The sequence below is a fragment of the Mixophyes fleayi genome, chromosome 5 (genome assembly GCF_038048845.1).
Source record: "Mixophyes fleayi isolate aMixFle1 chromosome 5, aMixFle1.hap1, whole genome shotgun sequence".
Lineage (NCBI taxonomy): Eukaryota > Metazoa > Chordata > Amphibia > Anura > Limnodynastidae > Mixophyes > Mixophyes fleayi.
Genome location: NC_134406.1, coordinates 107,702,816 through 107,991,173, shown reverse-complemented (window position 1 = coordinate 107,991,173; position 288,358 = coordinate 107,702,816). Strand labels below are relative to the sequence as shown.

Sequence of the window (288,358 nt, the reverse complement as noted above, 5' to 3'; positions counted from 1 at the left end):
AATAGTACACATTAATGGTAATTGCAACACATAGTCAGTTATGTCGAAATATAGTAGTATTTATATGTTATATCAGAGTTACATGCATATTAGTGAAATACACGGAACTGGTTAAAGGAATAACCTCATGATGGTATCATAATGAACCTTGTTACATATCCTACTGTTTGGTTCACTCTGCAAGGGAATCGCAGAGTGCATACGCAAGTTATGAATGATAGGGAATTATGAACTACTTAAGACTAAGGAATCCTGGCGGGAAGAGCAGAGCATACCCCCTGCAGAGATGACCCCCTCCTTTGGATTCCTAAGGATGAACCAGCCAATGATTGACGACCCCTTGGACATTCCTGAGACCCGGACCAATAGATGCAAGCTATACCATCCTTATTGTATTACTGTATTTGATTGTGTATATAAGCAGCAGCTTGTGATCCAGAGTGCAGACATCTTGTCCCCAGACTTCAGGATTGAATGACTGCACTGGATCCAGAGCGCCTGCGATAAGTAACGGCTGTATTTACTATTACTTCGCTTGAGCATATTATTCCACTTATTGCGAATAAATCTTTGTGCTTTGGAAACACAAATCGAGGTTCGACAATCGTTATTGGTTAGCGACAATACGCACATAACAATTTGGGGGCTCGTGAGCTTTGGAGGTTTCGTTGCCGATGATACGCAAGACCAACGGATTTCGGTTCCTCAACAAAGGGTGGAGACGCGTCATAAACGGGTAAGAACGCATGGTGTTCAAAACCTGAATTTTACTCTGTGTTGCGAAACCGAATGTCCGTTTTGCATTATCTAGGGCACGCTAACTAGAACCTAGGGACAAAAGAGAAAACTGTTTCTTTTTTTCTGTCATTGTGCGTTTTAACTGTATTGCATTGCTTAGCGTATGTGTATTTCCTGCTGTGCGTGCGTGAACTTCCGGTAGACTTGCCATGTGGTTAAACAATTGTTTTGATAGTTATTGTACATGTATAGTATAATTACTTGTGAAAGCCTCTGAGATATTATTACTGTTGTTGGGAACTTTTGATTTTCTGCGCAGAAAAGGTGTATAGTGTGTGATGTTGTAACGTAGATACACTGTTTTATTGTGGATTGTGCTCAGTTGCTGTCTGACGAGGCGGATTGCCCAACTGAAGGACGGTATACAGGGCAGGTATACCGAATGCGAAAACCGGGTTTTCGCAAAGCGCTACCAATAGATCGCAAGGTTTGCTAATAATTAGTATTGGTAGGCAGTGCGATCCGATCGCACCGTTAGTGCGAATTGGTGAAGCAGCTAGGAGGAATTATACTGGAAAGGCAGGTTGATTGTATTAACTTGCGCTCCCAGCGATAATAAACTCAGCAGATTTTTGTGGTTGAGCCAGGGTATCGAGGAGCTGATAGCCCTTGGGGCCCACAGTGATATTTCTGTATTAGGGATCCTCGCCAGGGGCGAGAAAAGCGAGTGAACGCGGCTAAAGGAAATACGTTCACCGAGTATTATAGATCTCTAGCGGGGAGTATAGCAACAGAGTTGAAATTATTAGGTGGAAAGAACAGAGCATTGCGGTGTGTCTGTGTTTCACATTTGGCCGGAAGGAACAGAGCATTGCGGTGTGTCTGTGTTCCGGGTAGAAGGTATATTGTTCAACATGGGTGCTAAGCATACGCTAGAGAAGGTCAGTGTACTGCCTAAGGAAGGCCCTATTGATTCAGCGAAGTTTCTCATGTGTAAGAAATATGGTGCATACGCAACTGTGTATTGTGACACGTGGGTCAAGATGACCAAAACTTGTGATAGGCCTTTCCCAACAATAGGAAGTTTTAATGCAGAGGTACTAAATACCGTAAAAGATAAAGTATGGTTGATTACCTCAACGAAAGTGAGGAATAAACATAATGATTGTTTAAAATTGTGGCAAATGGAAAGTATCACGTGGCAGAGCAGCGAATGCAAACCGGAAGTAGGCGTGACGAAAAGCGCGCGCAAGGCGGATGTACCTGTTGCGAAGCGTGGTGAACTCAGCGCAAGCGCACCCCCGCCACCTTACGTGGCGGGAGGGGTAAGTACAGCCGTTGTTAAAACTGAAAATAGAAAAATTGCTAAGTTGTATCCTGTTTTAAACCAGTTTAAATCAAATGTATCTGAAAGTGAAGATGAACCCACTGTGATTTCGGCCATTGCCCATGCCGTTAGTGTACTAGAGACTCAGCGCAAGTATGAGAAAATGGCTGAGATAGGTGAGAGTAGCGTGATCACTAGGAGTGAAAGCGTTCTAAATCTAGGACCAGTAAATCCTGTAGTGTCTCCTGAAGTCAGTGCACCAGAGGGTGCGTTCCCGGTCCGCACAATATCAGTTCCCAATGGGAAACCGGATAAGGATGGTGTAGTTCCTTTAAGAAATGTTACAATGCATTGTCCCTGGACTAGATCAGAATTACGTTCCATTATGACTGAATTCCCAGATCCTAGAAAAGAGTTAGCTAAATGTCAGAAATTTGTTAAAGACTTAGGAAATGCTCACGAACCAACCAGTAAGGATTGGCGTGTAGTGTTGAGGGCGTGTCTTCCTCCGAATACTAACATACAAAAATTTATTGAAGATTGTTTGTTGGAGGAAGATGAAACCTTGACTGATGAGATTAACCAACGGAATATAGAACAAATTGTCAAACACTTAGCCATCTGTTTTCCAGTAGTAGTAAATTGGAGTAAGATTTTCACCATTAAACAAAAGGATAGTGAAACTGCCTCAGATTACTTTGCTAGAGCTATAACAGCGATCGCACGATTTACTGGGATATCCAACATAAGTGAGGACCCACATCACAGAGAGGTAGCTGTAGGAGTACTGATGGATGGCCTTAGAGAAAATTTAAAGACGAGAGTACAAACCACATTACCTAATTGGAGAGGCGTCACGGTAGACTCTCTTAGGGAATCTGCTGTGGAGCATGACAAAAACCTTTTTAGAAAAAGGGAGGAGAAAAGTGATAGGTTAATGATGGTAAGTATACAGGTTCTAGAAAGGGTGCATACACGACCACCAGCATACAACCCATATAACAGGAAACCTAAAGTGATCAGGTGTTTCAACTGTAACGAGGAAGGACATTACGCTAGAGAGTGTAAAAAGGAAAGACTCAATACACAGAGAGGTGGGTCACATAGATATCCTCCAAGGAGGGATTCACATAGACTAGAAGACTCACATCTACCCGCGCATATTACGGCAGCAAATGCTGCGCGGGAAATAAATAGTCAGCGGTAGGGGTCAGGTCATACCTGTAGTCTACAGCCAGTGAGGTTAACTGAGAGTCAGAGTGAAGAACCAACAATGATAGTTGACATAGCTGGTAGGAAACAAACTTTTCTTGTAGATACAGGGGCGGCCCGATCTGTGATAACCTCTCCTTTCAACCTACAGGTGACCAGTAAAACTATTCCAGCTATGGGGGTAACGGGAAAAGTGTTACATTATCCTCTAACTAAACCCGCCGAAGTTACTATCGGGCCTCTGCATACTAAGCATTCGTTTCTCTTGGCTGCAGCGGCTCCTACTAACTTGCTAGGGAGAGACTTGTTATGTAAAATGGGATGTGTCATATACTGTACTTCTGATGGTGTGTTCTTAGATATGCCGGAGAAGGTCGCACATGAGGTACAGGATATATTGGACACCCCTCAAAGGTTAATGTTACACTCTACTGTTATAGAACAAAGTCCATCTCAAGTAAAGGGGATGTTGCTGGGAATACCAGGTTCCCTATGGACCAGAGATGGACAGGACACTGGACTGATGGCAAACGTAGCCCCTGTCATGGTCAATCTAAAAAGTGGTAGGATAGCTCCAAAAATCCCACAATATCCATTAAAACCGGAGGTGGAACTAGGGGTATATCCTGTTATTGAGAGGCTGTTACAACAAGGGATTTTAATTCGTACAGCCAGTACAGCAAATAGTCCCATTTTCCCTGTGAAGAAGAGTGGGGGAAGGGGCTATAGATTAGTCCAGGACTTAAGGGGAATTAACAAAGTTGTTGAGAGCCAATTCCCCATAGTGCCGAATCCAGCTGTCATCCTCATGCAGATTCCACCGTCTGCCAGTCATTTTACTGTCATTGATCTATGTTCTGCTTTCTTCTCAGTCCCTCTTCACCCTGACTGCCAATACCTTTTCGCATTTTCCTACAGAGGAGTGCAATATACATGGACCAGACTACCCCAGGGGTTCATTGACAGCCCCAGTATTTTCTCCCAAGCCTTACATGACTGTTTGCAATCCTTTCAACCCCACAATGGGTCTGTTCTAATTCAATATGTGGATGATTTGTTGTTGTGCTCTGATTCTTTTATGTCATGTTTACATGATACTAAATTGTTGTTGCTTCATCTTTCACAAACAGGGCACAAGGTGGCAAAGGATAAATTACAGCCATGTCAGACTAAGGTCAAATACTTAGGACACTGCCTCACTAAGGGACTAAGACACCTGACAACCGACAGAATTGAGGCCATACAACACATGACCCTGCCGCAGAGCCAGAAGCAGATTCGTACTTTCTTGGGGATGTGTGGATACTGTAGGTCCTGGATCCCAGGTTTTTCTATTCTGGCATTGCCATTGCAGGAGCTAGTCTCTTCCTCAAAACCAGAGCGTGTTGTACACACAGAAGAGTCAGAGCAAGCGTTCTTTAACCTTAAAGATAGTCTGACAAAAGCACCTGCATTGGGAATACCTGATTATGAAAAGCCTTTTGAGCTATTTTGTACAGAAGCTGATGGCTGTGCAGCAGGTGTTCTCGCACAGAAACATGGTGACGCTAGCAGACCGGTAGCATACTACAGTGCACAATTAGACAATGTGGCAAGGTCACTCCCAACATGTCTCAGAAGTGTAGCAGCAACGGCCCTTTTAGTAAGTAAGAGCGAAGATGTAGTATTAGGTCATAATTCAACCATCTATACACCCCATGCTGTATCAGCGCTGTTAAATTCAGCCCAAACCAGACATGTTTCTTCAGCTAGATTCACAAAATGGGAACTAGCCCTGATGGCACCCTCAAACATCACCATCAAACGATGTAACACCTTAAATCCAGCTACATACCTTCCGTATGTGTCTCAAGAGACACAAAGGGTGGGAGGTGAGGAGACCCTGGTTGATGATGAGTTAGGCAAGAATACAGACACGCATGACTGTATGGAACACCTGAATCAGACCTTTACTGCAAGGCCCGACATACGTGACACCCCCTTAGAAAAAGCAGATTTTACGTTTTATACAGACGGAAGTTGCCATAGACAGACAGAGACAGGAGAGCTATGTACTGGTTACGCTGTTGTAGACGATCAGGATGTGGTAGAAGCTGAACCCCTTGGTCCACCTCACTCAGCCCAGGTGGCGGAACTAGTAGCACTAAGGAGAGCGTGTGAATTGGCAGAGGGTAAATCAGCCAATATATATACTGACTCTAGGTACGCCTTCGGGGTAGTGCACGATTTTGGGGCCCTTTGACGTCTTAGAAACTTTACGACAGCAGCAGGTACACCAGTAGCACACTCACAACACATAAAAGGACTTCTGACAGCGATACAGTTACCCAGAACAGTAGCCGTCATAAAGTGCAAAGCCCATACCTTTGTAGAAGACCCAGTGTCATTGGGCAACAACAGGGCAGACGAAGCTGCTAAATGGGCAGCAGGGCAACCTATGACTGTATCGACCGAGACTATGATGGTTTTTCAGACATTAGACACGCAGAAATTAATTGAAATGCAAGATTTGTGTTCCCTGCAGGAGAAGGCGGTCTGGAAGGCGAAGGGATGTGGTCAAGAGTCCTCAGGACTCTGGAGGGATGGACAAGGTAAGCCTGTAGCTCCCCGAACATACTATCCAAGCCTGGCTGAAGCAGCACACGGCCTGACTCACCTGGGTAAAGAAGGTATGTGCAAACTGGTGAGAGCATACTGGTGTGCTCCCGGATTTTCCTCTCAAGCTGGTAAGAAAACAATGTCATGTCTTACTTGTTTGAGGAAAAATGTTGGGAAAACTATTCCAACTGAGCCATCCCACATCCCTCCTACAGACGGACCTTTTCAGGTAATACAAATTGACTATATCCAATTACCACCGTGCAGGAATCTAAAGTATGTGTTAGTGTGTATTGATGTGTTTTCCGGTTGGGTAGAAGCATATCCGGCAGCCACTAATACTGCTGTGTTCACTGCAAAGAAAATTGTACAAGACTTTGTGTGTAGGTTCGGTATCCCTAGAATCATTGAAAGTGATAGGGGTACCCATTTTACTGGTGATATCTTCCAAAATATGTGTAAACTCATGGGAATCAGTAGCAGACTTCACACCCCTTACCGACCACAAGCCAGTGGTAAGGTGGAGAGAGTAAACGGTACTATCAAGAACAAACTAGGTAAGATAATGGCTGAAACTGGGTTGGCATGGCCTGAGGCTTTGCCGTTGGTCCTCCACAGCATTCGAACCACTCCTAGACCTCCTCTTAATCTGTCCCCCTTTGAGATACTGTTCGGACGACAACCTCATTTGATCGTGAGTCCACAAGACGACTTAAAGTGTAATAATGAAGTGACTGTACAATATCTTATAAGAATGAGTAGACAGCTGAAACAACAACAACAAAAACTAAAAATGCTGTCACCTGGTATGCCAGAGACGAACTGTCATGATGTTGAACCTGGAGACTATGTTATGATCCGCAATTTCTTACGTTCAGGTTGTTTAACAGACCGTTGGGAAGGCCCGTACCAAGTGCTGCTGACCAGTACTACATCACTGAAGGTTGCAGAGAGAGACACTTGGGTCCATTCCACCCACTGCAGGAGAGTCCATAATCCGGAGAAAGTGCAAGACAAGACTCAGACCGACGACATAGAGCTGTCACTCGTAAGCCTGTTCCGGGAGACCTAAAGCCTGCAGTTGAGACACCTGAACCAGAGACGTTGCCTCAGAACTACCTTTCCAGCGATGGAGTGGCGGTTTTTGTTTTTCTTTTGTTCCAGGATTTTCCTTGTTTTTACTTTTTCTAGGACATTCTATTTTTGTGAAGGAGGATGGAGGACGGAGGAGGGTTCTGGGAGTGATACGGATGAAATGGAGGCCGAAGAAAAGTTAATAGGATATCCTGAGCAGCCCATTATCAATTTGGGTCCAGGGGTTATGAAAAGGTCTGCTAGCTCAGGAACTCGGAGGCAGTGTGAGGGGCTATTGTCTGATGAGTATTGTATCTGCAAGTTCTGCAACTCCCTAGTTGAAGAGAGATGCATCCAACGATGCCAGTCCCCCAGTACTCTGAATATAGGCGGGCATCCTTTGGAGGATTATCACTCCCTAGTGGGTAAGGTGCTAAACCAAACCGAGTGTTGGGTGTGCTCTCATGTGCCTCAAGGGAAGCATAACATAGGACTAGTGCCATTCCCTCTGAACATATCCGAAGTACTCGAATTAAGGGGTGGGAGGCCCATAGAATGGAGGTACAATAACACTAGGTTCCCTAGTCTGACGCTTCGACAATACTCCATAGGCAGATCTTTGCTGTGCCTAAACATATCTCACGCAAAGCGCCTGGAGAATTGGGAGGCTGACCTATCAGATCAGACAATGGCTCGCCACACTCATTTTAGAGAGAGACTCACAAGGTCACTACTAGGCAAGAATATTGATGGAAGTCACAAGTTAGGGCGTATAACCAAACATAAGAAGGTATCCATTGGAAAAGTCTCTACAGATAAATGTGAAAATGTCATTAATGCCGACACATGTCTAGAGCAGATGGAGACACTAGGCATGGGTAGTTTTATCAAAACTCTGTGTGACATAATTCATGGGCATACCGTCCCTTATGTTCTCCCTGAGGATGTGTACTTTGTTTGTGGAAGAAAAGCTTATTCCTGGGTGACTCCGAGTTCCAAAGGCTTGTGTTTCTCAGCTAAACTGGTTCCTGAAATCATGACTATTACTCATGAAGAAATGGTTGATATTCACAAGACTACATCACCACCATACATACACACACAGTATGAACACCGTGGCAAGAGAAATATGATTCCTGGTGAGGAACCCATAGCTACAAAATTGATTAGTGAAACTGCTGGTTTCCAAGTTATGGTTGCTCTAGATCTCACCAGGACCGCTCGGGGAACACTAAACTTTAAATATATCCAAGACCTAGCTAAATTAATAGATAATATCACCGAGATGTATGATGACACTTTCAGGTATACTGGAAGGGAGCTACAAGCGTACAAAAAGGAGTTGGTTCAACATAGACTGGTACTAAATTATCTCACCTCTATTACTGGTGGGTACTGTGTGTCACTGGCCACCCAGTTCGGTGTCAAATGTTGCACGTACATTACTAATAATACTGATGACCCTAAAGAGGTTATAGACCGGAAGATGGATGAAATTTTGCAGCTGAAATGGGAATTTCGAAAGAGCCATAATTCTTCGTTATATGAGGTCGGGGAAAAGGTGGCGGGTTGGTTCTCATGGTTGAACCCAGCAAAATGGTTCTCCGGTCTGGGGGAGTGGGTACAGGAAATGATTGCGAGTGTAGGTAAGCTCCTTCTCCTTATACTGGGTGTCATCTTAGCAATTGGTTTAGTTGTCAAATGTGTTCCTACTGTGTTGAAGTGTGGAAAACGGTCTCATGGGAGTAACACTGAGAAAGAGACTGAAAGGGTGGTACCAGATACTGAGATCATGGTCTGTGAAGAAGTATTGTATAATCCTGAACTTGAAACGGTGATTGGGTGATAGTTTATTACACTATCAAAGGGTGGAACTGTCGAAGTCAGCAAATTGGATAAAGTCATTTCAATTAAAGTCTAGCAAACTTGGTTGTCTTTGTCTGAAAAGATGCGTACGGTACGCTATGACGTACAAGGGCATGCTACGGCGTGAAAGGGCGTACCCATCCACTGTACATGGCAGCAACAGTAATTGGTCTTTTACCATACATTCGCACAAACACGCATACTTATAAAATAGTACACATTAATGGTAATTGCAACACATAGTCAGTTATGTCGAAATATAGTAGTATTTATATGTTATATCAGAGTTACATGCATATTAGTGAAATACACGGAACGGGTTAAAGGAATAACCTCATGAGTGGTATCATAATGAACCTTGTTACATATCCTACTGTTTGGTTCACTCTGCGAGGGAATCGCAGAGTGCATATGCAAGTTATGAATGATAGGGAATTATGAACTACTTAAGACTAAGGAATCCTGGCGGGAAGAGCAGAGCATACCCCCTGCAGAGATGACCCCCTCCTTTGGATTCCTAAGGATGAACCAGCCAATGATTGACGACCCCTTGGACATTCCTGAGACCCGGACCAATAGATGCAAGCTATACCATCTTCATTGTATTACTGTATTTGATTGTGTATATAAGCAGCAGCTTGTGATCCAGAGTGCAGACATCTTGTCCCCAGACTTCAGGATTGAATGACTGCACTGGATCCAGAGCGCCTGCGATAAGTAACGGCTGTATTTACTATTACTTCGCTTGAGCATATTATTCCACTTATTGCGAATAAATCTTTGTGCTTTGGAAACACAAATCGAGGTTCGACAATCGTTATTGGTTAGCGACAATACGCACATAACAAGAGTAGACATGCACATTGAAGTATGCTCCGCAGACCATCCAGGTGTACTGATGCAAAACCATGGCATTTTGCTATGTTAACATGTTTTTCCTGTAACATACTTCCTTTTCTTTCTGTATGAATGATTGAAAACTTTGTGTAATTATATCTTGGCAATGTACAAGCATTGACACTCAATCTAAATCTGCAATAAATTTATCCACTTTCCACTTGTAGAATTTAACAAATATACTGGCTTATTTCTAAATGAATTGCCTGTGTATTTCTTAACCTAGATAGGTAATAGCACTAATAAAAGCTCCAGAACACATCAGTTGATATTACGTTGTATTATGTGAGTATTTGTACACCTATTTAGCTATACAGGAGAAGAATGGAGCACAATTTAGACACTAAAGACATTTTAATCACAATAAAAAAAGATTTGTGTATTTGATTTTGTAAAATTGTCATATAATATAATATCTAAGCTAAATATGAATGCACATTTTGATCAAATTGTGAATGCAGCAATGTGACCTTATTTAGATGGGTACCCACACTAATAATTCATTTTTATAACATTGTACATACTGGGCCTGATTCATTACTGATCTTATCTGCCGTTTTTTGCGGATCTTATAAAAATCTTCTCTGCGCATGCCCAGAAAAGGGAGATAAGAAGGAAAATCTGTTTCGTAAGTTAAGAATTTCTAAAGTTAAGATGAAAATCCTTCTTAACTGCACTTAAGAAGTTCTCTGAACACTTAAGAAATAAGGGTTGGGAAAGTGAGGGGAATGGGTGGAGATTGGGTGGAGATCGTACTGACTTAAGAAGAGTAGGCGTTTACCTCCGGATCTGTCAGATAGATATGAAGAAATGCTTACAGTTTATCTTAACTTCTTGCTTAAACTTAGGAAAGCTCGGTGTCAAGTTTAAGTCCAAAACAGCTAAAGCAGCAGCGCTGAGTAACACCACTAAACTGTTCAAAAAACATTGTTCATTTAAAACACTCACAACTAAATATGTACAACATACATCTTAATACACTTCACTCAAAATTTTTATTTTTTTAAAATCTTATTTTATATTAATATCAAATATTAAACAATGTACTATTTTTTAAAAACAACCATGGTGGATGCACAGTTGTAATAAATTGCAATGTAAAGTGGTTGATGTGTAATATCTAATTGTTAGCCTATACCTTTTTTGATATTTTTAAAAAATGGCTAATAACACTCAAATAATAATATGAAAGACATAACAGCTTAATTTGTTAAAATTGAACAAACTTAAACCAAGAGTACTCTTCCATAAGGGACACATAAAAAATCCACAAAACATGGGAAGAATATATAAACTCCACAGCGATAAGGCCGTGAGTGAGGATTGAAACTCAGGTCCCCACTGTTGAAAGGTGGATTGTCTAACCACCGAGCCAACCTGCCAGTAGAAACAATATGTGCATGATATAGATTCGAACGAAAAGCTGAGCATGAACTTTTCTCATAACAAACTTTTTTTCTTTTATAATTTTTAAAATGTCAATAATTATATACTGAAATATTATAGCCCTAAAACCTTGGTAGATGCACAGTTTAAATAATTTGCTATGAAAATGTATTGATGTATTATAATAATAATAATAATAATAATAATAATAATAATAATAATAATAATAGTAATAATAATAATAATTGGGCTTAAAATTGTTTGTAATTTTTTGTTTTCTGTCTTCTTTTTGGCACTTAAGTGTTTTCTGCTTTTATCTGTGGATATTTTCTATTTGTTTGGATTCAATTTATCTGGAACAGCTACTTGTCTGTGTTGTAGCTCCACACAAATGTCAACATGCAATATAGGCATATTCCACAAAATGGGTCAGGAATCAAACTTCTGACCCTACTGATTAAAAGTGGATTGTCTAACCACTAAGGCAACATGCTGATTGAGCATTATATAAATTATATAGACTTGAATGACAAGCACCATGTTTGAAAATCCTATTAGGTAAAAATAAATGTGAGTACATAAACCATAAACCAAGCTTAGAGTGCTCCTAAAAAAACATACAACACAACACATGCAACATGAAGGTTTAAGGATAAACAATAATTACACACATACATTCTCTTGTTCTCCGATATGAAAATTGTGTTTTCTGTAATTTTGAATTGTAAATAACTGTGGATGCGGATGTAACGGCTAATAATTCACAATCATAAATATGCATGATACTCTATAGCCAGAGCACATACCAAAACATATACTAGAGTACTCTTCTATAAGTGACACATTGGAGTAAATCTACAGAAACATGGGAATATACAAAGTCCACACATATAGAGGCATGATTCTGGATTTGAGCTCATGACCCTACTGTTGGAAGCTCAATTGTCTAACCAGTAAGGCATACTTCAGATTGAAACAAACATACAACACAACACAGGCACAAGTGGCAACCTAAAGTGTTAATGAGCATAATTAAATGAAGAATTGCACACACACCTTCTTAGTAACAGACATAAAGGATCATGTTTTGTTTTATAAAAATTAAAGTAAGAAAGTCTATGCAAATGCATCTCAGAATAATTCGCAATCAAATATAAGCGCAAACATATTTTAATCAGTATAAAAGTAAACAACAGATTTCCGTAGCGTTGTACAGACCCAGCATCAGATCTCATCATCTGATACCACAGTGGGCCATACACCTGCATATACTTGTCTCATTGCAATCCATTAAAAAAGACTGCTTCATGCACACTTGAAGTTGGTTAGAAGTCTATAGTGGAGTTTCTGGTGTGGCTTTGTATAGTGGACTTTTATTAGTATTGAGAGTTATACTTTAGCTTACTTTTTTATAGACACGTCAAATGTTTGTGTTTGTAAGATATTTTATATTCCACAATAACAGTGCATCTCTATTTTCATATGTAATGAGCATTTTAATGTTTGTGTTGTTCGTCTTATAAATCTCAACCCAATTTTTTTTTTTGTTTATTTTCTTTTGTGGGGGAGGGGGGTGGTGGTGTTGTGAAGTTTTTCAATCTAATATCTATTAAGATGATAGTTATGTGTTTTTGCACTTTCCCATGTTGCATGTTTATCCAGCAGATCCCCAGCCCTCCTGAAACTGTAGAGGCAGGCCCCTTCAGGTTCCAGACTTATTTGCAAGGTAAAATCTTTTTCTAATATGGTTAATATTATACTTTTAAAATTCTCTAACATCCTAAAAATACAATTGTTGTTTGGTGATGAAAGTAAAGGCCTGTTTCATCTCTCTAAACATATGCAAATACATGCACCATACCATTTTGACTTAAAAAAAAAAAAAATGTTTCCCTTTGAAATCTGAAATTTTGTATTTGTGCTGTAAGGGCTGAATCTGCCCCTTTTGAGATTTTCAGATGTGAGTTTTATAGTCATAGAGCTTACAAAAATAATAATAAGGCTTGATTGTTAGAGTTTAGGTTAAACTAGACTAAACTAAAGGTTTTCATTGATGTACTACCAAGCCTTAGCTGGGACATGTCAGCCTCACCTGAAAAATATTCAATAATCAAGCATAGTCTGTGTTAATCATATATCTGACTCACTATGTGCAAGTTCTTTTCTGCCCAGGTAAAGTACATAAAGTAAGTGTTGTGTGTTTATTGATTTTAAGGCACTGATTTGTCAATGTTTTCTCATGGAAATGCCTTACATTCTTTCATTTTGAGCATAAGTGAGAAACAAACACCATATTAGTAAATAACTAGATGCTTGAAATTTATTCCATCAGACCTTACGACCCAGCTGTCAGCTGGAGCACAAAGGATGTGCGGCAAGGATCATTTCATGGAGATCAAGACATGAATGATTTGCCTTTTATACATGTATGTATCTATAGTTAACAATGTTATTCCATCTAAGTTATTAGGGGACCTGTGCTACAGTTAAGGCAACAAATTGTAGATTTTACAGCTTGAAAGTACAGGTGTGTACAAAGTACACACAGTCAAGTAATACTTTGTTTAAAAATGGCCTAAGGTTAATATCTTTTTATATAATATTTTCAACATATAAAGAAGACAGCCATTATGGGTTCCCGTATGACCTGCCTTGCAACACCTCTAACCAATGGGCAGCACGGTGGCTCAGTGGTTAGCCTCACAGCGCTGGGGTCATGAGTTCAATTCCCAACCATGGCCTTATCTGTGTGGAGTTTGTATGTTCTCCCCGTGCTTGCGTGGGTTTCCTCCGGGTGCTCCGGTTTCCTCCCACACTCCAAAAACATACTAGTAGGTTAATAGGCTGCTATCAAAATTGACCCTAGTCTCTCTCTCTCTCTCTCTTTATGTATGTTAGGGAATTTAGACTGTAAGCTGCAATGGGGCAGGGACGATGTGAATGAGTTCTCTGTACAGCACTGCAGAATTAGTGGCGCTATATAAATCATTCACATCGTCCCTGCCCCATTGCAGCTTACAGTCTAAATAAACCAACATGCATGTGTTTGTGTTTTTTTGTTTTTTATTACAAAAGAGTTTGTATTTACAGTTTGTTTTTTTATTTTGATTTGATTACTGCAATTGTGTTTCTAAATAAATATTAATATTTTATTTTTGCAATACTCATTCTATTGTAACTCTCTGCTGCTTTGGACACTGTTTGAACACCCTCTCTTCCTACACATCCTTGACTCCATTGTCCATCTAGATACAGTTCTCTCCTGGGTCACACTCTATTGAGGTCTGAAAAGGCTCCTTTTTTGTTTTTGGATGAGAGAACCCATCCAGCATGGGTGAATTCGCTCATCCAAAAACTTAGAAAATATAATAAAAAAAACACAAAAAACTAAAAAGAACCAACAATTTCCGATTTAGAAAAAATACATAGTTCGGTTTAATTTTTTTTTTTAATAATCTGTTTATTTTGTTGCCTATTTTACATTTGTATATAAAAAAAATATTGTGTGGTTTATAATGTAATTATCAAACATGTATTCATGTCACTTTTGCAAATAAGGATTGTACATTTATCACCTACATTAAGCTTTATTTTTCATGGGTCACAACATGGTTTGGCAACGGTTCAAAGTTCCTGTGTGGTTAACTTTTTTTTACCCTTATTCAGGCCCACAAAGTTGAGACAAAGAAGGGTATGGATGGGAATTGAGCTCATGACCCCAGTGCTGTAAGACAGAAGTGCTAGCCACTAAGCCACCATGGTGCTGGATTATGGTCTGCATAGTTTTTTTTGTACAGCTGAGTACATAACATAACATACAAGCCGTAGATGAAGAAAAAAACAAGTTTTCAAAACAAAATAAAAATAGTTACATTTACCTCAAAGGAGCATATCCCATCCAAATCAACCCACTCCCCTCCGAGTCTTAGGAAATTCATAGTAATAGATGTCAACATGCACATAATAATCTGAATGTGTCCTGTGGACCAGAATCATTTTTTGAAAGTCAAACATTGTAATAAATAAAAAATGCACCTTGCCGTAACAAGGTTGCATTTGAGGGGAGGTAAATTTATAATATGATGACAGATATAAAATTGGGGTAGAGTATGTCATAGATCAACTTTGAATGTCAGAGTTAAAATAAAGCTATCAAGTGTTTGTGTGTAACATGAAAAAATAACCTTTTTTTTCCGTACGTGCTAAATAGTATCCTAATACTACAACTTGCTAATTAAAAACATCTGCTGGTTTGGACAAAGCTCCTTTTGTGTTCCTAGCCTCATTGATTCAGACACACATGCTGCACACAGATGCTAAGGCCATGTTTGGTAGTTGAACTCATGACGCCAGTGTTGTGAGACAGAAGTACTAACCACTAAGATAACTGTGCAGATTTTAACTGGCATATATTTTTTCATAAGATGGGAAGAGTGCCAGTGTTATATTTATTTGTTTGGTTTCAAGCACTATTGTCTAGTTCTTACATCTGTTGCACACATGCTGTATTGTTGTGCTTCTCGCTCTAGTCTATAGAATGTATTTATTTTTCCAACTGAACGTAATCTTAGTGGTTAGCCAATCCACCTTCCAACAATGGAGTCAGGAGTTCGATTGACTCGTGACCTTTATTTTTGTGGAGGTTGTATGTACACTCCTATGTATGTATTTTATAATGTTCATGTTATATATTTTTATAATACATTCATTTTAATATACATGTTTATTTATGCTAGTGAATTATTATGCAATGAATTTGGGTCCACATTTTTAGTTAAAGTCAAACACATTACACGATATTTCATGTAGTTGAATAAGAAGGTGTATTGATTTAGCTCATTAAAAACACTTCAAAGTAGAGATGCTCAGGCTTGATTCTCCAAGAACCGACCCCACCCGAACTTAGCAGATCCGAGCTGGCTTGGCTCTGTACTTTCGCGCGCCTTCAGAATTGAAAACAAGGCAAAACGTCATTGTTACATTGTCGGATTTCGCGAGTTTTTGATCCTATAAGTACCGCCCTGCACGACGATCCAGCACCATTTCACAGAGAGACACAGAAGGAGTAGCACAGTTCTTGACAGTCTCTAGTGCAGTTGGGCAGCGTCAGAGCTATAAAACAAAGAGGAGGGGTAGCAGTGTTCTCTAAAGTCTCCAGTGACATTCTACTGAGTTATAGCTCACACAGAAACAGGAGAGCTCTATTTCTCCACTGCTAATTGTCATTGCTGAAATAGAAATAATAGGGCTGGCAGTCTTCTTCTAAATCTGCAGTCACATTTTACTGTGTTGTCTAGCTAAGACACTAACAGGACAGCTCCATTGCTAATTGTCATTGCTGAAATAGAAATAATAGGGCTAGCAGTCTTGTTCCAAATCTGCAGTCACATTGTACTTTGTTATCTAGCTAACACTAATACTAACAGCACAGCTCCATTGTTAATTGTCATTGCTGAAATAGTGTCACACGCCGGTCCCCTAGACAAGTACCGGCATTGTTACCTTCTTCCTGGAGGCGGTGATCTAGGTTACTACTTTGATATCAAGGCTCTTCTGTATTTGGTTCTGCGCATGTGCCGCCTGTTGCCCTCACTTATTACCTCCTACCTTTTCCCATTGGTGCTTAGGATTTTGAAACGCTATTTAAACCTCCCATGGTCTCTCTGTCCAATGCCTGTTCTTCGAGTTACATACGCTCTCTATAGGACTTGGTTTCCGTTGGTTTGTCTCCTCCGCTGTGCCTCGTTTATTTGTCTGGATCAGCTGTATACCCTTCTACGAATCCTACCTATGAACTATCATTTGCACCTGGACTCTTAGTTGCTGCCCTGGGTTTATCTTCTCACAGATCAGCCAGCTCAACTTCACTGCTGCTTCTATGCTGGGACTACCGCTGTAACAAGTAACTTACCTGTTGCTAGAATCGCTATCCACGGATCAGCCAGCTCAACACTACTCCGTTTCTATGTTGGGACTCCCGCTGTAACAAGTAACTCACCTGTTGCAAGAATCGCCATTCACGGATCAGCCAGCTCAACTCCACTGCTGCTTCTATGCTGGGTCTGCCGCTGTAACAAGTAACTCACCTGTTGTTGGAATCACCATTCACGGATCACCTAAGTTCTCCTTCCTTATGTCACGGAACTAGGGGGTACGTAGCTTATTTGTTTCAACACTACTCACCAAAGAGGTGCGGAGTCTAACATGTCCCAGGTCTTTGCCAGGAACCCCCGCAAGGGAGTACGGACTTTGCTGCGGGAGACATGCAGGTCGCGGTCCTCAGAGGGAGCAACCAGTGAAGTGATAGGATGGAAGAGGTGTCAGGCGGTCCGGGTCAAGCCATGTAATCAGGAGATGCCAGTAGGGGAATCCGTAATCGTGGTCAAGAACTAGTCAGATATCAGGAGCACTGGAGACAGAAGAAGGGTCAAACGTAGCCTGGGTCAACTCACGAGGAGCACTGGCAACAGGGGTAATCAGGATCAAGCAGGGTCATACACAGGAGACACAATAATATAGGAACACTGAAATGCTGGAGAATAGGGACCTAATACTCTGGCACCCACTAGGTGCCAGAGCTGATAATTTATACTGTGGGGGCTGGCCTACCTATTGGCGGTGGTGACGCTGAACACCACCACTGGAATCAGTGAGAAGCGTCCCGTTGCTAGGCAACGGGACGTGCCGCCGCCGCCGACCCGTCAGCAGGAGCAGGCGTCCGTCCCTTTGCGACGGACACAGCACAGGGACAGCTTACTATTTTGCATATTGAACTGTCGCTGTAACCTGTAACTCATCTGTAGTTACAATCATCATTTATGGATCAGCTAAAGTTCTATTCCATGTCCTCCTTGTTTAAACTTCCGCTGTATCAGTGATTCCTCGGCTGTTATTTTGAGTTACCATTCGTGGATCTACTAGTCCTACCTTTATTATTTGAGCTGTTGCTGTATCAATGATTCTTCTGTTGTTACCCTGAGTTACTAATTGCAAGCCAGCTAGTTCTATCCATCCTCATTGACTATCTGAGCTGCTGCTGTATCAATGATTCTCCTGCTGTTACCCTGTGTTACTAATTGCAAGCCAGTTAGTCCTATCCATCCTCATTGACTATCTGAACTGTTGCTATATTAATAATTCTCCTGCTGTTACCTTAAGATACTAATTACAAGCCAGCTAGTTCTATCCATTTTCATTGACTATTTGAACTGTTGCTGTATCAATGATTCTCCTGCTGTTACCCTGGGTTACCAATTACAAACCAGCTAGTTCTATCCATCTTCATTGATTGTCTAAACTGTTGCTGTATCAGCGATTCTCCTACTGTTGCCCTGAGTTTCCAACCCGTTGTTTCAAGCTCCACCATTTATCTGTCTTCACTCATTCGGGAGGCCGCAACCTGCGGGATAGGAGAAGCGAAGCCCATACTTCCTTTCGGGGGTCACTGGCGAAGACCCCTTACCTGTTAGACTCCACGCTCCTGCGAGTGAGTACCACTCACTGACAGAGAATAGGGATCCACTACATATTCTGCAGAAACGTGACTAATAGAAATAATTGGACTGGCAGTCTTGTTCTAAAACTGCAGTCACATTGTACTGTGTTATATAGCTAACACACAAACAGGAGAGCTCCATTGCTTCATTGCTAATTGTCATTGCTGAAATTTAAATAATTGGGTTGGCAGTGTTCTTCAAAATGTGCAGTTACATTACACTGTGCCATAGCTCACCCAGAAAAAGGAGAGGTGGCAGTGTTTAGTGCTGAAACAGAAATTCAAATAATAGGGCTGGTAGTGTTATTAAAAGTCTCCAGTCACATTTTGCTGTGCCATAGCTCACTCAGAAACAGGAGAGGTGTGAGGGTGCAGTGCTGAAGCAGAAATTGTAATAATAGGGCTGTCAGTGTTTTTAAAATTCTCCAGTGACATTCTACTGTGCCATATCTCATACAGGAACAGGAGGGGTGGCAGTGTCCTTGTTACTCTCTAGTATTCAGTCACATTGCTCTTGTCACTCTCCAGTCTCAGTCATGATGATACTAATCCCTCTACCTCATGTGCTAAAGCCCATGTTCAAGTGCACACTGGTTTTAGTCAGGGAAACAAAAATGTAAAAAAAAAGCTTGTACCTTTTTAAAGTAAAAAACACCTCTATAATAAAGGTGAGAGTTTAATGTAGAAAAACATAAAATTGCCAACATGCAATTTTACACAAAATATTCCCAATCATACCAGCATCAGCTAACTCCCTCCTCTCAGCTAGTTCTCAGCACCTGCAATCTATTCTGTCATCATATTCACCCTCATCAGTGTGTACATCATCGTCAAACAATACTAATTCATCCCCGCTGGAATCCACTATCACAGTGTTACTCACCGGACCGTGAGTGCCTCTGCGCTGGTGCGTGGTTCTCTAGCCTTCCTGCCGGCGCCTGTCCTGAGCCGCGGCCGTCCGCCATCTTGATGGACTGCGCATGCGCAGCACCCGAGAACTCTTATGACCTTTGCTTTTAATCTAATTGGAGGATCAGGCACCTCTCCCTATTTAAGGCACCTGTGCTCATTACATCGTTGCCTGATCTTGAGTCTCATTCCCTGTGAGTCTCTGAAGGTGTCTCCTGTGTCCTGCTCATGTTTTCAGTTCCCTGCTGATTACCTGCTCTACTCATCAGTGGTTCCCATACCCGCTACTGACTCCTGTGTCCTGCTCGTGTCTTCAGCTTCCTGCAGATTACCTGCTCTACTCATCGGTGGATCTCATACCCGCTACTGACTTCTGTATCCTGTTCGTGTACTCAGCTGTCTGCTGGATTACCTGCTCCGCTCATCAGCGGTTCTCATACACGCTACTGACCCTTGTATCCTGCTCGTGTCCTCAGCTGTCTGTTGGATTACCTGCTCTGCTCACCTGCGGTTCCCATACCCGCTTCAGCCGTTCAGCGCTCCTGCTGTGCCTGCATATCCTCGTGGACAAGCTTCTCTACTCATCAACGGTATGCTTACTTGCTATTGACTTTCAACTGTTACCTTGCATATCCGCTTAGGACAAGCTTTCCTACTCAGCAGCGGTATCCATACCCGCTATAGACTATTAGCTATAACGCTGCATATCTGTTTGGAGCAAGTTCCTCTGTGCTCTCATTGCATTCATACAATTATTGACTCTATTCATTCCTCCACTTATCCTCACCTGGACAAGTCCTCACCTCCTCGCAGTGGTACAACTTGCTGTCCGCAGACCACTGACGCCTCCTCTACCTACCTGCACCTGGACAAGTCTTCTCATCACAGCAGTGGTACAACTTGCTGAACGCAGACCACTGACTTCCCGCTACCCTACCTGCACCTGGACAAGTCTTCTCACCACAGCAGTGGTACAACTTGCTGAACGCAGACAACTGACTTCCCGCTACCTACCTGCACCTGGACAAGTCTTCTCATCACAGCAGTGGTACAACTTGCTGAACGCAGACCACTGACTTCCAGCTACCTACCTGCACCTGGACAAGTCTTTCCTTCACAGCAGTGGTACAACTTGCTGAGCGCAGACCACTGACTCTCCCATTACCTTCCTTCACCTGCTCACGTCCACCCGGCTAACCGTGGTTGAAACCTGCCTTCCACTATAGCTGCAAGTCGCTGACTCATCTACCAGTATAGCTGCAAGTCACTGACTATCATCGATTCATTTGGCATCCTCTCTCCATCTCCTGTTATATACATTCCATTATTCACCCTGCTGCCAGAGGACCGCTGTGCAAACTCTGCCCCTCTGGTAAGCATAGTCACCTGGTGAATCCTGTGCAGAACTCCTAGTGTCCGTGACACACAGAAGTCTGGAATTGCCGGTAATGGCCTTCCTCATGAAATTTGTAGTTCATTTTACGACAGAGCTGTCACGATTTTTGGGCAATTCTTTTACACCAGAACAAATGTAAAAATGTTGGGAAGACTCATCTTCATCACCACTGGGTGTCTTGGGAAAGCTAAGTTTTATCAAAGCAGCAATTTCCAGAGAAACTGAAGGAGGAGACGTCATTGTGTCATGTACCACTTGAACTGTCAGCTTGCTGACCAGGAGCTCATTGCATCTCTTGAGATCTGAGTCAGTTGAAAAGAATAAAAAGACATAGCTCTTAAACCTAGGATCAAGCACAGTTGCCAAAATTAATTATTTAATTTCAAGATGTTGGTAACTCTTGGATCCTGGCGAAGCAAATAAAGTACTTAATCTACAAGTCCAACATAATTAGCGGAATTGCTTTGTTTAATTTCCACCTTCAATTTCTCTAGCTGCTTTTCAAAAAATATAATTAGGGGAATCAGTTCACTCAAGCTAACAGTGTCTGCACTCTCTTCACAGGTGACTACTTCAAATGCTTTCAGAGCACGGAAAGTTTTCTCCACTGTGCTGGACTAAAATTCATTCCCCCTAAATGCTATTCTTCTTGCAGCTGATTCGTTCTTCTACATGCTGTTGCAGAATGCCGAAAATGACCCTAAATATTTTGGGACACAGACAGCATCTCCTGCATGTCATTGTCATTTTTTAAAAAGTTCTGTACCACCAAGTTGATTGTGTAAGCAAAACAGAATGTGATGAAATTCCCCCTGCTGTAGTGCTCTAACAATATTGGTGGCGTTATCAGAAATCACATATCCTGAGGAGAGTCCAAGCAGGATAAGCCATGTTGCAATGACATCCCTTAGTTTTTCAAACAAATTGTCAGCGGTAGTACCTCTGACCTGCGTCTTTTCTCGTCTCTGATAACCACCTCTCACTCCCGCCTACAAGACTTCTCCCGTGCTACTCTCCACTTATGGAATTCACTACCACGCTCAATCAGACTTTCCCACAACCTTCAAATCTTTAGATGCTCTTTGAAAATCCATCTCTTTTTTTAGAGGTGTCCTTATCCTCGATGACACTATCCCAATCTCCACTCTGAGCCACACTCGCTTCTCTTGTTTCAGCTGTGACCTCTCTTCCCTTTAGAATGTAAGTTCTCTAATGAGCAGGGCCCTCCAAACCCTTCATTTTCATGTCTCCATTCATTTTGTCTGCCTTGTCTGTTCTTGTTTTACGTATGTCCTATTTTATGTATGTCCTTGTCTTCCCTACTGTAAGGTGTTGTGGAGCACTGTGGCACCTTCCAAATCTATGATAATAATAATAATAATAATAATATGCCTCTTAGTGAAGCAGATGATACACAGAGAAGTCTGCCTCTGAAAGATCTGGCATTGTTTGTTAGATGCTGCTGCTGAAGGCGATTTACCAACATAGTGGGCTGTCACAGTCATATAATCTTTAGTTTTCCCAGTTCCGCTTGTCCCCATATCTGTGGTTAAGTGTACAGTGGGTAGAATGGCATTTTGTAGCCAAATAATTTTCTTTTTTGTAACCTCCTGATACAGGTGAGGATTTGCTTGTCTAGTAAAATGGTGTTGAGATGAAATTTATTAACGGGGACACAGGACCTCAATTAACTGTCTTATTCCTGCTGCATTAATGGTGGATATTGGATGTAGATCTAATACTAGTATAGTCACCATGGCACCTGTGATCCACTGGTTGACAGTTGCCATACTTGCTTCCTCTTGCAAAGGATTGTTTAACAGTCAATTGTTGCACACTATTAGTAGTCTTCTTTTTGGTCTGCTTCTGGGTTGAAGACCCACCCCCAGCAGCAGGAGCAGCTGCATTGGGCCTAACGCTCAAAGATTCTTCTGAGGAGTCCTGGATAAGGGAGGAGTCATCTAGCCTTAGCAACTTGAATACACGACTAACTCCAATCACTTGTGAGGATATTGATGATGAAGGTGTTGGGGTGTAGATTGCAGGTGCTGGGATCTAGCTGAGAGAAGGGAGGGAGCTTAAGTTGGACTTCTTGTTGTTGTTTTTTAGCATAAGTTTCTGATTTTCACAAAAGCTTTCCATGAACTCGCTTCAAATGGCGTACCATGGATGAGGTTCCTAGATGGTTAAGGCCCCTACCTCTACTGACTGTGGCTTTACAATGCTACAAATGGCTAGACAACTGTTGACAGTGTTTGTGTAAAAATCATTCCACATATAAGAGGTGGATTTTTTTGGTCTTATGCCCAGGCATGACAATGGTTTTCTTATGATTATTGGCAATAACTGCTGCCACTGGTGCATGACTTGCCTCAATAGAGTTCATTAAAAGCACTGTTTGCTTAGGTGCCTTAAGCCCATTGTTAGCTTGTTTTGTGGGGGCCCAAACAAACCAAGCACTTCAGCCACAAAAGTGGCACTCCTTGTCGCTGAGTGCTTGCTTTGTTAAAATGTACATGTCCATTTCAATATCTTACATAAGGGTGGGTAGGAGGGCCCAAGGGCAACTCCATCTTGCTCCACTTTTCTTTTCTGCCACTGCTGTGTGGCAAAGTTTCCTAGATGTGCTATGAACTGTCATGTGTTTGTGTCGTTGCTCTGTCGCTTAGCATACAGCCAGGTCACTGCAGTCATTGTCTGAAAGTGTATGTAAATAATATTGTGACCTGTGAGGTGTTCAAAATTGACTTGAGATGAATGGAAATTAGTGTTATTGAGGTTAATAATAATGTAAGAACAAAAAAGAGCAAAAATATGTGATTTTAGCTATTTTTCTAAAAAATACAGATCCAAAACCAAAACACACGAGGGCAGTTTTGCCAATACCAAAACCAAATCTAAAAACACAAACTTAATCCAGATCCAAAACCAAAACCAAAACATGGGGTCAGTGAACATCTCTAACTATAATGGAAACTACTGAGGAGGAAAGGGATCTAGAACTCACTATTTCAGGTGACTTAAAGGCAGGTGAGCAATGTAAAAAAGCAATGAGGAAGGCAAGTCAGATACTGGTTACATAGGGAGAGGAAACAGCAGTAGAAAGAAATAAGTAATTATGCCACTGTATAGGTCATTGGTACTAGAGATGCTTGGGCTCGGTTTTCTTAAAACCGAGCCCACCCAAACTTAGGGGATACGAGTAGGCTCGCGAGCCGACTTGGTACTTTCGCGCGTCCTCGGATCTGAATCGAGGCAAAACATCATTGTTGCGTTGTCGGATCTCGCGGGTTTTGGATCCAAAACCTAAACCAAAAGACGCAAGGGCGGGTTTGGCAAAACTAAAATCAAAACAAAAAGTTAATCCGGATCCAAAACCAAAAGATGGGGGTCAGTGAACATCTTTAATTGGTATGGCCTCTTCTAGAATACTGGGCTTGATTCATTTAGGAAAGTAAAGCAAATAAAATGAGTAACTTTGTACCTTGGCGAAACCATGTTGCATTGGAGGAGGATGTACATTTAAAATGTGAGGGCAGATTTATAATTGAGGTAGGGCATGTCCTAGATCCACTTTAAATTTCAGTGTACAAATAAGCTATCAAGTATTTATGTGCTACATGAAAAAAACAGACAGTATTTAACTTATGTGCAAAATAAAAAACTAATTTAAACCCCTTGCCTTGTAACATAGTTTTGTCCAGGAGAAACCTTACTCTTTTTTTTAACCTTATTTCCTTAATGAATCAGGCCCTCTGTGTCCAATTCTGGAGGCCATATATCCAGGTTATAAATACATTAGAAACTGTACAAAGAAGGGCAACTAAAATGGTGCATGGCCTGCAGCACAAAACTTTCCTGGAAAGAATAAAATATCTTAATATGTATAGTTTGGAGCAGAGAAGGGAAAGGGGGGACATATGTTATGGCAACCAGTGCGGCATATACTTGTAGAACTATAGTAGAAGAGGTCTTCACCTTTAGCAACCGCCTTTCTCGTAGAGACTAGTTATGCTCACAGATACTTGGATGCCCCCAGGACTTACACTCAGTGTAGTACATGTTTATGTTCACACAGCAGCGCACAGGTACAGGAGATAATACACAGAGTAGTGACAGGCCAGAGATCTGGGGACTGGACAGAGGAATGGTGGAGACGTCAGGCACAAGCAGGGTGTCACTCACCGGAGTGTGAGTGCCTCCACTCTGGTACGTAGTTCTCCATCTTTCCCGCTTACACCTGTGTTGAACCGCGGCCGTCCGTCATCCTGTCGCACTGCGCATGCGCAGGTCCCGTTAACAACTACACCTGACCACTAAGGTGATTGATGGATCAATCACCTCACCCTACTTAAGGCACCTGCAGCCTTAGGTAGTGGCCTGATCTTGGAGTCTCATTCCCAGTGATTCTCTATAGGTGTCTGCAGTTTCCAAGCTGCTTCCAGCTCTACTCGTGTCTGCAGTTTCCAAGCTGCTTCCAGCTCTACTCGTGTCTGCAGTTTCCAAGCTGCTTCCAGCTCTACTCTTCGGCGGTTTCCATACCCGCTACAGCATTACTACTCAGCTGATCGTCTGCCGTTTCCAAGCTGCTTCCTGCTCTACTCACCGGCGGTTCCCATACCCGCTACAGCGTGTCTACTCAGCTGATCGTCTGCAGTTTCCAAGCTGCTTCCAGCTCTACTCTCCGGCGGTTCCCATACCCGCTACAGCATGTCTACTCAGCTGATCATCTACAGTTTCCAAGCTGTTCCCTGCTCTACTCAACGGCGGTTCCCATACCCGCTACAGCGTGTCTACTCAGCTGATCGCTTCGTGTCTACTCAGCTGATCGCTTCTTCAGCTTCCCAGCTGATTCCTGCTCTACTTGGTATGAATAACCACTATTGACTATTATTGTTTACTTGCATACCTATTGAACTATACGTGACTACTGCACTAAGGTACAGTTACCTATGATAGACTGTCTATGCTACATTGCCTGATTACCCGGACAAGCTTCTCACTCAGCTGCGGTATGCTCTCATCATTTTGACTTTGTTGTTACTTGCATATCCGCTCTGACCCGCTTCTCCACACTGCAGAGCCAGCTACTATATTGACAGACTATTCATTGTACTTACCTACTTGTGTTGTACAAAACTCCTTTCTACTAGCGCTGTTTTCACACAGCTACAGTTTGCCGTTTCCACACCACTCTCCTGCACCTGGACAAGTCCTCATTCCTCCTCACAGCAGTGGTACAACTTGCTACACGCAGACCACTGACTTCCCTGCTACCTACCAGCACCTGGACAAGTCCTCCTATCACAGCAGTGGTACAACTTGCTATGCGCAGACCACTGACTCTCCTGCTACCTACCTACACCTGGACATTCCTCATCACAGCGGTGGTAGAACTTGCTATACGCAGACCACCGACTACCCCGCTACCTACCTGCACCAGTACAACTCTTCCCATCACAGCGGTGGTACAACTTGCTATACGCAGACCACCGACTACCCTTCTACCTACCTGCACCAGGACAACCTCGTCATCACTACAGTGGTACAACTTGCTGTACGCAGACCACTGACTCCTCCACGAGCTACCTTCACCTACTCACATCCTCTCATCTCGTCTGAAGCTATATCGCTTCTTCTCTACAGTTCCAAGTCGCTGACCTTCCACCATCAACAGCTGCAAGTCATTGACTTCATAAGACATTCTCTACTTTCCTGCTGTTATCATCATTCCAATCATTCATCTAACTGCCCTGCGGTCCGTGGTCAACACCGCCCCTCTGTCAGTTATAACATCAGGTGAAACTCGGGTATAAACTCCTAGTGCCCGTGACACAGGGTCAGGGTCACAGGCAATGGTTCAGAGTCCGGGAACAGGCAGAAGGTCAGGGTCACAGGCAAAGGTTCAGAGTCCAGGAACAGGCAGAGGTCATACACGGAAAAGCAATCCAAGGTTTCAACACCAATAAAGCATAGGAGCAGGCATCAGTACTGAGATAGAACGCTATAATCTGCAGTGAGGTTCAGTCCTCACTGCCTTAAATAGTACAAAGGGCCAATCAGGGAAGAGCCCTAAGTGCTCCAACAGTCTTGCATAATTAATCACTGGTACTGAGCCAATAAAGGAGTGGAGTTTTAAACCTAATCAGCCATAATTGGCTCAACCTACACAACCTTGCGCGCGCGTGCCCGGCTGTTTGACAGCTGGCCGAGCGCGGCGGCAGGGAGCCTGAAGCGTCCCAGTTGTTGCCCAGGCAACTGGGACGAAGGAACCGGAAAAGACGCCCCAGTCGTCATGGAGACAGCCGGGACGCCACCAGCAGGACAGAAAGAGTCGCGGCAGTGCCCGTGGCCGCCGCGGCTGCTGACATAATAGAAGCTTTCAAATATATGAAAGATACAGGAGGGAAACATTCTTCAAAGAAAGAGAAGTACTAAAACACAAGGACATGCACTGAATCTTGTAGCCTGCTAAGATGCTGGATTGTTTGGATCATGTGTAATCCTGCTATCGTGTTTTCATTCCTATTCCGCAGATCTTGGTATACAGTGCTATATGCTTCTCAGCTAATGTATGCATTCCTTTTCTGGTCACTCCATGTCGATTATTAACATCTTCTCCTGTCAGTCTTGCCTAGTATCCATCCGGACATCCGTGACCTGCCTGAAACTTTGACCTCGTTAGACTCCATGCCTCCATGGTAGTTGGGATCAAACCATGCAGATTTCAAAGAATCCATCAGTATATGTGACATTATCACTGCAATTTGTGAATAAAATATAAAGATACTAAGCTGCCACAGCAATACTGGCCAGGAGCGGTAAGGCTTAACTTACTTCTTCACCATGCAAGTCTTGGGCATATTCATGTTTACGCATGAAGAGTGGAACTGAAAGCCTAGACTTGGACTTACAGGTCAATTAATTAAATAAATAATAATAAAATAAATAATAAATATTTTAAGCTATCAATGGTTGAAGAATTTTTTTTTAAAAAATAAATAATTTTTTCATTAATTTTTTTCTGTGAGAACTGTCGTGATACTTGATAAACAGATTTCCCTGAGATTTGCATGGAGAAGCCTAGAAAGGCAATACCCAGCAAATAGTGCTATCACCAGCGGTAACCCCTTAAGACGGCGGTTCCCAAACTGTGCGCCGCGGCGCTGTCACTGGGGTGCCGCGAGCCAGCCATAAAAAAAACAAAGAGCACATAAACTTACCAATCCGCGCGGCGCCGGGACCCAGCAGACTCCTCTCTCCCGCAGCTGTCACTGACGTCGATATTCAGTGACAGGTGCGGGAGAGAGGCAGACAGAGGGGCACACAGCATGAGAGGGGCAGACGGAGGGGCACACAGTGTGAGAGGGGAAGACGGAGGGGCACACAGCGTGAGAGGGGCAGACGGGGGGGACGACAGCGTGAGAGAGGAAGACGGAGGGGGGACAGGGTGACAGATGGCAGATGGAGGGCAGACGGAGGGGGGGACAGCGTGACAGAGGGCAGACAGATGGGGGGCAGCGTGACAGAGGGCAGACGGAGGGGGGGACAGCGTGAGAGAGTGCAGAGGATGGGGGAACAGCGTGAGAGAGGGCAGAGGAGGGGGGACAGCTGAGAGAGGGCAGAGGAGGGGGGACAGCGTGAGAGAGGGCAGAGGAGGGGGGGCAGTGTGTCTGGATGCAGAGGGGGCATTTTTGCATACAACTAAATAAGTATTTCTGTCCTGACCTAAATACTTATTGCATTTTTTTGACCCAACTACTTCTAAAACAGGACTGCTCAATAATTATTTTGGAGGGGTGCCTTGAAAAAATTTGGAGACTCTAAGGGTGCCGCGAACTTCAAAAGTTTGGGAACCACTGCCTTAAGACATAAGACAAGACTCATTTCTGCTTTCAGGACTTATGTTAGTCCGCCAAGTGGCAACTTTTTTAACACCTACAAGCAATCTCGGCAATTACTCAAAACATTTCTCCTCTCAAAATCACAGTGCAATTTAGATTACACTACCCACAAATATTATCGTTTGGAAGGAAAACTTGGAAAGATCCTGGCTAAAATGACCAGACAATGGAAAAGGAAAAATTATATTACAGCTATTAAAGACCCCTCCTCAGGTTACGCTCATAGAAAATCTGATGCCATCGCCAACCAATTTTGTAAATATTATGAAGATCTTTATCAATCGCGCCCAACAAGACAAATTACTGAATGAAGCCCACTTATCAAAATTGACCCCAACTCAAAGAGAGATCCTTGATATGGACATTACACGAACAGAACTCACTTCTACAATTAAGGGCATGCGCTCTCATAAAGTGCTGGATCCAGATGGTCTTTCTGTCGAGAACTATAAACTGACACAACATAACATATCACCTGTTGTAATGTGCAAGCTAATTTCTAGGCATATAAATCTGCAAATATGTGTTTGTGAATTAATTCCTAGAAATAACATGACGTGGCTCAGAGGAACTGTTTAAATCAATGTGTTTGATTATGTTAAACTCCGCAGAGGGTGCTGGTAGATAAGAGCCTAGATCCATTGTAGCACCTTGTATCATTTATGGCAGATCACAAAAGTGAAAGTAGAGATGGTCACTGACCCCCGTGTTTTGTTTTTGTTTTTGTTTTTGGATCTGGATTACCTTTGTGTTTTGGTTTTGCAAAACCGCCATTGCGTGTTTTGGTTTTGGTTTTGGTTTTGTTTGGTTTTGTTTTGCTATTTTGTTGGAAAATCAATGTTGTTGGACATAAACTAACCAAATTTAGTGCTCCACTTGTTTCTTGGATAAGTAATGTAATTGTAAAGCTAATAAAAAAAAAACAGTTTAATTTCTGGTAGGTAGGCCTTCATTAATTCTACACACAAAACAGATTGTTTTCCTCTCCATCAATGCATATTGGCAATGCAGCCATCGTCTTTGGATGTATATTACACCCTACACTTATAGTTAAATATGTAAAGAAATGGACAAAGGCAGTTTGGTTTCTGTCTCTATAGGCCCCCCTCCACTTGTCGAAAATGCAAAAAAATTCAGCCGTTATAGACTGTATAATATTAATTGAAATGGAGAAAGCCAGTTTGGTTTTGGTCTCTATAGGCCCCCCTCCACTTGTCGAAAATACCAAAAAAAAAATCAGCCGTTATAGACTGTACAATATTAAATGAAATGGAGAAAGCCATTTTGGGGTCACTGTGCATGACACCCTACCCTTAAGGATAAATTGCCCAAACAGCAGACTTTCAAGACGGTACGTGATATGGAAATGCCCCAAGTCCCTTTCCTCTTTGGGGGTAGATTGCACTCTAGACTTAAATAGAAAGTTTTAAAAAGATGTTATCGTCATCATGTGGATCTTCATCCTCACCCTCATCAGTGTGTATGTCATCATCACAGACTATCAATTCATCGACACTTGAATCCGCCATTAGAGAACAGTCAGTGCTTGGATGTCTTTGATGGTGAAGGCCTTCCTCGTGGAAGATGTAGTTCATTTTTATAAACATCATTTTCTCCAAATTTTTTGGAAGTAACCTTCTACGGCTGTACTGAATACTCGTTCAGAGTACACACTGGAGGGTGGGCAGCTTTAGGTATTGCAAAGCAAGTTTGTACATGGGTAAGGAAAGGGATTGTCTGACATTTCCATATCAATTACCTCTTGAAAATAATCCTCCACCATCCTTTGCATGTTTATACTCGTATTGGATGGAGTTATGGGCAAGGTGACACATTTTTTAGAAAAATCCTTCAAACCAACCCCCGATGTTAAATTGTTCTGGTCTGCCCCCTGCATCTTCCCTGCTTCTTTTTGGAAAATTTAATTTTTTACGAGCAGCAGCAGCTTGAGAAAGTGAAGGAGGACCTGTCGTCAACCCGAGGCCCAGTTCAGCGGCCAACTTGAGCAATAGCTCCTTGCAAAAGTTCACATCTCGCTCATTTACAAGTAAAGACTCAATATAGGTCTTAAACCTTGGATCAAGCACAGTGGCCAAAACGTACTGATCCGAGTTCAAGATCTTAATAACTCGAGGATCATTGTGAAGCGAATGAAGTACTTGATCGACAAGGCCAACACACTTTCCTGAATTGCTCGCTTTCAGCTCCTCCTTCAGTTTCTCAAGCTGCTTTTCCAATAGTTTAATTAAAGGAATGACTTGGCTGAAACAGCACCTTGCACAGCACTGAAAGGATTCCCCACTGTGCAAGAGTGAAATACATCCCCCTCCTTTCCCAATGTCATGGCTTGTGCAATATGCTTGGATGGCTTTGCGCTGTTCCTCCATACTCTGAAGCATGTACAGGGTGGATTTTCACCTAGTTACCACCTCTTGCTTAAGTTGGTGGCAGGGCAAGTTACACTGCTCTTGGAGCTGCTGTAATCTCCTACATGTTGTGACTGAATCCCTGAAATAGCATGAAATTTTACAGGCCACCGAAAGCATCTCCTGCACCTCACGGTTATTTCGTAGGAAGCTCTGCACCACCAAGTTGATGATGTGAGCAAAACAGGGAATGTGCTGGAAATCACCCAGCTGTAATGCTCACACTATATTGTTGGCGTTATCAGAAATGACATATCCTGGGGAAAATCCAAGTGGTATAAGCCATGTATCAATCACATCTCTTAGTTTGCGTAACAAATTGTCATCTGTATGTCTGTTAGTGAAGCCGGTGATACAAAGAGTGGCCTGCCTGTGACAAATGTTACGTAGTGGTGTACATGCTGCTGCTCTTCCTGCTGGTGAAGGTGAATGACCAACCCAGTGGGCTGTCACAGACATATAGTCTTTGGTTTGGCCACTTCCACTTGTACACATATCTTTGGTTAAGTGGACAGTGGGCAGAATGGAATTTTTCAGCGCAATCTCTACATTTTTACACACTTTTTGGTATAGTTGTGGAATTGCTTTACGGGAAAAATGGTGTCGCGATGGAATTCTGTAACGCGCACACAAAACCTCAATTAACTGTGAAAAACCAGCTGCGTTTATTGTGGAGATTGGACACAGATCTAACACTAACATTGCAGCCATGGCGTCTGTGATTCCCTTGGCGACTGGGTGACTGCTGTCATATTTGCTCACCCTAGCAAATGATTGTTTCACAGTTAATTGCTGAAATGTAGGACTGCTCATTTTCTTGACCTGCCTCTGTGCTGCAGCAGTGGGACTAACGCTTTCTTCAGAGGAATCAATAATAGTGCAGGAGTCATCCAGCCTTAATAAGTGGGATGCCGGGCTAATTCTGAACGCTACTGCGGATATTGATGAGGATGGTGTGGTGGGTGTATTTTGTAGCCGTCGGGATGTCGGGATGTCGGTGACCGGAGGGTCCTAGCTGATGATGGAGTGCTTGTAATTTTTTTGGAAGAACTTTCAGCTTTTCCCAACACTTTGCCATGAACTCTCGTCAAATGGCGTAACATAGACGAGGTTCCAAGATGGTTAAGGTCCCTCCCTCGACTGACTGTGGCTTGACATACACTACAAATGGCTATACAGTTGTTGTCTGGATTGGGGTAGCAATAATTCCACACATAAGAAGTGGATTTTTTGGTTTTATGGCCTGGCATGACAATGCCCTTTTTCTTGTCACGTGCCAGAACTGCTGCCACTGGTGCAGGACTTAGACAAACAACCTCATCCTCCTCAACATCCTCATTAGCGCCCTCGTCGCCTACACAAATCTCCCCCTCATCCTCTTCTAATTCCAAAGTGGCATCCTCAATTTGTGTATCACCGGGTACACTCGGGCTGTTCAGGCACACATCAGCAGAACTGCTGAAAGGGCCCTTCTTTATGGGTACACTAACAGAATGCTCACGATTACACATCCCACTGTTGGATTTACTCTCCACAGGGATTGGTGTCATTTGTGAATCAGAGCAAACATTATCCTCTAATGCCTTACTGTTATCTTGCAGCTCGGCTTTGACGCGTAACGGTAGTTGTACACCACTTGTAGGCTTGGTAACTTTTTTGGATCTGCCACTAATAGAGAAAGGTGAAGGCCTCATTCTCTCTTTGCCACTTCATGTGTAGAATGGCATGTTGGCAATTTTTTTTTTATCGGCACTTAACTTTTCCTCAGTTACACTTCTTTTTCGCTTCAACACATTAAAAAAAAATTTGGTGTGTGTTTTTTGGACTGATTTCAAAACACTGTGTAGTTTGACATCGCCTTGCCCAGATGACGTACTGGGAACACTACCATTAGGACTGGTGACAGAACCTGGTTGCTCATTCTGCTCATATGTGGACTGCTTTGAATCCATTCTGAGCCCAAAGTACTAGTAATGCTACATATTGTTTTAGATACTGCTGACAAATATGACTTTTGACAGCCAGAAATATTAATGCAAAAGAATGGGGGACATCCCAAAAGCACTTGGGAGTGCTAAAAATTATTTTGTAAATCTGCTGACAGATAGTAATTTGGACAGCCAGAAATATTTATGCAAAATTATGGGGGACACCCCAAAAGCACTTGGGAGTGCTTAAAATTATTTTGTAAATCTGCTGACAGATAATACTTGGACAGCCAGAAATATTTATGCAAAATAATGGGGGACCCCCAAAAAGCACTTGGGAGTGCTAAAAATTATTTTTTAAATCTGCTGACAGATAATACTTTATACAGCCAGAAATATTTATGCAAAATAATGGGGGACCCCCAAAAAGCACTTGGAAGTGCTAAAAATTATTTTGTAAATCTGCTGACAGATAGTAATTTGGACAGCCAGAAATATTTATGCAAAATTATGGGGGACACCCCAAAAGCACTTGGGAGTGCTAAAAATTATTTGGTAAATCTGCTGACAGATAGTAATTTGGACAGCCAGAAATATTTATGCAAAATTATGAGGGACACCCCAAAAGCACTTGGGAGTGCTAAAAATTATTTTGTAAATCTACTGACAGATAATACTTTGGACAGCCAGAAATATTTATGCAAAATAATAGGGGAACCCCAAAAAGCACTTGGGAGTGCTAAAAAATATTTTTTAAATCTGCTGACAGATAGTAATTTTGACAGCCAGAAATATTTAGGCAAAATAATGGGGGACACCCAAAAAGCACTTTGAGTGCCAAATATTGAAAAAAAAAAAAGACTCCTCTATTCTCCTCTCTTCTCTATCGATTGTTGTTAGCACAATTGGAATCAGAATTGTATTGTCTGTCCTTGCTCTAATCAGCCTGTGACTACACCCTGCTCTCCCTCTGTCAAATGGCGATGGATTGCTGTGGAGGTGGGTATTTATAATCTTCAAGTATCGCGAGAACCGAGCCCCGAGATCCGACGACGTCACAATGATGTTCGGCCTCAATTTGGATTCCGAGCGGGAGAGTACCGAGCCTACTCAGATAGGCCATCTCTAAGTGAAAGCATTTGAAAATATCTCTTTCAGGACAGTGAAATCTAACACACCTCTGGGAAGCCTCAGACTTGCCGACTGCATAGATAGGGTTATATGTGAATTACAAATTCAACTGAATAGGGTCACAGGAAAATATCATATCATTTTCTCTGATATCATATTTACTGGAGGCATGTGTGGTATGCAGATGAAGGGGAACTGATGATCTGTTGTGTGGAGGCAAAATCATGCTTGTAAGTCATTCTGAAGCGAAGTTGGGATAGGGTATTTAGAAGCTGTGTCCACAGGAGTCACAAAAGTTTAATTTGCATTTACACAGACATTTTAGTTCCGACATCACAGGAAAGGGGATGTGGGCCCTTCAGCTTGGTTTTAAAAACTGCACTGTGACTTTAAGGATTTGTTCACTTTTGAGAGCCAATCTGATATTGAAGATTGTCTCATTTTTCTGCTTCTCCCAGGACCAGAAACTAGATTACACGTGAGTTATTAATTCTGTGTTTTATCCTTTTTATTTTATAACAAACCATTGCATTATATTTGTATGTCATTTGATTAATTGTTTCATCTTAAGCATTGTGGATGTATTTTCCATATTAAATTACACTTAATAAGTTCAAGTCTCTGTGTTTTTATGAATTCACGCAACAGTTTGGTCAAAACGCTACATAGTTGAAAACCGGGGAGAACCTTTATGGTTTATGTTAACTCTGATTAAAGTAAATTGTGCTAGAAAAGTTCTAAGGGAGAACCTAAGGCTTCTTAAATAAGACTGTCAGCTCTTCATAAAAAACCTTGGTGGTGACATAATTGGTATGGCATAGCTAGTGTGTGGCATAGATAGGAAAGGATTTAATCATTTTAGACAGACAGGGTGGTTGTTTTTGATTAACCCTTTATCACACACAGGTCACACAGGTTCAGATGAGTGCTGTTTATGACACCTGCTCTCTTAGAATGATATCAAACAATCCACAACATACTTCGCGCTATGTCAAAATTAATGAGCCGCATACAATCATTGAACCAGGCCATCTAATTTCCGCCTGCTCTAGGAGGCCGGGCAATGCCTCCTCCTTGTCGGTAACAGGGAGGCCGTTCTAGGAGTCAAGTTCACCACTCCTTACACCTCTGCTGGTTCAGATTTCTTAATGCCTATTACCCTGGGCACTCCTGATGGCCCTTTGTAACCTCCACCAGGAATTTCATCTCTGCCACTTTGGCATCGCAACTCCATATAACTACTCGAGATCTGCCTCAGCCATTGTTCCTTACTGCTATGGATGGGAACCAATTTATCAATGGTTCTGTCTCTCGGATCACTTCTTCCATTCGGCTGACAGTAGGGGTGCTACATACGGAATGGATAGAGCTTGTGGTCTTACCCCAGTCCATAAATTCCATTATTCTGGGCCTGCCGTGACTCAGACTCCATGCACCTTGCTTCGATTGGAGTTCAGCTCAGGTTACTTCTTGGGGTCCCCAGTGTTTCAAGAGATGCCTCCCTATCATTAAACGTGGGAAGCCCTCCATTCCTTGCAGAATCCTCATGTCTCTACCAGAGCTCCCAGCTCCCTATGTCTCCTTCCAGGACATCTTCTGTAAAACTGCATCTGAGATCCTTCCTCCGCATCGTCCATGGTATTGCCCCATCAACCTGTTACCCAACAAACCAATTTATAGAGGTAGGGTTTATCTTATCTCACTCCTTTAGAATCAGGCGATGTCCCAATACATATCAGAGAACCTCCAACGAGGGTTCATTAGAAGGTCTTTGTCTCCCGCAGGTGCCGGTTTCTTATTTGTGAAAAAGAAGGATGGAATGTTACATACTTGTATTGACTATCGGCAGTTCAATGCCATAACCATTAAGAAGAGGTACCCTCTTCCTCGCATTACTGAGTTATTTGATCGGATTAGCAACTCCAAAATCTTCTCCTAATTGGATCTACAAGGGGCTTACAACCTAATCCGGATCCGGGAAGGGCATGAATGGAAGACTGCCTTTAGTACCTGCAATGGACACTACGAATACTTAGTTATGCCCTTCGGGCTTTGTAATGTTCGTGTAGTGTTTCAATCCTTAATTAACGAAATCTTCGAAGACCTGCTTTACAGTTCAGTGGTGGTATATCTGGACAATATTCTGAATTCTCTCTAGACCATATCTCCCACCATTTCCATGTGAAAGAAGTCCTCTCTCTTCTCCGAGCTAACTGATTTTTTTGTAAACTCGAAAAGCGTATATTTGAAATACCTCAAATTCTGTTTTTGGGATACATGGCCTCCGGCGTGGGACTTCAGATGGGTCTGGAAAAACTTTCTGCTGTCATCAATTTGCCCCCGAACCTCTGGCCTGAAGGCAATGCAACAATTTATTGGATTTGCCAATTTATCAAGCAATTCTCCACTTTAATTGCTCCCACTACCGGAGATCAGCCAATCCTAGAAACTGGACTCCAGAAGCCATCTCGGCATTTGCTGTCTTGAAGGAGGCTTTTACTTCTGCACCTATCCTTGTTCAGCCCAACCAAGAGAAACCTTTTTTCCTGGAGGTGAACACTTCCTCTTTTGGAGTAGAGGCTGTTCTTTCACAGGAATCCCCTTCTGTGATCTCCATCCTTGTGGATTCTTCTCCAGAAAGTTCTCCATGTCTGAACATAACTACAACATCAGTGACAAAGAATTGCTTGCCATTAATTCTGCAAATCTGAAAAAAGGAAAAATACCTCACTAAGTAGTACTAATATAGAGGCAATTGTATGTAAAGTTAAAACTGCTGCATGGAGGAGACTGCAGTTCTCCCTTTGGCAAAGTAGGAACAAAAAAAAAAAATAATTACAGCGCTAAAGAAAAATGTGTCTAATTCTATCTGTCCCAGGTCACATAAAAAAAATTCTCCAATACAACAATAAAAATCTGAAACATATTTAATCATATACAATAAACATGGCTTAATAAATAAATTAAACACCACATATAAACATACAATGAAAAAAAAAAAAAAAATTAACAAATTTAGAAAAAGAGGAACCCTATGGGAATGCGCTAGCATATAGTAATAAATGGAGAAAAAACAACTAGGGAGTATGAGTAAATAGTAAATTGTGCACAAATATATACCTCAAATAAACTTTCATGTGGGCCCACAATAATCCGATACTCAGAAGTGTACAGGTAGATATGCAAACTCCTTTTTCTGTGTATCAACTACCAAGACCAATAAATCATCCAGTTCAAAGTCAATGCTGTATGGCCTCAATAGAAAAAATAAAACTTCAATATATAGTATTTTAAATCCTGAATGGTTAATTGTGATTGTGTCCAGAGAGCGGCTGTGAAACTGAATCCAAATGCATACGATAGTATAGCGACGCAAAAATCATTAAACCATGCACAGTATATTAATACCAAATAGCGGGAGTTCATCGGTTATAAAAACTATAAGCTGGGGTGCTCTGAGTAGCCCACCAAAACTTCTTACCTAGCCAGCCGGCAGCTTTACTCAAACCCCTATAGTAAGCTGTTTGAGGGAGAATGCAGAGTCCAATACTGATGGGCTAGCACTGGATGATCAGCACTGTTAAACTGTGATATGAAGGTCTGCCTGTAATATGGAGGAGGGTATTGGCGATATTATATGGGGGGGATGCAAAGATCATTTAAAATATTAACTCTGTCATGTTGCTTTGTAATGCCGGAGACAGACTACTGCTTGTTAAGTGCTAGTCACACCCCTTTTACTGGATGGTCACATCCTTGCCATGGGATAGTCACATTCCTTTGCAATCAAGCATTTGAAAACCCTCTATTACAATTACTGCATTTGCCCCTGGGAAATAAGGTTTAAGAGACTGATCTCTTGCACATGAATATCTCTTTAGGCTTAATTTTTTCCCTGCAGATTAATTGCACATCTATTCAACAATTCAAGATGTTATTTTATTATTTGAAAGGTCAAAAAGGCATATCATCCATTTTCATTGTTTACCAAAAATGTGTTCTATGTGTGTTTGATTGTCCTTGATTCCATAATCCATCCCAATGCCTTCTACTTTTAACTCACTTTCTAATAATAGTAGTTTATCTTTATTTATGTGCATGGACTCTGTAAGCTAAGAGGTACATTATAATGAAAATTCTTGTTAAAATTCAAAGCATCTAGTAGATATTAATGTTAAGTAAAACAATGACACTTCATTGCCATAGATTTGCTTAATTCATATGTTGTTTTCTTGTTAAGACCACTCTCAATGTTTTCATTATTATTTGGATAATTGCTGAAACTACTGTAGTGAATTATTGAAGAAAAGTCCTCTTTGCAAGAAATTCTCCTTATGAAAGGAGAATTTAGCAAATGATTGTTAATGGGATTTGTTGTTTGTACATTTGTATATTTAACCCCTAACAAAGTGGACTTTTAAACATAAAAGAATCCTTCATGTAAACATAGTAAGTTCCCAGTAAGTGAACTATTTCTGGAGTCCATTGACGTTATATTTTAAACATTTAAGTGGTTATATCAAGAATGATGGATTGCGACATCATCAGAGCTCATTGAAAACATTGTGTCTTAATCATACTGCAAAACATATGTTATGTTCACAATCTGATTTAGCAGTTATCACTGTGCTTACATAACTTTCTATTTAGAACCCTAATTTTAGTAGCAATGTTTTCTTATCATTTAATTTGTTAGTATAACTAAAAGTCTTAAAATAGTAAAAAAGCAACATCTGGAGAAATCTTATTATTAAGCAGCTGCATTAGAAACCCAGGTTTCACAAAACAATTACGCCATGAGTTTCCATTGTTTACTAAAGAATGTTGAACAGATGTTGTATATTAATTACTTTCAAATGTAAATGAACATTATTGCATTTTTTTACAATTTAAAAGGTAAATTTGTATGTGAATATCAAATTCTAAAATTGTCTCTGCATAATGTTGTTTACACAATGTGACTGATAATGTCAATAATATTGTGTTTATATTAAAAATGATAATAGGCTATCACTACATTTTCCTTGCTGAAATCTTTCTCATGACCTATGGGGACATTGCGCTGTTGACCTCAAGTTACATTTTAGGAATTCTTGCTTTAAGAATGATAGTTTATTTTGTATAGGTCCTGCAGAGACATGAGAACAAATATAACAAAATAATATAACTGAAAGGAGAACTTTGATGTCCATGGACATGCCATAATAAACCTGCTGCCAATGCACAGATTCATCACATAGGGCCTGTTTTAGAGTTGAATGTAATTCCATCTGCAGGCTACAAAAAAACAATTTGCTTTACCTCATGGGGGAAGGGGACTTGTAAGTTATTTACAGTAAGGTTGTAAGTGTAAGTGTAGCATCCCCCTTGAAGAGGTAACCAGTTTAGGATTAGGTGGTACATTATGTAAAATCCCTTAAGTGGTATGTAAATGTTTGTGTGTTGTTCGTACAAATGTACCCTTGCATGGGTTTTCTTCACCTTTCTTCTTTTCCCACGCCACAGCAGAGAGACAGTTGTTCCCAAACCCCAAGTACACAGTGATGACATGAATAAAATAAAATAACCATATATTTATTTTATAGGAACCCTACCATGCAGACTAACTTCCTTCAAGTGAAAGATTAATGTCACCCTGCACCAGGGAAGGGCTGGCAAATTTTAGGCAGGGGGGGGCAAGACTCAACTCAACAGCCTATTAGGAACATTTTAAATGGGAAAAAATGCAGGTGGCCCAGTGACCCAGCTCAAGGCCATAGGTCTGGAAAATTGACACTGAGAAATACTAGCCAGCATAAACAGTGTGAAATCCGTCTTACTATAAATACATTCTATTTATTCAAACATCAATTGACAAAAATGCAGACAATAAATAACAGATATCAAAAAGATTTGTTTTTCTTCTCAGGTGATTATAATCACAACATTGTGCATGTCATTTTTTTATCGCGATGTTGTAGGTCTCCCAAAAGAGCAGGCAGATCTTGTATTAAATAGTATAAAAATACAGAACTTCAGACACACAGCTTTGGTTTTCCTCCCACACTCCAAAAACATACTAGTAGGTTAATTGGCTGCTATCAAAATTGACCCTAGTCTGTCTGTGTGTGTTAGGGAAGTTAGACTGTAAGCTCCAATGGGGCAGGGACTGATGTGAGTGGCAAATATTCTCTGTACAGCGCTGCAGAATTAGTGGTGCTATATAGATAAATGATGATTATGATGACTGTAAGGACTTCGCTCTTGATCCTGTTCACAGCACGCCTCAACAATCTGATTTATATGCATTTTTTGAGAACATACTTGGCCTCAAATATGACAGACTCCCCCACGCCAAGCCAAGTCTCTCAACTGACCAATGCTGACCCTCAACGGCATGCTACCCAACAAGTCAGCCCCGCAACGACTGCAAATGTACCAGATATGATGCAAATCCTACACATGCTCAAGTCTCTGCTGACTAAACAATGGCATGAGACATTGTCGTCCATTAAGGCTAATGTCTCTAGACTGAGGATGGGAGACAGAAAATTCAAACTAGCACTTGTTATCTGTTGGCTGTTCTTATAAATCCTATTGTCTCAATTTGGGGCCTGAATTATTAAGGAAAGTAGGGTAAAAAAAATCAGTAAGTGTTCTACTGGACAAAACCATGTTACAATGCATAGGTTGCAAATTAGTTTATTATTTTGGACATGAAATAAATACTGGCTGTTTATTCATGTAGCACACAAATACGTGATAGCTTTATTTGCACACTGAAATTTAAAGGTGATCTAGGGCATGTCCTACTCCAAAAATAAATCTATTACCACATTTTAAATATGCCTCCCCCTCCAATGCAACATGGTTTTGCCAAGGTGCAAAGTTACTCATTTTTTTGGCTTTACTTTCCTTAATGAATCATGCCCTTGATGTCTGAATTTGCGGTTTTGAAGAATTATCTAATTTTAAGAATGGTTATTCAAAATTTGTTGCTCTTAATGTTTCGGCATCTCCAGGTATAGATGAAGTCCTGAGGCATTCTTTTGCTGTCGCCTGACATCCTACCCAGTTAAAGTGTCTGTGGGCTGTTATTAATCTGCATATGTCTAAAACATTTGCGGACAACTTCCTTCCAACAACTGCAATAATCTTCAAAGACTTGAGAGACTGGAACCCTAAGAACTACTTCTTGATAGGGAGTGTAAATGTTGTCAAAATGAACCTGCTTCTAAGAATCTTGTTTCTTCTACATACTCTTCCCCTACATAGACCCAACCTTTGGTTCAATGACTTAGATCGGGCAGAAAACCTTGTTTTAAGCATGATATACTCTACAGGTGTAAGCATTTAGGAGTTGTACAACTGTGCAACTTTACCACATAACACAATGCTGTACTATTAAAAATAGATTTAGATTGGATGAGACTAGTTCTGCAAGTTTATGAGACTAGGCATTAGCCATATCATTATAACCGGCCAGTGAAGCTGCTTGGAGGGAATTATCCATGGATGACAAATCTTTCCCCAGCCCAAGTCTTGGTGGGACAGATCCAAACTCTGTCACAGATAATTCAAGGACTTTTCACACAGGTTGTCTGCACAAGAAGAAGCCTCTAGAACTTTGCAAGCCAAGCAAGCTCCTTCAGGGTCCGCAGTGGAGCCCAAATTGAACTTGCCCAACCATTTCTATGGCAATAGAGCCTTATTCCGTAACTTTAAAGAGAGCTGTAAGCTCTATTTTCGCTTAAAACCACGTTCTTGAGGTTCTGAGCAGCAAAGAGTCGGCATCATAATCTCTCTGCTCCAAGGTGACCTTCAGTCCTTGGCGTTCAGTCTTCCTCCTACGAGTCCCTCTCTGCAATTAGTTGACGCTTTCTTTAATGCCTTGGGTCTGCTCTATGACAACCCAGACAGGATGGACTCGGCAGAGTCTCATCTCAGGGCCTTGAAACAAGAGCGAAACACCACCGAAAAATACTGCACAGAGTTTAAGCGATGGTCCACAGTTAGTAAGTGAAATTACCCGGCAATCTGGAGTCAATTCCGCCTAGGTCTCTCTGAGCAAATCAAAGATTCTTTAGTACAGTATCCTATACCAACGTCCCTGGAAAACCTGATGCAGCTGGTAATTAAGATTGATCGTAGGATCAAGCAATGCAAAGTGGAGAAATATATGTCCGTCTCTTCTGGCTCTCCGACAACTTCCTATTCTGCACCGCTGTACATTTAGGAGCCCATGCAGTTAGGTGCCTATCATCTCTTTTCAGAAGAACATTCCAGATGACATTCCCTGGTCTTTTGTATGTATTGTGGCAACAAAGGCCACTTGCTTCGAGTCTGTCCTAATAAGCCAAGAAAAGACTAGGCCTTGGTGTTGGGGAAGAGGAGTGCCTAGGTCTTCAGATAATCTCTTCAAAAAAACTCTGTATTGATTCCAGCTTGGCTCACCTATGGTGCTCAGTCTCTTGATGTTTCGGCTTTTCTTGATGGTGGGGCAGTCAGTAACTTCCTTGACCTTGAACTGGCTCAGACATTTGGAATTCCATCCACTAGGTTGGAGACATGCGTTACTGTCTGTGATTTGGATGGCAACCCCTTGACGAGAGGCATGATATTGGGCCAAGACTCCACTTCTACAAACGTGTGTGGGTATCCTCCATCATGAGGCCTTTCATTATATCTGATCTTGTTCCCTTCTGCACATTTGATTTTGGGGCATTCATGGCTTCAATGCGATAATCCTCTCATTGATTGGAAGAAACGGGAGATCATTCGCTGGATTTCTGAGTGTTCCTTCTCCTGTTCTCCGAGCTCTACGGCCCACTCTGGATCTTCTTTCTGCTACATAACAGGATTTTCATGATGTATTTTCTAAGAAAAAGACGGACACTCTTCCACCTCATCGGGAATATGACTGCACTATTGACCTTATTCCTGGGTCTAACTTGCCTAAGGGATGTCTTTATGCCCTTTCTATCCCTCAGACTCAAGCAATGGAGCAGTATATGGAGGAAAATCTCCTGAAGGAGTTAATTTGTCCTTCTAAATCTCCGGTAGGTGCCGGATGCTTCTTTGTAGCTAAGAAAGATGGCAGTTTGAGACCTTGCATTGACTTTCGCGGTCTGAACAAAATTATGGTCAAGAACACGTATCCACTCCCTCTCAGCTCTGAGGTTTTTGATCAACTTTGATCAGCCACAGTTTTTTCCAAAATTTATCTGCGTGGTGCCTATAATTTGGTGTGGATTAGAGAGGGAAATGAGTGTAAGACAGCCTTTAATACTCACTCAGGGCATTATGAATGCTTGGTCATGCCATTCAGTCTCTGCAATGCCTCTGCATTTTTTCAGGATCTTATTAATGACGTACTACGGGAATTCTTAGGCAAATATCTAGTGGCTTATTTGGATGACATTTTGATTTATTTACAATCTTTGACTCAGCACTGTCAGTATGTCTGGGAGGTGTTTCAGAAGCTTTGCAGACATCAGTTATACGCAAAACTTGTAAAATGTGAGTTTGAAGTTACCCATGTGACCTTCCTGGGTTATGTCATCTTCCCCAGTGGGTTCTCTATGGATCTTGACAAAGTCAGGGCAGTCCAGGACTGGGTGCTTCCCACCAACTTAAAGGCTATACAGAGATTTCTTGTTTTTGCCAATTATTATAGAAGATTCAACCACTCATTCTCAACGTTAGTGGCACCTATTACTGCTTTCACTCGTAAAGGAGCTGATACAGCTAATTGGTCTCCAGCAGCATTGGCAAGTTTTTCAGCCCTCAAAAACACCTTTACCTCTGCTCTGGTCCTCAGGCATCAGAACCCAGATTTACCTTTTATTGTTGAAGTGGACGCCTTAGATGTTGGGGCTGGCGTCATTTTCTCCCAAAAGGACCCGCGGAATCAAAGCCTGCAAACTTGTGCGTATCTTACCTGGAAATTTTCACCCGCCGAGATCAATTATGATGTAGGTAATCGTGAATTATTGGCCATCATATGGACCTTCGAAGAGTGGCGTCACTGTTTGGAAGGAGCCACTCATTTGATCACCATCTACACTGATCATAAAAATCTTCAATTCATCCCAGCTGCCAAGACCTTGAATCCTAGACAAGCCCGTTACTTCAGGCATCCTTCAGATTCATATTTCTATTGGATCATCATTGTAGAGCTTGCCTTTTAAAAGTTTGGTTTTCCACCTGGAACATCAAACTCAAGCAGCCCTGTAAGAAACTGGGACCCAGATTTATTGGAGCTTTTACAGTTATCAAAAATATTAATCCTGTGGCATTCAGACTCAAACTGCCTTTATCTATAAAAATTTTGCACACGTTCCATTGTTCTCTCTTGAAACCTTATGTCGTTCCCAGTAGATTAAATTTGCATAGATCACACAGACCATGGCCAGTCAATGTGAATGGGGATCATGCCCAGAAGAACGAAAGTGGGTTCCCTGGAGGTGCCTCCATGCTGACAAAATCCTCAAGGAGTTCTTTAGAAAGTTTCCTGGAAAACCTGGATGTCAGGGTGGCTCGACCCCCCTCAAGGGGGTTACTGTTATGAGCCGCTGCGGTGCCCCTAGCCATTGCAACTCGCTGTCTCGCTCTGACTGCATCCCTGCTGTCTCTATAAAGATTGGGATGTCACTTCCGGTTTTGCCCCTGCCATTGCTAAGGAAACAGTCGGGACGCTCTTCCTCTAATTGCCGCGTCTCGGCATGACAGGTGGTGGGGCGCATGCTCAACGTCTGTAAATTAATCATCAGCCTCCTGAGGCTGATTAATCTGCTGGGCCCGTTGAGTGCTGATTGGTGGCTCTGTGTATATATGGCAGGGAGGGCTTAGCCTCCCTCCCGGTTATAGCATTCAGTTTTCTTCTTAGCTGCTCTGCTCCTGCTTGTGATTCTGTACTCATTTGATTACTACGTATGATCTCTGGCTTGTTCCCTGGATTTGATTATTTGCTTGTGACCCTGACCTTTGCCTGTGAACTGGATATTCCCATTTGCTGCCAGCCTTGACCGTTGCCTGCAATTCACCTTGCTGTCTGCTTCTATCCTTGAACCCTGGCTTGTTCCTGACCAATTTTACCTCCTGTCATCACTTCCTATCCCGTGTTTCGGTATTGCTCATAAACTTGCACTACATTGAGTTTAAGAAATAGGGGCATCTGAGTACCTAAGTTTATGAGAATAGCCGTAACAGGTATATGAAATATAGAGGCATCCCTCCAGCCCCAACATTAAAATGATATTATTTACAATTGATAAATAGTTCTATTTCTCTCCAACCAGCCCTGACATTAAATTAATAGCATCAACATTTAATAAATATAGCTATTTCCTTCTAACATTAAATTAATAATATTTGAATGTAATAAATAAACTTATTTCTCTCCCTCTAAACAGCTCCAGCAATAAATTAAGAACATTTACATTTAATAAATGTAAATATTTCCCACAACCATCCTTGGGATTTAATAATTCATATTCACATTTAATAAATCACCCTTCTCCCCAAACTCAGCCCCAGATTCAATTAATTACCCCAAACCAACCCAGCATTAAATTAAAGGTCGAGTCGCCTCACCTTAAAATAATAGGCTGAATTATTAAATTATATGGCCCCACCATCATCCCACAAATACCATATTTTAAGGCATAATCGTCGCAGGTTTTGTGCCAATTTTTTTTGCAAAAAAGTGGGGTGCAGCCGTTATGTGAAAAACAAATTGTGCCGGTATTACTTAAAAATCATTTATTACTAAATTGTCTTTGGTGCAAGATTAGAAAGCACGTAACTTACTCATGGCAGCTTCACCTGCCCACACGCTCCCCTTGCGCCTACGGCTCTTCATTGGATTGAGTGACAATACCGTACTGCACTGCTCTTAACAAACCACGCAAGTTGGCTTTTGGAAATTTACTGACAATGCGCTTATGCTGACAATACTAGGGTTGCAATGTGCAAGAGATAGATGTGTATCCATATGCTACTACTGAATACATTGCTGTTCTGTTTACCTTTTAAGCAGCGTGATGAACAGAATTAGCATTAAATAATTAGCTCGGAACCACAGTCCATCATTAAATCAATAGCCTACCTTCCATCCAAAGTACAGTAGATAATAATTTCCCACAACCATCACAGTCATTAAATAATTCCCATTGACATTTATTTCCTTAACTGATTTTAAGATATATTTTTGCATTCAAAATATTCCTCCGCAATAAACATCAACATATACATCCCAGAAAATAAGAATATACAGGTATTGTTGATGCTGAAAAAGAGGGATTTATTGTGGTTAATATTGAAAAAAAACAACATATTCAGGAACAAATCTGAATGCCTGTTACTGTCCCTGGAAACTAAAGACTATGTAATGGTGCAAAACATCTTGCCCCTTCACTGCTACTAAGGGCTATATTTACTAAGCTGCGGGTTTGAAAAGCTGGGGATGTTGCCTAGAGCAACCAATCAGATTCTAGCTTTAATTTATTTAGTACCTTCTACAAAATGATAGCTAGAATCTGATTGGTTGCTATAGGCAACATCCCCACTTTATCAAATCCGCAGCTTAGTAAATCTAGCCCTAAGTGTGGTTTTAGTCATTTTGCATATTACATTGTGTTTTTACTGGGGTTGAGATTTATATTTGTCACTGTACATGTTCCCTTTAAAGTGATTTATGATTTCAAAAGTTGAGCATATGATATAAAAGTAATTTTAATCATTACTTTAAAAAAACATTAAAATTAACTTATTTAAAAATATTTCACTGGTAAATTACTCATTTTATTTGATCGAAATATGGGAATCAATTTCCAGTCTATGGATGAGTATCAACAATAATTACAGTGATTCTTACTTTACCAGCCTGAACATCTGGATTTTGAAAACTTTTTCCACAGTACTTTATATCAGTGCCGTAACTATACATTTTAGTGCCCTGGGCGAGACAGGGCACCGGCGCCCCCCATCTAAGTGGGAGTGGCATTTGACAAGTGGGTGTGGCCAACCTAATGTGTGGGTGTGGCTAGCACTTTACTGAAAGAAAATATATATATATATATATATATATATATACACATATACATATATACACACACACACAGTGGTGGGATTCCATTAAGCTAGCTTTTTTTTATATAGAAAGGAGAAGCCCTATGACATACATTGCTATTTTAATATAGTAAACTAAAAAGAGGCAAGATGGGAATATTAGGTCAAGTAACAGAACAGATCTTATAGGTCAGAGGGTAGTAAAGAAAATAAATGTTCACCAGTGTGCCTCCTTTAGCACTCACAAGCGCCCACAAGAAAAAAGGATATTTAATTTTGCAGAACACAATTTTTTTTTTTTTTTTTTTATATTTTACTTTTTTTTCTAAAATACATTTGACCTACTAACTTGCTGGATAAGTTAATAAATAAGCACTTTGGGTACATTCCAGATCGCTATTAGATCAATTGTTTAGTAAAACAGTTACTGGATTGTTGTAAAAGGCATTTTGCAAAAAAATGCTGGGTTTTCAATATTGAGTGACCTCCTAAGCTAATTAAAAATACATAGCCTGCCCAAACACACATAATATAAATACAATTTTACTTACCTTTCCTGTGTCCTGTGTTCTGTGTTCTGTGCTGTTATGCTGCCTCTGCCTCAGCAGTGCTCCTCGCTGAATATGACGTCGGGCGTGATGACGTCACATTCAGTGGGAGCGAGGAGACTGGCGGGAGCCACCGGGAGATCAGGTGACTTTTTTTTTTTCCTTTTGTATTAACTTTATTGACACTGCTGCAATTTATTTTATTTTTTTTACTATGCCGGCGTGTAGGGGACGGTAGCGGACGGCTGCTGCGCCCTCTTGGGCTTGCGCCCGGCACGACGGCACCGCCCGCACCACCCTAGTTACGGCTCTGCTTTATATTACTCATATATAAGCATGGGAAATTCATCTCAGTGATATCTTGGAACAATAATACCTTTATGTTAATGGTTATAAAACATCAAGGGCTGATTCATTAGCGCACGCATTCTTAGCACAACTTGCGTAAAGTAATCTATGCACGTATATATGCAACTTATGAACGCCTGAATTCATCAAGCAACGGAGTTTAAGATACGCAGCTAGATGAATTTGGTAGCAAGCTATTTATGTTGTGCAAAATTGGTGCAATGTATTACTGCGTCTGACCTCGGAAATATGCCTTTTCCGGCCACGCGGCTCACTTACGTTAGAGACTACGATAGCCATTGGTATTGTTATAACTATGGATGCTTGAGTTTATTTTTACAGGAGACTTCCTAGGCACTGATTTTGCACCTTTTTTTTTAAATCACACAATACAGATGACAGATCCTTCATGTTAGTGACTAATAATGTGTGCGAAATCCATAATTTATTACATTAAAAATGTGTACACTTGTGCCTGTGTTGTATTGACATTTTTTGGGGGTACTATGGTCCCCAGCATGGTCTTGCAGCTATGGAATATGCTAGTGCTTGTAGTAAGAGTATTACTTAATGGCAGCCTGGCCATCCTGGAACCTGTAGTACTCCTGTGACAAATTACTTTCATGTATTATTACTATTATTATTATTAAGGGCTATAGTGTTTTTATCACAGGCTGGGTACCCCTAGGGACAGGGGGAATGGTGAGGGCTGGTGAAGGGCCATATCTCCCTAGGTAATGCAGCCCAGTGCTGACTACTCTGGGTTTGTTGCCAGTATGGCAGGGGGAAACCTATGCTGCGGAAGGCAAAGCGTAGTGCTGGTAATAATCAGGTGTCAACCTACACTGTTTGGTCCATCATTTTTTGCTACTTCATGTCTTGACTGCCAGCACTACAGTTGTTTAAGCTGTCTAGGGAGGGCCACTTTTTTGTTTTTGACTTTGTCAATAAAATTGTAATTATTTATACCAATATTGTGACTGGATCACAAATGATGATAATGACATAATGGCTTTTTACGCCCAATGTGTTTGGAAAGGAAACAATTGTCTCATTCATCAAAGTCATGGGAGATGATGTTAACATTTTTCATTAGAAACTTCCTTATAACTAAAAATGTATGGGAGTTAACATCTGGTAGGAAGGGACCAATGAAAATTAAATATTAGTTTATGTTTAAAATGTCCCTACATTATGGTACTTTTTTTTTACTAAATAAACAACCAAACAAAGAGGACAATCAAAAAAATAACTAGTATAAAAAAAATTCAATAATTTCAACTCTCTATAAATTTCTTTTTGATATTTTGTAATTTGTTTTGGCATTTTTCAAATTTTTCAAATTAGAAAAGGCAGGAATGGGGGATTTTCACCTGGGGTAGAGGTGTGGGATTCCAGGTCAGGCTGGAGCCCAATATAGCTTTCTTCTTGAGCTGCTTTAAAAAAAATTAGATTAGCAAACTTAGGTCATTTTGACAACATATATTACGGGATCAGCAGAGGTGTGAAGTGTTACGTAACTTGCAGCTCTCTGCAAAGGTTCATGTTATACTAAACACATTAGTAGCCAGAAGACTTAACATTTTTGGTGGCACATGCCGATATATATATGTATATATATATATATATATATATATATATATATATATATATATATATATATATATATATATATCTGGGGGGTGGTTGATCTCCACCAAACACTTATTAGAATCATCATGTCTGAAACCTGTGGAATGGCTAACGTTGGCTTCCTGATCACTACACTGACCACCAACACCACAAAAATGTCCTCAATTTTAACAACAAGATACTTACATTCTTCAACAGCCTCCTCCTCCTCCTCCTGCTCCTCCTCCTGAGATTCCTTCCTGGCAGCACCTCCTCACCACTCCAGTTTTCTGTGGCGGAGCAGGGTCAGACGGTCGATTGAAAAAAATATGACACATTGGTTTATTACAAAATGTTACTCCTGTTTCAAACTTACATAGATATAGCCAAATAATATAAAATTACGTTGTGAAATATGCATTTTCACTAGAGATGGACGGGTCCGGTTCCCTGAGAACCGAACCCACCCGAACTTTGGGTACCCACCCGCTCCGAATCCAAAACTAGGCCGAACGTCATTGTGACGTCGTCGGATCTCATGGCTCGGTTCTTGCAATACTTCAAGATTATAAATACATGCCTCCACAGTAATCCATTGCCATTTGACAGAGGGAGAGAGCAGGGTGTAGTCACAGGCTGATTAGAGCAGGGACAGAGAATACAATATTCTTATTCCAATTGCTGTAGCAAAAATCGCTAGAGAAGAGAGGAGGATAGAGGTTTATTTTATTTTTTTAATATTTGGCACTCCCCAGTGCTTTTGGGGTGTCCCCCATAATTGTGCATAAATATTTCTGGCTGTCAAAAGTCATATTTGTTAGCAGTATCTTACCAAATAATTTTTACCACTACAAGTGCTTTGCGCTCAGAATGGATTCAAAGCAGTCCAAATATGATCAGAATGAGCAACCAGGTTCTGTCACCAGTCCTGATGTTAGTGTTCCAGGTATGGGCAAGGCGATGTCAAACTACAGAGTGTTTCGAAATCAGTCCAAAAAACAAAGTAAAAATTTTATTTTACTGTGTTGAAGTGAAATAGAAGTGTTACTTAGCAAAAGTTAAGTGCCGATAAAAAAAAATTTCCAACATGCCATTCTACACACGCAGTGGCAAAGAGAGAATGAGGCCTTCACCTTTGGCTATAAGTGGCAGATCCCAAAAAGTTACCGAGCCTACAATTGGTGCACAACTACTGTTACGCGTCAAAGCCAAGCTGCAAGATAACAGTAATGCATTAGAGGATAATGTTTGCTCTGATTCACAAATGACACCAATCCCTGTGGAGGGTCCATCCAACAGTGGGATGTCTAATCGTGAGCATTCTGCTGATGTATGCCTTAATTGCCCGAGTGTAGCCGGTGATACACAATTTGAGGATGCCACTTTGGAATTAGAAGAGGATGAGGGGGAGATTTGTGTAGGCGACGAGGGCGCTTATGAGTATGTTGATGAGGATGAGGTTGTTTGTGTAAGTCCTGCACCAGTGGCAGCAGTTCTGGCATGTGACAAGAAAAAGGCCATTGTCATGCCTGGGCATAAAACAAAAAAAAATCCACTTCTTATGTGTGGAATTATATCTACCCAAATCCAGACAACAATTGTATAGCCATTTGTAGTGTATGTCAAGCCACAGTCATTCGAGGGAGGGACCTTAACCATCTTGGAACCTTGTCTATGTTACGCCATTTAATGAGAGTTCATGGCAAAGTGTTGGGAAAAGCTGACGGCTACAAAATACACCCACCACACAATCCTCATCAATATCCTCAGTAGCGCTCGGAGTTAGCCCTGCATCCCACTTATTAAGGCTGGATGACTCCTGGACTATTACTGATTCCTCTGAAGAAAGCGTTAATCCCACTGCTGCTGCTGTTGCTGCTGCTGGGGGTGAATCTTCATCCCAGAGGCAAGTCAAGAAAATGAGCAGTCCTACATTTCAGTAATTAACTGTAAAACAATCATTTGCGAGGGGAAGCAAATATGACAGCAGTCACCAAGCGAATCACAGACGCCATGGCTGCAATGTTAGTGTTAGATCTGCGTCTAATCTCCACAATAAACGCAGCTGGTTTTTCACAGATAATTGAGGTTTTGTGTCCGCGTTACAGAATTCTATCGCGACACAATTTCTCCCGTAAAACAATTCCACAACTATACCAAAAAGTGTGTACAAATGTTGTGATTGCGCTGAAAAATGCCATTCTGCCCACTGTCCACTTAACCACAGATATGTGGACAAGTGGAAGTGGCCAAAGCAAAGACTATATGACTGTGACAGCCCACTAGGCTGGTCATTCACCTTCACCAGCAGGAACAGCAGCAGCATGTACACCACTACATAACATTTGTCACAGGCAGGCCACTCTTTGTATCACCGGCTTCACTAACAGGCATACAGCTGACAATTTGTTACGCAAACTAAGAGATGTGATTGATGCATGGCTTATACCACTTGGACTCTCCCCAGGGTATGTCATTTCTGATAACGCCAACAATATAGTGCGAGCATTACAGCTGGGTGATTTCCAGCACATTCCCTGTTTTGCTCACACCATCAACTTGGTGGTGCAGAGCTTCCTCCTATATAACCGTGAGGTGCAGGAGATGCTTTCGGTGGCCCGTAAAATTTTCAGGCCATTTCAGGCATTCAGCCACAGCATGTAGGAGATTAAAGCAGCTCCCAGAGCAGTTTAACTTGCCCTGCCACCAACTTAAGCAAGAGGTGGTAACTAGGTGGAATTCCACCCTGTACATGCTTCAGAGAATGGAGGACCAGCGCAAAGCCATCCAAGCATATTGCACAAGCCATGACATTGGGAAAGGAGGGGGGATGTATTTCACTCTTGCACAGTGGGAAATCCTTTCAGTGCTGTGCAAGGTGCTGAAACCATTTGAAGTTGTGACGTGTGAGGTGAGTGCAGACTCTGCTAGTTTGAGCCAAGTCATTCCTTTAATTAGACTATCGGAAAAGCAGCTTGAGAAAATGAAGGAGGAGCTGAAAGCAAGCAATTCAGCAAAGTATGTTGGCCTTGTCGATCAAGTACTTCATTCGCTTCACAATGCTCCTCGAGCTATTAAGATCTTGAACTCGGATCAGTACGTTTTGGCCACTGTGCTTGATACAAGGTTTAAAACCTACACTGAGTTTTTACTTGTAAATGAGCGAGATGTGAACTTTTGCAAAAAGCTATTGCTCAGCAAGTTGGCCACTGAATTGGGCCTCGGCTTGACGACGTGTCCTCCTTCACTTTCTCAAGCTGCTGCTGCTCGTAAAAAATTTAATTTTTCAAAAAGAAGAAGGGAAGACACAGGGGGCAGACCAGAACAATTTAACATCTGGGCTGGTTTGAAGGATTTTTCAAAAAAATGTGTCACTTTGCCCATAACTCCATCCAATACGAGTATAAACATGCAAAGGATGGTGGAGGATTACTTTCAAGAGGTAGTTGATATGGAAATGTCAGACAGTCCCTTTCTTTACTGGGAAGAAAAGCAGGCCATTTGGAAACCCATGTACAAACTTGCTTTGCAATACTTAATTGTCCATTTCAAATAATATTGTACAATCTATAACGGCTGAATTTTTTTGTATTTTCGACAAGTGGAGGGGGGCCTAGAGAGACAGAAATTAAACTGGCTTTGTCCATTTAAATTAATATTGTGCAGTCTATAATGGCTGAATTTTTTTGTATTTTTGACAAGTGGAGGGGGGCCTAGAGAGCCAGAAACAAAAATGGCTTTGTCCATTTCAATTAATATTGTACAGTCTATAACGGCTGAATTTTATTTTATTACTGCCTTTTTCCATTTCTTTACATATTGAACTATAAGTGTAGGGTGTAATATACATCCAAAGACGATTGCTGCATTGCCAATATGCATAGATGAAGAGGAAGACAATCTGTTTTGTGTGTAGAATAAATGAAGGCCTACCTACCAGGAATTAAACTGTTTTTTGGATGATTTATTACCTCTACAATTAGATTACTTATCTATGAAACAGTTGGAGCACTAAATTGGGTTATTTTAGGCCCAAAAACTCTTTTTCAACAAAAAAGCAAAACAAAACCAAACAAAACCAAAACCAAAACACGCAATGGCGGTTTTGCAAAACTAAAACCAAAACCAAAACACGACGGTAATCCAGTTTCAAAACCGAATCCAAAACCAAAACACGGGGGTCAGTGACAATCTCTAATTTTCACACAAAGACAGTTAAGTGACTTAAACATTAAAAAAAAAGCTTCTCCACTTACAGATGGACTTGACCAATGGATCGACTTGGGTAATGTCAATCACATAGTGATTCAGAAAGATCATTATTACAGGATACGAATGATGACAGAATAATTGACCAGTGAGGTAGTCACCTTACAGATGGTATTTGTCTAAGGCCTTGTACTTTGTCAAATTTAGACTATTACCAGTTACAGCACTGCATCAAACTAATGTAACACTTAAGCTATCAGCTTAATTTAAACAAATGCAATTAGTAGAGAACTTATTTCTTTGAATCTTAGCCCTGAGATCCTCTAACAGATTTGGCTTCCGCCTCCGCATATCGCTCCAGCTGGAGCTTTATATGTCTCCTCACAGAATAATAAGCACTAAGCTTTTGTTCATTTGTGATATACCGCCTCATAAGCCAGTACAAGTCATCCATGATGGTTATTAGGATGTGGAGCTCTGCTCTGAAAAATGTTGTAGCCCTCATGTTTGCAAGTGAATGACTCTCCAACATTCTGCACTGTGATTGGTTATCTGTGCACGATCCCTTCAATACTGTGTGTAAGATGTCTGCCTCACCTATTAATTATTATCGGTGTCCAATCAATTAGGAGGGTGTGCCCATCCCCTTGCTAATCATACCCTGGCATTCACAAGTGAATGCATCTGAATTATATCCCAGTAAGACGCCCTGCATGGCCTATATAAGGACTGTTGAGGTACTCATTCAGCCAAGCCATTTTGTTACTTCAGGAGCTCAGATATTTGTGAGATTTCAGACATTTGTGAGATTGTTTTCTTCTACAATATTATTGGAGAGTACAATGGCAAATGGCCTATGTCACACCACAAGATGAACACTAACCTCACAACTATTAATTTCACACTCACAGACAGCAGCAAAATCTTTTCATGTTTATTCTCCTTCACCATTATCCCAATAATTATCCTAGCCATCGGACTGATTTAACCACACCAGATCCTCTGCCTCATCATGTACCATTTTACCTACTTTTTAGTCCCCACATTTCATCTGCTGCCACACTACCCTCTCCAAACCTAATACATCTTTCTATCCCCAAACCATCTCACCCCTCCAGCCCCCTACGCCCAGCCACTCTCTGTTGAACCATTGACCTCTGCTTCTTCTACACAGCCTTCCACATCACAGGTAACCAAAAACCAGGTGCAAAAGCAAACTACACAGTCGTGGGGAAGCTATAACGAAAATGATTTATATATTTTTATTATGTATGATGTGTGGTTTGTAGTATCTGTTTGCTATTAATTCTATTACACTTATTTGCAGGGGAGGGCTGGCAAATTTTAGCCCAGGGGGCAAGCACATAGCACTAGCCCACAAGTAGCAACCCATATATATATATATTTATATATCCATAAACACTTTGCACGGGGTAGGTCCAGTGTGTCTCGGCAGGAAGGGGGAGCAATGTTTGAATTCAGGGCTACTCCAAAAAAAAAAAAAACACACTAAGCCTCCTACATACACTTTTTTAGTCTAGTCAAATTGTTTTTCAAAATACCATTGATACCGCTCATCAAACTAACACAAAAAAATTATATTTTTCTTACAATAAAGATTAAAAAGACAATATTGAAAAACTGAACATACACTTACCTCAATAAAAAGGATTGTAATTTCTCTCCTTCTTTCTTCTTGCTGTGCCTTTGCTCTTGTCTTCAATAATGGCTGCAGGGGTGGGTGTTTTATATGCCCTGCCTAAATGGGAGCCTCCTACTGTACTAGAAGCTCCCATTGTATTGGTGGGCAAGCCACCAGTATATCAATAAAAAATATATATTATTTAATAATTTTTATTAATTATATGTTTATTTAAATTATATATATATATATATATATATGCATTTAGTTATAAACATTTATTTATATATTTATTAATTCACTTTTACCTACTTCATGGGAGCCTCCTAGTGAGATTGAGGCTCCCATGTATTTGATTGTTGGGGCTGCCACAATCATATTCTGAGGGGGCTGGTACAGGGGGGGGGGTGTCAATCTGATAATCTGACACCCTGGCCCTCTGTGATTTGCTGCTACAGGGCTCCTGTAGGCTATGGTGGAGCCCTGTAGCAAGTATATGATGGCAAATGTTTTGCCCTGTATATGCAGTGCCATTCGCATATACAGGACAAGTCTACATATATATACATGGGTAGTCTATACAGAATACTACCCATGTGTCATGCAGCTGGTCCCCCTCCCCCCCCCCCCGCTCCCCACTCGTGGATTCATGCGGCGCCTTCCGCATACAATGAATATTACCCAGCGCACAGGCGGCCACATCATCAATGACACGGCCGCATTGAGTGTCATGTGATGCGGCCGCCTGTGCGCTGGGTAATACTCAGTGTATGCGGAAGGCACCACATGCATCCACTGGCGGGGAAATGCAGCCCAAACTGGTGTCAGACCGAGCGGCCCGGGGGGTAGATGCCCCCCTGCCCCCCGGCCCAGCCCGCCCCTGCTTATTTGATTATCCACCAAACCAAGTCTCAGTTATTTATATAATAGACTTTAAAAGTGACATTTATAACAGATTTTAACAATTATTTATATTAAAAGTAGGTGGATATCACATACTGTCTGAAACAGGCTTCAACCTTTGTATTTTCTGTGTACACAAAATATATATACAAAGGTACAAGTGGCCTCATCAGGCTCTTTATAGATCATTTTGAGGGGAGAAAAAATTCTATGTTGCAAGGATTGGATAAATAAACACCATACAAAAAAACAGAATGTATTGAAGTATGTTGATTATAAATTATAAAAAGAGCGCACAGGAAAAAAAATGAAATAATGTCACATGGTATAATAATAAAGGCAATAATGATAAAACAGTTTAATTTTTTTACATTTTTTTTTTACATGAAATACACTTTTACAGATTCTCATGATTGAAAACTCATCTTACAGCATGCATACAAGAATGTTATCATTATTGATCGGGATTTAGAATAGCCCCAGTGCTGCTGTAAGAGATAACGGCAGAAAAACTAGTTACTTTCACGGCCATGAAGCTGTAGTTGCGTGCGCTCAAGTTTGGTAAGCTACTATTTTGCCGGTAATATGGCAACACGCCTCTTCCCCGTCCAGTTCAATCCATGAAGTTGTAGGCTGTCGCAAGTGCCTCTTAGGCTCGCATTCGCACTGAAACTTCATGCGAATATCGTCGCATCTCTCTGTTTATTGCCCATATCTTCTTTTTTCTGGGCATGCGCAGAGTGATACGCTCAAGATCAGCTTATACGTGCACTCATGAATCGGGCCCCAAGTGTGCTTTAGAAACATTAACGTTTTATCTGTTATTTGCTGCAAACTTCATGGTCTTTATCTAGAAGTCTGGTCCTTAGAGAATGTAAAAAGTCAAATAGTCAAATTGAGAGAATGGCACAACCTGTTTAGTAAGCATGTTATCCTATCATAGTGATCTCAACCCATTGCTAAATATTATTCTTTAGGTGAAGTTCATCTCAAAAGCACAAAAACTGGCATAGCATGACTTTTTTTTTCAAAAGCTAGGGTGCATGTATTTGAGCTTTACACCAATGGAGTGCTAAGTGCTGCTTTAAATTCTAAGTACATTATTGCAACTGAAACAATATTTTTGCAAGTATTTATTGTTGATGCTATAATAATTATGATCATTTTTACTGATTGTAGGAAAGTAATAATCTTGATATTCATCCAATGAGGTCTAAACACTAAATGCACTGACAATGAGAGAAATAACCCATAGTTGCGCATAAATATAGATAAGGATACAATTGTGTCACTTTGGGTAAGGTGATGTTTAAAATTTTTACTAAATTAGCTTTTGTTGAGGAACAGCGGTTCTGAATTGTGTGTAGCAAAACATGTTATTGTCAAAAAGGTGCATGTTTAAATATTTAATTATATAATGAATGTATAACCAGCTTTTTTGAGCATTATAATACATGATGGGGTTTCACTTATTACTCAGGTTGTCAAAAAACTTCACATTTTCAGGTGCAACTTGTAACTAAGTTTAGAAGCTGTATGCATGATTTTCAGCTGTGTTGTCCAATAGTTACAAGCCTCACTCTCATCATTTTTGGCCTATTGGAGACCGTTATTGGTGCACAGAAACTCTGGAAAAGAATAAGATGGTGAAAGAATCATAAGCTGGTTAAAACAGCTTATACTGAGGATTCTTTTTATATTCCTTACTCATCCCTGGTGCTGAACCTACTTTGGCACTTATTGGGCTGGTCACATTCTAACATCAAGACCACTAATTTGTTTATGCAGTACCCACACCTTGTTTTTTTCTCATGACGCTCAATTTTCAAAATATACCATTAGTTTGCTTATAGACAACATCCATCCAAAATGGGCAGAAGTGATTTTCTTATTAAAATTGAACTAAAGACAAATGTGTGTAGTTTTTTTTCTAAACACCACCAACAAATACTTTGTAGTTCTTGCTTTAGCATCAATCCATCTTTCAAAAACATTAAGAAGCTGTATTCTACACATAGGTTTTCATGATCAAACCTACATGAAAATGCGTTTTTCTATTTGTTTTTATTTTTTTGCTATTTTGAATGAAATGTATAAAAGGTGCAGGAATAATATGGGTAGCCTATGTTTCGAAATAAACAGCCTAACACATAAAATAAGGGTACCCCTGTGTTTATTGAAGTTAGGATGAGGAGATCTGAGCATTAGAAACACTCCCCTTCAATCTCTGGACTTAACAATGCTTTCTGCAGTGCAAGGTGTCACTGACAATCAATACTAAGGGGTCAAATAATTTGGAAGAAGGAACCAGCAGCCAGCATAATGCCATTTTATGCACATATACATGCAGTCGTGACTAAAAATATTGACATCCTTGCAGTTTTTTCTAATAATGCACCATTTCTCCCAGAAAATTGTTGCAAAACTCCCTGGAAAGAAAAAACTTTGAAGATCGAAGATTGCAGTGCGAGATTGTTTAAATTGTGGAGAATGTACCTCAATCAACTACCAAACAAAATCACACTGACCTTCAGACACAAAGTACAACAGTTTCAACTCACACCATCTGCCAATGTTATTTTAAATGGTTATTTACATTTATCATAGTATAAATGTATTGGTGGAGGTCATAATTGGATGTACACAGAAATAATTGCATATGTTACTATTTTTAATCATTTTTATGCTAAAAAAAAAATTTTAAATGCATATAACCTGCTGACAATTGTGTAGGTTTTTAGTGCTGTCTTTATCTTTATTTTGCATGTTTTCACATTAATATGTGAGGTTCACATTTACCTATATTGACAGCAGCTGAATACCCATAGTACTTAAATTAGAGAATTACAGCTCCTATGATATTAATATTGCATGTGTTCATTTCCGATGGTCTTGTACCTCAGTTTATTCACAGTCTGTGATATAATTTGTAAAGATTGCCTTTTATCTGTAACTTATCTCTGCACTACCTCAGAGCATGTGTCTTATTTATTTCTTTATTTTGATTACTGCAATATCCAGTGTGCTTATGATCAGACCATCATTACACTCCATATTGTTTTTACTGCAACATTACCGCATATTCCTGTGAATTGCAAACAATTAATGACTATAGAAAGTGGTTGTTTGCAGTTAATTTGCCTAAAGACTATGCTACAAAATATTAAGTCTAGGGTGTCAATAATATTGTCAATGCCATTTCTTTTCCTTTTCCGATTTAAAAGGATATAGTGTATTAAATTCAGAATTAAAAACAACGGATCTGTATATTAACAGAGAAAGAATTGTCAAGGCCAAATACTGTTGTTTATTACATCTTATGTATAAAGGAAAGTATGAGTTATTTGAAAAAAGTGCAAGGGTGCCAATATTTTGGGCCACAATAGTATGCCGGAGAAAAAGTGTTCAAACCTAGACATACATATTTGCACTAGGTCTACAAGTACTGCACCACCACCAAAGAGACTGCCATTCATATCACTGAGAATGGCCTATTATGGTACAGCATGTGGTGTAGGTTTGAAGTTGCAGACTTATTGCAATGTCTATAAATTATTCATTCCTAAAGGCAGCCTTGTTCTTCAGATGTGTTACAAACAGTATGACCAAGTATCTCAATAATATCAATTTAATTATTACCTATGAGTAAAATGATAGCTGCAAGCACATATAATTACTACTTTTAAATACCATTACAGTCAATAGAAAAGTTGATTATGGCAATCTTAAATTGTCTACATTATAGAAACAAATGATACAGGATCAGCATTTGTACATTTCAATACCAAATTGGATTTGACACTGATTACGTTATTTGTTTGCTTTTCCCTGAGGCTCCTGTCTTATATTTATTTACTTGAATTATCTATGTTCTGGTTAATGCGCATTTTACTCCAATTACAGATTATTTCAAGTTTAAAAGTCTTCTAGAGAAGTGCCCGTAGAAATAATAAATCTATTAATAATGTCATTGCTGGTGGTACAAACAAAGGACAACCCTGACAATAGATTCTGAAAAAAATTGTGGCCCATGTAAAAGGCAAGAATCAAAATGGCTTGGCTTTTTTTTTTACCTGATTCTCTTTTTTAAATGTAAGCAACATTGTTGGTATTGTTCAAATATTATTCCTGTGATATACCATAATACAGTCAGTAACAGTTACGAACATCCCAATAAACTTCATTTATATCATAGTATATTAGATATTTCTTCATTTAGAGTGTATTTGCATCTAAATATGTATTACAAGTCTGATTACTACTGAACCTTAAATACAGTGAATGTAATAAGCCTGCACACAATTTTTGAAATTGCAGATGTTTGTGATGCAAAGTCTGAAATACAGATACATTATGTCAGACCTTTTTCCACTTTTAATGTGACTTTGCAACAAACAAAATTAGTGTGAAGTGAAAAACATTTTTTTAGCACAGAAAAAAACTACATTACCCTGGTTGATTTGTAATGCACACTCTTTCATAATGGTGCTGTAGCTGTATTTAAAGCTAACCAATCACATTCAAAGGTAATTAGCATATACCTACCAGCAATGAAATTGATTGTGATTAACCCTAAATAAACATCAGCTGTTCCTGTAGGAAGCAGGCAGGTGTGAGCGCATCTGCACGCACAGTGAGGTGAAGACTTTTGGAGGATGGACTGGTGTGAAGAAGGCCAGGAAAGCCACTTCTCTCCAGGAAAAACGTCATGGACAGACAGATATTCTGCAAAAGGTACAGGGATTGGACTGCTGAGGACTGGGGTAAAGCCATTTTCTCTGATAAATCCCTTTTCAGATTGTTTGGGTCATTTGGAAAAACGTTTGTCCGTAGAAGGTAAGGTGAGAGCTACCATCAGTCGTGTGTCATGTCAACAATAAAGCATCCTGAGACCATTCATGTGTGGGGTTGTTTCTCAGCCAAGGGAGTGGGCTCACTCACAATTGTGCCTAAGAACACAGCCATGAATAAAGAAAGGTACCAAAACATTCTCTAAGAGCAATTTCTTCCAACCGTCCAAGAGCAGTTAGTTGACAAGCAATGCCTTTTCCAGCATGATGGAGCACCTTGCCATAAGGCTAAAGTGGCTCTTGCCATAAGGCTAAAAACATCGAAATTTTGAGTCCATGGCCAGGAAACTCCCCAGACCTTAATCCCATTGAGAACTTGTGGTCAATCCTCAAGAGGCAGGCGGACAAACAAAAAAACACAAATTCTGACAAACTCCAAGCTTTGATTAGACAAGAATGGGCGGCCATCAGTCAGCATGTGACCCAGAAGTTGATTGACGGCATTCCAGGGCAAATTGCAGAGGTCTTCAAAAAGAAGGGTCAACACTGCAAAATTTCACTCTTTGTATAAACTTAATGTAATTGTCAATAAAAGCCTTTGAAATGCTTGTAATTTTACTTCAGTATACCATAGCAACATCTGGCAAAAAAAGTCTGAAAACACTGAAGCTGTAAACTTTGTGGAAAACAATATTTGTGTCATTCTCAAAACTTTGGGCCACGACTGTAGGTTTTTTGTTTTTATTTATTTTCCCTAATAAATGTCTATTACTTTTTCACTTGAATTTTGTTGATTGCAAGATAACATTAAATGTGCAAAACGTCTGACATGATTATTTTGATATCAGACGCTACACCACCAAGTGAATTGCAAGTTCAATAAGGGATGTAGGCGTATTATATCCACTGTTTTTCTAACCCCTTTTTGTTTTGAGGGGAAAAAAGCATGCACAATTGTATTTGTAGAAAGCACATGAGAGAGCTACACAATTCCATATCTGATACTGAGAAGCATATGTTTAGTATATTTTAATGAGCCATTCCTATGTGTTTTCTTATTTTGTAAATATGTCTACAGTATGTTTGACACATTGATAGCACATTACTTACAGGCTCACTTCTACTGAAATCTGAGCAGTTTTATTTTTCATTATTTAATAAGCAAGACTTCTTAAATAAATAGAAGTGCACACTGGCAGGCAAGCCTGGGTTAGGCAAATTAGGCATTGTTGTTAGTTAGAACAGCACATCAAATTTATTCTACGAAAGAAAACAGTATGTGCTGAACACCTTATTTGTATATTGTTTTCCCCCAGAGTTTTTTTTTCTTTCTTTAATTTTTCTCCTTTTTTTATCACAATACTGTAGTGGTTTTCTTTACTGTCAATACTTTTTGGGACTTCCCAGCTGTGGGAGCACATCTATTTAACTCTATGACTGTCTATTTTTTCACATACACCATTTAATTTTATTCTGATTATACAGTCTCTACTGACAAAGTGGACATGACTTGGAAATTGTTTATTTAAAAAAAGGTATTTTTTTATTTTACTTTCTAGTTTTTATTATTATGTATTCATTTATGAAAATAAGTTCACATTTCCTTTTACATAACTACTGAATAATTTGGATATCCCTGGACATCAACCAAAATTGATTTCTGACAATCCAAATAAGTGAGAGCAAGCCTTGAATATTAAATAGTTTACTATAGTTTTTTTTATATGGCTACTGTAATAAGTGAAATTGTTAATAAATAGTATGCAAAAATAATACTTAGATTGCTTTTATTTTATTTAACTTTAATAGGCAAAGAAAACATAATGTAAAGATAGTACGCATTAATTGTGCTGAATACTTTTAATTATGCAGATTTACAGATACAATTTACAAGAGGCTGAATTTAATAGATGTTTGTCTGAATTTAATCTATGTGTATGATAATTAATTTTGACAAACTCTTCACATTCATGGGAAAATATCACACATTTAACACTTTAACAGGAAATATATATTACTTTTATAATTACACATTACTTTTCAGTTATTTCTAATGCAACAATGTTCTCAATTCAGAAAGTTCAACCTTTTAAAATGTGTTATGGGCATAAAATTAGTTACTTGATCCAACTTGTTCAGGATTTGTATGTTAGTTTTTAGTTTCAAATACCAATTTTTTTAAATTAGGAAGATTTTTGTTCTGTGTTTATAACCGTCAGCCACTGGCAAAATTGTAGGTGCATGGAATCATTCCAAACGTAATATAGAATAAAGTAATGTTGGATGCTTTCTATAGTAACAGCTTAGGGAGGAATTCAATTCTTAAAATAGCTGTATGAGGTGCCCCCTGAACGGCAGCAAAACTTTTTTTTACAGAAGTAATGCTCATCTTTGCTTGCGCCCCATAGAAGTGCGATCAAAACTAAGCATTACTTTTACCGTAGTAATGGTAAATAAAGCACGTCCGCAATGTTCTTAGGAACATTGCGGACAAATGAATCTGCCCCCTAGAGTTAAGAATATGGGGTTCTCACACCCATTCAAATATAACACTTACCTAATATATTGTTGCTGGGAATCAGCTGCTCTTTGATAAAAAAAAAATTGTTTTTATATTTCAGTAAATTATTTTCTGCTTTTGGGATTGGGGTATCATTGATTTGAAAGCTATCTTCATTAGCATACACGCATGGAAATTCCCTAAATAGAAATCATTTTATTTTGAACCTAAAATCTAACTGACACTTAATTTTTAATACTGTTTGGTCAGTCAAACTTGTATCTGGTGAAAGTTTTTTTTAGATAATTGTTACATGTTCACCACTTTAAAATGTTTTCAGAGCAGAAATATTAGGGGAGAGGGCCAATGAGAAACCGCAATGTCCGTATTAAACTCCTTTCACTCACACCTCCCTCCTAAATGTTACACAGCTCCAGTCTGGGCTGTAAGACGAACAATAATAGGGCTTCTGGAATGGGCCAGACCAATAATGTGCTAATCCACCACGCTAGGTAGTGGTACAGCTACATACACATTGGTGTTAAAATTCCAAGCTGAAGATACATTTCTAACATAAGTTAAGTACATCTAAATGGATGTGAAAATCAAAATCATTGTACCAAATGAGACAGTACATGTTTGCACTTTTAAGTGCTGTTAACTTACGTTGCAATGCCTTGTGCTTTTTTGAATGCTTTGTATGCCTTGTTATTGTGTTTTATGGACATCAATGAAATAAAAAATACTTCCATTGATCTCAATTGAAGCAAATTGTAACATGTAAAAGTTTAGACGCATTTGCATATGCATTTTCACATGTGTTTGCCTTGAACAAGATAATAATTCCTGGTTTGGCACAGATGCATGCTTGAAAATTGAACACATGTAAACGCACATCAAATGCATATAAAATTCATGAATCAACACAGTGTGGTTTATATGCGTTTTTACTTGTAATTTAACATACAATAAATAATGCATAGCGAAAGCCAGTGTGTAAGTGGTAGTGTAGCGATAGTGTAACATGCATCTGTGTCTTCTCACTGCACCCCTGAATATATAGACTACCTGCAAAAATAATACTCAGACAATTCCTATCATGAAACTTAATATTTCACTGTATTTTTATTTGCATATGCACATTTATGAGCATATTTTAAGAGTTTTTACATTAGTTTATTATGACACAATAGGGCATTTATGAAAACTGGTGCAGAAAAATATATTCTATCATTTTTCCAATACAACACCTTTGTGAATTTACCTGTGCACCAGTTATCATAAATGGCACCCTTTATGTACAAATATACCACACACATACATTCTAGCTCAAAATGAACTGGATATATTGAGTTTGAGATTGAAGGCATCATGTTTTCTATCTTTGTGGATTTCTGATCTGGGAAATAACTTTCTACGCTCTTTACAAGATGGCAAGGACACCAGCAGCGATAAAGCTACACATATTATAGTTACTTTTTGTATAAAGCAAGAATTAATGCTATAAAATGCAATATTATAACAAAGAAACAGAACATACAAACTACTTTTTTGTTTGTTACAATATGCTTAAGTAGAACATTTTTTTTAATATTAACATCTGTTGTTCAGTCATCCAGCTATGACCTTGAATATTCCCCTGCTATAAAGATTTTTACTGCTAAGGGATTTTAAATAACTTACACACCCACCAAACTCCAGCTGTACATAAATGTGGCATACTGCATAAAAAAGAAGCAAAAACTTTTAAACGCCAGAGTGAATCAAGGGACAAATAGTAACACTGAGTACAAAATAAAAAAAAATGTATTACAAGCTGCTAATTTGTACTACATGAAAAAAAACATTGTTGGCACTATGTCAACAATGTTACGGTATTTGTTAGAATTACAAAGATGTGATTGGTCAGCAACAAATTAAAGTCTGTACATTTTATTAGTAGTTTATTATCTTAGGATGGCTGTTCTTCCTCTGATGCTTCATTCCCAGTCATAGAATTTTCCAAATCCCAAGGAAATTGTTTTATCCAAAAACATCACTACTTTTACTGCACCAAACCACTAAACTGATCATTGCTGCAGTCAAGAAAATCGGAATTAGAATAAGAGTTGTGAGAATTTTATCTGGAGGATCTTCCCATATCACTGTGTCTGAAGTACAGTTTGAAAAAAATTGTCTGTGAATTCCAGTGATGAATCGTTCTGCCAAGTTGTTTGGCCAAAAGCAACCCGCATGCTTAGCTGTCATTTCTGTACATTTTGAAAATGTGTCATAATGCCTATAATAAAAAGGAAAAAAGTTGTTATTAAAAAGGGAGCAGTTTCATTAATGTTTGTTGATTACACTCACACACACACACAACCAATTTAATTTTTTAGGAACTTTATTGCATATTGAATAAGCAACACTACAGTCATTTTAGATCTCTAGTTTTACATTTTAAGCATAAAGAGATCAAAACAAATAACATTTTTATGATTTAATGTACCTGTATATGCTAAATTCAAAGTTCCTAAATTACCATTGGGATAAGGTCAGGTAAAAACTGAGTCAACTACATAGGCAAAAGGAATTATGGCTAAACAAGTAACCAAACAGAGAAATGTAAATTAAATAAATAGTGGAAAGAGAGTTATTGTACAATTAGAAATGACCACTGAAATGTAGCTTTATGTGGGGTCTCATTGGAATATTTAACCAAGCAACACATCACTAACTTGTACAACAGAAACATGTGGTATCACAATATATTTAAAAAATATCAAGTTACAAGGAAATGATTTCACACTGTATGCACTATGTAGGTTGGGTAGGAAGACTGTAATTACTAATTTACAAGGTACAAAATTGCTGTAAAGAAGAGTAAATACAGTTTTTGAAATGCTATGCTTCTCAATCTGTACTGCAGAGCAAGATGGCTGCATTTGATCAGGAACAGCATTGTGCTCAGGCTGAAGAGAGGGAGGAATTGGGCAGAGCGAATGCAATCCTAGCAAAATACAATGAAGATGCACCAGAAAAGACATTTCATTTTACTGAGCAAGAATATTGTAATGAAATAAAGAGGTGAAGATGGCACATTTATTGTGGCATTAGTTGTTGTGCAGAAGCATTATCACCTCACAAAATGTTTTACTCCTGCAATAGCTCAGAGATGAAAAAAGGTTTCATTCTATAAAAAGTGTTGCAAAAAAATAGAATTGGGACTCTTCCTGACCCCCTGGGCTGTGAGGGCAGCAGTAGCTAACAAGATTGGGACCCTTATTTATAATTATATATTTAAAAAAATATATGTTTGTGAACTTGGCCCTTGTGAGCAATAAATTTAGTTTGCTCTCTGACATTGTTTAGGTTACCCGAACCTTAATATATATATATATATATATATATATATATATATATATATATATATATATATATTGTGCTTTTTCGTAATATCTATGTGTAATCATAATGCAATCAGACAGCAAGAGTCATGGTTCCTGATGCCAGAACATTTTTATGTTTTTTGGCATCATATTTATGAATAGAGCAATTGCAGCACTCCGTAAATCACTGTAAAAGAGCCCTGCATATTATCCTCTACCACAAGGGGTCTAAATACTTATTACACTATGTTTACCGAACTACTTAAGATTCGGGAGAAAGTTTGGAAACCATTGCCCTAGGGTATGGACAAAAGCCAGAATTACTTGAAGATCAGTAAACACGCTATGAAACAGGAAAAAATAAAAACAAAATCATATTTTAAATTTAAATTACATTTTTGCAACGAAGATAACGGCATTTGACCAAGTTACTTATTTGGAGCGTTATTGCTGAGAAAGTATTCTTTAATTTTTAAGTCAGGTAACATAAATAAATGGAAGTTGCTTTTAACATATGTTATATATAATGTGTATAGCAACTAACAACTGAGGCAAAACATATGCCTCCCCACCGCCACTTCCCAACATAAGGTTGGGTAATTTCTAAATCCCCACATACATATATATATATATATATATATATATATATATATATATATATATATGTGTATCAATAATTAAAGGTTCCGGAATGCAGGAAATATAAAATGAACAGATTACACAATATAATAATAATAATACCACATAATGTAATAATACCACAAAATAAAGAGGAATCTATTCCACCTTAAATCATTTTTCTACTTAAAATATATTTGGAGTACATTAAACAGGTTGGAATTAAATGAAGGTGAACAAACTACTATCATAAAAGCACTTTATTGATTCACTTATTAACTTACTCTCATTAACCCATTCTGAGCCAAAACACATTTTTTATTGCAAAATGGCAGAGTATGCACACTTCTGAGTATATGATTGACATGAAAATGGCAAATTATATTTCCAAAACCACTCTCTCAAATATATGTCTAGTTTCTGTTTCAGTGAAGTCATTTTATGTTGCATGAAGCTTGAGCATTCCATGTTAATGTTTGCCTATTAGGATTATGTTTATATTTCTCCCTATCTCCAAGCATTCTGTGATCTATGTGCATAAATTTAAAGAATCCTTGGAAATGCTCAGTTGCATTGTTTGGTTGAAATTCTATGTCCCTGGGCATGGTCCGGACTGGACTGTGAATTGCTGGGCCCCATAGGAATATTTGGGTAGGGGCCTTGTGATGCTGTTTTCGCCTGTCATGTCTCCCTCTCTGGTCTCAGTAGAGCAGAGCGGGGGGGTCTTTTCTGAGTATGTGAGATGGAGCCTTCAAAAGAGGTCTCCGGTTTGCACTTCAGGTGCAGTTTTCAGATACAAACCACAGGAATTATCACCTTGCATTTTGGAGGGTGAAAAGTTGTGATGCTGTTTAGACCAAACCACATGTCACTTAAGCCAAATTACATGGTAAAACCAGATGTGAAGTATTAGTTTTCTTTGCTGTTTACCTATGTGGACTGCCTAGTGAGATGGACTGTGCCTGGCAAAACAGAGCGGCTATCTGTGATAGGCTGAATGTTGTAACAGACTGCTCCTGGTTGACTGCCCAGTTATTAGCTATCCAGGCTCACCAGATCTACTTTCATTTTGTGGTGAGTGCTTCTCAGGAACGATCCATTTATTTCATGAGGGAGTGGGAGGTTATTTTCTTTCCTCAGAGTAACAGAGTATTGCTATTTTCTTTTAATGATCATGTTAATGAAATAAATCGTATGGAGCCAAACATCTGTCCTGTCATTTAAATTGATAGTATGTACTAGAAATGGGCAGGCTTGATTTCCCGAAAACCGAGCCTACCCGAACGTAAGGGATCCGAGTAGCAAGCCGAATCGGCTCGGTACTTTTGCGCTTTTTCGGATTCCAAACCAAGGCAAAATGTCATTGTGACGTTGTCCGATCTTGGATATCGGGAGTTTTGGAATCTATAAATATGGCCCTGCACGGTGATCTAGCACCATTTGAGAGAGGGACACAGAAGAGGTAGCATAGAGTGTAGAGCAGTTGGGCAGGCAAAGTTAGAGAATTGAAAGAGGAGGGTGGTAGCAGTGTTAAAGAAAGTAATCAGTGACATTTAGGAGAGCTCCATAGCATCAGTGTTAAATCTCATTGCAGAAAAATACAAATACTATTGCTGCTGACAAGGTTGGTGTAATTCTGCAGTCCAATTCGACTGTGTTATATAGGTAACACACAGATAGGAGAGCTCCAGTGTTAAATCTCATTGCAGAAAAATACAAATATTAGTGCTTACAGGGTTGATTTAATTCTGCAGTTCAATTCTACAGTGTTATATAAGTAACACACAGAAAGGAGAACTGCATTGGTAATTCTCATTGCAGAAATACAAATACTAGTCCTTGCAGGCTTTTCTTCTAAGTTTGCACAAAAAAGTGTATGGTGTTATATACACCTAAAGAGAAAAGCTCCATTGCTTCATTGCTAACTGTCATTGCTGAAATACAAATAATAGGCCTTGCAGACTTTTCTTATGACTTTTTTTTTCTGCCACTGCTGTGTGCCATTGTGTCCTAGATATGGTAGGAACTGCCATGTGTTTGAGTCATTGCTCTGTCGCTTAGCATCCAGCCAGGTTGCTTCAGTATTTGTCCGAAAGTGTATGAAAATAATAATGTGACCTGTGAGGTGGTCAAAATTGACTGCAAATTACTTGAAATTAGTGTTATTGAGGTTAATAATAATGTAGGATCAAAAAAAGAGCAAAATTGAGATTTTAGCATATTTTAGCAATTTTTCTAAAAAAATACAAAACCAAAACCAAAACACACAAGGGTGGTTTTGCCAAAACCAAAACACGAAGCTGTTATGGTCACCAGTGCGACATAAACTTGTAGAACAAGGGGTAGAGGTCTTCACCTATAGCAGCTGCCTTTTCCGTAGAGACTGGTAATGCTCACAGGTACTCGGATGTCCCCAGGACTTATGCTCAGAGTAGTACAACTTTATGCCGGCTCGGCGATGCACAGATACAGGAGGTAATGCACAGACTAGGACAGGCCAGGGGGTCTGCGGATAGGACAGAGCACCAATGGAGAAGTCAGAAACCAGCAGGGTCAGGGTCACAAGCACAGGTTCAGTGTCTGGGTAAAGGCAGGAGGTCTGGGTCACAGGCAATGGTGCAGAGTCCGGGTACAGGCAGAAGATCGGGGCAACAAGCAAGAATCAAAATCCAGGAAACAGGCAGAGGTCATACACAGAAATCAATCAAAAAGGTTTTCACCAAACACAGCACAGGAGCAGGTTAGCTAACAGAAAACTGGACGCTATAACCAGCAGTGAGGCTAAGCCCTCCCTGCCTTAAATACCTTGATGGGCCAATCAGAAAAGAGGAGGACAAACCAGCCTCAGGAGGCTGCTAATGAATTTACTAGCTAGGAACAGGCATAGATAATAACAAAAACCAGGAACATGTATAAATATATAAATGACCCAATTAAAATCATAGCAAAGCCCCCCCTGGTGTTGGAGGATGTCCCTACACCCTCCTACTCTATGCCACAAAAATAAGCCCAAGGAAAAATAACAGTGCATTGTAACCAATGCACGCGCCCGGCTGCTAGATCACTCCAGGATGTGGCGTACCGCCGCGGCTCATGACAGAGGCTAATCCAGATGCAAAACCAAAACCACTTCATGGGGGTCAGTGAGCATCTCTAGTATGTACAGCTATGAAATCAATCAGTCCAGACAAATAGTATTACTCACTAGAGCAGTTATAACCATGAAGGTATGTTTTTCTATTACAGGCAATCACAGCACAATTTCATTATTTAACAATGAATTTTTCCATACATTTGAGCAGCACTTATCTGTAAGTAAGTATGGTGATGATGTATATTCAAAGATGTCTATTGAGTCTTTTGTTACTACTCAGAAACATCCAATAATTCTCCACATCATTCACAAGCTGCAGTTATTTCTCCTATTCTTTTCCAAAAATGTATCACTCTGAAGCATCACCTGTTAGTCCACACATGACCATTACTCTGACAAATCTGCCTATTTTTTTCTTCAGGTAACCCAATCTTGACCCACTCTCAGTTAAATCTTTATTGATCTCAACATTCCATTATTACATGACCTAGGTTAAATTTTTGAATATGTTGTAAAATTTCTAAAAACCCCAGATATGTGGTCCTGGGTTACAACTATTTAATATAGCTCTTTCTGTCTCCCACTGCCTGAGCAACATGTTTCTTATTGTTAGCTATTTCAGCAATATTCTGAACTGTTTGGCTTCCTGTATAACCGATACATCTTGTTTTCACTTTGCTTGTGACTGCGACTTTGACCTTGTTAATCTATTGGAACCAATGCTGCCTGTCCCGATCTTAGAGAGTAGCTGACACTTTATTCCATTTTTTAAAATCCTCTAATCTGCCTAGCGAGTCTATAATAATGGGCTATTACCTATGGGTTCTTCACAGCAGCGACCATATCTCCCTTGGGAGTGCGCTTGGTGCGTGCCAAGGCTCCCATTAGACTTAATGCTACTGGTTAATCAGCACAAATCACGAGCTGCATACTAGACTGATCTAAACTACATGTGAAACTTGCACTTACAGGGACTCATGAAGAGTTGGACATTTTTGCGCCCTAAAGGAACACAGGAAAAAGACACTGTCATGAACGCACTCCCAGCGTCCCTGACTTGGGGTTATTTAGTGTATGATTCCACATGATTCCAGCATTCAATCTTTCACTTACCTATCACACAGGTTATAGATTAGCTGAATCGCCACCAAAAAGTGCTCTCACACCCATCCTCACCTTTGATTTGCCACCACCTATTGAATAAGGACAAAAGGACCCCAATGCACTGTCAGACACTGGCACAAACTATGCTCTTTGTTATACACAGGTTAGCAATGCACACAGCAGCATTCAAAGGGTTAATACATTAAAACTCTGTTAAACAAACGTACCTTGCACACACTAGGCTTGCTAGTCAAATGGATTAGCAATTCACACAGCAGCATTCAAAGGGTTAACAAGGTCAAGCAATACTCTTCAACACTCTTTAACATGTAATAAATAACATACAAAAAATAAATGCAATACAGTTATAAAAACAAACATGATGAAATTAAAAAGAATAAAACCTTACATATGATAATCTGTACGCCTGAGGCAAGGCAGAATGAAATGGCCAGTTCTTCAATTAGACTGAGACCTCAAGAGCTGACAATCTACTCATTCACACACACTCACACAAGGTTACTAAGCAGGTTTAACTAGGGGGGCATTCAGATGGCAGTGTATATGCTAATGTGGGGGAGGAAATGTCCCCTGGTTGTTAATTGTAGTTTGTCCAAAAATTTGCCAAAAGGTTTGACCTTCCGTAACTTTTCTTGGACATATCACAGAGACACAAATTCCCTTCAATAAACCAGTCATAATCTTACAAACATTTACATATCAAATATGTTGGAATTACAACAATATCAAATATCATTCCAAAACATATGTAACTACTGTGGTTTTCCTGTACAGCTGGTATCTATACTTCACAACCCTTGTGCGTTTTTTGCTTCTAAATACAAAGTGAAGTTAATATTTTCTATATTTTGTATTGGCCCAAAAGGTTTCTTTAGCAAATGGCTATCCATAATTTACACTTAGTGGTTTACCTGTTTTACAATACCTTAAATAGACAGTCTACAAAGGTGGTGCATGGCTGTGATCTGCATATGTTAAGTTAGCTTCCTGAAAGAATGTCTGAGCTAAATCAAATTACCTCACTGGGCTGTCTGATCGAATTATGTAAACACTTTTATCTGAGGGGAAATCATGTACATTCCTAATTATCAGCTTAATATTTTATTCGGGCCCTCACCCACACATTTAATATTTTATTTAGGTCCTCACCCTGACAGGAACACATACATTTGTTCACTTAGAACAGGTGACCAGCTATCACTAGTGACAGACGTATGTCAGGCATACAAGTGTATGGAAAGTTATTAATACAATGCAATAGTCACATTTTCAATACATGTAATCACATACAAAAAGAATAACAAAATTTAAAATTAAACACAAATATCTGTTATTTCCCCTTTAAGTAGTATATGGGAAACTTCTTTCCAGAAGTAGTCCAAATGGAAATATCAACTAAGAAACGCAAACAGACTTGACTTCATACACTATAGCCACCCCACGAATGCTTTAAATAATATCAGCTGGAGTCATCAATATGCAAGCAGCCAATCAGAGATAGGGAAATAGTGCTGCTGATATCATTAACACATAGTTGCAGGGCAACCTCTCGGATCCCGGCCAGTTCAGTAAGGTAAAGTAGTAGGCGGGACTTAATGGTTCTATTCACGAGCCATTAAGCAAATTGCCAAAGTTGGTAAGTATGCATTATCATAATCATTGCAAGAGATATGCCTCCTGACAAGCATATCTGAGCCTGAATTCACGTCTACTTGAGTTGCAATTATGTGAACATGCCCTTACTCTAGTTGGCAAGGGGCGCACGCATGGGAGGTTTCTGGTTCTCCAGAAACCCCTCCCCTCCGCGAAGATCGGGGGCTAAACAGTGCCCCTGCATAGCGGCACTGTACTGTACAGCAGCCGTGGCGCTGTCAAAGAACCGTCCGTGGCGGTGCTGCAATACAGCACCGCCACGGACGCTTCTTTGACAGCGCCGCGGCTGCTGTCCAATACAGTGTCGCCAAAATGGAGCTGCGCAGCAGCTCTCTCTCTCTTTTTTTTCGGGGGGGAAATCCTTTTAAAATCCTGCGTGCGACCTTGTTGGCATATGCTTGCCCTCCCCTTTGCTCCCCCATTCTTCCTTTCCCAACGTAAGGAATCCCAAGTGTAAGTGGCACACAAGTCTAGATTTGAACATATGCATACTTTTTTCGGTATGCATGAGCAGCACAAAAATTAGTATATTACGCAAATAAAACAGACTATGGGGTATATTTACTAAACTGCGGGTTTGAAATATTGGAAATGTTTCCTATAGCAAACAATCAGATTCTAGCTATCATTCATTTAGTTCATTCTAGAAAATGACAGCTAGAATCTGATTGGTTGCTATAGGCAACAACTCCACCTTTTTCAAAACCCGCAGTTTACTAAATATACCCCTATGTTTAACACTAAATGAGCCCACAGTATATAAGTTTGCCAAATCATTTACAACTTTAGAATTATTTGCATATATATTAACATTAAATATTTGCTTTTGAAATAAAAGTAAAGTGTCATAAATGTATTCAATCTTCCCCCAAAGCAGTTGAAACCTGCTCAATCCATCACCCCCACTCATTTCTAACATGGAGCCAATGGCATTTAATAATAAATGTCAGAAGGGGAGAATGACAGATGGAAAACAAGAAAAATCATTACTAAAAAAAATATCTGGAACAAAGTATGATATGCAGTAGGATGTAGGCTAAATTACCTTTATTATTTAATATAACAATTTAGTAAGCTCTGAGGTGTTTTCCTTAGTAACTGTGTATGTAGAAGATAGATAGGGCACAACTTCTTGACCTCAGTGCACCAAATATATTGGAATGGATGGGAGTCAGGATGGGGACGCTGTCAATGAAAGGGGAGAGCTGTCATTAAGAGTAGTGAGGTTATTTTGCATCCATGCTCCTAAGCTCTTTACCAGCAAATATGCCAAATAATTTATTATACACTTATGACACAATAAATTGTAACTTAAACTATATATAGATAGGATATATATGAATTATGTGAAAACAGGCCAAAGACATTCTTAGTAAGTCATTGTTATATACCATTAATCAAATTGCTTGTTATACTTCTTTATTCTTTATTCTTTTAAGTAAATTTAAAAAAAGAATAAATGTATTGCCTTCTATTTGCTACACAAAGTCATGACAAATGCGATGTAATGGTTTTTCTCATTTCTGGGAAGTGCAGTAGAGCAGATGAGTTGTCAAATGACACTACAGTCATATAGAAAAATAGAGCATTTCCAGAGAGTTCAAATTGCAATTGATATTATTTCTGTAAGAAACTGCATGACATGTGTAAATCTCTATTTATTCTACTCTGTTTTACTTCTGTCATTTACATGTAAATAAAACATACACTTAAATGCAAAATATACAAATCCCTAGCACTGTCATTTTATAAAAAATAAATGTAAGGCCTGTTAGTAATTCTATGTCAGGTCACAGGATATAAAAGAAAGAGTCTCACGGACTCCCGGGAGAGTGTGGCAATCTCCCTCATCTGCCCACTCCCTAGTGAAGTGGGCAAAATTAGGTCCAAAACGCTGCGATTCACTGGGAATCGCAGCATTTGGTCCTGCCCCCTGCTGTAAAATGCCTCATTTGCATCATTACGTCACGGGGGGCGGGTCCAAAATGGCGCAAATTTTGGAGCCTTGACCCCATCACGCCCACCTCCCCCGGCAGGCTCCCGGAAGCTAACTTTCAAAAGTTGGTAAGTATGCTTTTAATGTTAGTAGGGATTCTAGTATTATATTATCAAAGTTAAACATGTCTATATTGTAGTGTTAACCAGGGGCCCCCAACCCCTTTTTAGGGTCAGTGCAGCATTTTTCTGTGGCCCAAAATGTGAATGTGCCATGGTTCTATAATACATTGCATTTTCCAAGTGTCAGTGTTCCAGTGAAATAGTGGACATGTTGCCTAGAGCAAACAATCACATTATAGCTGTCATTTTGTAAAATTTACTAAATACATGATAACTAGAATCTGATTGGTTGCTTTAAGCAACATCTCCACTTTTTCAAACCCGCAGTTTAGTAAATCTAGCCACTGGAGTACTGACCCACAGACACAATTTGCACACATCTTGGGTAGACAAATCTTTACATCAGTGGTTCTCAAATTTTTCCACAAGTCTTATTAAAATGCATGTGTAATGGATTTCCTTGCAGAGACACATGTGGAATAAATATAACAACAAATTGATATTGGATACACCTTTGAATAATCAGTAAATCCACAGAAAATATGGAGAAAGATAAACTAAAAGTGCTCAACGAGTTTAGGAGTCACAAAGGAAACTGAAAGACAGGCCAAAACTGTTATAAAATATTTGTTAAAATGAGAAAAAGGGACATGCAGAGGAAAAGCATTTTGAGGAATAACAGAGCAACCGTAAAAAAATAAATAAAATAAATATCCTTAATACATGTAAGGAAGCAGCAACGACTAAAAAATAAAAAAGTAATTTCCATACAGATGCAAATAGTTATATTATTTATAAAATGAAGGTTGTTTTCTTATGAGTTTCTATCGAATAGTCCTATGAGCTTACCCTCAACTACTTCTTTCTTCATAATAGAGAATGTATACAAAGCACGTGAATTATTTGGATGAGGGAAGGTAGGGATGAAACAGTGAACTGTTGGACCCCATAGAAAAATTTGAGTAGGGGCCTGGCGATGTCACTCTAGTCTCCCAGGTTCCTTCTCTACTCTCAAAAGAGAAGAGTGGGATCCTCTTCTGAGCATGCAGGGTTGACTCAGAAGATGCCTCTCTTCTGCTCTTTTAAGAGCAAATCAGGGGCCTCATGGAAGCAGGGACCATGAGGAAAGGGCAACCCAGCATTGCTGCGCACCTTCACCTTCTGTTGACACATACCCCAGAGTACCATACCACAGACAATAACTAATTCACCCCCTTTCCTAAGACACACCTATAAACACCTTTGTGCAATCACTTATCTTGTATTTGATTTGAGTCAACCTATGCATAATTAGAGTATTTAAATTGATTCTAAAAACTAATGTACGTTCAAGTTAATAAATAAATGGAAAAATGATGTAATAGCTCTGAATTTTCCTTTAAAAAATCTGTCCTCCAATACTGAGCACTTATGTAAAAAGAACACCATTTATGGAGGCCACCAAGAGGCAAATGACAACTCTGGCATTTAGGGTCTTTCAAGGCAACACTGGGGAAAATAATCCATAAAAAATTAGCCCAGCTAAAATCCACACAATTCCATGAGGAATCTGTTTAAAGAGTAGATAATTGCTTTTGACTAATTGCTTCCATACACCCTTACAGAACTCAAGCGATAATGCAAAGAAAATGGATACAAATTACAGTGTCCATATGATGAAATCTGGTTCTGCTTATCCAGCTACAAGTATAAAAAACAAAGAGGAAAAACTTCTGTAATCTATTATTGTCCATTATTTTTTTTACTTCCCATTACAGAGTAACTTGTGTTGGTCAGTGGTAACAATTCTTATATAAATCCATTTTGATTCCAAAATGTAAAAGAACAAAATGTGAAAAATGCTAAAGGGGATGAATACTTTTAAAGTCCACTGTACAAACTATTTTGCTACCTGCTTAGCTGGAATTAAATTACAAATAGAGTACTGTACCATAGCTTGATCTTGTATGAAAACAACAATATTCTGGGGGTGTCACATTAGTCCTGCTCACTCACTCATTTATAAATACAGAAACATAATATTTAAAGCAGAAAATAACCTATATGTCTTTTCAGTCTGCCCTCTGTGTTTGTGTAGTTTTTGTTATTCGTTTTATTTCTATATTTTTTATCTAAGCCTTAACATATATTTCTCCCATACATTGTTGAATTATTTTACTGAGTGCCTACAGTGGTCGAAGTGAGCTGATATATGGTGGTATGCTATACTGCCACTTATCTTATTGCCTTCATTGTAAAACTATTAAATTCCATTTCCTTATATTTTTAATATCGTCACTTCTAAATTTCCACTTCAACCACTGAGTGCCCATCACAACTATTGGGAGACTATTCCATGGATCTATAACCAGTTCTGTTAAAAATTGTTCCTTACGATTCCTTTCACTCTTCATCTTTCTTAAGTAGCCACAATTTAATATATCTTATTTCTAGAAATAATGTCTTCCTGTATTTGAATGTTTCTGCTATATCACCTCTGTCCACATGTTCTTGAGGTATTTTAGTAGCCCTGTTTTTTTTGTTTTTTTATTTCAGTCATGTATTTTTGGAGATGCAGCCTCCTGAACAGTACATGAGGTGAGATCATCCAGTGAGCTTTAAAGTAGCAATATAACCTACCTCTACCTGCTACTAAGACCTCTTCCTGTTCCACTATTGACTACATTGCTGGCTTACCTTTATATCAATATAAGTCTCAGGATGCTATACTATGTTGTTGTTGACATTACTTCGCCATTTATTCTGTATTTTGTTTTTATATTTTTATGTCCGTCATGCATTATATGTGAATGTGGCTAGAGGTACCTTAGCATAATTTGGCCTCTTGGCAATGAGTGCTGATAATGCTGTTTTTCCTAAACAAAGGCTTTCCATCTATATATTTACTGGTTGAGTGATCATGTACTGAACTTTAAACCAAGCTTTCACACAGGACGGAAAAACTTTAATATTCACAATTCGCCTCAATGACTGATTGTATCAGGCAAAGAAACATCATACTCACAGTCATATGTTTGTAAATATCCTCTTGTGTGATACCTGTTACAATTTCAAGTACAGACAGGGCCGCACTGCCCATCTGGCACTCCTGGCCGATGGCTGGATGGGCCGGCCCGACTCCTCCTGTCCTTGTGGTGGCTGGTTGATTTTTTTTTTGGGGGGGGTCGCGGGGGTGGGGGGGGGCAAGAGTGTGAGAGAGCCAAGGGGTAGGGAGTACTGGGAAAGGGGGTGAGAGAGTCAAAGGGGAAGTGAGAGTGGGTGAGAGAGCCAAAAGGGGAAGTGAGAGGGGGTGAGAGAGCCAAAGGGGAAGTGAGAGGGGGTGAGAGAGCCAAAGGGGAAGGGGTGCTGTGAGAGGGGTGAGAGAGCCAAAGGGGAAGGGGTGCTGGGAGAGGGGGTGAGAGAGCCAGGGGGTGCTGAGCCAGGGGGTGCTGGGAGAGGGGGTGAGAGAGCCAGAGGGTGCTGGGAGAGGGGATGAGAGATCCAGGGGGTGCTGGGAGAGGGGGTGAGAGCCAGGGGGTGCTAGGAAGGGGTGAGAGAGCCAGGGGGTGCTGGGAGTGGGGGTGAGAGAGCCAAAGGGTGCTGGGAGAGGGGGTGAGAGAGCCAAAGGGGAAGGGGGTGCTGGGAGAGGGGGTGAGAGAGCCAAAGGGGAAGGGGGTGCTGGGAGAGGGGGTGAGAGAGCCAAAGGGGAAGAGGGTGTTGGGAGAGGGGGTGAGAGAGCCAGGGGGAAGGGGGTGCTGGGAGAGGGGATGAGAGAGCCAGGGGGGTCGATGGTGCAGGAAGACGTGTGAGAGCGCCAGGGGAGAAGGTGGTGCAGGGGGTTAAGTGAGAGGGACAAAAGAGAAGATGGTGCAGGAACATAGGTAAAAGAAAGTGTAAAGGGAATGACATCTTAAGATTGGGAATGTCAGGGATGCAGCCATCATAAAACACAAGTAGTAATGAAGAATGGAAATGCACAGAGGGGAAAAGTGTTAAAAAAAATAAAAAATCAAGCCTTCATACTCCATTCACTTATATTTTCCATACCCCACTTCTAAATTTCTGCTTCGACCTCTGCCCTCTGTTCCTGCTGCCGACTTCCTGTGTGAGCTGACAGCTGCTGATCCCTCCTTGCCCAGCGCCCAATAGGAGAACAGAAAACAGGATGCCATAATCAGGTAAGTTCATATATTTTCTCGTGTGCAATGTGTTTTTAACCATCCTTTCTTGAACTGGGGACACTACAGCGTATCCAATAATGTTTAACACTATGTATTGCTCATTATTGCGCTGTAATGTTTGTTGCATATTTATCTGTATAGAGATTTTTAATTAAGAGAAAAAAACATTGCTTGTCATAAATTTTATCTGTGATTGTGTCAATATATCTATTTTTATTGCATTGTAAATAATGTATTAAGCTGGTCTTGGGACTCACACTCAGTATTTGATATGCTGTACCAATTTTTATTTGTGAATGAGTTTTTGTCTGGGCACTATTAATGATTTGGGGGCCCTACTATGGCATAATGTTATTTGGGGGCACTATTGTGGTATAATATGATTTGGAGGCACTGTTGTGACATAATATGATTTGGGGGCACTACTGTATGGTATATGTCTTGGGGGCACTTCTATGCCATAATATGATTTGTGGACACTTCTGAATTACCAAATATGAATTGAGGGTAATACTATGTGGCATAATATGACCATGGGGCACTACGATGTGGCATAATATGAACTAGGCACACTACGGTGAACTTCTGCCAAAGGCAAGTATTTCATTGTTGAATATGATGGGAGCCCAAAGAAGTTGCTGTATCGGGGCCCAAAATTCCTCGTCAGCCCTGCCTGTGAGTCAAGGGGTTAGACGTCTCCAGGTAAATAATCTAAATGTTTCCTATCTAATCAAACTGATGGATCACATCCAATTATCTCTCACCCACTTCCTCTATCCCCCTTAATTTGTATACTGTGTTATTTAAAATGAATAGAAAAGACGCATATCCAGTTACTGTAGTAAAAAAAAATATTTTTCTCTGACATTTTGCTGTAGATGGAAATACTTTTAATGCGGCCGTGTGGGTTCAAATGATCATTCAATAGTTATGTTTTTTTAGATATATGTTAGTTTTATTTCATGTGGAATGATTCATGAAAATTCTGCCATTACTATTTAATTGAGGGAAAAGGGTACCTGTTACCTATATGTGTGTATGTATTCTGTTCGTTGTTGCTATTTTGTGACAGATTTAAAAAAAGCAAAACATTGGTTTCCTACAGTGGCGCCTGTATAATTGGTGGTATTGCTGTAGTATGGGGTGGCGTGCTGGTGGCAATGTTGTAGTGTGTTTGGGGCTTAGTATTGCTAATAAGTAGGAGAGGGTATTGCTATAATGTGGGAGGTGATGCCGGATGCTGTAATGTGGGGGGTCATGCTGGACCCTGTAATGTGGGGGGTGATAAGGACACTGTAATGTGGGGGGTGAAGCTGGACGCTGTAATGTGGGGGGTCATGCTGGACGCTGTAATGTGGGGGGTCATGCTGGGCGCTGTAATGTGGGGGTGATGCCGGTTGCTGTAATGTGAGGGTGATGCTGGTTGCTGTAATGTGGGGGGTGATGCTGGTTGCTGTAATGTAGGGGGGTAATGCTGGTTGCTGTAATGTGGGTGGATATCGATGTAGTATGAGTGTTTGTGGGGGGTTATTTATTGCTGTAATTTGGGTACTAATAATGTATTGTCATGGTATTTATTGATGTAATTGGGGTGCTAACAATGTAATGTTCAGGGTCATTAGGAGAAATAAATACCCCCCACATGTCACGGTCGTCTGAATTTCTTGATCCGATTCGGGACCCTTGGGACTAGCTGGAGCAGGAGTGAAACAGAACTTAGCAGCCTGGATGAACTTCTTGCTCATGTTCTTGCTGATTGTAGAATATAGCAGGGGAATTAGCAGTCTGGAAATGTAGACAGGAACACTGCACTTGTAATGCAGTCAGGAACACTGCACTTGTAATGCAGTCAGGAACACTGCACTTAGGAATGCAGACAGGAACACTGGAGCCAAGAACTATCCTCTGGAGAGAAGTGTGTTGTTCTGGCAATGAACAGATCACAGCAGCAGGTTTAAATAGGGTGTCCCAAACAGCTATTGGCTGATCAGTTCATGTGATCACAGCTGCAGAATCTGGTTGGTCTGGAATGATCACCTGACTGCATCCAAGATGGCCGCGCCAATGCAGCAGAACAAACAGTATGTGTTTGTTTACCAACGGAGGTGTGGAGGATGGGAATGCTGCAGACAGCCAGAAGGGACCCAGGTAGCCGTGATATGACAGCGGCGGATGAGGTAAGTGCGGCTAAGATCCCGATTTGTGACACCACACACACACACACTCATACTACATCATATTGTACAGCACTAGCAACGCGCACTGCGCCAGCATCAGTGTGCAACAATATAGTGCATGGAGCCCACAACACGTGGGCCTGTGTGCTGTAAATAGCAGGGCTGATTTTTAGTCCCAGTCCGGCCCTGAGTACAGAGCAAAGAGTTAGGTAACTACAACTGAATCTGTTAACAGGGGATTGAATGAAAACAGCTCTCTGAGGTTTGAAACACAATTCAAGTAAACAAATTTAATAAATATGCATTCATTTATTATTTATTACCAGTTTTCTACACAGTACCTACATAATATGCAACACTTTACAATAAATATAGACAATTAGTTGCTTCTCTCTTCTTTTTTTTATATATATTCACCTTTTATCACATGTACAAGTTTAAATATACACAGGGACTCTATAGCAACCCTGTATATATGTATGGATATCTTAAACTCATTCAGCTTTACTATATTTGACATGTTCAACTACATTAAAATGAAATAGGCTGTCTTTTAAGCAATCATATATTTTTCTACATAATAGAAAAGTGGAAGTTCTGCTGATGGAGAGCAAAGGAAGTAATTTATTTCAACTCATGTGCCTAACCATTTTACTTTCAAATTTTTTTTTGCTTAGGACTCTCAGTTAAAATTATTTTATTTTATTTTATTAGATGGAACTAATAGGTTGTTATCTTTTTCATCCATTATGTCTCATCTCAGTTTCCTTTTATTATTACAATTGGCTTGGAAGACTTCAGGAAAGAACTGTCACTTCTAAAAAAGACGATACCAAAAGATGATGTAAATTCCCTTTGTCACATACAATTTATTGCCGGTGACCATTTATTTGCTGATATGAATTACCATGAATAAGCTCTTATTATATGGATCTAAAACGCATAGCTCAATGTTTTAAATATTTATTTAAGATAAATAAATAAGTTCTCACAAAGTAAGCATAACTTGGGCTAACATTTTCTATTAATGTTATTTTGCTGCTATGTTATGTTTTTTTGCTCTTCTGAGGCAAGCTTCTGTGTTGGCAATGGAGAATCATTGCTAATTTGCAATCAGCCAATTGGCAGCCAAAGAGGTGAGCCAATCAAGGTTCACCTCCAGCTTTTTAAAATTTTGGCACCAAGGAGAACCCAATCAGGGCTCACCGCATCAACAAGTGACATCTGTGCAAGGGCTGTAATATAAGCCGTCACATACAGCAACATTTTCAGTATAATGACGAAGCCAGAGGAGAGAGGAGGTCTCTTGGGGCCCGGAGAGGAAGACGAGCGGCGTTGGATACAGAATGTTGCGGAAGTTGGCAGGGAGCTCTTGTCATTGCTAAGAGCACCGCTGCCATGAAGAAAGTAAAAAGACGGCTGAGGACAGGTAGGGCCCTTGTAGGCAAAATTTCCCCAGGCCTGCACCTGTTGCCGTATACTAGCCTTATAATATGTTGGTGAACACAAGGACCGGTGGAATTAGGATGATTCAGGGAGCAAACAGTCAACCACTAGGCTCGTGGCTACAACAGATTAAACTTTAGGCCTTGTGGAGGCAACCGGATCAGGCTTTAGGCACATGAGGGACATTAATGCAGGCTCTAGGCCTAGGGGCATTAGTTCAGGGTTTAGAACCGTGGTGACATAAATTCAGGCATAAGGCCTAAGGAAGCAATCAAATCAGGCATAAGGTGTGTGGAAGCATTAATTCAGGCTTTAGGCTTGAGGAGGTAATCAGTCAGGCTTTAGGGCTGTGGTGGCAAGTAAGACAGGGTTATCTTGTGGCCCCAGTAAATCAGGTCTTTGTCAAATAGAAGGTCATCCCAATAGTGAGACAGTGCCCTGTCTGTTCCCATGGGTGTAAGGTTAGTGGTAATTCGCCTCATGGTCACTCTAAGGCATCAATCAAGGTAGATTAAAGTGTCTCTACTCCCTGCCACCGCCTTGGACACTCCCCCTTTTCCTCCAGTACCCTCTACCTTCTGTAATCTGTTTGGTTCTCTTCTTGGACAGAGCGGTACAGTGCAGTAGGAGCCCATGGTCCTTGTTGAGAAGGGTATGCATCTCTCCACATTGGTTCCTCAGGATCAATTACCTGGGGTGCGGGGAGAAGGTTTCCGGTGTTGTGGTGGTTCTCCCTCCAGGTACCTTCCACAGGGTGGCACCAAACAGCCCCGCAGTGGCCCTGAGCAAACCCCTTTCATATTTTGCTGTGTGCTTCTTGCCCATTTTTACTCCTTTATCACCACGTATTTTGTCTTAAGAAGTAGTTACAAAATCTCCCAAATAAAGAATGAAATAAGGTTAGCTTGATTTTTGTACAGTTTTGTTAGTATTTCAGTGACAATTTATTGTAAATAGCAATAATCCACCATTGCTTAAATTTTGTAAGCAGCATTTTCAATGTCAGAAAAAATATCTGTTGTTAAATTATATCACTAAAGCCTAAGGGATCGGCTCTTTGCTGGCACACTAGCTGTTTCCAAAACGTCTATTCTGAAATCCAGGTTAATTGAAATGAATGCAATAATGCGTAACCTGTCACACACACGCTGCAAAAGACTATGGCAGTATCAAAGCAGCAATTTGCCTAGCAGATAAAGAGTACGATCATAAAAAATATTCTCAACATTTATATGCAGCAAGAATAATCACAAATGTGACACTAGTCTAATGGATATTAAAATTATATATAATTTATATAACATACTATACTATTATGAATAATATATTACCATTGAACTAGGCTTAACAGATGGGAATTTCCATCCATACTTTTTTTTCCTACTATGTTTATCTATTTTCATTTTTTAAGATAATTTGATAACAAAGTATCAGCATAACTTCATGAAAAATCAGTTATGCCTAACAAATATAATTAGTTTTAATGAGTTTCAAACATGATCTTGCTAGTGCCATCAATGTTATTTTTTTAACCTGCGCATTAAATAGAATTGGGAAAACCTAGATGACAAAGGATTTAGAAACAATACTTGACAAGCACCACACAGCACATAGGCGGAAGCTGCAAAGGTGAATAAAATGCTGGTATGTATAAAAAGGTGGCTAAATGCACGTGAGTATTAGAGCATAGTATTACCAGTGTATAAGTTTCCCTGTATCTTGAATATGGAGTACAATTTTGAGCCCCTCACTATAAGAAGATATAAGAGAACCCTAGAGGTTCAAGAGGTGTACACCCTCATAAATAAAGGGAATGATTGGGTTGTAATAAAGGTCTGAAAAATATAGTTTGTTTACTTGGGTTGAGTTGACCTAATTAATATGTGTAAACATATGTCAGATCAGAGTAAAGATCTACGTAATATTTAAGTTTACATTTTTTGTACAAAGGATCATTCAAACAAAAGGTCATCACTGTGATAAGAAGAAAAAGGGATTATCATCAGCATGGAAAAGGATTCCATACAAGTGTGGTTAAACTATGAAATTAAACAATTAAATCAGGTTAATTCATGACGTGGTGATAGCAGATTCATTAACTGAATTTAAAAATGAAATGAATACCTTTCTTACAAGGAATTGTATCTGTAGTTATAATTAGTACAGGAACAGGGGGTGCTAAAATAGAGTGTTTATTCCCATATGCTGAGGTGTATGTATCTCAAGATGCGTCCAGCACTGCACCTGCAGCATAAACACTAGTTTGAAGTTAGGTTTATACATACACCCACTTACACATACACACAACCAGGTCATAGACACAAGGAAAGCTTGTCAACATTTGTTTGATAGTGGAAAACACATTCACTATTAGGCTTGATATATTACAGTAGATATAATATTTCTTCTTTTGTTCAAATGAAAGTAGCAAAATACGCCCACAAAATAATATATTATATGCACAATCATCCTATTAGAATCGGCAAGCTACTACTGGCAACAGTCATAATCATCATCGTGTATTTGAAATTGCCCTCTAGCAGTGCAAAATATACAGTTCCTGGCAGGTGTCTCCGTGCTTGTCTGCCTCAGCCATCACTCTACTTGGCTTACACTGGACTGCTCATTCCTTTCCTTGTTTGACTTTATAGTAGTAAGAAGGCACAAGTGTAAGATGGAAGCATCTCTAAGCAGTGCAAATTTTCATCATTTATGCTACATAAACAGGCATACATCCAACTCAGCATCAGGTCCTAAGTGTTTTTAAAGCATTACTAATTGTGTAACTATGTAATTGCTACATATATTATACACAATCTAGCTATTACAGCTGACAAGAACTTAGCCTGTCTGGCTTCTAACTACTACACAGGACCACCCTCTCTGAAGTGAAGGAACTAGTGTCCCACTCATACATACAAAACACAAGCACTTACTGGTCATAAATTGCAGTGTCTCTCAGCAGGCTTCCAACTGCTCCCCAGATTGTGAGAGACTGAATGAACTGCCTAGCAGCCTTTTAATAACAGAAATGGCGCTGGGAAGAGGTGGTAAATGAGCCAGAAATAAACCATGAGATTAATTAATATAATATAAAACAGTTTAATATAGCACAATCAATACATCAAACAAGGAGTCCCTATAAGTATAAAAGCTGGTGTAGATATAAATGAGAATAGGCTTCTTAGAGGCTTAATGGAGGAATATGGATATAGAGTAAGTTCATACCATACTGAATTTGATTTATGGTCACAGAAATTGGACTGTGTGGGGCTCACAAATCATAATGCCCAGTCGAAAAAGAATATATCCAATTAATAGAATAAATGTCCCGACTGATCCAAAGACTGAACAGGCAGCAAAGAGTATCTTGAATAAATAAATAAACCTCCGTCCGGACAGTGATAGATTACAGAGAAATTTAATCCCCTTAGGGAGTAGATCTTACCCGCATCTGTATACAGATGAATCTTCCGTCGGGATCCGAATGATAAATGCGGTACAGTGAGCTAGCACGGGCTTGCCCGTTAAATAAAAGATAGTGTATTTACTCACTGATCTTGCCGCGTCATATATCGAACAAGTCTCTGTTTAGATCCTGTAGGAGCACCTACTTAATCGGCTGTCTGGAAACGGCTGCAATAATATAATGTTCCTCCTTGGTCTTTGGTTCCTCACACCTACGTGAATGTAAAGGAACCTAAGTACTCAAAAAACTGTCCCAGATGACCGGTAGCTGACGTGTTTCGTCCCTGGAGTGGGACTTTTTCAAAGCTGCCTCTGTAAAGCCTTAGCTTGTCTTAAATAGACATTGAAATAATCAAGGTAATTGGAACCAGCCATCATGTAATTACTAACAAATTATCCATATTGAAGCACAGATTCCGAGTCTTCTCCTTCAGTACCCACATCGCGGATAATATATACAAACTTATAAACATATATATGTGTGTGTGTGTAAGTAGGTTTCATTGTTTTCTAAACGTTTTATTTTTGCAAGGTCATGAGAACAGCATAGGACAAATGACAAATTGCATACTGAAAACATAAGTATACAGGAGGAAACAATATCAGCCAACAGCATAAAATATAAGAGGAAACTAAGTCAACCAGTCTAACAATTTTAGTAATGACAGATGACCTAAGGTTTTATAGAAAGAGGAAGAAAGAGAGAGAATACATAGAGGAGGAAAGGAGAGAGAAATGAAAGAGAAGAGGAGAGAAGGGAAGGAGTGAGTGACTAGATCCATTGTTAGTTGGAAAAAGATCCAAGAAGAATGAGGTTTTAAAGCGGAGTTAAATAAAGGGTGGGCATGCCTGGAAGAAGGATAACCATGGGTCCCAAACCCTGGAGAAGGCTCCGGAGGAGTTTCGGATAATACTGCTCATGTATTCCATCTGTTCAATCTGCCAAATTCTGTTGATTATGGACTGCATGGAAGGAGGGGATTGCGAACGCCAGTCTGCCGCTATTTGGCAGGTAGCTGCCGAAACAATATGTCTAATCAATTTGTTCTCATGTCGGGATGCCGAGGGAGCCCCCATAGGGAGAAGAAAATTTTTTGGCTCCAGGGGAATATCCACCAGGAGAATTGAATTAATCAGGCCTCTTATCTGGATCCAGAAGCCTGTCAATTTTGGGCACGACCACCATATGTGGAGAAATGTGCCTTCATGGGAGCACCCTTGCCAGCACCGATCAGATGAATCAGGATGGATTTTGGAAAGACGCGAGGGCACATAGTACCACCGATAAAGCATCTCATAAACATTCTCTTTAATTCTTACGCAGATGGAACTAGAGGCAGCGTTCTCGTAAATTTCAGACCATTCCTCATCCAGTAGCTCTTCACCAAGGTCCCGTTCCCAGGTTAGTTCATGGGGGGGTCTAAGAGAAGAAGAAGGGGAAGCAAGTTCGTGGTAAAGCATTGATATCAGACCTTTGGTTGAAGATTGGCGTAGACAGAGGGCTTCGAAGGTGGAGAGAGGTCGGGCTAGCAGGCGATCTTTAGCAACGCTATGGAAATGGCGAAGTTGCAAGAACTGATAAAAGTGCTTTGAGGAAATGTGGATCTGTGATTGAATTTCAGAAAACTGAGGAAAAGTTACTGAGGTGGATAAATGATTGAGGTAGATGACTCCCCGCGAATACAATGGCTGGAATGAGTTATGATGCAGTCCGGGAGGAAATTCCGAAGAGTTGAATAGCGGAACAACCGGAGAGGGATGGGGAGATAATGCGAATTTTTGGGATGATGAGTCCCAGATGGATAATGTGTGTGAGACTATTGGGTGAGATAACAGACGTTTGGGGCGACGAGGCCTCGGGACCCATAGGAGAGAGGATAAAGAAAGCAGTCCCAGACCCTCTGCCTCAATTTTAGACCAAACTCTGGCTTCCGTCCGACCAGACCATAGGACACACTGAGCGAGTTGGGCGGAAAGGTAGTATCTTTGAAAATCAGGAATCCCTAGACCTCCCCCCCCGCGGGGACCTCTGAAGAACCTTAAGTCGGACCCAGGGTCGTCTGCCCGACCAGACAAATCTGGAGACATGGAATTGTAGGAATTTAAAAACATATGGCGGTATGCGGATGGGGAGAGTCTGAAAGAAGTAGAGCAGCCTAGGGAGGATATTCATTTTGACTGCATCAATGCGTCCAAGCCAGGAGATATAGAGCTGTGACCACGATGTAAGGTCTATTTTGATTTGATTGAGTAGGTGAGGAAAATTGGCTTGAAATAGATGTCGATAGTGCTTTGTGATAGAAACACCCAAGTATTTAATTTTGCGGCGACCCCAGTGAAAAGGGAAGGAGCGTTCTAATAATAACTTGTCTGTAGCTGATATATTAAAGTCTAGAACCTCCGTCTTATCTGGATTGATCTTGTAGCCCGAGAAATAGCCATAGAGATCTAGTTCCTCTAGGAGGGGGGGTACCGACGTTTTGGGATTAGTGATAGTGAGCAGAACATCGTCCGCGTATAGGGCAATCTTATGGGTAGAGGGGCCCACAGTAGGTTTCATTGTTAACTCATCTCATGTTTGAATAAATTTAAAATCAAAATCTAAAAAAACCTTTAAATTAAAATAGATATAAATACAAGAATAAAAATAAAAGTAAAATTAAATTAAAATAATACAACCAATTACATGGCAATTATTCAATAAGAGAAATCTCCTAAAGACATGACAATATCTAACAAGCCCAAGATAAAATCCAAATTAATATACAAGGGCAAAAACATAAATAAAATGAATACATACATAAATATATATACATATACATATATGCATACACATATGCATACATATGGGTCACCTATAGACATATAAATGTATATGGGTAAAGTGGGAAAAAGGGGGGATAAGGGGAAAGAGGATCACAATCATGAAAGGTACACCAATAAGCATAGATCCCAATCAGGACCCTATGCCCAGATCGACCCAGCCCCACAAGGGGGCAGCATATACAATGTGAAAAAGCAAAACGGGAGGACTAAATAGATCATTCTAGGCTATGGTGATCTAAAGCTTCATTCAGTCCCCTAGGGGCGAGGGTCCCTAATTTGAAGATCCATGCTGACTCGCTAAGGCACAGCTTGGAGAATCTGTCACCTCTTCTTACAGTGTTCTCCACATGTTCAACCCCTACCAAAGACATACCAGATGGATCACTGTGGTGGACCTCAGAGAAATGCCTGGAGATACTATGTACCATGAGTTTGTTTAGTATATTTCGTCTGTGTTCCCTGAAACGTTCTTTCAGGGTTCGAGTGGTCCTCCCCACATATTGCAGTTCACACTTGCATTTCAAAACATATACCACATATGATGTCTCACAATTAATAAAGCTCGTAATGGGAAAAGTTGAACCTGAAGAGCTTGAGATGACACATTTAGACTTATTCACAATAAATTTGCAGGTAAGGCAGGTAGTTTTGTTACAGCGGAAGCAACCCATAGGTTTCTTGGGTAACCAACAGTCACCCAGAGCACAAGCTTCCTTTCTTAGAAGACTTGGAGTTAGAATTCTCTTGAGATCTAAATTCTTTTTGAAAACCACAGTTGGCTTGTCGTCCAAACAATGGTTCAAGAGACTTTCTTGCTTTAGAATACCAAAGTTGGAGCATAGAATATTCTTAATTTGTCGTGACTTGGTATTAAAAGTAGACACATAACAAAGTGTGTCCTTTTTTAAGCTCTTCCTAGTGTTGGTTTTGCTCATATCCAAAAGTGAAGTCCTGTCAAGGGTAGAGGCAAAATTTTCCGCCCCCTCCAGTACTTCACTCAGGTACCTCTTTCCTTAAATTTCTCAAGCATCTCCTTCGTTTGTCTGGAGAAATCTGAGTCTACAGAGCAGTTTCTTCTAAGTCTACCCACCTGACTTTTTGGCAGAAAATTTGTAAATAAACACGATCCTCAAATAAAAAATAAAAAATATATATGTACACACACATGTGTATATATATATATATATATATATATATATATATATATATATATATATATTTATATAAATACACACACATTTATATAGATATATATTTATATGTAAATATATATACACACACACATATATACACACACATGCACGCACGATCGTATATATATATATATATATATATATATATATATATATATATATATATATATATGTAAGACTCTTATATTCCTCAAATTCAGTAACATTGAGCCCAACTCAAAATTGCCTTGACCTTCTGCCTTTAAGAGGTAAACCTTTTTTAACTAATCTGGCACAATTTGTAACATAATCCCATAGTTAACGTTTCTGCTAACTTTCCTCCTGTTTAATTAATATCATCAATTACATTTTTCTTTACACTAGGCTTTAAGCTAGAGGTGTGCTACTTTGGGTGTGTCAATTGCAGAGCAAAATGTCGCTTTTGAATACAGTTATTGTTGATATCAATTAGAGATGCTCACTGACCCCCGTGTTTTAATTTTGGTTTTGGTTTTGGATCTGGATTACCGTGGTGTTTTGGTTTTGGTTTTGCCAAACTGCCCTAGCATGTTTTGGTTTTGGTTTTGTTTGGTTTTGTTTTGCAATTATGTTAAAAATCAATGTTTTTGGGCATAAAAGCCTAATTTAGTGCTCCACCTGTTTCCTGGATAAGTAAGGTAATTCTAAAGCTAATAAATTAGGAAGAAAACAGTTTAATCCCTGGTAGGCCATCCTTAATGCTGCACACAAACCTGGTTGTCTTCCTCTTCATCTTAGCCTATTGGCAATGCAGCCATCATCTTTGGGTGTATATTACACCCTCCACTTGTAGTTGAATAGAAAAAAAAGCAGCCTGCATAGACTGTAGAATTAGAAAGTAAAAATAAATGGACCAAGGTAGTTTGGTGGCTATCTATGCCCCCCCCCCCCCCCCGCCCTCCTCTTGTAGTTGAATAGAAAAAAAGCAGCCTGCATAGACTGTAGAATTAGAAAGTAAAAATAAATGAACCAAGATAGTTTGGTGGCTCTCTATGCCCCCCGCCCTCCACTTGTAGTTGAATAGAAAAAAAGCAGCCTGCATATATTGTAGAATTAGAATATAAAAAGAAATGGACAAAGGCAGTTTGGTATCTGTCTGCATCAGATCCCCTCTCCACTAGGAGTAAAATAGAAAACTAATCAGCTGTTATATAATCTAGAATATAAATAGAAATTGAGAAAGGCAATTTGGTATCTGTCTGCATCATAATCATCAACATCATCATTAGCACCCTTGTCGCCTACACAAATATCCCCCTCTTCTAATTCCAAAGTGGTATCCTCAATTTGTGTATCACCGGCTACACTCGGGCTGTTCAGGCACACATGAGCAGAACTGCTGAAAGGGTCCCTCTTTATGGGTACACTAACAGAATGCTCACGATTAGACATCCCACTGTTGGATGGACTCTCCACAGGGATTGGTGTAATTTGTGATTCAGAGCAAACATTATCCTCTAATGCCTTACTGTTATCTTGCAGCTCGGCTGTGACGCGTAACAGTAGTTGTGCACCACTTGTAGGCTTGGTAACATTTTTTGATCTGCCACTAATAGACAAAGGTGAAGGCCTCATTCTCTCTTTGCCACTGCGTGTATAGAATGGCATGTTGTCAATTTTTTTTTTATCGGCACTTAACTTTTCCTCAGTTACACTTCTTTTGCGCTTCAACACGGTAAATATTTTTTGGGTGTGTGCTTTTTTGACTGAATTCAAAACACTGTGTAGTTTGACATCGCCTTTCCCAGATGACGTACTGGGAACACTACCATCAGGACCGGTGACAGAAGCTGGTTGCTGATTCTGCTCATGTGTGGACTGCTTATAATCCATTATGAGCCCTACGCACTTGTAGTGCTACAAATTGTTTTAGATACTGCTGACAAATATGACTTTTGACACTCACAAAAATTAATGCAAAAGAATGGGGGACACCCCAAAAACACTTGGGAGTGCTAAAAATTATTTTTCAGACTGCTGACAAACAGGACTTTTTGACAGCCAGAAATATTAATGCAAAATAATGGGGGACACCCCAAAAGCACTTGGGAGTGCTAAATATTATATTTTTAGTCTGCTGACAAATAGGACTTTTGACAGCCACAAATATTAATGCAAAAGAATGGGGGACACCCCAAAAGCACTTGGAGTGCTAAATATTATATTTTTAGTCTGCTGAAAAATAGTACTTTTGACAGCCAGAAATATTAATGCAAAAGAAAGGGGGACACCCCAAAGCACTTGTAGTGCCAAATATTGAAAAAAAGACTCCTCTATCCTCCTCTCTTCTCTATCAATTGTTATCAGAATTGTAATCAAAATTGTAATCAGAATTGTAACCAGAATTTTATTCTCTCTCCCTGCTCTAATCAGCATGTGACTACACCCTGCTCTCTCCCTCTGTCAAATAGCGATGGATTGCTGTGGAGGCAGGTATTTATCATTTTCATATATCGTGAGAACCGAGCCCCGAGATCCGACGACGTCACAATGACGTTCGGCCTCAATTTGGAATCCGAGCGGGCGGGAGAGTACGCTCGGTACTCGGATAGGCAAAGTTCGGGTGGGTTCGGTTCTCGGGGAACTGAGCCCGCTCATCTCTAATCTCATTAATATCTTTTATTAAACAGTAATCCTACTATTTAGCGGGGTCTGCTCTTTTCCTCTTTCATGTATGTCCAATGTTAACGTCATGTACTATTAATGAAAAATGCTGCACACCTGTAAATGTTTATTAAATTGCCATATTTTCATCTAGATGTTTCTGTTCTGCCATTCTGTTTTATTTGCACCCAATGCTATCTCCTAGTAGCAAAACGACATTATACTACTGTGAGGCAAAAGATTTGGTCTAACAGCAAGTGAAATAAAACCAAGTCAATGTGTGTCATTGAGGAAACAAACTTGTTTTCCAATGAACTATTACACAATTTCAATTAATACTGGATACAGACAACACTTTCAGCATGCCTGCTAATTAGGAGGTGGTCCTTATAAAACAGACTGTTTTTAATTTCTGTAAATGATGAAAATACTAGAAACAAACACACAGCTCAAAATTACATGAATTTAAGAGCACTTTACCAGTTTTCTATCAAATTCACATTTTTGGGCGAAATCCAAAACTAAAACAAAACACAAGCAGGGGGGGCTGGCAAGTTTTAGCCTGGGGGAAAGGCCAAGACTCTACTCAGCAGCCCATTGGGAACATTTTAAAGGAAAAAAATGCAGATGGCCCAGTGACCCAGCCCAAGGCAGTCCCCCAGCCCAGCATGTCCCTGAACACAACCCTGGCTTAGCTAAAACCATAACCAACACCAAATTAGGTTAGTGGTTTTGGAAACAAAATTAAAACACGAGGTGGTTCACTAATCTCTACTTTAAACAATTCTTAACGTGCTAGCATACACATCCACATTATTAATGCTGACATTCCTGATTATAACTATCAATATAAACTCCCCAATCATCAGACCAAGCTTCAACAATACTAATCATATCATATCGGTTTATTCTATTACTACTTTAATCTTCTGTGCATGGGTTAGCATCTAGTCCAGACCAATTTCAGATAGCAAAGATTTGAATTATAATGTACCATTTACGTGAAATTATTTAGATAAAGAACTTTGGCTTAAATTTAGAAACAACTTAGCTGTTCCATACTTTTTCCCAACTCCCATCTTATTAAAATAGTTTTACAAATCAGAAGGATTCATACTGCATTGCTTAAATGGAAAATGGAAAATAAAAATAGAAAATATTGACATTAGAGGGTTGGAGGTGATGGAATTTTTAATTAATCATGATTGTTTCTAATTTTCATTTAACCAGCATAGGCTTGTCATCTAGCAGCATTAAAGAGGCCAGAGTTGAAAAGGGGACACTTGAAACTTTACTGATTACTGTACATAATTTATGAACTGTCTAAAATTATGACTGAACCACTATACACAGATTGAGCATGTTTGCCTTGTTAAGAAATGAGTGGGTGCTGGTACGAGTACAGATGAAGCATAACATATGCTGTACTTGGGTCCATATTCCATGTTCCCGGCCTCACCAGATCACACCATACATCATAATTAGCCAAACCAAATATCTGCCACATTGAGAAACAAAGGAGAAACATCAGCAGGTATATTATGTATTATTTAAGGAGGTGTATGCCAAAGTGATTTTTTTGAGAAGGCCATCAATCAAAGTTTTAAATAGGCTAACTTTAAACATAGTTGTACAGCAGTGTAGTAATCTTGAAAGTGGAAGGGTTATTTCTTAATTTGATTTCCAGTGTAGGAAAAAGGGAACTTATTATCTAGGGGAGACTGGTTAAAACAGACATTCAGCAAATAAATCTTCACCCTATTGAAGAGATAGATATAATGGGCCTGAGTCATTAAGGAGAGCAAAGTATAAAAAATGACTAACTTTGCACTTGGGCAAAACCATGTTGCATTGCAGGGAGAGGTAAATTTAAAATGTTGGGACAGAACTATAGTTGAGTTAGGACATGTCCTATATCAACTTTAAATTTCAGTCTAAAAATAAAGCTATCAAGTATTTTTGTGTTAGATGAAAAAACAGCCAGTATTTAACTCATATGCAAAATAATTAACTAATTTGCACCCTTGCATTGTAACATGGTTCGTCCCTGAGAACATTTACTCCTTTTTTGCCTTACTTTTCTTAATGACTCAGGCCCAATAACTTTAAAGGCAGTGCAGTCAGTAGTTTATGAAGAAAGTATACTTTGTAGTATACTTTGTATAATTTCACATTCACGCTCATATTTTCAGTTGCTTAGAACCTCTAATGGCCCAGTAATTAGGTGTTCGATGAACTGACAGGCCGGTCCTTCCCTTGGGACCAGCCACCTTGCTGCAGCTGCGGATTGTCCTAACCCACTTTTCCCTCTGTTTCCCTCTGAGTGTGCCCATCTCTCTCTCCCTCGCTGACAGCATGTTAAACTTGGGGCTTGCACCACCTGACAAGAGTGCTATCCTACATGTACAGGTAGCAAAATGGGTAGACAGAAGAGTCTGCCTCTAAAATGTACAGAGCTGGAAGCAGAAAGGTAAGTGTGGGGAAGGGAAGAGTTTAAATGTAATGTGGGTGTGGGCGTGGGCTATTCATTTAATAGTGATGGTTAATCATTTAATGGTGGTTGGGAGCTATTTATCGGTGGGGTGATAGGGGGGTATTTATTTAATGGTGGGAGCTATTTGATTTAAGGTGGGGTGATAGGACTATTAATTTAATTCTGGGTGGCAATTTAATGTTGGAGCAGGTTGGAGAGAAATAGGTCTATTTATTAAATGTGAATGTTGTTAATTTAATGCTTGCACACACCTATTTCATATACCTATCCACATTGCATGTATCTATCCTTTTTCTCAACAGAGCCCCAATATTCCAGGGTTCAGACAAGCAGAAACTTAGCTTAAAACATGAGCAGCAGCAGGTTGTGAAAGCTCTAGAAACATGTAGGAAAGAGCAGGACAGTCTTCTAACTGTCCTGATTTTGGTGGAACAGGCCCCAATTTTTGGCGACTCTGCCACTCTCTCTCTGGACTTTGTCCCGACTGGCGGGACAGGCTTGAGGTGTGTCTCACTTCACACTGCTCTGCTCATGAAGGGGGAGCAGTGTGTATCTAGGAGTAGTACACACCTTTGCTCTGTATCTGAATTGGAGGGGAGGGGGTTCGATAGCGGCACGGAAACACCCCTCTAGAAATTCTGCGCTTTCCCTTGCCATTTGCAACATATGGTCCTGCTTACTTCAGGTACCTACTACTTCTTCACAAACTGAGAAGAGGTGATAATTTTAATAAAACATAAAAACCTCTGAAGTGATAAGGTGGTGTCTAGTCCAAAAACCAAGATATTTTTAGGATCTGAAGGCGCTACATGCAACATTTTCTGAATGTAATAAAACCCATGTGACAATGGGTAAGTGTTCCCCACTGTGTCTGCACCAAACTAATTCAGTGCTATGAACGTTAGCACTTTTCCAGCTGGAAAGACATTAACTTTCAAAGTTTTGGGGATCTAGGGATATGATTAGAAAAGGGAATATGGAAGATTTTCATTTAACACGGTTTTGCTTAAATTTCAGACACTATTAAAATCAATTCAATTTATTAATCTTCCTTTCTTTCCTTTCAATGGTTCATCACTTTACCTAGCTTCTTCACCCAAAAGTGATTCCAATTAAATGTACATGTTTTGTGTTCCTTTTATCATAGATGCAATACAAAAAATAGAAAAAAAATTAATGTCCCCATTTGGGTGCCAAATGCAATGAGAAGGATATAAGATCCAATTACAGCCAAAGTTGGATCACAGCATTGTTAAGTACAGCACACTTATTAAGCATAGTAAGATTTCTGGGACACATTCATTTAGTGGTAGCCAAATCAAACATAGTAAATTTTATGCTAAGATCCTCTCAAGTAGTCTGCGTTTGTCTCCTCCTTTGCACTTCACTGTGTTACCATATTATAACCAAGGCCTGATTCCCAGTAAACCTGGCCTTAATTGTAGACTTTATTTCTCATTTCTATATTCTCTTTGGTAGAACTGGTGACTATCTTGTGAATACCATGACACATTAGAGCCCTGATATACTTAACGTTACAGCTAAGCCAGCACTCACTGATTTGGTGTTACGGTGATCCTTGAGTGAAGTTTACATATTTTACAATTGAAAAAAAAATAGTCTTAGAGTTAGACAGCAAAGTGAATGTCTGATTGGTTGCTATAGTCTTAGGGTAAATTTGCAGTTGAAAACAAAATATATTTTATTCACAAGTTATTTATTATAGATTTCAAGTTACAATGAGCAGTAAACTTTCATGGCATAACAGAGCTTTACGTCTATTGATAGAACACTGGTGTGAACAGGTAGATTTCTTGTATGTTGTGTTATGTCTTTTGCTACCAGACCTAGCATAAGATACAATATAGAGAGATAAGTCAAGTCCTACAAACACACGATTACTATACTTAGAAAGAATATTCACACTCTACATTTGTTCCATATGTCTAACCAGTGCTCGAAATGTGCCGGTATAGGGCGGTATGATATGCTGGAACTTTTCCAATAAAGAGCAGCAAGTAAAGGTTTCTGCTCGTGTTCCCCAGCTGGTGATCTACCGATGAATGAAGATATCCTAATCGGCACAAGAAGCTTTCTAAAATACTATTAAAACTATCTCAACATTGCTACCATTTTAAAGGAGCCATGCTTGTATTCTCTAGCTGCCACTATACTAATTTACTCTGAGGTCAGAGCCACTATGTATCAAGGTGGTAGTAAGCACATGGAGTATGTCACCCAGTTCTTGGTTTAGTCCAGTGGCGGAACTACCATTGGTGCGGCAGGTGCCGTGCATCTGGCCCATGGAGATAATGGGGCCTGATGCATGGCAGATGCAGAGTTGGGGGCCCCATTTCCCTCCTCCCCAGCTCCCTGCACCGGGGCCCACAGCTCGCTAGTTTAGACTCTGGTCTAGTTGGAGCCAAGGAACTGCTCAGGCAAGCTACTTTGGGAGGAAGAAGCAAGGTATACAACCCGTATTTCCACTCACATACAAAGAAAACCAGATTGGGTGGGAAGAGCAGTTTCTTTGCCATGTTTTGTCATGGAGAACAGAACACTCATTTCGACAGGGAACACTTCTGGAGCTTAATCTGAATGCAGAAGTGGTTCATTTCCAGGGACCCGAATTTTATGTGTGCTGCCATGTGAAAGGGCTTTATAGCTTGTCACCATGCAATATGTATGAGTATCCTTACTAGATCAGAGAGAGGTGCACCTTGGCTCTCCTCATATCATAGTTGTTCCTCTTCCTCTTATCTCTGAGAGATAAAAAGATGCTTCATAACAATTATTACCATTGCAGTTTAGCTAGGACTATGGGCAGCTAGTTGGAGCAACATGGACATTGTCAAGACCATCTACTATGGTCGTTTCAGGAGATTGGTACAGGTAACTTACTATTTTGCTGTCAAATTACCTAAAAATTGCATGACTTAGGTAGCCCCTGACCCCCAGTGGTTCAGTTAAATTTTCCATATCGCCACTTCTAAATTTCCAATTCTACACTGTTTATCATCATCATCCACATTTATGTATATAGTGCCAGCAAATTCGATAGTGCTTTACAATTGGGGGCAAACACAGTAATATACAATACTCTGTAATACAGACAAACAGGTAAGAAGGCCCTGCGCGCAAGCCTACAATCTATGTGACAATGGGAGTTAGATACATAAGGTTAAATCTAAATATTGCATTTTGGTCCAGCCCTTTTGCAATGGTAAAAGTGATTTGTATGCTATACGATCCAGTCACACAGCAATGTTGGTCAGGGGATCAGAGGGTTGTAGTCTTGTGTGAACTGTATAAAGGGTGGAAATAGGGTAAACTAATGAGGTAATATATATATATTGGGTGTGTACATGGTGGTATGTCATACCATCACAACTACTGCCTTCATTGTAAAACTATTAAATAACATTAATTTCATTCCCATTACATTTTTCATACCGCTTCTAAATTTCCACTTCGACCACTGCATCTAACTTAATATTAATATTTATCTTTATTAGGTATAATGTAATAAAATTGTTTTTATATCAAGCATTATTTGTGCATACAATCACTTCTGTATAAGTATCATAATCATTAGACCCCTGTAAATATTTATCTGTGTGCTTAAATCTACATTAAATTAAGACATTTATTTTATTGGTTCGGTGTCTAAAAGACCCAGAGGGATAATGATGTCACAATGTTTAATCCAACAATCCAAGCTGTGTTAAATGCTTAACTACTAAGTGTTTTTGTTCTCTTATAATCTATCATGTAAGATTGTTGAGTTGTTAAACTGCTGTAGTAAATAAACTTAACTGTAAATTAAAATGGTGTGCAAAGAACCGTTTAAAGTATGCTGCTCTTTAGTAATGTAAAGGAACGGCAGCTATGACTGCCTTAACATGCTTCTTGACAAAAATTATATTTGAAATTTCAATTTACTTTGACATATGTCAAGTTAACTTAATTTACTTTGACATACAGTATGTCAAGTTAGTCTAAGAGAAATTCAAAATGATTTCTTACTAGCAACTGCATGATCTGCCATGTATGTTGTGTATACCTACAATAGCTAGCAAAATAGGATTGTGTTATTATAAATGTAATGACTATTTTGTTTTACCTAAGCATACAAATTAGGTTAATATGTAACCTGTTTGTCACATCACATGAGATCATTCGAGCATGCCGGAGTAGCAAAACTGTAAAAGTGCTACAGGTTAAGGGAGAAAGCTAAATATGACTAAACGAAGAAAGATCAGTTTGATACCTGCTCTATAAATATAGAATTTGTTAATTAACTTAATATTTTTGTTGATTTTCAGTAAGTAATCCCCTTAATGGTCATGACCCCAAGTGGTTGACCTAACTAATTTGTTATTTGTTCGTATTCATTACACAAACCAATATATGCATTCTTTTAGTGTACAATAAGCTTAAGAGTTTGATATGCCTACTTTATTTATTATTAACTCTATCACCAAGGTAAAATAAGTAAATTCAGAAAATGACAAGAAGAAGATATATATTTTAATCTTGATTGCCTTCAATTTGCTGCCCGCTAAATCCTCAGTCTCTCTCATTATAGGATCAGTTATATCCAATTTGAATAAAACACAGTATGGTAACAGTGTGGACTGTATGAGCAAAGTTTTGCTATAAAAGACACCAGGTTACTTGTTACATAATTACCTAGAACACCTGGATCTGAATTGTCTTTTTAGCAGCATAACAAATTATTGGACAATCCTTAATGTATGTATGCAAAATATATCTATTTTGCTAATGTTTAAGGAAAAAAAACAACACCAAATCTAGACTAAAATAAACATACATTCATTAATGCAAACATGCTCTAATTACAGATACACCAACTTGCCAACTTCTAGCAGTCGGCGTCCGGAAGCTGCCGGATGTAGGTGGGGCTCAGAAAATTGTGTCATTTTGGCCCCGCCCCATGACGTAATGATGCAAACGTATCTTTTTACATCGGGGGCGTGGCCAAATGTTGCGATTCCCTGAGAATCGCTACATTTTGGATCTAATTCTGCCCACTTCTGCCCACTTTCTGGGATTTTTTATTAGTATCATAAGTCGTAATGGCTTGCCTTTATTGTTGTCTGCTTGATAACCATTGTGGAACTTTATAAAATACCTCGATGGTGGAGGGGAAAAAGGCTCCCATTATTATACCTTGAAAGTCAGTAACTTATTAAAAAACAAAACAAAAAAAACATAATTTCTCATTTCACTAGGAAGTGGGCAGATGCCATACTCTCCCGAGAGTCCAGGAGACCCACCCGGAATCCGGAAGTCTCCCGGACATTCCGGAAAATTTAGCAAGTATGAGATACACTAGGCTGTGTTATTACTGTTCTCTTTCTAATTCCCTTATCTCCAAGTAGCAGAACAATGTTGGTAGCATCTTCAGGACTCCCATTAGTATAACACAATCCCATTGAGCACTATTGGGACTGCGATATTCTGCAATAGTTAGCCTAATGCAGGAGATATCTCTCATATAAACTTAAAAAATACTGGGCTATTAATAAACTTAATAAATAGGCCACTTGTTCCTGGTATTTACACCACAGACATGTGTGTCTGATCATGTGACCATAGTTTATTAGGTAATGAGGTACCTGTACAAAATAATATTAGTATATCATTATTAATTCCCTCTTGCTCAGGCACATTCCCGATGTTGTCAAGCATACACAAAATCTAACTTGGCATAAGTCTAATATGTCTTAAAAATTAAAAGTGGGAAAAATAGTAATCTGCCTTTATTCTCTGCCATAATTAAGTGTGTGTGGTTTGCTCACAAATGGAACATATTACGATATTACATGTAATATCATTAACTCCTGATAATTTTTTTGCAGTTTGCACTCCCTAGCTCAAATTTCATAGCCACACTCTCCCGCCCTCGCACACACACTGTTTTTTGCATGTAGTCTAGTTCAGTGCTGGCTTCTGGAAACAAGGTGCCCCCTCCCCCACCCACCCATCTTTTCTGTAGTAATTGCTCCTGCTTTCTCATGTATGTATTACAATTCTGTTTTCTTTCTATCTCAAGGTTTGAAGCTGTCTAGGAGATTTAATGCTGTTATTAATCTTGTGGGTTTTTACGCTCTTATATCCTATGCATTCCTCCAGCACCTCCCCCCTTTTTTTACCCTTTCCTCCACCATGTTTTCTTTTGCAAAATTACAATTAAAAGTTATTTTTAAAAAGAATATTATTATTAAATAGCATAGGATTTGTTCATTTTGCAAAGAAAATATAATGGGGAACCATCCTTTATGGGTTGTGGATTCATATTATGAATCACAGCCCACAGGTTGAAACCTCTGTTTTACTCAGTTATGCTGTATTTGCACTGCTAACACACATTTTATAAAACTAATTGTTAGTTATTGTCATGTTCTTTCTGATATGATCAATATTATACTTGCCAACTCTCCCGGAATACCCGGGAGACTCCCGAATATCCGGTTAGGTCTCCCAGGCTCCCGGGAGAGCTGACAATTCTCCCGCATCTGCCCACTTCCTAGTGAAGTGGGCATGGGCAGATTTGAAGCCTCCATGATGTGATTCTCCGGGAATCGCCATCTCAAAGGCCCGCTCCCCATGTAAAAATGATGAGTATGCGTCATTACGTTACAGGGGGTAGGGCCAAAATGACGCGATTCGCAGAGCCTCACCCCCTCACGCCCACCTCTACACCGTGACTCCCGGTGGCGAGCCTGTAAAGGTTGGCAACTATGATCAATATTACAATTATGTGGGTGGATTGCACAATAGATTAGTAATAAAAATAATAACAGACCCTATAATGCTGATAATAACGACAACTGCACCAAAGTAAGCAAACAAAGCCTCACAAGAATTTAAAATAATACATGTTTACATGTTTAAAATTGACATGAGTCATTTATGAAAAGCAATACTTATGTAGGACATATATATGTGCAGATACAGCACGGTGGTGTAGTGGTTAGCACTTCTGCCTTACAGCACTTTGGTCATGAGTTCAATTCCCAAACATGGCCTTATTTGTGAGGAGTTTGTATGTTCTCCCCGTCTTTGCGTGGGTTTCCTCCCACACTCCAAAAACATACTGGTAGATTAATTGGCTGCAAACAAATTGACCCTAGTCTCTGTTTGACTGTCTGTGTCTGTCTGTGTGTGTGTGTGTGTGTGTGTGTGTTAGGGAATTTAGACTGTAAGCCCCAATGGGGCAGGGACTGATGTGAGTGAGTTCTCTGTACAGCGCTGCAGAGTTAGTGGCACTGTATAAATAAATGGTGATGATGATGATGATGATGACGGTACACTGCATTTCATAGCCCAGTGCAGATGTCTGTTCACACAATTAACATGTTTGTTGTTCCTCTGATTTTCCTTTGCATAGCATTCTATCCAATGTGACCAATCCTCATCATTAATATTGACATTTCCATGTCTCTTCTAATATGCTGTTTCCTGTTTCATATAACTTCAGAATAAGGGGACATCACAATTGTATTTGTTTCAAGTATTTACTTGTTCCCCATTTAACTGTACACATCCTAACATAGTTCCATCAGGTGCACTTCATCTTTAGTTCATTAATTACCCTTATTATCTACTTATTTTAATTTTATACTTTTCAACTTCAAAACACATTTCCTTTTCTTTGCAATCTATTACAGAGTATTAGTTATTGACACTGGGTCATCAAGTTAGCACAACCTATTATGTTTATTCTGTAGATTGAAAAGTCTGCTAAATCATGTGTACTTTAGTATAAATGAGAAGATTTGTCTGTTACCCACACACAAGTGGCAAACATAGTTCCTGCTATATAAACATTTAATCAAGCATATTATTTTCTTCAACAAAGATGTAATTTCCCCAAATAGCTTTGTTTTATCTTCAGTTTGTTTTGACATAAGGCATGGTAGGATATCATATGCCAGTAACAGAGCCTTCTTAACATCATTATAGCCCCCCAGGCAAAGCAGTGCACTGGGGCACTACCTACACAACCACTCACCCACTTATGTACGTGTACGTTGTTTTCGTCTAGGTCAAGATATGTATTCGCAACAGCAAGATCACGTGTACAGATAATAGCTGATACTGAGGTTATTAGTTCACCTAAATGTTTTAGTAAAGAGAGTTTGAAGGTTCTGAATAAATCTCCCGGATAATATACTGAAAAGTTGGCAAGCATATGGGGCCCCTAAGCTTGTGGGGCCCCCAGGCAACTGCCCAGTATCATCATCTTCAGCTATTTATATAACGCTACTAATTCCGAAGCGCTGTACAGAGAACTCACTCAAATCTGTCCCTGCCCCTTAGGAGCTGACAATCTAAATTTCCTAACATACACAGACAGACAGAGAGAGACTAGGGTCAATTTGATAGCAGCCAATTAACCTACTAGTATGTTTTTGGAATATGGGAGAAAACCGGAGCACCCGGAGGAAACCCATGCAAACACGGGGAGAACATACAAACTCCACACAGATAAAGCCATGGTTGGAATTCGAACTCATGACCCCACTGCTGTGAGGCAGAAGTGCTAACCACTAAGCCACCATGCTGCCCATATACCCATGCTTTAAGACAGCCCTGGCCAGGAATCTAAAACTGCTGTTTAGGGTTAAAGTCATAGCTTGGGCAACAAATAAGCAGATATATTCAGCACAATTTATAATTTGATTTCAAGGTATAAGGCATAAATCTATAAGCTACTCCTTCATGCAGAATTATTTCTCATTTTAGTGCTGTTAACTCAGTGGACCACTGCTACATTTTGAATGTAAGTTGACAAGTTGAATGCAGCAGCATTACATTTACAAGAATGAGATAAGTCTTGTGGGGTCTACATTGTGGGAGATATTGAATCCAATTGCACTATCTACATCTCACAGAGTGGGCACAGTTAAAGAGTCACTGTTCCATAAACATTTTCATTACATTCTTGATCTTAAAAATGGAAAAACCCTTCTTAATCAATCCGCACCCCCCACCCCCACACCATGGCCATAAGTTTCATTGCCTGAACTGGAGAACAAAACAAAAAAGAGAGTTGCCAGCACATATTTTAATTTTGTCGTTTTTGTTTTGTATACATATATGTGCATTTATATTAGAGATGCTCATCCGAACTTAGCAGATCCGAGTACCGAGCCCAGCCGGCTCAGTATTTTAGCGCGCCCTCTAATTTGAAAACGAGGCAAAATGTCATTGTTACGTCGACAGTTCTCATGAGTTTTGGATCCTATAAGTACCCGCCTTCCACGGCGATCCAGCGCCATTTTATAGAGAGACACAGAAGGGGTAGCACGGTTCTTGGCAGTCTCTAGAGCAGTTGGGCAGCATCATAGTTATAAAAGAAAGAGGAAGTGTAGCAGTGTTCTCTAAAGTCTCCAGTAAATAAAGCTCCAGGTCCAGATGGCATACATCCAAGGGCCCTTATGGAGTTAAACTCGGAAATAGCTAGACCACTATTCTTAATTTTCAGAGATTCAATCTCATCAGGCTCAGTACCATGGGATTGGCGAATAGCAGATGTAGTGCCGTTGTTTAAAAAGGGGACGAGATCACAACCAGGAAATTATAGACCTGTAAGCCTGACATCAATAGTGGGGAAACTACTGGAAGGTATTTTAAGGGATAGTATTCAGGATTACTTGGTGCGCAATAAAAGTATTAGTGGGAATCAACATGCATTTGTGAAGGATAGGTCATGTCAAACTAATCTAATTATTTTCTACAAGGAAGTTAGTGGAAACTTAGACCAGGGCAGCCCAGTAAATGTGGTCTACTTAGATTTTGCAAAGGCCTTTGATACAGTGCCACACAAGAGGTTGGTTTACAAAATAAGGGAACTGGGTCTAGGAATCAACATTTGTACTTGGATCGAAAACTGGTTAAAGAATAGGGAACAGAGATTTGTGATAAATGGAACATTTTCTAATTGGTCAAAAGTCTTAAGTGGAGTACCTCAAGGTTCCGTGCTTTGGTCACTCCTTTTTAATATATTTATTAATGACCTTGGTGATGGTTTAGAGAGTAAAGTTTCTATTTTTGCAGATAACACTAAACTCTGTAAGGTAATAAAATCAAAGCAAGATGTAGCTTCTCTACAGAGGGACTTAAATAAACTGGAGGATTGGGCGGCCAAATGGAATATGAGGTTTAACATAGATAAATGTAAGTTTATGCATTTAGGGATCAAAAACAGGAACGCAATCTATAAATTAAATGGAATTAATTTAGGAGAATCTATAATGGAAAAGGATTTGGAAGTGCTCGTAGACAGTAGACTTAACTATAGTGCTCAATGTCAAGCAGCAGCTGCAAGGGCAAACAAAGTATTGGCATGCTTAAAAAGGGGCATAGATGCAAGGGAAAACAGTGTAATTTTGCCACTGTATAAATCGTTGGTAAGACCTCATATTGAATATGCAGTACAGTTCTGTGCACCACTCTATAAAAAAGATAATTTGGAACTAGAAAGGGTTCAGAGAAGGGCAACAAAATTGATAAAGAATATGGAGTCATTAAGTTATGAAGAAAGGTTAGCCAGTTTAGGCATGTTTACTTTAGAAAAGAGGCGTTTAAGGGGAGATATGATTACTATGTACAAATACATTAAGGGTCAATACAGAGAACTTTCATGGGAACTTTTTACCCCAAGGACTATACATAGGACACGCGGTCACCCCCTAAGGTTAGAGGAGAGGAAATTTCACAACCAGCAAAGGAAGGGGTTCTTTACAGTAAGGGCAGTCAAGATATGGAATTCATTGCCAGGGAAGGTTGTGATGGCAGATTCAATAGATATGTTTAAGAAAGGCTTAGACAAATTTTTAGCGGAAAAGTGTATCCAGGGATACGACCGTTAATTAAAATGAAGGATAGTAGTGGATATAAGGTAAAAATAGGACTGTAATATTGAGTCTGGGGGGATTTTCACAATCGAAACAGATTGGCGGCTGCTTATTCTGGATCAATTTCAAATATAATTACAGGATCGCAGAAGATCCAAAAAAGGTTGAACTTGATGGACTGGTGTCTTTTTTCAACCTCATCAACTATGTTACTATGTTACATTCTACTGAGTTATAGTTTACACAGAAAAAAGATCTCCATTTCTCCATTGCTAGATGTCATTGCTGAAATAAAAATAATAGGGCTGGCAGTCTTGTTCTAAATCTGCAGTCACATTATACTGTGTTATATAGCTTACACACAAACAGAACAGATCCATTGCTAATTGTCATTCCTGAAATAGAAATAATAGGGCTGGCAGTTTTGGTCTAAATCTGCAGTCACATTGTACTGTGTTATCTAGCTAATACCAACAGGACAGCTCCATTGCTAATTGTCATTGTTGAAATAGAAATAATAGGGCTTGAAATAATAGGGCTGGCAGTCTTGTTCCACATCTGCAGTCACATTATACTGTGTTATATAGCTAACACACAAACAGGACAGCTCCATTGCTCCATTGTTAATTGTCATTGCTGAAATAGAAATAATAGGGCTGGCAGTCTTGTTCTATATCTGCAGTCACATTGTATTGTGCTATATAGCTAACACACAAGCAGGAGAGTTCCATTGCTTCATTGCTAATTGTCATTGCTGAAATTGAAATAATAGGGTTGGCAGTGTTCTTCAAAATCTGCAGTTACATTGTACTGTGCCATAGCTCACCCAGAAAAGGAGAGATCACATTGTTCTTGTCACTCTCCAGTCTCAGTCATGATGATACTAATCCCTCTACCTCATGTGCTAAAGCCTATGTTCAAGTGCATAATGGTTTTAAGTCAGGGAAACAAAAATGTATATAAAAAGCTTGTACCTTTTTAAAGAAAAAAACACATCTCTAATAAAGATGAAAGTTAACTGTAGAAAAACATAAAATTGCCAACATGCCATTCTACCCAAAATATTACCAAGCATACCAGCATCAGCTAACTCCCTTCTCTCAGCTAGATCTCAGCACCTAAAATATTCACTGTAATCATATTATCAGTCATTAGTGTATACATCATCTTCAATCAATACTAATTCATCCCCGCTGGAATCCACCATCACAGAAGTCTGTGTACTTCATTTTACGGCAGAGCTGTCATGATTTTTGGGCAATTCTTTTACACCAGACCAAATGTCAAAATGTTGTGCAGACTCATCTGCATCACCACTGGGTGTCTTGAGAAAGCTAAGTTTTTTCTTAGCAGCAATTTCCAGAGAAACTGAAGGAGGAGACGTCATTGTGTTATGTACCACTTGAGCTGTCAGCTTGCTGATCAGGAGCTCATTGCATCTCTTAAGATCTTTGTCAGTTGGAAAGAAAGAGAAGACATAGCTCTTAAACCTAGGATCAAGCACAGTTGCCAAAATGTAATGATCCGATTTCAAGATGCTAATAACTCTTGAATCCTGGTGAAGCGAATAAAGTACTTAATCTACAAGTCCAACATAATTAGTTTAATTGCTTTGTTTCATTTCCTCCTTCAATTTCTCTAAATTTCTCTAGGTGTTTTTTATAAAGTCTAATTAGGGGAATTACTTGACTCAATCTAACAGTGTGAACACTCTCTTCACAGGTGACTAATTTCAGTGGTTTCAGCACCTTGCACAACTCAAAATTCTATTCTTCCTGCAGCTGCTGCATTCTCCTACATGCTGTTTCAGAATGCTGATAATGACCCTAAATATTTTGGGACACAGACAGCATCTCCTGCATGTCATTGTCATTTTTTAAAAAGTTCTGTACCACCAAGTTGATTATGTGAGCAAAACAGGGAATGTGATGAAATCCCCCCTGCTGTAGTGCTCTAACAATATTGGTGGCGTTATCAGAAATCACATATCCTTAGGAGAGTCCAAGCAGGATAAGTCATGTTGCAATGATATCCCTTAGTTTTTCAAACAGGTTGTCAGCTTTATTACCGCTGACCTGCGCCTTGTCTCGTCTCTGATAACCAACTATCACTCACCTACAAGACTTCTCCCGTGATGCTCCCCACTTAGGAACTCCCTACCATTCTCAATCAGACTTTCCCACAGCCTTCAAATTAGATGCTCTTTTAAAACCCATATCTTTTTAGAGGTGACCTTATCTTCGATAACACTATTCACACTAATGCAACCTCACAACTATCCCAATCTCTACTCTGAGCCACACTCACTTCTTGTTTCAGCTGTGCACTCTCTTCCCTTTAGAACATAAGCTCTCTAATGAGCAGGGTCCTCTATACCCTTTGTTTTCATGTCTCCATTCATTTTGTCTGCCCTGTCTGTTCTTGTTTTACGCATGTCCTGTTCTATATATGTCCTTGCCTTCCCTACTGTACGGCGCTGTGGAGCACTGTGGTGCCTTACAAATCTACGATAATAATAATAATAATAATAATAGTAATAATATACCTCTTTGTGAAGCAGATGATACACAGAGTAGCCTGCCTCTGAAAGATCTGGGGGTAAATGTATTAAGCTCCGGGTTCTTCAACACTTCCCTTTACAAGGCAGCGCCGCTTTAAATTTAAACGCCGAAGACGCCGAACTCACGGGTGTTGAAGAACCCGGAGCTTAATACATTTACCCCCTGGCGTTGTTTGTTAGATATTGCTGCTGTTCCTGCTGCTAAAGGTGATTTACCAACCCAGTGGGCTGTCACAGTCATATAATCTTTAGTTTTCCCAGTTCCGCTTGTCCACATATCTGTGGTTAAGTGTAGAGTGGGTAGAATGGCATTTTGTTGCCCAATAATTTTCTTTTTTGTAACCTCCGGGTACAGGTGAGGAATTGCATGTCTAGTAAAATGGTGTTGAGATGGAATTTGGTAATGGGGACACAGGACCTCAATTAACTGTCTTATTCCTGCTGCATTAATGGTATATATTGGATGCAGATCTCATACTACTATAGTTGCCATGGCGCCTGTGAACCACTGTACAACTGGTTGAGAGTTGCCATTCTTGCTTCCTCCTGCAAAGGATTGTTTAACAGTCAATTGTTGTAAACTACTAGTATTCATCTTCTTGGTCTGCTCCTGGGTGAAGTTCCAACCCCAGCAGCAGGAGCAGCAGCAGTGGGCCTAACGCTCAAGGATTCTTCTAAGGCGTCCTGGATAGGGGAAGAGTCATCTCGCCTTAGCAACTTGGAGAGATTGGACTAACTTCAATCACTTGTGAGGATATTGATGATGAAGGTTTTGGTGGTGTAGTTTGCAGGTGCTGGAATCTAGCTGAGAGAAGTGAGGTGGCTGATGTTGGACTGCTTGTTATTATTTTTTAGTATAAGTTACTGATTTTCACAAAAGCTTTCCATGAATTTGCATCAAATGGCGCAACATGGATGAGGTTCCTAGATGGTTAAGGTCCCTACCTCTACTGACTGTGGCTTTACAATGCTACAAATGGCTAGACAACTGTTGTCAGTATTTGAGTAAAAATAATTCCACACATAAGAGATGGATTTTTTGGTCTTATGCCCAGGCATGACAATGGCCTTTTTCTTATCACTAGCAAGAACTGCTTTCACTGGTGCATGACTTGCCACAGTAGAGTTCATTAACAGGACTGTTTTCTTAGGTGCCTTAAGCCCATTGTTAGCTTGTTTTATGGGGGCCCTAACAAACCAACCACTTCAGCCATAAAAGTTGCACTCCTTGTCGCTGGACCACTTGCTTTGTTAAACTGTACATGTTCTTTTCAAAATCTTACATAAGTGTGGGTGGAAGGGCCCAAGGTCAATTCCATCTTGTACCACTTTTCTTTTCTGCCACTGCTGTGTGACAATGCTTCCTAGATGTGCTATGAACTGTCATGTGTTTGTGTCGTTGCTCTTTTGCTTAGCATTCAGCCAGCTCGCTGCAGTCGTTGTCCGGAAGTGTATGAAAATAATATTGTGACCTGTGAGGTGTTCAAAATTGACTGGAGATGACTGCAAATTAGTGTTATTGAGGTTAATAATAATGTAGGAACAAAAAAAGAGCTAAATTATGTGATTTTAGCTTATTTTAGCAATTTTTTCTAAAAAATACAGATCCAAAACCAAAACATACAAGGGTGGTTTTGCCAAAACCAAAACCAAAACACAAAGTTAATCTAGATCCAAAACCAAAACCAAAACACGGGGGTCAGTGAACATCTCTAATTTATATTGCCTAGCAGCTGGTACCATATACAATATGGGATATAGTGAATGCGCCCTTATTGCCATGCAGCTGGTACCATATATAGTATGGGATATACCAAGTGCGGGCTTGTTTTTTCTCTGGTTTTGTTTGAAAATATTGCCTTATTGTCATAGCAGCTGTCCATCATGCCTATTTAAGGGACATTTGGGTGTGGCTCACAAGCCAGACCTTGCTAGATGTAAAACCCTATACCTGTGAGGTGAGTACATCTGCATTTTAAAAGTGTTTAAAGCATATAAGTCAGTTTAAGACCTGCATATAATGAGGTGCCCTTGACGCTGGGATGCAGGCTTAAATGTTTTGATAAAAATAATAACTAAAACCTCATGTTTTCATTTTGCTAGATACACACAGATATGCAGTGTTAAGGATAAGCGCTGACAACTGTCTTTTTTGTTTTGTATACATATATGGGCATTATTATTGCCATGTAGCTGGTACCATATACAATATGGGATACACTGAGTGCAGGCTTATTGCCATGCACCTGGTACCATATAAGATATGAGATATACCGAGCACGGGCTTGTTTTTTTTTAATTGGAATGTAAGTTTTCACTGTGGCTTTCGGTGCTCAAGGACAAGGTACTATGGACGGCTTTCACAAAAAGTAGACAGCTGACTCTCCAATATAGATAACATAGAGGGTTCCCGGGAGACTTGCTCTATTTGTTATATGTGAAAGGACAGAATTGATTTAGAAAAAAATGGACATCATTTTAGTTATTTCTCCTTGCCTATGATGGTCTTCTGGATCATAGAGAACAGGGCAGCTTGAAGACATTAGTATGCCAGGGCAAAGATCCATTAAAAGGATCCTATATCCCATTGTTGACTAACGTTTTTCAAGTACCCCTAACAGTGCAGGTTTTTCAGGTCACTAGTAAAATAATTAGTGCCATCTGTGGATCTTTCAAAATGTGTCAGTCAGTAATGAATACACCTGTGCTCCAGCAAAGAGATATGGAAAACAAGAACTGTTAGGGGTACTTGAGTACTGGGTTTGGGAAACACTGCTTTATTTTATAAAACAGGTTAAATTGAAAGAAGAAATTCCCCTCTAAAACTAGGGAGAGTAAGATTGAAACTTTCTTTAAAGATTCTCCTATCCAAATACCGTTACCCCTTTATTAAAAGCATGGCATATAAAAATGTTATATTTTCTTTTTTCACCTCTAACAGACAAGACCAGTCGCTATAACCCAAATCCACATATAAATAAGTCAATCTAAATCAGTATCGTTTGTGTGTGCATTAAAATGTCCACCTAGTAATGAATTAATATTTTGGTGCATAGAGTAAGGCAGAGGCCCTCTTTCATTTGTAGGCATTATAAATATAAAAGGGAATGACTGTGTGCGCTGACTTTAGTAGGGAAAGTTGTGTGTGTTGTGCTGATGTTTAAAGGGGAGGTAAGTGAAACAAAGAAAGGAAAACCCGGTGTCCTTTCATTAAGGTTAATAGTAAAAGGTAATTGGTTCAACACCCTTAGGCGCTCAGTATGTGACTAAAGATGTTAGCTAGATGGGAAGAAGTAAAATCAGACCACATAGATAAGTTATCGTATATAGTCACTTAATCAGTATTAGTGCAACAGATATAAACTTTACTTATCAAATATAGTAATAAAAATAATGTACGTGTGCCATACATACATTCTTCATTAGAGTAGAAAATGGCAATAAACTAAATTGATAATGGTCTGGATATAATCCTTTTAGTATAACTTATGTCTGTATAACTTATGTCCATCTCTATAGGTTTTTATTCAGACTCTTCTGACCCCTCAGTTTGGCACTTTGGTGATTGAGGTGCTAACAGTTGAAAGCTATTCCATCTTTGGAGGTACTAACCTACTAGAAAATATGTCTGTTTAAAAAATAAGCATACAAATGTCACACAACTGTTTTACTAATACCAAATAGTTTTTCATGCAGTCAAATGTGATTGATATGCATTTTCAAATACAAAATTTATAGTTATGGCAAATTGATAACTAAAATGTGTGATTTATGTTCAGATGTACATCCATTTGTGTTGTGCATCTTGCATGAAATAGCTCTGCGCATGCTCAGAAACAGACCTGACGTCAGTGAATGCATTCAATTCATTTAATTTTAAGCCTTTCTTGACTAGCTAAGCTCCTGCCAGGAATTGAAGCTGCCAGAGCTTCTATGGATTCTATGTTGCTAGTCTGTTGTTTCCTTGTATGTCCCTTGCTTGATTATTTTGGTTTATTCATTTGATTGTGCCTTGTTATTTCTTTTGTTACCTGTGTACAGAGCCAAATTATCATGGACTATGTCTCTGGATCACAATGTACTAACTTCCTTGTTTAACTATGCTCCAGTTCTGCCTCCACTTAACCTTGGCTTGTTCTCGATTCCATCACACAGCTTACTAGCAGCAGTGCTTCTGGGTTTACTTGTAACTTGTGGTCACATGACACCTGATGTCACAGAGGCAGGCAATTCAAAATGAACCAGTTTATTTAAACCTGACTCTGAGCACTATTCAGTGCCAGAGTATCAGGTTTCCATATCTCTAGCTTCCTCTGTCTACTGACAATTCTACCAGCTGTTCAAGACTGGTACTTGATTGTTCCTGGTTTTAACCCTGGATTTGGTTATGTACTATTCCCTTTTTTCCAGTTCTGCTCCACATTCCTGGCAGTTCTTTATCCTGGGTAAGTCTGACTTCTCTCTTGATTCTTATTTGGTGCTTCAGCAAGAGCTAATGTACCATATCCCCGTTTGTTTGACTCTTCTGCTCCATAATGACTTGGCAATCCATTATCTTCTGTTACCAGCACCTCATGCCAAAGGACAGGGCAGAGGGCCGCTACCTGCAGGCTCTTGGCAGCAAAGCCCAAAACTCCTTATGGGTGTCCATGGTGAAATTGGTGGATACATTAGATGCCATATATTGTCCTGCTAATGCTAACTTTGGCTGCTGCAAGCAATCTACCATCTTAATAAAAATAAACTTTTAAACTATCCAATGATTTACTTGTGGTCTAATTTCCGATAGCATTTGAAAGCACAAAGTGAAGGCCTTGCATTCCCAGTTGTTATGATTATAGTTTGATAAATGTAATCTTTAGACTCATATCAAGGGAAGTGTGGAATTGTTTGCATTATTTTGTTTACTTTATTTACAATATGACATACAAATTGAGACAATGAACTTTATCTCCTTTTACCTTGTTGTCTAAAAGGAGAAAAAAGTTTTAAAATAAAAACAGCAAGAGAAAAATAACACTCTACCTCTCTTTGTAATCTTCACAAAGCCCTGCTTGTGACATTTGGTCAAGACAATTTTGAATCTACATTATTCCGAATTTTACATTCTTATTCAAAACAGTACTTTAATTTAAAAAGAAGCTCATGCTTTTTTGGTGAGCAGACTATGCGATCTAGTAAACTGAACTGACAGCAGTGGGTAAAGCTAGGTACACACTACACAGTTTTCGTCCAATAATCGGCTCAATCAGCCGACATACGACCGCTCGTTCAAAAGTCGGGTCAGTGTGTGTTGTGACACGATGGTCGAAAGTCTGCCCAAGTGGACGATTGTCGCCTCATTTGGTTGGTCGTACCGTTAAATATTTTAAATATTTTTGTTCCAATCTCGTTTCCATTGTGTAGTGTGTATAAGTTTCCGACCGATCCACAACAGTGAGTACGAAATTACAGTCATTGCTCACGACAACATGGCTGTAAAAAGTCGCTAAAGGGACGTCCGCTCTTCCCTTTATCGTCCTAAACAAGGCAAGTGTGTATGCAGTCCATGGACCGAGCAATCGGACCATCGATCGCATGTAAAATCGATCAGCATAAAAAGTTAGTGGAAAATTCTGTAGTGTGTACCCAGCTTAAGTCTAAAAACACTGCCTTTTTAGGGCAGGAAGACCTATATGTCCAGCACTAATCACACATATATGTTGTTACTGTAGAGGAACAGCAATAAAACTGCCACCAGTGCAAAACCTATTTTTTCAGATTTATTTGTGGAAGCCAGCATATACAGAACTATAAAATAAGGGCTATATGTCACATAACTGTGATAGCTTTAAAGCACCTGTAGTTTGTATTAGCAGGTAAAAATATAAAATCTCAAACGAGTCTTAGAAATAGTTTAAACAAAAATAGCTGAAATGTGTGTTTAGTTGAGTGTATTCCTTAGTGGTGTATTTTATTAAAATGAACTTATGAGAAAATGCATTACATTTGTATCACACAGAGAGAAATGGTAAGACACTCTTAATGGTAACCAGCTGTGCTAGCTTAGTTTCAGAGCCTGAAACAATACATTGAAGAACAAAAAAAACGAATTTAAAACTTTAAAGAATGTCTGTGTGACTCTAGCAGAAATGTTTTATGCAATTCATCACTGCTCTAACAGAAGCAAGGTAATTTAAGAATTTGTCATGTCTCTTATTATATTTACTTTTGCCCCTCTTCTACTTAAGTCAATTATCATTATAAATGTATTCCTCTAAGTTAGGATTTTTGCTTTTGCAGATGGGGTCTGCTCCTCCAGATAAGTTATTTTCAGAAAATTACGATCATGGAAGTCTTTGAAGTTTTCATAGCACAGTTTAATTTGTCTGATGTGGGCTATAATCAAATACAACACAACCTTGTCTGATCAGTTTCCAATGAAAAAAAACCCTGATTACCATTATACAATGTAGAACTACCCTCTAATGTATGTTACACAATAAGGAATTCCCCTTTGATATCTATTATACTGTATGATGCAGACACCCCCTACTGTGATGTACATTACAAATGGCAGAACCCCATAAGATTTCTATTATACAATGCACAGTTCTCCTCTTATGTCCATTATATAATGTTGACATCCCTTAATGCAAATTATTCATACAAGAGCCCCATTTGATTTCTATTATACAATCCAAATCATCATACTGATATGTTATGCACAGCCTTCCTCTGATTTCCATTATACAAATAAGAACCCTACTTATGTTAACTTCATAATGCAATGTACCCCAACTCTGATGTCCATATACAGTGAAGAGACCCCTTTTAATGTTGAAGAGTCCATAGAATTCTCGGAGTTGTAGACCATCAATGGTTGGATTGTTGTTTGTTATTTACTGCTGTATATGTTCTGTCTGCCTTTCAGTCAAGCCAGATGATACGTAATGGAGATAAGTTTATAACAAATTTAAATCTATCCAAATCTGAAAATGTTTTAAGCTTTACAATAATTCGGGGCTTAATTATGTAATTACTGGCTGCAAATATTCTAAGAGTTGGCTTTGCCTTATCATTTCAAATAAATAAATGTTGAAAAAGCATTAGTATACAAATTCTAATTAAAAAAGCTGAGAGGAGTAAACGCAATAGTACAGGTGTTCCTTCCCGCATGAGTTTACGAATTAGAGGAATATGGCAACAATGTCACTTCAGGTGTCAACTTTAAGTGCCAAAGGGATTTATTGAATGAATCAAAGATAATCTTTAGAAGTGCACACTTAAAAGAACTACTTCAACCATGATTTAATTTGGCTTAATATCTAATATTTCAATAGTCTGCTAATTTTATTTACTTTATATGCCATCTGTATGCCATGGTTACCGCCAATATCTCTTTTTCTCTCTCTGCTCTAAACTCTTGCAAATCAATTACTCACTAAAATAGTCACAACCTAAAAAATACTAAATGGCTACTATTCAAATCAGTTTCTTATGACCTACTCCAGTGCACTGTGGTCAGCAAAAAAACCTAGAACTTGATCATGTAACCAGTGTACCCAGACAACATTTTTCAAATTCTGATTCTAGGGAATCAGAAGGATTTTTGTATCTTGAGAGTGAGATGATAAAGGTTAGTAACATTTGTTTCTAATTAATGAGACTTCTAGTTTCTCCAGCAGGCAGGTTTCAACTTAGCAAAAGCTTAAGATTTTCCACAATAATGTTTTAACAGTACTTGGTAACAGGTCAGTGGTTTCCAGCAAACATACAGGACCTCATTTAGAGTCGGACACAAAGTCCGTTTTAGGCGCATCCGACAAAAAAAACACTATCATGCATGTGCAGAAAGCACTAAATCCGCCTGCATCTTGAACACTTGCGCCTAAAACAGACTTTGCGTCCGACTCTAAATGAGGTCCACATTCTTTAGCTAAATAGTGGTAGGTGGCTGTGATAAGTGGTTTGGTGTAGTATACTTAACTTTAGCTTTTCTTTACCTCCTCTTAACCTCCCCCTTGCTGATTAGAACTTTTTGTTGCTCCAGGCTCAAACCTCCTTTAGTTAAACTCCTTACTCCTTTGCTTTAGTGCTGCAGTTGTTTCTCTGTCTGATCTCTGTTTATCCTTATCCAATGTTACTTATTTTAATCAATTAACTTTAAAAATTGGGTATTGGAGAAATGGGAAAAAAAGCTAGCAGAGTCACTCTGTGCAGCCCATTTCAAATTTTATTCAATAGAATAGAGTTCTGAAGGAGAAATCACCAACAAATTCGGGCCGAAATCAACAGACAAGGACAGTCTCAAACACTGGCAAACGTTCATATTTTTCTTACTAAAACATAGGTCATGTAAATTCCACACGGAAAGCAGACATTAGAATGTCTGCAGACTAAATGTGGACCCTTGCAGTGTGTTGACAGGTGGACAATTTTGTCAGTGTGATTAATCGCCAATCACACTGAGGACATTGTTCACCTGTCTACACACTGCAACTGTCGGCATTTAACCTGCTGACATTTTCATGTTGGTGGGCAGGGGCAGGCTGGGCTGGAGGGCAGGGGGGCATTTGCCCCCCGGGCTGGGCCCATAGTGGGCTACCTTGCCCTGGGTCAATGGGTCACCTGCATATTTTTTCCTTTAAAATAGACTGCTGTTTCGAGGTTTGTCCACTGGGCTAAAATTTGCCAGTCCTCCCCTGTTGGTGGGTTAAGCGTCGACATTTACAGGGTTAAAATAATGTACCCTACCCAATTCCACAGTGTTAACATTGAGACAGCACATAATAACAGATCTCAAACCCAAACATGGCAAATGTTGTTGAATTTTCTTATTTTTATTGGAGAAGGGAAGAGTCAGGAAGGGGAGAGAAAAGGACAAACCAGGAGAAAAAGAGGAGGAAAAGAAAAAAGGGAGACGGGTTGGGAAGTGAAAAAGCAAAAAGAAAAGGGAAAAATGTAAATCAGTGTGTAGTCTGGCCAACCCGACCACACCCCAGCAGAAGAGGGGAAAGAGGAGCAGGAAAAATTGAAAGAAAGATAAGAGTAACAGGAGTATGTAGTGCCTTCGACTTCAATAACCTCAGGGGACAAGGGAACCTGTAATGGAGATAATGTGATTGAGTTATTGGGAAACATGCATTGGAGACTGATAAAAAGGTCCCAAATCTTGTAAAAATTTGATATTTTGCCATGCAACAAGCAGGTGATGAACTCTATGACAACTATGTACCAAACATGCGACACAATGCTTGGAGGGGCGGGCAGGAGAGCTTCCAAACTTTAGCTATCTGTAAAAGAGCTTTGGCACATACTTGTTGTACTAACTTGTTGTCCACAATGATTGTGTTTAGAAATTGATTTCAAAGGGAAGCACAGAAGCAGAACCAAAGGATCAGGAGCTACACAAGAGCCTGGAATCTGGGTCAGGAGGTCAACGAACTGGACCCAGAGGCTGGAAACATGGTAGCATTGCCACCAGATATGGTAGAAAGATCCCACACCCCTGCATGCCCTCCAGCAGAGATCAGAAGTCCTAGGGTATATCTTTGTGGGCAGCATGTACCATCTGGTATAAACATTGTAAGCATTTTCTTTTATTGTTGATGGAGGACTAAGCAATGCAAAGTCTGATTAACCATCCCTCCTGGTCCAAGGTTTGTTTGATATCAGACTCCCCCGCTGCCTTGAAAGGGTCCAATGGTGTATCTGCAGGAGAAAGGATAGAGTGATACATGAGAGAAAGAAGGCCAGGAACACCCAACTAGTAGATACAAAGCCTCTCAAATGCTGTGGGTCTGAGAAACTTAGCAGATTTACTCTGTGCCTGAATGAACCCCCTAATTTGCATATAGGAAAAGTGCAAGGATGAGGGAAGGTCTGTTTTCTATCAGAGGACTGAAAATGACTGAGGAGCAAATTTGCCCAAGATGTGTGTAAATTGGGTGATACATGCACGTTGCCATGGCAAGAGATAGGCTGGTGAGTTTCCAGGGGAAAATAGCAGGTGATGCCGTAACATCATGAGAATATTGGGGAACTTAGTGAGGGCCTGGGACTTGAGGAGTATTTCCAAAATATCTAAGGTAAACTGCATGGTGGGGGAGAAGTATGCTGAGGATGGTCTCTAATTCCTGCAGAGCCAGGGAAGAAATTTCAAGGAACGATTGGGTATAAGAACATTTTCTAAATCCACAAATTAGATAGTGAAACCAAATTGTTAGAGAAGGTCAAAAAAAGGTCATCAGTAAATAAGGACAATTTAAAGTTGGAAGATCCAATTTGAACCCATGTGATATTGGGGTCAAGACAAATGGTGGCAGCTAAGGGTTCTATGCATAAGGCAAAAAGGTGAGAGAGGGCACACCTGTCTGGTTCCGTTACTTAATGTAAAGGTGGAGGACATCGGCTCATTGGTTAGTACCGTCAGGAAGGGAGGTGGTAAAGCACTTGGATAGCCCTGAGGAAGGCCTTGTTTAAGTCACAATGCTGCAGAGTCCGGATCATAACGGGCCATGATAGCCTATTGAAGACTTTTTCAGCGTCTAATGCCAAAGTACTTGAGGGAGACTTACATTTATTGATATACGTGATGATGTCAATGGTCTATCTGGTATTGTACAGAGATTGTCTGGTGAGGACAAATCGCGGTAGATCAAGTATATCAAACAATTGCTGAGACGGTTTGCCAAGACTTTTGTAAATAATTTCATGTCCACGTTAAGAAGCGAAATTGGCCGGTAATTAGAACAACTGGACGGGTCTTTATTTGGCCTAGGGATGATAGAGTAGGTAGTCTCACAATAAAACTTACTGCCACTGAGAATAGAGTTATACATATTGGACAACTGAGGCACCAGTTCCTTTGCAAACACCTTGTAGTATGACATCATGATCCCATCAGGGCCAGGTGTTTCTGGGATTTAAGCGCCAAGGATATATTCTCCTTGGTAATGTCACGATTGAATGAGGAGACCTCTGATACAATTTAGGTAGAGAACACTTCTCTAAATAAGAGTGGATTGCCGAAATGCTGACTACAAAAGAGGAAGTCGTGTTCTGCATGTTTTATAAATCTTCATAATATGATCAAAACAAGTCATTTATGACCCTTGGATCATAAGACAGTGTCCCCTTTTTATCCCTAAATGACGTGATAGCCTGCGATGCCCTTTTGGCTCACAGCCTGTTTGCCAGTATTGAATCGGCTTGTAGAAAGTCTGATTTAGCCAACTACGTTCAGTTTGTTCTGCTTCAATGGTCTGGTGCTACCCCCTTATTTTTTTGTATCTGTTTGAACAAGGATGTGGTGTAGAATTTTGGCAAAACGTTCCTTCTTCTTATGGGAAGCAAACTTGATAATGTCCACATGAACAACTGCCTTATGAGCCTCCCAAACCGTGGGTATGGAAACACCCGGACTCGTGTTGATATCAAAATAGTTTGTAATCAAGTTGGATACAGTCTCTTTAAAGTCTCATTCAGTTTACATGAGGTCCTCTCCAGAGGGTTCTGTAACAAATCAATTGATAACATTAGTATAGAATGATTGGACCACGTGTTAGAGAGTATATCGGCCTGAGTGATGTTTTAAAAGAGGTGAGTGCAGCCCAGAAACAAATCAATACTTGAATAAGAGTTGTGCGGGTGTCACGAGCAGCGGCGGCTGTGAGTACCGCTGTGGCTCGTGACACCTATAACCTCATCCGTATCAAAGAAGGAGATGAATGGAAGACGGCGTTCAACACACATTCTGTCCATTATGAATACCTGGTCATGCCGTTCGGTCTTAGCAACGCACCTGCAGTGTTCCAAGATTTAATTAACAAAGTTCTTCGTAAATTCCTTGACCACTTTGTGGTTGTCTATTTAGATGACATTCTCATATACTCAAAATCGTTACCTATGCATCGGGGTCACGTCAAACAAGTTCATCAGAAACTACGAGAACACCACCTGTACGCCAAACTGGAAAAATGTGAGTTTGAGGTGCAGAAAGTATCATTTCTAGGATCCGTAATCTCTTCTGAGGGATTCTCCATGGATCCAACCAAGGTCCAAGCTATCCTGGATTGGGTGCAACCTAATAATCTCAGAGGTTTCTGGGCTTCACCAATTATTATCGTAGTTTCATTCGTGGCTTTGCTGACATTGTGGTTCCTATTGTCGCCCTGACCCGCAAAGGAATGGATCCAACCAACTGGTCGCCATAAGCAGTAACTACATTTGAAACCTTAAAAGAAGCTTTTGTATCTGCCCAGGTCCTTAGACACCCAGATCCCAAGGTACCTTTCGTTCTTGAAGTCAATGCCTCCGACGTTGGTGCAGGTGCCATCTTATCTCAAAAGGACCCTCATACTCATCGCTTACATCCGTGTGCCTACTTTACCCGTAAGTTCTCTTCAGCTGAAGCCAACTATGACATGGGCAACCGGGAACTGTTGGCAATCAAATGGGCCTTTGAGGAGTGGCGACATTGGCTCGAAGGCGCTACACATCTAATTTCTGTTATAACGGATCACAAAAACCTACAATACATACAGACGTCCAAACACCTGAATCCTAGACAAGTCCGTTGGTCGCTATTCTTCACTCATTTCAATTTTGTGATCACCTACAGACCAGGTTCAAAAAATGTCCGAGCAGATGCTCTGTCTAGAAGCTTCTTGGCACATCATGTTCCAGTTACAGATCCGGAGCCTATCATTCCCTCTTCCAGAGTCCATGCCGGGTTAACCCAAGACCTGAGCATCACACTTCAAAGGTTTCAAAGATTAGCTCCTGATAATACTCCAATAGGATGCTTATTTGTCCCAGTTCATTTAAGGAAAGCAGTCCTTGCTGAAGCACATGATAGCACCTGCTCATTCAAAGTGGGCCAGAAAGTGTGGCTTTCAACACAAAATATTAGGCTCAGATAGCCTTGTAAGAAACTGGGGCCTAAATTCATCGGTCCGTTCATTATTATCAAGCAGATTAATCCTGTAGCTTTCAGATTGAAGATTCTTGGTTCACTGAGGATCCCCAACACATTCCATTGTTCTCTATTTAAGCCTGTGCTATACCCAAACCAATCCCAGCCTTCAAGTTTGCCTGTGCGAAATACGAACAAACCACAAAAATACATCATTCAGAAGATTCTTGACTCTAAAAGAGTGCAGTGTCAAGTGCACTTCCTAGTACAGTGGAGGAATCGTGGTTAAGAGGAGCGGTCCTGGGTCCCGCGAAGAAGACTTCATGCTTCAAAACATTTGAAGGAATTTTTCAAAGGGGGGGTACTGTTACGAGCCACAGTGGTACTCACAGTCGCCGCGGCTCGCTTCCTGTGCTCCCTGGCATGCCGGCCGTCACCATGAAGACCGGGACGTCACTTCCTCCCAACTCCCGACAGTTGCCGAGGCAACGGTTGGACGCCCTGCAGTGTAGCGCCGCGTCCCGGCAACAGGGGACAGCCGGGCGCGTGCGCAAAAGTACTTAAGAGCCTGGTGGCTATTAGGCTGTAATTTATTAATTAGCCAGCTCTTGGGAGTAGATGCAGAGCTAGGCTCTGATTGGTCCACCTGTATATTTAGGGCAGTGAGGTCTGCAACCTCACTGCCGGTTATAGCTTCTTGTTACCAGTTTGCTGACCTGCTCTGCCCTTTGTCCCTGTACTGTGGATACTCTGCTGGATTGCCTGTGTATGACCCATTGCCTGGATTTGGACCCTGCTTGTGTTTCTTGTGACCCCGACCTCTGGCATGTTTAACGACTTTCCTGTTTGCTCGTGACCCTTGACCTCAGCTTGTTAATTGGATTTGCTGTCTGGTGCCGGCCCTTGACCCTTGCCTGGACTTCACTCCGCTTACCTGGGTTCTCCCCAGTCGGTACGCACTACACGACCCTCTGTCAGTCTGCGGCCAAGTCTGCCCCCACCACTAGGGGCTCCAGTGAACACCCGACTGGCAGAGCAGACTCCGGGTTGTGCTGTATCGGCTAGAGGGGTTCCTAACAGCGGGAAGGCATAAAACGTGTAATTCTGGGATGTGGGATACAGTGACCACCAGGCATCAAAAAGACTAGCCTCGACCACATGTTTTTGGAGAGCCTTCATGTGTGATGATGACATGGGAGGAGACTTGGTGGCTGACTTATCCAAAGTAGGTGACATGAAAGTATTAAAATCTCCGTGAACCAGGTGCAATCCCCTACGCACTTGGTGTAAAAAACTGACTGACCTCTGTTAGGTGCACAGGTATTTGCAAAAATTATATCAAAGTGTCCGATTTTGCGCATGAGAATGAGAAAGCGGGCTTTAGGGTTGTGTTAAGCGTATGACAGGATAAAAGGAATAGAATTAAGAATCAAAATAACTATCCGTTTTTTTTGGTCAAATAGGAGGCATAGTGCACAGAGAAAAACCTGCATTAGTACAGAAAGGGATGGCCAATTGACTTGAAATACGATTCATGAAAAAAAATGGTTTTGAATAACATGGAATGTTTTGAAGCATGTTCAAATATTTAACATTAAGGGAGAGAAACGGTATTGGCATGACGATTAAAGTGAGGTACCCTTAATGAAAGAAAGTGGTATCCCAGGAGAGAAAGTTTGGGTTCCCCCCAAGTAGGTAAAAATAAAAAAGAGGGGAGTGGGATGAAGAGTAAGAAGCACAAGGAACAGGAGAGAGAATGGTAAAGGGGGAAAAGAGAGAAGACACAAACCTCAGAAGCAGAGAATGGTCTACAAAGATGGTAAAATAAGTGGTGGTAGTCATTACTGAGGTCTGTGTTTCAAGCTGTCTGTTGGGGAACAAACCTTCGGTGTATTCCTGTAAGGGTATCCGTTGTCGGGGTTCCGATCATCGTTAAATGGTACCCAACCCAAAAGAAGAGGTTACCCAAATCTAGGTGTAAAACACAGATAGACTGTGTCTTGAGAGTGCTGCTAGTTTACAGTTTAAACCAGAAAAATAAAGAGATATCAACGGACTGAAATAAAGTCCTGGTCCCGCAACTCCCAGATGGTCACCTTTCTACCCTCCACCTCCACCATGAGACAGAAGGGGAATCCTCACCGATATTTGTATCCATTATCACATAAAGAGCGAGTCACATCTCTGAGGTCAGGTCATATTGCAATAGTAGAGGATGCAAGATCTTGGAAAAACCTGAATCCAAGTTCCCTCAAATAAGACATACATAGAGTTCCTGACTGCTGAGGTAATTGCATCTTTGGTTGTAAAGGAGAGTAGACACAGTATTACATCCATAGGGGGATCAGAGTCTTTTGGACTAGGCCTCATAGCCCTATGTGCCCTTTCAATCTGTATCTAGTGATTAGAGAGGGCAGGATCCAAGAGGAGAAAAATCAACAGATTGTTCCAACTCCTTAGGCTCCACTGATTCAGGTTCTCTAAATCCTCCAGTACATCTTGTAGGAGGTCGTATTCTCTTAGGAGATAATTCAGATCATGAGTTGCCTCATTCTGAAATTTAAGAGTGGAGTCAACTTTACTGTTAAGAACACTGGTTCTTTTGGAGAGGGTGGTAATTTACGTTTTTTAATTCCCCAACAGCTTTTTGTAAATCAGCAGAAAAAGAATCAGTGCGGTCCACTATCTGACAATTTGTCAAAATCGGCTTTGGTGGTGGGAACAGTAGGACCTCCTTGATCGATTTCAGAATGCAGCACTAGCCAGCGATGTCATATGGCTGCTGCTATGCAGGGGTAGTGGGGACCAAGGAGTTATGCTGTCGGGAGTGCAGGCCAAGCTGATTCCCAGATAAGTCACTCCCTGCCACAAACGAGATAATTACACTGGTCAGGGGTGTAGCCCACCAATGCAGATACATGTAGGGCAAAAGTGAAGGTGCAAATAGCGGGTCCAGCTCCGGTCAACAGCAGGAGCTTGGTCAGGATGCGACCTTTGCCACCGCAGTCCAAGCAATCCAGTATAGTCCTTTTTGCCAGTGTGAGAGGTTAAGTGGTTACAATAGTCATTATGGGATCCCACTTCTCTGGCCATTATGTACTACACATGTAGAACTACAGCTTGCAAATTAATACTATGTGTTGCTACAGATTAGGATAATAGAAGTATTAACAGATATATTCACATATCCTTTCGCTTTAATAGTGTCTGCTCACACTGTGCAATAGTTACAGTGTTACCTTTATCTCCTTCTTGGGCAAAAGAAATTGCCACAAAACCATATGCTCTTTCAGGCACTGATCTCGAAAAAAATCCACAAAAAGCAATCTTTTTTCATACTAGCACAATAGGTGCACATGAAGGATACTGGACCTCTGTAATGACATGCGCACCCAGCATTTATCTCAAGAGCCCTTTACTTCCTGGTATGTCTTCATGCAGGGAATGCATCTGAAGTGTGGCTAGGGTGGGAGATTGCATCCATGCACCTGAAACCATCTTCATTCCTAGAGAACATATGATAGTGTTAGGTTAACAAGTCCCGGGCAGAACCCTATTGCTCTTGTGTGTAGTCATCAACATTTAGATGTACACAGTCCAGTACTTATTATTTCCTCCCTGAACCTGAATGATCCATCAGTTGCCTCATCAGTCTTGACATCTAGGTGAGCTAGCATTTGACCGACAGGTTCCATCCCTCTGGAGTCTCATTCTGCAGGAGCAAAAGCAGTATTGCTTATTTAGAAGCCTTCAATCAGTATGGTTCTTGAAAGAACAACACCCCCATTTGACTATCTTCCCCGAGATCTCAGAAGTTGACAGTTCCAACCCCCCCACCAACTGCAAAGGGAGAACTACCTCTTGTCTAGCAGGAATATGGGTGGTGTGAATTGAGAAAGTCTGCATTACTTCCACTTTACAGTTCTGGTTCCCCAACCTTTGTAGCTGACTGCAATATTCCATGACTTTGTACAAAGCTTTCTGAACCTTAGTACAATCTGTTATCTGTTGCAAGTATGATGTCCATTTCTTTTAAATAATAGTCCAGTTAGTTCTTGTAGCACATTTATGCCCAGGAAAAAATACTGTTGGCACATAGTGGTGACCTGAGAGCCAGTGTCCACCACAGCTTCAACCTGGGTTTGAGTTGCCACCAATGCAGGCATGGTTAGAGGAGGATAGTTGTTGCTGGCCTCTAAAGTTCAGTCCTGAACATTAGACAGTCTTAGTTTTAAGGTGAGTAATCGGGCAACTGCAGGCTAGATGTCCTAAAGTTCACATTTCCAGCAGCACCAACCATTACCAACAAGTTAGTTGGTTATCTCAGCTCATCTGGAAAAAGTTGGCAGCAGCAGCCATTCCTCTATTCTACATGACCACCTCTTTAGACTCGTTGTGCAATTCCTTTAACAATTCCTCCATAGTTAGAGCATTTTAAACTCTGGGTGGCTTCCAGGGCATCAGTGCTGTAGCTTGTTTTATAATCATATAAGCCCTTAGGTCATCCTTCTGTCTCCTTTCAAATATCTCCCTTTTTACAAAAATAATGTCTGTAAAACACTTTATTTATATTATACATCTGCTGAAAGTATTTGTTTAAAAAAAACATAAAACAATAACAACTATAAATTAAATGTATAAAATAAGACTTTTGAAAATTGACTGGCTGGCCAAGAAACACTGAAATTAACTGAAAATGTGTTAAAATATTTCACTTATCTCTTGTAGACTCCATGAGAACACATATTCCCTCTGTGTCCTCAGTTATACCTCACCTGCAGAAACATCTGTCATACACCTTTGACATCTGTCAAGTCTTTCAATTTCTCTGCCATCCCCACTTAACTTAATCCCATTTCACTAATAACACCATTAATGTAACTCTTAAACTTCTCACTCACATCTGACACAGTTCCCTCCCATTTCATACAGTTATAAAACTGATTCTTAAGAAAGCTACTGGTAACCTGAACAATGCAGAAATCTTCAGAACAGTTTTTTCCCTTAATTGTAATAACTTATTTGATAACTTATTTGACCGCTTAGCATTCACAGCTAATAACAAATTTCTTTCGCTGGCAGAAACACTTCAGTGTTACACTTTATACTTGTGTTACAAGTCAACCATAATGAGGGCTGGACTTTGCTTTACCTGTCATTTATATATGCAGTAAGATATTTCATTTCAATACAATCTACTATATAAAAGCCTAGTGGCGTGTGTCTGTGTGTGGAAAAAAACAAACAAGCTGCAGCGCCCCCTGCTGGGCGAAGTTATACACTGACCTACTAAATTCTTAGTGTGTGTGGGGAAAAAAACTCAGAAAGGGCAGAAATTTGCTGCAGCGCCACCTGCTGGGCGGAGTTATACACTGACCTACTAAATTCTTAGTGTGTGTGGGAAAAAAACGCATAAAGGGCTGAAATTTGGTATACTAAGATGTTTTTAATTTGTTAATTTAATTTGTTAATTGTTAAAAGTGTTTATAAAGATTTTAAAAAAATATATATATATATTTCTTGAAGGAGAAGTGACAGTTGGGAGTGGTTGGTGGTTGCCGGGGGTGACAGTGGGGATTTTTTAACAGCTTAAGTAGCTTGATGAAGGATGTGGTGATGAAGATGAAGGATGAGGTGATGGAGAAAAATGATGAGGTGGTGACATGTGGACAAAACCACATTAAAAAAAGGGCGCTTGCGTCGGGAAGTAACGCTCTTCCCCTGAGGAGGCCTGGGCTAGCCCCAAATGCATGACAAGAACCTTTTTAACACCTTAAGTAGCTTGATTTGACTAGAATGCATGAGTATCATGCACGGGTTAACTTGTCTATTATATCATGCCACTAGTATTTGGAATCAGTCCAGTGCACCACTAAAGTTTCTGCTACCATCCTCTATTATGGCTCAACCATCAGAAACCTCGCCCATGATATCATCAAGCTCAGACAGCATTATACTTGGTGACTCATACATGACAACAGAGACACTGACTGGAGTTTGTTATAACTACCTATTACGTCGCTGAATTACCATCTTCCCCAGTGATATCTTCTCGCAAGACTGATTTGGAACAAGAGTTTACATATAAACAAACCTCTTGCCTCTGTTTTACCTGTTCGTCCTTCCTAAACATACTATCACATTACAAATTCATATTATGTTCAATTTTTCTTCTCTGGTGTGAGAGAGGTCTTCCACTGGGGCCTTGGAGGTGTGGGTACTGTCATTGCTAGACCACATATAAACAACTTTTGACCTTTGACCTTTGACCAACAGTCCAGAAGTAGCCAAACCCCAAAGAGCCATTTTCATGCTGTTGTTTGTTTTTAGAAAAAGGGGTTTATAATATAGTAATCCCTTTGCTTTTGTTTTTCTTAATTCTAAAGAATTTTGAGATGACATGCAGTCTCATTTTTATTTCACACTATATATGCTTGCCGGTATCTATATACTGTGGGTGTGTGTCTTGTCCTAATGGTGGCCTTCACAGTATCATTTAATCTAAGTGATTCTCTTCTAATAGAACTTTGCTTTGTTGTACAACAAAATGCTCATTAACAGAAGGATCTTTTGCATTATATTTACATTTATATTTTGATACCTAAGGAGAAACATGTATTCATAACATTAAGCCATTCATTGCAGTAATATTTATCATTTACAGTCACAAGAAAGTAATGGATAATATATATTTAGTCAAACCTCATATTCATTCAATCATCACAACTTCATTCAGATATTAAATTACTTGCATATGAGTGATAATACATAAAAAATATTTACACTGCCAAGTCTACCATTGACGTTTCAAACATGTAAATGTTCCTTATTTTTATATATAAAGCAGAGTAATACTGGCTTGCACCACACATTTTGTGACATCTGTTTTTGTGCTATTATTACACCTGTTTATAAGAGAACGTTCATGGTTTAGCCCATACTTGCCAACTCTCCCGGAAAGTCCGGGAGACTCCCGAAATTCGGGTCAGTCTCCCGGGCGAGCTGGCATTTCTCCCGGATCTTGAATATCACAGAGAATCGCGTCATTTGACACGGTTCTCGGTGGATCACGACATTTTGGAGGGCGGGAGGGGGCGGGGCGAGGCCAATTGCGTCATTTTGCCCCCCCCCGCGATGCAAATTACGGTTTCACGGGAGGCGGGGCCAAAATGACACGATTGGCCCCCACCCTGCCCCCTCCCGCCCTCCAGTCACGCCCCCTCTCCCGGAAACTTGTTTCCGGGAGTTGGCAAGTATTGTTTAGCCTGTCATGATAGTAGTGTCAGATATGGTTGTAAAAGTTTTTACTCTTTCTGATGGGGGAGCTATGCGAATAAGGGCATTCTCATGTAATGCACTTCATACTGTTTAGTGGATGGCTGCACATCTTGGAATTTGCAGAGAGCGAAGGTCAGCTAATACTTTCCATAGAAAACCTTCTGCACCAATAAGGCAGGTTTTTCAGCACACAGTCCCACAAATGGCCACAGAAAGTGTCTGCAGAGAAGCACTTCCTAAATGTGGGAAGTCTGTGTGCACTGGTATGTGTGCACAGGTATGTAAATAGTGAATAAATAGACACATGTGTACAAAATTGAATGCTGTGCAGTATTTTAGTGATGCAGCTTCTTATATGACAATCAAACGAAAAAAAAACAATATGATACTCAAACTTTCCAAATAATAGTAAAGCAAAAACTCATTGGTGATACTATACAAAATAATTTATGTATTCTTAATTGTCTTGCAGTGTAAGTCAGGATATATTAAATATAAGTGCAGAAATGCCACATCATTATTATTATTATTATTATCGTTTATTTGTTAGGCGCCACAAGATTTCCGCAGCGCAGTACACAGACCAAACAGTACACTATACAGGGTGAGACAGTACAGAATAATAAACAAAATATACCAATACAGAAACTCCAGGCAGGCTAATGCAGTAGAGGTGGAGCAGTAGAACAAGTGTGGAGACAAAAGGGAAGAGGGCCCTGCTCATACGAGCTTACATCCTAAGGGGATGTACATCATGAATATTACAGCAAACAATGACCAGCTGGATTGTTTATTTCTTTTTTATTTTATTTCTTTACTATCTAATCATCTGGACAATTATTAGATTCCCCTTTTGTTCTAATTCAAAATAAGGAGTGTGGCTATGCAGATAGTGGAGAGGACTCACTGTGCAGGCAGAATAAATTTCAATAGATCACCCCCTTTATTTTTCCTGGTGATGTATCTTACTACCACCAGGGAGCAGGTGACAGCAACCTGTGTTCTTATTGGATAATAATAATGTTATAGCTGCATCGTCGTCAATTAGCTAAAACTGGCTCGCAGAGCTCTCTAATTAAGAAATAAAGTATAAGAATTATCCATCATCGAATAAAAAAGCAGAGTGTTAACACCTGCTACTCTGTTCATCTGATAACTGTTTCTAATAAGCACCAGTGACAATGTTGTGATGATATTGTGGTATTTCTTCATTAGGTAACTGAGAAGTGGTCCAGCTGTCTACCTATGTTGTGGTCTCATGACACTAGTATTTGGAATCAGTCCAGTGGCACCACTAAAGTCTCTGCTACCATCCTCTGTTATGGCTCAACCATCAGAAACCCCACCCATGATATCATCAAGCTCAGACAGCATTATACTTGGTGACTTATACATGACAACAGAGACACACAGACAGCAAACACATAAAAAACCTAGTTTGTCCAAAACAATTTTACCACAGTATCTGCATTTTCCATTGTGTGACATCTTCAACCTTCTTTAATTCACCAATGTCTTTTACTCTCTCTCCTATAACATTTCTCTGAATTGTCATCCCCCTTCTGCCATCTGACCCCATAATCTTAAGTCTGCCCCCATTTTGTCTCTGTCCACTTTAATTTTTAATACATCTACCCCCCTTGTTTGCCTCATATTTCATCTTCCACAGAACCATTTGCTTCAACTATGCCAATTATTTTTTTATGACAGGCAAAGAGACTTGTAGGTCATAGGTCAGTAAGATCTAGAGGAGACACTGTAGATGCATGAATGCATTGAAAGACAAGACTGGACTATATGGGCCCGAGTCATTAAGGAGAGCAAAGCATAAAAAAGGAGTAACATTTGCACCTGAGGAAAACCATGTTGCATTGGAGGGGGAGGTAAATTTAAAATGTGGGGACAGATTTTTAGTTGGGGTAAGGCATGTCCTAGATCAACTTTAAATTTCAGTGCAATAATAAAGCTATTAAGTATTTGTGTGCTACATGAAAAAACAGCCAGTATTTAACTTATGTACAAAATAATAAACTAATTTGCACCCCTTGCATTGTAACATGGTTTATGCCAGAGAACATTTACTCCTTTTTTGCCTTAATGACTCAGGCCCTATATGTGTAAATTCCCACACAAAATGTCACATACACAAAAAAATGTCACATAGTGTTCTCTTGAAACCCCAAGACTCGAGCAGCACTGGTGGCCATAGATGAGCCCATCCCTCCAAGAAATTGTTGTACAGTACACATATATAGGCAAACCTTCAACATTAAATTTTTTGTATTTTGTTGAAAAAAATGTTAAGACAAGTATTAACTGAATTCCACAAATGATATTTGATTATATTTTAGATCTCATTTACTCATGCATCCTCTTTTCTTTCATTGTATCTTACTTAATGCTTGTCCCTTTTAAACAACTGTTTTATTTTAGGAATATTAAATTTACTAGCATAAATACTGCATAAAATAACAAAATAAAAGGGAGATTGGCCATTAATATTAATTGAGACATTGAGGGCCTCATTTAGTGTCGGACGCAAAGTCCATTTCAGTCACATCCTGCACATTTCCACAGATGGGGCATGAGCAGTAAGCAACAGTTCCCTGCAGTTCCATCTGCTTTTCAGTGTACACTGCGACAACTTGCGTCTCCGTACGAGGGAAAGGGTGGAACACTGAGTTATGTAGACGTGACCGTGGAAAATCCAGATACTATGGGCGTCTACCCGCAAAAACTACCCTAATCGGATCAAGACACAGGCGGAACACAAGTGAACCAAGACTGAAAAAGTGCGGCAGGAATTAGGTGGCACAAGGAGTTAGCTAATTGCAGCTTGGTAGGGTATTACTAGTGGGACACAACTGGGGTTGCATGGCACTTGTAATACCCTACAAACTGCGGCACACTCCCACTCCTTCTCTTCCATGTAAGTCTTAGACGCACATTGCGTCCGACTCTAAATGAAGCCCTGAGTGTTCAAAGTGAAAGGTAAGATATGAATACTAATATTATTAATAATAATAATAATAATAATAATAATAACAATAATATAAGAAATGTGCTTATATTCATAATATAGCCATAATGTTACATGTATTCATTTTCTTTGCAGTTATTTAAAAAAAAAAGAAGACAAGCATTTGTCTTACGTGATGAATTGTGTCAGGTTGCACCACTGGTCTTGCTCCACAGTATTCATCATGATTTCAAAGTTTTGACCGCATGCAGGTAGATATTCCATCATAAGTGTTTCATTGCACTTATTTGCATGTTGTTGTGATCCACCTATGCATTGCCAAAAAAGGAAATATTAATCAACACCTTGTAAACTATTTAATAACATATTATTAAAGAATTTACAAACTAACAGTCTAAAAATTAAAAATGAATTACAATTACTAATTCATAAAGCTTAGAAAAATATAGTAAATGACTTCTAAGTGTGTTTATAGGATGGAATTTATAACTAAACACAGGTCCAGTCATCCATATGTAAAAGAAAGAAAATATGTTACCTGCCTTCTTCTAATCTTTCTTTTGTATAATTGAGTTTTCACACTTTAAACATAATACATACTTCATGCTGAAAATAGAACAGTCTCTACCTTATCCAAATAGGTGAGAGGGTCCTGCTCTCAAGCGTACAATCTATACAACAATAGGAGTTTGATACATGAGGTTAAGAGCTACCTATTGCATATTGGTCCAGCCAGATTGCAAAGATAAAAAGTGCGTAGTGGGCTATATGATCCAGTCACACAGCAATGATGTTCATGGGGTCAGGGAGTTGTTTGAGTACAGAAAAAACACATGTAAGCCTTGTGTGAACTGTGTAGAGGGGTGGTAATTTTGTAGCTTAGGTTTAACCAATGTAGGAACTGACAGAGTATAAGAATGTTTTGCAAGGAAAATTAAGTTAGCCGCTGAATGCAAAATAGATTACAGGGGTGATTGTCTGGTTCAAGAGAACCCGTAAGGTGGGTATAGAAATAGTCGATACGGGAGATAAGAGTGCATGAATTAAAGCATTTGCAATGTCTTGTGTGAGATTTGTGCATATTTTTTAAATGTAGTTGATGTATGTAACAGGAATTAGGTGTAAATTGGATGTGAGGAACAAAGGATAGTTCTGAGTTAAAGGTAACACCTAGGCAGCGAGTTAGGGTTGTAAGATTTAATGTCATGTTAACAGAAATAGGGATGTCAGGTAGATAACCTCCGCTGGCTGGTGGGAATATTATTAGCTCTGTTTTTGAGAGATTGAGCATGAGGTGGACATTCAACATAAAATGACAGAAAGACATACAGTAATATTGGCCAACACATATTGTGAGAGATTCACAGAGGATATGTAAATTTGGTATTTTCCGTACAGAGGTGAAATCCAAAAAAGCTTATTAGTTTTCCAAGAGACGCGGTAAAGATAGAGAAGAGCAGAGCACCAAGGGCTGAGCCTTGTGGTACTCCAACTGATAAAGGAAGCACAAGCGGTGGATCCAGAGAAACAAACACTGAAAGAGCGATTAGATCGGTAAGATGAGAACCAGGATAGGACAGTGTCCAATCCTAGGGACTGCAGTGTTTGAATGAGAACAGAGTGGTCAGCAGTGTCATATCCAGTACCAATTTTGCCTGAAAAGAAGCACCTATCCCCACAGTGCAATCATAATTTTTATTTTGCTTGCTTCATCCAGTTTTGGAAGTACTATCAACAGCACAATTTCCTGTTATATACCAATATAGTTGTAAGACACAATAAACCCATGATTTCTATTTCAGAATCAAATAAAGTAAAAACAACTAATAAAAGATTGCAAAATAAAGTGTAGCTTCATAGATTTTAAAAAATGTGTTTTGCTTTCTGAGCTATGGCTGCCTATGGTGTTGACATAGCCAGATGTACGTAATTTAAGCCTACAGGCACACAAACATTGGTCCTCTAAAGTCGTACCAAAATTATTAGTCGCACAACTTTTACACCAAATATTAGCCTTATGGATTCTGTCATGGAACTGATGGAATGATGTGAGTGAGTTCTCTGTACAGCGCTGCGGATATGGTGGCGCTATATAAATAAGTGTTGATGATGATGGAACAGGAACATACACAAATTATCCCCACTTCAGTTAAAGGGAGGACTAAATATCCCTTTCCCCTGTGTAGTAAATAGATGTTCTTCTTTAAGTGGCTGCATACAAATTTATACTGGCACTGTAAAACATATCACCCCCCTGCTGTATAAGTCAACCATATTTCCTGCTTTAAGCCAACTATGTGTTGTTGTTGAAATAGAAATAGACGTGTAAAGGTTGTAGTATTTTCATTTGTCCTTATTTTATTAATTTTGTTTGTGTTTGAGGGGTAGGGGTTGTGTTATTATTGTGTTCTAAAGCAAAAGACAATGGGTATAGGCTCAAGAAATTGATTCAAAACAAAGGTGGCAAGGAGGCTGTGAGTATTAGAACTTGGAGCTTCTGCCTCTTGAGACTTCTGCTCTGCTAAGATATTCTGGCTGTTGGACAGCACCCCGCTTTTGCTCTGTGTTCTAGCTCAGATTAAGTGTTCTGCTGATGTTCCAGCATGACCTAGCTCCACCCTCTATATATAAGATTTGCCTGTTCCTGTCTCCCTTGCCAGATTATTGTTCTCCTGCCAGTAATCTATTTCCTGTTGCTGTTGTTGCATCCTGTCTCCAGTTATCTACTATATATATACCATCCTTAGATTCTCCTCAACTATGTTTCTGCCTGAAATCTTTGCCTTATTTGCTTCATTGTGTAAAGATCCCAGCTGCCAGTAATCATTCTTATATAGTACTATGCTCTAGTGGCCTATCTTCCTTCTTGCCACTTAACTTCAATTCAGTTTCCAGACGGCTACAGATGGAATAGATACAATTTAAACATTCTATAGGGAGAGGTAATTGGAGGTGCAACAGAGCTCCCACCATACTGGGAGAGACAGGCTGTGTATAAAGGGCAAAGGACAGTGTGACCTAGATGTTTGTGTGTTTTGTTTGTTTATGGGTGCCACTAGGAAAAACTTGTTGTCGGAACCAGAGTGCTTACGGAAAAGGAGAAGCAATGGACTTGGTCTTACTCTGCTGCACTACAACAAATTTGTACATTTTCACTGGTTGTCAGAAACAATTTGTCACTGACATCTTCTACTGCTGCTGCTTGGCCAAACCAGACAATGCAGGTGTCAACTGTACACCAACGTGGTGTTCACAGTTGTAGGAGGGTATGGATGTCATTACCAGACTCCTTCACTGGCATTTGGTAATGATTTTTCTTCTTGAGTAATGTGTAGCAGCTCTTTAATGGCAGCTCTGACTAATTCCTTCCTGACCACAAGATGTGGACTAGGAACTGACACAGGATGCTGGACTCAATGATGTATTAAATTGTGTGCATTATTCACTGGAACACAGCATGCAAAGGGCATCTCAAAGAAATATTCAGGATCCTGATAGTAATGATGTTTATTGGTTGACACACTCACCCGAGGACGGGGATAAGCTTTATGGTATATTTCTCAACCAATATGCTTGCTGTATAAGTTTTAAAAACATGTTCTCTCTCTAATCAATTTTAGATCTCACTCCAAAAGCTTGCTTTACAATTTAAAACTTATTTTTTCTTTAATCAATATTAGATCTGCCAGAATGGCACAAACCAATAATTTATTGATTTGCAGGAAGAAAGTTTACATTTTTAAATTACATACCCAAAATATTGCAGTCCCCCAGGCCTACCTACAACAGCACCTTATGTACTTCTAAAACACATTGAAACATGTGTTGCCTTTTTTACAATAAACAATGTGACTTGAGATATTTCTCACATAAGCCATCTCAAGGGAGCAATTTGCTGATTTCTTTTTGAATAAGGAAAAGGGTGGTTAATATTTTAGACAGGAAGGGAGAGCCAGGGAATAGAACAAGCATAAATTATTGGGCTAGACTGGAAAATATGTTTTTGCTTTTCCAAACACAAAATAGTAATAGTTATTATGAAATAAAGTGCACAGTATAGATGAGTATTTTATGGCCTAACCATATTTTGGTAGCTCCATATTTATTTAAATTATTTACTGGTCTGTACTCTTTGCTTATTGTCTAAAATTGAAAATGCTGAAAAGTTTTTCAACTGATTATTGCTGAACTACTTTATACGTTTAAAAAGTCATGTTACTCTCCAATAAATTGATGACATGCAGTACAAGTACATGGCTCCATTAGTCTAAGCATGCCCCTCTGATGAAGATATTTAGGAACATTATAGGACATTGTAGTTTATTGTGTATCTCAATATTATAAGTAGGGGTGAATAAATCATTCAGCATAGTTAAAAATGCATCATATTTTATCTCTTTTGGGATCTTAAATCAACTTGTGAACCAAACTGCAGGAAGCACGCTCATAGAAGATTATTTGATAAGTTGTTTTCAACTTGATATATAACTGTCATATTTATCAAACATTGTATAAATGCATTTAAAGACATTTTGATGAGGTTTAAATTATATGGTAAATCTGTAATTTATATAATTTTAGTTTAATGTCTAAAAGAGTGGTAGTAATGAAACTTGGGTACAGTGTTACATGTTGTCAGGAAGCACAAGGTGATGTAAAAGAGGTTGCCATCGTTATGTGTAATTCGTTTAGCAGTTTTTTTTGCTGCACACTCCGCATTATTAGTTTTAATTATCTACTTTACTGAAAAATTATACTTGAAGATGAGGCTCTTGAACAATAACTTACAAAATCAAAGGTAATATCAAAGCAGACATTAGCACATTCAATTCTAATTAGAAGCCATTTCAAAAAATGGTTGTAAACAAATTCTAGCATATCTCAGCTTGCAGCTGGCTTAGTACTCACAGTAACTACCAGCGGAAGACCAAGTCCATTCTTCTCTGGACCAGGACCATTTCCAGAAAGCTTACTGACACAGCCATCAGGATTAGGCCTATTGTAAATTCTCCTTTTTTGGCTTTGGCCACTCAACAATAGATACTCAGCAAAATATGTGTACCGCTTTTTCTCTACAGATTTGTGTCCGGACCGATTTTAGCCTTGGTGCAATATGCTGATTAGACAAGTTTGTTTTGTTTTTGTTTTTTTGTTAAGTAAACTACTGAATTTTATATGGATTTTGCGTGACAGATAGACTTTCCTTTAGTAGTAGGCTTGTTTGTTCCAACTGAAGCTTATATGTAATTTTAAATTACAACTAATACATTTGAACTGAAATTGTTGTTCCTCTTGAAAGATAACCTACATATACTGTAATGACAGAGAATAGCTCTGAATTTTGCAAGTGAATGTGGGGGAAGTGATTACTATTTACTGATTCTATAGTGCAGAAGTACTGCATCTGGCATATGCTGCCCATCGTTCTATTGAACACCTTGCAGAAATTATTATTGAACCAAGAACTGTTGTTAATTATCCAGGAGTGTGTAACAACTATATTGAGCCCACTATAATTAAATGTCAGCTTGGAATAAAGGACAGATTTGTATGCAGTAAATTCACAGCAAGTTGGCAATACCAAATAAAAGAAGGCTTCAACATGTCAGCCTAAGGCAGCCTAATAGAATACTAGAGTGCAGAGGGTCACTGATCATTTGTTTCCCTGCATGCATATGCACATGCAACATACAATCTGTGTAAAAACAATCAAAATAACCTCCTATGAGTGGGCTATAATGAAATAATAACAAAAATAAAAGTAATAGGTAAATAGCTGATTGATTGAGCAAATTGGAATTTATAGTTAAAAAATAGCTTCCTATGAAAAGGAAAATGATAAACAGTAAATTAATACTTTAACATAAATGATTGTTAATTATGTTTGAATAGTACTATTTTGCACAACTGTAATGTAACTCCTAAAAAGCAGATTCAAAGACATAATCTGAGTTTCAGGAAATAATAAAATCCAAGAAAAACCTGGGGTATATTTACTAAACTGCGGGTTTGAAAAAGTGGAGATGTTGCCTATAGCAACAAATCAGATTCTCGCTGTCATTTTGTAGAATGTACTAAATAAATGATAGCTAGAATCTGAGTGGTTGCTATAGGCAACACCTCCACTTTTTTTAAACACGCAGTTTAGTAAATATACCCTATGGTATTGGTAATTTTCAACACAATTCTGTTTTCCCAAAAATAAATAACATAACAAATTTGAATTTAAAATTATAAGGTACTGAGCTACATTGCTTCAAATATTAGGGCAAGGGTGGATAAGACATTTGGAAAATATGTGCGCCTAAGGATGCCTCTGTTCATATTGTAGTGTCACTTTAACCCAAAGTGCTTTTCCAGCAAGAAAATCACTAGCATTCACAGCGCTCAAATTGCTGACATACTGCAGTGAATTGGGAACATTCTTCCCTGGTCACATAGGAGAATTCATGCTCTAATGACATTGCATGTAACATTTTCTGTGCTTAGTTTCTCTTGTATAACAAGAGATTAGCTCTCCCTATTCACTTCAAGGTGTCAGCACATAGTGATTTTAGCACTATGAACATTATCGATATTCATGCTGAAAAAGCACTAGTGTACTGAACAACTGTGTGACATCACCCTTAGGCTGCATATGCCTACTGTAATTTGCAGTATATTTAAGGAACATATTGTAATTCTTTCCCAAGCATTAACACTAAGATAAGTATCACACATAGAACATAATGTACCATATGGTTTTACTGTAAAAGTCTGGCTTATCTGATAAATGTGAGCTGATGCCTTAAATTGCACTTGGAACTTTTCCAAAAACAATAATTTACAGTATTTGGCAACTAACAATAGCACAGATGTAAATTGAGGATATTGTGAGCACAAAAGGACTTCAAGACAATGTTGAGGAAAATGATTGGCAAGGAAATGAGCAGATTTATAAAAAAAAAATCCAAAAAACTGACTAGCGGAACTGCAGAAAAAGTTGGATAAAGTCCATAAACTGAGCTGTTATTATATAAAAAAGTATCATATAAATGAGTCCAGCTGCTTGTCTGACACATGCTGTTGTTAAAAACATGTTTATATATTTTGTGTGTGCGCGCTTAGGCAGCATTGCCAGATTTGTTTATTCTGTATTCCAGGGGTGTGGTTCAGCAATGTTTGCGCTTAGGCAGCTTCTAATCATACAGACAAAAATACAAGTATCAGTGTGTAATATGTAAACATATTTGTAATTAATATGTTAGTTAGTCAATGCATAATGGCAATGGGCTTGATCACTCCCCCAGAGGTGTGTTTAGCACTTCTGTAGCACTAAGCTACTCCAACCCCCCTCCCCTAAAAACACCCTAGAATTGCTGCATGCACCAGATACTCCTGCCTATGGTGCATGAGGCATCTGCTTTCCTGGTGAGTGGGGACATAATTCCCAACTCCCCGTGAGTTAAGACAAACCTGCCAACCACAAGGCAGTGGGACAATCCCCATAAATAAATAGTGCCCCACTGAAACTGGGACAGTTGGGAAGTATGCATGAGAGTGTGTTTGACTATAGTGATTTTCATAGACTTTAACACACCAATAAGCGATCTGATACAGATGCCTGTAAGTGCATATAAGCAGTTGGACTGGATCAGGACCTTCTCATCACTGTCAGTGGGGCCATAGGGAATTCCTGGAGATATAATAAAGACATCGCCAGGTTACTAACTGAGGGCATAATTCATTAGGGCATGCATACTGTGGTGATGAATACGGGTGGAGGTCTGCTCTGCTCTACTAGACAGGACACTGCAGGATATGCCCAATACATATGAAGAATAATAACTCACAAAAAATGCACAGAAAAAAAATATACTATTAATGTGAATAGCAAAAAACAGTAAAAAAAGAAAATTTAAGTTTTTTATTTTTTCCATGAAGTACATATATTATGATGTAATTAATGTCTACTGTACTTAAAAAAAATCATTTTTACAGTTGCTCCAGATTGCAAACACATGTCCTAGCATACAAACACAGCCGTCATCACTAGTAATTAAGTGAGGGAAAATGGGTGTTTGCTTGTGAGGGTTTTTTTCTGGGCATTTTCAACATTCAGCGACCGCATGTAGAATATTGAAGAATAATGTAGAATATTCCAGCAGCAGCAAAAAAATGTCATGTGCCGTGTTACCAACTTAAGCAAGCCCATTAAATAAATTAAGCAACAAAAAAAAATAAGTGTAAAGTGCAAGAAAAATTTGGACTGTTAGACAACATGCATCATAGTGAGTGAAGAGGCAGTAACAATCAGATGTCCTTAGATAGAGACATCAATACATTTTAAAACACGTAGATACTGTCAGGATTCCCAATAAAAACCACAGACTTAGTGAAATGAAGTTTTTATTAACACTGGTTACACAGGTTTCAGGTTGCAGTACGGTAGGGTGTGGCAGAAATAGCCAAAGAACACAGTGGATAACAGTTGCAGAATGCGCAGGACTTTACCACAAAGTAGTGGAGATGGCACACAAGGTGCGATGGTCTGCAAAGCAAGGCACTGAAGATTCAGAGAACAGGAAGCAATAATATGCAGAGAGTTACCACAGGATAGTGGAGTAGACACAGTGGCTGTGATGATCTGCGGATAGATGTGCTGGAGACTCAGAGAACAGGTAGCAATAATCTGCAGAGCGTTAACACAGGATAGTGGAGTAGAAACAGGCTGAGATGATCTGCGGATAGATGTGCTGGGAGCTTCAGACAACAGGTAGCAATAATCTGCATAGCGTTACCACAGGATACTGGAGTAGACAGTGGTTGAGATTATCTGCGTATAGATGTGCTGGAAACTTAGAGGACAGGAGCCAGAGAACAGGAACAGCCGCACAAGTAAATGCAACTGATGATCTAGCAAAGGTTGCTTGGGACAGACAGGCTTATATAGGCCAGAAGCAGGTGTTTAAGGATCCAGCAATAACGAGGCAGGTAAGAGCAGTCTAAGTACCACAGTGGCCCCTTTGGTGGACAGTGGTACTACAGGCAGAATACAAATATATACTAAGGTCCCACAGAGTGCTTGCAGACAGGAGCTGCATGATGCAGGTTGTGACAGATACCCAATTGTAAAGTGATATGTAATATGCTCTTTCTATATAAATAAATGTTGATGATGATAGACGAAGGTGGCCTGCACTCATATTGAAAAATGTAAAAACTAGTACCTCTCGATTAGGGATGAGCGCACTCGGATTTATGAAATCCGAGCCCACTCGAACGTTGCGGATCCGAGTCGGATCCGAGACAGATCCGGGTATTGGCGCCAAATTCAAATGTGAAACTGAGGCTCTGACTCATAATCCCGTTGTCGGATCTCGCGATACTCGGATCCTATAAATTCCCCGCTAGTCGCCGCCATCTTCACTCGGGCATTGATCAGGGTAGAGGGAGGGTGTGTTAGGTGGTCCTCTGTCCTGGTAGATCTCGTGCTGTGCTGTTTAGTTCTGTGCTGTGCTGTTTAGTTCTGTGCTGTGCTGTGCTGTGCTGTGCTGTGTTCTGCAGTATCAGTCCAGTGGTGCTGTGTGCTGTGCTCTGTCCTTCTGAGGTCAGTGGTGCTGCTGGGTCCTGTGCTGTGTCCTGTTCAGTCCAGTGGTGCTGTGTCCTGTGCTCTGTGCTTCTAAGGGCATAGTTATTTCCCCAAAATTCCTCTGTGTTTAAAAAAATAAAAAAAAGTTTTTTTAAAAAATACCAAAAACTACTTTAATTTTTTTTAATTACCACAAAATTTGCACAACCAATCCTGCAGTATAAGCCCATTGGTACTGCAATATTACCAAGTTCACACATTCAGCAGTAAAAGTCCAGTGGTACTGCAATATTACAAAGTTTACACATTCTGCAGTATCAGTCCAGTGGTGCTGTGTCCTGTGCTCTGTCCTGCTGAGTTCCGTAGTGCTGCTGGGTCCTGTGCCGTGTCCTGTTCAGTCCAGTGGTGCTGTGTCCTGTGCTCTGTGCTTCTAAGGGCATAGTTATTTCCCCATTATTCCCAAGTTTTTAAAAAATAAAAAAAAAGTAAAAAAAAATAAAAAATTTAAAAAAAAAAAAAAAATATATAATAATTATAACCAAATTTGCAAAACCAATCCAGCAGTATAAGTCCATTGGTACTGCAATATTACAAAGTTCACACATTCTGCAGTATCAGTCCAGTGGTGCTGTGTCCTGTGCTCTGTCATGCTGAGTTCCGTAGTGCTGCTGGGTCCTGTGCCGTGTCCTGTTCAGTCCAGTGGTGCTGTGTCCTGTGCTCTGTGCTTCTAAGGGCATAGTTATTTCCCCACTATTCCCAAAGTTTTTTAAAAATAAAAAAAAAGTAAAAAAAAATAAAAAATTTAAAAAAAAAAAAATATATAATAATTATAACCAAATTTGCAAAACCAATCCAGCAGTATAAGTCCATTGGTACTGCAATATTACCAAGTTCACACATTCTGCAGTATCTTGTGCTACATATAATGGAGACCAAAAATTTGGAGGATAAAGTAGGGAAAGATCAAGACCCACTTCCTCCTAATGCTGAAGCTAGTCATGACATAGACGATGAAATGCCATCAACGTCGTCTTCCAAGCCCGATGCCCAATCTCGTAGTACCGGGCATGTAAAATCCAAAAAGCCCAAGTTAAGAAAAAGTAGCAAAAAGAGAAACTTTAAATCATCTGAGGAGAAACGTAAAGTTGCCAATATGCCATTTACGAAACGGAGTGGCAAGTAACGGCTTAGGCCCTGGCCCGTGTTCATGACTAGTGGTTCAGCTTCACCCACGGATCTTAGCCCTCCTCCTCCTCCCCCCCCCTACAAAAAATTGAAGAGAGTTATGCTGTCAGCAACAAAACAGCAAACAACTCTGCCTTCTAAAGAGAAATTATCACAAATCCACAAGGCGAGTCCAAGGATGTTGGTGGTTGTCAAGCCTGACCTTCCCATCACTGTACGGGAAGAGGTGGCTCGGGAGGAGGCTATTGATGATGTAGCTGGCGCTGTGGAGGAACTTGATGATGAGGATGGTGATGTGGTTATTGTAAATGAGGCACCAGGGGGGGAAACAGCTGATGTCCATGGGATGAAAAAGCCCATCGTCATGCCTGGTCAGAAGACCAAAAAATGCACCTCTTCGGTCTGGAGTTATTTTTATCCAAATCCAGACAACCAATGTATGGCCATATGTAGCTTATGTAAAGCTCAAATAAGCAGGGGTAAGGATCTTGCCCACCTAGGAACATCCTCCCTTATACGTCACCTGAATAACCTTCATAGTTCAGTGGTTAGTTCAGGAACTGGGGCTAGGACCCTCATCGGTACAGGGACACCTAAATCCCGTGGTCCAGTTGGATACACACCAGCAACACCCTCCTCGTCAACTTCCTCCACAATCTCCATCAGATTCAGTCCTGCAGCCCAAGTCAGCAGCCAGACTGAGTCCTCCTCAATACGGGATTCATCCGAGGAATCCTGCAGCGGTACGCCTACTACTGCCACTGCTGCTGTTGCTGCTGTTAGTCGGTCATCTTCCCAGAGGGGAAGTCGTAAGACCGCTAAGTCTTTCACAAAACAATTGACCGTCCAACAGTCGTTTGCCATGACCACAAAATACGATAGTAGTCACCCTATTGCAAAGCGTATAACTGCGGCTGTAACTGCAATGTTGGTGTTAGACGTGCGCCCGGTGTCCGCCATCAGTGGAGTGGGATTTAGAGGGTTGATGGAGGTATTGTGTCCCCGGTACCAAATCCCCTCGAGATTCCACTTCACTAGGCAGGCGATACCAAAAATGTACAGAGAAGTACGATCAAGTGTCCTCAGTGCTCTTAAAAATGCGGTTGTACCCACTGTCCACTTAACCACGGACATGTGGACAAGTGGTTCTGGGCAAACGAAGGACTATATGACTGTGACAGCCCACTGGGTAGATGCATCCCCTTCCGCAGCAACAGCAACAGCTGCATCAGTAGCAGCATCTACAAAATGGCTGCTCATGCAAAGGCAGGCAACATTGTGTATTACAGGCTTTAATAAGAGGCACAACGCTGACAACATATTAGAGAAAATGAGGGAAATTATCTCCCAGTGGCTTACCCCACTTAGACTCTCATGGGGATTTGTGGTGTCAGACAATGCCAGTAACATTGTGCGGGCATTAAATATGGGCAATTTCCAGCACGTCCCATGTTTTGCCCACACCATTAATTTGGTGGTGCAGCATTACCTCAAGAGTGACAGGGGTGTGCAGGAGATACTTGCGGTGGCGCGCAAAATTGCTGGACACTTTCGGCATTCAGCCAGTGCCTACCGCAGACTAGAGGCACATCAAAAAGCATGAACCTGCCCTGCCATCACCTCAAACAAGAGGTTGTGACGCGCTGGAACTCCACCCTCTATATGCTGCAGAGGATGGAGGAGCAGCAAAAGGCCATTCAGGCCTACACAGCCACCTACGACATAGGCAAAGGAGTGGGGATGCGCCTCAGTCAAGCGCAGTGGAGACTGATTTCCGTGTTGTGCAAGGTTCTGCAGCCATTTGAACTTGCCACACGAGAAGTCAGTTCCGACACTGCCAGCTTGAGTCAGGTCATTCCCCTGATCAGGCTGTTGCAGAAGCAGCTGGAGAAAGTGAGGGAGGAGCTGGTAAGCCATTGCGATTACACCAAGCATGTAGCTCTTGTGGATGTAGCCCTTCGTACGCTTTGCCAGGATCCGAGGGTGGTCACTCTTTTAAAGTCAGAGGAATACATTCTGGCCACCGTGCTCGATCCTCGGTTTAAAGCGTATGTTGTGTCTCTGTTTCCGGCGGACACAAGTCTACAGCGGTGCAAAGACCTGCTGGTCAGGAGATTGTCCTCTGAAGAGGACCGTGACATGCCAACAGCTCCACCCTCATTTTCTTCCACATCTATGGCTGCGAGGAAAAAGCTCAGTTTTCCCAAAAGAGGCACTGGCGGGGATGCTGATAACATCTGGTCCGGACTGAAGGACCTGCCAACCATTGCAGACATGTCTACTCTCGCTGCATTGGATGCTGTCACAATAGAAAAAATTGTGGATGATTACTTTGCTGACACCATCCAAGTAGACATGTCAGACAGTCCATATTGTTACTGGCAGGAAAAAAAGGCAGTTTGGAAGCCCCTGTACAAGCTGGCTCTATTTTACCTGAGTTGTCCCCCCTCCAGTGTGTACTCGGAAAGAGTTTTTAGTGCAGCGGGGAACCTGGTCAGTGAGCGGCGAAGGAGGTTGCTTCCTCATAACGTTGAAAAAATGATGTTTATAAAAATGAATAATCAATTCCTCAATGAAGTACAGCACTGCCCTCCAGATACTACAGAGGGACCTGTGGTTGTGGAGTCCAGCGGGGACGAATTGATAATGTGTGATGAGGAGGAAGTACACACTGTAGGGGGAGAGGAATCAGAGGTTGAGGATGAGGACGACATCTTGCCTCAGTAGAGCCTGTTTAGTCTGTACAGGGAGAGATGAATAGCTTTTTTGGTGTGGGGGCCCAAACAAACCAATCATTTCAGCCAAAGTTGTTTGGTAGGCCCTGTCGCTGAAATGATTGGTTTGTTAAAGTGTGCATGTCCTATTTCAACAACATAAGGGTGGGTGTGAGGGCCCAAGGACAATTCCATCTTGGAACTTTTTTTTTGGCATTATATGACCAATCAACAGTCGTTTGCCATGTTCAAAAAGTAAAACCAAATTTTAAAAAATTCAAGAAATTAAACCAAAAGTAAAATGCCGTGTCATAATTTAAAACAAGAGGTATTGACGTGCTCTAAAACTACTGTATTGTTGTTTATATTTTATAAACACTACACTTGAAAGCTTGAGTCTTTCAATAAAAAAGTAACTGTCCATTGCACGAATATTTGCAACAGGGACAATTTTAGGGTTAAGAAAGCCAACTAATAACACTTCGACGCTGTCTGTCTTTATAAACACTACACTTGGAAGTTGGAGGAGGTATTGTGGCCCCGGCACCAAATTTACTACCGGGGCCACTCCACTGTGCAGTCCATATTTAGGTTTATCAGATATTAAACAACGGTGACAGTTGATGCCCAATTTTTTAATTATATTGTGGCCTCGGTACCAAATTGTGTACCGGGGCCACCACACTACGCAGTCCAGATACTTGTTTGGTGGAATTCAGACCAGTTGAGGGTTTTATTATTATATTGTGGGGACCACTTTATCTATACCACACTACAACTCTATACCACTCTATTTCATACTTTAATTCTATTTAATACTTTAATTCTATTTCATACTTTAATTCTATTTAATACTTTAATTCTATTTCATACTTTAATTCTATTTAATACTTTAATTCTATTACTAATTACCATAAGGAGGAACTGCCGCTTCTATTTAATACTTTAATTCTATTAGTAGTTACCATAAAGAGGAAAAAAATAAACCAATTTTACCAAAAGTATAATATGACTTAGACTTACAAACACTACACTTGAAAGATGGTGCCTTTAAATGAAAAAGTCAGTCTTCATTGCACGACTATGTGCAACAGGGACAGTTTTTTGGTTTACAAAGTCAACCAATAACACTTGGACCCTGTCTGTCTTTAACATACTTGATGGGATCTCAATGACGAATTGTCTGTACCATGTTTGGAGGAGGTATTGTGGCCCCGGTATCAAATTGGGTACCGGGGCCACCCCACTACGCAGTCCAGATACTTGTTTGGTGGAATTCTGACACGTGGAGGGTGTATTTATTTTATTGTGGCCCCGGTATCAAATTGGGTACCGGGGCCACCCCACTACGCAGTCCAGATACTTGTTTGGTGGAATTCTGACACGTGGAGGGTTTTTTAATTATATTGTGGCCTCGGTACCAAATTGTGTACCGGGGCCACCACACTACGCAGTCAAGATAGATAGATGCGTATCATAGATAAAGTACATTCAGTGGTGTGGGGCAAATTGAAAAATATTCAAAATACACTGACATTATCAAAAACAAGAGGTTGTCACACGCTAAAACTCCAACATGTATATGATGGAGAGGATGGAGGAGCAGCCGTATGTGTAGTGTAATGCAGACCTGTTGAAGGTTTTTTATATATTTTATTGTGGTGCCCAGTGCCCACTCCTCTAGGCAGTCCAGGTACATTTATTGGTGCGATTCATAAAAGTTCAGGGTTTTTAATATATTGTGGTGACCCACTCCTCTACGCAGTCCAGGTACATTTATTGGTGCGAATCAAACAAGTTGATGGTTTTCTTATTATATATATTGTGGTGACCCACTCCTCTACGCAGTCCAGGTACATTTATTGGTGCGAATCAAACAAGTTAATGGTTTTCTTATTATATATATTGTGGTGACCCACTCCTCTACGCAGTCCAGGTACATTTATTGGTGCGATTCATAAAAGTTCAGGGTTTTTAATATATATTGTGGTGACCCACTCCTCTACGCAGTCCAGGTACATTTATTGGTGCGATTCATAAAAGTTCAGGGTTTTTAATATATATTGTGGTGACCCACTCCTCTACGCAGTCCAGGTACATTTATTGGTGCGATTCATAAAAGTTCAGGGTTTTTAATATATATTGTGGTGACCCACTCCTCTACGCAGTCCAGGTACATTTATTGGTGCGATTCATAAAAGTTCAGGGTTTTTAATATATATTGTGGTGACCCACTCCTCTACGCAGTCCAGGTACATTTATTGGTGCGATTCATAAAAGTTCAGGGTTTTTAATATATATTGTGGTGACCCACTCCTCTACGCAGTCCAGGTACATTTATTGGTGCGATTCATAAAAGTTCAGGGTTTTTTATATATATTGTGGTGACCCACTCCTCTACGCAGTCCAGGTACATTTATTGGTGCGATTCATAAAAGTTCAGGGTTTTTTATATATATTGTGGTGACCCACTCCTCTACGCAGTCCAGGTACATTTATTGGTGCGATTCATAAAAGTTCAGGGTTTTTAATATATATTGTGGTGACCCACTCCTCTACGCAGTCCAGGTACATTTATTGGTGCGATTCATAAAAGTTCAGGGTTTTTAATATATATTGTGGTGACCCACTCCTCTACGCAGTCCAGGTACATTTATTGGTGCGATTCATAAAAGTTCAGGGTTTTTAATATATTGTGGTGACCCACTCCTCTACGCAGTCCAGGTACATTTATTGGTGCGAATCAAACAAGTTGATGGTTTTCTTATTATATATATTGTGGTGACCCACTCCTCTACGCAGTCCAGGTACATTTATTGGTGCGATTCATAAAAGTTCAGGGTTTTTAATATATTGTGGTGACCCACTCCTCTACGCAGTCCAGGTTCATTTATTGGTGCGATTCATAAAAGTTCAGGGTTTTTAATATATTGTGGTGACCCACTCCTCTACGCAGTCCAGGTACATTTATTGGTGCGATTCATAAAAGTTCAGGGTTTTTAATATATATTGTGGTGACCCACTCCTCTACGCAGTCCAGGTACATTTATTGGTGCGAATCATAAAAGTTCAGGGTTTTTAATATATATTGTGGTGACCCACTCCTCTACGCAGTCCAGGTACATTTATTGGTGCGAATCATAAAAGTTCAGGGTTTTTAATATATATTGTGGTGACCCACTCCTCTACGCAGTCCAGAAAGATACCTTGTTGCAACGTTTTGGACTAATAACTATATTGTGAGGTGTTCAGAATACACTGTAAATTAGTGGAAATGCTTGTTATTGAATGTTATTGAGGTTAATAATAGCCTAGGAGTGAAAATAAGCCCAAAAACTTGATTTTTAAACTTTTTATGTTTTTTTCAAAAAAAATCCGAATCCAAAACCTTAAATCCGAACCGAGACCTTTCGTCAAGTGTTTTGCGAGACAAATCCGAACCCCAAAAATAACGAAAATCCGGATCCAAAACACAAAACACGAGACCTCAAAAGTCGCCGGTGCACATCCCTACTCTCGATGGGCAGAGCATTCATTGGTAACCAAAAGAGAAGCTTTCAAAAACTTCTTCGGTAAGCACAAAGCAGTCTCACAAACTTTGAAAATGTGGGTACTAATATGAGAATAAAGGTACACTTTCTTTATACTAACACGGACTTCAGGATAATCTTGGTGATTTTAGTGAGGAAAAAGTGGAGAGGTGTCTCCAAGACATAAAGGTGATGGAGGATAGGTATCAAGGCACATGGGACAGTCACGGGACAGTGGCATTAGTAGACATTTAAAAGAGGGCACAATATTATATGCTGCCCTTGTGAATCAAACAAGGGAACTTTGATATATATATATATATATATATATATATATATATATATATATGTATATATGACACATGACAGTTGCTATGTATATCTACATCCAGTTACCATCTATTTCTACATACTAATATACAGTTGCAGATTGAAATGTCAATCTCAATTCGTCCTTTTGCTAAGGTCAAGTGCAGTATCTGGGGGAGTATCAGGGAAGCCCTGAATGAGCGGTTCATCCTGGTCTGATGCCGAAAGGCCAGTTGTATTTGGAGTCCAAGGTGCCTCTGGGGAACAGGGTCCATGGGTGACCTGAAAATGAGTGGTGGTGGGACTGGAACTCTCACCTTGCACAACCCTGGGGTAAAAGGGACTGATCGAGACTTGCAGTGGAGGCAGTCCCGTGTATATAAATATGAAATGTATATAAATATGTAATGTATAAATAATATATATATTTTATATTAGTGAAGTGTAAGAAATATGTAAAACAGACAGTTCAGATAGGCCAATGGTTGGCCTTGCCACACAAGTAAAATTGTAAAACGGACATTGATGCAGATTTGGTTGCCAAAAACATCTGTCTTGACAAGACAATGCAATTGAAAGTCCACATTCTGAGAAATTAAGAGGACAGCATTTGGCACTGGCAAATAATACATGTACAGATTTAGATTTGATGGCTGATGATTTACGCTATGCAAAGGAGTTAGAGAATCGTATAGACTGGTTAATTATTTTTTAAATGGAATTGGAAACAGCAAATGCAATGATGGCAGATTTACAAAATACTTCATTAAGACGAGAATGGATACAAGACCTCAACTATGGACAGCAGCATTAGTAGACATTTAAAAGATGACGAGGGGGCACAATGGTAAATGGTGCAAGTCAAGATGACATTGTTCTTGGGAATATGTTGAAAAAGAAATGCACATAGTTTAACAACCGAAGCACTTCTGCGACAGGGACTGACATTTTTGTGGCAGAAGTGCTTGATTTGTTTGGGCCCACACAAATGCCAACATTTTGGTTGTTGAACTGGAATATAGATAGAAATGTTAACAAATGAATCATGGGCATTTGGATAACAGTGGTCACTGGTCATCTTTCTCAATGGTGACAAATGACAATGTTATCATCACTCTCACCAAAGATGTCTACATCAATTACATTTTCATTTTAAAAAAAGATACACCAAGTGGAAACTGTTAGGCAGCATGTATGACACACTGGAGAGGGTCAGCAGCAATTTTTTTTGCCAAAATTGGGAAAATTTGGGCAGTTGTGAAAAGATCATTAGAAAATAGACTGCAAATGACTGTTAATGCTAAAGATAGTAACATAAGAGCAAAAACAGCTCAAAATCACACAATTTTACCTATTTTTCACAATTTTGTAAGGAAATCCAGAGACAAAAACTTTTGTTAATTGAAAAACCTGTAACAAAACCAAAACACAAAGATGTTTTACAAGCAAAGCTACAATATGGGGATCAGCATACATCTCTACATACTAATCTCTAAACAGATTATAGATGCTGCTGCATCAACATGTGTTTCGAGAGTATCCTGGTGGGCTTAATAATTATGATTGCTGTACCTTTAGTGTATAAAAAAGAGAATAAATAATTAAATTAATAAAATAACTTAGAGCCACCACCCCTAAAAAATAAGTAACCAGCACCAGTGATATATCTTGGATTAGTTGCCACTAAAGCAGAGGGATAGTGTTTGGTCCCCCTGCAGAAGCAGCAAAATATAAAAGCTCCAGCTGTTTTGTGCTTAGGCCAAACTACTGGATATGACAGTACAGCTTTAGTGCAGTCCATCAAGATTGGTGGTCTTATTGGGCCCATAGACGTTATCTCTAAAATGGCCTAATTGGCTGTTAAAAATCCAGTGTGTATATTCACCTTTAGTCTTATGCAAAACTTATGTAAAGCATGACAATGCCAGGAATGTCCTTTCCATCACAATATTCCATAAATGCATAAACAAAGCAATTCATAGATCAGAGGTTGTGGGCAATTGTAGTTTAATTTTTATAGAGATTGAGTTAACAAACATAATATGCTAAGAGTGGTAGAAATTGCTAGTATGTTTACAATATTGTAGTATTATGTGGGAGGATGAAACGTGTCAGTTATGGGGCAGGTCAAGAAGAGATCTGGGGGTAAATATATTAATCTAGGTTGATTTTCCTTGCAAATCATTCTTCCTCTGCTGAGCTACTCTGTCAATCTATACATTGGCTGCCTGTATTTCAACGAATCCAATATAAAATTCTTCTACTAACATACAAGGCCGTCAACAAAATTGCACCGACATACATCTCCACACTTGTCTCAAAATATCTCCCTACTCGACACCTCCGTTCTGCACAAGATCTGCGTCTCTCTTCCACTCTCATCATATCCTCCCATTCTTGGTTACAGGATTTTTTTCAGGCTGCACCCACTTTGTGGAATTCTCTCCCTCGCACAGTAAGACTTTCCTCTAGTCTTCAAACCTTCAAGCATTCTCTGAAAACCCACCTCTTCAGACAAGCTTATGATATTCCTCAACCACCATCTTAATCTCCCTAGATTACCCTATTACCACCCTCTACACAGCTAACACAAGACAACAACCCTCTGACCAACATTGCTACACACACAGCCCACTCAATACTTTTACCTTTGCATTCTAGCTGGTCCAGTGTGCAATATGATGTAGCACATGCCCTTGTGTTTCAAACTCCCATTGTCCCATAGACTGTAAGCTTGCGAGCAGAGTTCTCTTACCTCTTTGTCTGTATGTATTACCCAGTATTGTCGTATTAATGTTTGTTCCCAATTGTAAAGCGCTACGGAATTTGCTGGCGCTATATAAATAAATGTTGATGATAATCTGCGATTCTAGCAAATCGTTGATATTCAGTGTCTTTGCCGGATAAATTTAAAACGGTAATGTGTTTAAAGGCAAAAGTTGCCTTTAAACACATTGCAGTTTTAAGTTTGTCCTGAAAAGTTGCCAAAGATTGGCAATTTGCTAGAATCACAGATTAGTACATTTACTCCCTGGAGTTGTAATAATGCTAGGGATAATGTCAAATGGCATGGGTCAGTGGATGCTGGTAGCTGTAGTCTTTGCACTCTTGTTTACACCATGGGACATATATTCTGCAGAGAATAGGCAAAGTAATCTCTCTAGTTGTGTTTACAATAACTGAGAAGTGCTGAAGCCTTTGTAATGTAGGGTTTAGGCTAAGGGTAGGGTAAGGGCAGATTTAGCCAGTTGATACTTGGAGTTGTCTCATGCTTTGTCTTGGCTATACATGAACATGGGTTAGGAAAAAAGGTTTCTTTCTTTATTTTTTTAACAAAATGTCTGGTAAAAAATATGCTAAATTTAAAGATTTTGATTCATAAAATAAATATTCAGAAAATAGGTTATATCTATTTGTCTTCCTAGAAATCATCCACCTAATGCAGTAACAGATTTAGCACTATAAGGTTTCCATAACCACTTTACTGTAATTTTTCTCTCCACAAAAGCTATTCGATGTGAGTTAGTTACATGTCACACTGCTCCAAGTCTTGTTTTGTTCATTCTCTTTCTTTTCTGTCCTCATTTTTCTCTTTTTTTAAATTCTTTTAATAGCACAAAATCACATGTTACAAAATAAAAAACAAAGTGCAATTTTGTTAGGATCATGTCCAATTAAGTCATGTTGCAAGATAATGTATAATATTCTATCTACACTGATTGCTTATGTACAATGCATCAAAAAGTGTATTAGCAACTGTATCCAAATATTGGCCATTATGAGGAGATGTTGGTGTTAGTTGCGTTTAGTGTAAGATTGCAGTGGATTTGTATGTTGTTGTGTGTTGTAGTCAGTGGCAGAACACACAGAAGGGCATCTGGCAGCTACGGGGTCCATAGAAGAGAAGTGTATACTCAGAAGGGGTGAGCAGGGTTCTCTCTGGAACATGCAGAAGTCGAGGCGTCACTGTGCATACACTTAGCTGTGCATGCTCAGAAGAGGCCTCGTCGCTGTCCTCTTCTGAGAGCTGGGCGACAGCCCAGAAGCCATGGGGCCAAGCTACGCAGTGTTCCAAACCTGGTCGTAGTCATTAACAATGGACTTGTAAAAAATCACACCTGAATAACAAGAGTATATGTCACAGTGTGTAATGGCTGTATAACAATTGATAATTAATTCTACTAACATGATCATTCCTCTCTAATATAAAATTCCACAAGTAACACATTTGCAAATAAAAGCAATGAAATTAAATCAGTTGCCAACTCTCTATTATTTCCATGGACAGCCTGAATTATTAAAGATTTGTTCCTTTCTGGTACTGTTTATCAAATTATCAATAGCTTAGTACTGTTGTTTTGTGGAGTGGGGGTGGGGGGGGGGGGTAATCTGCATTTACATTCTTTAATTAATCAGGCTCTTAATGTTTGGCAGCATAGGCTTTGGCCAAAATAACTGCAATTAACCACTTCCTATATCCATGGATGAACTTCCTGTACCTCTCTACTGGGAGTTTGGTCCACTTATCTTCGGCAAACTGCTCCAATTCTCCCAGATTTGAAGGATGCCTTCTCCCAACTGCTGTTTTCAGATCTCTTCACAGGTGTTCTATGGGATTTAGATCTGGATTCATTGCAGGCCTTCAGAACTTCAGAACAGTTCAGCATCTTGGACCATTCCTTGGTGCTTTTTGCAGTGTATTTGAGGTCACTGTCCTGCAGGACACATGACCTTCGATGAACACCCAGCTTTCTGACACTGGGCTTAACATTGCAGCACAGCAATTCCAGCACATCACTGAATATCCTCCATGTTTTTCTGTAGAGAATGGATTATTTTCTTTGGAAGCTTAATTTTGCTTTCTACAAACATATGGAAGATGTGCTTTACCAAATATCTCTAATTTGGATTCCCAGAAACAATTTGGCTTGTTCAGTTGGGTTTAGCAAACTCCAGTCAGGCCTTCTTATGATTCTCTCTCAGCAGTGGGGCCCTCCTCAGCCTCCCACTATATTAAGGTGCAAGTTGAACCTGCCGTGCTTTGTGTGTGAAGAGCAGTTTGAATCTGTTTGGCAGTATTGAGGTGTTTTCTCCACCATCTCCACTTTTCTTCAAGCTCATTGCAGTGCACACAGTGACACAAACAGGAACATGAGTCCTTATCTCTATTCAAGCTCATTTAATGAGCTATTTTTATATTGCAGACACTGCTAATAATCAAAGGTGAATTCAATTCCTAATTGAAGGAGAATCACCTGCTTGAAACTAATTATTTCTAACTTCAAAAAGGAGACAATAATTTTGGCTGAACCATTTAAGGATTTCTTTTTGGAATAAGCTACAGCATGTTTCTGCTTTTTGTATTTTATCCCACTGCAAATCAAAGAAATACATAGGTGGACACCAAAATATTTTTTTTATTTCAACAATTTTCTGGAAGAAATGGTGATCATGAAACACAGTAGTTTGGCAGGGGCAACTTGGCCATCTGGTTCATGTCAGTGTATGTACTTTGTGTCATTTATCCCCTCAATGTACAGTGCTGATTAATATGATACCACTGTATAAATAAAATATATTATTATTATTATTATTAATAATAATAATAATAATAATAATTATAATAATAGTAATAATAATAATAAAGTGTGTAAAACAATACTCAGCTAGAGGATACCTTTTATGAGCATGATTAATTTACTTGATTATTAAGGTTTTGTCTAATTTATGTGTTGATCTTTTTCATCCAATATTGTTAATTGTTGGGTGGTCTATTATGTCTAGATAAAATACAAAGTTATAATTACTTTCTAAGCAGCCCTTGACTTACACAAGCTCTAAGGTGAGATACAGTGTCATTCATTGCTAAATACAGGATCAGCGCATGAATGCATCAGAAACTTATGTATGGACAGGGTACATTTATGAGGGCTCAGGGGGTTTCAGAATCAGGAGGCTTCCAATACATTCAATGAGATGTGTATTTTTAAGATCTAGGCGCATATTCAATACAGAGAAATGACTCTGGTAATAAAGATGGTACAAATGTCCCTAGTTCTGGGCAGGTTTTGTGTAGTACTACACCAAACAGATTCACTGAATCACAGGTCTACACAACAACCTCACAGCTACCTCCATACCTTATGTGTTGTCTTGGGCTGAAATAGATACACCCATTTTTTCATTATACAATTAGATTTCAGTATTTTTAGAAGCTGTCATGCATGGATGTGCCACCATCCTGCTAACATCTCAAAGGTGAACATTTCTGCATGAAATGATTACCATGAACTTTGCCCTTGACATGAATGACACAACTAGGGTGCTCAAACCAGCCACTTTTCGATTCTCAAACCAGATTGACAAAGTAGATCGAAAGTTTACTAGAAACTTTTAGAACCATTAAAAAAATAAAGTAAATGTAACAGATTTGACCATGTTGAAAACAGCTTGCACACATTTGAGCTAAGTTTTAAATATTAAGGGCCTGTTTCATTAAGGCACGCAAAACATATGTATTTTGTGTTTTTAAAAAAAACGCACATAAAACGGGCAGACACACGTCCGTTTTCAGAAGGAGCAAATGTAAAGATACGTCTGTTGATGAACAAGGGTCTAGGTCCGCTCTGCTCTAACAGACAATACATTGCAGAATATGTCCAACACATATGTGGAATATAAACTCCCAATGTGCAGCAAACAAAAAATTCAATTAATGTCACTTTTTAATTTTATAGTAATTAATGACAAAACTTTAAAAATTAAAAAGCCCCCCCCCCTGTAATATACATTTATTAAGATGTTATTAATGTCTACTGTACATAAAATGCATTTTTACAGTTGCTTCTGATTGCAAACACATATTCTAGTTTGCATACGTGACAGTCATCGCTAGTAATTGCCACTTATACCCAATCTGCAACTAATGTAGCAAAAAAACTTCCTGTACCTCTCTACTGGGAGTTTGGTCCACTTATCTTCGGCAAACTGCTCCAATTCTCCCAGATTTGAAGGATGCCTTCTCCCAACTGCTGTTTTCAGATCTCTTCACAGGTGTTCTATGGAATTTAGATCTGGATTCATTGCAGGCCTTCAGAACTTCAGAACAGTTCAGCATCTTGGACCATTCCTTGGTGCTTTTTGCAGTGTATTTGAGGTCACTGTCCTGCAGGACACATGACCTTCGATGAACACCCAGCTTTCTGACACTGGGCTTAACATTGCAGCACAGCAATTCCAGCACATCACTGAATATCCTCCATGTTTTTCTGTAGAGAATGGATTATTTTCTTTGGAAGCTTAATTTTGCTTTCTACAAACATATGGAAGATGTGCTTTACCAAATATCTCTAATTTGGATTCCCAGAAACAATTTGGCTTGTTCAGTTGGGTTTAGCAAACTCCAGTCAGGCCTTCTTATGATTCTCTCTCAGCAGTGGGGCCCTCCTCAGCCTCCCACTATATTATGGTGCAAGTTGAACCTGCCGTGCTTTGTGTGTGAAGAGCAGTTTGAATCTGTTTGGCAGTATTGAGGTGTTTTCTCCACCATCTCCACTTTTCTTCAAGCTCATTGCAGTGCACACAGTGACACAAACAGGAACATGAGTCCTTATCTCTATTCAAGCTCATTTAATGAGCTATTTTTATATTGCAGACACTGCTAATAATCAAAGGTGAGTTCAATTCCAAATTGAAGGAGAATCACCTGCTTGAAACTAATTATTTCTAACTTCAAAAAGGAGACAATAATTTTGGCTGAACCATTTAAGGATTTCTTTTTGGAATAAGCTACAGCATGTTTCTCCTTTTTGTATTTTATCCCACTGCAAATCAAAGAAATACATAGGTGGACACCAAAATATTTTTTTCATTTCAACAATTTTCTGGAAGAAATGGTAATCATGAAACACAGTAGTTTGGCAGGGGCAACTTGGCCATCTGGTTCATGTCAGTGTATGTACTTTGTGTCATTTATCCCCTCAATGTACAGTGCTGATTAATATGATACCACTGTATAAATAAAATATATTATTATTATTATTATTAATAATAATAATAATAATAATAATTATAATAATAGTAATAATAATAATAAAGTGTGTAAAACAATACTCAGCTAGAGGATACCTTTTATGAGCATGATTAATTTACTTGATTATTAAGGTTTTGTCTAATTTATGTGTTGATCTTTTTCATCCAATATTGTTAATTGTTGGGTGGTCTATTATGTCTAGATAAAATACAAAGTTATAATTACTTTCTAAGCAGCCCTTGACTTACACAAGCTCTAAGGTGAGATACAGTGTCATTCATTGCTAAATACAGGATCAGCGCATGAATGTATCAGAAACTTATGTATGGACAGGGTACATTTATGAGGGCTCAGGGGGTTTCAGAATCAGGAGGCTTCCAATACATTCAATGAGATGTGTATTTTTAAGATCTAGGCGCATATTCAATACAGAGAAATGACTCTGGTAATAAAGATGGTACAAATGTCCCTAGTTCTGGGCAGGTTTTGTGTAGTACTACACCAAACAGATTCACTGAATCACAGGTCTACACAACAACCTCACAGCTACCTCCATACCTTATGTGTTGTCTTGGGCTGAAATAGATACACCCATTTTTTCATTATACAATTAGATTTCAGTATTTTTAGAAGCTGTCATGCATGGATGTGCCACCATCCTGCTAACATCTCAAAGGTGAACATTTCTGCATGAAATGATTACCATGAACTTTGCCCTTGACATGAATGACACAACTAGGGTGCTCAAACCAGCCACTTTTCGATTCTCAAACCAGATTGACAAAGTAGATCGAAAGTTTACTAGAAACTTTTAGAACCATTAAAAAAATAAAGTAAATGTAACAGATTTGACCATGTTGAAAACAGCTTGCACACATTTGAGCTAAGTTTTAAATATTAAGGGCCTGTTTCATTAAGGCACGCAAAACATATGTATTTTGTGTTTTTAAAAAAAACGCACATAAAACGGGCAGACACACGTCCGTTTTCAGAAGGAGCAAATGTAAAGATACGTCTGTTGATGAACAAGGGTCTAGGTCCGCTCTGCTCTAACAGACAATACATTGCAGAATATGTCCAACACATATGTGGAATATAAACTCCCAATGTGCAGCAAACAAAAAATTCAATTAATGTCACTTTTTAATTTTATAGTAATTAATGACAAAACTTTAAAAATTAAAAAGCCCCCCCCCCTGTAATATACATTTATTAAGATGTTATTAATGTCTACTGTACATAAAATGCATTTTTACAGTTGCTTCTGATTGCAAACACATATTCTAGTTTGCATACGTGACAGTCATCGCTAGTAATTGCCACTTATACCCAATCTGCAACTAATGTAGCAAAAAAACTTCCTGTACCTCTCTACTGGGAGTTTGGTCCACTTATCTTCGGCAAACTGCTCCAATTCTCCCAGATTTGAAGGATGCCTTCTCCCAACTGCTGTTTTCAGATCTCTTCACAGGTGTTCTATGGAATTTAGATCTGGATTCATTGCAGGCCTTCAGAACTTCAGAACAGTTCAGCATCTTGGACCATTCCTTGGTGCTTTTTGCAGTGTATTTGAGGTCACTGTCCTGCAGGACACATGACCTTCGATGAACACCCAGCTTTCTGACACTGGGCTTAACATTGCAGCACAGCAATTCCAGCACATCACTGAATATCCTCCATGTTTTTCTGTAGAGAATGGATTATTTTCTTTGGAAGCTTAATTTTGCTTTCTACAAACATATGGAAGATGTGCTTTACCAAATATCTCTAATTTGGATTCCCAGAAACAATTTGGCTTGTTCAGTTGGGTTTAGCAAACTCCAGTCAGGCCTTCTTATGATTCTCTCTCAGCAGTGGGGCCCTCCTCAGCCTCCCACTATATTATGGTGCAAGTTGAACCTGCCGTGCTTTGTGTGTGAAGAGCAGTTTGAATCTGTTTGGCAGTATTGAGGTGTTTTCTCCACCATCTCCACTTTTCTTCAAGCTCATTGCAGTGCACACAGTGACACAAACAGGAACATGAGTCCTTATCTCTATTCAAGCTCATTTAATGAGCTATTTTTATATTGCAGACACTGCTAATAATCAAAGGTGAGTTCAATTCCAAATTGAAGGAGAATCACCTGCTTGAAACTAATTATTTCTAACTTCAAAAAGGAGACAATAATTTTGGCTGAACCATTTAAGGATTTCTTTTTGGAATAAGCTACAGCATGTTTCTCCTTTTTGTATTTTATCCCACTGCAAATCAAAGAAATACATAGGTGGACACCAAAATATTTTTTTCATTTCAACAATTTTCTGGAAGAAATGGTAATCATGAAACACAGTAGTTTGGCAGGGGCAACTTGGCCATCTGGTTCATGTCAGTGTATGTACTTTGTGTCATTTATCCCCTCAATGTACAGTGCTGATTAATATGATACCACTGTATAAATAAAATATATTAATATTATTATTATTATTATTATTATTATTATTAATAATAATAATAATAATAATAATAATAATAATAGTAATAATAATAATAAAGTGTGTAAAACAATACTCAGCTAGAGGATACCTTTTATGAGCATGATTAATTTACTTGATTATTAAGGTTTTGTCTAATTTATGTGTTGATCTTTTTCATCCAATATTGTTAATTGTTGGGTGGTCTATTATGTCTAGATAAAATACAAAGTTATAATTACTTTCTAAGCAGCCCTTGACTTACACAAGCTCTAAGGTGAGATACAGTGTCATTCATTGCTAAATACAGGATCAGCGCATGAATGCATCAGAAACTTATGTATGGACAGGGTACATTTATGAGGGCTCAGGGGGTTTCAGAATCAGGAGGCTTCCAATACATTCAATGAGATGTGTATTTTTAAGATCTAGGCGCATATTCAATACAGAGAAATGACTCTGGTAATAAAGATGGTACAAATGTCCCTAGTTCTGGGCAGGTTTTGTGTAGTACTACACCAAACAGATTCACTGAATCACAGGTCTACACAACAACCTCACAGCTATCTCCATACCTTATGTGTTGTCTTGGGCTGAAATAGATTCACCCATTTTTTCATTATACAATTAGATTTCAGTATTTTTAGAAGCTGTCATGCATGGATGTGCCACCATCCTGCTAACATCTCAAAGGTGAACATTTCTGCATGAAATGATTACCATGAACTTTGCCCTTGACATGAATGACACAACTAGGGTGCTCAAACCAGCCACTTTTCGATTCTCAAACCAGATTGACAAAGTAGATCGAAAGTTTACTAGAAACTTTTAGAACCATTAAAAAAATAAAGTAAATGTAACAGATTTGACCATGTTGAAAACAGCTTGCACACATTTGAGCTAAGTTTTAAATATTAAGGGCCTGTTTCATTAAGGCACGCAAAACATATGTATTTTGTGTTTTTAAAAAAAACGCACATAAAACGGGCAGACACACGTCCGTTTTCAGAAGGAGCAAATGTAAAGATACGTCTGTTGATGAACAAGGGTCTAGGTCCGCTCTGCTCTAACAGACAATACATTGCAGAATATGTCCAACACATATGTGGAATATAAACTCCCAATGTGCAGCAAACAAAAAATTCAATTAATGTCACTTTTTAATTTTATAGTAATTAATGACAAAACTTTAAAAATTAAAAAGCCCCCCCCCCTTTAATATACATTTATTAAGATGTTATTAATGTCTACTGTACATAAAATGCATTTTTACAGTTGCTTCTGATTGCAAACACATATTCTAGTTTGCATACGTGACAGTCATCGCTAGTAATTGCCACTTATACCCAATCTGCAACTAATGTAGCAAAAAAAAAACCCCTACCTTGGCTTGGCACGCCCTTACTTTACATTAATTACATGCATATGTCCATTCCCCTCCCCATTCCGCCCCTGAAATTGTATGCTGTAGTATGGGGCTTTGGTGCTCGAAGATGAATTGGACATTGCTGCGTTCTCTGACATATGGTTTGTTTCTTGGCATGTGCAGAGTGATTTTACCAAAAATACAGCACATATCAGCATTTACGTGCCTTAACTAATTAGGCCCTAAATGGTTTTTTTTACTGCGAACCTCGAACATTAATGTTGAATGTCATACTTCCAACACAGCGGTGTTCACAGTTGTATTTAAAAAAAAAATTGAAATTATTTTTTTATCAGCTTCAATTTTTTTTAAGGTGTTTTAATAACAAATGTAAAAACACTATTTTAAATGTGAATGGTGAACCAAGACTTAAGAGCAAACTTCCAAGGCAAACTGCGAACCTCAAATGTGTACTGTGCACAACAAATGTGAGCCACAAATTTTTAACCCACAGTCCGAATCTCAGTCTATTGATGATGCTACTGTGAACAAATTCAGGCCCATCGAACTGATGTAATACAATCAATTTTCAAACTAGTTTGGAATTTTTGGATATTTCTTTTGCCAATTTTACTTTGGATGTAAGTCTGAATGCCCTTTAAGTGTACAGTGCAGGTTTTGTGCAGTGCTAAGCCAAACAAATGTAAAGAACAACCTCACAGCTACCTCCATATCCATATTTGTTGTCCTGGACTGTAATAGATTCACCCATAAGTAAAAAACTGTAATGATAACATTTGGATATGGGTAACTACAGTACTGTTCTATATATCCCTGCATTGTGTGAGGGGTCACAGCTTTTCAGCAGTCGTGTCCTTGTGTACATTGTACTAACTCTGAAATCAGTAACATTAAAGAGCACCAAATTCCTTAGGATTGTTCATAACCTTATGATGATCTCTTTGCAGTGCTTCAATGTAGAGTACTATATGAGATAATTCAACGTTTATTTTTTATTGCTTACATATGTATTTTACTTTTACTGTTATACACACATAATATGACTGTCAGCAAAATATTTAGCTCCATCAACTCAATATTCATTCCAAATAATGGATTATTTTACAAGCTTGATTGGAATGTGTTAAGATTGGTTATACAATTAGGCACATAACTGAACTATTGATTAGGGAGACTTATAATATGTGAACACTCTCACCTGTACTGGGTCAGGAGGTGTGCATGCTTGCTCCAGCTCTGATTGGCTCACCTATGTTTAAAAGGTAGGGAGGGCTTAGTCTCCCTGCCGTTTATAGCACGTGTGCCCTGCATATTGCTGTACCTGCTCCTTGTTCATTGCAACTCTGAATGATTCTCTGTTATTGACCTTTGGCTTGTTTCCTGGAACTCGTTTGTCGATTGCCCTGACAACTTAGCTCCTACTTCTAGACTATTCCTGCCTGCTTCCAGCCCTGACCTATTAGCCTGATTAACAACCATCCTAGCCTGCTTCTGATCCACGACTTTTGGCTCGGCCCTGATTATTCCTCCCTGATGACTGTCTATCTCTCTGCCTCCTATCTCTGTGCTACCAGTTTCTGCTCATAAGTTTTTACTACTTTCTGTTAAATCCAAGTACATGTGAGTGTGTCTAACTCTACAGGAAAGGTAGCTGCTATAGGTGAAGATCTCTTCTGCCTGTTCTAAAAGATTATGTCAAGACTGGGTAGCCATAACATATAAAGGGTCTTATTCCAGCAGCATTGATCTTTCTTCTCCCTATATGTTATAAAAAAATAACCACTTGAGGATTTTGTAAGATAATCTGAATCCCTGGCAAATTGCTACGAGAGTCTCCACGACACAGTGAAGTCATTTGAGGGAGAAGTTCTGCTGAAATTAATATATGCTTCTTTACATATGATATCCAGTATTACGTATGGGGGATTTAAATGAGCTGATATCTTTACATTTGCAGCTCTAATCTTCAGCTTAAACATTCCTTCCCCCTTCCATGTGTGGTTCTGTGTTCTTTTTCCTCTGGGATAAGTAATCACCCTTCTTCAATCTCTGCACAACATTTGGTGATTTCTTTGTGATAAAGGAATGATACGGTTTTATTTCTTTTGTTTCTTCTTATATAAGTGCAAAATTTGACACATTCCATCAATACAATAGATCACTGATTTACTAGAAGAATTACATTGGGACCTATAACTAAAATACTATCTTGCTACCTAAGACATATGATTATTTGATTGTTTGTTTATGTTTTTAGAAGTAAACACCTGACATAAGAATGTTATCATCTTGCTATAGCATATTGATTAAGACTGGGAATTTTTTTTCAGTCCATATCCACTTTGATATACAGAACTATACAACAGTGGAGGTTTTTACATATTTGCTACAGAGAATTCAGACTGTTACAGACCATTGATTTCTATATGAACAGATTTGGGTTCTGTTATTCTGCAAACATTAGCACTGGTAGGACATATCTGGTTTACACGCAGTATTGACTGCATATGTATATTGAGTCCATTTCAGCATTTACCTACTGATAGATAAGCTTAAAGGAATCGCAGGTGCAGCAATAGCGCCAAAGAGGAATAAGGGAGGATGGTCGCTAGGCGGCCCGATGCAAGTGACATGAAGAAAGGGGGGTGCAGACAACGAAGTCTGTCCTGATTTGTTACAGCTGAGCAGTGCAGGTAGCCACTCAGGGAAAGGAGGGGGCAGGGGGCGAGACAAGAGGCAGGACAAGGTGAGAGTAGTTAAAGGAGAGGGGGAAGGAAGCTTATTATACATAGTTTTTCAGTCTCCCACCCACCCAACCCCTACGGTACATGCAGGTATTTCTTTAAAAAATAAATAAATAAATAAAAACAAGATGTAAAATATGTACTATATAGCAAGCACTTTATATATGTAGTCTTGGTAAATGTTTGACATGTAATGTTGTTGTCATTGTATGCTTTGTGAAAATAATTTATTGCTCAAATTGCTTTGTCACAGTTGGAAGGGCAGGAAAGCGGCGAGCAAGGCATAGGAAGCAGGGCCAGGCAGTATAACCCAGGGAAGACGGACACACGCCTGGTTCCAGCTTCAACGGTTGGGCCAATACTAGCAGTGTGCCAGGTTTATTGGAGGGTGATTTATGCCAAGGGAGCTGGTCTCCGGAGGGCGTTGTTGCGGTGCCTACATGGAAGTAGGCAGAACACGCCCTATTTTTCCAGATGGAACTGGAAAAGGTGGTAATATTTTTCTAGAGAGAACACAACGCAGTATCGCCCTGGGTAGACGGCCATATGCCTGGTTCCAGCTTCAACGGTTGGGCCAATACCAGCGGCGTGCCAGGTTTCAGCAATTGGAGGGTGATTTAATGCCAAGGGGCTGGTCTCAAGAGGATGTTGTTGCGGTGCCTACATGGTAATAGGCAGAACACGCCCCATTTTTTCCTAGATGGAAATGGAAAAGGTAATATATTTTATTAGCCTTGCATGCCACTTGTCTGCCAAGGTTGGAAGTGTTTAATAAAGCTGTGACCAAAATAATTTTGCCAAATACTTGTCTCAGAGTCTTTCTTTATTAGCTCACTGCGTGGGACACCGGTTAGTCGACCTATATCCCTTATGTGATAGGTTCTCTCTCTTTTTTCATACTTGTTCTAATATTTCCAAATCCCTACCTCAGTGCGCCTATTTCCTATTATTATCAATTACTCACAATGACAGTGCACTTTGATAGATGACTTCACCACCACCGCCTCTTATCAGTCCTGCTGCTCTATGTGGGACTGATCTTAAGCTCTGCTGCCATCCCCTGGGCTTCAGTTAAGGCCACAGCATGAACTGAACACAAAGATGTTGCCTACAGGAAGTCATGATGATGTGCACAGACCCGGCGCTCCCATTAGGCAAGGTTAGGCACTTGCCTAGGGTGCCGGGCTCTGGAGGGCGCCTGGAGGGCGCCACAGAATTCTAAAAGACTTTAAAACTGTGCGGCGACCGCTGACCATACCTGTCACGGCCGCCGCACGGCCCTCCACTCCCCTCCACTTACTGGTGTCAGTGAGTGGAGGGGAGGAGACGGTGCAGAGAGGCGGCGGTGGTGAGACAAGGTAAGGAGAGGAGGGAGGAGGGAGGAGGGAGGCGATTTTTGCGGGGAGGGGGGGGGCGGCGATTTTTGCGGGGGGGGGGGGAGGGGGGCACCGCTTTTTTAAAAATGTCCAGGGCGCCGTGGACCCTAGCACCGGCCTTGGATGTGCAGAAGTTTGTGAGTATTCAGTGCCTTCTGATATCAGAAAGTGCCAATTACACAAGTATTACTTACAGAAATATAAATGGACTAGGTCTATTAACATGTACAGTATTATACGTGTTTTAACATGCACTGCAGAGAATATAGCACATTTAAATGTAAAGGAAATTCTCTTTGAGGTATCAGATTTCAGACAAGTATACCTTCTGGAAGACTTCACAAAAGAGTACTTAAACAGCAATTCATAATTTTCATGTCCACTTTTTCTATAACTTGCAGCTATACAATTATATCTACATTTATACTGTGTCTTTCAAAATATATTTTTCATGTTGTCATCGGTAAACTAAAAATAAAAAAAAAGCACTTTCATTGAAGATAATTTTTTTGACATATTTTCATTTAGCATTCCAGCTATAAATAGAAAAGGCCTTTTATTTCCTGAGAGAGAATACTCCAAGGCAAACAAATGTTACTGTCAAGTAATATATTTACATATCAGAAAAAGCTTGGCTGACATGAATATTGTGTAGAATACAAAACTGGTCTGTTTTTAATTGACCCTTTCTCATAAATAATACCTTATATGTCTGTGTTGTTTAAAGGAAGATAGCTATTTATACCTACTGGTTTAACCTGCCAGAAAAAGCACATAGTATTACATTGTTTTCAATATGTTTACAAAGTTGTTATAAATACCTCATAGCTGTCAAGTTTGTAAAACTGGAACATCATTCCGTGGGAAAAAAATTAGAGGATTTGCAGTGGTCCTCTGATAGTAAAGGGGCCTGTTTTCACAATTATATACTGGCAGAGAGCCTAATGAACCCTTTATTATTATTCAGCATTAACAAAGACAACATTGTTTATCATATTTATTTAATTTACAAAAGTAAAATAATACTACGTTATTTAAACTTCTACATTTATTTATTTTTATTAAATGCTAAAACATTACAGAAATGTAAAGGACAATGCTGTTTAAACTACAAGCAAGTAACTCACTGCAGTACATTGTTGCTTATGTTAAAATACTTGCCTGGTTTGTACCAAGATAGGAGAAATATTCAAATCTTTGTGAATATTAGAACAAAGTACAGTTTGGAAAGTTCTGTTTATTTGCTTCATTCAGATAAAGGCTTTTGTTGAAATTGAACTGTTAAATTACTCCTATAAGTATAACTATAAGGAACTACTCCAAGCAACATGAACTATATAGTTGTATCTTTGTGAAATATTACATATGAAATACTTTTAATCATCCTTGGGTAATTGATTTGAATCATTTTTTAAAGTATTAACCTGGCCAGGGCCGGATTTAGCAAAAGGCAACCTAGGCACCTGCCTAGGGCCTAGCGGCTCTCAGGGGGCCCAGATGGGGGGGCAAGAAAAAAAAAATGCGGCCCCTCCCCCGACTCATGGCACCTGACCCCCCCCGTGCGACTCGTGCATGGGGGTCGGATGCCACGAGTCGCGGTCGGTGCTAGTGTTATGGTAGAGGCTAAATCCCCTTCAGCTTAGGTACCTTCCCACGTCACTCTGACATCACACGGTCATGTGAGCGGGCACATAGTACACAGAGTGAGGCAGGCTGCTGGAACTCTATGGTAGTCATTGTGTAGGAGCTGCAGAATTTCTGTCTGTTCCTGGAGTCACTCATGTAGAAAAAGGTAAGAGGAAGGGGTACTGTGACGGAGAGCTAGTGTGTGTGAGATTGAAGCTAGAGTGTAAGAGGGGGGCATGTGTGAAGGTGCCGGGCAGAGAGGGGGCATGTGTGAAGGTGCTGGGCAGAGAGGGGTCATATGTAAAGGTGCTGGGCAGAGAGGGGGCATGTGCGAAGGTGCTGGGCAGAGAGATGAGAGGGACAATAATGAGGGGCCGCATGGTGATGCAGGAGGAGCAGTGTGGCGGCACATAGCTTACCCTTCTACTTAACTATAGGAGTATATCCTATGCTAAAAATATATAGTGCTATGGATTGTTTCGGGGGGGTGGGTCGTCCCAAAACACTATCTTGCCTAGGGCCCCATGAGGTCTAAATCCGGCTCTAAACCTGGCTTCTCAAGTAGAAAAAAATAATTTATGTACAAATGAAACCACCATTGCTACCTTTAATTTGCATTACCTACTATTTTCACCCTGTACAATGAACATTATAATTGAATCTGTAGTGAAACGTTAAATGAAATACATAGTTGCCCTTGTTAAATTATTTCCCAAAATGGTCTTTCTTAATTACAAAAATAAAAAGCTGTTAGATGATGCAAGTTGCTTACTAAAGCGTCCTGCACTCTATCACTCTGCATTATTCATGTTTCTACATAATTCCAGCTGCATTGGGTTTGTTTTTTTAGGTTTTAATGTAAGTTTAGATAATGAAGTATTAGATAATCAGTCTAATAATGGAATATATGCAAGTTTATTATGTCATTATAGGACACTTTAAAATAAAGCTGCATGGATTTTTTAATATATATTTATATACTATATACTAATTTGCACAATATCATAGAATAGCGTTTTGACAGTGTCTTTGATAAATGTGAATTCACATGTTCCACACAAAATGCAATTACTTACAAATACAAATTAAATTACATTTGTTGTTTTCCCCTTTACAAATGGAATGAGAATCTTTCCAACAGTGATGCCAAAGCAAAAGTCAATACAAATAGATGGATGTTACTTCATATAATATAGCCGTGATGTTAATGATTTGGGTACTATCAACTGGAGGGTTCATTACGCAATCAGTACATAAGAATCTTTGCATCATTCCGTATCGTAGCACCAGCCCTCCAGCACTCGCAATATATACAGATATATGCCTCTTGACAGTTTTATCTGTGTCTGTCTTCAGGTGTACTTAAGTCACACCTATATGGATGTACCCTTATTGTACTCGGCCTACGCTTGCCCCTGCCTTCCCTATTCTGCACCTCCAAGTATAAGGAGTTCTCAATATTTATTTATGCATAATGTAAACCATTTCACCTTTAAGCTGAAATAAGAATAACCTTTTCTCATATCAAATCCCTCATTTGTCAGATTTACTATTTACTTTTGGTCCTTGTACACTGTACTTAATAAATGTGGGTTCTGATGCCACTGTTTATAATGAGCGAGTTCTGATGTCATCACTCTAGCGTTCATTAGGAAAACTTGTGCATGATAAGGTATAACTAACACTCTGCTATAAATTATTACAGATATCAAGCAAAGTTTTGCTAATAGTTCTTGGGATTACAATGATTATTAAGGACACATTGGGTTACACTAAGTCATTAAATGCATGAAAAGAAGGCAATCTGAAAAAGCAAGCCAAGTTTCAGAAACAAACCAAGAGGAGGATTTAAGGAGTTAAGGAGTACACACACACACACATATATATATATATATATATATATATATATATATATATATATATATATACACACACATCTATGTGTGTGTAGGGACAAGGTTTTCAACTCTCGGCATTGAGCAGAAAAGTATTCTTTACATAAATCAAAAGATACAGTATGTATGACACTATGACACAAGCAACACAGAAGTGTCTTAGTGTACCACAATTGTAGACCTCTGTTGGTGGTTAAAGGTGAAGGTTTACCTTTTTCTATAATACTCTGCCATCTGTTTTCTTTTTTCCCCTTTATTTATTTTTTTGCTGCTGTTAGGTGCTGATTATTCGCATGATTGCTATTGCTGACCTTTGTAAGTGGAAGACAAGGGAATGTGTCAACAATTTTCCTGTACAACTGTAAGACCCAGTAAATGGGTTGCATTAAAAGAAGTCACATGATTACCTGTAAGCAAGAGCAAGCTAGCAGGGCGAGAGAATGTAGCTAGTTGCACGCTTTCTTTTTCCTGAATCCTCAAGAGCAAAAATAATTCTGAGCATTGTTCTGCGATTGATGAAGTGTATTCTGTCCAAGATTTAAACAAATATTTTTTTGTGTGGCTATTGACACTGTTTTATTTATGTAATCATGTTGCCTTTAAGTAGACTTGTAACTTACAGGAATGACTGGGAGTGGTAACACATGTCTGTGCCTCACATGGCATTGTGCTGAGTATTTTAATAGGATGGAGCATAAACCTGTAAGGCATATGCTAATATGTTACAATGCTGAATTGGAAACAATAAAAAACCCACCTATTCATTAGAATTGCAAGTAAGATTGCTTTGTATAGTCAAATAGGTCCTATAACATATATTTATTGAAACATTTCCAAAACACTATTGTTTTGATTTGAATAGTATTGCAAATTCAACTATAAAAACTTTCATTAAGCAGTACACTTCAAGTAAAAGGCAGAATATATATCATTGTTTCTGACTGCTACACTTTGGTAATTATCCAATGAAGATTCAACTCAGATATATAGCACACTTGCCATCTTTAGCAATTTGTTTTCCGGGAGGCCCAGGGGGGCAGGTGGGCGTGTGGGAACAGGGCTCAGTAAATCACGCCATTTGGTTCCGCCACCCTAAACTGTTATTAACATTTTGGCCTATAACAGCAGGGAACGGGGCCACGATTACTTGTGAATCGCGCCCTAAGCCCTGCCCCCACTGCTTAATTATCTAAGATGGAAAAAGATCCATGAGGTTGCCCTGCTCTCCTGGGGATCCGAGAGAACTTCCAGAAATTCAGGAGTCTCCCACACATTCTGGGAAAGTAGGCAACTATGATATTTAGTGAAGGACAGACGTGGTTACTAGCAGCTGACTGTCTTGACATTTCTATAGTGTGTGCTTTATCTTTAATGCCTTCTCCTTCCATTGCCTCTCATCATTCCAAATGTACTACATCACCTCTAGCTGGACAGATATGGCAGTCGCCAATGACTGCTTAATTATTGGTGGCTCATAAGGCAGTAACCACACACACTTTCCCCACCACCAGCTAGAATTGTTATTCCACTGCTTTATATGTTAAGTTGCATGGTAATCTCGGTCTTTTGTTTCCTGTATTGTATGTTATAAGGGATAATAATGGTAAAAAAAATTGGGTATTGTCTGGGACACTTCCTATCTATAAGTGAACAATCCTGTCTCATTCTTCTCTTGCACTGTTATGCTTGGTACTGTTCTCTCCTGTATCGAAATCTTCTTCGCTATTCACCCATTTGCAATGACAGAGTACTGCTGTACCTTCTCTCACTGTGCTGTGATAGTTTTTGCCTTTTTTTTAGAATCTCTCTTATACTTTACCTCACTCATCTCTTTCAATTAACATCAGAAATAATTCACTTGTCACAAAGAAAATGACCTCTGTTCTCAGTAGTATGGAGATATTCATTAAGCTGTAAAATGGCTAATCAGGACATTGCCAGAGCTGTATGATGAATAACTCCCATGATCATTAATATTTCATGGCAAAGTTGCACAACTTTAAGACAAGACGATGCCTTGTAGAAGCTGTAGTATTAAATATCTATTAACATGACAAATCACCTTCTATGGCAGGGTTTATCTGTCAAGTTGAATCGGATTCACTCTTCTGTGATAGGAAACAGAGAACCTGTGTCTAACATTCTGTCAGCTGTGACAGTTATTTGATATTTACATGTTCCACAGTGAACTAGACTGATGAGTAGGTTCTTGTTTGCGGTGATAGTCAATGTTCATTTTTAGATTATTTAACATGTTTGCTATATAAAGTGATACATATACAGAAAGACAGATAGTTATTTTCAACAGCCCAAATGAACAGTTAGCTGAAACTACCAATCAGGTACTTCTGATGACTACAAAGTACCAGTAATAATAATAATAATAATAATAATAATAATAATTTTACAAAATAAATGAATGTGATGGATCTAAAGACATACCCATAGCCCCAGATTGTATAATCATCAACATCATCATCAGATATTTATATAGTGCAACTAATTCTGCAGCGCTGTACAAAAAACTCACTCATATCAGTTCCTGCCCCATTGGAGCTTACAGTCTAATTTCCCTTACATACACACACACACAGATTATATGGCCATGAGTAAATTATTTTGTATGATATTATTATCTTTACTATTATTATCTTTACTGCCTGTTTTTCTGTTTGATTTGTTTGTTGTATTCAATCTTTCTGAAACTATAATGCCATATGAACCTGTAAAAAATATAATTACACGACAGTTAAGGATAATGTATTTTATAATAGAGTATATGACCAAAGGACTAAATTATGGTTAGTAAAAGTAATTCTGCTTCTAAGAGTGATTCAGTAATGGAACACGGTGATAGTCGTATGTGATTAATACAATTATCTATAATTGTGGTTTTGTACACCATATAATGGCACTGACATGATGTTAAATAAAAACGGTAATAAGAAAGCATGCTACCATGGACCTAAATGGATAAATAATTGTATGGGATGTTCTCCCAATATAGTTTATGTACATTTTGTCCAATTGCAAAAATCACATACTTGTTGAATACTACTGCTACATTGATCCTAAAGCAACCCACCTACTTTAGAGTATGGGCTACTATGGTGGTAGTTACGCCACTGATTCAGGCCCTCTCCCCTTTCCCTTAAAGCGTATAATTTATTTTTTTTACTATAAGTTTGATGTAAGCTTGTTTAAATTTTGAAGTTTTAATTTAACTGTTTTATATGTATCATATACAAACAGGGGAAGGCTGGCAAATTTTAGCCTGGGGGGCAAGATTCGACCCAGCAGCCTATTAGGATGATTTTAAAGGAAAAAAATCTGCAGGTGGCTCAGTAACAGAGACCAAGGTAGATCACTATGGGACCAGCCCAGGGGGCAGATGTCCCCCTGAACCACCAGCCCAGTTTGCCCATGTATACAATATATTATCTGTATTTATATGCTTATTATATACTTAATTATAGATTTTAATAAGCGAACTTGACAAAGTGCAAGTTTCTTTGTTTTCATTCTTGTGTTCTAGAGAGAAAAAAAAATACTGCCTCACGTAGTGAATAAAGACTTAAGCTCTTAAACTACAGAAGATCTAAATTATGCCAATGACAAAAATGAGGACCGGTGGTTTAAATCATAATTATACATTGTATTACTTTTAAGGAGGATGGGAACCAAATCATTTTGGTTCAGGGCACCTCTTCAAATAGGCTTAGAATAACTCCAGTTCCACCACACTAGCTGACAGAAGTATGCAGTGACTCTCACTTTTCCAAACACCAGTGATATTAAGGTTAAAGCTTCCAAATATAGATTTGGGACAGGGGAATATCTTTGTGGGCCCCATAGCAAAGCTTTGCAAAGGCCCCCATGTACCATCCAAGAGTGAAAACTACACATACGCATATGGGACTTTGACAGGGGAAACAAGTTTTCTTCACCTGCAGGCCCCCGTAGCAACTGCAACCCCTGTACCCACTGGTGCCACTGCAATAGAATGTGATGTTAACCATTATCCATGTTTAGTAAGAGGGACACTTGTTTTTTTGTTTTTTTTCTAAGATACAGTGTATTCCACTGTTTCACAGTTTGTTATGCAGGTTCCACAATTTTTTTAGAAAATAAACAATAACATTTCTAAAACTGCAGCGCAAACGTTTTTTGTGATGGCACGTGCATATATTTGTACCAAGCACATGTGCAAACCAAGACAGAGGCATCTTCAGAGTTCCAAAATTTGATATCTTTCAATGGCAGGAGCTGGGCAGATCATGGCCGTTCCTTATCGATGGCCCATATTTAATGCACTCACATGCAAAATTAGATTTTGATTTGTGTAATGAGTTTACCTAAATGAAAGCCAAGGGGATGAGAAGCAGCATTTAGGGAGAGAAGGAGAGCACAGCAATTGAATTTCAATTTACTGCTACTCAGAGGTGCACTTTGAATAAATTTTAAGTGGCATTCCTAGAAATTTAATAAAAACACACAAAAGTGAAATATGCACTGAAAATATAAATGAAGATAAACAGAGCAGTATTTTAAGAGAAACTGGAAAACTTTGAAATAATGATGGAATTAGTTCTAAAATGGTATGACTGGCCCTTTATTTATTTTTTTAATGGTAGAAGTCTGTTCTTTCAAACTGCATTTTTTCCAATTTACACCATACACATTTGCAGTATGACCCGCAATCCTGAATTAGGTATAGCTTTATTTGAGGATATTACTGTTTCCCTGACAAGACAAGTGACCCGCTTTCCCATCCTTTTAAGACATTTTGGCAAAAATAGCTACAGATTGATTTTCTGGGTTCAATGTCAATATGCACATAAATTTTCATGAGTGTGTATTTTCCTGCTAACATTCCAGATGCAAATGCATCCAACTCTACATGGACCCATGAGGAGTTAAGATTAATATCAGTGTAGTCTTTGGGCCTTTAAGGAGAGCAAAGCATAAAAAAGGAGTAACTTTGCACCATTTTGCAATGGAGAGGAGCAGATTTATAGTTGGGGTAGAGCATGTCCTAGATCAATTTTAAATTTCAGTGTAAAACTGAAGCTATCAAGTATTTGTGTGTTAGATTAAAAAACAGCCTGTATTTAACTGATGTGCAAAATAATAAACTCATTTACACCCCTTGCATTGTAACATGGTTTGTCCTGAAGAACATTTACTCCTTTTTTTGCCTTACTTTCCTTAATGACTCAGGCCCTCTGTGTGCTTGTTTGATACAGTATTAGCGTCTAAAAATTCAGTTTGAAATAATAGTAGTATGAGCTGTCACAGTTCCTTCATTTTCCTATTCACTACAATTGAACCTGACAGGTAGTAAGGGCTACTTTATTTTTATTTTTAACTTTGCCGCAAAACTGTTATAGCGCTGAGTGATTCATTTAGTTCTTAGTGCTATAGTGATGTTGCAAACATAAGACAGCTGAAAAATTAACATTACTTCAACTGATGCATAAAAATGATAGAGTGGATATATCCTTTTATATACTTTGTCAATCCTGATCTAGATGAAGCTGAACTGGTTTTCAGCTTACAATGGTTACTGACCCTTTGCATAATTTATTTCCCTTATAGCTTGAATTGAGAACTTTCTTGGCACTGTTTTATAAGATAAAGAACTAACAGCCACAACACAGCCTGGTATTGCATTATTGCATTTAGCCAATAGTTCCTTCTCAGTTCATATATATTATTATTTCTTTGGGTGGGGGACAGGATTGGAGTTGTGCCCCCCAGATGTGGTTGGTGGGGCAAGTAGTTTTTTTTTACCCAAATGGCTACTGAATGGCAGTTGCATTTAGTTGTGTGACTATTTCACTTTTACTTAATATAGCTTTGAAGCAGTCTCTGAACATAGGTTGTCTAATATAATTTCATTTTGTGAGGCAATATTAACAGAATCTAACATAGATTTCTTTGCAATGTAGACAACTGTCAAATTTTTACCACCTTGTGCATTTTTTACATTTTAAATAAGTTGGATGAGGATACATGAGTACTACTTTTCTTTGCTTTATCAACACTGTCACTAGCATTGCTTCTTTTGTTGCGCAATTTACATTAAGGCCTATATTTTAATAATTTTTACCATACAAAATCCCCCAAAAAAATGGACGTTTTCGGGGATTTTAGATGGTAAAATTTTAGATGGTAAAAATGTATGACCATATATGACCATTGTACAGGGTGATTCAAAAGTCGCAGTACACCCTTTTATTTCAAAAACTCTACAGGAAATTGGGAAACCTGAATACTCCAGTAACGTATGGGTGACGTGGTCTATCTTTTACAGTATGTACCAAACATGGGCGCCATCTTGAAATCGGCCAATCGGCCCAATTCCTGTAGAGTTTTTGAAATAAAAGGGTGTACTGCGACTTTTTAATCACCCTGTATTTAGCTTTGCTTGCCAGTGCAGTCCCCGTAAAAGTGTATGGGGATTGCTCCCTAACACAATGTATCAAAATTTGAAATTGCCCACTTTTCGGAATTTCCTAGTGTTAATGTATGCGTACACTTCCGTGTGTGAAAGTTTTCAGCTATGTTTATCTCTGCTCCGAAGAGCAGAGCCTTCCCAGCACATGTGTGTAGGAATCATATTATCCCTGCCCATATTTGCCAACTTTTGAAAAATAATTTCAGGGAGATTGCTCAAGTAAAACCTAAGTGGCGTGCCGTTGAAAAGGGACGTGTCCTGCTCTGTCAAAGGTGTGTCTATCTACACCCAATGGTATACCTAGTACCACCCAGGGATGTGTTCAGCGCCACTAGGTAAAACCTATAGTACTGTCCGCAGCATGCTAGAGGGAGTTTATGTATAGGTGGCAGGTCACCAGAGGCTGTAATTGACCCTAAATTCTTCAACTAGCAAAAATATTTCTATTACATTTCTATTAAATTTTAACAAATACATTTTGCACTTCTAATAAATATATAAGTTTACATATACACAAATGTATTTACTGGTAATAAAAGCCTTGTACTGTATTTTTATTTTTCTTACGTTGAACTTAGCGAGACATACAAATAAAAAAATTATTTCTGGTAGGGTTGACTGATATACCATGTAATATCACCAGCTATATAATAAATATTCATGTATACACATAAACTCCAAGGAATGCTTATGCTGCTTGCTCTTTCGCTTTACTCTCCCTTTACTTCTCCACCTCTGTTCTCTTTATCTCTTACTACTACCCCCTCTGTTGTCCCATTTACTACTCCTTTAGTTTATTTTATTTTTACATTTACTTTTATTTGAATTTCAACAAGGTGGGGAGTGTACAAAAAGAGAATAGGAGGAGGGGAAGTAGAGTGGCCTAGTGGTTAGCACTTTTGCCTCACTGCACTGGGGTCATGAATTCGATTCCAGACCATAGCCTTATCTGTGAGGAGTTTGTATGTTCTCCCTCTGTTTGCGTGGGTTTCCTCCCACACTCCAAAAACATACTAGTAGGTTAATTGGCTGCTATCAAAATTGACCCTAGTCTTTCCCTCTCTGTCTGTCTCTGTGTGTGAGTGTGTGTCTATATTAGGGAATTTAGACTGTAAGCTCCAATGGGGCAGGGACTGATGTGAATGAGTTCTCTGTACAGCGCTGCAGAATTAGTGGTGCTATATAAATAAACGATGATGATGATGTATTGTTTTAACAGGTAAACTTCATATTACAGGTGAATACACATTACTCCTTTAATACCTCTTATTATCCTTCTTTACAGATTCCTCCTCAGCTATCATATCTCCTCACTTTCTGTTCCTCACTTATGTCTGTCTCCAGCTGTGCTTTCTATATTCTCCTTCGCCCTATATTGCTTGCTTTAACTTCTCCTCTTGTTGCCCCCATCCACTGCTTCTACTTCCTGCTATTCCCCTGGCTGTCTCTTCCCTCCCCATTATCTTTGGTTACATTGTTAAGGCTTTTACTTACCTTATCAGCTCTTCTTGTGTCTCCCACGATCTTCAGTGCAGACACAAGTGTCAGCCAATTACACAGTCTCTAAGGGTCATGTGTGTGGGGGCGGGGCTGTGTCTCTGCAGAGTCTGATACGCTGAGGCAGGCTGCTTAAGTATTGCTGCCTGTCATCACGCAATGTAATTGTGCTGGAGTGCGCGGATCTGCCACCCTCTTTTATCTGGGCCAGAGTCCGGGTGATTAGGAGACTCTCCCGGGAGTCCGGGAGACAGCCTGCTATTTCGGGAGTCTCACGGACATTCTAGGAGAGTCGACAAGTATGCCCCTGCCTGTCATATGACTGACATTCTCTAACTGCTCTGCTCTCCCGTCTCACACTACAGTTCAGTAGGGTTCTCTGTGCACATGCCCAAGGTTTTCGGTCGGCGCATGTGCACAGGGATTGAAACAACATCGCAATGATGATCACATTGGAGAAAAGCCTGTGAAAAGTGAGTCTTGTACTTCACAGTTCTTCGGAACTGCTGTTCCTGTGGAGGTTTATCAATAAATATGAACTACATGGCAATCCTTATTTATGCAGTGAGGATTGAAAACTATCTTTCATATAATGTGGACAGTAGTAAATAGCAGCCATAGTGTGGTGGGGCTTTCTTTGAATATTTATCCCTTTTTGTCAAGTCTAGATTTAGACTTACCGTTTAGTGGTACTGTCAGGGATAAGCCCCTCTCTGGCTACTCCCTGATTTTATATATTATCATATATTCCAACAGTCATACAATATATCACCCCTATTTTGTCAGGAAACCGCTCCAGAACCCCTTTATCTGCACTTTGTGCAATCGTGACATGGCAGTGTTTATGGTATGGGATTACACACGATCCCAACACTCAATCTTCTCACCTATCGCACAGGCTACAGATTTGCTGAATCGCCCCAAAACAGCGCTCACACAACCACACCCACTTCGGTCTTGCCACCACTTATATGAGTACAATAGGGCCCCAAAATCATGTCCCACACTGGCATGCAATGAGCACTCCTTGATACACACAATTAGCAAGGCACCAGCAATTAAAGGGTTAACCCTTAAAGGGTTAAGGGTTTTGTTGTTTCTGATATAAATAAAAATTATAGTGCCCATATATGTATAAAAAAATATAAGTGCCTTATTATATTTAAATAAAATAATAGAGCCCTTGAACATAATTCCAACTAATAGTGCCCCCTTAGATTATGTTTTATATATAGACTCAGTGGCCACTTTATAGGTACTTTAAGGTACGCCTGTAAACATTAATGCAAATATCTAATCAGCTTGTAATTTTGCAACAACTCAATGCATAAAAGCATGCAGACATGGTTAAGAGGTTCAGTTGTTGTTCAGATCAAACACCAGAATGGGAAATAAATGTGATCTAAGTGTTACGAGCCGCGGCGGTACTCACTGCCGCCACGACTCATCTCCTGGACTCACCTTGCCGACTAGGAATGAAAGAAAGCCGGGTGCATGTGCAAATCAGCTCCACTAGCCTGCGGGCTAATTAATGAATATAATTTAAACATATGCAGCGGGCTGTGTATACTTCAGAGCCAGGCTCTGATTGGCTGCTTGTAGTATTTAAGGCAGGGAGGGCTTAGCCTCCCTGCCGGTTATAGCTTCCAGACTTCTGTGTTGCTGCCTGCTGCTGTGCTGTTGGTGTTTAAAATTTGGACCTCCGTTTGCCGTGTTTGACCTCTGCCTGTACCTTGGATTTGTCTTTTTGCCTGTGCCCTTGACCTTCTGGCTTGAACCTCTGATACTGCTGATTTGCTCGTGACCTCGATCCCTGGCGTGTTTTCTGACAATTCTATCTAGCAAGTGACCCCTGACCTCGGCCTGTTCTTTGGATACGCTGTCTGCCATAACCCTATGCTCTTGGGTTCTCCACAGCTGGTACACATGACACGACTCTCTGTAGTCTGCGGCCAAGTCTGTCCCCACCACTAGGGGCTCCAGTGAACACCTAACTGTCAGAGCAGACTCCGGGTGTTGTTGTACTGGCTGGAGGGGTTCCTGACACTAAGTGACTTTGACCATGGAAGGATTGTTTTTGCCAGATAGGGTGGTTTGAGCAAGACACTATACTGGATTCCACTCCTGTCACATAAGAACAGGAAACTGAGACTACAGTGGACACTTCTCACCAAAACTGGAAAATTGAAGATTGGAAAACTGTCTCCTGGTCTGCTGAATTTCTACTGCAACATGCAGATTGTAAGGCACAAACAACATAAATCCATGGATCCATCCTGCCATGTATCAACAGTGCATGCTGGTGGTAATATAATGGTGTGGGGAATGTTTTCATGCCATCTTTAGGCCCCTTAATACTAATTTAGAAATATTTAAATGCCACAGCCTACCTGTACATTGTTGCTAAACATGTGTATCCCTTTATGGCCATATCCATCTTCTAATGACTACTTCCTGCAGGATAATGCACCATGTCACAAAGTACACGTTATCCCAAGTTAGATCCACGAACATGACAATGAGTTCAGTGTACTACAATGATCTCCACAGACACAATGCAATAGAACGCATTTTTGATGTACCAAAATAAAGTGGTTACTGAGTGTATATATTGTGGGCGAAAATATTTTTTCTTAATATTAAAGTACTCCTATTACAGTTCATGTTTATTAAAAATGCCTACTTAATAGACGGGCAGATAGATAAAATATCAGTAGTCTTAAAGTAGTATTTCCATTTAATTTTTTTCTTCTCAAGACCTGTTGTTTTTAACTGGGAACAGTAGTGAAAGTAAGGGTGTATATGGTGGTATGCCATACCGCCAGAGCCGTAACTTAGAATTCTAGCGCCTGGGGCGAGAAAGACAAATGCCACCCCCCTAGCCCTCAATTTTAACCAAATGAACCCAAAATATTCCTAAACTGAGCCCCCCTTCAGCGTTGCGCCCTGGGCGGTCGCCCCTATCGCACAGCCCTAGTTATGGCCCTGCATACCGCCACATCTCCTACTGCCTTCACTGTAAAGCTCCATTTACTTACATTGCCATGACATTCTGTTATGGCTAATAAACTATTGAGGTAGCGCAAATCTGTTCAATTAGTTACCCTAATATAGCAGATATAGTAAGAGAGAGTTGCTAGTAGAGAAGGCAAAGTTGGGAATGAGTTGTTAGTTTTAACATCCTCTATATTGTTAAGGTGGCTGAAACAAATTGCAAAGGGGAGGCAAGTGAATGTCTTATGGTGGGAACCAGAGCAATTGGTGTAGAGAGAGAGAGAGAGATGGGTTACTAAGAACTCTTTAATCACTTCAAAAGGAAATGCCAACAAACTGATTAATCCAAAATGTTAGCCTTGTTATAATGGGCAATATTACAAAGAAATAGCTTGCCTGTGTTTTAAAAAGCTGTAATAACCAGCTTAATACTCCTGTTTTTTATTTATTCAATGAAAAGGCATTTAAAAGGGGTTGAGGCTGTTTATTTCTGAGGAAGGAGTATTGGGAAGAATTAAAACTACCATTAAAGATCTTCACAGAGAAAACAAAATAAAGAGAAAGATTAGCCCAGGGAATCCATTCTTGCATACTAAATGTATAAAGTGCTGATATAAGATATAGCATATTGAAGCAGAGCCGTAACGAGGGTGGTGCGGGCAGTGCCGTCGCCCAGGGCGCAAGGCCAAGAGGGCGCAGCAGCCGCCCGCTACCTGGCTCTGTACCTTTATCCCTTAAGTTCCACAGTGGGAAAAAAAATAATAAAAAAAAATATATATATTTGGTACCAGCATGGAAACAGTTAGAAGATATTTTAATAGCTCAGTAAGTGTGCTGCTTATTGAAATGCTTCACTGCTAGGTTTGATAGAGACTTTAAGGCTATGAGGGGAAAGGTGTACCATGTAAAAAAGTTGTTAACATACTTTGTAAATCAAATAGTAAACATTTATACACTTTTCATAGCTAGAGCCTGAAATTACTTCATTTTATCCATAATAAGCATTTGTTAATCTTCACTGTTGCACATGGAATATATAGGAACATTTTTCTTCAAGCATTCTTACAAGGTACAAAATGATTGTTGAGGAAGGTCAGTTTGCCCTTCTATACAGTCATCAATACAGTTAATTTATTTGAATCCCACTACTGATATATATATCATGTCTAGTTACGGCACTGTATTGAAGGATATCTCTGAATCCAGAGAAAAGAACTGAGAAAGCTTTGGTGCTCAAGGCAAATATTATATTAGCGGAACCGCAAGTACCCAATAATACAATTCACATACTGTGTCTGTCTCATGATTTTACAAGTTGAGGACGCAAAAAAAAAATCAGGGCTCCGGTGATACTTGGAATATCTCTAGAGTTTGCGCCAGCGTCATCTTTTTACTCATGCTTGATTTAGGGCATGAACTAATGTTAATGCATTTCTAGGGTAAACGCTAGTTGGAGTTCAGATTTAGGACAAACTAATATTAATATTGAAGTTGGCTTAACTTTAGATCAGATCTGCGATTAAACTCCCTCAAAATCATTATTCCACACATATTAGACATCTAAAAAGATCTACTGAATACCATCTCAATTCAGCTGCTGGATCCAATGAGTTTAACTATCAATGCTGTGAACTGTCCTTCCTGGTAGCACCCCTGCTCCTGGTGACAACAGCTGCCACCAACATGGGGAACAACTGTCTTTGCTCTATTTCCAGCAGCGAGCATGTTATTAAAGAAAATACAGTTATACACAGTTATTGCCAGATAACCACAAAGCCACTGCGCAGCACACAACAAAAGTGTCTTCTAGAACCAGCAGAGAAAAGATTCTATGATAAATGTTGAAGGACAGTTATTGTTGCCAGCAGATTACTGTTTTAAGATTTCTGCAGTGACTGGTTCTAGGCTTGTGTCCCTGCTTCCCGCTGCCTCTCCTCATTCCAACCATGCTACACCATTGATAGCTGCACAGAAATGTCAGTTATCAATGTTGCCACAAAGTTGGAGTAGCATTGTCTAAAATGACTTGGTATGCTAAAGCATTAAGATTGTCCTTCACTGGAGATAAGGGGCCAAGCCCAAACCCTGAAAAACAGCCCCATACCATTAACCCTCCTTCACCAAACTTCACAGTTGGCATAATGTAGTCAGGCAGGTAACGTTCTCCAGGCATCTGCCAAACGCAGACTCGCCCATCTGACTGCTAGAGAAGCGCCATTTATCACTCCACAGAACACATTTCCACTGCTCTAGAGTCCAGGGTCAGTGTGCATTACACAGCTTCATCGGACACTTGGCATTGGTCTTGGTGATATGAGGCTTGCATGCAGCTGCTTGGCCACGGAAACCCATTCCATTAAGCTCCAGCGGCACAGTTTTTGTGCTTACATTAATGCCAGTGGAAGTACGGAACTCTTTAGCAGAGTGTTGGCGACTATTACACACCATGTGCCTTAGCAGACAATGACCCTGCTCTTTGATTTCATGTGGTCTTCTTCTTCATGGCTGAGTTGCTATTGTTCCTAAATGCTTCCACTTTCCAATGATATCACTTAAAGTTGACCATGGAATATCCAGTAGGGACCAAATTTCATGAACTGTCTTATTGCAAAGGTGGCATTCTATCACAGTAGCACTTGAAGACACTGAGCTCTTCAGAATGACCCATTTTGTATCATAAATGTTTGCAAATGGAGACTGCATGACTAGGTGCTTGAGTTTATACAACTCTGGCAATGGGTCTGATTGAAACACTTCAATTCAATAATCAACAGGTATGTTCAAATAATTTTGTCCATATAGTGTATATGTACCATTCTAACAGATGTAGTGTTACCATAACTACTAAAAACATAATAAGAACAAAAAAATTGTATATCTCGGTATATTGGAAAGCTAAAACAAAAAAACACAATTATGATGTAAACACACAGAGGATATCAACTTCAAAGGGGTTTAAGCAAACACCCCATGATGTTACTTGGTTGCAGATTTCCGATTTATCATAGTTGTACACAAGTAACAAGACTGTTGGTATTCTCTGGATTCTGTATCTAAAGAACAAGATATGGGGATTGTTATTCTGAATGTTGCATAAAGATGTTGATGAGACAGCCACAGGTGATATAAAATCATTATGCTCACATTCATTGTGTACACTACTGTGTATTCACATACTGATTGTGGGCATTGCCATGTTACCTTAGATTCTGCACTGTTATGTCTTTTCCATGATAAAGCAATGAAATATCCTACCGCGTATAAAACTACATTATGCAAATTTGTTAGAGAAAAGAAATTGCCATCCAAAAAAGTCTCACATTTTTCGAAACTCAGAAAGAAACTCAAGTGTATAGAATCATTATACGATCTGTTGTTAAAGGTGAGCAATGTTGCAGGATTAAATTAAAGCTTTTTGTGGATGGTGCATCGTTTACAGTTGCAGATGCAAATAAAATTATTTTGAAATGTGCAAAATGCATCAAAATCATAAATGCAGAATGTCCTGCTGTTGCAACACCAATATAAGCATAGCATGTCTGCCCAGATTCAAGAAAGACCTCAGATGAGTGCAGTCTCCTGAACTCACAGGTCAGCGGCTGCTCATGTGTTTGTGTAATGGTATTGTAGCAGTATCCTGCTGTATGTGGAGATCTTGGCAAAATTAAAAGATACAAGACACTTACCATTCAGAACATGTTGAACTTTTTACAATGCAAAGTCTTTTCTGGTGGATCCAGTAAAATGCAGAGTTGCATTTTGGTCACTACAGTATAATGCAGACCATATTCACAGGTAAACAGAGGACAATGCAGAAATATGAATCAAAATACTAAACTGAGTACTAAAATTAGTATAAATAAGTTGATCTGTTTTCTAACTGTAACCCCCTGTCACTGTGTAGTGTGGGGTGCAAAGGTTACACAGTGCACCTCCTTCTCAAGCTCTGACTAGCTGATGGGCATGGGTGTAAATGACCAGGGGGTCCCTGCACATGCAGGTGTTTCTTTGTAAGTAGTGGTACACAGGTGATGTCACTTTGTGGTACAGTGCAATGAAAGTCAGAATAATTTGGGCACCAGACCATCTCTATGACAAACTGAACTCCTCTACCTCCAGCACGATAATCATAATGGTTGTAGAAATAAAGAAATATATATACAGCTCCTTACTCTCTCCAGCACATTTGTTATTGAGCAATACGAACATGGTTGCAAATATATCTCATTACTCCTGCAAAGTTCTTAATGTTATCTAGATATTATATAACATAGTTCACGTCTCCTACAGTGCAGTACTCAATACTTCACCACAGTTCACCCTTTCTCAACAGGGGCATTCACATGGATGCTAACAGGCAGGCAGCTTCTTTTCAATGCAGTTCTGACACACGCTGTGTAACTCTCACCTGCAGCTCACCCCTCCTCTGCGGGGATGATCTCTCCTTTGGTCTCTGACACATCTCTGTGTACTCTCAGCCTCTTAAACTCTGACACTTCAGTTACCATGCCTCTTGCAGCAACTATCACTCTGGGGTCTCTTCCGTGTAAAATGTCCCCCTCTCTCTCTTGGGGTTCTCTTTAGTGATATGGGGTTCTCCCCCCATTACTGGGATTAGGGACTCCTTCTCCCTATATATGCAGCCACACTACTGAATACAGCAATCCCCATTTCTCTTTTGGGGTACTTCCCCTTATGGGCTCCCCCACTCTTGCTTAGGGGACAGTAGGTATTGTCTCTAGGCAGCATCTGCCTCTCACCCCACTCCTGGGCAATGTCGGAGGACCCTGGGACATCCATCTCTACTGTGCAAGTGTCCCCAACTTTCACATCATCTCTGCTGGTCCAGTGTCTATCTCTGTCTCTGTGTCTCTCCCTGGGTGTCTCTCTCCCCCTTGCTGACAGGCCCTCCTTCTTCTCACTCAGCCTCTCACAGACTGGAATTGGTTATCACCATAGCAACCATCTTGTGTCACTTTTCACAAACTCCTAACTTGCCCGCTAGGTGACCCCTCCTGTATTCACTGGGGTGCAGAGTTTACTAAAACGCCACTAGCGGGCATTACTTAAGCACATGTGCACCAATGTAAATGCCTGTTACTGAGTACTCAGGCATTTTAATTTTTATTTATAGCAATGCTTTATTTTCATTTTCTACTTTTTTACATTGTGGTATATGTATTTTTAATTATAATTGTTTATAATTGTTTATTTAACATTATTTCCAATTAATGTTGATCATTCTATCTTTGGTTTTTAATCTATTATCTTAGAGGTTTTTGCATTTCCTATGAAATGGCAGCTTCACACTTGATACATAATATTATCTGTGTCTAGCAGAATCATAGTAAATATATTATGGTGTAGTAAGACTCACCTCGCCGTACTTGTGAAATCACTCCACTGCATCCCAGATTTTCTATCAGAATGGTCTATAACATACTGATAGTGTTTCTATTCCTGCAGTAAATTCAACTGGAGAGGGACTGTAATAATATGAGCCTGACAAACACTTTGGGTTATATGAGTAATAACTCACTAATATTGAGGAACACAACCAGGCAGCCAAGCAGTTAAGCGACTGATGCTACACAGAGATATATTTGAAGTCAGAAACCTTATAAAACTCAATAGGTGGAAAAGAAAGAATATTAACAAAAAACATAAAAATTAACTGAGGTAACACAACAAAGTCTGTGTACGATTAGTCTACTTGCGGTACCCTAGTACTTGTTGGCCTTCCAGGAGTTCAAGATCCAACCCTAGTATATCCCACATCTACAGTGCAGTCCAAAGTTGGTGACAAAATCCAGCCTGGTGGAAAGATTAATAAGATCCCACTGGCAATTATTGTGTGAATGCAACATTCTCACAACAATAGTAAACTCCAGATTGATAGCAATATTGATAAATCCAGCCCAATGGCAACAAGTGTATGAATTCAGACCAGACAACAATAATAACATTGAGAGAGGAAGAGGATAGAATTTTACAAAATCATAAATCACCTTAGAGGTAGTACAATCTCTGGGCTCTGGAACACATTCAGTTTCCCCCTGTCCATCTCTCTACCTTATACCTGGTCACACACATTCACATCTTATATACAGCTACCAATTGTGCTCTTCTCTTCAAGATTTTCTTAAAAACAGCAGAAGACATTTAAGAAAATCAGAGAAGCGCAAAGGGAACAGATGTGGAGTTAGGTGCAGAGTTTGCAGCCAATAAAATAATTTTGCACTGCAAGGGGAGCAAATGCAATCATTTTGTATGCATTTTCTAGATTACTGCAGGCTATATACACATACTGGCCAGCTCTATTGTTACACTGCATTTTCTGTTTTTTTCCAGTTGCACATTTTGCACTAGGCAATGAGATTTGTACCTAACACTAAATAAAAAAATATAACTGAATCAATCTACTGGACATGCTGATAAACTAGCCCATATATCCCATTTGCTCAGATTTTCTTGGGATAGTCCTGATTTGCGGTTACCCAAGGGGGTGTAGCTTAATTTTAGGATATTTTGCTTGTCCCACAGTAAGCATGGTTTTCAAATCTGTTACAATAATTCCACATATCTGTAATAACTGGACCTTTATGGGTTCAACCAATGAATACCTTTCTGAAAATAAACTGTCCAATCATTCAATATGTTATACTAGCCAAGATTCAAAAACTATAGGCAGCTTGCAAATAAACTCTGTGATGCTTTGATAAACAGTGTGCCTCTAGCATGTTTCTTGGGCTTTGCTTTGAATACATGCTGAGAAATAAGGTTACTGATTACAAATACAGTTTTTTTTTCACAAACACTGAATGAATCTTGGGGTGGTGAGAATCCATAATACTATATTCCAAGATACTGGTGGGACTTTTTAGGTTGCTATAGATTTTTACACGCTCACCTCCCCTGTGTATGTTGAGAGCGATGTCACAGCACTTACTTCAACAGGCTCACAAAGAAAGCAGCACTACTTAAGGCTGAACAAATTTATACACTTCATCAACACTAAATTTATCACATCTTTTAAAGAGAGTCATGCAATTAGTTACCCATCTGTGCATGCAGAGCTTAAATCTTTGCAGTAGGAGTGGCAAATGTTAAATGTGAGCTTTATCAGCTGAATGAACTTGCTGGAGATTATATTAGTGCCAAAATTATTAATTAGTATTAATCTAAGGTTATGCCAATAACTGTTAACATTGGGAATGTGGAAGCAAAGCAAACATGAGCTATATATGAAACATCTAAAACCAAAGTATCACTATGAATTTTATGCCAACATAAGAGGTAATAGATTTTGTAAGTACCTCCATAAGATTCTATTACATATCTGTCAGTGTACTGATCTGACTGCTGGCCTGGTCTTGTAGCATCTCCCACCACCAAAAACACTGGAAACACTAAATAGATCACAGTGTAGCATACATCTAAAGCATAAGGTTTAACATATCCAAGAACATTTTAAATGGTGTCTTAGAATTTAATAAAAAGGGACAGTAACACCATAGAATATTTAGAATTAGAATTTTTTATACATCTGTAAGTGTTGAGATGAGTTAAAAATGATCTATGAACTATTTGTATCGATAAAGGGTTTCTAGGACTGCTACATTCATGAATCAACTTGCCCTTCTTATCCAAAGGCCTGAGCGCTCTCTTTTCCTGTCAGCTGGTCCCTGTGTCTGATTCTAAATATAGAAATAAAAGATTATACAGTCCCATTAATAAGCAGGTGTTTAAGCCACCTAATTAATTATATTATACACTAGCCCCGACACATTTGTGAAGGAAACTCTTGTACGGTTGTGAACCTGATCATTCATTTAGATGAGTGATGGTCAAGAGGTGACCTTAGAGACTCATGTGCCTGCAGCCCCAGCTCTTTCCCTGTCAGTCCATGTCTCTGCTTTATGCCCTACTGGTCCTAGCTCTAATTCTTTGCTTTATGCCTACCTGGTATTTCCTACAGACCCAGCTCTTATTAAATAAGAGCTGAGGCAGTGGGTGAAGCTTGGTGGGTCATTAAACAGAATAAAAATGAACTTGAACGTATTCTTTGCCCCAAGCAGCCAACTTCCACATCACACAACTTCCTCAATGCAACGCAAGGCTGTTATCCAGTGCCAACTGCACATCTGAGATTAAAGAAGAAGGAATGAGCAGTCACATATCTTCCTTCATCCTCTGCGGATAACAGCTGTATATTTCCTGCTTACCTCATTAAATCAAGGTAAGATTTCTTTTTTGGCAGGCCCTGTTATGCATCAGTGTGCTGCAAAGTAGTTGTCTATTTTTGGTTCCACAGGCACATTAAAAACAACAAGCGCCACAGGTTAATCGGAGGAAACCTCCCTGGTGAATTGTGTTGTGACTGTTGTGACTTAACATTTAAAGGCTACTGGAGGGTCTTGTCACACAGAAAACATTGGACTGACAGAGTTAAGAGTTATAGTTTGCAACACTTATGTATCCTTCATTTAAATGTCTGCTGATATGTTATTACGGATTGGTGCCTTTTATTGATTAAAAGTATTGCTTTAAAGTATTACTACGATTAAGGGTAACGTGAGCCCCCTTTGAAGGCTAGATGGCCACACATGCAGTCTATGAAGGGTATCAGGTTTACTCATCTCAGATCTAGCACGGTGACTTAGTGGTTAGCACTTCTGCCTCACAGCACTGGGATCATCAGTTCAATTCCCTACCATGGCCTTATCTGTTTGGAGTTTGTATGTTCTCCTCGTGTTTGCATGGGTTTTCTCTGGGTGCTCCGGTTTCCTCCCACATTCCAAAAACATACTAGTAGGTTATTTGGCTGCTTTCAAAATTGACCCTAGTCTCTGTGTGTGTGTGTGTGTGTGTGTGTGTGTGTGTGTATTTGTGTGTGTGTGTGTATAAGTTAGGGAATTTAAACTGTAAGCTCCAATGGGCAGGGGCTGAGTGAGTTCTCTGTACAGCGCTGTGGACTTAGTATCGCTATATAAATAGATGATGATGATGATCTAGCTACATCACTGCAATTACAATTACCATCACCTCAAAAATGTTGCCTACAACAATATTACATATATATGCATTGGTGTAACGGGTCCAGGGATGCCCTTGTGGGGTTCCTATTGCCCAAAACTACCCCCCTCCTGCCAAACAAATCACAACATTTCTGTGATTTATAGGAGAAAAATGATTTTAGGAACTTCCCAGTTAGTGTTTTCATTAAAAAAAAACATTCAATTCCATCTGTGCAAGACTCAATTTGCCTATGTTTTAATGAACTCAGGTTTAAAAAAATGGTTATTGTTATTGTTCTTACTTATTTTTTAGCTCTAATATTGTCTTATGTTTCAGCTCTAGTGTTTTTATGGGACCTTAGGATAAAAGACAATGCAGTCACAGGTCCTGAATCGTTAAGGAGAGCAAAGAAAAAAAAGGAGTAATTTTCCTCCTTGACAAACCATGTTACAATGCAAGGGGTGCAAATTAGCTTATTATTTTGAACATAAGGAAAGTACTGGCTGCTTTTTCATGTAGCACACAAATACTTGATAGCTTTATTTTTGCACTGAAATTTAAAGTTGATCTGGGCAGGGGCTGACTGGACTGGGGGGCAGGGGGGCATCTGTCCCTTAGTGGGCTACTTTGGGCTAGGTCACTGGGCCACCTGAATTTTGCTTAGTTTAAAATAGGCTGCTGAGTCGAGTCTTGCCCCCTGGGCTGAAATTTGCCAGCCCTTCCCTGGATCTGCAGCTGGTAGTGATATTGCAAAACACATTGGCAAGCACCCCACACATGTCCCTTGGACTTCCCTGTGGAAGGTCCCAGAAGGAATGTCCAAATAGTAGGTAAGTATCATTTACTTCATACTTGCCAACTTTTGGCTGTTGCTGTCCTGGAGTGGAGGAGGATGGTATGACAAATCATCTCAGGGAATTGCATCATGGCGAATCTAATACTGGCCACTTCAATAGAAAGTGGGCAGAGGCGGGATGTCACCCTACTCTCCCGGGAGTCCGGGAGATCTATCCGGAATTTGGGAGTTTCCCAGACATTCCAGGAGAGTTGGCAAGTATGATTTACCTTCATGTTTCAGATATGAACATTTCAATTTTAATCTTTAGCAGTTCTTTATGCTTTACAAGCTACAGGTCAAAACTGGCATTTATATCTTATGCACCAAAACTGGCATTTATAAGGTTAGTAATCATTATAGATAAAAACTCTTTATTGATACAATATTTTATGTTGTGAGAGCTGTTGACCTGCACTGTTCTATGTGAGGGGAAATTCTACAGACTATCTTCCTGGTGACTTTAAGTACAGTACGATGTGACAGACTGCTAGGTGTTAGATGGCAGTGTGAATTCAGAAAGAGTTTGCAGAGTACATGCAGCCCAAAATAAAACCACTTAACAATTCCACATCTTACTTTTATCCTATGAAGTGCTACATCTCATTTTTTATATACATATTGAATACACTTAACATATTACAATAATATTCAGTTTGAATGGAGTTTTAGAAGGTATGCTATAGATTGAGATGATTTATTGGACTGCAGATTTCCAAAACCTAAAATTATAAAAACTGTATTTTTGAAAGCAGAATAATTAGATTGTTCACATAATAAAAAGAGGTATCTTTGACTACAATGGACATTGAAGACAAACACATGTAAAATATTTTTCCAGTGCTTAAAACAATGCAGCCTAGCCTGCTTTCTGCAAAAGATTAAACTGATCACTTACAAAAACACACTGAATAGTGGGAGATCATGAAAACGGAAATTGTTCTATGGAGAAAGGTCACATCTCAGTCAGTCCTGAGGAAGTGTTAAAAGAGCAATAAACTTTAAGATGTCCTTGACTTTTGTTGTTGTTATTTTAAAGTTGTTTATTTTCCTGGACCGAACAGAACTGAATTGTGCATTTTCCTTTTTTATTTTTGCATTCATAATAAGTATATGTGACATGTAGATGTGAAATATATTTTTCTTCTTTTGAGATATTGAAAATCTTTGCTGAGCTCATGGGAAGGCAATAAATAGTAAATAGATCCTTCTTAAATCTTAGCTGTAAAGCTGGGTACACACTACAGAACATTTCTCCTGATGCAATATCTTTAACGATTTTACCAACGTCTGGTCAGCATGCCAATTCATGTGCACACACTTACACAATTTACTTTCAGATCTCTGCTATTCATCTTGCATAACATTCAGCTGAAAACATTGTGACTGTGACCTCCATGGAGTTCTGCCTATACTGCTGGTCGTGAGTACACACTCATGCGATATCAGACCTAACTGTCATTTATCATGTGATTGGCACGATAATCAGGTGAAAAACCTGTAGTGTGTACCCAGCTTTAGGGAGAGATGAGTGAAGTGGCAACAAAATGTTCACTGAACAACACTGAAATAAGGTGAATAGTCTGTTGAAGACTTTTGACATTTTTTGCGTATCTCTACCCAGACTGATAAATTCCTACCACCAGAAAAAGGGGGAAATATACTAAAGTGTGGTTCAGTAATAACTGCAGGTTTACTTTTCATGCCCTTTCATGTGCAGTTTGTAAACTCTGTGGTTTACTATAGACCATATAGTACACTAAAGCGCATGAAAAATGCAATTTAACATATGGAAAGCAAACAATTGCCAAACTGCACGGCATACAGCAGCTTAATAGAAGGCAAAAAATGGTATACATGCTGTTTTAGCTATTTTGTTAGAATTGAAAAAATAAAATAAAGAAATGCCCTCCTCCCCCTCCCCTTATAGTTTATAACAGCATCATCACCATCACCGTTTATTTATATAGCGCCAATAATTCCGCAGCGCTGTACAGAGAACTCACTCACATCAGTCCCTGCCCCATTGCGGGTTACAGTCTAAATTCCCTAACACACACACAAAGACAGACAGACAGACTAGGGTCAATTTGTTAGCAGCCAATTAACCTACCAGTATGTTTTTGAAGTGTGGGAGGAAACCCACGCAAAACACGGGGAGAACATACAAACTCCTCACAGATAAGGTCATGGTCGGGAATTGAACTCATGACCCCTGTGCTGTAAGGCATAGGGCTCAGTCCTCCAGGTGGTGGGTCATGAAAAGATGATTGGCCCCCCATACCTACAATATACCGGCCAAATGCCGACTAGCACTGGGACCCTCCTGGTGACCCTGACCAGTGGGTATTAGGTATAATATTGTCCAAATAATGCAAACACTTTGCATTATTGCAAAGTGTACTTGCATGCTGGCACTTGTACAACTACAAGCATCAGCAGTGCTTCCTTGTACTTGTGTGCACTAGAAGTGTTACCCCCCTAAAAAATGTAAGACTATTGCCCCAATATATATAAATAATGAATGCCCCAATATTATATACCTCAATTATATATACATATTGATTGCTCCTAGTATTATATAAATATTGATTGCCCCAGTATTATATAAATAAATCCTGATTGCCTCAGTATTATTGAAATAATGATTGCCATAGATATTTTTTAAATAAATATAAGTTTTACAAAAATATATAATGCCCCCATATCTTATGCACCACTAATACGTACCCCGTGCTGACCAGCCTAGGGCTGGTTTGGCACTGTGGCAGGGAGTACCCACTCTGTGGGTTTCCCTGCTTTAGTGCCAACAACCCGGGCTGGCAAAGCCTAGTGCTGGTATTAATAAATTGAGGGGAAACTCACTTGTTTTGTCGCTCTGATTCAGTTCTTATCGGTATTAGAGCTGATTAAACTTTATGGAGGGGGGTGAGGCCACATTTTTTTTAAAATTAATCTTTTTTTACCACAGTAAGATCCATTTTTATGGTCGTCATCGCAGGGGGGGAGAGGGAGAGCAGGTGCAAACGATACGCCTCCTCTATATACTGCGTAAGTGTGAACACAATCTTACTGTTCTCTGCCTACACCTGCCTGACCTCTACTTTGACCCGTTTCACCTTTGTAAGTATACTGCTGGGAAGATCGTGCATGTGAAGTTTGAAAAGGCAATTTTTTGCACTTCCAAGTCAGACTTATGTTTGGCTCTACATGACCTGCTTGATCTTCAAACCATTGTACATATTTTATTATGTTACATTATACTTCCTCCAAAATCACTTTCTTCCTTTCCCACAGTACCCTCTTCAATATTCCAAGTTTCACATTTTATTTTCTGTTAACTCAATGTCGCCCCAGGAAATGTCATAATTCTTACTCCATTGTTAACTTTGAGTGTTTTAGCTCTGCAGAAGCATTTTGTCAAGTTATGGCCATCAGTTAGAAATGCTTTCATTGTTTGCATAATGTCATTAACATTTTGTGCCCACCACTTCCCTTCCTCTATGTTATTTTAAATTATTTGTTTATTGCTTTAGATTTCCATTTACAAGTCTTTCAAATGCCTATAATACTGTTAAGCACTATACATGGGAGCCATAGACAGAGGTAAATGTGGACAATCAAACAACACACAGTAAACTGAAAAATTACAAATACACTATGGAGTTATCCACGTAAACAGACTGAATAAGAAATCTGAAAAATATGTGCAACCAATATAAAAACCTTAATCCAATGTGATTGCAAGTTATATGTCACAATTTAAGATGATCCTTTTCTACTTCCTAAATCATACTTGTCAACTTTTAATATTTGACATCCGGGAGATCCCGGAGTGGGTGGAAGGGGCAGTGCATGGCCCACTGAGTCATTTTGGCACCACGCCCACGACAAAATCATAAGGTTGCGGGAGCATTGCCTGCTCTCCCGGCAGTTCGGGAAACCTACCAGGAATTTGTGAGTCTTCCAGAAAGGGGAAGGTTGGGCTTGGGGACAGGGGGGCACCTGCCCACCGGGCCGGTCCCATAGTAGGCTACCGTGGGCTGGGCCACTGGGCCACCTACATTTTCATTCCATGAAAATGTTACTAATAGTCTGCTGAGTCGAGACTTGGCACCCGGGCTAAAATTGGCCAGCCCTCCCCTACTCACGGACATTCCGGGAGAGTGGCCAAGTATGTCCTAAATATTTTAAACTGTCTAATTTCTAGTTTAAATGACAAAAAAAATTAAGGGTTACATTAAATGTGCATGTCTTTAAGAGTGACTCACCATACAGTGCAAGGTTTTAGGATCTGTACTGGAGTGTTGACTGGAACATTGTTGGAGAAGATATGGGGGCCTGCGAAAACACTAACAATAGGTTTCATTTTAACTTTGCCCACAGTACAACCAAAGGGTTACCGCTTGTGAATTACACTGCAAGCAAAATGGTTAGCAGACATTCGCTAATTAGTACTAATACCATACTTGCCAACTCTCCCGGAATGTCCGGGAGACTCCCGCATTTTGCGAGAGTCTCACGGACTCCCGGGAGAGTGTGGCAATCTCCCGGGTCTGCCCACTTCACTAGGAAGTGCCCACTTCCTAGTGAAGTGGGCAGAATTAGGTCCCAAACGCTGCGATTTCTGGTGAATCGCGGAATTTGGCCCCGCCCTCTGCTGTCAAGTGACGCATTTGCGTCATTACGTCACGGGGGCGGGTTCAAAATGACGCGCATTTTGGTGCACTGCCCCCCATCACGCCCACCTTCCCCGGAAACCAACTTCTGGTAAGTTGGTAAGTATGACTAATACTGCTGTGATATCTGATCTGTTATTGCCATCTCAGGAGGCAATAACAGAGCAAAAGTATTCCAAAATGATTTATTCCTAGAATAAAGATGTTTATGAATGAATGTTTTTAAATATATTTATTTTATAAAATGAATGAAATATTTTCTGAAACATTATTTAACTTTTTTTTCCCATTATTGGAATTGAAAGCCTAAATATGGAAATTCAGATGTATTGCGCATGCATGAGACAGCAAGCCGGCTTACACATGTGTACATGCAAACACTATTTATCAGCTTTCCTGCTGAACTGATACTGCTTCTACTGTCCCTCTTTTTAGCAGTGCGCTAGACACCTCCAGATGACAGAGAAGAAGCACTATAAATAGGCAAGCACTGGAATACATCCCAGTGTAGCATGGTTTGGACAAACGTGCAAATTTGCACTTTCTAGCTGGATTTTTTCCTAACTATAAATGAGGTCCATGATGTACATATATATTTTGTTCCTTGCAGGTGAAATATAGTAAAATAACAAACTTAGAACAGCATAAACCACGCACACTGCAGCTATAAAAGAATGGGGAAAAGTCGCATTGTATACCACTAGTTCCGTTTGCCTTTCTCTAACTTCCTCTTTCTATTATTTTAAGCAAGTCAATGTCATGTGCTATTTTATCTGTACCCTACAAGAAATAGGACTATTCATGTATTTCCTTCCTAATGGGGAATGTTTATACCACCCTTTACTTGTATGTGGCATTTAGTTTTTATAATCTCCTGGATTTAAATATGCACCGATTAGTGCTACATAACTTTAATCAACAGTGGAACTGAGAGAAATTTTAAAAACTGTTCAGTGGGATTTTGCCTCATTTCGCATATAGGCATAGAATTTTACATGTTTCTTTGACGGAATTTGGTTATAACAGTTCCACATTGATTCTACCTATCATATTTGTTCTTCTCCTTTATTATATCTCTATGGAGTAAATTTACTATAACTATAAAAAAAGGTTGAGGTGTTGCCAATAACAACCAATCGGTTTCTAGTTATTTTCTAGACTGTATCAGAAAATGATAGCTAGAATTTGATTTGTTGTTATGGGCAACATATCCACTTTTTATATTTAAAATATTTAGTAAATCTACCCCTACGTGTCAGAGCAGAATCAGTTGTGTTTGAGTTACTGTAAATTACACGGAATGCAAAATTTACAAATACAGTGCAAAATGTGTTTTCTGCAAAATAGCAAAGCAAAAGGGAAACTCAAGATTGCACTGATGGAACTTTGCACCTCTGAAAAATTGCCAGCTCCACAGCGAAATTCTTTTAGCACAAAATTCCACCACAACTTTACTCATCTCTGTTCAACAAGGAAAAGGAACAGAATAGAGTACAATTTGCATCAAGGTCTAGAGGGTGTTCAGTGATTGCATCTAGTAGTGATCCAGTATCCATAGGGCTGCATCCAGTGCCAGAGAAGGTCCGGTGCAAGTGCAGAGTCCAGAGAAGTCCAGGTGTCTTAAGGGTATCCAGTGTCCTGGCTGTCTGAAATCCAGATAATTTAGCACCTTATGCAGGTCCAGAGGACCCAACAACTGGATGGTCCTGCAATTAATGACTGCTGCTACAGCCAAGTGTGCTCATGTCCAGACACATCACTGGACTTTATAACTAGAAGATGATCTTGGACCAATGAACTATTGATACTTTATATTGGGTTTCTAATAGCACCTGTCTTTGTCTACACTCTGATCATGTTTAACATAACCAATGCCCTGATCGCTACTAAGAAGACAGGAGCAAGAGACTGCTTGTTCAAATCCCATTCCTCTACCAGGGGCAGCTATGTACTGACTGCTTCATAAGTTTTACCTTGGAAGCTAGAGATCAGCTTTGTCTTAGGAACAGGATATTTAATTTGCCAAGTACTAAATGACACTCCAGTAAGTGGTCACGAAGCAGGCTAATGGTACCATAGTGTTTGAGCTCATTGCTATTGCATCTGTAAATATATGTTATATATGTTATTTTGTCTCTGTTGTTATCGCTATGGTCAGAGAGTATGTGTGGTATAAGACTATGAGCATTCACAACACTAGCTTTAGATGACAGAAAACAGTTCACAATGACAGCTACAAACACCTCTTAAGTCCTAGGAACAGCAATCTAGCTAATCACTTCAACTGGAATACCGCACAGCTTTCTTTACTCTGCTATCAGCCCTTCAGTGAAAAGTTCAAATCAATCAGAACCATTTGTCTCATCTGGCTATAGCCTTTAAAAAGTCTCGATGCTTTACCAAACTGTTGCAGGAGCAAAGTCTTATTCTGGATTTGAAGACTTGTTTTGTTTGACTGTACATCACGATTCTACCTTCTCCAAATCTTTGACCACGGCTTTGTTACCCGCTATTCTACCTTCTACAATCCTTTGGCTTCAGTATGTAACTAATGATCAGTCCACTCAGGACTAAGCGACTTGGCTGGACGTGGTGTGTCTCTGATATCTCCCCCAGCCAAAAGGTTCTTTCCTGGGCAATGCCAGCACAATGACAGAGACTGACAATGCAATCAGAGTACATAGTTAACCGTATGCTAGGATTTGTGGAGTTTGTGATATTGCAATTCTAACTGAATCTATTCTGACTTCATTACTGTGTATCTGTACATCTACTGTATTAGTTTTCTTACTTGTTTTTTTTTTTTACTGTAGGGTTTTCCCTACTGTTTGTTTCATCTGATGTAAAGATTTATTCATGTAACTAGTATTTATTACACTTTTGCAAAGTCATTCTGCATTGTTCTTATATGCCATGTTCTAATATATGCGCCAAGTGCTTTTTCACCCAGGAGGTGAGTTTCTTTCTTACTGTGTCATAATCAATGAATCTGTGGTGGTATATTGTGTTTCCTTGTTTTCAACAATAAAATAGAGTCTTTTAGAACCTTCAAAAGACTATAAACCAAATAAAAATATCCACGTTGATACTGAGTTGTATGATGTAGACCATTTAATCCCCCTAAAAAAAGGAGACATTATAGTAATTCTTATACATTTTTGCAATCAATAATAAAAACAGATATTAACATATAGATGTCACAGTCAAATGCAGAGTATTAACATCAATCTAGATCACAGAAATCTTATAGCAACATTATATATTGAAAAAAGCATGAGAATCCAATATAAAAATACTAACAGCATTTTTTCTGTATCAAATAAACAAAGATAAAAACAACACAATTTAGAAAACACTTGTAGATTTGCAGGATGATCTCTGTTAATGTTTTAAAGACCATATTGTTTCTTTATAAGTCCAAAGACTCACAATTAAATATACGTGTGAGGTTTTATCCAATGTGAATGTTCACTTAGGTAAAACACTCACTTTTGTCTGTTTATCCTTGTATTAGTTCAAACATTCATATAGCACAATATTTTCCTTACATACAATTTGTTCTTTGTTCTTGACTTTAAATATTAGTGGTCCTAATTATTGCTTGCTAGTATGGACGCTGTCTGGCAAATTAATCCAGGTAATTCCATGTTCCTACACACATGAGCAATGTTCGTTTTTCGGGCAGCTGAAACAGTCTGCTTACATGTGCTGATTGTGGCTTTCTGCACTGCTCTCACGCTACTAAAATATGTAATATTTAGTCTGCTTTAAATACACTGTTACACAGTCTCTGTCTCCGCATATATGTAAATTATTAGAATGAATGATAGTGCTGTTGTAAGTTAGACAATAAACCTACGCGTTTCACCCATGCAAATTCAGGTTCTTCATGGATAGTATAGTACATTACTAACAGAGGGTGGGATAGGTTTTTATAATATTGAATATTCAAATAAATGATAACATTGTATATTCTTAAACGTTACCCACATTTCTGGTACATTTACTTCAACTTAAATTTTGGTTTATTAACAATGTATTGAAAGTAACATATATTTGAGCAATAAGGAGTAAAGAATAGAATAAACCATACACTATATATAAATTATTGAATTTATGGGGCAAAAATAATTATGAAAATGTTAATACCAGCTAATTCTTTTGTATATATTAATTTATACTACAACTGGTTTGTTAATATCAGTTAATTTCCTTAATTCAAATAATTTGTGCAGCTGATTTGTAATAAAACACAATTATGACATTAGCATATTTTTCGGGAAATAATACAATTAATTTATAGATGAATTGCATAAAATATGTGACAAATTTAAAATAGGATTTATTATAAAGTAAATACTAGATAGACCATCTCTAATGTGACATAATTGTGTTTGATAACAAATTAGCTGCATAAATTATTTACAACATGAAAATGACTAAATAATTGGATAATATTAACAAACCAATGGCATATAATAATATTAACAATCAAAAACTACAAAACAAGTAGCTGGTAATAACATTTTCATTACCACTGGTTTTTTTCCACACATCAAAACATACATATATAGAGTATGTTTTAATCTAACTATATTTTATTCTCTATTCCTTATTTCTCAATAATATTTTATGTTTAAAAGTTCCTAAAATATTTCTAGATTGATTTTAATATGGTGCATTTGACTGTGAGATATACAGTATATGTTACTATATTCTTCTAGTTCTTGCTAAAAACTTATGAGTTATAATAGGAGAATAAATGGTTCTATCTCATACCTCTCAATATCAATGAATTGCATTTGGTATATTGAGCTGTTCCCTGGTAGGAATTGGGAGAAACAACTACTCTGAGGACTCCAAGCAAGATTCGGGTGGAGGCACTTCACCAGAGACCAAGTTCCACCTTTACTCATACACACCTAGTGACATTCAGCTATACAGAAAAGCAAAGTGGAATTTGCTTCAAATATTACTAAAAATGATACTCCACTGTCAGAACACAACTCATTGCTACTAAATTTTCGTACAGTGCATGTTTACAAAACAGTGATGCTGCACTTCAAAAGGTGGTGAATACTCATAGTTTATAACTTGTGAATTTTTGTGAATAGTGATGCTGAAGAATAAATATTGATATGTTGTTGCAATGTCAGTGTCCAGATGTAAAAATTTAAGATAAGAATTAAAAAAAATATATAGTTTGCATTTTCCTCCATTTTCGCTCTATTTTGCTTTGTTTTTTTTGCCAGGGACGGCATAAATAAATCGAACTGCCACCACCTGTATGTACTGTACCTAACTCCTAGTATATTTTTGCTTTAGTTTTAAAACTTCTCTACAGAAAACCTTTGTTATTAAGAGTCCATGTTTCTCATGTTTAGACACTGCTGTTCAAATGTACTAGAAAACTCATTGCTTCCCCAATAACCTATGGGGTTTATTTGGTCACTGGTCGCTTTGTTGGATGAAGACACGGTGGTGGGGAGTAAAGGGAGAGTGCATGGTGAAATTTTTATATTCTAGTTTTGGAAGGTGACACAGTGGGTCTCTGCCAATATCCCCAATCCAGTGTGGAGTGTAAGGTATGTTAAATGAAAACTCCATAGAATTAGAACCTTGGAATTGGGAACAATGCAAAATTAAACAAATTCTTACAAAACTGAAAAGACATAAATATCTTAAAGTCTAATTGTTTCATGTGTCATTGGTTGCCCAAGATAATACCAATTGCTACTCAATTTTCTCAGAAATCTGATATGCTAAGTGTTTCATACTTGTATGTTCATCTAGGGCCTGAGTCATTGAGCAGCGCATCTGCTGTTTTTTTGCATATCCTCTGCATGCTCAGAACTGGATGATCTAGGAGCACAAACAGCACTTGCTACAGCCTACAATTTAGTGGAGTGAACAGGGTGGGGAATGGGTGGATTCATGTAGGCAATGTACACTAAGGGCATTCCCGTGCAGGCACATCCAAGTCAACATCTGGCACACTGAGAAGTGTTCTGGATTTCTGCCATATCTCCAGCTCTAGTTAGGAGTCTAGTGCTTGTGCCAGACCCAGTGGCATTACAGATGAAGAACCTTGATGTTGGTAAGCATTACAGGGGTGGGTTAGTTTTAATTATTTTAGATAAATGTTTTTTAACAAAGAGGTGTGTGGATTATTTACATTTTGTGTTGGTGCACTACGGATCGCAGTGGGTTAGCCAAGTGCCAGCATGACTGGGCAGCCATGGGTATGCCGGCACTTGTAGTATTACAAGCAACAGCATTCCCAAACTATTAATAGCAGCGGGGTATTGCTGGGTCCTATACCGCACCAACACAAAATGGTGTCTTTATTATTAAAATCTATTTTATTATTCCACACCCACAACCTAGTGGAGTAGGAAGAGTCCTAGTGCTTTCAGCACAGGACTGGGTACCCCTAGAGGATGGGGCCTGCATTTTTTTTTGTGGACCCCATCTCCCTAGGGAATCAAGCTCCGTGCTGATCGGCTCGGGACTGGTTTTCATAATGTGTGTTCCCCTGCTATAGTGCCAACAGCTCCGGCTGGAAAAGCCTAGTGCTAGCTGTAGCAAAATTGCGGGACCCCACATTTTTTGTTCCCCCAATATTGCTATCACCAGCCTATTCTGGCAACATTAGGGTTAATCTATTTGGGAAAGAAGGGGGCACGCTGTTTTTAAAATTATTTATTTATTTTAGACTATTGTGCTGACTTGGACTTATTGTGCAGTGTCTATTGTAGTAGAGTATAGCAGAGTAAAAATACACTCGAAGTTATCAACACACGTATATTTTGAGATCCATTCCTTGTAGACAATGGGAGTTTGCAGAGCTGATTTAAGTGGGGATGTAAAACCAACGCATAGTGCATTCCTTATTGACTCAGGCCCCTAGTGTGTTATGTTGTTTTTTTTTCGGAGTGTGGATTGTATACAGTATATTAAAATATGTAATTTGATCCAAAATCTTGAAAAAATGCTGAACTAAGTTTTTGGTGGTACAATTAAAAGTGTTAAAATAGCTTAAATAACAAGACCATTTCCATTTTGCAAATACGCAATGTTTCATTAACTCATACCTTGTGTGAGGTCATTATGCAAAATTAATAGAATTGGCAATGTTTTCCTCAATAGAGTTACCAAGACAGCCACACGTGCTTCTTGGTTGCATTACCATTAGTTGCCATGCATTCTGCATGCATTTGAACTAACTATAGTTTAATATGTGCATTTAAATGTGTGTATTTATATAGGTGGGAACTTCCCTCAAAGAAGGCAATGATTTACACAGCAGGTATTATCATCAGAGTTAAATCCTGCACACAGAAAGGTGGGGATTATTGGAATAAACACAATAACCAATACAATATACCCCACCACACAACAGATGGTGTTCGGGACTCAGAATGGTATTTGCCTCCTGAACACTTTTATTTTTACAAATGAAGAGTGTGACTAATATTGTGCATATGTTTCATCTTGTACTCAATGGCATATTTTTTCTTGTATTGGTGATGTTGAAAGTTATACGGGCACATATAAAAAATGTATGCATGTGTAATTGTGCAGTAACTGCAGCACTTTTTTTTACTTATAGTTTGTCCCATTGGTTAGTCTTGTATAATTTATCATGGATAAGCTCCTACATTTGTCACTATAACTGTCTGTTTTGCTCCCTCTCTTATAACAGTTATTCAGGGATGTTTCTACAATAAGGAATAGGTGAGAATGTCTTCTCTGGTAGCAGGTGGCAAAGAAAAGGTTTTCACTTTTTCATTTTGGTCCCAGCCTTCCCTTCTCATAATCTCTATTTCTGCTTATAGAATCACTTTCTACATCCCCTGATAGGATGACACACAGACCAATCATCATGTGCTATCTCCAGTAGACACTGTAAGACGGAGAGTTGTGACTGACAAAAAGAGTAAAGGATGGTACTGGGCAGTATAAAAGCATAGGAAAGGGAGAGTATTCTTAAATTAAAAGTGGCAGCTCTGAACAGGTTATTAGGTGGCATAGGAGATAGAAATCCCATTTATTATATTGATTCTATTACCCATAAGTGGTTAAATAGGGTGACCAGGCCATGTAATAAAAGTCATGCCCTTCTGGCATGCCTCTTTCCCACTAGGTACCAATTCACAACTGTTGAGCCCACTCACCTGAGTGTGAAGACGGTTCTAAGGTGGTTCTAGGTGAACTGCTACTTTAAAGAATGTGATAAATCCTGCTGGCAATAGACATATTGTGCCAGACAAAGAGTGATTTAATACATGAAAATTAATATTTAACTTACCGTTCTTTTGCCCTCTCTAAATTTTGGACTAAACTTTTGACGCTTAGTCACTTGCCAGGGTATAAATGGGTTGATGTCACCACTATGTGTAGCAGTGAAAGTTCAGAGATGCTGTTAGCCTGACTTTTTCACGAGCTAAAAGTGCAGGAATGTGGATGTTCGCTCTTAGAGACATCCTGACAGAAGTCTGTGTGTAAGAACTGTCCCCCAAGGCTGTACAAAGTGGGGCAGAATGCAGAAGCGCTGAAGAGGAGAGATACCATGTATAGAGGTGAGACCAAGGCAATTATGAGACCATGATAACGTAGATACTGAGTGAAAAAAACAAGTAACAATGTCAAGTTGAAAAAATGTCATATTTTCAGAGTTAGCGGACCGGTGCGGGTTTACGATGGGACAGTTCCACCAATACTTGCAAATTAGATATTATCACCAAAAGGTCAGGGTTCAGTTATCCTTTAGGTCTCCCACTGTGTTTGAGAATTTATGCCTATCAGGACCATCTTCAAAGGGTCTTATTTCCACACTGTACAATGCTTTGTTTCCCATCTCCACAGAGGTCAGGGATCGATTCCAGATGCACTGGGAGGTGGACTTGGGAGCGTCTCTAGATCCAGAAGAATGGTCGGACAATTACGAGTGGACAGCGTGCTGTTCCATAAATGTCCGTATTAAAGAGGACGCTAATAAATTGCTCTTTAGATGGTATTACGTTCCTTCTAGGCTTCACGCTATATACCCACAAACAAGTCCCACTTTTTGGAGAAACTGTGGCCACATTGGCACCTTTATGCACACTTGGTGGGACTGCCCCAAACTGCACTCATACTGGACAGAGGTTCTCACATTAGCTGCAGCGGTTCTCGACACTCCCGTACCCTCCGATCCTAAGTATGTGTTATTGCCCCTGCCTCTCCCAGACCTCCCAACGCATACCCATAAGCTCCTCCGGCACATAATTAGTGCAGCAACCTGTCAAATAGCTGCCTATTGGAAAAATCCCAGGCCCCCTACTCTCCAATTGTGCTGTGGTCGGGTTTGGCATACCTATCAGATGGAACATATCACCAGTGTGCTGAGGGGCTCCTCCGTGTCTTTCAACAGGGTCTGGTCTCCCTGGGCATCATACCATAATCAACCCCTGCTTCAATTCTAGCTGAGCCCGATCTTTACATTGGAACGATCAGATTAAAAAGCTCTCTTGTTAAAAGCATGAATTCCTTCTTCCTTTCCCCAGTCCTCCTAACCCTCTCTTCCTTCCCCATATTACCTTGTACCACTCCTTTCCCCTTCTCATTGTGTGATGTAATGTAGCTGTGAACCAATTAAGAACAGCGCAGGAGGAAAACATTTAATAAAATTGATGCTTTATTTCATCAGAGAGATGGTCTTGCATTTATTAGTTCTGCCAACTGTGATTGTACTATACTACCATGTCTGTGTCATGTCCACATTCAGCTTTAATTTTTTTTACCAGACCTGCATGTGCAAGTGCACCTATCCACTGTATTCTTAGAGAAGAGGCCTGAGCTAGATGTGTGTGGCAAATGTGAGGATATATAGGAGGTAAATGCCTGAGTGTATACACATACAATACCTCACAGATGGCCAGGGGTCTACATTTGCTTTGGTAGTAAGTAAACATGTTGAAAGGAAGTTATATTTAGAAGCAATCAAATATGTGTTCTAAAAAGCAAGCATATGAACTATGTGAAATCCAAACTAAATGTGAAGCTCAGCTCTTACTAGTCTAATAGCACAACAAACAATACATCATTACTGGGCTACAACCGAGACAAAATCATGACGTGTAACTAGGGATTCCATAGTTTTGAAATTAAAAATTCTGACATCCATATGACTACAAGTTTGCACTGCCTAAATCCAACAGTTAAAGGAACATAAACCTTCTTATTATTTTTGTTTTTACAGTATCAGGAATTACAAGCATTGTGACCTAAAGATATGAGCCATCCAAGAAACATAAATCTTCTGAACTAAGACACTCTACCAACACATAGGCAGCAAGGTCTTCATCAAACTATAGCGAGTGTATCATAGCTTTGTATTAATGTAAATCGGGGCTACAGTGCGGTTTGAGCTATCTCGCTCTCACGCACACTTATACCTCAGGCTCGATTTCCAGCTGATGTTCCGGCATTTTGTCAAAATGCACTTTTTTAAATCTCCCCCCCCCCCACCCCCCTACCTAAAGTTTTCTTTTCCAGGATACCAAATTTACACATTTGAAAGAGCAGAGTTTGTTTAGTGTAATGCACTTACAGTCTCTGTGAATCTATATGTTTTGAGATGATAAAACTTGTTAATTTACAATTAGCAAACACAATTTATCAGGTAGGCTCGTTCAGAGTACTTACAATATGGGCTTGATCATGTTTGATTAAGAAACTTTTTGTTAAATTATTTTTGTCATATTATTCCAACATCAGCTATATTGTGTGATTATTCCACATTCATCCAATGATCAATACCCTGATTTGAGCGCTGAAAGTCCTTTTGCATAGACTGTTCTTATTTGAATAGTACACAGGTCACGGAAGATGCATTTGGAAATACTGTATAAAACAGTTGAGTGAAACTTTCAAAACTGTTCTGCAAAATGTTCATCACATTCCATATTTGCCTGCAAATGTTGCATGTAATTTGCCCAAATGAATTCTCCAAAAACATACTAGTAGGTTAACTGGCTGCTATCAAAATTGACCCTAGTCTCTCCCTGTCTGTCTCCCTCTCTGTCTGTCTCCCTCTCTGTCTGTCTCCCTCTCTGTCTGTCTCCCTCTCTGTCTGTCTGTGTGTGTGTGAGTGTATGTTAGGGAATTTAGACTGTAAGCTCCATTGGGGCAGGGACTGATGTGAATGAGTTCTCTGTACAGCGCTGCGGAATCAGTGGCGCTATATAAATAAATGGTGATGATGGTGATGATGATTGTCAGTCATCGTCCCAACTCTATTTACAGAATGTATATTCTGTGAAATGAGAATTTAGGAATAAAGTGCAGAATACAATTTGGTGTTATGGCTAAGCAGACAGACTGTATCACTGGAACTTCTCACCTCTGGAAAACATCCTATTCAGAAGCAAATGTTGATTCATGGCAACTTTTGCCACAATTTTGCTAATCTCTACCTATAGTTTTATCTGTTTACATTTCAGCAATTCATTTATAAAAAATCTTACACATTCAAAATGTAATTATGGGTCTCATGTGACACATCTACTGAAGCACTACATGTTATGTCTTTCATATGGGTAATTATATATCAAGCTTACCATTGTTGATATAAATGTAATACTTTTTATTTGCATGAATATTAAATAATATAATTGCTTATTATTTACAACAGCAGGGTCAGACGAAGACTATTTGGAATAGTGAGCCTATAAAAAATACATGGGCTTATCTTTCTAAATGTTTTAGTAAAAAAATGATTTTACACTACAACATAGCCAATCTAAATATATTACATAATTCAATTGCTGAAAGGCAATGTGCTTTTAGTTAATACCTCACTTGAATATGTTCATTTATTATTTTAATGCTACAAATATTTTTATTTGTTATTCAAATTCTATATGCTTTAAAAACAACAACTAAACTTGATAGCATCAAATTTATTTGATGTGTCGGCTATGTATAGTTCAGCCAAAAATATATAGCTAACATTTAAAGTTAAATATATAAATATTTCTTTCACAACCAATTCAACACCACCCGGAGTCTACTCTATAGTCAGTTGTTCACTGGAGCCCCTAGTGGTGGGGACAGACTTGGCTGCAGACTACAGAGGGTCGTGTGGTGTGTATCAGCTGTGGGGAACCCAGGGGCAGAGGTAATGGCAGGCAACAGTTCCAAAGGTCAGGCCGAGGTCAGGGGTCACTAACTAGGAAGAATAGTCCAGAAGCACGCCAAGGGTCGAGGTCACGGGCAATACAGCAGAAACGGTGGTACAGGCCAGAAGGTCAAGGGCACAGGCAAACAGGCAAATCCAAGAAACAGGTAGAGGTCATACACAGCAGAAATCAATCCAAAAGGTTATCACCAAAGGTACAGGAGTGCAACAGCAGGCAGCAACACGGGAACTGGAAGCTATAACCGGCAGGGAAGCTAAGCCCTCCCTGCCTTAAATACTGAAACAGACCAATGAAAACCCAGTACTCTAATTACCCAAAGGCTGTTCCTTAATGGAATTAATCAGCCTGCAGACTTGCCCCGCTGTTGCGCACGCGCCCGGAAGCCCTTTAATGCCGGGACGCGGCGCTGGATAGAAGAGCGTCTGGCCGTTGCTATGGCAGCGGCTGGCGAGCCCCCGGAAGTGACGTCCCGGTCATCATAGCGACGGCCGGGACGGAGGTAGGAGAGTCGCGGTGCCTGGGCATCGCCGCGGCTCGTAACACACCATAAGGCAGAAGAAAAGTTAATAACTTACTACTAATTGCTGCATATTAATTAAAAGCAAGTGTGGATTTCCCATGTTGTGAAAAACAAGACTAATAGCTAATTATGGGATTAAAGTACAGACTCAGCACAAACTAATATGATGGTCGGGAAACAAGAGTAACAGTGGATTGAGCAAAGTTACAGCTGACATTTTGTGGAGGAACAGCATGATTCAAAGGAGTGCAGACTTTCTGCGATACAAACTTCCAGTTCAGCTTTTGTTTCTGCAGAATGGAGAAACAAATGCACATTATTTAAACATTTTGTATTCCACATTTCTCAGAAGTTATTGTCTATAACTAAAGCTGGCACAGCGACATTGTTAATTATTTTGCTCTTCACTTAAAGCCAAATTTCACCAAAGAAATATGCAATAGTCACCACCCAAAGATGGGATGAGACGAATTTTACGTGGAACAGTTATAAAAATTGTGCTGATATCTAGCTGACAAAACTATAAGAACATATATCCAGACCTGTATCACAATGTTTATGGAAAAAAAGCTCCAGGCAAATATTACAGAGCCAGTCCCCAGCTTGTGTATACTGTAGAAGAAAAGAGCCACTGAACTCACAAAATAGTGTTTTTTTGGTGTCTTATTAATATAAAATATAAAAAAAAATAGACTTCAGGTTAGAAACAGAAGAGCACTCTGACAAAATCAGTTCACTTACTTATATCACTTTCTAGCATGAATCCCCCAAAAGCACACTTATAGGTAAGGGAGGAATGGCTAAAATTGAAATTAAAAATTGAAAATTAAAACCCCTTAGGTGGATCAGTGGAATGATGTGATACATAGAAAGTTAAACAGAGACTGCAACATTTCTACAAGAAAAAAAGACTAACATAGAAGTGTTGAGTGTTAAACATATAAACTATGCATACATAATCTACAAATTTAAATAATTATTTAATATATAAAAAAATATCACATAATAAAAACAAAGAATAAACAAGTAAACCAATAACCATACAATGTTGGAGCTGAATATCTAAAATGGGGGGTAGCTGCTTTAAAAATTATATCATTTAAAGGGACTCTAACTAGTGACCCAAACTTTGATTGGGAAATTCAAATGTTATAATAATAAACTGGACTCAAGCTTTGGTCTTAACCTTCAATGGGTGGAATACCTAGTGTAATAAAAGGAGGCATTTAGCTGGCAGTATACAGAGAAAGCAGGGAAGTAGAGTAAAACATTTGTGCAGTAATGCACCTAGAGTGAAGACTTATGTATGAAAAGCAATAGTTTAAATTTGGTTAAACTTACATGATCTGAAATCCTTCCACTCAGCAAACAGACAGGGCGTGTCTGGTTGTGCAAACAGAGGCAGTGATGGGTGTTTTCTTTTAAAGAGAAGGTGGGTGTGTCACCTGTAAATCAAACTAAGGCTGGGGAAGGAGCATCATGTATAAAAGCTTGTTTGTTTCATTTGTTCAGAGAGACCAATGCTGGGTGAGCTGGCTGGTCCTGAGAGAGAGCTGGACTATGTATAGCTAGTGTTTAGGGTCTCCATAATTGTTGTACAAGTATACGGTGTCAAACATTTACCATCCTGACAATAAAGCACCATAAAAAGGAAGTTGTTGTTCGCGTGTGCTTCTGCAGTAGCGGGCTCTTGCCACACTAGGTAATGTCCAGGAGTGAATATCAGCTGATGTAGGGTCAATAAGAGTAAAGTGAATCAGCCTCCAATGTGTAAACAGGACCCTCTCCTTATTGTATCCTGAAACATGCTGACAAAATGTCAATCGGGGTCTAGATGCACAGCAGTGTGTCTATCTTAGTACTCCATAGAATATAGTTTGCTGTATCTCCATATAGGAGCTGGCTGAGCAACCTATTAGGAACATTTTAAATAATAAATGCAAAAAGCCCAGTAGTCCAGCCCAAGGTAGCCCAGTCCCCTGTCTCCATAACACTTATATAATGTTAAAATTAGCTTGTAAGCTTTAGAACTGATAAATAAGCTGCTAACTCTTGTAAGTTTCAGAGAGATCATAGTCAATACAGCTGCGGTCTCATGCTCTATAAAAAGTCAAGGGTTTTAGGATGCACTAAATTCTGCTGCACTGAGTAAAAACAGTCAGTATAATAGAGAGGAGCTTAGATAGACAGCAATCAGAAACAGAAATCATTGCAGACAGGAAAACAAGCATAAAAAGCTATAACTCACAATCCTAATGGTCTGACATGTTTCTCTACATATGTGGTTTCAACATCAGAGTTTCTGGGTGAGTTGAGCCACAACTATCCCAATCTATCCCAGTTTAAATAGCTTTATTCACCAATCAAGGGCTGAGAGGAACAGCTTACTGAATAAGTGCTCATTAAGGACTCATTAAGTTACAGAGAAAATTTCATTTAAACTTACATTAAGTTATGTAAGATTTATTCAAGTAAATACACAATGATTAACAGCATGAATAATACAATTTATGAACCTATAAATAAGTGTGTTTTGGCTTGCCATAATCTATATCACTAAAGGAAATAAACTCAAAAGTAAAAGTTTGCAGCAGCTAAATAAATAAATAAGTAGCAATATAGAGCATGTCATATGGCTGGACCAAAGAGAAGATTAATAGACGGACCGAAAAGATCATACTTATAAGTTTTTAAAAGTAAAAGAAAGTGAAATAAAAAAAAAATAAAAAAGGTTTGATCTTTAAGATCTGTGAACTATAAACATAATTAACTTCAACTGATTTATATGTTATGTCTTAGGGCTATATTTACTAAGAATAGAGTTTGGTGGCAGAATGAAACCGCCTAACATTTTACGTGGTTTAGTGGTCCAAACCACCGCATTTACTATAGGGTGGTTTGAGGCTGCAATTTAAAATGACTGGTGATGTATGGCGGATTGAAAAAGCTAAACCGCCGGCGGTTTGTTGAAAACCGCCATCAAAACCGTCATCCAAAAGAAAGGACAGGACAATTTTAATACCTGCTTCTGAATAGATGGATAGCTCAAACATGCTGTTTGAACTATTTTTCCATTCAGAACAAAAGAGAAAGCACAACTGACATTTAAATTATTTGGGGCAATCATTATTGATTAAGAGGCAAAATGAATTAAATATTAACTTATGAGGGGAAAAAAAAAAATTATATTAAGGGGACAAATGATTTATTATATTATTCAGGCACTATGTAATGCCAAAGTGTGCAACATAAATAATTATATCCACCATTAACAATCAGTTAATATTATTATATATTCACATTTTCCCCATAATATAATGCTGTAATAGTGTCTCCTTAAAAAAATATATATAATAAAAAATTCCCTCATAAGTTAATATTAAATTCATTTTGCCCCTTAATCAATAAATAATGATTGCCCAAATAATTTAAATGTCAATTGTGCTTTCTCGTATGTTCTGAATGGCAAAATAGCTCAAACAGCAGCAGTCTGAGCAATCTCGTCACTCACTACCACCTCTTTCATTTTGGCCATTTGGATGACTGTTTTGCGGCGGTTTTGAAAACCCCAGCTTAGTAAATCTGGTGGTTTATATGTTCATCATTGTTAAAATCGGGGTGCGATTTGTAAAATGGTGGTTTTGAAAAATGTAAATTCTGGATGTTTTAACGGTGGTTTGGGCTTTAGTAAATCCGTCAGTTTCAAAACTGCCGGAAAAATAGCAAAAAAAGCGGTTTGACCAATCCGCCCTTTAGTACATCTAACCCTTAGTCTTTTTTTCTATTTCTCTTAGGGATTATCAGTGATTCCTTATATTTGAAAGAAACACGTCTTTATCTGCTTTCTATTGTAATTTAATTTAATTTTATTATTATGTTTTTTTGATATATGATTTAAAAGTTTTGCCCTTAACCCCAGAGTTTTATCATTTTCTACAATTCTAAAAGCACCTACCAAACATCTATTGGTAATAAGCACAAAGCAGAAGTTCAAGTGGCTCAAAGCTATAGTAGAATTACAATGCATGAAGTACTGTACTATGAATTTACTACAGCTACTATCTAGAAGTTTCTTAGCTTCAGTCCTCAGGAAAGCCCATTTTGGAAAAAGGGCAATTTGCCACAGACTGTTAAGGATGAGACTAATATTTTTTTCTCTGGCAGTCTGCAGACTCATGCTGCAGACAAGGCTAATTCTCCACACTTCTCTAGACACAAAACATAGGTTCACAGGTGGAGCACTTGGGTCTGATTGATGTCTAGGTTACTGCTGGGGAGGAAGCATAAATAGCTGGGTTTGTGTTGGGGATGAGGCGACCCATGAGAGACAGTGTCTAGTGATGGAACTGAATGTCTAGTCAGAAGCAAGGTCGCGGGAAACTGTAAAATGCTTTTGTTAATTTGACTGTTGAAACTATTCCTCTTGCTGACTATACCATTCTGACATCTCTGAATAAAGTGCAGCAGAGTGCTTCTGCAAAACCTGTGTGAGCATCATCTGTTTACCATGCTTGTCACATATCATAAACAGGTGAATTCATCTATTTGACAGTGATTATCAAAATCTATTTCCATGGTTCTAGCGCACATCTCATTCGTTTATGTGAGGAACAAAAATTTTACTGGGACATCTTATTTTTGAGCACAAATGTTCAAATTGTCATGTTAAGCTAAAATAGGCATAATACTAATAATACATAGTATTAAACTAGTGAGGATTAATGTCATATCTATATATGTATTTGCCCTATGTAGCAATAAGCAGGACCACATTTAAAGATCAGTATCAATAAATATAAATAATGGTATAATTTGGTAGCAGAGAAATTACTTTATATTGGTGTAATAATTAATGCATTCATTTATTATTTCTAGCTGACATTTGTTTGCTTACCACTAATCATGAGTGAGAGCAATTGACAATGAGGCATGGGATCAAGAATTGCTCACTAAACAGCGTCTTAATAGTGGCCTAGTGTATTACAAACTGTTGCCAATTGCTATCTATAAATAAGCACTGTTTCAAAGTCTTGTATGACCTTTAGGAAATGCAAACAACATTTTTGCATATATCTATTTTCCTTAACTTACACTTTTAGACATTTGTAATTATATACCAAATAGCTTTAGCAGAAGAATTAATGTTGTAACATCTAGAAATTTAGTTCTAGTTCTAGTAATATTATAACTGTACTGTAACTTAGCTGTTACCCACTACCCCATTCAATCATTTTATATCTTGTGATGCAGCAGTGGATCTTCACCACCTTCAAGAATATTCCAAACCCTTGTCCTAATGAAGTGTTCATGAAACTTGCCAGATTAATGTTGATATGTATTAAAGAGAAAGAAGTATATTTGGGACTGTATCTCATACTAGCTATCAAGCTGGACTTTGTATAGCACAGCCCTCAAATTGAGGTCTGTATTGCATAGGAGCCATTAAAGTCTGTCACTGTATCCACTAGATTGGAGTCTGTAATGCATAGTTTCCACCAAATTTAGATTATGTATTGCAATTTAGCAACAAAACTGGGGTGTGTATTGTATTAAAGCCCCCAAATTTGAGCCTGTTTTGCACCGCAGCCACTAGATTGGAATCTGTATTGTATAGTTTCCAACAGACTGAGGGCCTGTATTACATTGTATTACATTGTTGCCATCAGATTGGAGAACATATTGCATAATTTCCACTAGTTTAAGGTTTTGTGTTGCATAGTAGTCACCATATTGGAAAATGTAATCTCTTATTGTACATTTTACCAGTCGGAGTCTGATTTCAATATTAGTCATTATTCTACCGAGATCGCTTAATGATCTCTACACTAAAAATTGATCATTCAACGAGAATGATCTACATCTGAAGCAATATCTGCCGATATGTGTATGTATATATATTTATATATATAAATATACATATATATTATATTGCCACGCAGCTGGTACCACATACAATATGGGATATACCGAGCGCGGGCTTGTTGCCAAGCAGCTGGTACCATATATAATGTGGGATATACGGAGCGCGGGCTTATTTTTCTCTGGTTTTGTTTCAAAATATTGCCTTTTTGTCATAGCAGCTGTCCATCAAGCCTATTTAAGGCACATTTGGGTGTGGCTCACAAGCCAGCCTTTGCTGGATGTAAACCCCTATACCTGGGAGGTGAGTGCATCTGATTTTAACTGCATTTTAATCGTGTTTAAAGCATATAGGTCAGTGTAGGACCTGCATATAATGAGGTTCCCTTGACGTGGGATGCAGGCTTAAGTCTTTTGATCAAAATATGAACTAATACCTCATGTTTTCATTTTGCTAGACACACACAGTTATGCAGTTTAAAGGATAAGCGCTGACAACTTTCTTTCTGTTTTGTATACATGTATGGGCATTTATATTGGCACGCAGCTGGTACCACATACAATATGGGATATACCGAGCGCGGGCTTATTTTTCTCTGGTTTTGTTTCAAAATATTGCCTTTTTGTCATAGCAGCTTTCCATCAAGCCTATTTAAGGCACATTTGGGTGTGGCTCACAAGCCAGCCTTTGCTAGATGTAAACCCCTATACCTGGGAGGTGAGTGCATCTGATTTTAACTGCATTTTAATCGTGTTTAAAGCATATAGGTCAGTGTAGGACCTGCATATAATGAGGTACCCTTGACGTGGGATGCAGGCTTAAGTCTTTTGATCAAAATATGAACTAATACCTTATGTTTTCATTTTGCTAGACACACACAGATATGCAGTTTAAAGGATAAGCGCTGACAACTTTCTTTCTGTTTTGTATACATATATGGGCATTTATATTGCCACGCAGCTGGTACCACATACAATATGGGATATACCGAGCGCGGGCTTGTTGCCAAGCAGCTGGTACCATATATAATGTGGGATATACCGAGCGCGGGCTTATTTTTCTCTGGTTTTGTTTCAAAATATTGCCTTTTTGTCATAGCAGCTGTCCATCAAGCCTATTTAAGGCACATTTGGGTGTGGCTCACAAGCCAGCCTTTGCTAGATGTAAACCCCTATACCTGGGAGGTGAGTGCATCTGATTTTAACTGCATTTTAATCGTGTTTAAAGCATATAGGTCAGTGTAGGACCTGCATATAATGAGGTACCCTTGACGTGGGATGCAGGCTTAAGTCTTTTGATCAAAATATGAACTAATACCTCATGTTTTCATTTTGCTAGACACACACAGATATGCAGTTTAAAGGATAAGCGCTGACAACTTTCTTTCTGTTTTATATATATAAATATACATATATGTGTATATATATATATATATATATATATGTGTGTGTGTATATATATATTGTGAGAAAGTACACCATTCACAAAAATCGGACACAGGTATGCTGAACCATTTAGCTGTTTATTAGCACTTGTCAGGATGGTAAAACAGCTCCAATGCTGGTACAGCAATCATATCCAGTAACAGTACACAAAAATCCCCACCACCTACATCTGGCTAGACATTACTTCCCTGTCTACTCGACGGCCACTTACTGGCACCTACACATACAGTGTCTTTATCCTCCACCCCAAGCACTACAAATAAATCACAGCAAACCAATCACCTGTGTGTGTGTTGTCAAAGAGGAACCTAGGGAAATCTTAACCCTGTTGCAGACTAACTGTGTTCCTACCTGTTTCCTTACAGGGAACTGTGGATAATATCTCTCTTTGCCACTATATATATATATATATATATATATATATATATATATATGACAAAAGAGAAGGGGCGCCAAACATAGTGCATTAAATGTGTGACATCACAAGTGTATTCCACGTATATATATAATTCCCGTACCAGAGATTCTCGTCAATATTTTGTAGCTTGACGGTATCACACTAGATCCGTTTTTTTCTCTTTATATTTTGAATACATCTATTTGGGAGGAACATAATTCTTATTATCCCTATGGAGGACTCCAAAGACCTTTTGAATCCAGGCTTATTATTTTTCTTTGTCTCGTAAGTGTTATCACTTAAAGAGTTGGGTGAAGATACTATATGTCATGCTATATGGAACACATTTAAAATATTCAAGGCACTTATATATTTTGTATCTGGTGAGTGGATTCACATAAGAAGAGATCCTTGGATTGAAGTGGATCAATCATGTATTCACCATACATATGTTAAATTGTTGTTACAATATCACACTGTCATAATTTTGTATTTTTGATGGTATCTTACTATATAATGGAGGAAAGACGTGAACAAAGTGACCCACGGATCTACCCCCGAATATAAGTATTTAATTTCATTTTTTGATGTATATATATAGTTAAGGATATGATTGGCTTCACATGTATTGTTTTACTGGGTAATATATTTATGTGATTGCAGTCAGCAGCGCTGTAATAACTTTACGTGTATATATCTATCTAAATATAATAAAAGAACTTTTAATAAAAGGAGGCACAAATGCCTCACACTGCAACTCAAGTACAATATGCTCGTACGTAAGAATAGTTAAAATCAGCTTATCTGTCCTGTCCACATGCAAGGATGAAATCTCGAGCAGGGCAAATTGTGGCCAGTAAGCCCACACTGGTGCACGGATCCAAGACAGCAGCAGAAACAGCCCCAACGCGTTTCGTCCTCCTAATCGAAGACTTTCTCAAGGGATATAATTCAAACACCAAATCGACGAGCTTATATAGTAAAATACATAATCCAAATTGAAAAACACACACCTCCGAGCTGTGGGCGGAACTCCGGGAGTTACGATACCTCATTTCCAGTATCTCACTTCTGGGCAGAAAACAACACAAATGAGTATCAGAATATTAATTCAAACAGAAAAAGTAAAAAATTAGTTAATAGCAATTGGAATATAACTGGATATAAGGTCATCAAATAGGAATTCAACATGTAAGTAAGATAGAAATTAAGATAGAAATTAATATTAAGGCGTCACCATAGCAATATGTAAATATATTTCAGGCTGAGTACCGCCCACTTCATATTCAATAGTATTAAACACGGAGTTCACCATTCCTAACTAATACAGCGATCTACTAACACATAGAAGAAGTGAGCTCCGATAGGATTACTAAGAATCCACATGCATATTACAAATAAGGGCCAAACATATGAGTAAAATTAAGATACTACTTGAACGTCACCATGGTAACATATGAAAACACAATCAGCTGAATACCGCCCACTAAATATTCCGCACGGAGCCCACCAAATCCTATCTAATACACAGATCTCCTAACTGAACTTATACATAGGGGAGTGAGCTCCGATATGATTACTGAAAATCCACATACATAGTGCAAATAAGGGCTGAATCACTGTGTTATAGAAAGGCTAATGATACAGATATACCCTATAGCATCATATATATAGAGCTTAATACATCCACTAAAGAGACATGCCACGTCCTATCTAATACAAATAAATCCTCATAAAGCAAAAATAAATGGCTAAAAGCCCCACTAGACAATGACATATTCACAGATATGTTTACAAAAGACAGGGATCAAGAAACATCTGAAAGGAATGAAAAATATTATTAATGCAGTTATAGTAGAAACGAGGTCATTTGAAACGCTTCATTTAAACCTTTAGGTGCTAGAGTATCTAGTCTATACACCCAATACATCTCTCTATTACTAAGTTTCTTGGCCAGGTCTCCACCTCGTGCACCCAACACCACGTGTCCAATACCTTGGAACCTCAAGCCACTTGGATCTGCATTATGGAATGTTAGGAAATGTCTAGAGACTGTATGTAGCTCAGACTTATTTTTTATAGCCCTCACATGTTCCTGAAGGTGTAGTTTTAAAGGCCTTTTGGTTTTCCCCACATACATCTTACCACAGGGGCATTCAAGTAAGTAAATGACTGAAGTTGTTTTACAGTCAATTCGGTCTTGTATTTTAAATTCTCTCTGACGCGAGGAATCCACAAAAGTTCTATTTTGGGAAGCTACTAGTCTACACATATTACAGTTGTTCTATCTGTAGAAACCTTTCCTCAATTCATTCATGAACATCCGCTTAGGCTCCTTTGTGCTTTTCAGTAAACTGAGTGCCAGAAAAGACTTCAAATTTGTTATTTTCTTAAATACAATATCAGGTTTTTGTGAGACTACAGGCCCCAAAATTGGGTCCATAAGAATAAGTTTCCAATGCTTATTCAAAACGGACCCTATCTTCTTTTCATGCTTACTAAACTCTGTAATAAAACGGAACAATGTTATTTTTCTCTTTATTGTTCTTATTTTTTTTTTATATATCAACATGTCCTTTCTCTCCACAGCGTCAGTTTTAGCTAGCGCATCCAAAATGATCTGATTAGGATAGCATCTTTCTTTGAATTTTTCAACATAAATACCTGATTGTTCTTTATATGTAATTTCATTAAAACAGTTTCATTTGATACGATTAAACTGAGATCTGGGGATGTTGTTTTTCCACTTAACAAGGTGACAACTGTCATAATGCAGATAGCTGTTTGAATCTACATCTTTAATGTATGTTTTAGTATTGATCACATCCCCCTCGTGACCAAGGACTAGATCTAGAAATTCTATACTTGTATCACTATTTTTAGATGTGAATTTCAAATTCAGCTCGTTTGAATTGATATAACTCAAAAAATCATTCAAGGAATGTGAAGATCCATCCCAAATTAGGATAATATTGTCGATGTATCTATGATAAAAAATAATATGAGTGGCAAAATGATTTTGTTCCCCATGAATCTGATCTATTTCCCATTTCCTTATAAAGAGATTGGCGAAACTGGGGGCAAATATAGTCCCCATCGCCGTCCCACAAATTTGTAGGAAAAACTCATCCAAAAATTTGAAATAATTCAGAGATAGCCTTAACAGCCTCTATCCCATTTTTATGATCAATGGAAGTGTACAAGGCCTGTACATCTATTGTTACCCACTTGAAACTGGGTTTCCATTGGATCTCTTCTAATAGTTGTAGCAAGGAGGTAGAATCCTTCAGAAATGCTGGTAAATGATTAACATATTTTTTAATGAAATGATCAACATACTGTGAAGCATGGGATGTTAGGGATCCTATCCCAGCTATAATAGGCCTTCCCGGGGGTTTTTCTAACGATTTATGCACCTTAGGCAGGTGATAAAAAATTGGAATTATTGGTGATTCCTGCAGGAGGAATTGAAATTCTTCACGAGTAAGTATGTTATCTCTTAATGCCTCATATAGAATCACTTTCAACTCGTCAACAAATACAGCTGTGGGGTCTCCATCAAGTTTTTTGTATGACATTTTATCATTAAGCAATCTCACTGCTTCTAAAATATAGTCACTCCTATTTAAAATGACAATACCCCCCTTTATCAGCTTGCTTAATTACAATCTTTTCTTTATTCATTAGGTGATCTAACGCATTTTTTTTCCTGATATGAGATGTTTTTCTTATATTTTTTAGATATGGTGAATTGACATAGATCATTTTTAACAAACTGATAAAACATTTCCACATAACTTCCCTTTGACTTAAGGGGGTAGAATTTAGAAGGCAACTTAAGTCCTGTCGTGGACTCATTTACATTCACATATTCTCTGTCATTGTCATTACTTTTCAAAAAATGTCTCTTGAGAGTAAGCCTTCTAGTAAATCTATTTAAATACAAAAAAAGTTGAAAGTCATTAGAGGTACTAGTAGGAGCAAAAGACAAACCTTTGCCTAATAGTTTAAGTTAATATTGAGTGAGATTATAGTAGACAGATTGAAAACACCAAGTGATTTAGGATCCAGAGATTCCTCTAAAAATGTCTTCTCTTTCTTTCTCTTAATTCCCCCTCGTCTACCTCTTCGTCTAGGTGCCGTATTAGGTAGGAATGGTGAGCTCAGTGTTTAATACTATTGAATATGAAGTGGGCGGTACTCAGCCTGAAATATATTTACATATTGCTATGGTAACGCCTTAATATTAATTTCTATCTTAATTTCTATTTTACTTACATGTTGAATTCCTATTTGATGACCTTATATCCAGTTATATTCCATTTGCTATTAAGTAATTTTTGACTTTTTCTGTTTGAATTAATATTCTGATACTCATTCGTGTTGTTTTCTGCCCGGAAGTGAGATACCGGAAGTGAGGTATCGTAACTCCCAAAGTTCTGCCCACAGCTCGGAGGTGTGTGTTTTTCAATTTGGATTATGTATTTTACTATATAAGCTCGTCGATTTGGTGTTTGAATTATATCCCTTGAGAAAGTCTTCGATTAGAAGGACGAAACGCGTCAGAGCTGTTTCTGCTGCTGTCTTGGATCCGTGCACCAGTGTGGGCTTACTGGCCACAATTTGCCCTGCTCGAGATTTCATCCTTACATGTGGACAGGACAGATAAGCTGATTTTAACTATTCTTATGTACGAGCATATTGTACATGAGTTGCAGTGTGAGGCATTTGTGCCTTCTTTTATTAAAAGTTATTTTATTATATTTGCCTGTCAATTTGTGTCTGATGGCATTACATTATTGTGGTCACTTTTGAGTTCTAGTACACTCCAGAGCTGTGATACATGTGGTTCAGTGATCCATCATAGACAGTACCTGAGTGGATTCATCAGCATATATATTGCAAGCTGTTATCATGAGAATCTCTGGTACGGGAATTATATATATACACGTGTAATACACTTGTGATGTCACACATTTAATGCACTATGTTTGGCGCCCCTTCTTTCTTGTATTCATGTCTACTAGGTTGACACTTGCAGACAAGTGTTGAATGTTTTGGGAGCTGCCATCCTGTTTACTGAGTATACATTTCTTTCATTACTTTACATTTGCACTTATTAGCGCCTGTCTGGTTAAATCTGTTGGGAGTGATATATATATATATATATATATATATATATATATATATATATATATATATAGTGAAATTAGAGAACTTACAGTTATTTATAAGGGTTAACCCATCACATAATTGTGGGGAATAAGGGATAAATCATAACTGCAGTGCAAATATGTTATATCAAATGAATCCATGGATAAATTGAGCTCTTAAAGTGTAAAATGTGAAGGCAGAAAGTCTGTTGTATGTCCCAGTGTACGAAGAAGAGAAGATAAGAGTGTCACCTGTGGCAGCTTCAAAGAGCTCCTGCTGTGAGATATAGCCTGGCCTGGGAGGAGTTTTGACACATGAATAGACTTTTAGAAACCACTCAGCATGGTTACTGACTCAAAAGAGATCATGTACTGACTTGGCTATATGTGATATAGACAAAAATAATTCAGTTTTAAAATATGCCATTTAAAATCAATAAAAGTAGTGATCAACCACATATTCCTCAATAGCATGATGAAGAACAGCTGATATGTTAAATTAAGAAATCTGCCCAATAGAGAAGTTAAGGAAATGAGTGTAAGCTCTACAAATAAAATAAGGGATTTATTAATAATAAAATTCGTTCTGTGTGATGCTCTACAGAAAAGTTAGGTCACATAGAAGAATTGGGTAGTAAATCAGACAACATGCAAATGGTGATTGAAAAAAGTATCACAGACCACAACTACAGAGGGTGGGGAAGGGTATAAAGGTGTCTTTAAAATGCTGAGACGAGGGACAGCAAATTGTCAGACTATGGGAAATCAATTCATATTGATAAGCTGTCCATCTTCCAAGCCAATTTCCCTTGGCCAGAATATACCACTTCAATGTAAATTATATTCTGAATCTAATCCCTTTTATTTTAAGCTGTTTTGCTTGTGTATGTTATGTCAATCTATTAATTGTTTATTAATATTTTTTTATATCTGAATGCCCTGTACTTTGTATATTAAATCTATAATTTAATATGTTGCGTCCTTGATACTCTAACGAATCAATTTGCCTGTTAAGAAGAAATAGCTCGACCAAGTTAACCGTTTGAATGTCAGTTTGTGATTTGTTGATACATTTGATTAACAAGCTTAGCGTGTGCTTGCATTTACATTTGTGTAACAGGCTGGAGGCGTAAAGAGTTAACCTTTTGTTTGCTGGTGTTGGTCTTGCTATTTTGTGAGCAGCTAGAAGCCTTGTGTGCCAGTGTGTGCCAGTACATTGTGGTACTATTGCCCGTATTCAGTAGGTGGTGGCAAACCTGAAGTGTTTGGGGGTGTGAGCATTGTTTGGGGGCGATTCAGTAGGTCTATAACCTGTGTGATAGGTAGAGAGAGACTACGGGCTAGAATCATGTTTGACCTCATACAGCAAACACCCCAAAGTTACGGCAGCTGGAAGCCTGTTTGTGACAAATTGGTGGCATAGCGGTGGGATTATTTAATTTCTTAGAGTATTAAGTGCATGGTTTAAGCAATTAACCCTTGCACTTATAAACTGATTGTGACTTTGTGAGGAATACAATAGTTTTACAAGGACAAAACTCATGGCTTAAAACATACGTGCAGAGCAAAATATGTATAATTATTCAAAATAGCGCTCCCTGCAATTTAGCTGCCTAATTACCTCACGAATGCCACTTTATTTAACCTTATACATATTGCAATAAATGTACATAAGGCGCATAAAGCAAGTTCAACACAGAAAAAACTGAATACTGGCAAAAATCATCTACAATGTCCACTACAAAAAGTCACTTCTTTTGAATGCAATAATGGAATTTTCTTGATAGTTGTGGTCAAATCAAATATCTCATGAGGGGACTTTGCTTGTCTTATGATGTCTCCAAACGGTAATAGACACATGCAATTTGAAAAGATAAATAAAAACTGGGTTAGCGATTGAGTTAGCAATCACAAACTCTACACCCAGAAATACCAAATAGTGTGTGTTCGCTAATCACCAGACAGAAACAGCGCCACACGTGTTTGGTAAACAAAAATTAAATGAACTGAATCACTTACATAGCCTAAAAGCAATCCACTCGTTGGTATTAATTCCACAACAGATTCTCTTGTTGGTTCGTTACCCAGTCATAATATTTAGGAAAAAAATATATATAAAGAGAATCTGGAATAACTCCTTTGTGATTTATTTAAATATACGTATAAAGCAGTTCCCTCCCCTTCTCTCTGTTTTTTTCTTCTCTATCTTCTATTTTGCAATGTAGCTGTGGTGATGGTTGCGGCATATAAACCCATGACAATGATTTCTGATTTCACAGTGTGAGGATGGAGGAATTCCCGCTAGTGGCAAAAGCAAGGACCATTTGATTGAAACTCTTGTGCATAGAGATCAGCACCAAGGCGTCCCAGGAAGGGCACAGACAGGATTCAGAATAGGACCTGACTGTGGATATTGCTCAAAACAGTGGACTGTTAATTTCGGATGATTCTAATAGCTCATGTTTAGACACTTCTATGGACGTTTATTTGCAAACGGCCCGAAAGTTTTTGGACCCAGCGGACATTACAACCAAAATTCAGCTTATACAGCAGTACCAGCAGAAGGAAGCTGTGGGTGCAGTATTTAACCCCTGGTTTGTGAGGGAAAGCATTAGAGGCCTTTGCAGATCTTCCACCCGAGATAGACGGAAATTATGAGACAATCAAAGATGCACTGTTCCAGCATTTTAATATCATGCCGGAGGCGCACAGGCAAAAGTTTCGGAATTTAAAACACAGTGCATCTGACACTTATTCAGGACTTGTGGCCCAACTGTCTGCTTCTTTCAAACAGTGAATTGGAGGATTAAAGATCACTACCTTTGATGCTCTGAAAGATTTAATGATCCAGGAGCAGTTTCTCACTTTGTGCCCAGCTGATGTGAAGGAATGGGTAGTGGATCGGGACCATGAAATATCTGAGAAGGCAGCTAGACTGGCTGACAAGTATACTGTCACCCGGGCACCTGCAGCTAAAAGAGGGACTTTTGTGCCAGGACAGTCTGCCTGGAAAGGGGGACGACCAGGAGGATCAATGCTACCCCCCTCAACACTATCACCCACTGTTTCTTCATCTTTTGGGAGGGTTGGGGCAAAGCCTGTTTTGGGAGACACTCATCTGTGTTTTGTGTGCAACCAGGTGGGGCACATTAGTATTGCCTGACCAGAAAAGAAGACCAGCTCATGTTCCTCTGGGGGTACCTCCCCTGCAACCTTCTCCAGCTGCCCTGTGTGTTGCTGGACCACAAGGGGACTGGAAGGACAACCTGCAAACAGTCACTGTGGGTGACAAGGTAACTGCGGGGTTAAGAGACACTGGTGCGGATGTTATGCTAGTGTTTTCAGAACTAGTAGGGTTAGAGGGCTTCATTCCAGGAAAGTGTATTTCTGTGCAAGGGGTGGGTGGAATTCACTTTACTGTGTCTGTGGCCAAGGTTTATCTTGATTGGAGTGCTGGAAGAGGTCTAAGAGATGTATAGGTATTGGATAATATGCCTTCAAATGTTAACCCCGTTGTTTCCCAAGGTACCAGGATGTGACAGGGAACGAGAATCTCGTATTGTACCTGATGCGTGTAATGATGATAATGCCAAAATTAGTACTGCATTATAATCTACACATGTTCTTGCACTGACATCTTGTCCTGAGGCAAGGGCAGGTGACACTGTTACTGCAAATATTGGCATTGATACAGGTGTAGATAAGATACTTGCTAGAAATGGGACAGATGACAATGTGATTAATTCTGTTGTGTTAGAGAAAGGCAATGTTTCTTCCCAGGTAATATGCCCAGAAGATAGGGTAAAGGTTAAATGGGAGGGAGGGCAGTGTGAAACTGTATGTTCTGTGCCTGAACCAGCCGTACCCAGGGGTGTTGAGACTGTGTGGGGGACACATAGACATAACCAATGGGAAGTAGCGAGTGACAGCAATAATTACATTGTTGCTGTGACCTGTAGTTCGAATGTTCACCACTCAGTTTTGAGCATTCACTTGTGTTTTCTATAGAGACAGGTGGGTCAGTTGCTAGCCCACAGTCACTTAGTCAGCTGACTAACAGCTTAGAGGAGGTAGATGGGGGGCCAACTCCCTGTTACTCTACACCCCCAGATAGATGAGTCCAAGGGGTAGGGGATTGTCCTGTTCAGTAGCCCCCCAGATAAGAATCGCATAGTGTGTCCCACTGACAGGGAATTTTGTAACTGGGAAGCAGGGCAGAATAGAAGTAGGTATTCTGCCGTGCCAGAATTAAGGGGTTCCCACTTACAGTTTTTGTGGGAGGGAGGCATTCTCTCAGGCAGCACCCACAAAGAGACGCAGTCAGTGAGATGTACAGAGAGTGTAGCTAAGAATTTAGAGGTTAGCCCACAGCTATTGAAGGACCAGAAGCCCCAGACGAATGATGTAATAAACCCCTTCTCACCACTGCCCCTAGTGAGACCCAGCTAACAGCTATCCCAGTTCAACCAAGGGGAACCTGGGGGAGATGGCCTGGGCAATGACCTGTCAGTCAATCCCCATGCCATCTCTTAAAAAGGGGAGCTGTTGTGAACATATAGAACTTACAATTATTTATAAGGGTTAACCCATCACATAATTGTGGGGAATAAATCATAACCCTATATGGATACTTGACCATTACATTAGCAGGGACTATTATGATATTGTATTCAGATACATATACTTTAATAAGGAGTTGGTCTCCCTTTTGCAGCGCTAACAGCTTCCCCTCTTCTTGGAAGGCTTTCCACAAGATGTTGGAGTTTTTCTGTGGGAATTTGTGTCCATTCATTCAGCAGAGAATTTATGAGATCAGGCACTGATGCTGGATGAAAAGGCCTGTATCACAGTTCATCCCAAAGGTGTTCGATGGGGTTGCGGTCAGGACTCTGTGTGGGTCAGTCAAGTTCTTCTACACCGAACTCAAACCATGTCTTTGTAGTCCTTGCTTTGTACACTGGGACACAGTCATGCTGGAATAGAAAAGGGTCTTCCCCAAACTGTTGACACAAAGTTGGAAGCATAGCATTGTCCAAAATGACTTGGTATACTGAAGCATTAAGATTGCCCTTCACTGGAAATAAGGGGCTAGCCTAAACCCTGAAAAACAGCCCCATAACATTATCCCTCCTCCACCAAACTTCACATTTGGCATAATGCAGTCAGGCAGGTAACGTTTTCTCAGCATCCGTCAAACTCAAACTCGCTCAACTGACTGCCAAACAGAGAAGCGTGATTCATCACTCCACAGAAGACGTTTCCACAGTTCAATGTTGGTGGGCTTTACACCACTCCATCCGGCACTTGTCATTGGTCTTGGTGATGTAAGGCTTGCATGCAGCTGCTCAACCATGGAAACCAATACCATTAATCTCTTACCGCACAGTTTCTGTTCTTACATTAATACCAGTGGAAACTCGGAACTCTTCAGCTATAGAATCTGCAGAGCGTTGGTGACTTTTATACAGCATGCGCCTTAACATTGACCCCACTCTGATTTTTGCGTGGTTTTCTGCTTTGTGGCTGAGTTTCTGTTGTTCCTAAACGCTTACACTTTCTTATTGCAAAGGTGGCACCCTAACACAGTACCATGCTTGAAGTTACTGAGCTGTTTAGAACGACCCATTTTGTATCACAAATATTTGCAAATGGAAACTGCATGGCTAGGTGCTTGATTTTATACACCTCTGGCAACGGGTCTGGTGGAAACACCTCAATTCAATAACTAACAGGTGTGGCCAAATATTTTTGTCCATATAGTGTGGGTGTGTGTATATATATATATATATATATATATATATATATATATATATGTATATATATATAGATAGATAGATAGATAGATAGATCATGAACTATTGTTTTCAAGTTTACTCTGGAATACATGGAATACATGGCCTAAGGCCGACCCATACAAGAAGGAGATAGATAGATAGATCATGAATATATATAGCTATTAATATTTGCCCAAAACAGTACATGACCTTGCATGCAAAAATGGTGCCCTGTTTGTGAAGGGCTGACTAGTGCATTACACAGGCATATTGCTCCACTTTCAAAGTTTTTGAAAAATCTACCTCTTTATTTTTGTTTGAAAGATATTCAAATTAATGTTTTTTAAGCTTAATTTTTTTAAACTTTACTAATATTAATTTATTCATCACACATGAAAAAAGTAAGCACCTTTTCAGTGCTGCTACTGTGCAGTGCATGGGAGAAACCAAATTATTATTTCTACTTTGTGACACCACTGACAGTTCTTGCATTGTTCCACCGGGTTTGACGTCATTGCACCAAGACTTATGCAGAAACAACAAATGTTTTCTCTTGAATATTAGCAACATATTTGAATGCTAAACGGGATAGTGATATGTCAAATTTGATAGCATTCCACAATACTTTTTCATGATGCGAATGGCTTTTTAAATGGTGTTAATCTAGTTTCAATATATTCAATATTACAAACTGCAAAAATGTAGCAGATAAAATAAAAGTAGCCTCTTCATCTCCTAACTTTCCCAAGAGAAAAATACCTTAAATAATAAGGACACATCAGGAAAGATTCAGGTGAAGGTACAATCAGAAAAGAAGGAAGTATTTTGACCTGACTTTACATTTGATCTAACGACTGATTGTTATTTTCTGTTGAATTCATATATGACAATGTATATTGTATGTAACCTTGTAATGTAATCTCAACGTGTGCTTTGCTAGTTTGAACCTATGCATGTGTCAATAATCATTTGAAACTAGCCAGGCCCGGGATAGATAAGGATCTTGGAAGAGTTTGAAGCCCCAAAGTTGTAAACCATCTAGCTACTCAAGCAGAGCAGAGGTGAGAGATTGTCACGGGCACTAGGAGTCTTTACCCAGGGATCACCAGGTGATAGGCTTACCAGAGCAGTATAGGTGGTAATATGGTACTCTGGTAGCAGGGTGATCACGGAACAGGAAATAGCAGATGATGAGATGCTCAGGAAAGTCTATGACTAGCAGCACTGGCAATATGGAGGTAGTAATACACGAGGAACTGTATGAACAAAGGACACGTGAAGGTAGTCAGTGGTCTGCGGTAGCAAGTTGTACCACTGCTATAGTGAGGAGGAATGTCCAACAGAAACGAGGAGATGATGAGAGTCAGCGGTCTGCGGATAGCAAGTTGTACCGCTGTCTGAGTGAAGGAATGGAATCCAAGTGGAGGTATCCGGGGAGTCAGTGGTCTGCGTTAGCAAGTTGTACCACTGCTATGTGAGAGGATACTGGAACAGGTGAAACTGTAAACAGGAGTCAGTGGTCTGCCACTAGCAAGTTGTACCACTGAATATATATGTGAGGAGGTGCACGGGGAGAGACTGCAACACAATATATACACGGGCACCTTGACTTTGATCCACAGTAATATGCACAATATAAATGTATAAATGACTGAACAACACTGCCAATATAGAAAGTCTCTTGAAGTAATCCAGCATGAGATAACACAGTCAATGATGGCAATAGACTCAGCGGATAGTACACTCCAGGGGAGAACCAACACAGTCCAGCAAGGTATGCAATACACAGCACAGTCAATGGGAAGTATGCATACCGTGGTTCAGGAGAAGGCAGTCAGACAGAAGTGCAGAGATACCTGAACGGCAGGAGGCCGGCAGGATGCAAAGTCCCTGGATGGGTGAAGCGGTGGTCTAGCAGGTGCAGCGCACAGGTAGGTAGACCAGCAGGGAACCCAGGAAGGCGTGGAGAGCGGATCAGCAGTAGATGGATGCGTAGCGCTGAGAAGTAACAGCAGCGGGTCTCTGCGGGAACACGGAGGTAGCCAATAGCAACCAGCAGGTGCAGTAACGATGGGACACCAGAGCAGAGTTGAACTGGAACAGTTGATCACGGAGAGTAGCGGGTAGCAATAGTGGCAGCAGACTCAAGGAAACACGGGAGAGTTGACAAGGGCTGAAGACTGAAGCGCACAGAGGCGGCGGATAGGAATCAGCTACACAGTCACGATGAAACACAGACGGGTTGCAGGTTGAAGACTGTAGTGCACGGAGGCAGCGGATAGGAATCAGCTAGCAGTCACGATGATGAAACACAGACGAGTTGCAGGTTGAAGACTGTAGTGCACGGAGGCAGCGGATAGAAATCAGCCAAACAGTCACGATGATGAAACACAGACGAGTTGCAGGTTGAAGCCTGTAGTGCACGGAGGCAGCGGATAGGAATCAGCTGGCAGTCACAATCATGAACAGGTGAGTGGATGTGAATGAAAGACTGTAGTGCACGGAGGCAGCGGATAGGCATCAGCTAACAGTCCCAATGATACAAGGTAGAGTTGAAGTGATTAGAAGACTGTAGTGCACGGAGGCAGCGGATAGGAATCAGCTCACAGTCACGATGATACAGTAGATGGTAGAAGTGGTATGGGAACCACAGTAGTAGAAGTGGTTTGGAAACCACAGAGGTAGAAGTGGTTTGGAAACCACAGGGATCAGCTGGGCTGAATAAACGAGGAAACACAGGAACACCTTCAGAGACTCATGGGGAATGAGACTCCAAGATCAGGCCATGTGGTGATGACCACAGGTGCTTAATATAGGGAGGTTGCCTGATCTGCCAATTAAGTTAAAGGAACATACACTGGAGGTATAGAAAGGGCTGCGCATGCGCAGTCCCTCAGGATGGAGGACGGCCACGGTTCCTAAATGTCCGGGAAGAAGCACTCACAGTCCGGTGAGTGACAGTACCCCCCCTTTTAAAGGTGGGCACAGAACGCCTGGAACCGGGCTTGTCCGGATTTTTGGAATAAAACTTCTTCAGAAGGGCAGGAGCATTAAGATCTTCAGCTTTGATCCATGAACGCTCTTCAGGACCAAAGCCCTTCCAATGAACGAGGAAACGGAGGACTCCTCGCGAAATTTTTGCATCCAATACCTCAGTAATCTCGAAATCCTCCTCCTGATGAACTTGAACTGGCTGCGGTGCTGAGGGAGGAGTCGAGAAACGGTTGATGATGAGAGGTTTGAGCAAGGACACATGGAAGGCATTGGAAATCCGAAGATTCTTAGGAAGAAGAAGTTTAACACATACTGGATTGATAACTTGAATGATCCTATATGGACCAATAAAACGAGGGGCGAATTTCATAGATGGAACCTTCAAACGAATATTTTTGGTAGATAACCAGACACGATCTCCAATTTTTAGTGGTGGAATAGCCCGCCTCTTCTTATCTGCGAAAGACTTATATTTATTAGATGTCTTCTTTAAACAGGTTTTGACCTGAGACCAGATATTTTTGAAGGTTTGACAAGCAGTCTCCACAGCAGGAACTTGGGTGGGCGGGAGGGCAGGAAATTCCGGAAAAGACGGATGGTGACCGTAGACCACAAAGAATGGAGTTTTGGATGATGACTCATGGTACATGTTGTTATGGGCGAATTCAGCCCAAGGGAGCAATTCTACCCAGTTGTCTTGGTTGGCTGAAGAGAACATCCTAATAAAAGTCTCAAGATCTTGATTGACTCGTTCCGTTTGTCCGTTAGATTGCGGATGGTAAGACGATGAGAGTGCTAATCGTATGCCCAAGGTTTTACAAAGGGCCCGCCAGAATCTGGAAACGAATTGTACTCCTCTATCCGACACAATCTCAGACGGACATCCATGGATGCGGAAGATTTCTTTAATGAAATGTTCAGCCAGAGTAGACGAGGAAGGTAAACCGGACAGAGGGACGAAATGGGCCATCTTCGAAAATCTGTCTACCACTACCCAAATAGTATTGTGATTCTTACTTGGTGGCAAATCAGTAACGAAATCCATACTAATATGGGTCCAAGGCTTGGACGGAATGGGTAGTGGTCGCAGCAACCCTGCTGGAGTTCTGCGGGAGGATTTGAACTGAGAACATAAATCACAGGAAGCAATAAACTCTTTGACGTCTCTCCTCATTGAAGGCCACCAGTAACTACGAGAGAGAATCTCAAAGGTCTTGTGTTCACCGGCGTGTCCAGAAAAACGAGAGGCATGGAACCACGAAAGGATTTTCCTCCTCAGAGTAGGAGGCACAAGGGTCTTCCCAAATGGTAGCATTTTGGTGGATGAAGCAGCCAGAGAAATACATTTGGGGTCTAGAATAGCATGGTTGGGAACCTCTTCTACATCAGAGGACGTCACAAAAGCTCGAGATAGAGCGTCAGCTTTCTTGTTCTTAGCGGCTGGTTTGAAGGTTATAATTAATTCAAAACGGGAAAAGAAAAGAGACCATCTTGCTTGACGAGGGTTCAAGCATTGAGCAGATTGCAAATATGACAAGTTCTTATGATCCGTGAAGATCGTCACCGGATGGCGAGCTCCTTCCAACAAGTATCTCCATTCCTCTAATGCAGCTTTGATGGCCAGCAACTCCTTGTCCCCGATAGTATAATTTTTCTCTGCGGGCAGAAGACCCCGAGAGTAGAAGGCACAAGGATGTAATTTTTGTTGCTCCGAGCGTTGGGAGAGAATAGCTCCTAAGCCCACATTAGAGGCATCTACTTCTAGGAAGAAGGGGAGTGTCACATCAGGCTGTCGCAGAATGGGAGCAGATGAGAAGGCCTCTTTGAGGATTTGAAAGGCTTGGAGAGCCTCAGATGACCATTGCTTAGTATTAGCCCCTTTCCGAGTTAGGGCCACAATGGGAGATGCAATGGATGAAAAGTCTTGAATGAAGCGTCTATAGTAATTGGCAAAACCTAAAAAACGCTGGATGGCACGAAGAGTAGTTGGCTGAGGCCAATGTAGTACAGCATTTACTTTGTCTGGATCCATCTTCAGGCCAACTCCGGAAACTATATACCCCAAGAATGGAATCTGGGGTAACTCGAATGAACATTTTTCCAATTTACAGAACGAGTTTTTCCGTAGTCTGGAGAGGACCTCTGCCACATGTTGGTGATGAGAAGGCAGGTCCTGTGAGAAGATCAATATGTCGTCTAGGTAGACAACGACACATACATATAATAAGTCCCGAAAGATCTCATTGATGAAACCCTGGAAAACAGCGGGGGCATTACACAGCCCGAAGGGCATTACTAAATATTCGTAATGCCCATCTCTGGTGTTAAACGCGGTCTTCCATTCGTCACCGGAACGGATTCTAATTAAATTGTAAGCACCACGAAGATCCAACTTAGTAAATATCCGAGCTCCCTTGATGCGATCAAATAGCTCAGTGATCAGCGGAATGGGATACCGATTCTTGATAGTAATGGCGTTGAGTCCACGAAAATCTATACAAGGGCGTAATGATCCATCCTTCTTTTTGACGAAGAAGAACCCAGCTCCAGCGGGAGAGGTGGAAGGTCGAATGAACCCACGCTGGAGATTCTCCTGTATGTACTCAGATGTGGCTTGAGTTTCAGGTAACGAGAGAGGATAGACCCGACCCCTGGGAGGAGTCTTGCCAGGTAGAAGGTCGATCGGACAATCCCAAGAACGATGAGGAGGAAGACGTTCAGACTGAGCTTTATCAAACACATCGGCAAATGAAGCATACTGAGGAGGGAGTCCCGGGGAGGAAGATGAGATGGAAGATCGCTGTACTTTAAGAGGAATAACTTGAGAGAGACAACGATGGTGACATTCAGACCCCCAAGACGTAACTTGAGGGGTGCGCCAGTCAATCTGGGGAGAGTGACACTGAAGCCATGGAAGGCCTAAGACAATCGGACTTGTCGTAACTGGAAGAATTAAAAACGAAATTTCTTCATGGTGTAGTACACCAATCTGAAGGGTTACTGGAGACGTACTCTGGGTGATGAGACCATTGATGAGACGTGATCCATCTATAGCCGTCACAGTAATGGGTGTTTTTAAAGTGATCACTGGTAGGGACCATTGATTCACTAGTGATTTAGAAATGAAATTTCCTGCTGCTCCGGAATCAATCAATGCCTGTGACTCAAAGGATTTGGTAGCAAAGGAAATCGTAACATCGAAAGCGCAGACTTTAGATTTCATAGACAATGGAGAGGACTCCAGGGACCCTAACTTCACCTCTCCAGAACTAGTTAGGGCCTGGCATTTCCCGATTTCTTAGGGCAAGGACTGAGCATATGCGTGGAATCAGCACAATAGATACAGAGTCTATTCTTTACTCTTCGTTTCCTTTCCTCTGAAGATAATTTGGAACGTCCTATCTCCATGGGAATCACCGAGGATGGAGCTGGACGAAATTGAGGGTTTAAACGAAGAGGTGCTTTGACAGCTGTTGTTTTCTCAGACTCTCTTTCACGAAATCTCATATCTACACGATGGCAAAGAGAGATCAAATCTTCTAGTGACGAAGGAAGCTCTTGGGTAGTCAGTGCATCTTTAATTTTATCGGAGAGCCCCTGCCAGAAGGCGGCAACTAATGCTTCAGTGTTCCACTGAAGTTCAGAGGCTAAGATCCTAAATTGAATGACATACTGTCCTACTGTATGGGAGCCTTGTCGCAAACGAAGAATGCTGGTAGCAGCGGAGGTCACACGACCTGGTTCATCGAACACACTTCGGAACGTGGAAATGAATTTGGCACTATCTTGTAGAATTGGATCGTTTCTTTCCCACAGAGGGGAGGCCCAAGCCAGGGCTTGTCCAGAAAACAATGAGATAAGATAGGCCACTCTGGAACGATGGGTAGAAAAATTTTGAGGTTGGAGTTCAAAATGGACTGAACATTGGTTAAGGAAACCTCTACAAGTTTTGGGGTCCCCGTCATATTTTGACGGAGTAGGCAGGTGAAGCGTAGGAACTGTAGACACCTGGGATGGCACTGGGGAAACGGAGGAAAGCACAGGAGCTTCAATATTAGCTGTAACAGTCTGTCCAGATGTTCCTTGGGAGGTTAACGATTGGTAACATTGAAGTAACAGCTGTTGGCGAGCATCCTGTTGCTCCACACGGCTGACCAGATGCTGCAGCATCTCTTTAGCAGTAGGTTCCGTATCTGGGTCTGTCATGGCCTGATCTTACTGTCACGGGCACTAGGAGTCTTTACCCAGGGATCACCAGGTGATAGGCTTACCAGAGCAGTATAGGTGGTAATATGGTACTCTGGTAGCAGGGTGATCACGGAACAGGAAATAGCAGATGATGAGATGCTCAGGAAAGTCTATGACTAGCAGCACTGGCAATATGGAGGTAGTAATACACGAGGAACTGTATGAACAAAGGACACGTGAAGGTAGTCAGTGGTCTGCGGTAGCAAGTTGTACCACTGCTATAGTGAGGAGGAATGTCCAACAGAAACGAGGAGATGATGAGAGTCAGCGGTCTGCGGATAGCAAGTTGTACCGCTGTCTGAGTGAAGGAATGGAATCCAAGGGGAGGTATCCGGGGAGTCAGTGGTCTGCGTTAGCAAGTTGTACCACTGCTATGTGAGAGGATACTGGAACAGGTGAAACTGTAAACAGGAGTCAATGGTCTGCCACTAGCAAGTTGTACCACTGAATATATATGTGAGGAGGTGCACGGGGAGAGACTGCAACACAATATATACACGGGCACCTTGACTTTGATCCACAGTAATATGCACAATATAAATGTATAAATGACTGAACAACACTGCCAATATAGAAAGTCTCTTGAAGTAATCCAGCATGAGATAACACAGTCAATGATGGCAATAGACTCAGCGGATAGTACACTCCAGGGGAGAACCAACACAGTCCAGCAAGGTATGCAATACACAGCACAGTCAATGGGAAGTATGCATACCGTGGTTCAGGAGAAGGCAGTCAGACAGAAGTGCAGAGATACCTGAACGGCAGGAGGCCGGCAGGATGCAAAGTCCCTGGATGGGTGAAGCGGTGGTCTAGCAGGTGCAGCGCACAGGTAGGTAGACCAGCAGGGAACCCAGGAAGGCGTGGAGAGCGGATCAGCAGTAGATGGATGCGTAGCGCTGAGAAGTAACAGCAGCGGGTCTCTGCGGGAACACGGAGGTAGCCAATAGCAACCAGCAGGTGCAGTAACGATGGGACACCAGAGCAGAGTTGAACTGGAACAGTTGATCACGGAGAGTAGCGGGTAGCAATAGTGGCAGCAGACTCAAGGAAACACGGGAGAGTTGACAAGGGCTGAAGACTGAAGCGCACAGAGGCGGCGGATAGGAATCAGCTACACAGTCACGATGAAACACAGACGGGTTGCAGGTTGAAGACTGTAGTGCACGGAGGCAGCGGATAGGAATCAGCTAGCAGTCACGATGATGAAACACAGACGAGTTGCAGGTTGAAGACTGTAGTGCACGGAGGCAGCGGATAGAAATCAGCCAAACAGTCACGATGATGAAACACAGACGAGTTGCAGGTTGAAGCCTGTAGTGCACGGAGGCAGCGGATAGGAATCAGCTGGCAGTCACAATCATGAACAGGTGAGTGGATGTGAATGAAAGACTGTAGTGCACGGAGGCAGCGGATAGGCATCAGCTAACAGTCCCAATGATACAAGGTAGAGTTGAAGTGATTAGAAGACTGTAGTGCACGGAGGCAGCGGATAGGAATCAGCTCACAGTCACGATGATACAGTAGATGGTAGAAGTGGTATGGGAACCACAGTAGTAGAAGTGGTTTGGAAACCACAGAGGTAGAAGTGGTTTGGAAACCACAGGGATCAGCTGGGCTGAATAAACGAGGAAACACAGGAACACCTTCAGAGACTCATGGGGAATGAGACTCCAAGATCAGGCCATGTGGTGATGACCACAGGTGCTTAATATAGGGAGGTTGCCTGATCTGCCAATTAAGTTAAAGGAACATACACTGGAGGTATAGAAAGGGCTGCGCATGCGCAGTCCCTCAGGATGGAGGACGGCCACGGTTCCTAAATGTCCGGGAAGAAGCACTCACAGTCCGGTGAGTGACAGAGATTCTCTGAGGTGCCCAAACATATATCTTAGTGATAGATAATTTACTTCGAACAGCTCTGTGTCCTTTTGGGAGTCCATCTGACTTAATTGAAAATGTAATTCCTGGGGGTGAAGGTGGGGTGAAGAGCCTTTAAGAAGGGTTTAAAATATTCTGCTTTAGACATTACATTGTGCATTTTCATTAAGGAGGCTATCAAAACTGAAATGGCCCATATTTCTCAATTGTGTTCCCTCACACACCAGGGGGTAAATGTATCAAGCTGAGAGTTTCCCGGCGGGTTTGAAAAATGGAGATGTTGCCTATAGCAACCAATCAGATTTTATCTGTCATTTTGTAGAATGTACTATATAAATGATAGCTAGAATCTGATTGGTTTTTCAAACCCGCCGGAAAACTCTCAGCTTGATACATTTACCCCTAGGTCTTAACTATTAAGTAGTGACTCTGATTTTATTTCCTATTTTATTTTCTGAAACTTATTTGTGCAACATATTGTATGACTTGTTATTAATTTTTGTAATGGAGCCTTGGAAACATTTTTCAGATTAAATAAATTTAATCTAGTGTGTTCTCCGTGATTCTTTGTGAATTTCTGAAGCTCAGGGAGGCTCATGCTACATGTGAATATGATTTAAGTGTTAATAAGTGGTTCTGGAGAACGTAAGGACACCATAATAAATCATTTGTGGTGGCAGAAAAGGTGTATTCATTGCTTAGTGACTAAGGTGACGCCAGTCACAGCCAGCTGTTAAGATTGCTGTGTCTGGGATAAGCTGGGTGTTCGTGACAGTTAATATGCTACAAAAGACACAATATCAATTAACAACATTGACTAAAATCACTGTGTATAGAAATAAATTAGTACAGAAAAAAATCAAATACATATAGGGCCCGAAGAAATTAGAAGCACAGTTCAAGTCTAATGGGTTTAAACGCTGAGCATTCGCAATAGCATTTTGGAAGGGTCCTTTCTCCCTTCTCATTGTCAGTACCAACTGAGTACTACTTTCTTATCAAATCTCCTAGGTACCCTGGCATTATTTCTCTTAGTTTGGTAGGTATTCCCACCATTGATCACCTACAACCTTTAACACTAACTATTCATGCTGGAACATAATTACTCTTTTTTTTAACAATTAACATTTCACATTAAAGTGACTTCCTCTACCAACATCTAAGGGTAAATGTATCAATATGCGGGTTCTTCAACACCCGCGTGTTCAGCCTCTTCCGCGATTAAATTTCAAGCTGCGCTGCATTGTAAAGGGTTAACTTCCCTTTACAAGGCAGCGCCGCTTGAAATTTAATTGCGGAAGAGGCTGAACACGCGGGTGTTGAAGAACCTGCATATTGATACATTTACCCCCTACTCTTTAAGACCATACAAACTGGTGTTTGGTTCATATATCATTGTTTAGTATTTGACAGAATTGGTATTTGTGATAAATTCATGGCTTGTCCAGTATACAAAAGTTTATATTATGATCTCTAGTGCATATGATTTTCCTACCCGATACCTCATTGTTTGCTATTATATCGTCATTCAAGTTAGTTTCAAAAATAACATTTAGTTTAAACGAATATAAAATGTTTTGTAATGTTAATGGATTTTTGGGAAAAGGATTATTCATATTGTATACATACTCATATCCTGACAGGTGCTACAGTTTCTGCTGTTTGAGTACAACATCAAACCAGAACAAATAACTAACTTTAACTTTGTTCCTGGTATGAGAGGTTCAAAATAAACTCAAAGTTGTGTTATGGTCTGTAGAACAGAGATGTAATTTACTTTAAACCCATGATTACATTATAATTGTGGGAAGTCTTTTGACACATGCATCTGTAAGATAGGCTGTTCTACTTGTGGTTATGTTAGGAGGTACGGAAACAACATTAATTGGGTTTGCATGACAACTTTGAAAATAGTTGACCTATTAACTGAAAGAGCACAGAGTACTATTAAGGTTGACAGGGTCATGTATGCTGTGTATTAGGATTTAAAGGTATGGATTTTTGCTTAGTTAATATGGATTTCTGTTGATTCTACCTGTTTGTGCTTGGTACCCACATGCCTAACAATAACTGAAAAGTTGACTTAAAAGAAAAATATTCTACATAAGAGCAAGATTTGTTGCAGCAGAAAACATATTCAAAAAGAAAAGATTTTTATCAATGCCACTATCTATTTTGGCTAACACTATGCGCTATACAAAACCAAATGAGTGACATCATGACCCTCATTTAGTGTTTACACTTTTCCCAGTGCCCTCACACTGCCCACTAGGTACCTTGGGGATTTAAATTAAACACACCCCTTTCTCAGTGGCTGACAATGGGGAAGAGGGGGTGTATTTAATAATTTAAATTACATTAAACTGGGTGCACCCTTCATGCTTCTCATCTGTAGTATTGCTGGCAACTGCTGCTCCTTCTCATCAGTGATAGGCTAAGAGTGTCAGAGGAGCAGCAGACTACAGCAGAACTGACAGTCCCCTCCTCTAACTGCCTTCCTCCTTACTTACTACATACATGATAAGAACAGGTAGAAGAGCAGCGTCGGACTGGCCCACAGGACTACCGGTAAAATTACCGATAGGCCCGGCTACCTTACGGCCACACCCCCTTTTAGATGTGGGCGGAGCTTACCTGGAGGCCCGTTGTTCACACCAGGGTGCTCGCATTCCTCTCCGGTGTCCCCGCTGCTGCGGATGACTGGCTGTCACTGACAGCCAGTCATCTTTCACCTTTCACATGCGATCGCAGCTGCGATCATGTGACCCGCCCACTCACCCTGTCAGCTGATGTTCCCGCGCCGCTGAAGGGAGAAGATCAGAGAGGCTGCATCAATCAACTTTTGTGTAAGTATACTTTAACCAGTTGTTTATATTGTTTGTGCTAAAAAATCATTTATGTATTACAGTTTTTTATCTTGATAACACTGGATTACAATGTTATTAGTATTGGTTTTGATATTAATTTAGCTTTGTTGATCATTACACAAACCCAGTATTAGATACACATTACAGTCCAAATAGGTGCGTATGTTTGTATCCTTGTGTGTCCCACTTCCCCCCTGATTTGTGCCCATCCCATAAAACCCTGTACATTTTCATTTTTTTGAGTACTGTCAGGATACTCTACCCCCTGGGAATAGTGGCAGCATCACCCTCTTCACCTTCTGTTTATTTTTACCAGAAAGTACTAAGGTAGAGCTCATCGTAAAAAGTATATGGGGTCTCCCATTACATCTGTTCTCAATATATATATATATATATATATATATATATATATATATATAAAATGTGTGTGAATTGAGAGGACTATTGCAAGCATAATATGAATCGGGGACACTTGCGTGGCGTAACATTGTGGGCACTACCGTGTGGCATAGCATTGTTTTGGGGGCACTACTATGTGGCATAGGGGGGCTGCCTATCTATACTAAACTATAGGGGGGCTGACTATACTAAACTCTAGTGAGGGGAGGCTGCACAGAGAACACTATAGGGAGGGGGTGATGGGAACTTTAATGCTGAGGTGGTTTGGGTCTATAATTGAATGTGGGTGCTGTTGATTTAATGGCAGGGATGGATGGCATTTCTAAATGTACCCATTATTTTTTCCAAATAGGGCCCTCAACATTCCTGGATCCAGACAAGCCGCAACTAAAGAAACCAGCAGCAACAGGTGGTAAAAGTGACAACAACAGGTAGGACAGTCTGTCAAATGTTCTGAGTCTAGTGCAGGCTTGGCTAACTTGTGGTACTCCAGGTGTTGTGAAACTACAAGTCCCAGCATATCCTTATACCAATAAGCTGCTATATATTGGCAAAGCATGCTGGGGCTTGTAGTTTCACTACACTAAGGTGCTAGCTGTCTTTCATGGACTGACCACTCCCCCTCTAGTGTCTGGTTCCGCCTCTATGATGGCTGACCATACCCCCTAGTGTTGCATTCCCCGGTGGGCCCTTCATGCCCCAGTCCGACACTGTAGTAGAGAAAGGAGGGAGCATAATGCCTGAGTGATCTCTAAAGTGAAGTAACTCACCGAGAGGGGTATCCACTACCCTTTCACTGGCCCTGTCTGTTTCATTCAAACTCAGGCTGTTCCGATGCACAGTCAAACTTTGTAAAGACTGGAAGCTGGTAGCAACTTTAATAATGACGCACAGCTCAAAGAAAAAGAGGTAATTAATTAGTACCATGTACTTCAATAAATCCATTCAATTTTGGAAGATGCTGGGTTTAGTAACAGATATAAGAAAAAAAATACTTTGTCCTATACAATATAATTAAGCAAGTATTTACTCCAAACATTTAAATGTTAGTGCTTCATTTTATACTTAGAATAATAATTAGGTTTAGGTATAAGCCATGTTAAAAAAAATGTACTCAATGGTGGGTCATTTCTACACATGGAAAATGTAAGTCTACATTCCTCCTTATTATGTGATGTCATAAATATTCTTTTCCGAGATCGCACCTGTTTTTATGGATAAGTGCACTGATTAGCAGAAGAAATGATGTTGAAAGCAAAAATTTATTTTTTGTGAAACATGGGCTTCCACATGAAATGTGAGATTTCCAGTATACTAATATTGGAAAAAGAGAGAAAGAAAGAAAGGAATAGTATAATCAGACACACAAATGCAAGCATGAGGTTTCATGTTCTGGCATACAGTACTTTAATGAATTTTAGTTAGAGATTGTGTCTATTTATTCTTTATTCCCTGGTCACATGGAATGAACCTTTCCTTTTAATTACTTTAGTGGCTGCTGCTGTAAAACTTGACCGTTATTTTCGATAGAACACCCTTTGCTCAGTGTAAGGGTTATGTTGCGATACACATGAACCAATGCAATCAAAATCTTAAAAACAGTTATACTTAAAATTAGCATCAATAACCCCTTTCTTTTTCAAGTAATAAATGAATATAATCATAAAATGCAACTGAGAGTCAAACAAGCAGTATGAGAGAAAATAAAATGTACAAGTTGAAATTAACTACTTCACTATGTGGGTTGCCCAAAAGTGATAGTAGGCAGCACTTGATTTAATGACTGGTAGGGCGAAGAAGATGCTGGTTCTCTTCTATTGGTATCAGGTTTCTATGCAACCTATATGGAGCGCTGTATCCTTTGATTGTATTAATCGGGACTATTGTCAGTACCTAACGTAAGATTTTTTATAGAAAGGGTTATCCTGCGGGCAGTACTTTGACACTTTTTTAAGCACATATTTTTCAGTCACTGACTTAAAATCCAAAAGCTGTCATGCAAAGCGTCTCCTCAACCTATAAATCTTCTCAACGAGACGACATTGCATCTGAAGCACCTACATTTTTTTCTCCTTTGTTACTAGGTATTTCTGACATCAGTAAAGATACTGGGGATTGTGTATAAACAGTATACTGTCTACATCTCTCTCCCCTAGGCCCCAACCTCTTCACTTTTCATAGGAACACCAAACAAGAAAAAACAAGAAGGACAACCGCACAAGAATGAGAAATTAGACTATAGAATTCATTTTAAAATGTGTATTGTGCCTTTAAGATTGCTTCAAATATAATGTATAAGTCTTAAGAAAAATAAGGAGTATATGATATGATCCTAGAAATATGTAAACGGTGCTTAGGAGTGAATGGTATGAGGCACCCAATATAGAGTATTGGCCTCTTAGAATTTATGTTACAATACAATGGCAGATTTATAGCCCCAATTATTTTAGACATATGATACCAGGTATTGTATCTCTTTCCATTCTTTCAAAGCACTATAAAATGTGCAATTTCCATTGTAGTGAACAGAATAGTTACTTGAAATGCAACAAGAGGGTGTGTTTAATTTCTGTTCTCTGGCCATAACTGCATGCAGTAAAGATTTTCCTTTGGTTGTGTATATGAGACAACTTCAATCCACTGGTAGATGGATTTGGGTTTGACATTTCTTTGGAGGTCCAAAACCGAGTTGGTCAACGTCGGTGAGCCACGGAACGACAGCTGGATCAGAGCGGGACAAAGACGAAAAAATCCACGTGGTAATTTTTTTGGCTCAGCCTCTGTGTCTTTCTACAGTCCTTCCTGTCTGTGTGTCGCTGTGCCTTGACCATGCAAGCCAATCAGAGGAAAACTTTTCGTTTGTTTTGTATAAGGTAGGTTTTGCATATTATCTGTTGTTCTTTGAAAACTGAATGGTCAAAGTTTAATGTCACTTCATTGAAACCCATAAGAAGTGGGTATCACGTCAGCACTCCCCCCCACCCCCCCAGAGTAGTGGGCAGGTAGAAAGGCTGAATGGAACATTAAAATTGAAAATGCAGAAACTGATGGCAGTTATACTAACAATTGACTAACATACACCACAAGGTGTTCTCCTCCATTCCAGATCCAAACCAGAATCCTACCACTCATTGATTGGAACCTGGAAATGGGTTGTTAAAAAGAAACACATGAGAAAAGCTCTTGAACCCAGGTTTGAAGGACCATACCTGATCATTATTGACGACTCCCATGGCAGTGAAAGTGCAGGGAAATGACACCTGGCTATACGGCTCCTACTGCAAGATCTTCAGACAAGTGGAATCTGAGTAAAATGTATTTTACAAGTTACTTAAAGGTCCAAGGGACACCAGAGAGTGGTGTTCAATGATATTAGCAGGAAGTATATTGATTGCAAGTTATTTTCTTTTGTTGTTGGCTGTAGGTGTTTACCAGTCTACAAAGGAAAGCCAGGTCTGGAAGAATGCAGACTCACGCCAATAGTAGTGTAGAGATCATTATACATCATGAGAAAAATTACAATATGTAAGTTCATCTCAACCAAATAAAGAAATGAGCAACCAATGACTGTACGGGTTTACATCCAATACAGAAATGTATTTGTGAGTATTGTGGACATCCTCCTGAAGAAAGGTGTATCAAATGGTGTCAGAGACCCACTAACAAAGAGCCCAACACATTATAACATTTACACAAGACAATAAGTTAATATTGGACTACCTGACAGCTCAGTCTGGAGGGTAGTGCCTGACCCTAAACACTCAATTTGGAGCCCAGCGTTGCGCCTTTTTCATTAATGACACAGATGACCCAGCGAAAAAAAATTGAACACTCACAAGAAATAAGAGACATAAAATATAAATTTTTAAAGGAGCACACTGGAGATGCTTATCCAGAAGGATAGTTTTCATAGCTGAACCTGGCCAATTGGTTCAAGGGTATAGGAGGACGGATATCAGGTCTGATATATTTTGTTTTTCTAGGGCCGTTACAAATCCTTATTGTATATATATATATATATATATATATATATATATATATATATATATACCAATAAAACTGATGTTGTGGTTTATTAACAAGTGTATTAAAGCTAAGTGTTTGTCTTCTAGAAAAATTTAAGCTACCACACCTGTCTTAGCTGCTGTACCGTACACCCCATCTGATGAGTGTGAACTTTGTGGAACTCTCAGTACTACTGTCATCTGTGATCAGTGCAGAAACCAATAACCTTTTACTTGGATTCCACATGCTCGTTATTGAAGTCTATCCTTATGAAGATATGCAGCACAATGGACAATCCCTCCTGTTGTGAATAAGTGACATATAACACTTGCCGAGCGCACTGTGCATTTTCTCCCTCCCTTTCCTTCTTTCCTTCCCCATAAAAATATCATAGTTAGATTCCATTTGGTACGGGCACTAGACTTGAATGAATCTATAAGATTCCATTGTATAAAACCTTTAGGGAATAATATTGTGAAGTAGGGTCTAAACAGGAGCCAAATAGGACTACAGGCTGGGTATAGTTTAGAGGTTCTAGATTAAATTTGAATCAAAAGAGGGGAATGAGAAATTAGACAATAGAAGTAATTTAAAAATGTGTATTGTGCCTTTAAGATTGCTTCAAATATAATGTATACGTCTCAAATATATATTTAAACAGTGCTTAGGAGTGAAAGATATGAGACATCCAATGAAGAGTATGGGCCTCTTAAAATTTATGTAACTATACAATGGCAGATTTATAGCCTTAATTATTTTAGACATATGATGCCAGGTGTTGTATCTCTTTCCATGCTTTCAAAGTGCTATAAGAATGTGTAATCTCCATTGTAATAAACAGAATAGCTACTTGAAACACAACGAGAAGGTGTGTTTCGTTTCTGCTCTCTGGCCATAACTGCATGCATTAAAGATTTTCCTTTGTTCGTGTATATGAGACAACTTCAATCCACTGGTAGAAGACTTTGGATTTGACAAGAACTTCAACAAAACTGGAGGAATAACCAATAATAGGCAAGTCCTATTAACCACCCTCCCATTTCTCCTAGCCTTCTTCCACATACCATCAACCACTAAAGAACCCACAGGAATCAGAACTCCTGCAGCACCCATAAAGGCAGCAACCACCACACCATCAAGACAAGCACAGACCTCCTAGGTGACCCCCTCAAAAGGATCCCTACCCCCTCTATGCAGTTAGTTTGCAGTGTGAATGTTTTGCATGAAACATTTAAAACTGTGAAATAATTTTTTTAATGCATTTAGTAAACATTTTATGACATTTTTAATTATTACTTAATCAAGTTGTATAAATATTAGCAATGGGTCTCCTTAGTGTCCATTGTTGACAAATTGAAATAGCAAACTGTTCTTCTATAAACTTTGTTATACAACTATAGTTCTGTACATATATGCTCCACTTTCTTCCTAGTGGTGTTTTTTCAGTTTAATTTGCAGTTTAAACCTACTGAAAACATCCTGATATTGCTTTTAATTTCCTTCAACAAAGACAGAGGAGTTTACATTTCAGTGGACCTCAGATCCCTTCATATATTTGGATCCTTGTCTTTTTTTCAACATTTGCTTCATCCAGAAAATAATGAATATCATCTGCACTTTTGTTTAAACAAAAGTAACTATAATAAAATGTTGCTATATTGGTCCACACCATGATTAGTTTGATATGTACTTTAAGGCTTGAATCAACATTTGATGGGTCGTCTTGGAAACATAAGAAAGCCACACACAGACAGATGCAGGACTTTTATGGCAGATAGTGCTAGAAATTGCATTATCTTACAAGTCTGCCCTTTTTCTACCAGACCTAAATATCAGGTTTCATAAGTGTTGTTTTTGTTTTTTCTAATATTTAAGGGTCTTTAATTACAATTCTTACATACTGTAACTACTTACAGAATTTGGTCATTGCAAATCTATGAAGTTATACAGTGAAATTACTATAGATAAAAGAAAAACATTTAAATGTATTTCCAGTTTAATTATGAACACACCTGAGTGAACTGCTGTATATTTCATTTTTGTCATATTGCTGGTTTCAGGCTTTTACCTTGAGCTTATATGTTTGTATAAGTGACTTTGTATTTTTAAACATAACCAAGTCAGTATTGAGTAATGAAAGTCTTAGAATGATTAAGGGAATTTAAAAGCAGCAATTTATAGTTGCCAAGGACTCATCCTTGGAACTACAACTTTAGCAAAAAAAATGTTTCTGTAGTTAAGACTGCTATACTACTACAACCATTGGCAGACTAGAAACATGAAAGACTTTGTCCTCATGTTTTGGTAAGACCAATGAGGAAACTAGCAGTTTAAAAAGATTATTTTAAAGCAATTTACTTAATGATGGTGGATCTTAGAACCACAGGTAGAAGGGTGAATGAGTATCTCAGCTGTTTCACACTCTATAAGGCTGAGTATACACTACAGTTTTTCCCCCGATTATTCGGTCAATCACATGCTAAACGTCCATTTGGCCCGATATTGCATTAGTGTTTACTCTCCAATGATGAACGATTATTGTTCTAAGAATATTGTATCGTTTGATTTGATTTTATAAATGGACTAAAAATCTTGTTTAACAATGAAACAATACTGTTCCAAATCTGCAGTGTGTATAAACTCACACCCAGCAGTGTAGGCAGATCACTATAAAGTTTAGGCTGGGTACACACTACAGAAATTTTCTCCTGAAGTTTTTTCTATAATGATTTTACCCACGACTGATAAAGTCCTGGTTAGCAGTCCGAGTCATGTGTATACACTATGCATGTTTTACAGGATTTACCTTTAGATATGTGCTTTTCATCTGCCATAACCATCAGCTGAAGCGATCATGACTCTGTACACGCTATGAAGATCCAGATCATGAGTGCAACATACTGCAAAATTAGAACGACATAGTTCCAGCGATGAACAAGAGTTTTGTTTAGTTTGAAAATATTGTTCAACGATATGATGGACTTTGGAACGATAATTGTTCATCATTGCAGCATACACACTAATGTGATATTGGGCCAGCCGGTCGTTTATCGTCTAATTGACCTGATAATCGGCTAAAAACACTGTAGTGTGTACCCAGCCTTACACAGTCACCATCTTTTCAATGGATGGCTATGACAGGTGAAGAGCACAGATCTGAAGGCAAATCTTGTAAGACGTGTATAGTGTGATCAGGGCTTTCAGTCGTTTTTTTTTTTTAAAGACTTTATTTATTAAAGTTCGTCAAAAGAAGTAATTACAATCAACAAGGATAAAAGATACAATATTTTTTTTTAACATTTGTTTTGATAGTAAAACATGTATATATTATTGGGTATGATTTAAATAAATATCTATTTATAATATATTATTATTATTATTATTATTATTATTATTATTATTATTATTATTATAAGTAATTACTTACTATTGTTATTTACAAATGTATATTACATATTATTATTATTATTATTAATACAATAACAATATTAATTATTATTATTATACATTATACAAAGTCTGACAATGTGTCTGACAATTTTGAATAAATGGAAAAAGAGGGGGGGGGTTAGAGGGGGAGGAAAATAGTGAGGTCGAAATCTGGACTCCTGGAGGTGGAAATATAATGTAATATATTATCCACAAAATATTATTTATAAAAAAAAAAAGGGCAGATAAACTTTGGGGAAGATCAGTTGAGTGCGGGAATTGAACTCATGACCCCAGTGCTGTGAGGCAGAAGTGCTAACCACTAGGCTGGCCACTGTGCTGCCCCAATCACCCCAGGTTTGAGAGAATATATCAGTTTTCTTATTTAGATATGCAGAAATGTTTTCCATAGATGCCAGGTACCAAATTGTATTAATTAGTTGTTGTCTAGATGGATGATCAGAGTTTTTCCAATGCTTTGCAACTAAACATCTAGCAGCATTGAGGATTTGAATGGACAATTTATCTGCGCATTTATCTAAAATCTCGATAGGGTAGCCTAAAAGAAACGACCAAGGACACTTGGAAACCTGGATGGAAGTAACATTACTAATCAAAGTGGCAACATCAACCCAAAAAAAGGTGAGGACATGTGATCTTCATTATGTCAAAGAATATTATGTGAAGGTTGTCATTCAAGTTGAGGAGCCTGCTAATATGCTAAACAGAGCGCAAGTGTATGCATCATTTTTAGTTATTTACACTATTATTAATAAAAAATGGTTTAAATATAGTTTTTAATAAATACGTTTTTAATGTATTACAATATAGAAAACTCGAAAGGGCATTTTATCCCAGCATATAAATGCTGCTCCAGGTATTTTTGACTACCAGGTAAATGTTTTAGTGAACAGACAACTAAATGTTGATACATTTTTAAATGGTCTTATTAAATTAAAAATAAAGGTATGTATTTATTACCGAGTTATAAGAAATTATTGACTGAAAAAGATTTCCTGTTTTAACTGCAGATGTTCAGGAAGGAGTCAAAATACTGTAGATTCTGCTTTGGAGCTAATTATAGCTGGTAAACGCATTGTTTTGCAATTATGACACAACGCTGACTTAAAAGTGCAAAAAAGTAAATAGTGTATTCTGAAAAAGAGGAACTATGTATAGTAAAAAGTAAGAAGATATGCTGGGAACTAAAAAGTGACTTCCACTCATGGATATAATTAATAAATAACATATAATTAACAAATAACATTTAATACTTAAAACTGATTTTTACTTTATGCAAATTAAAGTGTGACAAGCATTTTCATAACAACATACATTGCCTCAGTGTTGGACATTCAAAGGCCTACAGTTTATCCATTCATTAGGACTCACTGTAGAGTTGGAAATTATATATATTATGTAACACACATTATACCCTAAATACATAAAAATCTACATTATTAACTTTTTTAGTCAATTATTTTTTGCAATTAAATAATTTGCTCATACACTCCTTATATTAAACATGCTCTAGGGGACTTCTTAGCTCTGGTGCCCACCAAAAGGTCATACTGTGACTTTAAAAGCCAGTCTACATCTAGTTTGAAATTTTCTACTTTATCTTCCCTCCTATCTAGCGATTCATTTCTGCACTGGAGGCCAATATCATCTTGTTGACAAATACCCTGGGCCTTTAACTATGCTAGAAACACTGGGCACTCACATCATCCTACTCTCTTGCAAGGGTGTAAGTCGCATGCTTCTGAGACATGCAAGATCTTGGGAGAGGCGTAACCTGGGTACAGGCTTTTCAATTATCATGCCAATTGCACGATAAACGACTGTTAGGTCCGATATCGCATTAGTGTGTATGACCCCTTGATCATGTTTTACCATACCAAAGCACATTGTATCATTTGATTTAATGTTATAAACTGACTAAAAATCACTGTCAATGATGGAACGATGTCGGGCAAATATGGAAGTGCACTCACGACAAGCAGTGTAGGCAGATCTCTATAGAGTGTGCCGAGTCACAATCTTTTCAGCAGATGGTTATGAGAGATGAGGAGCACAGGTCTGAAGATAAATGTTGTAGGTGTGTACACATAAATCAGCATACTCACCGGGACTTGTTAAATCGTTACAGAAATTGCATCTGCAGTAATATTCTGTAGTATGTAGCTAGTTTAATGCAATCTGACTATTGTTCTCGAGAATTGTCTTATTTTAATACGAGGGAACAAAAATGAGAACTTTCCAAAAACAAATTATATCAAATTTAATTTAATTGCAGTCTAGATGGTGATTTGTCTTCTTTTGTCTACAGTGTAACTTCTAAAATGCCTTTAGGAGAACTGTATCCTTTCAAATACATTGCTCTACTCCAGATAATGTTATAATTCCCTAATATATAATAGTGTGATCAACATCAATCTTACTTGAAATTTCAGTTCTTAAAATAAACAAAATAAAACTAATAGTTCTACAGCTTGGTACAAAAATAATTTATATTTCTCTATATATTTCAAGGTTAAAATATAAAACAAAATACAAATTCTAGAGCAGAGCTGTGACCATGTAAATGTACATTAGTCATACGACACAACAAATCATTCAATTTTAAAATGTATGCAGGTCATATTCATATCATGTTAAAATGCTCAGTACTCTCTCTTTTAGACAACTGTAATTATAATAACAGAAAATTCAGACACTGATAAAATGTAATTCAGAAACAATGATAATGGACTGGTCACTGGGTTACAAGAACCCAGGAGTACATGAGATATGAGATCACTATCTAAATAATTCAGCTTCATTGTATTATACCATTTCAGTGAGTTTTCCCATCAGAGGCAGACAGATTTTTTTTCTGTAAATTGTATTTTAATTAACAGAGGAATGAGAAAATGTAAGCAGACCAGGTACAATGTAATATTACTTCATTAGCTACCCAGTGTGGATGGATAAAACACAAACACTCTTAGAACTCAACGAAACAAATAATACTAATAATACGCACAGGGTCCAATGCTTAAAAGGAGGGGGGATTAATATTTTTGTTAACTTGGTTAAACTTGATGGGTAGGGTAGACACCTGTCTTTTTTGCCCCAGGCGCATAGATTTCTAGTTGCCACTCAGCTACCATATCCTTAATTTGTAATGTATTTAAATACTGTTTATTATAAACATGGAAATGGAGCAGCCATAATTTCGTTAAAATCAATTTATAGACTGGTTGTAAAGTACTTTTAATATGTTGGTACTTTATGAATTCTAATACTACTGACGTACTGCATTAAAACTCCAAGATGCTGAACCACAATAACAATGACATTATACACAGCTCTAAGTCATTGTCATAGCCCATCATCCTGTCCTTGTCTAACAATGCTATCTGCAAGGAACACATTCTGTTTATTTATACTGGCAATGTAACCTACACATCCTCTCTCAAATTCAGTTGACATTCAGGTCACAGCAATTACTACTTTCTGTTGCATTACTTCACATGTTTAGAAACGAAACAGAACTGTATAAAATATTATTGAACCACTTAATCAGAAACTTCCCACAAGTTTTTCTTGAGTCTGACATATGCAAGATCTCATACACAGAAGTTGGCTGGCTCTTTAGTTTTACGATCTAATCAAATAAAATATGACATCATCCTACTTACCACAAACCAAGGACATGAAAAGTTGTAAAAGAGACAAGACATGTTTATCCATTCCGATCTAATGTAATCTGGGTTGGTGAGATAAATTAAGGGCATCTGAGACAAGTGAGCGTGAGATCAGAAGATGACAGGAGGCTTCATGGGAAAGTGCAACTCACACCATGAGAATTAACTTCATCCTCGGCAAATCCAGCACCAACTAAGGGGATGCAGATATACAGTGGAGCTCTGCTATTCCTCTGGCTTTAGTCAAACCCCAATCAACATCAAATCGCTGCGAAAATGATTGTAAATAGAAAAAATAGCAAAATACCTCAATTCCCTTCAGGCTAAGGCAATTGACTTGGAATAATAAAGAACGCCAGTACTTGTATTTCCGCGTTGTTTTATTGTGATTTGTTTTATTTTATAGCAGCTCAGTATATATCGGTTACAGAGCCTTGATGTGTGGAGTTTCCGGTTAGTGGTTCCTTTTGCCTTAATATCAGCTTTCTGTCTCTCTTTCTGTTTGAACTAAGATGTTCGCAAGAGCAGATGGATACGACGAGAAGTTGCTGCTTTTTGTCTCTGGATGTTGTTATAATGAACATTCTCAGCATGGAGCAGCCTAAGGAGAACCCCTTGTCTGTGCTCACCAACCTCTCGACACACCTCCTTCCCTCCTCCATACTAGCATCAGCAGCATCAAGACTGCCTGTGATGGTTTCATGATAAACACCCCGTTGTAAGATTTTGTAACCATACGCGAATAGTAGATACAGCAAAAGCATTTAGTAAAATAGATACACACACATATAGATAGATAGATATACAGACGTACAGACGTACATATATACAGATATAGATAGCAAAATACCATGACAAACAGGTGATATGGACGAGATTTTAATATACACACTCATATGTGTGCATATATATATATATATATATATATATATATATATATATATATATATATATATGTATATGTGTGCATATATATATATATATATATATATATATATATATATATATATATATATATATATATATATATGTCTTGATAAAGGGCTGTGTGGAGCCCGAAACGTTGACCAATTTTTAATATATGTATGTTATATGTATGTATATTTATATATATATATATATATATATATATATAGTTAAATAATTTTCAGGTTGGAATTAGCGCAGTGGTGAATGGAACTGCTACATTGAAAATATCCATCCTGCAGTATAACAGGAAGTCAGTATTCTCATGAAAAAAAAACTAAACTAGTGAATGATTAATACGTTGTGTAAGTTATAGGATGATCAGTGCCGCAATGCTCAATGGAGGAGGGAGAACTAAGTAAAGTCTGGCTGCATGCATATACCCTTTTGATAAAGTCTGGTGTAGACGAAACGTGTCAAGGGTACAGCGCTTTCTGTGATTCTTAGTCGGTGGTGGAGAGGTGATTTTTATACCTGCGGCCAGAGAGGTTTCTCCCAGGACATTTGAAGGATCTATTCAACAGATAAGCCTGTTTTATTTATACCTGATGTACAGGCATGTTTATTGTCATTTATGGATACTTTTGCTATTAAAGCCTGACTATATTTCATGAGAAGTAACTGTCTGTCATGAACGCACTACACCAGTGGTTCCCAAATTTTTGCAGTTCGCGACACCCTTAGAGTCTCCAAAAATTTTTCAAGGCACCCCTCCAGAATAATTACAGAGCAGTCCCGTTTTATAAGTAGTTAAAAAGACGTAATAAATATTTAGGTCAGAACAGAAATACTTATTTAGTTGTATACAAAAATAATACACATAAATCCAAGGGAAAATAATTTTTTATGTATATTTGTTTCAATTATATTTCTGTCAAAGAATAATTTACAGCTAACACACTCTGTGCCCCCTGCATCCACACACTCAGTGCCCCCTGCATCCACACACTCAGTGCCCCCTGCATCCACACACACCTTGCCCCCCTGCATCCACACACACTGTGCCCCCCTGCATCCACACACACCGTGCCCCCCTACATCCACACACACCGTGCCCCCTGCATCCACACACACCGTGCCCCCTGCATCCACACACTCAGTGCCCCCTGCATCCACACACTCAGTGTCCCCTGCATCCACACACTCATCCACACATTCCGTGCCCCCTACATCCACACACATCTGCCCCTCGCTGTGCCCTCAGCCTCTGCCTGCTCTGTCCCCTCAGCCTCTGCCCCTCGCTGTGCCCTCAGCCTCTGCCCCTCGCTGTGCCCTCAGCCTCTGCCTGCTCTGTCCCCTCAGCCTCTGCCCCTCGCTGTGCCCTCAACCTCTGCCCCTCGCTGTGCCCTCAGCATCTGTCCCTCGCTGTGCCCTCAGCCTCTGCCCCTCTCTGTGCCCTCAGCATCTGCCCCTCACTGTGCCCTCAGCCTCTGCCCGCTCTGTCCCCTCAGCCTCTGCCCCTCGCTGTGCCCTCAGCCTCTGCCCCTCTCTGTGCCCTCAGCATCTGCCCCTCGCTGTGCCCTCAGCCTCTGCCCACTCTGTCCCCTCAGCCTCTGCCCCTTGCTGTGCCCTCAGCCTCTGCCCGCTCTGTCCCCTCAGCCTCTGCCCGCTCTGTCCCCTCAGCATCTGCCCCTCGCTGTGCCCTCAGCCTCTGCCCGCTCTGTCCCCTCAGCCTATGCCCCTCGCTGTGCCCTCAGGCTCTGCCCGCACTGTCCCCTCAGCATCTGCCCGCTCTGTCCCCTCAGCCTCTGCCCGCTCTGCCCCCTCAGCCTCTGCCCGCTCTGTCCCCTCAGCCTCTGCCCCTCGCTGTGCCCCCGTCGTAGACAGGAATAAAAAAACAACTACTTACCAATCCGGCGGCGCCCGGGACCCAGCATCCTCGTTTCTCACGACCGGCATTCAGTGAGAAACTAGGAAGGAGGAGGATGCTGAGTCCCGGGCGCCGCCGGATTGGTAAGTAGTTGTTTTTCTTTTTCCTTCCTCTTCTTCCTGTCCACGGCACCGCAGCACCCCTGGGAGCCACGGCGCACAGTTTGGGAACCTAGGCACTACACTATTCTTTTGCTACTTTCTCTTGAGTCTTAGTATGGAATCTGTGGAATAGAAGGTGTAATCTATCCAGGAAGGAGATCTGGATCCCAGTGGGATACTCATCAGATAAGACATTATACTATTTACCTTTGGTACAAGGCCAATTTGGATAATTGTTTTTTTGGTTATAATTTTTAATCAATGATTTCACACTATGTTTGGCGTTTTTCTCTCTTTTTTGTTTACATAGGTTTTACATCTGCAATTTGATGTCAATGAAGTGAAGCAGCCCACTGTATGTGATTAATAATACCTTGAGCACGTTTGTTCACGTGATTCTTTGTTTACACTGAGCGCCGTTGTCTTTACACTTTTTGATATATATATATATATATATATATATATATATATATATATATATATATGTATATATATATATATATATATATATATATATATATATATACATACAGATATATATATATATGTGTATATATATATATATATATATATATATATATATTTAAATAATTTTCAGGCTGGAATTAGCGCAGTGGTGAATTCAACTACTACATTGAAAATATCCATCCTGCGGTATAACAGGAAGTCAGTATCCTCATGAAAAAGTAAATGAACTAGTGAATGATTAATACGTTGTGTAAGTTATAGGATGATCAGTACCGCAATGCTCAATGGAGGGAAAATTAACTAAAGTCTGGCGGCATGCACCACAGCAAAGTGGCACATCATCATCAGCTATTTATATATTGCTACTAATTCCGCAGCCCTGCTCAGAGAACTGTCACGGTTCAGATACAAAGTGCAGCTCAGGAGCCAAGAATGAGTTGAAAACACACGAAGTTTATTGCTGGAATAACAATCTGATGGTGTAATACTGAATATACAGGAAAATGCAGGAATAAATACCAGGTAGATGGCTGATGTAGGTAAGTGGTAATATGGAGAGATCCCAGATAGCAGGTAAGCAGTGATATGGAGAGATCCAGGCAGCATGAAACCACAAGCACAGCAGAGGGAAGGAACAACAGAATGCAACAACAGGATGGGACAACAATAACCAGCAATGACGGCTGGGAGAGACAGGTTTAAGAAGGAACACACCCAGGTGCAAGAAATAACCCCTAATACAACCAAGTAAGGCACAATAGCAGCACCTCTGGTGATCAGAGGTACTGCTGCAACATATAAAATGGAATACAAATAATAAAGTCCAAAAGTCCAGGAGGCAGATCGTTACAAGAACTCACATCAGTCCCTGCCCCATTGGAGCATACAGTCTAAATTCCCTAATATACACATGCACACACAGACAGAGAGAGAGAGACTAGGGTCAATTTGATAGCAGTCAACTAACCTACTAGTATGTTTTTGGAATGTGGGAGGAGACCGGAGCTCCTGGAGGAAACCCACGCAAACACGAGGAGAACATACAAACTCTACACAGATAAGGCCATGGTCGGGAATCGAACTCATGACCCCAGTGCTATGTGGCAGAAGTGTTAGCCACTAAGCCACTGTGGTACCCACAAGCTGGGCACAAAGGCTACTAGGTGGGAGTTTGACAATAGGGAACCCGTTTTTTTAAAAGTGGAGGTAACCTACAATGGCACTGAAATATAAATTGGTAAGCAGAACACAGGGGGCTAGTATGGAAATGCAGTACCACAAAGTTGTCCTGGATGGTAGGTGCTTTGTATACAAATATGGCCTTTGAAGTAACTTCAGAGCAATTCAAACTCAGAACCACTGCCCTCAAAATTATCTGAAAGGTAAAAATAAACAGACAGCAAGCATTGCCATTGCATAACAACAGCAAGGCATCAATAAGCACAATGGGCAATATATGTATAGCCACAACATGCAAACCAACCAGGGAACTGAGACCATTAGCCAATCTAGACATCTGCACACCACCCAAACCAAAAACCATACTCACAATTACTCCATAGTAACCATTACAGAGAACAGCTGAACAGAAGCAGCTGTTTGTGTGGCTGTCAGTTGCAGAGAAAAATGCCATTGATGAGGACAGTTATTGTACATTTTAATTCATTTCAATCACATGTCCACACCTTTATTGAACTTCAGTTGTACTTTCCTGCCCACTGTTCCACCTATTCAGATGTAGGGGACTGTGGGCCTGATTCTTTAAGGAAAGTTAAGTAAAATATTGAGTAAGTAGTCTCCTGGACAAACCTTGTTACATTGCAAGGGGTAAAAAAAGAAGTTTTTCATTTTGCATATAAGTTAAATACTGTCAGTTTTTTCATGTAGCATATATCAACTTTAAATTTCAGTGTACAAATAAGCTAGCTAATATTTGTATGCTACATGAAAAAACTGACAGTATTTAAATTATGTGCAAAAATGAGAACTAATTTGCACCCCTTGCATTGCAACATGGTTTGTCCAGTAACTACTTACTCAAATTTTTAATTACCTTTCCTAATGAATCAGGCCCTGTAAGTGCAGCTTATGGGAAACTCTGCATTCCACATTGTTTTACATCAAATTTACATTTTGGGATGAAAGTAAAAAATAAAATAAAAGTCTAATAAAAGTCTAGCTTGTTTTTTCCAAAACATAACACACATTGTTTGGGACATTTACACATTATTGTATGAATATGTGACACTGCTCACAGAATGGGAAAAGTGCAGCAGGTTTTTTTTTGGGTTTTAATATATTTTGTTAATTTAATGATATTTGTAACTACTTATTTTACCTTAAGGTGGCAAAAGAGACCTTTTACATGTCTCCCCTACCACACAGCAATTTTAATCACTTCTAATAGCCATCTAATGCTAGTTGACATGTCAGCTAGCATTAGATCACTATTAACTGTAATCTATTCTACCGAGTGGCATGAGAGACATGTCCTTCCCTAATATAGTTACCCATCTTAGAGAAAGTCAATGTAACTGGGTTTCCACAGTAACTTAAATGTATAATTTTCAGTGCTCAATGGGATGTGTTTTTAACAAGCATATAACACTCTTAGGACGGTGCTAACTTAATTAAGGTTTTTATATCACCATTTTCCTGCAGTTACAAAATTGTAGTTTCATTTTTTAATTAGGGTGTCTATACAGGCACAAATATTAAAATGTTCGTTTCTGAAGTCCAACTTTGCTAATTCACACCTGGTTCCATGGGCCCAAACTTGGCAAAGTCCCGTCTGACACTAATTAAAAATGATCTTGTTTTCTTATGCTGATAGGCTTGTGCGTATTACCAATACACAAAGAAATATCAAAGGTGACAAGGTAATGAAAAAATGATGGAACCTGCTTACCTCTAATTCTGCCACCATAGGGTTGGGCCGATGTGGCTTTTTCGAATACTGAACTTGTACATACACAGAGATGCCAGCTATAAAAGCTCAGTCTGTTACATTGAGTTGCGTTCAGCCTCATGTGTATGTGGTAAAAAGTACACTTTAAAGCAAGGGAACTGATCCCTTAGATGCCTGCTCTTGGTTTATGAGAATTTAACAAGATCACATGATGAATCTGGCGTGCATGAAAATAGTGCATATTAACAAAATTATTAGCTGTTAGCTGTTATTTTACATCTCAGAACAACTACCAACTGCAAAAGAAATATTAACTAACATATACTGTACCTATCAAGATTTATCCAGGCAATATTGGGACAAAATAAGTCCAGCCCCCAATGAGTGCAATGCAGGTCCTTAGTTCAAAGAAACTAGCTGTAATCTGCCCAAAGATGCCCCTCTCTAACAAAGCCACAACCACTTCCCTGTAATTCCCTGTTTATTTGTGGGTCAACGAATTGGGACAGTCCAGCCAAAATCAGAACTACTGGGGAGTATGACACTATGTAGAGAAGAAAGTACATACAACCCAGACTCATAAAATATAACAAAATATATGTACCTTAATTGGCCAAAGAAGTCATATTTACTTCTATATCTAGTATTTGCACTGGAAGTTAAATTAGAATTTACTACTAATGATGTAGTTGGTGCACATCTTACTGTATTTGCTAAAGGAAAAAAATGAGCTCCGGTTTTGTTTTGCTAAATTGTGTGACGTGACTTACAAAATGTCATATGCCCTCAAGACATATTTTTTAATTTATTTTTATACATTCATCTAAAATATTAATGCGCTGTATCTACATATACAAGTTTTTTTCATCTTTAATATCATATAGCACATATCAAGAAGCCTACAGCAAAAATGTCCTGTATTCTGATTCTGTTCATCCATTATTATAGCTTGAAAGGCTGCAATTTCTTAACTCAATCATTGCCAAGCTAAGCAATATGGTTACAGATAGAGCTTTGTTATGACTGTTTGGGATCTTAGGCAGTACGCTGATGTTGGCATCCTTCCTCCAACTATTTAACTGAATCTATGACAATATTACATCACCTTTATCCTGCATGTTATCTTTATTATTCTACTTACACGAATTACTTTTTTTATTATACAGTATACCCTACTATGGAAAGGGCTAGCGCTACCACTAGCATACCAAGGCAGTTCCCTAGGGTGCCAGTTTTTGGGTTGCTTAATATAATGAATACATGACATAATATTACTCAGTCAGAGTTATTATTTTCCCCACAGCGGCTCCTTCCCTGAGTGCCAGTTGCTCTGAGAATTAAAATAAGAACACACTCTTTCCTCTTTGGTTAATCATGGTGTAAGGGGGTTGTATCATTATGTAAAAACATTTGGTGCAGCACTCCCCTCCTCTCCATTGCCATTTTTATCTTGTAGAGCAGGCAGGTAGAGGAAGAGGATAAGACATCACGCTGCACTCTCTCATTGTAATTGATTTAAATAAATAAATGAGGATGCTGAAAGATGATTCTGACCTGCACCCCCTACTACAAAAACTAGGCACACTTTGCAAGAGTATTCATCAGTTGCCAAGAGCATGGCTTTCAATACCTTGCTGCTATATAAATAAATGAGGATTCTGAAAAATGAATGTGGCCTGGACCCCACTACAAAATTAAGCACACAATACATTGCCAGTGTATTAATTGGGTGCCTAGAGCATGGTTTTCAATACCTTTGCACTATATAAGTAAATGAGGATGCAAGTGGCGTGCAACCCTACTACAAAAATTCAAAGATTAGGCAAACAATACATTAGCAGAGTATTAATCGGTTGCCAAGAGCATGGCTTTCAATACCTTGTTTTATTTATAAGCTCTGCGCCACAATGATACCCTTCTGACTCAAACCAGGAGACTCGTATATATTTATGGGGAGTGAGGGAAGAAAAATAATTTCCCCGTTGTAAGCTTCGTCCAAGCCTGGGGTAAAGGGGACTGCCCAAGACTTGCAGCGGAAGTGGTCCCAAAGACTCATGTATATAAATATGGAATGTATATAAATGATATTTATATCTTCTATTATTGACATGTAAGAAATATGTAAAAGAGACAGTTCAGATAGGCCAATAGTCGCCCTTCCCACACATGCAAGTATGTTTAATACTTATATTGATGCAGATTTGGTTGCTCAAAACATGTCTTGAAAATGCAATGAAAAGTCCACATTCTAAGGAATTAATAGGACAGATTTTGGACCTGGCAAAGAATACATGAATAAATGGAGATATGATGGATGATGATTTATGCTATGTGATGGATTTACCGTAAAGTATCATTAATTATTTTTAGAACTGTATTGGAGAAAGCAAATGCACATGTGTCAGATTTTCAAAATCCTTCATTAACAGTGGACAACTATGGACAACAGCATTAGTAGACATTTAAAAGATGATGAGAGGGCCCAATGTTAAATTGTGCAAGTAAAGATGGCATTGTCCTTGGAGTGAGGTACATCTGTACCATAATGCAGCCATTCTGAATCAAATTAGTGCACTTTTAACATTTATGTGGGAGGGAGGGCGGAAAAATCATTGCCCTGGGGTAAGCGTCGTTGAACTGCGGGGTAACAGGGACTGCCCGAGATTTTCAGCAGAGGCGGTCCCCAAGAAGGGGTTGCTACAGACTTACCGTTCCACGCTCCAGCGCCAGTATCTTTGCTGTTGGAGCAGCACTTCCGGGTATCGGTCACATGACCGCAACTCAGGGTGGGGAATTCAAGCTTGCTAGGGTATTTAAACTTCACTCTGACACTTGGTTAGTGTCAGAGCAACGTGTATGCTTCCTGGCTCCATCCTCTTCGTGGATTTCTTGTGCTACTTGTTTCCTTGCCTGACTACTGTGTACCAGTGCTGCCTGTCTGACCATTGTTGTTCTCCTGCACTTGTGTACCGATCCGGCTTGTTGACTATCCATTGCTGACTCCTTATGTACCAGGCCCGGCTGTCCTGACCTTGTACTCCGGCATCTGATTTTTCATTTGCCGCCCGATCGTGTACCAAACCCGGAACCCTCCTACTCAGAGGCTGCCTGTTTATTCTGTACCGTACCTACCGATTGTGTACCAGATCTGTGTTGTCTGACTATGAGACCTCTATTCCACTTCCTACTACTACTAATTACATTCTCTCTGCTAGTGCTACATCTTGGGGCAGGCCAGTGGACTGCGACCTGAGCTCTCGGCAGCTAAGTCTATCCTGCCTTGCGATGGTTCTTGGTGAACACCAGGGATCTCGTTAGACTCCGCACCTCTGGTCGGCCAGCGCCAACCTAGATTAGCACCAGATCCTATTATCTGCGTTACAGGGGTGTACTCATTCTGATGCCAGGGCAACTGCGATGACTCCCACTACCGCTGCGTCCCAGCTAGTGGCAGGCAGCCGGGGAGCGCAGGTGGAATTAAATTAACAGGCAGGGGTTATTGGATGGACAGTGTTATGAATGAATCGAGTTATACATTTTGGAAAGTAAATAGAATGAAGGTGTCCTGCATCCATAATAAAAAAAAATCAAAGATTAGGCATACAACACATCGCTAATGCATTCATTGATAGCCAAGAGCAGGTCTTTCCTACATTGTTTTCCTTATGTCATCAGCAGCAGCTATTTATATTCCACTATTTCCGCAGCGCTGTACAGAGAAGTCACTGCCTCATTGAATCTTATGGTCTAAATTCCCTAACATTGATACACACACTGACCAGCAGAGACTAAGGTCAATTTAATTGCAGCCTTATATGCTCTGTGCCGTAATGCTGTCATTCTGAATTAAACTAGGGGACTTGTGAATGTTTATGTGGGAGGGAGGGCGAAAACATCATTGCACCGGGTTAAGCTTCTTCCAACCTGGGGGCATCCAAGTACCTGTGCATTCCACTCTACGAGAAAGGTGGCTGCTATAGGTGAAGACCTCTCCTGCTAGTTCTAAAAGGTTATGACAGTTACTAGGAAGTTGTAACATCGTAAAGGCTTATATCCTGGGACCAGTGGTGTAAAAGCTATCTGACCTTACACTGTTTGGTTTTGCTATTAGTTGTTGACTCATGTTGCTTTTGCAGCCATCATTTTTGTTTAAATAAAAGCTGTGACTTTTTGCCAAATTTACATTGGTATCCCTGTGGTTATTTATTCATTCAATTACAGCAATAGTAAGTCTGAACATGCAAAGGAGGCTAGGGTGCAATGAAAAGGAGATATGAACACTATTCAGTTTATTATTTTTTTAATTGAATCAGAGAAAGCAAGTGCAATGATGGAAAAGTTGCAAAATCCTTCATTAAGACTTTCTCGTTGCAGACTTCGGCCAACATTGGTGAAAATTGGGACTGTTGTAAAGGGATCATTAGAAAATAGATTGGAAATGACTGGAAATTAATGTTAATGCTATAAATAATAAAATAGGAGCAAATACTGCTAAAAATTACATTACTTATTTTTCACAATTTTCAATTAAATCCAGATCCAAAACTAAAACCAAAACCTTTTGTGTTTGTTCAACAAAACTAGTAGCAAAGTTAAACACAAAGTTGGGTTAAAACCGACAGCAGTTTCGAAGCCGAAACATAATGTTCAGCGCACATCTATAATAGATGGAAAGATAGATAGATAGATAGACTCAAATTAGACCAGTTGGAATGTAATTTACATGGAAATGAATTTGTGTACTTCAAAAACTTCACTAGTAAGTGTATATGATATAACTATACAATAAGTCCCTCTGATATACCACCAAAGTGATTTTCAGTATAATATTTTTGATCTTCTTGCATTAAGATTCTGGATATGAAAAATGTTAATAATTTGGCAGTTGGTAATAAACATGGTTAAATATGTACCCACTTGATGAGGTATTCTCTATTCACAGATTCATAATTATAGGATACTTATTTGCAGGGGAGATATGGCAAACTTAAGCCTGAGGGCCAAGACTATTAGAAAATTTTTAAAAGAAAATAAATGCATGTAGCCCAGTGACTCAGCTCAATGCAGCCCACTATGGGGCTGGCCCAGGGGGCATATGCACCCCTGCCCCCCAGCTCCTGCTTATTTGATGCTTTTTATAGTTATTAGTCATAATTTACTTTGCTTTCTATTTGTACTATGTCACCATCATCAGAATCAAAATGTGTTTACTATCAACACTAACAACAACAATAATATCTTATTTTATTTGGTATAGGAAACAAGCATTTCTTGCTGCCTGCCACTGGACCCAGGCTGTTGCTCATCATCATACTCTTCTTCATAGATGGGGGAAAGTGTTTAGAGCAGATTCTGGCCTCTGTTTCCCAAAGTTGATGTTCCATGAAATCACAACATTTTTAAAAATGTCTCAAAAGTGTCTAAAAAATGTGGCATGGTTGGCCGGGAAAGAAAATATCCTGAGCCATGTTAATTGGAGAGGAGAGTGAGCTGGAATCATGTTAGAGTCACCTTGACTCTAACCTGATGGAACAATGTTAAGTGTACTATGTAAGCTAAAGACTGCTGTGATTTTGCCAGTGCTAAAGTATATCTGGGTTTTGAGAGAGACTCTACGAAATGTAGAGAGAGGTCAGTGATGCTGTGAAAAGGCTGACCTTGTTTTGAGTTTTGAAGTAGACTTCGCAGGATCAAGAGACTATTATTTGTAGTGTTGCCTTTATGCTTTACTCATCATGTCAAACCCACCTTAGCTAGGCAAAAAACCATGATCAAGATGAGGAAATCTTAGAAGAAACGCGCAGGGTCAAGGACCTATTATTTTTATTTGAAACCTTCTTCTCTCTATGTTGGATGTGGGTTTGTGATGCTTGGTAATCTTGGAAAATTGAACACAATACTCTACCAGGACAACTAAGGCCCATTAATCCTACAGGACTTTTTCCACTTCTTTGCTTTGTATATGCTTTATATTGTATTTTAATAAATTTACATTTTTTGCGTAATATACTATAATGTTAGTAAGTTTCCATTTACTTCTGAGACATACAGATTAGAAGTGAATCTGAGTAGTGATTAAGGATGCCAACTAATACCACATGACAAGCCATCTATATATATATTATTTAGTATACATGACTACACAATATATGATTCAAAAGTGTGTTTCATATAATGTGTAGTCATGCATACCCCAAAAATCTGCTAGACTATTTCTGCTTTTTTTCTGTTTCCGTTTAATATTGTTCAAGGTATCAGGACTTTGTGATACACAGGACTTCATGATCATCGTATAAAGATAAGTGCTGAATATTTATTAACCTGGTACGACATAATAGAACCTCACTTAATTCTAATAGTTCATTAACAGTACTACTCTAGATACCTTTGTTCACTTTTTCTTGTTCACAAGTATATTTAAATGTCTATTTTCATTCACACATCTGAAGCAAATATATATGACATTGTTTTTAGTGGCTGCATATTCAACTCCTAACCTCCACATATATTCCTGAGGGTTAACACTGAGGAAAAGTGCCAATAATTACTGTATGCCTTTAGAGCTATTTTCTTATTTTGTCATTTATGTTCAAAAATTTAAAGCATACACTAGAACACAATATGGTTTGTTTTAGATATTTAACCTGTATTAGCAACATAATATTTTTTTTTGTTTTTTTATTTCTCAATTAATTATTAGACAATGCATGCTATGTTTTTACATGAGTTTACCTGGAAATAATGTGTCTTTAAAAAAAAAAAATACAAGGATCTTTAACAAACATCACATACTGATAGTGGTAATAAGCCCAGTAAAGACGTGTACTGATGGTCATCATTATCAGAATGTATCTTTATGCCTTGGGTAGTTCCATGGAAAACAGAGCAGATTTTAAATTGTCAGAGGGGAGCTGGGCTCGTAGCACCGGGTTAGCAAAGCATCAATAGTCAGATGCAAGCTGGATTCAGTACATATAATGAACAGATCAAGAATAAGCTAAGACTAGCTGGATTCAGTACATAGAATAAACATGAATCACTGCATCAGGACAAACAAGCGGACGTTTTATGGGCCCAAACAGGAATTGACAACAGGAGCCAAGATGGATTCTTGTGAGATAGTTCTGGCCATCTTAGTTAAGGGCAGGTTCATGTGCTATGGTGGTATCTGGTGGCTTATTAGAGATGTGTGTTCCTGCATAAAAATACTACAATTACAGTATATTGTTTACTTTGGATTGCACCTCAATCAGGTGCCAATAAATGGGCAAACATTGTTACCTGAAACATCACGAGGAGACACTTTGTGCAAGATTCCGATGGAACCTTGCATCTAATTGAATCTCCATCTTAGGGGCATATTCAATTAGCTTTTGGATTCGTGGCAACGCACCGGAACAGCCGCGAAACGTAATACACGGTACCGCAATAACGTGGATTTTCGTTCGCAGCCCATAGGGTTGCGAACGAAAATCCGCGTTAATGCGGTACCGTAATACCCGCAAGAACGCGCACTTTTCGCGGTAACTCGCGTTACCGCGAATCCAAAAGCTAATTTAATATGCCCCTTAGAGTCCATTCCTAACATCTACTTTTAGAAAAACATATATATTCTCACCTGGCATCTCTGTTCTATGGTAGCTTGATTAATGTACTATTCGACCTGTGTATTGCTGAGAAAAGGGAGACACAATCATCATATCTGGAGTACGAAAAATCTATGACATTTCTACATCACAGAAAATTATGTTTCATTAAAATGTCTGAAATATTTTACCGACTTTATTAAAAATTAGAGTGATGTCTTGATGGATTTGAGGGAGAGATATTCGTTATAAACTTTAAATTGAAGAGTTTATTAAAAGAGGTCCGTGTAAGAGAGAAAAACAGCTGGAAGTGGTCATAATGGCATTTTTAAACAAATTAGATACAAGCTAAATTTAGAAATCAAAATCTAAACTACGGACCATAATGAAACTAAGCCCCCCACCCCCCTCCTTGTCACCCACAGTTTTCTCACTGGTCCACTCAGGGTCAGCATTTGGGCATTGCATAGAGGCCAATAGTCTGAGCCCTTTAGGGAACACATGTATACAATCCACACTACAGGCAGAAAGTGAAATATACAGAATACATACTATGTCATTATGTCATCATGGTATTTAGTAGACAAGCATCTGCTGTCTGTTATCTGTAGGCTCTCTGTAACAAAATGTCAGTGATTTCTATCCTCTTACCCTCACCTTTATTCTTTTATTTCTCGCAAAACAAAACGTTTTTAAGAATGTTACCCAGATGTACACTCTATCACCTTGTGTCACCAGATTGCTTGTTTATAGTGACACAAGGTAGGATATGTGTTTAAAAAAATAATATAGATAGATCTGTTTTCTCTTTTGTCTTATTTATGTTCCACTTTCCCAATATCAGTTTCTCCTCCATTAACTTGTGTTCTTTTATTTTAATAGTATTTATGCATGGATAATATAACAGGCCCCAACTGTCTCTCTAATGTATTTATTGTCTATATGTCTGCATGAAAATACGGATTTATATGCATATGTGGCAGAGTTTATAAACAAAGACCCACACACATTGTAAAGCATTATGTGGCACTATATTAAAAAATGTTGAAAATGATGAAAATTGCAATAACAATACACACAATAATGTTGGCGCTGCTCACATAAACAGCTCCCACCTGGCAATCTTGCAACCAAAAAGCTGTTTTCATAATTTTATCTGATTCTTATGTTTTTTGGTGTGCTGAATTCGAAAATGACCACCGTTTTTTCCTGGGACGTCAGGTTTTTTCACAATCGAAACGTGCCTTGGTCAAACAGGTAGCTAGAAATCGCTAAATTTCAAATTCATCATACTTGGGGAAAATTTTTCACTGCCAGTGCTCCCAAAAACAAGAAAATACATGTTTTTTGGTCCTGATGGTGATCACTGCATTGTTGAGTGTGCTTGCTAGGGCCTGCCCGGACATTTTCTTTCATGCATTAACTTGTTCTCTGATGCCTCCACAATCTTGTATTTCATTTCCGTCGTCATCCTGCTATTGTTTGTGTGGTTCAAAACTAGTGCAATGCCTCCAAGAAAGTGTGTAAATTCGCCTGACAGTTTCTGTTTCATATGTGGAGAGTTCATGGTGATTTAGAGGGGTCGATGGCTCAGTTCCACGTTCAGTATGATTCTTCTGAATGGAGGCTTTTCATTGATTCTTCCAAAAGAAGATTAAAAGCAGTTTTACTTCACAATGGTGGCCGTTATGCGTCCATTCCTGTTGCTCATTCGGTGTACTTGAAGGAGACTTATGAGAACTTGTAGTTGGTACTCAAGAAAGTGGGTTATCAAAACCAAAACTGGTTGGTATTTGGGGATTTAAATGTATTGTGTATGCTGCTGGGACAACAGGCTGGGTACACCAAATACCCATGTTTTCTATGTTTATTGGACAGTAGAGACCGACAAAATCACTGGAAGCAAAAAAATTGGCCACCAAGAAGTCTAGTTGTTGGTGAAAAGAATGTTCTCAGAGATACATTGGTACCCCCTGAGAAGGTTTTATTACCACCACTCCATATAAAATTAGGATTAATGAAGCAATTTGTTAAGGCACTTCCCAAAGATAGCGAATGCTTCAGGTACTTGGGATCCAAGTTTCCAGGTTTAACGAAGGCAAAACTGAAAGAGGGAGTTTTTGTTGGCCCGGATATTAGAAAACTCATATCCGACAAAGACTTCATCAGTTCAATGACTCCAACTCAAAAAGAAGCTTGGGTTGCCTTTACTGTGGTCATAAAAAACTTTTTGGGAAACCAAAAGGACCCAAATTACAAGGAAATGGTGGAAACAATGTTAAAAGCGTTCCACAAGCTTGGTTGCTCCATTAAAAGTCCATTTTCTCAACTCACACCTTGACTATTTTCCTGAAAATTTGGGAGCAGTGAATGAAGAGCAGGGAGAATGTTTCCATCAAGATATAAAAGAAATGGAAAGAAGGTATCAAGGGAAATGGAGTGTTACGATGATGGCTGACTACTGCTGGATGTTGTACAGGGATCTTCCGGAAGTCACCTACAAGAGGAAAAGCTCAAAAAGAAGTTTAGAGTTTAAAAAAAAGATGATTTCACAAGCAATCTACTTGAGTGCGGTGTTAATTTTGTCGTCACCTGTGCAAATGAGTTAATATTTTTCATGTAAATAAAATATTTGCATAAATAGCTTTTTTCAAATGATGACCACCCGTTTGTGCGAAAACCTGACGTCCCAGGACAAAACGGCTGTCATTTTTGGATTCAGCGCACCAAAAAACGTAAGAATCAGTCAACTAAACCAAAACAGCTGTCCAAAAATTTTTTTGGGTGACCTGTGTAATCAGCAAGTACCATAAACACTCCTGATTGATTGATAATATCATTAGAGCTATGAAGCATGTCCCTTTGTTTCCAAGAATACTTATACATATTTTATTGATGGAATATGTCTGCATCACGTTCTTGTCTGCTACACTTTTTTAATTTTAGTCAAAATTGCTGAATGCTCTTGGAATCATGTTTGATGCTTCTGTGACTTTAAATGTCAAGTGTAGATGTAATGACCACCACTTGGGACCCTTACCAGTTTTCAGTTTTATCCATCAGAGTCAGAGCCGGATTTAGACCTCATAGGGCCCTAGGCAGGATACTGTTTTTGGGCCCCCTCCCTGAAACAATCCATAGCACTATATTTTTGCAGCCTACCATATACCCCTATAGTTACGTAGAAGTGAAAGCATGTGCCGCCGCATGCCTACCATATACCCTTATAGTTAAGTAGATATGAAAGCATGTGCCGCCGCAGGAGGAGGAGAGGGAGTGGCTTGCATCTTTGGGGGCGTACCTAACATGTGAAAAGAGCAAGGCCACCCTGCTGCAGAAAAAGGCACCCCTAAATAATTACCAAGCAGTCCTGTTTTTTTAAGTAGTTGGGTCAAAACAACTTAATAAATATTTAAGTCAGGGCAGAAATACTTACTTAAGTTGTTTGCAAAAATAATACGCATAAATCCAAGTATGTGCTCTTGCCACTTTTGTCCCTCTTCATCACACTGTGCCCCTTCATTGTCACTTTTGCCCCTTCACAATATCACATGTGCCCTTTCACCATCACCTCTGTGCCCATCACCATCACCACCTTTGTGCCAATCACCATCACCACCTCTGTGCCCATCACCACCTCTGTGCCCTTCACCATCACCACTTCTGTGCCAATCACCATCACCACCTCTGTGCCTCTTCACCATCACCACCTCTGTGCCCTTCACCACCTCTGTGCCCATCACCACCTCTGTGTCAATCACCATCACAAATTTTGTGCCCCTTCACCATCACCACCTCTGTGCCCTTCACCATCACCACCTCTGTGCCAATCACTATCACCAATTCTGTGCCCCTTCACCATCACCACCTCCAGGGCCGGACTGGGACTAAAATTCAGCCCTGGCATTTCAAAACACACAGGCCCACCTGCTGTGGGCTCCATGCGCAATATTGTTGCACGATGAAGTGGCGTTGCTGGTGCAGTCCAACATGTTAAGCAGCAGCACAAACTTGTGTATCACACTTTGTCTTCTGCCCAGCCTGATCTATTCCCTTGTTGTGCAAATCAGTTTGCTTGAATTACAGAAGCATACTGTGTGCGAAAACATAAAACGACTACAGAAAACCCAGGGCCTGATTAAGGGTTTCGGTCACCGTAGGCAAATACACCAACAGCACCTCCCTACCCCTGCCCCCCCAATGTATAGGAATACTCCGAAATATTCTCCAGCATTCAAATTTAGATTGATTGCGCTGTTATCTCTTACCTGTTCTTGCTCATCTCTCTTGCTGCTTTGTTGTCTTCTCGCTGGCTTCTGGAAATTTGGAGTCCTGTATTGAAAATGCAAAAATTTTACTGTATTGCAAAATGTTAACAAACCCTGAATGATTAGGCTCTTTAATTAAAAAAAACAAAACACTCCATTATGGACAGATAACACTACCCCATTGTACAGGCATATATAAGTAATATCTGAACATCAATAAAATATTTACCTCTACCAGCCCCATCTTACTGGTAATTAATATTCTAGTGATAGCTGAGACTAGAGAGCAGCCATGTAACTGCCACGCAAAAAAAGTTATCATGCCCCCCAAAGCTGCTCTATTTGTTAAATACCACGCAAGACATTTCATTAACCCTGTAGGCATTTTCAGCCCCTCTTACCCCCCCTGCAGACATTTTCAGCCCCTCCCCCGCAGACATTTTCAGCCCCTTTTTTTGGGTCCTTTTCCCCACACCTGCACACATTTTTGGGTTATTTCCCCACACATGCACACATTTTTGGGTCCTCCCCCCCCCCCTGCACTAATTTTTGGGTCCTTTTCCCCACACATGCACACATTTTTGGTCCTTCCCCCCCCCCCCCCCCACACATTTTTGGTCCTTTTCCCCACACCTGCACACATTTTTGGGTCCTTTTCCCCACACCTGCGCACATTTTTGGGTCCTCTTCTCCCCGCCCCTGCACACAGTTTTGGGTCCTCTTCTCCCCCTGCACACAGTTTTGGGTCCTCTTCTCCCCCTCCCCCTGCACACAGTTTTGGGTCCTCTTCTCCCCCCTCCCCCTGCGCACATTTTTGGGTCCTCTTCTCCCCCCCCCCCCTGCACACAGTTTTGGGTCCTCTTCTCCCCTCCCCCCTGCACACAGGTTTGGGTCCCCTTCTCCCCCCCCCCCACACAGTTGGCCTCACCCCCCCCACAGTTTTGGGTCCTCTTCTCCCCCTCCCCCTGCACACAGTTTTGGGTCCTCTTCTCCCCCTCCCCCTGCACACAGTTTGGGTCCTCTCTCCCCCTCCCCCTGCACACAGTTTTGGGTCCTCTTCCTCTCCCCCTCCCCCTGCACACAGTTTTGGGTCCTCTTCTCCCCCTCCCCCTGCACACAGTTTTGGGTCCTCTTCTCTCCCCCGCCCCATCACACAGTTTTGGGACCTCTTCTCCCCCCCCCCCCCCCCACTGCACACAGTTTTGGGTCCTCTTCTCCCCTCCCCCCCACTGCACACAGTTTTGGGTCCTCTTCTCCCCTCCCCCCCACTGCACACAGTTTTGGGTCCTCTTCTCCCCCCCTCCCCCTGCACACAGTTTTGGGTCCTCTTCTCCCCCCCTCCCCCTGCACACAGTTTTTGGGTCCTCTTCTCCCCCTCCCCCTGCACACAGTTTTGGGTCCTCTTCTCCCCCTCCCCCTGCACACAGTTTTGGGTCCTCTTCTCCCCCCCATCACACAGTTTTGGGACCTCTTCTCCCCCCCCCCCCCACTGCACACAGTTTTGGGTCCTCTTCTCCCCTCCCCCCACTGCACACAGTTTTGGGTCCTCTTCTCCCCCCCTCCCCCTGCACACAGTTTTGGGTCCTCTTCTCCCCCTCCCCCTGCACACAGTTTTGGGTCCTCTTCTCCCCCCCCCCCCACTGCACACAGTTTTGGGTCCTCTTCTCCCCTCCCCCCCACTGCACACAGTTTTGGGTCCTCTTCTCCCCCCCTCCCCCTGCACACAGTTTTGGGTCCTCTTCTCCCCCTCCCCCTGCACACAGTTTTGGGTCCTCTTCTCCCCCCCATCACACAGTTTTGGGACCTCTTCTCCCCCCCCCCCCCCCCACTGCACACAGTTTTGGGTCCTCTTCTCCCCTCCCCCCCACTGCACACAGTTTTGGGTCCTCTTCTCCCCTCCCCCCCACTGCACACAGTTTTGGGTCCTCTTCTCCCCCCCCTGCACACAGTTTTGGGTCCTCTTCTCCCCCCCTGCACACAGTTTTGGGTCCTCTCCCCCCCCCATCCTGCACACATTGTCGGGTGCTCTTCCTCTCCCCCCCAGCACCATTTTCCCTGAGAAAATAAAAAATACACTTACCTCAGCAGCCTCCGGGAATCCACTGTGCGCCCTCTACAGCCAGTCTTACGCGGCCGCGCGATGTGACGTCACGCGCGGGCGTGTAGGACTGGCTGTAGAGGGCGCACAGTGGATTCTTGAAATCTGCTTATGGTAAGTGTATTTTTTTATTACAGCGCGGGAGCCGGGCCAGCCCACTGAGCCGTCATGACGTGTGACATCATGACGGCTCCACCGGGGCTAAAAAAAATTATTTAATATAATTTAATAGGGGGATCGCAGGGAGCCGGACCGGCCCACACTGCCATCGGCCCTTCTGGCATTTGCCAGAAGTGCCAGATGGCCAGTCCGGCCCTGACCACCTCTGTGCCCTTCACCATCACCACTTCTGTGCCAATCACCATCACCACCTCTGTGCCCATCACCACCTCTGTGCCCATCACCCTCACCACTTCTGTGCCCCTTCACCATCACCACCTCTGTCCCTCCGTTGTTTTACTTACCTTTCTATTGCCTTTCTTCTCCGGCGCGCTGCTCCTCCTCGGTCAGTCCAGATTTAAAAAAAAAAAAAAGAGTCACGTGATCACTCGTCGGGTCCCGGCAGCTTCTCCTCCTCTCTCTATCACTGAGACACTGAGAGGAGAAGAGGCTGCCGGGACCCGATTCGCAGGTGGGGGGGGGTGTACCCCGAGTCAGGGGAGGGGCCGATTTTTTTTTTTTTTTTTTTAATTGCTCCTGTCCCCCCCAGCTGTGCCCCCCGAGAGCCGCTAGGCCCTAGGCAGGTGCCTAGGTTGCCTAGCGGTAAATCCGGCCCTGATCAGAGTATCTCAACTTTTAGTTTTCAGATTGTGTTCTTGTGCTCTTACAAACAACTAGAATTGTCAAAAACCATAATTGCATCATTTCTGTCATGTTAGGCTTCTTACACTAGGACTCATAGTTTTAGGTCTTCCTAATATACATGTACCCACTTTTGAACTGCACATGCAGGTATCAATACATAAACAGCATAGAAATAATGCATTTACATTTTTTGGATGTTTGATGCTTTTTATATGTAAAGAGCTGTAATAAGTAGAGGGACCTTATATTGGATTCTTAATACCAAATCACTCTGCTTATAAATAAATAGTGATTTGGAAAACACTGAAGCTTTTATTTGAGGTATTAATGTGACATTTATATAGCGATTTCAACAATTATATCAGCACATTGGCCTGATGTCACCATATGTGTAACCTCAAAAACGATTTGCATACCCAAAATAAATCCAGTTGGCAGATGACCACAGTTGTGGTCAAAAATATTGGCACCCTAATACCTTTTCAATTGCCTACAATTTCCTCTAAACTTGCTGAAATTAACAAAAGAACTTGGTCTCCACAATTCTCTCTATGTTAATATACAAAATCTTTGTTTTTATTCTGAGTTCAATACTGTTTACCTTGTTAAATAAGAAGATGAAAAGAAATGTCATTGACAAAATGATTGACACCCTAGACATAATATTTGGTAGTACAGCTTTTGGCTACAATTGCTGCAATAAACTGCTTCCTATAGCCATGTAAGAGCCAACTGCACCTCTCTACTGGCAGTTTTGTCCACTCTCCTTGTGCAGACTGCTCTTGTTCTCCCAGATGTGAAAGGTGCCTTCTCCAAAATGCAGTTTTCAGATCTCTCCACAGGTGTTCTATATGATTTAGATCTGAACCCATTGCTGTTAACTTCAGAACAGTCCTGTGTCATCAACCATTCCTGGGTGCTGGGAGAACCAGCTTTTTGACACTGGGTTCAACATTGCACTCTAAATTGACAAGGTAATCTCCATATTTTATGATGCAATGCATACATATTGCCATATTGCTATTTGGAGGAGTATGTGGTACCTCTTGATAAGTTAGCTCTCAATTTCAAAACACATATATGTATGGCCCAAAAATAGGGACTCTCATTGTTTAGAGTTAGGACCACCCTATTAGCAGAAGCGCCGTGAAGTGGCGGGTGGCTTTCCACACATTTGCAAGTGTGTGCAACTGAGATTTCTGCATTTTTATGTACAAATAGAAATAGCAACTCCTTTGCTGGTTATAGCACTGTACTGGGGGATTTTTCTCTGTATTTGTTCCTTGCTGGATAACCCCACCCTTTCAAGCACCTGCTATGAAACTATAAATTGATTGAGCAACTTCCACTTCTTTATTGCCATGCACACATTCAAGACACCCATTGCTAGATTCAGCATGGCAACCCCAAAAAGGTCCTCCTCCATTTTTGACTGCAGGGAAGATATTCTTTTCACTTTGCTTTCTGTAAACATAGGGCTGATGGGCTTGATCCATTAAGGAAAGTTAAGCAAAAAATTGAGTAAGCTTTCTTAATCAAACTTTCTGAACAAAAGCATGTTGCAATGCTTTGTTGCCTTCTTTCTTTTCTCTGTGCACATTACAGTACACACCGTGGGCCTCATTCATTAAGCAAAGTGATGCAAAACAAATGATTAAGTTTTCTCCTGGACAAAACCATGTTACAATGCAAGGGTGAAATTAGTTTATTATTTTGCACATAAGATAAATTCTGTCTGTTTTTGTCATCTAGCACACAAATAGCTTCATTTTTACACTGAAATTTAAAGCTCATCTAGGACATGTCCTACCCAAATTATAAATCTGCCATCACATTTTAAATTTACATCACCCTCCAATGCAACATGGTTTTGCCAAAAGCAAAGTTACTTCTTTTTTTTTTTGCTTTCCTTTCCTTAATGAATCAGGCCCAGTAATACAAAACAAGGAGCATTTTTCTTTTCTCTATTCAAGCTTGTTTAATGAGTGATTTTTATAATGCATTTACTTACTACTCGCGACAGGTGAGTTCAGTTCCAAAGTGAAGGAAATTCACCTGCTTGAAATTGAATTATTTCTAACTACTTCTAAAAGGTCCCAATTATTTTGTCAAGCCAATTTAAGGATTTCTGTGAGGAATAAACTATGACTTAGATGTTTCTTCTTTTTTTATTTTATTCCACTGCAAACCAAAGAAATACATGTGTGGATACCAAAATATGTTTTAGTTTCAACAATTTTCTGGAAGAAATGGTGCATTATTAGAAAAAAATTGCAAAGGTGCCAATATCTTTGTCCACACTGGTATATGACTTTGTGTGCAGTTATCTACAGATTTCACTGATAGATACCTATTTGTTAAGATCACACAGCATGACAGCCAATCTGTCACATGTCATGTGGTCAAATTGGAAAAAAGATTCTGTATTCAGGCAAAGTGACAGCTTGAGGAAATACATGTATAATCAAAGTAGTGAACGTTAGATAGCAAAAGGGAGGAGTGCCCTTTGAAACCATTTTTGGAAAATATTGCTATACTCTACACAGCCCTAAGTCTTTCTGAATAGGTATTATGTCCAAAGTATACTTTGTGAGAACTATTATTTTTTTCTTGGATATCACAGTCAGCACCCATCAACATTTCAACTTTAGCTTGTCAGCATTATAGTTGCTCCTATTTCTCACACAATTTATCCAGTCAGTCTGTCAGTAAAAATAGTATCTCTCAAATTCTTTTTATATTCTTTTACTAATCAATAGATACATGAAAATTCCGCTGGAATGTATTTAGAATCTGCAGAGAATTGTATGACTATTGGTTACAGCTTGATATAGAAAAGTTAGTGGAGACTGAAAGGCAGACGTTTCCTCACACAACATCTGTATATTTTATTTTTCAATCATCAAATTGAACGGAAGGAATCATTAAAATCAACTGAAGTTGACTTAACTAACGAACATTATTTAACTAAGGAAGGGATGAGATTTTTAGAGTGGTGAAATGATATTCTGCTTTGTGATAAGGCAGGTGAATCTGAATGGATGTTCATTGCAAAACAAACATGTGGCTACTGTATGGGACAAGGCTTGGGTCCCCAAACATGTTGTCTACAGGATCCAGTTATGTAAATCCAACCGTGCAATTAATTTCTGCATTATTTTGACTTGTAATTAGTTTCCATTGTACAATGGTTAACCTAGCCACTACTTGTAATAATACTATTATCAAAATTGAGAAACTTGTAGAGCCTTCTACTTTTGTATTATAATTTAGCATTAATTATACAGACTGCTTGTAGTTGAAGTTTCTAACAACCTGCTTGGTAGGAACATAAACCAAAAGAGAGCAATGTCCAATAGAAAGTATATATTTACTGAGTTGCAACAATTTAAAATATATAAAGATGTTTTCCTGCTGATACAAGCTGTTATTAGCCAATTCAGACAAAAAAATGTGGTCCAATATTTAAAGGTTTTCATCCAAGGCACAGCAACCTTCCTTTCTTTAAATGATCACAGCCTAAAGTGTAGGTTACATACACACACACCTTGTTAAAACTGGAGGGATAAAGTACAATAGTTTAACAATAAATGTGTTCCTGGGAGACCGCAATTGGTAAAAGTAGGAAAGCAGCAGTGGTCAACAGACGACCTGTAGAACCTTCACCTGTGGCCCCCTATTCAGCTGCTCCTGATTTTGCCCCCGGGGACAGCAGACTTCCACGTAATGTGTCTTCCACAGCATAGTGAGCGGAGATCTCTTCTCTGTGTTGCCCTTTAAGGGCTGGAGGGAGGCTGGAGGGAGTTCCTTCACTTGTTTAAAGGATTAAAAGAAGGAAGTGAAGGACCTGGAGAAAAGTAGAAAAAAAGGGGAGTGAAGGAGATGGAATGGATGAAGTATTTTCAAGAGTGTGTAAAAGGAGAATGGATAGGTTGAAAAGAATGTATATGTTTAAAGGTTTTGGAGGACTAAGAGTAAAGGATAATTAGCATATGGGTATGGATCGCTCTGTGTGCGCATGTGAGGAGTAGGTGGAATAAAGTAACTAACAGGAAGCAGAGTGTCAAATACAGGAGATAAAATATGGTTACAGATATGTGTTGATATGTGTAGTAATTTAAATAGTCATGCAGATGAATATAAGTCACACATTTACAAAGACTAACCAAACAATATGTTAGGAGAAAAAACAGAAAAGTTTAATTAATTGAAATGGGTGCTGCTAAACAAGTATAAGGTAGGCCTTTTACACTTCCTAAAGATTTTTCCATCCCATCTGTCCACAGGAGAGCATATGTGCCCCTATATGTGTACTGAGCAGACCATCAAGTTTCACCGCTGCACAACAATGGTGTTTTGTTGTGTGGATCAGGCACACCTTATAAATGAGCTCTGCTATGCCCTTTATCTTCACTATATTGATCCATGTTTCAGTTTATACATACTATATCATAATTCTCATGAAACATTTTTCATTTTAGTTCACCTATGTAGTTTGAAACACTGCTAGCATTAGTTAACAAACATTTGATATTTTACAGCAATATTTTAGTTTACCCACATCCTTTCTGACTGTCCTCACTCTCCTTGACACTGTTTCTATCTATACCCTTCCATTGTCGGGACCCCGCAGGTTAACTGTTTCATTAAACACTTAACCTGGGGGGTCCTGACATTGGCGATTTAAATTAACATTTAGGTCACATTGTTAACGGACGTGAAACTCAACTGCTGGAAAGGTGTGTATTTGGAATGAGTTGCTGTCAGCATGCGTGGATTGGAAATGTGCAGATTAGCTTTTTAGATAAGTCTGTTTATATTCCAGTTGTTTTTTTGCCAATCGGATTTTCATTGTAGGGATCCTGCTTGTTGGTAATCATGAAAATGTACCCAACCTCATTTATCAGATATTCTGTTTAATAACTATCTCTTGGTACAGGTCCTAATTGGCACTCCTACCTTCACTATTTGTTTTAAGAAAAATTACACTATGTGTGGTGCTTCTTTTTCTTTTTCTTTTTGATCATAGGTTGGATACTTGCAGATAACATGATAAAGAAGCTGCCTACTATCAGAGGGAACTAAGTATTATATCTCTCTATAATCACTAAGCGCCTGTGGCATACATATATATATATATATATATATATATATATATATATATATATATATATATATATATGCACACACACATTTATGTGTGTGGGGTTTTGCGTTGATTCCAACCAAAACAATTATTGGGGCCAACATGGTCGAAACCTGTGGAAGAATGGCTAATTAGGTATCAGGTAACGGCCATGCCATGTGATTAATCAGGCCTTTTTGACAACTGAGATGGGCCTCAAAATACAATAAAATGATGAAAATAGGTTAATGTCAATACTTACATTGCACAACCGACTCTTCCTCTTGCCTGTCTTTGGCCTCCTCCTCCGCTGATTGTGCATCTGGCGCAGGATCCTCCGCAACCACCTCCTCCATGGGCACCTCCTCCTCCACTGCCACATCATCCGCCACCTCCTCCGCCACCTGTCATTGTTAGGCATGAGTCATTAGGTCTGTTGGAATAAATATTACACATAAGCTTATTGTCCAAAGTTCTACCTGGTTCACAATTATATACATGTAGCCAGAAAATAATGTGAGCTGACATTGTGAAAACAGCATTTTTGATTATGGGTATTTAAAGCAAACAATGGTTTTACAACAGTTTAGTGTTGTGGCTTATTCAGCGCTGCTGGTGTGCAATTGTTAATCTTTCTCAGTAGCACTTTAGCTTGCTACTAGCACTTATATGATTTTCAGGCAATGGTGTATTGTTGAGTTTGTCATTCTAGTCTATATAATGCCTGTATTTTTTCCATCTGCACATTGCCTTCGTGGTTAGACAATCCACTTTCCAACAGTGGAGTCATGAGTTCGATTCCTGACTCGTGGCCTTATGTCTGTGGAGTTTAAATATCCTCCCCATGTTTATGTGCGCTTCCTCCTCTGTGTCGCTTATTGAAGAGTATGCATGGTTTATGTGCTTACATTTTATGTACATAGTTTAAACAAATTGAACTATAATGACTTTTATTTATACTAGGGTATTATTAGCTGTAAAAATAAATAAATATCAAACAAGGTATTGGCTAATTAAACATTGACCACTTCACATTGCAATTTAGTGAAACTGTGCACCCACCATTTTTTTGTATAGTACATTGTTTAATTATTGACATTAATATGTATTGTCGAAGTCGTATAATTGGATGAACGAAAAAATATTGGTTAATATTGTTTTATTGGCTAATTGCACTCAGTATGCCACGCTACACGTGGAATATGGCGATCACACGGTAAAATACGCACGCACACACTCGCATGACAACATTTAGTTATTTATGTAATTCATATTCATATTGGATCCATTACACAGTAATTTATGAGCAGACAGTATTTGGTTTATTATTAGTTTATATAATATGATTATATGTGCACTTCAGTGATATATATGGTTCAGATAATAGGAAAAGTGGCATGTCTAGTATCATATTAAAACCCTATTCATCAGCAGCTGTCCGGTGCAGTCAGCGAAGAGATCGCACATTGCATACTTTAGTTATTGATATTAGGGAAAAAACCTTTGTATGATGCTGGCTATGAAATGCTCACATCCCCTGGAGAGACGACCCCCACCTTTGGATTCCTTAGATTGAATCAGCCTATGACCTGTTTACCCTGGACCCACCCGACGTCTGGACCTATAGAAACAAGCTACGTCATCTCTATTGTTCGCTCTGTAACACTGTACTGTATATAGGATGATAGCTGCACCTCCACCAGCCTCAGTCTTCACTGATCACAGTATTCAAAGGTGAATCACTGTCCACTGGTGCCCGTGGTTAGCGCAGCGTAGCGCAAGCGGTATGTATTTATCTTTTGGTATTGGCTGTACTGTACTGTCTCATAATATAATAATGTATTGAATTGTTGACTATTTACATCTGCTAAAATAAATCACTTTGTGCGTTAGAAACACAATACTATCGCCTATGCAATGCTTATTTAAAAACTATAAAATTACTTTAATAGTATATATAAAAAAATTGTTTATGAGTTAAGTGTATGCAGATGTATGTTGTGCATATGTAGTTATGATTAGGGGTATTTTAAACAAAAACAATAATTTTTCAACAGTTCAGTGTTGTTGTTCAGTGCTGCTGCTATAGTATTTTTGGACATAAACATGACCTCGAGTTTTTTTAAGTGTTAAGCATGATTTTAAGAAATACGCTAAGTACTGCTTCTTATCTATCCGCCTACTCTTAAGTCATTACAATCTCCGCCCTTTCCCCATTCTTTTTTCGTAAGAGGTCGGAGAGCTTCTTAAGTGAAGTTAAGAAGGAGTTTGATCTTAACTTAAGAAAGATTTTACTTAAGTGACGGATATTCGTTCTTATCTCACTGTTCTGGGCATGCGCAGAGTGGATTTTCGTATTATCCGCACAAAATCGACAGATAAGAACGGTAATGAGTCAGGCCCGTGATGTTTAAATAGTGTTTACACTTGGTTGTCTTTTTTCCACCTCAACTACAGCATGATGAAGAAGCAGAGGGGATGATCCCCTTGCTTATTTTCTTAATGACATTCAAAGATAAAATAAAAAAAAAAATAATAATCATAAAATATGTTGAATATATTAAAAAGGATTATAGTTACTGTTAGGAACCCCTCCAGTCAGCACGACAAAACCCGGAGTCTGCTCCGAAGTCTGGTGTTCACTGGAGCCCCTAGTGGTGGGGACAGACTTGGCTGCAGATGAACGGAGGGTCGTGAAAGGTGCACTGGCTGGGGAGAACCCAGGGGTAGCGTGAAGCAGTACACAGCAGTGTGAGATCCAAGCAAAAGATCAAGGGCCGGCAGCAGACAGGGATACCAGATAACGACCCAAGGTCAAGGGTCACAGGCAATACAACAAAGTCCAGTAACAAGCCAGGGGTCATAAACGGGAAGTCCAAACAAGAATGCAGCACAGGAGCAGGGAAACAAGGACCAGGAGCCTAGCTACACTGGGAGCTATAAATGGCAGTGAGGCTCTGTCCTCACTGCCTTAAGTAGTGAGAGGAACCAATAGGAGCAGAGTGCCAGCGAGACTCCTCCTCATACATAAATCAGAGTGTGTAACACATTATTATAGTAAGTGGTATTCCACTTACCAAGGAACCTCTAAACTGCAACTGAAGGAGATTGCATTTCCCAATATTAACATCCACATTAATAAGGAAAAACCCCACAAGAAAAAACATAGTATTTACCTATTGCGCGCATGCGCCCGGCTGAAGAACAGCTGGCCGGGCGTTGTGGCAGTCAGACAGCGCATCCCGGTTGTTGCCCAGGCAACCGGGACGTGGGGGGTGGAAGTGACGTCCCGGTCGTCATGGAGACGGCCGGGACGTCGGAGGCACCGGAAGTGAGTCGCGGCGTCCCGTCGGGGAGCCGCAACTCCTAACAGTTACATTTCAGTTTTGCTTGTCCACTGTTATTTCTTCTATTGTTATAAGTTTTTGTTGCTTTAATTTGCTATTATATAAAAGTTATGTTTAATTACATAAAATATATTTTCTTCTTGAAATGTAAACTGTTATTAATGATGCATATTTGATAGTAAAGGCTGTGATAAAGAGGTAATTGTTAGCATGGAATAGTAAATTTAATTAGGTAATGCAGTGAAAGGGTTAATATTAGTTTATTGTCAAAATACAGTAGTTTTAGGTCTAATAAGGGTAATTAAGGAAATCCACATATGTTCATTCCTTGTAAATATGCATGTAGTAAAAATGGTGCAATTGTTCCAAAACAATTTTAAAAAACTTACATGTGTGTCTACATTTAAGGCAGATTTACATAGTGTAACTTATTAACCATCATATTCACATCACAAGGTATCTTAGGAAATGTGTGGATTTCATTACGAGCAGAACTACACAATTGTATGCTCTTTTAAAAACATGTAGAATAAGTACACTTTGCAGTCCTAATTGAATCAGGCACAAAGTGTGGACCAAACTGCCAGTAGAGAGGTGCAGGAAGCTTATCCATGACTATAGGAAGCAATATATTGCAATTATTTTAACCAAAGGCTGTGCTACCAAATAATAAGTCTTTGTTGTCTATAATTTTTCTCAATGACATTTTTTTTCATTTTCTGATTTAAATGGATATTCAGTATTAAATTCAGAATCAAAAGCAAAAGTTCTGTATATTAACAGAGAAAGAATTGTGGAGGTCAAATGCTATTATTAAAGTCACCTTATGTTTATGTTTTATACATGTGTTTTATACATGTATACACACACACACGCATACAGGATCAAAGTAATGTGTGACCGCATGTCATTAGGGATAGCAGGAGCTCCATCTTAGTGTATCTGTTGCTGTCAGTGAGCAAGTTATTTTATAGCTATTATTTAATATTATATAGATATATATCATTTCAATGTTTTTTAAGCATCTGCAACTATGACCTCTAAACTAAAAAAGCAAAGCTAAAAGATGAATATGAGGTATAAATAAGCAATGTAAATGTAAACAATACTAAAAAGTGCCCATAGATTGTAAGCTTGCGAGCAGGGCCTTCTCACCTCTTTGGCCATTTTACCCAGTTTGTTTATTAGTTTACTATGTTTGTCCCCATTTGTAAAGCGCTACGGAATATGCTGGTGCCATATAAATAAATGATGATAATGATGATGATGATGAAAGTGATAAGACAACTGAAAGACCCCATCTGGAGTGTAGCCCTTATAAAGTTTTAGTGCAGTATAATTGCTACATAATTATTTTACTGTACAGAAATATTAAAACATCAGTAGTTCTACCACATTTTATTTGACTATCTCAACCACATAAGTGCAAATATAAAGGAGAGTATCATGACACAAATTAAAAATTTGCTAGGTATAACTAAACACTGCTATATTTGTTACGTTTTTTAAAACAGAAAATAAATAACATACATGTATAAAGAGAAACAGAGAATGACATTCCGAGGCTTACTCCAATGTGATTTGAAGTTCATTATTTTATTTTTAAAGACACACAGGTTTGTATGCCAAAATCTTTTCCATATCCCCCCTTGCTCATACGCATTCCCAATGTTCCCAACCATGCACAATTTGGAATATCTTAAATGGTCCAAACTGCTAGATAGCTCAAAGTTAGAAAAAAAAAAAGATTCATCTTCACTCTCTGCCATAATTGAGAGCGTCTGGTTTGTCAACAAAATAGAACATATTACTTATATTATTAGTAACTCCATTGCTAAATATTCTGCAGCTCTCTGGCTTGAATTTCATATGGCCTCTCCACACTCACTTTTGACCTATAGTCTGGCTCTGCACTGGCTTCTGGAGACAGGGTGGACCAGGGGCGGGCTGGACCGAGGGGCAGGAGGCATATGCTCCCTGGCCGGACATTTGAAATCTATTTTGGGGCACCTGATGGTGAATGCAGTGTAGGCCACCTATACAGGCCTGGCATAGGCGGCCGTATCGCATATTACTCAATACGGCCGCATCATTCATTAATGGATAATGCGGCCATATTGAAAAATTTGCAGTGTGGCTACCTATGCACTGGACTGCATAGGCGGCTTCCATTGCTCTGATAACAGTGCTACAGGAGTCCTCCCCTAGACTACAGGAGCCCTATAGCACCAAATTACAGTGCCTCATTCCTTCCTCTCTTCTCCTGACCGTCGTGCTGACGTCATCTTCATGTCCTGACACTGTCAGTGAGGAGCTACGCTGATAGGAACTGCTGAGAAGAAAAGAAGAAGACAGAAGAAAAGAAAATCATAAGAAGGTAAGTAGAATAGAATGGTGAGATGATGGTGGCAGTGTGATGATCGGGACAGTGTGATGATGGGGACAGTGTGATGTGGGGGCACAGTAATGAGTGGCTCAGTGTGATAAGGGTCACAGTGTACTAAGGGTCACAGGGCCTGATTCATTAAGGATCTTAAATGAAGAGGATTCTTATTTCAGTCTCCTGGACAAAACCATGTTACATTGCAAGGGGTGCAAATGAGTGTTCTGTTTTGCACATAAGTTAAACGCTGCCTGTTTTTCCATGTAGCACACACATATCAACTTTAAATTTCAGTGTACAAATAAGCTATCAAGTATTTGCACCCCTTACAATGTAACATGGTTTTGGCTAGGAGACTGAAATAAGAATCCTCTTCATTTAAGATCCTTAATGAACCAGGCCCACAGAGTGATGAGGGGTCACAGTGTAATAAGGGTCACAGTGTGATGAGGGTCACAGTGTGATAAAGGGGGAACAGTGTGATGAAGGGGTACAGTGTTATGAAGGGGATTAGTGTAATGAAGAGGACAGTGTGATGAAGGGGGAACAGTGGGACAGCACTGTGATGATGGGACAGGCATATCTGTTACTCTTGTTATTGTGATTTTATAGCTATATAGTTCCTGAATCATTAAGGAGAGCAAAGCAAGAAAAAGGAGTAACTAGTGTGATGATGGGGCACAGTGTAATGAGGGACACAATGTAATAAAGGGGACAGCAGTGTAATGAAGGTTGCAGCAGTGTGATGATGGGACAGACATATCTGTTATCTGTTACTCTTATTGTGATTTTATAGCTAAATAGTGTTATTCATATACCTCATTATAATCAGACAGGTATGTAAAAACAGGTGTTGTTGGGAGAAAACGTAAAAAAATAAAATGCAATATAAAGTGAGGTTTGTATTTTGTTGAAGTATTTATTTTTATTTTTTAAGTTTTATCATTTATAATAATAAAGTATCGCTGGGTTAAGCAACACTAAAATAGTCTCTTTTTTATATTGAGAAATATATGTTGCACTGAAAACCACCCTTATGGGCCGGTTCTGTGTGCTTGCTCCAGGCTAAGGTCTGCCAGCTAGCCCCTGGTGTGGACACACTAACCCCACCCCCTTCTGTTTAATATTTGATCCTACTCTCTCGCTAACTGTGTGGACATACTGGGCCTGATTCATTAAGGAAAGTAAAGCAAAAAAAAAAAAAAAGAGTAACTTTGCACCTTAGCAAAACCATGTTGTGTTGGAGCGATAAGCAATTTAAAATGTGGGGAAATATAATGCTGGGGAGGAGCATGTCCTAGATCAACTTTAAACTTCAGTGTAAAAATAAAGCTATCAAGTATTTGTGTGCTAGATGAAAAAACAGCCAGTATTTAACTTATGTGCAAAACAATAAACTAATATGCACCCCTTACATTGTAACATGGTTTTGCCAGAAGAAAACTTACTCATTTTTTTGCATTACTTTCCTTAATGAATCAGGCCACACTATGTACTACTACTATCCTCTCTTTATATCTTAAGATTTGATTATGTCTAGGGGATTGTATGCTATTAACATCCTTGCGCGGAGACATAGTGTTATGCCGCTCTCAATGTTTTATCTTTTTTTGTGTTTATCTTATGTGCACTGATGCCCATAATGCATCCCTCTCCATGCACCTCCTTCTCTTTTTGTACCCTTTGCACCATATTTTTTCATTTCCAAAATCACAATTAAAAGTTGTTTAAAAAAAGAGAGGGAGAAAGAGAGAAAGCAGAGAGAACAGATTACTACTTCGAGTCTCACTTTTTCTTTAGGGATGAGTTGAAAGAAGCTATCTAACAGATTCAACAAAAGCATGACATAACAACTGTCGCCTGGATACTGCTGGGGCTGCAGTTAATGAACTTCAATTTGCAGCAGCAGTCAAAAGTCTTTGGAAAGAGTGGAGAAAGAAATTTGAGCTACATCCTTTCCTTTATTTTTCTACAGAAGCTTCTGCAATCTAGTGCTACATGAGAGCATCTGAACCTATGCAAGTGGGATGGGCAGCACGGTGACTTAGTGGTTAGCACATCTGCCTCACAGCACTGGGGTCATGAGTTCGATTCCGGACCATGGCCTTATCTGTGTGGAGTTTGTATGTTATCCCCGTGTTTGCGTGGGTTTCCTCCGGGTGCTCCGGTTTCCTCCCATATTCCAAAAACATACTAGTAGGTTAATTGGCTGCTATCAAAAATTGACCCTAGTCTCTGTGTGTCTGTGTGTGTGCGCAAGTTAGGTAATTTAGACTGTAAGCTCCAATGGGGCAGGGACTGATGTGAGTGAGTTCTCTGTACAGCGCTGCCGAATTAGTAGCGCTATATAAATACCTGATGATGATGATGATGATACCTCAATGGGGCCTTTTACTGAAGAAGATAATGACTCTTAAATTATGCAGCTACTGCACCAACTACTGTTCAGCCTTTATTTTTATGAAACCAGTAATTCCAAACCACTGCTTCATTCTAAGAGGGGAGGGGAGTATGAGCTTGTTTTTATCGGGCCTATTTATTATATTGAGAAAAAATCTTACTTTCTATCAAGGATTACCACCATGCCAGAGATGGACCTCACGGGCAAATAGATTGGCTGGACTACTCTTGGCAAAGTTCCCCCAAGCAAAGCATGGGGAAGCCTATTCAAGAAGAATCACAGTGATATATGTAGCTCCACAATCCTCCTGACCTCATCATAATTATTATATTTTTTTTTTTTACTGTATTTAACTAGGTTTTCATTTAAATTTATTTTTTGTTGAATGTGAAACTGAAAGCCATTACACAAGTGTGAACGGAGAAGCTGTGTTAGCCAGTGCAGAAGCAGTGAAGACTAGCTGGCAGAGCGTTAAGACTCCTAATACCACTGCCAGACATTATCACTCGCGAGCTAAGTATCGCTCAGCTGCCCAAATAGAATAATTCTAAGTAAATTGCGGTAATACAAACTCTTCTATCGTGCAAAAAGTGATATTAAAAAATCTTAGTTATAACCGTGTAATAGTAATTAGAACCCTATATTTCTTCAAGTGCAAGATCATATGATCCTAACTGTGGCACATACATTGTATTGCACCAACTCAGATAGACTGTGAAGATACCAGGTTTTCTGGCCCAATTCTACCCACTTCACGCTGGCTGGCCACCCAGGGGTGCCTTTCTATGCCAGGGAAGCCTATCCCAGTACCTTTTAAGGTTCGTATGGTCACTCAGGCAAATGCAGTTAGAAAATAAAACAATATATTTATTGTAATAAAAACAATCACTAGGGGCCTGATTCATTAAGGATCTTAACTTCTTATTTCAGTCTCCTGGACAAAACCATGTTACAATGCAAGGGGTGCAAATTAGTATTCTGTTTTGCACATAAGGTAAATACTGCCTGTTTTTTCATGCAGCACACAAATACTTGATAGCTTATTTGTACACTGAAATTTAAAGTTGATATTTGTGTGCTACATGAAAAAACAGGCAGCATTTAATTTATGTGCAAAACAGAATACTAATTTGCAACCCTTGCATTGTAACATGGTTTTGTCCAGGAGACTGAAATAAGACGTTTCTCAAGTTAAGATCCTTTATGAATCATGCCCTAGATTATTATATACACATAGTAAATAAATGTCAGGCAGGTTCACCACATTATCTGTCCCTTACACCAATAGCTTAAGGAGTTACAGTCACCAAGCTGTCCTGACTTGATGACCCATGGATCTGCCGATGTATTTCTCTGGTAGAAAACGGCAACTCAACACCAGATCTTGCACCTTCAGGAATCAAATCCCAGAACTAACTACACCTTCTCCCCTACAGCGGCTCCTTTTATCTAGGATCAAATTTCCACAGTGTTTTCCACTCCCTAGGCAAACCCCTGGGTCTCTCCTTCTTAAACACTGGTAAGTGCTGGACTAAGGGGTTGGAGGGGGAGTTTCCCATACAGAATGTCTCAGGCAGTCCTGTGGAGGACAATGGGTATTAATTGGCCTTCCCCACCTCCAAATATCAGATAACCATTAACCCCTCCTGAAATTTACCCCTTGCGATTCTTTGTGATGTCACAGGGTCCCCAGCTGTTCCATGCTTCCTGTAGAGAAAGGAGGGGGGAGAATGAATGCAGCTCCAGCCCCCTCATCTGTATCCTGGACACCACCTGATCCTTACCCATAACCCACCTGGCTTCAAATTGAGAACAATGCATAACAGCATCACTGAATTAACAGCAAACACGCTTTCACAATGGTAACATGGAATGAAGAAGTCTCTTATATAGGCATGGCTACAATGTCCACTTATCCACATGTAATTAGACACTGCAGTTGTAATCTGTTGAGCTGGGGAGTAAAAGCAAGGGTTATAAAAAATACATGCTATAATCCACATTTTGTGAGAAATGAGGGACAGGCTGGTCAAGGAGTTATCAAACTCATTTCATCACAGAGACTAACAAAGCGAACGTGATAAAGGTTTGAGGGCCATTAAGAGTAATTGTCCATAAATAAAGTTAGTGCTAGCAGATCAGCACTAAAAACAGGGATAACACCCTTCTGTAATCTGTATGAAATGATGCTCAGAGAAGTATCAAGGGTTAATGTCTGGAAGTGGACTGTAATCGTAGTTAAGCTATAATCAAAGGGGGGAATTCAATTCCCCTTGAATTAACGTGGCTGTAAAGCTATTACCGTTATTGCGGTAACTTTAACCCAGCTTTCTGCTCGCAGCTGAAAAAGCCACCGTGGAAACTACCCTAATAACGGTAATTAAGAGCAGGCCGCATTAATTTTACCTGCAATGTGGCCAATTGAATTCCCCGCAAGACTCTAATAAACCAGGTTGTCAGAACAGAAACAATAACTTTACTGGTCTCAGTACTATCAATTACTGAGAACAATGTATCTAGGTTCAGCACATACAGGACTAAATTTATTAAAGAGCAGTTTTGTGAAACCGGCGGTTTGTGGCAATTTGTTTGCTGGTTTTAAACCCTTCATATTTAATAAAGGCAGGACTGCTGAAAAACAAGCAGAAAACCATGGCTTTACACAATGCCCCATTACAAATTTTCAACCTGATATTAAATATGATAAGAATACAAACCATTAGAAGCTGCGGTATGACAAACCGCCAGAAAAACCACCAACAAAAGAGATGGTTGTGAGAACCAAGACTGCTCAAACCGCATTCTGCTTGAGCCACTGTATCTGGTCATTCAGAACATAAGCGGAGGTTCTATTGAGTCAAAAATAAAGGGGGCATCCTTTATTTTTTTAATAAGGGGTCAAAATTAATTTATATTTAAATTATGGAGCAAAATAATGTTTTAATTATATTAAGGGGCAGTTACTTTTCATTATATTGAAGTTGCCATATTATTGTATTATTATTGTATGGGGACAATATGAATATAGAATTATATTCAGAGGCAATGCTATTTGATTGCTTTATGACGGGGTAATACTTATTTTAATATTGCACATTTTTGCCACTTGCTCAGTGGTATAATCTCTTGATCCACAGAAGCAATGGGTGACCCCTCTATAGTCTCCAATGGATTTGTTTCCTTTGTGGTTAAACTAGGACAAGCTCTCTTGTCAATAAAATTCCTCCTCGAGCCATAGTCTATTAATGCAGGGGCAGAGATTCAACTGTTCTTGTGATTCAAAGTATTTTGCAAAAAGACAGGACAAAAAGGAATACTGTCTGAACCATTCAGAGAGGGTGTGTAGGAACATGACCCTGGTCCCCAACCCCATTCAAGAAACCTAATTTTCTGTTAGCTGTATTTCTTAGGATTACTCAATTTAGTTGCCAGAATCCTGTATTGAAATGTTAAGGATAAGAATTGGCTGCTTAAATGTATTTGACTACGCTTTTCCTTAGAGCATTTGATGGATATCACATGACTGTAGACGCAGAGAACTCAAGAAGTGCTGGAGGCAAAGGGTGCTGGTCTGAATAGAAAAAACCACGGAGACAGGTATATAGTGAATAATCTGATATTGTATTCCTGCTAATCAATGTTGAGAAGCAAGATCTTTTTTTACACAGATTTTAAGCATGTGTAAGCTATAGTACAAAATAACTATTGTATAACTGCTCATACGTACCCTGAATTTGTTGACTTTATTATTCATCTAAAATTCTCTAACTAACGAGATGGGACCAATAGGAGGAGAGAGGGCAATCAACCAGTTCTATTTAATACCAGCTGATCAATACATCTGCACACACAAAACTGCATATGTTTGAAACTTGAACTGAGATTTTAACACTACCCTCATTTAGTAGCACCAGCGGTCTGCACTCTTCCTCTTCTGAGAATATCGACTAATGTGGAGGCTCAACAACGGAGCAGGAGCCACCACTGTCTGAATGAAAAAAACACTCATGTCACATATATATTGGAATGTAGATCACCTGCGGATATTAGCGCTGCTACACAAGGAAGCGCGGAGTCCAACACGCCACT

The 288,358-nt window shown here is 39.5% G+C and overlaps 1 protein-coding gene across 2 annotated transcripts; it reads right to left on the bottom strand.

Annotated features, from left to right (window-relative positions):
* Positions 1-63,233: 63,233 nt before the first annotated feature.
* On the bottom strand, positions 63,234-250,581 carry RAMP3 (receptor activity modifying protein 3). Of its 2 annotated transcripts, XM_075212663.1 has the most exons (4): positions 249,939-250,581; positions 245,633-245,726; positions 132,968-133,103; positions 63,234-66,166 (listed from the first exon to the last, which is right to left on the bottom strand). In XM_075212663.1, the coding sequence occupies exons 2-4, from the start codon at positions 245,664-245,666 to the stop codon at positions 65,911-65,913; spliced, it is 426 nt and encodes a 141-aa protein (XP_075068764.1). In that variant the 5' UTR covers positions 245,667-245,726; positions 249,939-250,581; the 3' UTR covers positions 63,234-65,910. The 2 variants fall into 2 exon arrangements, with proteins under 2 accessions (XP_075068764.1, XP_075068763.1); XM_075212662.1 differs by lacking the exon at positions 245,633-245,726 and having other exon boundaries at positions 249,939-250,575.
* Positions 250,582-288,358: the final 37,777 nt, after the last annotated feature.

What these genes read in the sequence shown, in the direction of transcription:
- RAMP3 (XM_075212662.1), bottom strand. Translation starts at nt 249,990, where the DNA reads ATGGATAAACATGTCTTGTCTCTTTTACAACTTTTCATGTCCTTGGTT. An exon ending in TTTCATGTCCTTGGTTTGTG is followed by an intron (nt 133,104 to 249,938) that starts GTAAGTAGGATG and finishes GGCAATGCATAG; the next exon opens with GTGGATCACAACAACATGCA. An exon ending in AACCTGACACAATTCATCAC is followed by an intron (nt 66,167 to 132,967) that starts GTAAGACAAATG and finishes TTTTTATTATAG; the next exon opens with GCATTATGACACATTTTCAA.